The sequence below is a fragment of the Sciurus carolinensis genome, chromosome 11 (genome assembly GCF_902686445.1).
Source record: "Sciurus carolinensis chromosome 11, mSciCar1.2, whole genome shotgun sequence".
Classification (NCBI taxonomy): Eukaryota; Metazoa; Chordata; class Mammalia; order Rodentia; family Sciuridae; genus Sciurus; species Sciurus carolinensis.
Window position 1 is genome coordinate 67,324,082 of NC_062223.1, and position 268,880 is coordinate 67,592,961.

A 268,880-nucleotide genomic window follows, 5' to 3' on the forward strand; every position below is an offset into this window, starting at 1 on the left:
AAAATGTTTGACTTGACTTTTTAAAAAATATTTTAATCCAGAGAAAGCAATTGAGCTGCGTCTGGCAAAAATTGACCATACTGCGATTCACCCACATTTACTTGACATGAAGATTGGACAAGGGAAGTATGAACCGGGCTTTTTCCCTAAACTGCAGTCTGATGTCCTTTCTACTGGGCCAACCAGCAACAAGTGAGTCAACCCCAGAGATTCCCTAACCTAGCTCCCAAGCCACAGTAGCAAGGGTCATTCATATCTGAGCTGGAGCTAGTATCTTCCAAAGACCTCAGAATTTTATAAAGCAAATATGGAGAAGACCAGAGTATGTAGGTTGTTTACTTGTTTGAATAAGAAGATAGGTGACAGAGTCTGTCAGCTTCTGTCTCCACCTTTGAAATAGCTGTACATGCCTAGAACCCACAAAAACCAGCCTGCAGATGGGTTAAAATAATCTCATGCCTGGCTCCCATATATAGTTTTTAATAAGTGGAGCCTGAACTGAAAATATATCACTTAGCTGGATTGCTGTACTTTTAGAGATGAGTGTGTGTCAAAGCCCAGACAGAGTTGAATGACTGTAGTTTTGGATCTATAATTTTTTGTAGATGTTTTGACATAGATAAGTCTGTATTCCTTGGGGAGTTCTCTCTCTCATTCAGTTACTGCTTTTTTTCTTTTCTTTCCCTTTTTCTTTTTTCTTTTTTGTTCTATCAGAAAAAAAGACTTTTATTTATTTTTTTTATATGTTTATTTTTTATTGTTTGTTCTATTTAGTTATACATGACAGCAGAATGCATTTTGATTCATTGTACACAAATGGGGTACAACTTTTTTTTTCTCTGGTTGTACACAATGTAGTCACATCATTCGTGTAATCATACATGTACATAGGGTAATCATGTTTGTCTCATTCCACCATCTTCCCTTCCCCTGCCCCCTCCCCTCATTTCCCTCTACACAATCCAATGTTCCTCCATTCTTCCCTTACCCCCTCTCCCCCATTGTTTATCAGCATCCACTTATCAGAGAAGACATTCAACCTTTGGTTTTTGGAATTGGCTTATTTCACTTAGCATGATATTCTCCAGCTCAGTCCATTTACCTGCAAATGCCATAATTTTATTCTTCTTTATGGCTGAGTAATATTTCATTGTGTATATATAGCAGTTTCTTTATCCATTCATCTATTGAAGGGCATCTAGGTTGGTTCCACAATCTAGCTATTGTGAGTTGAGCTGCTGTAAACATTGATGTGGCTGCGTCACTGTAGTATGCTGATTTTAAGTAAAAAGACTGTTTTTAAATTTAACAGTAATCACATGTGTAGTTAACACACATTTATAGCAAAAAATCCAAAATGTCAACTCTTAAGTCTCACTTTAAAGAAGATATTCAGTAATAAGTCATCTTATTAGCTACCAATCCTCTCCCAAATTCTCCAGACTACCATTCCTCAGTATTATTTCCTTATTCTGAAAAAATATCTGTAATTTCTGGGTCCTTTTAAAATAAGAAATGTATTAATTATATAAATTAATGGGATTTATTGTGACATTTCTGTTTATTAGTTGCTGCTTTTATCTCTGAACTGTCTCTGTCAGTGACTTCTTGGTGGTTTCCTGTGCCTAGCATTGGCCTCCTAGACATTCAGATTTTCTCCTGTAAATTGACCTCACTCGTTTTTAGTGTTTTTTGTTTGTTTTGGAGTTTTGATGCTGGATATGCACAGGTTAGGCAAGTGCTCTGTCACTGAGTTACAGCCACAGCCCATAGTGGAATGTTGTTAATTGTCTGCTTTAATCCTGTCAGGTGGACAAAAAGGAATGCCCCTGCCCAGTGGAGGCGGAAAGATCGGCAGAAGCAGCACACAGAACACCTGCGTTAGATAATGACCAGAGAGAGGTGAGATACTGAAGAATGACAAAGAACAACCCTGTTACTATGCTATACCTGCCTTCTCTTTATCACTTCTTTGATCTCTGGTCTGATTCATATACCCCAGCAGTAACCTTTCCCCACACAGAAATATTAATAATAGGTCTAGTTCATATATGATACTGGTCCTAAATCATGACAGAATGGAGGATGTTTTGTAAATGGCAGCCTGTCACTGACCTTGGAGGTCCTGTCTGTACTCACTTATGCATGATACATACTCATTGGTTGGGAAGAAATTTTTAAAGTTGGTGAGGCATTTTTGTTTTTGTGATATGGTAGGAAAGGAGTGAATTTTGTTAGAGTGAAAATGAGGAATGTGAACTTGGTTTAATGCTGCAAATCTCTGAATCTGAGGAGCACAGATACTTTTTACTATTTTTTTGTTATCAATTTAAAACAGTTAATCTTGACCTTTTTTCTTAGGGGACTAAAGGAGAAGGATGATGTTGTTAGATGTTTGGGGACTGAGGATTGTCAAATTTATCTCTTGAATCCTCATTACTTTCAGGCTGGGTTTCTCTACTCTACTATAACTTGTTTCTAATAAAGTTTCTAGTTCTAACTTCAGGGTGGAGACCCTGCCCTCATAGTTGCAGAGAAGTTGTGAAAATGGGCTTTACCTTATAAGCCTATTTCAAGGAACTTCTCTTTGAGAGAAAACCCTATAATTTTTATTTTACACATAGAGAACCCAGTATAACATTATGGTTTCACATGTGTCTGTTACTTCAGTGAGTAGGAAAATAAATAATGTTTTGCTTTTGCTGTTTCTTTTTTTTTGGTACCAGCGATTGAATCCTGGTACTTAACCACTGAGCTACATCCTCAGCCCTTTTTATATTTTTGTTTAGAGAAAAGGTCTTGCTAAGTTGCTTAGGGCCTTGCTAAGTTGCTGAGGCTGGCCTTGAACTTGTGATCCTCCTGCCTCAGCCTGAGAATATTATAGGCGTGCATCACTACACACAGCCTTTGATGTTTCTTAAAGGAATAATGAAAACTAGAAGGTTTGGTTGTGAATGTTTAACTGTTGAACTACAGGGTATATAGTCTTGCTTAGACTTTTTTGTAAGGGTGGTATTAGTATTGGTGTTGTTTAACTGTTGAACTACAGGGTATATATAGTCTTGCTTAGACTTTTTTGTAAGGGTGGTATTAGTATTGGTGTTGTTTTAAAACTGACCCCTGTTGTTACAGTTGAAAATTCAACATGGCAATTAAAATTAAAAAACAAAAACAAAACTTTAAAAAAACAAGAAACTTAACCTCTATGTCTTCCATCTCACCTCTGTATTACTTTTTTCAACAGTATTTGAGTGTGCTTTTTTGATCAAAATCACTTGAGGTAAGCACTTTGAAATATAAAGATGACAAGGAGGTAGCCTTGCCCTCAGGGAATACCAGTTTATTAAGGGGGCAAAGTCAAGTAATCAACAAACAAAACCGCTTGAAATGGAAGTCAGCAACTGTTTCTCGTAAGCAGATCAACCTCTAAGCCTTTGAAGATTGATAGACTTATTAGAAGAGCATTTTAAGTAGAGGAAATGGCAGGCTCTAAAGCTTGGTGTGTGAATATTTGGGCAGACTATTTTGGAGGGGAGAGGTACAGAAAATACCTACAAGTTAGGAGACAGGGAGCAGTAGTCCAGATGCCAGGAATTGAATTCTAACCTTAGGAGTTGGTGGTAGGGCAGCTTAAGGGGCCATAGCATAGAATGGACAGAGTTGTGCTGCTAGAGTAAATTTGGGAGAAGGGAGAAGAGAAGTATAGGGTAAAAATGTTGGTTGTGAACCTGGGAAATGACTGAAAAGATGCGTGTTTACTGTATTAGTGTGGATTCTATCCAAACAAATGACATATGGAGAATCACCAGCATATTGTAGAAAAGTAGTTGTTTGAGTATGGTCTTATTTTCTCAGACCTTAATTTAATATTTTATTTTTTTATTGTTTTGAGCATATGGAGTACTAGGGATGAATCCAGGGCCTCACACATGGTAGGTAAACTCTCTACCAACAAGCTATGCCCTCTGCCCTCAGGCCTTAATTTAGGAAGGGTAGAAAGAGTAGATATTTTTGATATGGGCGGAAGAGTAATTTCTCTCAACCTGATGGAGGAAAATGATTTTCTCAGGGTATTCTGAGATTTGATTGGATTTGCACACTGAGCTAGGCATGCTGTAACCATGTGTTTTTTGCCTCATATCTTTAAATCACAGATAATTATAGTATTCATGTAGTACTTATCAGTAAAAATAGAAATCATATTATCTCAGTTTTTCCATTTGGTACAAGAATTGCAATTGCATTTTAAACTTTTTGCTCCTGACCTATCTGAGCCAAGAGGCAGGCAAGAAATCTGAGGTGATAGTGCCCTCTTCAGGCACCCATCATTATTGGTCACCTATGGACTTTTTCTTTTTCTGTTTGATGTAGAAGTATATCCAGGAAGCCAGAAATATGGGCAGCACCATCCGCCAGCCCAAACTGTCTAACCTTTCTCCATCAGTCATTGCCCAAACCAACTGGAAGTTTGTAGAGGGCTTGCTGAAGGAGTGCCGCAACAAGGTGAGCCGTGGATGCCTCTGTATGTGTGTTGTTTCTCTTAGCAACAAAAGGAGACCATTGCTTGGCTCTGACTCCTTGATTTAAAAATACTGTTAATATAATGAGATAAAAACTGATAAAACTAATTTTAAGGTTCTGTTAACATGGAATTAATTGTATTTGTTTTAAATAGGATAATACCATTGAGAACAAGCATGCTTTGCATGATATAAGCTTAATTTATATTTTTAAAAACTGAAAGATAGATGTAGGTTTTTATTTTTTATTGGCACTGAGCTCGGGGACTTTGTCATTGAGCTATATCCCAGTCTTTCTTTTTTCTTTAAAAATATTTCTAGTTGTAGATGGACACGATAACTTTATTTTTTCTTTTATGTGGTACTGAGGATCGAACCCAGTGCCTCACACAGACTAGGCAAGCACTGTACCACTGAGCCACAACCCCAGTCCCAATGCTACCTTTCTTGAAAGAGTGTTCCTCCATTATTTCAGGTTTGAGATTCATGTCCAAGCAGTGACAGCTTTATATGTCCACTGACTAGATAAATAATGGCTGTGAAAGGCATACCATTTTCAGACATAGTACTATATGGGAAAATGTGCTTCTTAGAATTGAAGAAAAACAGTAAGCAGTCTAACACCATCAAGTTTTGGCTAGCATGTGGAGCAACAGGTGGCAGTCATACTGTTGGAAGTACAAATTGACATAGTCACTTTGGAAAACAGCATAATATTATATGGTAATTCTTCTCCTAGGTATATTGCTTGGAGAAACTCTTGCAGTGTGTCCTGGGAGATAGGTATAAGAATTTTAGAGACCATTCTTTGTAATAGTCCCAAACTGGGGGAAAAACCAAAGGCCAATCAGTAGGACAATTAATAAATAATTTGTGGCTTTTTTATTCAGTGAAATGCTATACAGCAGTAGAAGTAGGTAACAGTTATGCTCATCAACTTGGATGAATTTCACAAACATAAAGTTGCGTGAAAAAGCAAATCACGAAAGAAAATATACAGGCAAAACTAAATTATATTGTTTAGGGATTCCCATATAGATGGTAATTATTCCCTTAGTTTCTGTAGTTTCACTGTGTAAATTGTCACTTCTAGGGTGAAAAGGTGATGAAGAGGGTACATGGGATGCTTTAAAGTAGAGATGGACAGTATTTATTTCTTAACTTGGGTATTTTAACACACACACACACACACACACACACACACACAAGCACAAAATATTAAGAGTTGTTGCTCCTTCAAGCTAGTTTGAGGGGTGATTATTCTTCCTGCTTTTTAGATTTTTAGATGTCACAAATTTATAGCATAATTAAATATTACTTAAGAACTTGGACTCAAGATTCAGGCAGATTTGGGTTCAAAGGCCAGATCTGCCTGTCGTTTGCCATGTGACTTTGGTTAAGTAACTTAAGTTCTCTGGCCTCAATTTCCACATCAGTAAATTGAGAATGATAATAGTTATCTTTTAGAATTGTTGAGAGGCTTAAATGAGATACTGCAATGCTTGATATAGCACCTAACATACATTTTAATAAAACTGTAATTATTATACAAGTTTTCTTTTTTTTTTTTTTGGTTATGGTTTTTATAATAAGCATTTGAAGATATTTTCCTAAAAGTAAATTGTCCTTCTCATTTTTTATCCTCTTGACAGTTTATTTCAGATATTTTTAGGTTGTATGTGTGCTTGAAATTTTGTTGAGGTTATGTAAATAGTGAGAATCAAATGATTTGAGAGGTGAGTATGAAGGAAGGGTTTTATTTGATTCTTTTCCTTTTATAAATGCAAAAGCTAAATCCAGAGTGATGAAATCCCTTGCTGAGGGTCATATGGTGATTGCTATATTCTCATTTTTTTCTTAACTTTTAAAGTATGCCACCCCTCACAACTGACATGAATGGATATACTGTGTCCTGGGGCTTATTCATTTTGTCCCTCCTGCCTAGCATATGTACTGTGCAAGCTGCCACAGCCTTTTCCAGTTGCACATGATCCTGCTCACTGTGCTTATCTATCCTACTGACCGATTCCTAGACCAAGAGAATGCTGGTGGAGAGATGGGTCGTGAGGCTGTGGAGCTAGGACATGGGGAGGTGAACATCACTGGGGTGGAAGAGAACACCTTGATTGCTAGCCTTTGTGACCTCCTGGAGAGAATCTGGAGTCATGGACTACAAGTGAAACAGGTAATGTAACCTCTTCTGTTGAGCCAACTATCTTCCTGATTTTACTTGCTAGCCTCCTCCACGCTTCTTTTCTCCAGCTGACTGACTTGAAGAATGGTGCACAGTGCTCATGGAATGAGACATACAAATAAATAGCTGAACATACAAATAAATGTGATACAAACTTTTTTTTCTGTAGCCTGCACTACAGAACATTCTCAGCAAAATATTCTATGAGGAGGAAATGAAAAACAACAATAGAGGTCAGGAAAGGGAGGAACTACCATAAAGAAAAAGCCAATCAAAGGAGAAACCAAGTCAAGTTAAAAATCAAAATTCCAGGAATCAAATAGATCACAACACGATAATTCTGGGTGACTTTAACACACTGCTGTCAGAATGCATGAGAAAGTGCTTTCCCCTCCAGAGTCCTAGCAATAGAGTATGTTAGCTAACTTTGTATGTTTGCCACAGGAGGGAGAAAACAGTCTCTCATCTGCAGTTTTAATTTACATCTCTCTCCTCTTTTTTTTTTTTTTTTTTTTTTTTTTTTTTTTTTTTTTGTGGTGCAGGGGATTGAACCCAGGGCCTTGTGCTTGCAAGGCAAGCACTCTACCAACTGAGCTATGTCCCCAGCCCCTACATTTCTCTTTTTTAATGAGTGACATTAACTATCTTGTTTATTAATAGCAAATTTATTTTCTTTTTCTGTGTTTCGAAAGGGTTATGATTTTGTCAATTTACATGTTAGGAGGGATAGCACTTGGTGATATGAGCTGTAAATATCTCCCTTAGTTGTCTTTTTTTAAAAAGTTTATGATGCTTCTTTCCTTAAAAAATTGATTTTTATGTAACAAAAAGTAGCAGTGAAATAATTTATGACTTTGGGGATTTTGAGTCATGAAAGGTTCGATAGTTCTTGCTAACACCATATTTGTAAAGAAAAAATTTTCAAGTTTTCTTCTTATTATTTAATGGTTGTTATTTAAAAAATATCTTTGTTGCATGTGGAATTTATCATGGTATATAAGATAAGTATCCCTATAACACTTATTGACTAATTCATTTTCCCAGTGATTTGAGATGATGTTCTCTTTATACATTCAATTTCTATATGTATCTTGAGGGTACTTACATTTGGGCATTCCTTTTTGCTAACAGACCAGTGTGATACTCTTAAATTACTTAGGTTTTGCGGTGCTGGGGATTGAACCTAGGGCCTTGTGCTTGCAAGGCAAACACTCTACCAACTGAGCTGTATCTCCAGCCCATTATTTAGGCTTTTTAAAAATGCCGTAACGTGTTTTAGTGCTGGTCCCACTTCTATGTTTATTTTTTTCACTAAATTTAGCATCAGGTGATATAACTTAAACTGTTAAGTTTTCATTGAGATTTTGTCATTAACATTTTTTTTATAAGTAGGTGGTTAACCAGTTAACCAGTTAAGATTTGAGAGAAGTTCTTAAGAAGTTGAGTGTTTGCTTTTTACCCACTTAATACCCAGAGAGTTTCCTTATTACAAAATTACTGTACTTTCAACTGGTGATCAAGATACTTAATCCTTTATTTTTATGTACTTTTAAATTTGAAAGGAACTTGAACATTTTCAAAAAGCAGTTTTATCATGGAAAAATTAGAAAATACATTTTAGTATCCAGAAACAGTTTATTTCAGATCTTATAGTATGCTAGACATGTTGTAGGCACATGAGATGCTTAACAAAATAGAACAGATCTACCTTCCTAGAGTTTTGTTCTCATGGGTGTGGCATCAATCTGCCCTATCTGTCCTTCAAAACATTTTTCTGTGCACATATGCCCATCCATATACAGCTGTATGTTTATCCAGGGAACAATAATTTCTTACCTACCATGATGGCTAAAGTAAAAAAGATGGTATCAAATGTTATCAAATATGTGGAGAATTTGGAACCTTTGTACATTGCTGGTGGGAATGAAAACGGTACAGCCACTTTAGAAAACAGTCTGGCATTCCTCTATGACCCAGCAAATCTACTTGTAGTCAAGAGAAGTGAAAACATAATGTCTACACAAAAACTTATACACAAATGATGATAGCAACATTATTCATCATGGCCAAAGAGTGGCTGATAAGTGAATTAACTCAAAGTGGTATATCCCATACAATGGGATGTTACTCAGCAATTAAATGGAATGAAGTACAGATACATGGTACAATGTGGATGAACTTTGAAAACATAATAAATGAAAGAAATCAGACAAAAAAGACTACATAGACCTTTTCATTTATATAAAAATACCCAGAATAAGCAAATGCATGATAGAAAATACATAAAGGGTTGCTAGAGGCTTAGAGGAAGGGAAGAATGGGGAGTGAGTGCTAAGGTATATGGTTTCCTTTTGGGAGTGATGAAATTTTCTAAAATTAGATAGTGGTGGTGCTTGTACAACTCTGTGAGTATACTAAAACCAGATTTTTTTTTGGTACTGAAAAAGGCACATTTTTAAAAGTATGAGTTTTTAAAAATTTTTTGTTTTTAGTTGTAGATGGACACAATGACTGATTTTATTTATTTATGTGGTGCTGAGGATTGAACCCAGTGCCTCACACATGTAAGGCAAGCACTCTACCACTGAGCTACAACCCCAACCCTAAAAGTATGAGTTTTATTGTAATGTAAATTATGTCTCCGTAAGCTGTTTTTAAAAAATCCGAATGGGATCATACTGTACCTATTTTTTTGGGGGGGTACCAGGGACTTAACCCAGGGTTGTTTAACCACTGGACCATATCCTCAGCCCTTTTTATTTTTTGCTAATTTGTTTAGGACTTCACTAAGTTGCTGAGCCTGGCCTCAAACTTGTGAACTTCTTGCCTCAGCCTTCTGAGTTGCTGGGTTTACAGGTGTGTGCCTCCTTGCCTGGCCCTAATGTTTTATAACTTGATTTTTTCTACTCATATCTTTACTACAGCCTAGCCATTTTTTAGGTGATAATATAATATTTACTTAAGAGCTCAGCAATAAATCTGAGCTGGGTTTGAAGTATGAGTCCTACTTAATACTTCATGAAACTGAGGAAGGTACCTAATTTCTCTAAGCCTATTTTCTTACATATACAATAGTTTTTAAAAAAATTTTTTTAGATGTTGCTATACCTTTATTTTATTCATTATTTATAAGTGGTGCTAAGAATCAAACCCAGTGCCTCACACATGCTAGGCAAGAGCTCTACCAATGAGCCACAACCCCACCCCTGGAGTTTTAAAAATACCCACTTTCATAGAGTTCTTATAAGAATTTGGTAAGATAATCAAAAAGCACTAAACTCAGAGCCTAGTTTCGGGGAGTTTCTCTGAAAATGTTTTATTTATTCTAAAATCTGTTTTATTTACTCTATCCATTGTGTATAAGTAATACTGTGATCATAGACTTTTTCGAATGTTAAAAAAAAATGCATAGTGAATCCCTAAAATTTTGAGGGTTCTGTAATATAGTACAACTTGAACTATGAGTCAGAAAGGCTTCGGTTTGAATCCTAGCTTGACTAAAAATGACTTTAAATAAGTGACTTGCAGTTGGTGAGCCTCTTTCTCCAAACCCACAAAAAGTAGGTAGTTAACAAACCTACCTTCCAGCGTTGTTGTGAAAATTATATGTAATAAAAAAATAAGAACCTGGCCTATGATGAGCATGCAACACATGACAGCTGTTGTTACACTGGGCTCTACTTGAAGCATTTGTTTTTTTTCTCTGTAACAAGTGAGTAGAGTACACATAATCCTTTTAGCATTTTCATCTCTTCCAGATTTTTAATAAAACATATAACCTCAAAAACTTTAGTATTTAATCATAAAAATCTCTAGGGAGTTAGACTTCTTCCTACATTTTAGAAAATAATACTTTTTATCAAGCCAGGCGTGCTGGTGTATGCCTATAGTCCAAGTAACTCGGGAGGCTGAGACAGGAGGATCAGGAGTTCAAAGCCAGCCTCAGCTGCTTAGTGAGGCACTTAGCAACTCAGTGAGACCCTATCTCTAAATAAAATATAAAAAAGGACTGGGGATGTGCCTCAGTGGTTAAGCACCCCTGGGTTCAATCTGTGATACAAAAAAAAAAAAAAAGGAAAATAGTACCTTTTCATTATTTGTTCTGAATCTGTCCTCTGAGGCTTTTTAGCAATATTCTGCAAGAATTCTCACAGCATGGGTAATTTCTTTGGAGTCCATTTGATTCCTGTCTCATTTTGGATAGATGGGCAGCTTGTGAGAAACAAATGCAAAATAATAGGGACTTTTTAGTTGTGGTTCCATAGTTCCATTTTATTGAGTCCTGGCTCTGGAACTCCAAACATGAATCCATGACACTATCTCCAGAGGAAAATGATGGTTGTGCTTGCTAGGAGGGCATTTATGCCCTCGTGATACATGTTTAGTTGGAGATTTACCCTATGTTGAATTTGTACCAACATGGTCTCCTTAGTTCCCTATTTTACTAGCCTGTGTACAGACCACCTTCCTCCTGCTAAAGCATTCTTCACTTATGTTCTGGTCCAGAGGTCACATCCTGTTCCTTTCTCTCCTCTATCATGCATCCAGGTGGTGGCTAAATTCAGTCTTAGAAGGTGATCTGTCTGGGGGCACCCATATTACCTGTTTAGAAAGTAGAGAACCCAACAGCAGTGTTTTACTGCTGATCTCTTAAATTTTGTTATTAGCCTTGACTGTTTGCATGCAGTGCTGCCTGCAGCAAATTTCATAAAACCTTTGTTATCTTCACCAATCTCTTGTCTTTTAGTACAGGAGATGGGCTTTCATTTCTAGTATGTTTTTCTGGCAATTAGAGGTGGTTTGGTTTTTCATATTGGTTTTGTAGCTGCTGTCATTTAGGAACTGATCTATGCAAAGGAGTTCTTTCTCATCTTTTCATGCTTAAGGAATTCTTGGAGAATCTGGTGTATGTAATGTGTGGCCATATCCCCAAAACAATCAAACTGTATGAACCTTGTAGTCCCCAGCAGCTCCTTTGCAAAAGAGGGGAAAAAAACCAGATGTGGTGTTACGTGCCTGTAATTCCAGCTAGTTGTGAACCTGAGGCATTATTATATTAACCATAGTTGATCTCAGTTTTGCACTTAAGAACCAGCCTACTTTCCTGCAAACTTCTTCAACTATACCTTCAATGGTAAACCCTCATAATAGTGGTGACTTATTCTCCCCAGTCTTCACTAAGGCAGTGCTCACTGTCTGGATGTATGTTTTCCTATGCATAAATCATCATGCTCTGCACAGGCTGACCAACTAACAAATTATTTAGAGGTTCATAGGTATAGCCTTTTTTTTTTTTTTTTTTTTTTTGTGGTGCTGAGAATCAAACCCACGGCCTTGTGATTGCATGGCAAGCACTTTACCAACTGAGCTATCTCCCCAGCCCACGGTATTAGCCTTTTAATTTTCTTTCTTATCCACTGGTCCCTTCTTAGACTCTCTTGGGCATTTCCTTTCTATTCTTTTTTTTTTTTTTTTTTTTTTTTTGCAGTGCTGGGGATTGAACCCAGGGCCTTGTGCTTGCAAGGCAAGCACTCTACCAACTGAGCTATATCCCCAGCCCCCCTTTCTATTCTTAATGGGAGATAGTTTCCTTTTTCTGTGCACTTTCATTCTTTGTTTCTCCTGGGTTTTAGTAAGGGGATATAAGTTGATATAGGGGATGAAAACAACAGTACAACAGTACAGATACTCCCCCCGCCCCAGTACTGGGGATTGAACCCAGGGCATTCTACCACTGATGTACACCCTTTTTATTTTTTATTTTGGGACAGGGTCTCACCAAACTGCTGAGGTTGGCTTTGAACTTGCTATCCTCCTGTCTTAACCTCCATAGTAGCTGGAGTTACAGGTGTGCACCAACACACCCAGCACAGTACAGATCCTTTTTAACAAAAGCTGAGTCAATATGTTAAAAACTTTAACCTCTAAAATCTGAACTAATAGGTATTTCTTCCTTGCCTTGATTCCAGGGGAAATCAGCCTGTGGTCTCACCTGTTACATTATCAGGAAAACCGGCAGAGAAAACTCACATCAGGAAGCCTTAGTACCTCAGGTAAGTTGGTGTCTTACACCATTGTGGAAAAATCCCTTCATCCACTTTCCCATCCCTCACTGGAGTGATGTCTACAGCCAACTATCTAAGGCCAGTGAAGCCTTTTCTGTTTTATATATGGAGCGATCAGGCTTCCTTGAACCACAGAGCATACCAAAGCCACAGCGTTTACTTCCTTGTATGTTCCTATACCCTTTTTAAGAAATTATTTTTCTTTTATTTATTTATTTTTATGTGGTGCTAAGGATCAGACACAGTACCTCACACATACTAGCCAAGTGCTCTTCCACTGAGCTACAGCCCCAGCTCTCCTATACCCTTTTGATCAGTGATAGGAAAATTAAAGAGCAAGATGCCCGGCTTAGAATGAATTGGGGTTTTACTGGGGTGCTGGTGTCCTACATTTAGAGGAAGTGGTTTTTAGAGTCTTACTGCTCTGACATGCATTGAGATTATCATTCCTATTAAGTCAGTGTCCTTCCTTAGAATTGAAAGTCAACAGCCTGCCTGGTATGCATTATTTTTTATATTTCCTTTCTGTTTCTAGTTTAATAAAAATGTGGTGTAGGAAGGCTAGACATCATTTGGACCAGACCCTTTATTTTATGAGAAAAACGGGTCCAGAGGAGAATTGAATTTACTTAAGATCATGCAATAAATTAAGAAAAAAGACCAGATTAGGAGCCAAACCTCTTATTTTCTGGTCCAGTGTTTTTTTTTTTTTTTTTTTTTTTTTCCTTTGGCAGTGCTGGGGATCGAACCTAGGGCCTCATGCTTGCAAGGCAAGCACTCTACAACTGAGGTATCTCCCCAACCCCCTGTGGTCCAGTGTTCTTTTTATCATCCTGTAGTGTATCTTCCAGGATGGTCTCCCTCCCATTTTTTTGGAGGTGGAGTATTGACGACTGAACTCAGGGATACTCAACCACTGAGCCACATCCCCAGCCCTATTTGTATTTTTTTAGAGACAGGGTCTCACTGAGTTGCTTAGCACCTTGCTTTTGCTGAGGCTGTCTCAGCCTTCCGAGCTGGGATTACAGACATGTGCCACTGAGCCCGGCTCCCTCCTTCTTTTACTACTTGGATGCATCTCACCCTGGCACCATGCTTTGTTTTCCTCTCACTAGAGAGTTTGTTTACTTTTCTTGGATGTTCTTATCTTAATGATAAAGATCAGTTAAATGGGGCGAAAAATGGGCATGAACTCTGCCCTTGAACTGAATGTGGGCAGATAATGGACTGAAAACCAGGAATAAAAGTTCCCTAAGTAGCCTTATGAGGAGTTTTTTTAATCTACTTTCTGTATATGAAAGCAGTCTTCTCAGGAAGGCTGTACAAGTTATTGCTAAGGGATAAACTATAACCAAAAATTCTGAACAACTTGATGATGAAAATACTTAGTTTTAGCCGGGTGTGATGACTCACACCTATAATCCCGGTGACTCAGGAGGCTGAGTAGGAGGATCCCAAGTTGGAGGCTAGCCTCAGCAACTTAGTGAGACCCTTGGTAATTTAGCAAGACACAGTATACCTATACATGCTGAGTATTTAACTCAGTGGCCAGTTTAGTGTGACCCTGTCTCAAAATAAATAATAAGGACTAGGAATGTAGCACAGTGGTGGAGTGCCCCTGGGTTCAATTCCTAGTACTGAAAAGACAGGAAGGAAGAAAAGAAGGGGGGATGTGAGAGATGTGAAGGAGGAAATGAAGGAAGAAGAAAAGAAAACCACTAAGTTTTCAACTATGGGCCAGACATGAAGATACAAAGGTGGTATAGCTTCTCTTCTCCTAGAGGGCATAAACATTTTGCAACAGATGCTTTATTCCTTCTCTTAGCTCTTTTGTTGCCTAATTTGAAGCCAGAATAGGACATGAGTGTTAGCTCCAAATGGAAACACTGCTTCCATGGATTGTGATGTGTGCACAACGGATAGGAGCCAGGAGATCAGTGTTCCAGTCCTAACTTTGTGACTTGGTGACCTAGGCAAAACAGCTAACTTCTCTGAACTTTAATTTCTTCCTCCATTTAGTAGGGAAATTATGATATCTTCTTTGGCCATATTATAAGTTATTAGAGAATTAAGTAATATGCATAAAATATAAAATCTGCTCTCTAGTAGGAACCTAATAAATATTTATGAGCTATTTTTTCCCCAGAAGAATAATGGAGACAATTTATTAGATACATTTTATCCAATCAAAAAAAAATTTTGTCATTTAAGTAAAATGATTTCTTAAGCCATTACCAATTAACCAACTGTTTTCCATAGAAATTTGTGGTTTGAACTAGACAAAGTGTCTCACACCTGTAATCCCAGCAACTCAGAAGGCTGAGGCAGGAGGATCACAATTTTGAGGTTAGCCTTAGCAACTTAGTGGTACCCTTAGTGACTTAGTAAGATGTTGTCTCAAAATTTAAAAAAGGGCTAGGGATTTAGCTCAGTGGTAAAACACTCTGAGTTCGATCTCCAGCATAAAAAATAAAAAAAGAAAGATAAATTAATTTGTTATTTGAGATGAAGAAGAGTAATTAGCTATTTAGATATTCAGATGTCTTTGGATATAACCAACTTTGTTGTTCTAGGAATACTTCTTGATTCAGAACGAAGGAAGTCTGATGCCAGCTCAGTCATGTCTCCCCTGAGAATCTCCCTGATTCAGGATATGAGGTCAGTCTGGGCTCACATGTAATAAATCACTAAATCCTATTTTCAGTTGTCGCTTAGGTATCCACCTTAGACAACAGAACCTCAGTGGCTATTACAGCATCTTGGCTAACCAGGAAGCCCTCCTTACTGATCTTGCACTTCATGATGCATTTGTAAAGCTGTACAAACTGGTTTTCTAGAATTTTTGGAGAACTATTCCAGGTGAAGGAATATAGGAGAGTTTCAAGGTCCCAGTGTTAGCTTTTTTTTTTTTTTTTTTTTTGAGGGCTATACTATCTTGTTTTCCACAAAATTATGATTATTATTATGATGGTCCTGTTTGGCAAATCCACATGGATGCCCACAATTTGAAGAATAAGAGAGATGGAGTCTCCCAGATGGGATAGAGCTTCTTTACCAAGATCCTTTGGCTTTACATGTGAGATATTGGCAGTGAATTTATCTCCTGCTCCACCCTCCACTTCCTTTTTTCATTTCTCCTTCAGGCACATCCAGAACATTGGAGAAATCAAGACTGATGTGGGAAAGGCCAGAGCATGGGTTCGACTGTCTATGGAAAAAAAGTTACTTTCCAGACACCTGAAGCAGCTTCTGTCAGACCACGAGCTCACCAAGTAGGGTTACTCCACAGAGTAGAACCAGCTTCCCAGGAATGGTGGGAGAGATTGGAAACCCCCTCTGTGGGAAGGGGGAGTGTTCAGTGTGTTATTTCTGCTGCATTTAGCTGACCTCAGTTTGCATATAAAATTTTTGCGTTATTCTTCTCCATCTTTATCTGTAGAAGAGTATTTCTGCTGTTTTCCCTTTATTCTCAATCTGCTTGCCTACAACTAGCTTTCTTAAAGAGATAATAAGGGCTGGGGGAGATAGCTCAGTCGGTAAAGTGCTTGCCTTGCAAGCACAAGGCCATGGGTTCGATTCCCAGAACCAAAAAAAAAAAAAGAGAGAGATAACAAAATAACTCTAATAACTCTTGTGTTTTTTCCTCTGTCTTCTGTCCTGAGGAGCAAAGAATTAGAATTAAAAAGAAAACTTCTCTTATCTCTTGTTCTCTCTTGAGTCCAAGGTCAGGCCAGAGCAACAGATTCTTTGTTCTTCCTCTCTGGTCCCTGCCTAAGTCTCACTGGAGCTTAGAAGGGACTTCTAGATAACACTCCTATAACTTCTTCCTCCATACTTTCTACTCAAAATGAGGGAGGATTCTCAGGAGCCACTAAACCTGCAGTTCCTCTTGATTTTTTTTTTTTTAATTCCCTGCTTTTTTATTACTAGAGGAAGAGGAGAGAAGTGCTGTCCCTCTTTTTCCATCTTTCCTTCATGACCAAAAGATATATTTGGCTCTTTTTCATTGGCAAGCCTGCTGGACTTTTTCTTTTTTTCTTTCTTTCTTTTTTTTTTTTTAAATTTCCTTAAGCATCCTCTCAAGGTGTCCTTTATTATGTGATTTTTATGAACGACATAGCAGAGGAGTGGACTTTGGAGAAATTTTGTGTAAGTCAATTGATTAAATTTGAAGAACTGATTTTATTAAAAATGAATAATGTATAATGTAACCATTTATTTTATGTGTAAATCACAGAAAGAAATCAGGTTTAAAGCCTTGATAGGTTAAGTTGGGAAGTAGCAATTCTTAAAGTGCTTACATTTGACTCTGTAAAGGGACAAAAAAAAAAAATGTTTAGGAATAAAATTTGAAGATTGAACTGTGTGTAGTGGTGCATGCCTGTAATCCCAGTGGTTCAGGAGGCTGAAGCAGGAGGATTGCAAGTTTGAGGCCAGCCTCAGCAACTTAGTGAGGGCCTAAGCAACTTAGCAATACCCTGTCTCAAATAAAAAAAATAAAAGGTCTGGGATGTTGCTCAGTGGTTAAGTGCCCCTGGATTCAATCTCTGGTACCAAAAATAAATAAATAAATAAATAATTTTAAAAATTGAAGACAGGACAACTGAAAGAAAACAAGTGAACAGGTAAACCCACCATTTGGAAAGGAAATGCTTGCACACCAGTTTCTGGAGGACAGTTACGTGTCCTAGAGAAAATCTGCCTTTGTACCTGTGTAGGCACCAGGGCCAGATAGGGAGTTATTCCTGTAGACCAGTGTAGGGTTGTCTGTTAGGAAAACTGCAGTCAGCAGGAGGATGGGGCAGAGTGACACCTGAGAGGGTGTCAAGCACAAAAACTTTATGAATGCTAGACATGGATAGGTCCAGGGTTATGAACTTTAGGGCCTCAGCAACAGAAAACTGGGCACAGACCTTGGCAAGGTTGTTATTATTATTATTTTTTTTTTTTGAATTGCAGCCCTACTAGAAGAGATACACTTGAACTTAATTCAGTACATAGTACCTTCTTACCCAGTATTCTAAACCCTGTGCTCCTTCACTGAGTGAAAAATGAGGAGAGTTTTGCTTCCACTCATTGCACTTCGGGGAATAGGGAGAGATAAATGGCACAGAATAGTTGACACTGGGTATTTTATAAAGAGGTTTATTTAGCTCATAGTTTGGGAAGCTCAAAATTCAAGATCTGGAGGCCCTATCTGAACTGTCTCTGGTAAGGGCTTCCCTGGCTGTATGGTAACATGGTGGAGAACTGGAAAAGGCAATGGCTGCTTGTAGAAGGGATGCAGTGCACAGGATGGCCTTCCTTTATAACATTCTGCTCTAATGAGAATGTACTTCCTCCATGAGACCAGTATTAATCCCTTCTGAGGTTGATGCTCCTGTGACCTGATTACCTTCAATTAAGCCCTACCTCTTACAGATTCTATCATATTGGCATCACCAAACTGGGAATCAAGTTTCCAGCACATGAATCTTCAGGGGACACACTCAGACCATATCCATACCATAGCATCCTCTATCCTGTATCCTCTCACCTTTCACCTAAGTTTGCTTAAAGTTCCAGCCATATTATACCATTCACCCTTTTCTGAATGTCTCCAGCAAGTTCTTGTCTGTATTTCTATATAACCCTAGTATCTGTCCTCTCTCTACCTAGTCAGTTTCTTCAAGAACTACTAGTGATTTTCTTCACTAAAATCTTCCTGTACTCCCCAGAGATGTGGTCCATTACAATAGTTGTTGATTCCTGCTTTACTTTTGATGTACTATCATTTATTTGTTTGTTGCTTATAAAAATTTGTGTTCTTGAGGGTATAAACTGTGTACCTTCCCCAGTACTGAGCATGTTGCCTAGCACCTAGTAGGTATTCAAGCAGTGAATATAAAATGTGTGCTTAGCTTTATAGACAGGAGAACAGCTTATATCTTGATAGAATGTTCTTGAGTCTCTGGGACTTCCAGCTAGTTCTCAAGACTCTTTGCAGCTTGGAGATAGGATAAGGTGGAGGCAGGATAAGGGAGCTATGTATTCACAGTACTCATTGAACTATAAATTATAAAAGAACATATTAGTTAACTCCTATGTGGGAAACCCAAACTCTTTCTCCTTGACTTCTCTGTAGTGACTAATGCCATATAATGCTTCCTTTACCTTGAAACTGACATTATATGGCTGCTATGACCTCTTCCCATCCTATCGCCTTTCTCATCTTACTCTTTCCAGGATGTTGGCTTCCATAGTCCTCCAATCTCAGCATGCCTGCCCTTTCTTTGTCACTGACTCACTTGTGCGCACTCTCTCACTTGGTGATCTCACCTGTTCTCATGACTTCTCTCACCTCTAAGCAGGTGACTACCACTTCTGAAGTTTCTATTTCTGATGATTCTTTACAGTGCCATTCCTTCCCCCACCTCCACCCCCTCAGCACTGAGATTGAGCCCCGGGGCATTCTTACCACTGAGCTATGACTCCATCCCTTTTTATTTGTATTTTGAAACAGGGTATCACTAAATTGCCCAGGGTGACCTCAAACAAGTAGCTGGGATTACAGGCATGTGTACCATACCTGGTTCCAATCCTGTTTTTATTTCCATTCAGATACCTTAGTTGTGACTCAGAACAAAAGCAAGCTTTGTAGTCTGTTCATTGTAGCTACTTTTCTCTCTAATTTTTGTTAATGTCATCACTGTTGTTTCTAAACATTCTTCCCCCCACTCTTCCCTACATTCCAAATTTGGAGTCTTTTTTTTTATTTTTATTTTTTATAACTTTATTTTACTTTTTAATGTGGTGCTGAGGATCAAACGCAGGGTCTCACAAGTGCTAGGTGCACATACTACCACTGAGCTACAACTCCAGCCCGTGGAGTCAGTTTTGACTCCTTGTTTTGTTTTTACCTTCCACATACAGGTCTCCAGTCCTTAGCCTCTGAAATGCCTTATTTTATCCTCATGCTTTTTTCACCCTTCACCTGTGTGAACTTTAAGTTTCCTGAAGTTGATCGTGGCTCTCCCTTTACTATCTAGGGCAAACTGCAGAAGCCCATTACCAAACAGAGAAAATTGCAAAATCTTTTTTTTTTTTTTAAATAGACACAATATCTTTATTTTATTTATTTATTTTTTATGTGCTGCTGAGGATCAAATCTAGTGCCTCATACGTGCTAGGGAAATGTTCCACCACTGAGCTACAACTCCAGCCCCAAACTGCAAAGTCTTTAGCTTGAAAATTTAGGCTCTTCTTCATTTGACTGTAGCTTAACTTTTCAGCCTTGTTACTAACTGATAACATCCCTAAACCCTCAACTCTAGCCACACTGGTTCCATATTTGTCCTTCATCCTGTCCAACACCTGTCTAAATGCGTTGTTCCTCTTGTTCTAGAAAGCCTTTCAGGACTGACTATTGAGGTTCATGGTGGCTTTTTTTTTTTTAATTATTATTTTTTAGCTGTAGATGGACAAAATACCTTTTTTAAATTTTTTTATTTTTATATGGTGCTGATGATCAAATCCAGTGCCTCACACATGCTAAGCAAGCACTCTGCCACTGAGCTATAACCTCAGCCCTCATGGTTCTTTAAATTCCCAGAAAGAGCCTTTTATTGATAACTCATTATGGGTAGTCTTATACTGTGGTGGCTACCAATTTATTCACTTAGACTGTATTAGAGGGCAGGTACTTCCTCTACATAATAAATAGCCCTTGATTGGTGTTGCTTGAAGGCACCTTATAAACCTGTCATGGTGAACTCTTACAGATCTACTGAATTCCATACCTTTCTGGCCTTGGTAATTGCAGTCTGGGCAACCAGAACAGTTGTCTACTTGATTCTCTGTGTATTTCTCTTTGGTGAGGGTCTGCACATTTGGCTCTTAGTGTCCCCTTTACTTGGGGAGGATATCATGCTGTACAACTGCAGAAGGCCTGGGATGTTAGGCAAAAGAGGTGGCCTTTGATGAATAGGTAATGGATGGAAGGAGAAAGCTTCAAAAGAGGGTAAGGACAAGATCTGGACAGCTTTTCCACACGTTACCTGACCTTTCATCCACATTCAGAGCAGTGTTCTGACTTGCGGCTCTAAAGTCTGCTTAGTGTTTGAGGCTAGGTCTGGTAGTGAATGGTGATCACAGACCTCTTGCTGTTGCTACTCATATGCCATACACTGGAGTGACAGCTTAACTAGAAGGTTGAGAGGACCTGTGTCATCCCTGATGGAATTTTACTCCAGCCCTCAGTTAAGGAAGGGAAGTTCTAAGACCTGTCGTACTCAACATTGTAACATCAACCCTTAGGCACAGGTAGTGTCCAAATTTTTTTGTTCCTGGTGGCTCTAATCCTCAGCTACACAAAGCAGCTAACTTTGTAACTTTATAGAGTGGCCCTAAGAAACTTCAGGCTTGACACTATATGCTTCCCTTAACTGTTTCTAGAACTAAGTAATTCTAGCTTCTTTTCCCTCCTTTTGACTGGGGACTGATGTGCTGTCTCCTCTCCAACAGAAAGTTGTACAAGCGCTATGCCTTCCTGCGCTGTGATGATGAGAAGGAGCAATTCCTCTATCACCTGCTCTCTTTCAATGCAGTTGATTACTTCTGCTTCACCAATGTCTTCACAACGATCTGTGAGTAACCTTATACCCCCATTGGCCTCTCAAGGCAGTTTTTATGCACCGACCTTGGGTGCTCACTGTCCTGTCTTTAAGGAAATATTTTCCTTGTACTTTTTATATGCCTTTTGCTAGGAAGAGCAGCTCCTTTCTTGGAGGTTGTGCTTTCTCTAAAGTTTCTTGTTCTTGTTCTGAACCAAGGAGGGCAGTGCTTTTGACCATCGTGTGGTCAGTGTTGTTTCCAGCACTGCTCTGGAAGCCTCAGGCAATGAAAGTAGAGTGGGGTGAGGTGGGAAATGCACCGTCCACCTTACATACCTATGGAGTTTCCCTTTATTTCTGACCTGAGAGGCCACTTAGCATCACAGATTTTAGAGCAGGTCCAAGGGAGCAAGATCACTTCCCAAGGTAACAGAAGGAACTCCAAATGGCATTGGGACATTTGAGCCTGGGCTGGCTCTGCCCCTAACTCATTATGTGTCTGTTAGCAGAGTCCAGCTCTGCTGTGGTCATCAGTCTACCTATTTTCAGATTGAAGAAGAGAGTTCAATATGGTCTAAGACTCTTTGAGCCTACTCTGTCCGCTATCAGGATTCTCTCCTGGGTGGGGGTAGTCTCTGAATTTGCATCATGGCTACTTCTTTGACCAGCCACTCTGATGCCTCAATACTCTTGTTTCTATCACATCTTCCTTCTCCAAAAATAGGACTGTGAGCTTAACAGAAGTAGCACCAGATTGGAATTTAGAACACCTGAGGCAAACTTTTTTCCTCTCTGCCTTGGGAAAGGGATGAATATCAGTGTGGCCTCTCCTAAGGTTGTTATGTTTGTTATTAGGGTTCATGAGATGAGAGATTAAAAAGTGTTCTGAAATGCAACTCGATGCAGTGCCAAGAGTTGGTGATATTATTTGAAGAATGGGTTTACTTAGCTCTTAGCCTGCTCTTAGATGGGCTTGAATTTTCTATGTTTGAGTGGAAATGCTGGGAGGAGTGAGATTGAGTCTCAGGGTATTAAGTAATATTCTAAACCAGCCAGGGACTAGATTCTGGGGCTCTGCTGCTCCAGGATTCTGCTACAGCTGGTACAGCAGGGGCTACAGTCATGCTAGTATGCCATGCTTGGGGCAGGTCAGGGCCTCATCAGGTATGGGAGGGATTTCTGAACCCCTTCAATGCCTTTGTGACTTCACCTGTGCAGTGATCCCATACCACATTCTGATCGTACCAAGCAAGAAGCTGGGGGGCTCCATGTTCACCGCCAATCCATGGATCTGTATCTCAGGAGAACTGGGTGAAACACAGATCCTGCAGATTCCCAGGAACGTGCTAGAGATGACCTTTGAGGTATGTGTTATCTGGGGTGCATAATCCCAGGTTCTGTAGGGATCTGGGTTTGCAGGAGCTGCTTTGGAGAATTTTCTGCAGGGTTTTGTGAAGGCCCTGTTCTGCAGTGTTACATATTAGCACAACTTCTGTGTCCTGAAATGAACTCAGTCTGGAGCCAAGAGCCAGCCCTGAGAAAAGGGAGCTTGCCCCGCCCATACAGTCTCTGACGTGTTTACTTGTCTGGACTTGCCTATTTCCCTGTGACCGGTTTGTCAAGAAATTCCCAGGTTCTTCAGAACCTACTTCCAAGCTGGAAGTGGTGGCTCATGCCTATAATCCCAGCACTTTGGGAGACTGAGGCAGGATGAATACAAGTTTGAGTTTAGCCTCAGAAATCTAATCAGAAATTAGACTTAACTCAGTGAGACAGTTCTCAAAATAAAAAATTAAAAGGGTCAGGGATGTGGCTTAGTGGTTAAGTGTCCCTGGGTTCAATCTCTAGTACCAAAACAAAACAAACAAACAAAAAAGAGCCTCCTGAGCCCTGTTTGTATAAGTAGCAACATCTTCTTTCTCAGCCATGGGCCACCCAAGAGATAACACTGTGCTTCCAGACCAGGCAGTAGGTGGATCCATAAGCTCTGCCCCTACATATGATGAGGGACCAGGTGGCAGGCATTCCACTCTTTCCTTCTGTTTTTCTAACCTGCCGCTCTTTTCTCTTCTCATAGTACCAGAACTTGGGGAAGCTCACTACTGTCCAGATTGGCCATGATAACTCTGGGCTGTATGCCAAATGGCTGGTGGAGTATGTGATGGTCAGGAATGAGACCACAGGACATACTTACAAGTAAGTGTTCCTTCAGCTATGCCCTATTCTGGTGGAGCAAGGTGGACCACCAGGGGCTATTTCTGATGCTTAATTATATGCACTCTCAAGGAGCCTTGTGAGATTGTGATAGGCCTTCTGTTGGCTTTGTCTCATGTACTTGAAGCAGAAGGAGGATATCCAAGTGAAAAATGTATGGTATTGCTACGCACAGGTTCCAGGCTACCCTTGCCACTAAGTGACTTCTCTGATGACACCCTGGGACAAACAGGGCCTTGGGGGTGTCTCCAGCTTGGATTCATAGCTTATCCCCAGGAATCAGCTTTGTTGATGGTTCTTGCTAAACAACAAAGGAAAGGACACTGGAGGAACTGGCAGCTCTGACAGGCATTGCCTGACCTTCAGGTTCCCTTGTGGCCGGTGGTTGGGGAAGGGCATGGACGATGGAAGCCTGGAACGGGTCCTAGTTGGGGAGCTGCTCACATCTCTACCCGAGGTGGATGAGAGGCCGTGCAGGACCCCGCCGCTGCAGCAGTCCCCCAGTGTCATCCGGAGGCTTGTTACCATCTCACCCAACAACAAGCCCAGTAAGTAGGAGAAGGGGTTAAGCCCTTACGCTATCCAGCCTGGGAATGGGCAGATCTCTGGGAGGCTGTGCAACTGCCTTAGGAAACACCTCTGCTGACAAACCTGCCTCAGAGCTTTGGCACCCTCCTCTCATGAATCTGTGAGGGTATATGGCACTGTCCTTAGAGGCCTGGAAGGAGTGGGGAAAGCTCACAAACCCATTCTGAGTACTCTGTACTATTTTTTTTTTTTTTTTTTTTTTTTTGCGATGCTGCCTTGTACTTGCAAGGCAAGCACTCCACCAACTGAACTATATCCCCAGCCCTGCTCTGTACTATTGGTGTGTGACCCTACAGAGGAAGAAGAGTCTGCTTTCAGGCCTTCTTCATAGTTTCTAGGCTTCACAGCCAAGTCTTGGCCCTCTTTTGGTTGCCCCAAATTCCAGGGTAAAATGGAAATAAACTTTACCAGCATCTCATCAGGAGAGAACTCTAAGGTATTAGCTTTGGTGATTTCTCCAAGATTTTGGAAAGAACTAGCTTAGCAAAGTTGGGTGGGCAAGAGTCTCTGCTTCCCAGGGTCCAGTTGCCCTGCCTCTCCCATGGGCCCTCTTCCCTATGTCCTCAGTCTCCTGCTCAGTCAGCTAAGACACTGTTAGCCTCTGAGATTGGTTAGGGATGTCTGCTTGATTTTTATCAGAGCTCAACACTGGGCAGATCCAGGAGTCCATCGGGGAGGCAGTCAATGGCATTGTGAAGCACTTCCATAAGCCTGAGAAAGAGGTGAGCCTTCCTACCCTCTACCCCAGGGACTTTATGTTGAGTAAGATGGAGTCATCTTGATATTGCAGTTACCTTGTGGTGCTCTTCTAGGTCCATGTGCTGTGGATATCCTGGGCTTATAGAATGTATGTCTCAGCTAGTTTGGGATGCAGCAGACTCCTTCCTTTGGGCTCCTTGCCTCTGGCTTCTCTTTTTTCCCCTCTGCTCTGATGACCCAGTGGAGTCTCTGGGCTCCCCCAGTGAACAGTGCCTATTCCTGTCTGCCTCTGGATTTACCTGGATCTCCCCAAATGATGGCTACACTGACTTTGTCCTCCTTGAGTGTGACTCAGATCCATCATCTGTTCTTTCATCTGTTCCTTCAGCAGCTCTTCACTGAGAGCTTCCCTGAGCCAGGCACTGTGCAGATGCTGGGGAAACAGACACAGTTCTTGTGTCTCCGTCCTGGCTCTGGGCTGTAGGTTTGCAGGTGTGGTGGTGATGGGAGGAAAGTTCAGCTGAGACCAGCCTATCATTCATCCCTGTTTTCTTACCTAGCGAGGCAGTCTGACATTATTACTTTGTGGAGAGTGTGGCCTTGTCTCAGCCCTCGAACAAGCTTTCCAGCATGGATTTAAGTCACCCCGGCTCTTCAAAAATGTCTTCATTTGGGATTTCCTGGGTGAGTGAGTTGGGCTAGGGTATGAGAGTAAGGAAAAACTGCAGAGAAGTGGGACTTTGCTTACCAACATAGCATGGGTGCTGACTCTGGGGTCTGGATGCAGAACCCAAATCAGGCTACTCTCTAATTGAATACATTTGTGTGCCCTGGTTTTTCTTGATGAGCATAACATGATCCCTCTTCCCTCTTTGTGAACTCACAAATCCTGAGAATTGGACAGAAGATTCTTTCTAGGCTTCTGTTATTTACTATGGGTTTAGTCCTGAGTCCTTACATTTTCTCCTTTAAATACAAAAGGCAAATTAAGAGCATTGGATCCCGAGCCCTGTTTGGTGCCCACTTGGAGAATTTTCATGCAAGAAACCATCCTCGGAGCTTAATTGTACCTTCAGTCTAGGGGAAAGATCATCTTTATATCAAGGGCCACATAAATAAATTTTAAACATAAGGATCATTTTGAAATGTAGTCAGTGATATCAGAATATTCATTGTTCTCATGAAGTTACCTGTCTTGGAGAAGCCTAAAGAACAAAGATATTTTGATATGTTTTAAGAGTCATCATCATTGGAAAACTTTTCTCCTCTTCACAGAAAAAGCACAAACCTATTTTGAGACATTGGAGCAGAATGAAGTAGTCCCTGAGGAAAACTGGCATACAAGGGCCCGGAACTTCTGTCGATTTGTCACTGCAATCAATAATACTCCTCGAAACATCGGCAAGGATGGGAAGTTTCAGATGCTGGTGTGCTTGGGAGCCAGGTACTGCAGCCCCAGGGTTCAGAGTACACAGAAGCCAGCCTTGGAGGTGGTACAGGCGGGTGGGGCAATAGCTAGTCCCCAGGTGCCCTTGGGCAGAGGTTGCCTTGGAGAACGTCCTAGGGGCTATTCATTTCCTTCATTTATCCTGTTTATGTGTAGGGATCTGTGGAGGAGAGAATGTGTGTAACTAGGGAAGGTAGAAAAAAATGGTTAAAATAAAACTCCACTGGGGACATTTGAAGCAGAATATATGTAGACTTTCCTTCAGTAAACATTTAAATGTCCCAGGTCTTATGGAAAGTGGCGGAACAAGCTTATTCAAGCAAGGTCCATGCCGTTTACAAGTTCATTTTTTCCTAATTTTAAAAAGCAGAAGATTGTGAGAATCCACAAAAGAAGTACCCACTTGGGATATGCTTAAAATGTAGAGGAGAAAGATCAGAGGCAGATTCATGGAGGAGTCGATATTGAGGTGCACCTTTAGTGGAAGGAAATAACAGGTAGAATGTGGGAAGGGCAATAATAGAAAACAGTTGAAAGGAGGCTAGAGGCAGTGAGAACCTGGGACACAGAAATATTCTCCCTATGTTAGGACAACATTGTTTAATCAGGGGACTGAAATAATATGAATCTGATGTCATGGATGGAGTACATTGTAGTGGACAGGATTGTGAAGGGCTATTCCAGCAAATCAGGTAAGAGAGCATTTAACCCAAATGAACCTGAGACCATAGTTTATTCAGGCCACATAAAAGAGGAAGTTGACATAGTGGTTAAAAACAGATTAAGTCAGACATGATGGCACATGCCTCTAGTCCCAACTACTCAGGAGGCTGAGGAAGGAGGATTGCTTGTGTCTAGGAATTTGAAGCTAATCTGTCACATAGCAAGACCCTACCTTAAAACAAAACCAAAAAACCACAAAAAAACCAGACTTCAGAGCCAGAGTTACCACATCCCATGTCAGATACCTACTATTGGACAAGCTATTTAACCTCAGTGTACCTCAATTTCTTTATCTATAAAGTGGGGACAATTATAGTACCTATCTCATGTCCTAGGGTTGTCATGAAGGTTAAATCTCTCATAATAGTGCTGGCACAGGCCAAGTACTGTGTGAATTAGTGCTTATTTTTCCCCATGGTGATAGCTGTGGGGAGGAGAGCTGTTCTGGTAGAGATTGCTCCTAGATGGAGGGAGTAGTATTGACTGCAACCTGGTGTCTTAGTTGGTGTTGGGGTTCCCTAGAGAGGGGTGGAAAGTAGAGGAGGAGGAGAAGATGATAGGGCTAATTTGGGTCATATTGGGTTGGAAACCCCAGGGCTGGGCAACTCCCTGGGGAAAGCAAGCCTTATTATTATCAGGGAGGGAAAAGCAGCTGTGGGGAGCCATTAGCTTCTCCAGCTTCAGACTTGTCAAGGTTCCTCCTTGGCCCTCCACCCTCTTTTTTCCATTACTCCTGCCCACCAGAGATCACCTCCTGCACCATTGGATTGCCCTGCTGGCTGACTGTCCCATCACGGCACACATGTACGAGGATGTGGCACTGATCAAAGACCACACACTTGTCAATTCCTTGATCCGCGTGCTGCAGACATTGCAGGAGTTCAACATCACACTGGAGACATCCCTCGTCAAGGGCATTGACATTTGACCTCTCAGCACCAGCCAGCAGCAGGACCAGGAAAGACTCTCCCTGCAACTCTGCCTCTTTTTCCCAAAGGGACCTAAGCAAGTTTTGCAGGGGACAGAGAGATGTACACTTAATGTAAAAAGAAAACTAGAGGATTTTTGGAAAAAATAATCTATTTTAGAGTTTATTTGCTGATTTGCTTTTTACACACTTTCATGTGAAAGAGTGATAGGGAGAGGGAGCGAGGTTGGTGCTGCTTATTTTGAAGCTGGTACCCTCCCTCGCGTGGCCACGCACTGGGAGCCTGTGGCCTTCCGTACTGAGCCGGCGCATGTGCGGGGCTGTTCTGCTTCCTTGCCCTGCCGCGTTAATGAGGCCATTCTACATCGTTTTTAAACTAATGTTTTCTATATTAACATTATTATGGATATTTGGATTTCATGGGCCACACAAAGGTGTGCTGAGCAGGAAACCCCATGCTCTAATCAAAAGGATTTTTAGTAGTGCCTCTAAGCAAGCACTGAGGAGTCAATCTCACTTTTTTTTATTGTTTTTTTGGTCAGTATTATTTGGGAAGGAGACATGCCAGAACGTGACTTTGTGCTGTCATCATGCACAGAAAATCACATTGCTTGGTGGCACAGTTGTGCAGAAGTAAACAAAAGCATCTTTTAACAAGTCTTTCTTTTCTTTTTTCTTACACTTTATTTATTTAACCCTCCATTGTATGTTTTAAGTATTTTTCTTTTTTCTTTTTTTTAATGAAAGAAAAAGCTTGTCAGAGTCTAACTGGCTATGTTATTATTGTTAAATTTATGTTGTTTTGCAACTTAGAAACCAGCTACAGTATGGCCCACTTAATAAAACACCTGAAATAAAACTGCATGGATTGGTGACTTTTATGGGGGTTTTCGAACAGTGGGTGGCAGATGGTATAGCTTGATTGGCCTGAGAGAACCAGACTGTGCATCACCTCTCTTCACCAGCTGACTTGAAGTTGAGGACTGCCCAAGATGCCCCCAAGGGCCTGGCATCTCTTGGGTCCTTCTTCCTGCAGTGCCAGGAGCTTTCATAGCTGTTAACTCAAATGGCTAATTGAGAAGGATATGGATAAGGTTATTTTCCCACTTCATAAAGGAGGAGACTGAGACACAGAAGGGAAAAGACTGGGTCAAGGTTATGAAAATTGTCACTTGACTGATGCACAATGTGCCATTTCTTGAGAGGGTGAATGCGACCATATGTAGGAACATAGGACAAGGGAACCCTCTCTACCCGGGATTGGAGGGGGGGTGGGTGGGATTTACACCCTTTCTTGAGAGAAGGGTGTGCTTTTCTAGGGATAGTAAGTGGAAGAACTTTGTGAGGGTTCTAGGAATCAGCTTCCTTCATTTATATTCTTCAACCAAGCTGCTTTGATAGAAAGCATAACCATGTAGAACCCCTCAGACCACTCAGTATCTTCTTCTATGCATCCCTGGTTTTGCATGTACTGTTCTCTGCTGGAATTTGTTCTCGCCCCACTTCCTGCACTTTGTTCATGGTTTACTTTAGGGGTTACCCACTATGAAATCCTCCTGAACTCTACCCAAACTATGGTCCTGCAGTTTCTTAGATGCTATCACCTCCTTTGGTTGCCATTGCCTGCCTTGTGTTTGTTGGGTTTGCCCCCTAGACTTTGAGCTCCTGGAGAACAGAGAGAACCTCTTGTCCTTCTCTATCCCAGTGCCTGGCAGGTGATGAGTACCCATTGAAGGCTTTTGAAAGAGATGAGGAAAGGGAGGCTTAAGGGTAACTGCAGTGCAGCATCCTGTCAGCAGGGGGTGTGAGACAGCTACCTGAAGGCCACAGAGTCTTCAGTTCTTTTGAAGATTGCAGACTGTGGGTAAGGCCAGGTGGACTGTGCCTCTGGACTAGAAAGGGACAATTCCTGGCTGGTCAGAGAGGTCAGTATGGGGCTTAACTGTCTGTGTATATCATCAGCCTAGGTCTGGGCTACCTTAAACCAGGTTCTTTCAAACTTAAAACTGCAAGTATAAATTATCCTAGATTTCTAAGTGAGGTAATTGAGACTCAGAGAAGTTTAGCCACTTGCCCAAGGCCACACAACAATTTGCAGTTACCAGAATATTTTTACTCCAAACCAGTGGTTTTTCCATTGACAACTACTCATTTATTTGATTCAGGTCTCTGCTCAGATATGCTTGGAGATCTACCCTCACCACTCAAAAAGATCAAGTGATTCCATCAGTCACTTTTTTTTTTTTTTTTTTTTTTTTTAAGTGCTGGGGATTGAACCCAGGGCCTCACACATGCTAGATAAGAATTCTACCACTGAGCTATGTCCCTAGGCCCTATCAGTTTCTTTTTATTCCTTTATTCTGTCTGTTTTTATCCCTACTACCTACAGGCATTACACTAATTATTTGTTAATTCTAAATGTAAGTTTTACAAAGGCAAGACTTTGGTCCACTTTGTTCACTAAACAGTGTCTATCACACATGGTAAACCAGTGCCTGTAATAATACATAAATTCACTGACAGTGGTTAAGATTATAGTCTTAGGTTGAATCCTTTGTTCTGTTACTGTGACATGCCAGGGCAAGCTACATACTTCCTCAAACTTCAGTATACTCATCCATACAATGGGGCTGATAATAATTCCTACATCATAAGGATGTTGTAAGAATTAAATTGCCTAGGACATGTCAGGTGTGTGTAAATGCCTTGTAAGTGTCAGTTGTTATCCTTTTGTGTCAGACCCTAGTATAGAGATGACTCAGACCCAGGCCCCCATCCTCAGAGGGGGAACACAGAGGCAAATGCTTTAGGGGAGTAAGGCACCATGATGAGTTCTGTGCAGGGTGGAGGATTGTCAGTGTAGTGAACATTACCTGTTGAGAAAATAGCATGAGCAAAAGCCTGAAGTATGAAAGCACCTGCAGGTTGTGAAGCTTGGGGAAGTCCAGAGTCAACTCTGAGCTGGGGAGAGGTGTAGATTTTCAGGCCCCATATCCACAAGGTGAGAGACAAAGGTATTGAAGGGCCTTAAACAGGTGCTCAGGTGATGTGCACTGACAATGAGTAAACACATGCTACAGGCTGGGAAAAAAAAATCTACACCATGTCACCAGCATATGGCATTAGTGTATACTTAGACCCCATGAGTGTTGCTGCTGCTCTGGGCCCTCCTTGTCTGATTGATGTGAGAATGGAAACCCATGCCCTGCACATAGCTGCTGGACCAGACAACATGAAGGTGAGTGTGTATATGACACATTGTGTCTGAGAGTGTGGCCTTAGTAGGTCTCTGACAACATGTGCTTGTAACCACAGGGTCTAGTCACTTGACAGACTCTCCCCACCCCCATAAGGGGACCATATTTCTGAGGGGAATAGGGATAAAAGCATCCTTTAGGTAACCTGGGAGTACTTTTAGCTGCTGATTACCTGAGCCAGTGCTTAAGCTAGTTAGTTAAATTACCTTTCCCATATGTGGTGATGAGTCTAACTTATACAGCTGGCCAGTGGGCCATGGTTCCTCATGGACACATAGCACCTTGCCCTCAGTTAATTACTTTGGTGAGGGTGTTGGTGGCCTGGGTAAAAGCAGGGGAGGAGCTTCACAATTTTCAGCAGACAGACATTGCTGAGAAGATGGGTGTGAACATATTTAAGTTAGGACTTGCCTGGGACCATCTCTCGGCTGCTTCTAACAGTAGATTCTTCTGTGAATGTCTCATTTTCTACTGTGTTTTATAATTTGCTGCAAATCCTTTCTGGAATAATGTGTGATATGAAAGCAGACACATTCAATATTTCAAAGTCACATGAGTCAACTGCATCCTTCTGCGTGGGGCCTGGTCAGGTCTCTCCGGCAGCTCTGGGTAAAGCAAGCGTATCCAGTTGGCTCAGCAAGCAACACTGCCTGCCTCAGCTGCTGCACCTGCTCTTATTTTGTGCTTCCCAGACCCTGTTTACTGGTAAGTAAGTAAGTAAAGAAATGAACTCAGTGAATTATTATGAAGTGAGCATCCTTATAATTACCACTCATGTGAAGAAGAGAACTTTGCCAGCCCCACTCCAATCTTCCATGTTCCTTGCTCCCCATCGAAGTTCCAGGTGCCTTCCTCCTTCCAATTTTCTGTCTTATAATAATTTCCTTGTGTTTCTTAAACTCAAATTTAAAGAAAGTATACATATCATCCTTTAAAAATTTTGAACACGTGCTCCTTTATCCTCTGCATTTCCTAGGAATTAGCAGTTTTATCCAGAGACTTAATTTGACTCTGGTTTGATCCTTTTGATGTGGCTCCAGGTGGTGGTGTGCTCATTTATCAGAGACACATCATATCTGGCCTTCACTTTTTTTGATGTTAGCAGCCATTGATGTTCAATGCCTATATGCAATGTTATTAACTGGAGGTTGCCACTTGGGGATATTCTAATCTATTGTTTTGTTTTCATTTAATAGATAGACTGGTTTCATAAGGAGATACTTCATCTACTATTTGCATTCCTGTAGAGTTTATGTAGGAAAGGCATATAAGTGCTTAATTATTTTTGTTTACTTACCTAACTGTTCACTTACCCAACTTTTTAAGATAATGAACTGGTTCCCTGTCATTTTCAGAAGGTGACTTTTTAAAAAAATGTATTATTAGCCAGGTACAATGGTGCATGTCTGAAATCACAGTGACTCAGAAGACTGAGGCAGGAGTTTGCAAGTTCAAGGCGAGCCTGGGCAACTTAGCAAGACCTTGTCTCAAAATAAAAAATAAAAAGGGCTGGAGATAAATCTCAGTGGTAGAGAGCCCCAGGGTTCCATTTCCAGTACTGCCCTCCCCACCAAATTATGAACTTGTGGATTTAAGTATATCCGATGAGTTTCACACCACTACAATTACTATCTTTATATCCCTCTCTTTGACTCCTTAGTTGTTTTGACATGTCCCTGGTGGTCTTTAATATCCTTTTTGCTTTCTGGTGTTTCAAGATATTCTAGGCTCATCTTACACATTTTCTGTCCTAGACTTGAAATCAACCATTTCTTCAAAAAGTCCTGATTTCTTTAAATAGAAAATGACATTGTAAGATCATAATCAGGCACTAGAGATGCTCCTTGATAGTGGTAGATCATTGTGTCCAGTTCCATTCAGTAGACAACTTATGTTATACTTAAATATAACATTTGCATATATTTTAAAGAAATATTTATCTACAATTAGCTATAAGTGCATAGTATTATATGTATAGCTATAAGTGCATAGTAAGATCTTGGAATTATATACATAAAATTCACTTACAAATATATGTGTGTTGGTGTGTATATGTATAAACATGTACACATACATATGTTCTCCATGATTGTATAGTGTTATTTGATTCAAATTCAGGGTTTTTGTTTTGTTTTGTTTTGTTTTGTTTTGTTTTGTACTGGGGATTGAATCCAGAGGCACTTAACCAATGAACCACATCCAAAGCCCTTTTTTTATATTCTGTTTAGTGACAGGGTCTTGCTGAGTTACTTAGGGCCTTGCTAAATTGCTGATGCTGGCTTTGAACTTGAGATCCTCCTTCTTCAGCTGCCTGAGCCTTTGGGATTACAGGCATGCGCCATTGCGCCCGGCTCAAGGTTCAGTTTTTTTTTCTTGTTGTTGATGGACATTTATTTATATTAATTTAATATAAATCGAACCCAGTGCCTCACACATGCTAGGCAAGCACTCTGCCACTGAGCCACAACTCCAGCCCCTCAAGGTTCAGTTTTTACTTAACTTTTACATATTTTGTCTTTGTCTCTTTTTTCCATAATGAGAACATGGCTTTCTAGGGCAGAGGGATTGGTAGAATTAGAATGTCCTCTAGCTGCTCTATTCCTCATTATAAACAGAGCAACCTCAGAAAAACAGTATTAAACTTCTACCACCAATTAGGATCATGGGAAACAAACAGTTTTTGGTATGTTAATCCTGTTCTTTTCCCCAAGTCTCCACTTAAAAAAAAAAAAAAAAAAAAAAAAAGTGTTTCCTCTTTGACAGATCACATGCTATTTCTGTCAACTTTTTTTTTTTTTTTTTTCAACCTGAGTGTTTTGAGAGGCAGATGCCAAGGCTAAATGGTGAGAGAATGAGAGTCTACAGGAAGAGGCTTTAGATCATGAGGCAGTTCTGACCCCTGACAGAGGAGGGAAGATTAGATAGGAAGAGGCTTAGACCACAGATCAGCTCTAGGAAAAATCTCATTCAAGTTGATGGGAATCTATGCAAAAGCGGCCATCAGAGAAGTCCCATTTGGGCAGGATTGGATGCACCAGTAATGCCATTTTGATCAGTCATTGTCAAGCAGCCCAGGAAGAGTGTGGCTTCCCCATTCACAAGGTAAGCAGCTGGAGGCTGCCAATCATCATGTTCTCAGAAATTCAGCAGATTCTTGTGAAAGAGATTCAAGTGGTGCAGCTCCACAGTCAACACAGTTTGCCCCTTGCACTGCATAGATTCACTTTCCTGTTTGGAGAGTGACACTCATATTTCCATGGTTTTCCTGAAGGGAAACCAGTTGTGACCCCAAGACTAACCTCACTCAACAATGTTGTAATTTGTCTCCAAACTCCCTCTTCAGCTGTGCCTTCAGTAGGTCATTTTAGCATTCTTTAAGATTGATAGTTCCTGGATGGTACAGTAGATCCTATTGCTATGGACACTTCTCTCTCACCTCCTTCACTGTGAAGTGGCTAACTTGTTGGATGCTGGGTGCAATTTTGTACTGGTGGATTCCATGAGTTTCTGGATAGTAGTGGTAGCTGAGTTTCTGTGGCAGAAAAGGCAAACCTACTCCCAGCATAGCTGTCTATCCCTGTGGAAATGAACTGCTAGCCCTTCTAGAATCAAAGAGGCTTAATATTGACTCATGACCAATGACTGGCTGGTGTCCTTGAGAAATAGTATCTCATTTGGGCCTCAGTGTTGGTTTCTCTTGCTGGCAGTTTGAACATTCAGAAGTAGCTGTAGCTAGATCAGTTTTGGTAGGTGGGAGTTCATGCTGTTGGCCTCCATCTCTGCCACTGTGACTGATTTTATGCATGTGTCTACTAGCTGCCAGTTCCAGGATGACCTGGAATGAAGTGTCTGAGTCATTTAATCTACTCAGTTATTCAGTTCTCTTCTGTGGTGGATGCTTTCTGGTGGGCGTTAATGTGTGAAACAGAAATCTTCACATTTTGTGCCTACTCCTAAGTGTCACCCACGCGCCACTACCCCAGATCTCCTTGTCTCCAATCTTCCAGACCTTTTCCTTCCCGTCCCGTGACTAAGCAGCTAGATCACTGACTGCTGCCTAGGATTGTGTATATAATCTCTTGTGTATGGTTCTCCTTCTGTAAGCAGGTGCACTATTAACAGCTCTGCTCATTGGGAAGATTTTCCATTGCCTCTGTCTTTCAAGAACAGTCCCTGAATGTGACTGTCATGCAGTTGCTTCCTTTTTTACTTCCATGCACATACCAAACTGATCCATCAATAAACTAGGCTGGGTTACCATTTTCATCTTAGAGCAGGTCTGAGAGAACCCAGTTAATAATGGGAAGTTCTGGATATATTATCACTTGATGGTCAAGCATTTCATCTAAACAATGGCCTAGTCAGGTGCCAGCAACTACTTCTCAAAAGGTGTACAGTTCTTTGCTGCAGATGGCATGACTTTACTTCAGAATCGGAGATCTGTTTTGTGAGTCACTCACCGTGGCTTACAGAAAGTTGCATACTGCATCTTTACTAATCACTGACACTTCTAACATGAACTTCATCCAGCATATCCACCAGGGGCTGCTGGATCATTCAATTCAAATTACAAGCTATTTGCCTAGCTGTCTGGACCTCCTGTGGGCCCTTTTCTGCTCTCGGCTCCACTCAAAGCAGTCGAACTTTCTGTGTCATCAAAGAAGAATTCCTAGGAGTGGAATGTGTAACCTCCAGAATCCAAAGAGGCCTTCTGGTGCTGTGCCACTTTTTTTGTGGTAGAAGATGCACAAGCATCAGTAGGTCTTTTACTTTTTTTTTGGTGCTGGGATTGAACCCAGGTACACACTCTACCACTGAGTCTCACCCTCAGTCCCCCCTTTTGCTTCAAAGGGGATATTCTGGCACACTGTAAACACTGGGTACCTTAAAACTGTATGTGTTCTTTTCTATTCAATAGAAAAAGGATTAGTGTGCCTGTCCACTTTCTATCGCTTCACCTGAGTAAAAGCAATTTCAAGAGAAAAGCTTTATTTTTTGCTCATGGTTTCAGAGGTTTCAGTCTGTGATCACTTGACTGAGTGCTTCCAGGGCTGTGGAGAGGTGATACTTCATGGTGGAAACATGGGACAGAGGAAAGCTGCTCCCTCGTGGCAGCCAGGAAGTGAAGAGGAGAAAGGGAATGAGACCCAATACCCCAGTGATCCAGCTTCCTCCAACTAGACCCCACCTCCTAAAGGTTCATCACCTCCCAATAGTGCCATCAGTTGGGGACCAAACCTTTGGAGGATATTTAGGATCTAAACTGTAACAGAAACATTTGGCATTCGTGTGGAATGAACAACAAGGTTCATTTACGCTTTTTCGCCAGAACTATGTTAACTCTCTTGCCTTAGTCATTGTGCAGCCCATAGAACATCACACATATCCATTAAGTTGATGACATCATAGTGATTAGATGGGATAAACAAGAGGTATCTAGTGTATTACAGTCCTTGGCAAGACACATGTGCTCCAGAAAGTGAAGGATAGACTATGAAGACTTAATACTTCTGTGAAGGTTTTTTGGGTTTTGTTTTTATTTTTTGATACTGGGGATTGAACCCAGGGGCACTTTACCACTGAGCTATATTCCCTGTGGCCCCCGCCCCCCACTTTTTAAATTTTTGAGACAGGATCTTGCTAAGTCACTAAGGCTGGCCTAGAACTTGCAATTCTCCTGCCTCAGTCTCCTGAATTGCTGAGATTACAGACATGTATACTGCACCCAGTTACTTAGTTTTGAGTTTCCATGACTGCACCCAATTGTGCAGGGCCATGAAGACCACCTGGGGGAGTTTTATCTTTATCCTTAGAGCTCAAGGAAGGCATGGAAGGGTTTCCTGTGACATGTTCAGGTTTGCATTTTGAGGAAGGGCTATCGACATCCCAGTTAGTAGCCACAGGTGAGTGGCGCACAGCTTGGACTAAGAGCAATGGTGGAGATGGAAGGAAGGAAATAGATTCTAAAGTTTCTTCAGAGGCAAGACTGATAGGATCTGGTGATAGATTGGAAGAAAAGTTGTTAAGAATGTCTCTTAGGTTTTAGGGGCATGCAGTCCTCACTTTAGTTCATAGACTTATTCTTTTAGTCAAACTAAAGTATGTGGGGTGGTGTGTACATCTACGTTCATAGGCTCACAACCTGTGGGTACACCCTTGAGCTATTTTGAATCTTTCTGTTTTCATACTATTGGGGTTGGGGTGCATGGGACGGCTGGCATGCTTATGAGAAGTTCTAGAACTCAAAGTTCCTTTCTGCCTTTGGCTGACCCTGAAAATAAATACTGCCGTTTTCTTTGGGGTAGAGGAGGTCCTTGAACACGGCTCCCCTGGTCCTGAGGCTGGGGTTGCAGTGATCTCAACTTCCGAAAGGTTTATTATAGGGTCTGACCTTTAACTCGAGCTGCATAGGCTGGATGGTTGCTACAACCTCGGAACTACAGGATTAATTCCCAAGAGCCCAGTTTCTAGTGCTTGAATTTCTTGGCCAGATCCCTAGGCTGCTTCTGGCCCCACAGCTGGGCCAACAATCCCCAGGTCAAACTGTGAGCATTCCATCTTTGTTCAAGCTCTTAATTCCTGATCTTCTGCTCCATTCTTGGTAGACAGTAATGGCCAGGCAGACAGCTCTTTTGAATTCTCATGCTCCACTTTCCCAAAATGCTGCTGCTCCTGATGATGTTACCACTGAGAACCAAACAACAGAATAAATTAAGAATAGGTCTTTTCATGCCAGGCACGGTAGTATATACCCGTACTCCTAGTACTCAGGAGACCAAGGCAGGAGAACTGCAAGTTTGAGGCCAGCCTGGGCAATTTAGTGAAACCCTATGAAATAAAAATAAAAATTTATATATATATATTTATATTATATGTATATATGTAAGTGGAACTACCATGTGACCCCGCTATCCCACTCCTTGGTATTTATCTAAAAGAACTAAAATCAGCATACTATAGTGATACAGTCACATCAATGTTTATAGCTCAACACACTACAGCCAAAATATGGAAAGAGCCCAAGCACCTGTCAATAGATGAATTTTTTAAGAAAAATGTGGTATAAATACACTATGGAGTACTATTCAGTCATAAATAAGGCTGAAATTACAGCAGTTGCTGGTAAATAAATGGAAATGGAGAGCATCATGCTAAGTGAAATAAGCCAGGCTCAGAAAATCAAGGATCAAATGTTTTCTCTCATATGCAGAAGCTAGAGCCAAGTAAGGGGGGGGGGGAAGAAGGGGGGTTGAATATCATAAGGATAAAGGGAAGATTAATGGAGTAGAAGAAGAAAATTGAGTGTGGGAGGGAGGAACAGGAAAGGGGAGGAAATGAATGAATTTGACAAAAGTATGCTATGTGCATGTATAAATATACCATACTTTCTTATAAATCTATAAAGCACAAATTTAAAAGTAAATAGAAAGACTAGTAGCCTAGAGGAAGAGGGAATAGGAAGAAGGAGAAGGGGCAGTATAGAGGAGGTACCAGGGACTGAAATGAAGTAAATTAAATTCCATGCATGTAGGATTATGTCAAAATGGACCCCACTCTTATGTATAACTATAATGCACCAATAAAAGCATAAAAAACAAATAAGAGAAAAAGTGGGATCAGAAAAGTCCAAGGTTTCAGAGTTTTTTGGATTTGGGAATATTCACTTAGACTTTATTGATTGAGCATTACCTAATGCTGAACTCTAAAAGGCATGGTGGTGCACACGTGTAATCCCAGCCATTTGGGAAGCTGAAGAAGGGGGATCACAAGCTCAAGGTCAGCCTGAATATCTTAGAGATATTCTGAGTCCCTGTCTCTAAATACCTACCTACCTACCTACCTGCCTACCTACATATATACATACAAAAAGAGGTAGGGGTGTAGCTCAGGGGTAGAGCACTTGCCTAGCACATGCAAGGCTTTGGGTTCAATCTGGTTTCAAGGCTGCTAAACTGGATAATTTAAACAACTAGTATTTACTTACCATAGTTTGGAAAGCTGAGGAGTCCAAGATCAAGATGCTGACTGTTTTGGTGTCTGGTGAGGGCCATTTCCTGGTTCAAAGAGAAAATCTTTCCAGTACTGGAAAAAAAATTAAAAATAAAAGGGAAGGGGATGGGGGTGCTGATCAGTGGTAGAGCACATGCTTGGCACGTGTGAGACTCTGACTTCAATCCCCGGCAGCACACGTGCACACAAAAAGGCAGCAACTGACGTACAAATTGTTGCAGTTCTTCCAAATTCCTTAGGTTCATACCCCTTTGGTAGGGTGTCCAACAGAGAATAAGGGGTCCCCAAGGAAGCAGGACATTCAGTGTTAAAACCTGGAAAGTCATGAGCAAATCAGGATGAGTTGGACACCTACCTTTTGGGAACACTTCATAGGGATGGAGCCTAGGATCTGTATGACTAAAAGAACTGCAGGGACTCTCCTGTTCTTGTACCTGTTCTTGGAAGAAGTCCAGAGTGGTGGAAACATCCTTCTTAAATCTCCTTCAGTCATAAAACATGCCTTATGATTAAAGAAACAAAACCAGAGGGTTTCAAGATGGCGGCCTAGAGGGTGGCTGCATTTCACGTTGCTCCAGGACGCAGGATTCAAAAGAGGAGATAGTGAGAGACTTGGGACCAACTCAAAGCCGCCGGGTGAGTCTCTCCCGTTGGGGAGGGTCCTGGATGGGGCGGTAGCCCCGGAACGCAGGGAATTTGTGAAGTGGAGTTGCTCGGCGAGACGCCCCTCCCCCCACAGGAGCGGTAAACACGGACAACTGGGATCAGCTTAGAGGAGGCGGCTCAGCACAGAGCTTGGACTCGGAGCAACCACTGGGGCTCCGGGCGGCTGCCTGAGGAGGAGCTGCGTGGCGAGCTGTTTGGACTCAGAACGACCGCTTCTGAACACTGGGGGGTTGCCTGGAGGAGAGGAGAAGCGCAGCAGGTCACTTGGTCTACGAGTGACTGCATCAGAGCCACAGGCGGTTGCCAGAGGAGGAACTGCATCGCGAGCTGTTTGGACTCAGAACAATCGCTTCTGAACACCCGGGGGGTTGCCCGGAGGAAGAGGAGAAGCGCGGTGGGTCACTTGGTCTAGGAGTGACTGCATCAGAGCCACAGGCGGTTGCCAGAGGAGGAGGCGAGTGGTGAGTTGATTGCACTCAAAGTGACCGCTCCTGAACACCGGTGGCCTGCCTGGAGGAGGAGTGCGGTGGGTCACTTGGTCTCGGAGCCACCGCCCCTGAACACCAGGGGGGCTACCCCGAGGAGGAGGAGGAGGAACAGGGCGGGTCACTTGGGCTTGGAGTGACTGCCTAGGGCTACGGGAGGTTGGCAGGAGGAGGAGACGCGAAGTGGATTGCTTGGACTCCTAGTGACTGCGTCAGAAACCGGGCTGCTGTCCGGTGGAGGAGGTGTGTGGTGGGTCTCTGGGTCTCGGAGCTATTGTACGGGGCTCCAGGTGGCGGCTCAGAGGAGGGGCCGCATAGCCAGGCGATTGGGTGCAGAGCAGGGTCCCAGGAGCTAGGTGGCTTCTTGCTGGAAGAGCCGCACAGAGACACGCCTAGGGGCCGAGCGAAGTTTCCAGGACTGCGGGCAGATTCTCTGGGAGAGGCAGCCTAAGGAGACTCGCCTGCGGAGGGTGAGGCTCCCAGGCCCAGGAGGTAGGTCCGGGCCCCTGGGAACGTTGCAGAGGAAGACAGCCCAGCCCAGGCGGTAGTTGTAGATTGAGGGGAACCTCTAGGAGGGCAACTGACCAGCGAGACGTTCCCACCGAGTGAGTCTTCCCTACCGGGAGAGGTTTTCCCACAGGGACGGTTAAACCAGAGACACAGGCACAAATAGGCCTTGCCTCAGCCCGCAGCCTAGTTCCCCGTTGGATGACCATTGGTCAACAAGTGGAGACACCTCTGACCACTAGCAGGGAATATACGCCACCTGAGGGTCACCACCCTAGAGAGGCAGCTTCTTCGTGGAGCTCTGCATTATCAACTTCCTCTAAGACTTCAGGCTACTGAAGGATAAGAGGGGATATACTAGCAATCTTCAGGGACATTATAAGTCGATAGAGGAAATCTGCAATATCTTAATGACCCACTGATTCCTGAACAATATGAGAAAACAAGGGAAGAAAATGCCCCAAACAAATCTAGATGTTACATCAATAGAATCCAACGACAGCATGGCAGAAGAAATGACAGAAAGGGAGTTCAGAATGTACATAATTAAAATGATTAGGGAAGCAAACGATGAGATGAAAGAGCAAATGCAGGCATTGAATGATGAGATGAAAGAGCAAATGCAGGCATTGAATGATCGCACCAATCGACAGTTAACAGAGCAAATTCAGGAAGCAAAAGATCATTTCAATAAAGAGTTAGAGATATTGAAAAAAAACCAAACAGAAATCCTTGAAATGAAGGAAACAATAAACCAAATTAAGAACTCCATAGAAAGCATAACCAATAGGATAGAACACCTGGAAGACAGAACTTCAGATATTGAAGACAAAATATTTAACCTCGAAAACAAAGTTGAACAAACAGAGAAGATGGTAAGAAATCATGAAAAGAATCTGCAAGAACTATGGGATATCATGAAAAGGCCAAATTTGAGAATTATTGGGATTGAGGAAGGCTTAGAGAAACAAACCAAAGGAATGAACAATCTATTCAATGAAATAATATCAGAAAATTTCCCAAATCTGAAGAATGAAATGGAAAATCAAGTTCAAGAGGCTTATAGGACTCCAAATACACAAAATTACAACAGACCCACACCAAGGCACATTATAATGAAAATACCTAACATACAAAATAAAGACAGAATTTTAAAGGCTGTGAGAGAAAAGAACCAAATTACATTCAGGGGGAAATCAATACGGATATCAGCAGATTTTTCAATCCAGACCCTAAAAGCTAGAAGGGCCTGGAACAACATTTTTCAAGCTCTGAAAGAAAAAGGATGCCAACCAAGAATCTTATACCCAGCAAAGCTTACCTTCAAATTTGACGATGAAATAAAATCTTTCCATGATAAACAAAAGCTAAAAGAATTTACAAAAAGAAAGCCAGCATTAGAGAACATTCTCGGCAAAATATTTCATGAGGAAGAAATAAAAAACAAAGAAGCAAATCAGCAAAGGGAGAAATTATCCTAAAGGAACTGTCAAATAAAGGAGGAACCAAGATGTGTCAAAAAATAAATAAATAAATAAATAAATAAAATTTTAAATATGAACCAAATGACCGGGAATACAAATCATATCTCAATAATAACCCTGAATGTTAATGGCCTGAATTCATCAATCAAAAGACATAGACTGGCGGATTGGATTAAAAAGAAAGATCCAACACTATGTTGCCTGCAAGAGACTCATCTCATAGAAAGAGATATCCATAGACTAAAGGTGAAAGGATGGGGAAAAACATACCATGCACATGGACTCAGCAAAAAAACTGGAGTATCCATCCTCATTTCAGATAATGTGGACTTCAAGCCAATGTCAGTCAGAAGGGATAAGGAAGGACATTTCATACTGCTTAAGGGAAGCATAAATCAGCAAGATATAACAATCATAAACATCTATGCCCCAAACAGTGGCTCATCCATGTATGTTAAACAAATCCTTCTCAATTTTAGAAACCAAATAGACCATAACACAATAATACTAGGTGATTTTAACATGCCTCTCTCACCACTGGACAGATCTTCCAAACACAAATTGAACAAAGAAACCATAGATCTCAGTAACACAATCAATAATTTAGACTTAACAGACATTTATAGAATATACCATCCAACCAAGAGAGAATACACTTTCTTCTCAGCAGCACATGGATCCTTCTCTAAAATAGACCATATATTATGCCACAAAGCTAATGTCAGCAAATACAAGAAGATAGAGACACTACCTTGTATTCTATCAGATCATAATGGATTGAAGTTAGAAATAAATGAAAGAGTAAAAAACAGAAACTACTCCAACACCTGGAGATTAAACAATATGCTATTATATGATGAATGGATAACAAAAGATATTAGGAAGGAAATTAAAAAATTCTTAGAGGTAAACGAGAACAAAGAAACATCATATCAAAATCTCTGGGACACTATGAAAGCAGTACTTAGAGGAAAATTTATTTCATGGAGCGCATTTAATAAAAGAAGTAAAACTCAAAAAATAAATGACCTAACACTACAGCTCAAAGCCCTAGAAAAAGAAGAACAGACCAACACCAAAAGTAGTAGAAGACAGGAAATAGTCAAACTCAGAGCTGAAATCAACGAAATTGAAACAAAAGAAACAATACAAAAAATTAACAAAATAAATAGTTGGTTCTTTGAAAAAATAAACAAAATTGATAAACCTTTAGCCACACTAACAAAGAGAAGACGAGAGAAAACCCAAATCACTAAAATTCGGAATGAACAAGGAAATATCACAACAGACACGACTGAAATACAAAACATAATTAGAAGCTATTTTGAAAACCTATACTCCAACAAAATAGAAAATTTCGAAGACATCAACAGGTTTCTAGAGACATATGAATTGCCTAAACTGAACGAGGAGGACATACACAATTTAAATAGACCAATTTCAAGTAATGAAATAGAAGAAGTCATCAATAGCCTACCAACAAAGAAAAGTCCAGGACCAGATGGGTTCTCAGTCGAGTTCTACAAAACCTTTAAAGAAGAGCTCATTCCAATACTTCTCAAAGTATTCCATAAAATAGAAGAGGAGGGAACCCTCCCAAACTCATTCTATGAAGTCAATATTACCCTGATACCTAAACCAGACAGAGACACATCGAGGAAAGAAAATTTCAGACCAATATCCTTAATGAACATCGACGCAAAAATTCTAAACAAAATTTTAGCAAATCGCATACAAAAACATATTAAAAAGATAGTGCACCATGATCAAGTGGGTTTCATCCCAGGGATGCAAGGTTGGTTCAACATCAGGAAATCAATAAATGTAATTCACCATATCAATAGACTTAAAGTCAAGAATCACATGATTATTTCAATAGATGCAGAAAAAGCATTTGATAAAATACAGCATCCCTTCATGCTCAAAACACTAGAAAAAATAGGGATAGTGGGAACATTCCTTAACATTGTAAAGGCCATCTACGCTAAGCCCATGGCTAATATTATTCTAAATGGTGAAAAACTGAAAGCATTCCCTCTAAAAACTGGAACAAGGCAGGGATGCCCTCTTTCACCACTTCTATTCAATATCGTCCTTGAAACTCTAGCCAGAGCAATTAGACAGACCAAAGAAATTAAAGGGATACGAATAGGCAAAGAAGAACTCAAACTATCCCTATTTGCTGATGGTATGATTGTATACTTAGAGGAACCTGGAAATTCCACCAGAAAACTGTTAGATCTCATAAGTGAATTCAGTAAAGTAGCGGGATATAAGATCAATGCACATAAATCTAAGGCATTTCTATACATAAGCGATGAATCTTCAGAAAGAGAAATTAGGAAAACTATTCACAATAGAAATTAGGAAAGCTATTCACAATAGCTTCGAAAAAAATAAATACTTGGGATTCAATCTCACAAAAGAGGTGAAAGACCTCTACAATGAGAACTACAGAACACTAAAGAAAGAAATTCAAGAAAACCTTAGAAGATGGAAAGATCTCCCATGTTCTTGGATAGGAAGAATTAATATTGTCAAAATGGCCATACTACCAAAAGTGCTATACAGATTCAATGCAATTCCAATTAAAATCCCAATGATGTACCTTACAGAAATAGAGCAAGCAATTATGAAATTCATCTGGAAGAATAAAAAACCCAGAATAGCTAAAGCAATCCTTGGCAGAAAGAGTGAAGCAGGGGGTATCGCAATACCAGATCTTCAACTCTACTACAAAGCAATAGTAACAAAAACGGCATGGTATTGGTACCAAAATAGAAAGGTGGATCAATGGTACAGAATAGAGGACACGGACACAAACCCAAATAAATACAATTTTCTCATACTAGACAAAGGGGCCAAAAATATGCAATGGAGAAAAGATAGCCTCTTCAACAAATGGTGCTGGGAGAATTGGAAATCCATATGCAACAGAATGAAACTAAACCCATATCTCTCACCATGCATGAAACTAAACTCAAAATGGATTAAGGATCTCGGAATCAGACCAGAGACCTTGCATCTTATAGAAGAAAAAGTAGGTCCAGAGCTTCAACATGTTGGCTTAGGACCAGACTTCCTCAACAGGACTCCAATAGCACAAGAAATAAAAGCAAGAATTAATAACTGGGATAGATTCAAACTAAAAAGCTTTCTCTCAGCAAAGGAAACTATCAGCAATGCAAAGAAAGAGCCTACAGAGTGGGAGAAAATCTTTGCCAATCATACTTCAGATAGAGCACTAATCTCCAGAATCTATAAAGAACTCAAAAAGCTCTACACCAAGAATGCAAGTAATCCAATCGACAAATGGGCTAAGGAAATGAATAGACACTTCACAGAAGAAGATCTACAAGCAATCAACAAACATATGGAAAAATGTTCAACATCTCTAGTAATAAGAGAAATGCAAATCAAAACCACCCTAAGATTCCATCTCACCCCAATTAGAATGACGATTATCAAGAATACAAGCAACAACAGGTGTTGGCGAGGATGCGGGGAGAAAGGTACACTCATACATTGCTGGTGGGGCTGCAAATTAGTGCAGCCACTCTGGAAAGCAGTGTGGAGACTCCTTAGAAAACTTGGAATGGAACCACCATTTGACCCAGCTATCCCACTCCTTGGCCTATACCCAAAGGATTTAAAATCAGCATATTACAGAGATACAGCCACATCAATGTTTATAGCTGCTCAGTTCACAATAGCCAGATTGTGGAACCAACCTAGATGTCCTTCAATTGATGAATGGATAAAGAAACTGTGATATATATATATATATACAATGGAATATTACTCAGCCATAAAGAATGATAAAATTATGGCATTTGCAGGCAAATGGATGAAACTGGATAATATCATGCTAAGTGAGATAAGCCAATCTCAAAAAACCAAAGGAAGAATGATATCGCTAATAAGTGGATGAGGACACATAATGGGGGGTGGGAAGAGTTAGTGTTAGGGTTAGAGTTAGGTTTAGGGAGGGGAGCAAGAATGGAGGAAGGAAGGACTGTATAGAGGGAAAAGAGGGGTGGGAGGGGTGGGGGGAAGGGAAAAAAATAACAGAATGAATCAAACAACATTACCCTATGTAAATTTATGATTACACAAATGGTATGCCTTTACGCCATGTACAGAGAAACAACATGTATCCCATTTGTGTACAATAATAAAAAAAATAAATAAATAACAAAAAAAAAAGAAACAAAACAAAACAAAACCAGAAAGAAACCTTTTGAAGGAATCATTTAATCCAATTTAATCCAATTTTAATCATTTGTATCCAATTTTCTCCTCCGTTATATTGTCAGGTTAACAATAACTAACATTTCAAGGCAGAAGCATTTATGCTCCCTGAGATTCATATCCTTCTCCATGTGAAATTTCCAATACTCTTGTTTTCAGGCAGGGCCACCCAACCAGTTCTGGTCAGGCAGAAATAGACATAGACTCTCATGTGTCTTTGCAGGACCCAATTGGTACCTGCTTCTGCCCCTTTTTCTTGCCAACTGCCAGCCCTGCTGGTCTGCAGACAACCACAGCTACCACACGAGTAGAAGCAACAGTCTTTGCCTAGACTACTTTACCTCTGCTGTGCTCCTGTGCAGTCTGACCCCTTATGACAAATCCATTCTGCTAAGTTGCTCCTGTGGTTCTTCTCCAGCTTTGGCTCAGGATGGCCACAAGGAGTGGATGGATCCCCAGGGCTTCAGTCAGAGGACTCTCAAGTTCAGGGCAACTAGAAGAGCAGGAAGCCATTGACTCTTCTGGACAAATACTTGGGCACGTCTGTGCTACAGCCACTGGAGCACATGATATCCCCAGGTGGCCAAGAGGTATCTGTGTGTTTTCTTCTACTTTAAACACAAACTCTGCATCCTGGATAGAGATGGGTGTATGGTTCCAAGCCTGCTAAGCTTGATAGTTTAAACAACAAACAGGTACTTACCACAGTTTGGAAGGTTGAGAAATCCAAGATCAGGGTGTTGGCTGGTTTGGTGTCTGGTGAGGGCCATTTCCTGGTCCAAAGATGGTAAATATTTCCACCAATTCCTCATATAATTTTTTTTTCAGTACGAGGGGTTGAACCCATGGGTGCTTTATCACTGAGCTACATATCTAACCCTTTTTATTTTATTTTGAGGCAGGCTGTCGCTAAATTGCCCAGGGTGGCCTCGAATTTGTGATCCTCCTGTCTCAGCTTCTTCAGTCTCTGGAATTACAGGTGTGCCCACCACCTAGCTTTCTCCTCACATGAGAGAGAGAAAGCACGCTTTCTTGGGACTCTTCTAAGGACACTAATCCCCTTTATGAGGGCTCTACCCTCATGACCTCATCTAATCCTGATTACCTCCCAAAGGCCCTAATCGGCACCTTAGGGGGAAGGTTTCAACATATGAATTAGGGTGGGGCAGAAGTATTCAGTTCGTAACAAAAGACAAATCTGGTGGGTAATCCTCTCTTGCAGCCACAATGGCCCAGGTTCAGGTGGAGTTCCTTCATTGGGCTACAAAGACAGTCCCCAAAGAGCAGCTGGGAAAGATTGAACAGGAACCAACCTCTGAAGAGGGAGGGGTCCAACCCTGCGGGACTACTTAGAAGGGAACAGATCTCACTTAGTGTAAGTTCTGTTTTTGTTGTTGTTTTGCCGCTGGGGGTTGAACCCTGGACCCTCTACCACCGACCCTTTTTGTTTTTTGAGATAGGGTCTCACTAAGTGAGGGAGGGACTCTCAAGGAAGGCTTTGGAGGAGGGGCTACGCAGACTTGGGCCAGTGAAATGAGTGGGGTCGTGATCCTCACCTCCTTAGCACTGGAGTCTCCTGCCCACTTAGGCTCAGCAGCTCAGGGAATGCTGGGTCTATCCTGGCCTTGACACCCCATGCTGTCTCACTGAGCACTCCCTCAGGCTGACAGGAAGCAAGAGCCTGTGGGGAGCTGCTGGGTTTATGGAACTTGACATTCACACAAGTCCACTGGCTGATGCTGCTTAAACAACCTGTTCCTGATTTCCATGGTACTTCTCTTACTGAAGAAAATTTAATCACCAAAGCAACCACAGTCATTATAGAAAATTTATGTAATGGGAGGACAAACAGAACAGATTCCAGATGCCTGTTCAAGTTGGAGGAGTTGACTTTTAAAAGATTTTTTGGACGTAAGAAGGAAGGTCTGTGAGGAAGGCCTCATACTCTGCATAAGGAAATGTGAATCATGAAAACTTTGGTAGTTTAGTGGCAGGTGAGGACCTAGAAGACACAGTGAGGCCAGGTGCAGAAGTGAGGATCATCTCACTGTGATGAGATGGCCTGGTCAGAGGCAGGGTTGAGAAGAGTGTCCAGTGAGACTCTTCCAGAAGGAGGATCAGCTGGAACATGTAGGAACAGGGATTTTTCTGCAGATTTTACATCGTCTACTGTACCACATGGAGCCCAGGCCTCCTCAGCAGCACCTTAGTATAAGATATTCATTGAGAGAAATCAAGGAAAACAGGTTTCTTCTATTTGTGTTAACTGAGGACAGAAGGAAGGGAACAGCTGCGAAGAATTGGATGCCAGGGGAATTGAGAGCAGCAGGAAGAGGAAATAGGAGTGAACATGAGAACCAACCTGAAAATTTGCAGCAATGTTGGGGAAGGCATTGGGATTTGTACACTACATGGAATGATGACTTCAACTGTTTTTTTTTTTTTTTTTCCCATTTTCTGTTTTAATTTGGGTACTGGAGATTGAACTCAGGGGCACTTCACCACTGAACTACATATTCAGCCTATTTTTTATTTTGAAACAGGGTCTCACTAAACTGACCAGGCTGACCTCAAATTTATAATCCTCCTGCCTCAGCCTCCTTGGTTGCTGGATTACAAGCTTGAACCACTGCACCCAGCATCAGCTGTTTTTATTTAAATATTAGAAGAAGAAAGATCTTTCAAGACTGGAAGATTTGAGGGTACAGGGATAGCAGATAAATAAGCTACAAACTACACAAATGGAAGACAATAAAAATCTCTCCACGCCCACCTAGAGGGAAGAGTAACTGCAAACATTTTGGTGCATGTCCTTCAGACTTCTTTTTATCCATAGATACTTCTGTCTCTAAAGTGAAATTTAGAGCTGGTGTAGTGATTCAGTGGTAGATCCCTTGCCTAGCATAAGCAAAGCCCTCGGTTCTATCCCCAGTACAGCAAAAACAAATAATAAAGTGGAATTTAAAGTGCACATCATTTTGCAGTCTGCTTTTTATACTTTATATGATATTATGAGCATCCTTCTCAATAAATATTCATCTTCAGCATTATTTCCAAGGGTTGTGTAACATTCTGCATGGATGCCTGCATCTGCATGCATCACCATAACTGATAAGAGGCAAAAAAAATTAATTTAAAAATCAGAGAAAAACCAATCAGACATAAGCAACACATGCCTATAATCCCAGTGACTTGAGAGAAGGATCTCAAGTTTTGTTTTTTTTGTTTTTGTTTTTGTTTTTTTTCAGTGCTGGGGATTGAACCCCGGGCCTTATGCTTGTGAAGCAAGCACTCTACCACACTCTACCAACTGAGCTACATCCCTAGCCTGCAAGCATCTCAAGTTTAAGGCCAGCCTGTACAACTTAGTGAGATTCTGTCTCAAAATAAAAAATAAAAAGAACTGGGAATGTAGCTCAGTGGTAGAGCATCCCTGGGTTCAATCCCCAATGATGGGAAAAATAAATAAAAATAAATAAATAAATAAAAGCAAGGAAAATCTCTTGATTCCTAAGTGGGGAGGAGTAAGATGTGTCAATTCTTCCACAGTCTTGACTCTCCCCACCTACCAAAGGAGAGTAGAAGTTTTTCTCCATTATCTCTGGGTAAAGAGGAACTAGCATGTTCAATTTGATAACACATCTTGTGCACCAAGTTGTGTGAACTCCCCAAATGTTCCTGACTTCTCATTGTTATCAAGATCTTAGGGATTCATTTTAGCTTATACTGTGGTCTGTGATAATCATCTATATAATTTCAGTTCTTTGAATCCTTCAATTATTCCATTTCCCCTTCTGTTAGGTTGACAATTTTATTCCTTTATTCTTCTTTTAGTGGTTGTTGATGAAATTATAATATGCATTGACTTATGAATGCCTAATATAAATTATTGCTTTCACCTCTTTCCAGATAATGTAAGGAGCTTTACAATAATATTTTCATTTATCTAAATTTTATGTTGTTATTGTTACATATTTTAATTTTTTCTCTCTATACACATTTATTTACATATTATATACTATAATTAAATAATAAATACACAGAAAATTTATATATGTATCTAAACCCCATAAGACATTCTAATTATTTTTACGGTTATCATCTTTATACATACAATGATCATCTCCATTTTAACCCTTCTATGTTTTAATATGTTTTTCCCCTCTGAAATTCATGTTGAAATTTAATCCCCATTATAAGATAATAAGAAGTGGGACTTGGTAGGACCTTTAAGACGTGATCAGGAGCTGGGCATGGTGGCACACACTTGTAATCCCAGCAATTTAGAAGGCCAAGGCAAGAGGATCTCAAGTTCATGGCAGTCTGGGCAATTTAATGAGACCCTGTCTCAAAAAGTTAAAAGTGAAAAAAAAAAGGAAAAAAGAAAAAAAAGAAGGATTGGGGTATAGCTCAGTGGCAGAGCACCCCTGAGTTTAATCTCTGAAATACCACAAAAATAAAAAAATAAAAAAAGTGATTAGAGCTCTGCACCCTCATGAATGGACTAATCCATTTGGGTGATTAATGGATTACTGTATTATTGGGCTAATGGGTTTTCTCCAGAGCGGGTTTGTTTCTCTAAAAGCCAGTTTGACTTGGTTTCTGGCATGTTCCCTGTCTCTCATTCACCATGAGATTTCCTATACTGCCTCAGGACTCCTAATAGTCAGCAGGCCCAAACTAAACTTTTTTGTTGTTGTTTTGGTACTAGGGATTTAACACAGGTGCACTTAACCACTGAACTACATCCTCAGCCCTTTTAATTTTTTTTACTTTGAGACGGAGTCTGGCTAAGTTGCTTAGGGCATCTCTGAGTTGGTGAGGCTGGCTTCTAATTTGCAATTCTCCTGCCTTAGCCTCCTGAGTTGCTGGGATTACAGGTAAGTGCCACCACACCTGGCATAAACCTCATTTCTTTATAACTTATCCAGTCTGTGGTATTGTGTCATTAGCAACAGAAAATGGACCAAGACACCCTTTTCCTAATGTTCATTCCTGCCTGGGCCTCAGATCATTTTTCTTCTTGAGGAATATCCTTTGGTATTCTCCACTAATATGGATTTGCTGGAGTTAAATCACTTCATTCTTTTGGAATGACATTTTAACTGAGTAAAGAAGTCTGAGAGTTGCATATTTTCTTTCAGAGCTTTGAAGATATTCCATTGTCTCTGGCTTCTCTTTCCACTGAGAAATTGCCTGGCAGCCTTATTGTTGTTCCATTCAAGCTAATCTGGTTGTATTCTCCAGTGCTTTCAAGATTGCTTCCTTAGAATAAAAGACCCAGAATAGCCAAAGCAATTCTATGCCAAAAAGTCATGTTGGAGGCATCACAAAACCCAACTTCAAATTATACTACAGAACTATAGTAATAAAAACTGCAGAATACTGGCTTAAGAACAGACATGCAGAGCAATGGAACGGAGTAGAAGACACAGAGACAAACCTACACATTTTCAGTCATCTGATTCTTGACAAAGGTGCCAAAAACATATATTGGAGAAAAGACTATCTTTTAAACAAATGGTGCTGGGAAAACTAATTATCCATTTGTAGAAGAATGAAACTAGATCCCTATCTCTCACCTTGCACAAAAATTAACTCAAAGTGAATCAAAGACCTAGGAATTAGGCCAGAAACTTCATAACTCCTAGGAGAAAACCTGTGGTCAATATTCCAAAATATAGGTGCAGGCAACCATTTCCTCAATTGGACTCCTATAGCTCAGGAAATAATATAAAACATTAATAAACAGGATGAAATCAAATTCAAAAAGTTTCTGCACAGCAAAGGAAACAAGAATGTGAAGAGAGAACCTACAAAATGGCAGAAAATCTCTGCTAGCTACTATTCTGACAAAGGATTAGTATCCAGAATATCTAAAGAACTCAAAAAATCTTACACCAAAAAAAAAAAAAAAAAAGAAAGAAAGAAAAAGAAAAAACAAATAACTCAATAAATGGGCAAAGGAACTAAACAGACACCTCTCAAAAGAACAATTATAAATGACCAACAAATACATGAAAAAATGTTCAGTATCTTTAGCAGTTAGGAAATGCAAGTCAAAATTAGACTGAGATTTCATCTCACATCAGTCAGAATGGCAGTCATCAAAAGTACAAACAATAATAAATGCTGGGGAGGAAGTGGAGAAAAAGGATCACTTTTACATTGTTGGTGGGACTGTAGTACAACTACTATGGAAATCAGTATGAAGGTTCCTCAGAAGTCTAGGCATGGAAATTATGTGACCCTGTTGTACCACTCCTTGGTATTTAGCCTAAAGAATTAAAGTCAGCATACCGTAGTGATACATGCAAACCCATGTTTGTAGCCGTATAATTCACAATAGCCAAACTATGGAACCAGCCTAGGTGTCCATCAATGGATGAATGGATGAAGTTAATATATATACACATTGGAGTTATATTCAGTCATAAAAGAAGAATGAAATTATGTCATTTGCAGAAAATGGATGAAATTTGAGGACATTATGTTAAGTGAAATAAGCCAAACTCAGAAGGTTAAGGGTCATATGTTTTTTCTCATACGTAGAAGCTAAAGAGGAAAAAGAAAAAGAAAGGTGTTGGTTGGGGGGAATCTCATAAAAATTGAGGGAAGACCAGTAGAGTCACAGAAAGGGACCAGGAGGAGGGAGGAAGGGAAGAAAAGGGGAAATACTGGGGAATGATATTGACTAAATTATTACATTGTACGCATGAATGAATATGTAACAACAAATCTCACTATCAGGTATAATTATAATACACCAATAAAAATATGAAAAAAGATTGCTTCCTGGTCATTGTTTTTCACCAACTTATTATGCTTTTTCTAAATGTAATTGGTGTTTGTTGTGCTTGGAGTTCACTGTGTGCCTTGAATCTGGGGCTTAGTCCTTGGTGAGTTTTGTAAAATTTTCTTCTATTATTTCTTCAGATACTGCTTTTTTACATTTTCTCTCCTATCCTTTCAGGATCCCATATATATATATGGAATAATATAATATATTAGTGTAATAATATAATAATGTTTTTAAATAATATATAAAATACATTATATTACATATATTATAATATATACATTATTATTATATATTATTAGAACTTTTCATTGTTTCATGTATGTCTTTTATGTTAATTTCTGTGTTTCAATCCTTTTGTCTCTCCATGTATGTAGATATTTTCTTTTGTCCAGTTTTCTAATTCATTTCAGCTGCTGTAAATCCATTCATCAATTTCTTTCCATTGCATTTTTTAAACAATATTTTTTAGTTGCCAATGGATCTTTTATTTTATTTATTTATTTATATGCAATGCTGAGGATCAAACCCAGGGTCTCACACATACCAGACAAGTGCTCTACCACTGAGCCACAACTCCAGCCTCATTTCCATTGTGTTTTTCAGGGGTATGTTAGAATTCAGGTTTGGTTTGATCAGAGTTTGATACTGTTTATCTGAGATACCCTAGACTCTTCGTGCCTCTATGTATGGGATTTATCCTTAGGTTGGTTTCATTCATGGTAGCAAGATGGAAGTAGGAACTACTTGTTCCCTTGATCACATTAAGCAGGAGAGAGAGTGCTTTTGCACCAACAGTCCAAGCAAGGCTCATCATGATTCTTCAGGCTTTGTCAAATGCCTGCCCCTAGACCAATGTCTGTGTCTGGGAAGATGGAGTGTGCTAATCATCTAATTAGGGCCCACTCCTGGAGCTGGAATTGGGGTCATTTTTCCAAAGCACCTGTGTTATTTAGAGGAGAAATGAATACCTGAATGAAATGAATAAGTGAAAATCTATGCATTGTTAGGAAGAGTGAAGGAGCAATGTATAGTTGAAAGGCAATTAAAAAATGTCCACCACATCCTCCAATGAGCACAATGAGCCCTGAGTACTCTTGGAACCCATATAGCACAAACAGATATTGATCAAGTTTACCGATGACTTTTTTGTGACAGATTTGTTTGGTTGGTACTCAGCACTGGTTTCTAAGTCCTTCTAGCACACCTTTCTGTACTACAGAGCTTGAAAAGTCAAAAAGACAAAAACAGCTCTTCTAGGCTCCCTTGCAGCTTGAGTTCTGGATTTAATTTACTTCCTGTCACTGAAATGTATGCGTATGAGATCTGAAAAGTAGGAGTGAGGCACAGGTTATTTTCCAACTGCTTTTGGTTTTGTTTACTTATAAGAAAAGTTGAGGAGATGGGTCTGTTAACCGGTCTGTTAAGGGTTGCTGAGAAGTAGTTACTGTGATGACAACCCCCTTGTCTTCATCCTTGAAGGGTTAAGTAATGTGATAACATGGATAACAAGTGAGAGTTCAAGCCAGTGTCTGGACTCACAGCGCTCAGTGACTTCTTGAGTTCTGACCCTTGGTTGCTGCAGTACTGGCTTCCCTGGTGGGTCTAGTTCTGGTATCTTCTGGGAATCCTTCCAGAGGGGCTAGCCTAGAGCTCATCCCTTCAGTTCTTCCACTCATTTTTCAAGCTCTCTGTTTTCTCTACTATATGCCTATCTACTTAAAATATCTAGAGCCATTTTGGTTTCCTGCATTGAGATCTTCCCACTAGCATAATGAAGGAGATACCCTTTTGGGATCTGGACAGAGCTAGCTTATCTTCCAAAATTCTGGGTTTCCTAGTTACAATCACCCCATGGGTATGGATTAATAACCGTTTTCTCTCAGCAGTGGTAAGAGCCTGTTCTTTGTCATAGTCATAGAATAACCTGAGTGGAGGAACATGGCCCAGGTTGGGCTTGGCTTCCATCAGGTAGCCTCCATCAGGTAGGTGGGTGACAGAAATTCCTTTTATTGTGTGGCTACTCTGTGGCATAGCCTGCATTTAGAGCTTCACAAATGCACTGCACAATGCACTGCAACCCTGCAAAGAATGTGTGATTGTCCTCAGTGTACATGTGGAGAAACTGAGACTAGAGAGGTTAAAATGACCTCCCAATATCCCCCAGATAATATATGACAGAATCGTAGTTAACATCTGGGTCCATCTGAATGTTCAGCCTATGCTTGTTTACATTTTGAAAATCTCTTTTCTTTTCCTGATTGTAAAATAATGCAAATTCATCATAGGAGCTTGGAATTCCTCCTTTGGTGTCATGGTAGCAAGATGGAAGCAGAAGCTACTTTTTCTACAAATGTATTTACATAATTGTAAAGTCCCTGCTACTTCTGGCACATATGCTGCCCAGTTTTTGACGTAAGATATATGAACTCTCTTTTATTTTCTCTTGAACACTTATATGAACAGTATTTCAGAGATAAATAATTGACAAAGTGGCTTTGCGTTGACCTATTAACAAATGAAAGGGCATTGCCAATGACCTGCAATATAATTGCAAAATGGATCAACGGATAATTGCAAAAAATCACAGTCACATCTTAACTTGTCATTTTATTAATTAGCTCTATGAGCTAATTTAAAAGGATTATGACATTTCTATTATCAGTAATCTTATATGATGATTTTTATCATATAATCACACTGACCGGTGTACGTGTGTGTGTGTGTGTGTGTGTGTGTGTGTGTGTGTTTTGGTTGCTTATTATTTTCCCACAGGCTGCAAGCAGTAGCTACCTATGTTGCCACAAGAATTTAAAACATTTTATCTGTTGCCTATTTAGCCTAAATTGGTCCAGGAGGATAATCCACCATGATCATGGCGACAATTCTAAGGCGGCAGTAGAAAGTCAGTCACACTCTGTGGCTGAACATGAATCATGAACAAACTGCTGGTCAAAAATTTCATGTAATGAACATTATGATCCTCAAGAATGTTTGGGATCTGGATTTATTAGATTTTAAGTTACTTTGGTGGTCATGACAATGAAAACTACCTCTACTCCAGTTTTCCTCCTCCTCCTTTTATGACAATATAGCCACATCATCAACAACCAAAAACTCTACAGAAAGAACCACTGAGTCACCCTGTTATTCTTGACTCCCATCTACCCCGTTCTCATCCTTGCTAGTGGTAACTGTTTTCTTCATTCCTTATGTGTCTTTCTCCAGTTCCTTTATGTATATACAGGCAAATACAAATATGAATTCTTTATTTTTCCTTCTTTACACAAAAAGTAGCAAAACATACATTTTTCTGTATTCTTCCATTAAAAAGTATATCTTGGCAATCTTTCCGTATTAAATATAGAGTCTCTCCATTCAATTTTATAGCTGCATAATGTTCCATTTTATGAATGTCATTTAATTTATATTTCTAGTTTCCTATTGTTGGCCATTTGAGTTGTTTGTAATCTTTTGACACTACAAGTAATGCTTTGATGGATAGCTTTATATATATATGTCATTTTACATGGGCGAGTTTATTTGTAGAAAAAAACTATCAAAGAGGAATTGTTGATTTTGAAAGTTTCCAATACAAAGAAATGATAAATACTCAAGTTGATGGATTTGCCAGTTTCTCTGATCTGATAACTATGCATTATATACATGTATTGAAATACACTGTACCCTATAAGTATATACAATTATTTCGTGTCAATTTTTTAAAAGTGGAATTGTTGGGTGTTGTTTTTTGTTTGATACTGGAGATTGAATCTAGGGGTTTCCCACTAAGTTATATATCCTGTCCTTTTTATTTTATTTTATTTTGAGACACGATCTCTCCAAGGTGTCCAAACTGGTCTTGAACTTGTTTGCCTCAGCCTGGGATTGCAGGTGTGTACCACTATGCTTGGCTATATGTAAGAATTTAACTAGATATCTTAAGACTTCTCTTTGTAGAACTTTTGTCAATATAAGATCCTACCACCAATATATTAAATGCTTGTTTTCTTAGACTTGCCATGAGCGTGTGTTCTCAAACTTTGGATTTTTGTCCATGTAGTAAGTGAACATTTCTATCTCAGGGTTTTATTTTGTACTATATTCATTATGAATTAAGTTAATGATATTTTCATATGTTTAAAATTCATTAGCATTTCTTGTCTATTCATTTTCTTTGCATATTTGCTATTGGGTTACTTGTCTGATTGACTTCTAGTGACTTTTTATATAGAAGGGAGATTTTTCTTCTGACTGTGATCAGATATGAAAGCATTTTTCCTAGTTTATTATTTATTCTTTGACTTATAGTGTTTTCTAAACACACAGAATATTTTTTAAAATTTTTGTATAGTTGAACTTATTGATCTTTAATGGTTTCTAAATTTGGGATGATAGAAAGTTTTTCTTACTATAAGATATATATATATGTGTGTGTATATATATATATATATATATTTCAGTATTTTTGAATTTTTCTTTTAAAGTTATTTCTTTATCCATTTGAAATTAACCTAATGAGGCAGGAAGAATGAACTCAACTTCATTTTTGTCTACGTGGTAATCTACTTGTCCTGATAGCATTTATTTAGTGGCTCATATTTTCTCCAATGACTTGAGAAGCCAGTCTTGTATCCATGTATGATTTTGAGACTATTTCTGGTTATGATATTCTACTCCATTAGTCTATTTGTCTATTTATATGCCTGCATCTGTTTTGATTACCATGGCTTCATAACATCTTTTAATATCTAAGAGTGTTGATTCCCCAATATGATTCTTCTTTTTCACTTTTTTTTTTTTTTTTTTTTTTTTGTGGTGCTGGGGATTTGAACGTGGGGCCTTGGGCTTGCGAGGCAAGCACTCTACCGACTGAGCTATATCCCCAGCCCTCTTTTTCACATTTTTATTGCTACTATTTGCTCCTTTCTTTTTCTATATGTAATTTAGAATCAATTTTTTTCTAGTTAAAAAAACCCTCATTTTTGTATTTTTGGGTCAAAGTAAAACTTAAATGATGGAGAGCTGACATCTTTATGATGTTGAGTACTCCTATTCAAAGACAAGTTATATTTCTACTTGTTCAAGTTTTCTTTTTGGGTTGTATTTAATTGTGTTTTAGAAATTTTTTCACATAGGTCTTCATTATTTTTTGCTGAATTGAATGAGTAATAGTTAACTTGTTTTTGTTGCTACTATACATAGTGTCTTTCTGAATAATTAGGAAAACTACCCCATTCACAATAGCCTCGAAAAAAATAAAATACTTGGGAATCAATCTCACAAAAGAGGTGAAAGACCTCTACAATGAGAACTACAGAACACTAAAGAAAGAAATTAAAGAAAACCTTCATTTCTTTCTTTCTTTTTTTTTTTTTTGTGTGTGGTGCTGGGGATCGAACCCAGGGCCTTGTGCTTGCAAGGTAAGCACTCTACTGACTGAGCTATCTCCCCAGCCCAAGAAAACCTTAGAAGATGGAAAGATCTCCCATGTTCGTGGATAGGAAGAATTAATATTGTCAAAATGGCCATACTACCAAAAGTGCTATACAGATTCAATGCAATTCTAATTAAAATCCCAATGATGTACCTTACAGAAATAGAGCAAGCAATTATGAAATTCATCTGGAAGAATATGAAACCCAGAATAGCTAAAGCAATCCTTAGCAGAAAGAGTGAAGCAGGGGGTATCGCAATACCAGATCTTCAACTATACTACAAAGCAGTAGTAACAAAAACGGCATGGTATTGGTACCAAAATAGAAAGGTAGATCAATGGTACAGAATAGAGGACACGGACACAAACCCAAATAAATACAATTTTCTCATACTAGACAAAGGGGCCAAAAATATGCAATGGAGAAAAGATAGCCTCTTCAACAAATGGTGCTGGGAGAATTGGAAATCCATATGCAACAGAATGAAACTAAACCCATATCTCTCACCATGCACGAAACTAAACTCAAAATGGATTAAGGACCTCGGAATCAGACCAGAGACCCTGCAGATTATAGAAGAAAAAGTAGGTCCAGATCTTCAACATGTCAGCTTAGGACTAGACTTCCTCAACAGAACTCCCATAGCACAAGAAATAAAAGCAAGAATTAATAACTGGGATAGATTCAAACTAAAAAGCTTTCTCTCAGCAAAGGAAACTATCAGTATTGTGAAGAGAGAGCCTACAGAGTGGGAGAAAATCTTTGCCAATCATACTGCAGATAGAGCACTAATCTCCAGAATCTATAAAGAACTCAAAAAATTCTACACCAAGATTGCAAATAACTCAATCGACAAATAGGCTAAGGAAATGAACAGACACTTCACAGAAGAAGATCTACAAGCAATCAACAAACATATGGAAAAATGTTCAACATCCCTAGTAATAAGGGAAATGTAAATCAAAACCACCCTAAGATTCCATCTCACCCCAATTAGAATGGCGATTATCAAGAATACAAGCAACAACAGGTGTTGGCGAGGATGTGGGAAGAAAGGTACACTCATACATTGCTGGTGGGGCTGCAAATTAGTGCAGCCACTCTGGAAAGCAGTGTGGAGACTCCTTAGAAAACTTGGAATGGAACCACCATTTGACCCAGCTATCCCACTCCTTGGCCTATACCCAAAGGACTTAAAATCAGCATACTACAGAGATACAGCCACATCAATGTTCATAGCTGCTCAGTTCACAATAGCCAGATTGTGGAACCAACCTAGATGTCCTTCAATTGATGAATGGATAAAGAAACTGGTATATATATACAATGGAATATTACTCAGCCATAAAGAATGATAAAATTATGGCATTTGCAGGCAAATGGATGAAACTGGATAATATCATGCTAAGTGAGCTAAGCCAATCTCAAAAAACCAAAGGACGAATGATCTTGCTGATAAGTGGATGATGACACATAATGGGGGGTGGGAGGGGTTAGTGTTAGGGTTTGAGTTAGAGTTAGGGAGGGGGGCAAGAATGGAGGAAGGAAGGACTGTATAGAGGGAAAAGAGGGGTGGGAAGGGTGGGGGGAAGGGAAAAAATAACAGAATGAATCAAACAGCATTATCCTATGTAAATTTATGATTACACAAATGGTACGCCTTTACTCCATGTACAAATAGAGAAACAACATGTATCCCATTTGTTTACAATAAAAAAAAGATTAAAAAAATTAAAAAAAATAGTCTTTCTAACACATTTATACTGAGAAAAACTTGATTTTTTAATATTAATTTTGCTCTCTACCATTTTATTGTACTTTCTTCTAGCTGATAGTAGTTTTTTAGTTGATTTTCCAGATATGCAATTAGATCCCCTGTAATATTTTCTCCAATTTTTATATCTCTAATTGTATTTATTTATTTATTTACTTACTTACTTACTCACTTATTTTTGGTACTGGAAATTGAACCTAGGGGTGCTTCTCTACTGAGCTACATCCCTAGGCTATTTTATTTTATTATTTTATTGTTTTTGGTACTAGGGTTCAAACCCAGGGCCTTGTGCTTGCAAGGCAAGCACTCTACCAACTGAGCTATCTCCCCAGCCCAGCTATTTTATTTTTTATTTGGAGACAGGGTCTTGCTAAGTTGCTAAGTCTGGCCTTGAACTTGTGATCCTCCTGTCTCAACCTCCCGAGTTTCTGGGATTACAAGCATGCCCCACTATACCTCGCCATCTAACTTATTTTTTCTAAATGATTTGACTAATAATATATCCATTAATATGTTGAACATTGTTGAAGTGATAATCTTTGTTTTGTTCAAAGGTTAATGAAAATGCTTCTAGTGTTTCCTCTTAAGTTTGATGTTGGTTTTGGGGCAAATAGATTTTTTTTTTCCATGTTGAGTGAATATCTCTCCCTGTCTTACTGATTTTTTTTTTAATCAAGAATGATATTTCAAATGCCCTTTAGTGTTTATAGAGATGATTATGTGATTTCCTCCTCAAATTTATTTATTATGATGACTTATGTAAATAGATTTCATAATATCAAACAATCCTTGCACCCTGAAATATGTTCCAATTAGTTATGATGCTGAATTCTGATTGCCAATTTTTACTGAGAGTTTTTAATTGATGGTCATAAATAATATTGATATAATTTGTTTTTGTTTATGTGCAGTTTTATCAAGTTTTGGTATCAGTGGTATACTTGCTTCATAAGAAGAATTTGAAGATTTTTTTTCCTATGCTCTGGAACAATTTTAAAAACACTTAAGCTATCTACTTGTTAAAACTTATCAGCATCCCTCTCTGGATCCTTTCTCTGGGCTTTCTGTTTTCTCAGGGGGACAGGTACCTCTTTGACAACCTTCCCTGTTTCTTCCATACAAACTGGTTTTCATCATTGTTCTTTTCTAAAACCAGTTTTGTGTGTATGTCTCTTCTGTTATTTACAAATCTTGGATTTTTCTTCTTGTGATTGCCTTTATAATTATAACCTTTTGATTTTCTTCACTCTCATTCATTAGATAGTATCTATGACTTTCCTGTGATGAAAATAATGAAACTAGCTCATATCTTACTACTTCATTCTTGGGAACCTGTGTTGACTGGCCATCCGCTATGTTCCTGGGGAGTGCAGGCGTGAAACAGACATCACCTGCCTGTAGAGAGGCTCAAAGTCAAGGTGGGAAGGCAGTCATGAACTCTTACAGATAACACTGTGTGGTGGATACTATGGTTAGGATATGTGCGGTAAGCTGTGGGGTTGCAGAGAGAAGAACCTAACTCAGCCTGTGAGGGAGGTCTATTAAGAACTGTGGGAAGAGGACACCGGAGCAGGACGAAAAGGATAAACTGTGCCAGGAAGAGCATTTGAGGTAAGAGGCTAGTCAAAGTCTTCGAGTTTTGATGTTTTCCAAGACTGTGAGCAGCTAAGAGGGCTGGAAATGGAGTGTACCAGAAAGAGAGATGAAGGTCTCATGAGGTGAAAATTGGACAACTATCAAATTATAAAGGATGACTGCCATACTCATGAGCATGGCTGGCTTTAAGGGTATACGACCTGTGTAGTCAGACTGATAGGGCCTCATTCTTAGAAGAGTCCTGTAGTTGGTGCTGTGCCCTACTGCTGCCATCTTGAAATTCCTATTCATTTCCTCTTCACACTTGTGTTTTGTAAATGAAGTTTGGTGGTATGATAGAGTAGGTATGTGTGTGGTGGAGAAACACTGAGTGACACTGCAGTCACACATAGGCACATGTGCATGCCTTGGATGAATCCCCAGCAGGCAGGGCCCCAAGGCAGCTGGGCGGGACCCTGGGCCCTGGGCCCATACTGTCAGTTGAGACTGGTGGCAGCAGCAGTGGCCACAGAAAAAAAGGGAGTCTCTCTATGGGGACAGTGCCAAGATCCTCAGTGGGAAGCTGTCTTGCCTGTCCATCCCCAGACCCTGTTTCTGTGATGCCTGCACAAATATTAACCCTCTGGCCTGAGACTGCAACAGGAATTGCTGGCACTCAAGCAGTAAACCCTGTCAGTAAATTATTACAAAATAAAGCAAACACATGGACATTGTGAAAAAGCATAGCACGAAGTATTTGAATTCCTTGAAGAGCTTAGACTCCCTGGTGTTTAAAACTGCCATAACATTGCAAAGCAAATACCTGCAGACTTACAAGTCAAATATAAAAATTGTTGCATTAGGTGGAAAACAACTCTATTTTCGTATGAAGTTTCAGATTAACCAAGTATTAACAAGGAAGACAATTTTTAAATTATTCTTTCCTTGTAGTTGTAGTTACAGCAATAAATACATGAACAGTCATTTTGAATTATATACATATCATGAAGGTACATTCATTTTCCTATTTTTGACCTTCACAGATTACAGGAACTATCAAAATATTGAAGTGACATGGTATAAATTTAGATTAAAAATTAAATTCAGTGCTGGGGAGATAGCTCAGTCGGTAGAGTGCTTGCATTACAAGCATAAGTCCCTGGGTTCGATCCCCAGTACCGCAAAAAAAAAAAAAAAAATTTTAAATTCAGACTTACGCCAAGCTAATTTGTATGAAGAGTTAAATCTTCATTTTCTTTCTTTTTTTTTTTTGTACTGGGGATTGAAACCAGGGGTACTTTGCCACTGAGCTACATCCCCAGCCCTTTTTATGTTGTTGAGGTTGATCTTGAACTTGCAATCCTCCTGCCTCAGCCTCCTGATCTGCTGGGATTACGGGAGTGTGGCACCACACCCAGCTAAATATTTTTAGACAAATTGTTTTATAAGAATCACCTGTTGTACATGTACTAAAATGTATATTTCAAAATAAATCTTCAAAAATTCGTCTCGGAGCTGGGGAGATAGATCAGTCAGTAGAGTGCTTGCTTTGTAAGCACAAGGCCCTGGGTTTGATCCCCAGTACCAAAAAAAAAAAAAAAAAAAATTTGTCTCATTGTGATGTCTATAAAATACTGAAACAGATGCATTATCAGTTGCATCAGTAGAAAAATCCTTCTGAAAATTAAAAATTATCAGCCAGACACAGTGCCACAAGACTATACCAGGAGCCTGAGGTAAGAGGATTGCAAGTTAAATCCAGCCTGAGCAACTTAGTGAGACCCTCAGAAATTTAGCAAAGCCATATGTCAAAATAAAATTAAAAAGGGATGACTGGGGATGTAGCTCAGTGATAGAGCACCTTCCTAGCATATGTAAGGTCTGGGGTTTACCAGTGCAACCCACAAAATATCACCTAATACCATCCGCAAAAAAATTATTTGTGATCTTTCATTGCCAAAAATGACTCGTGTCCCTTTGATTATGTTGATTGAAATTGAAAATCCTAAAAATATAAATTTTGATGACCTAAAAATGATTTTGCACAAAACTGATAAAACTTAGGATCCATGAGGGAATAACATTGATATTCTTATTTATTTCATTATATAAAATTATGGCACAGAATATTATCTTTTTGTCACTTTAAAGTTTACATTTTTACTCATGTTAACTTATGTTTTACAAATAATAAAATATTCTTAAAGGAAAAAATCTAGTTTCATACCTTTAACAGTGCCTTTTGCCAGGCACAGTGACCCATACCTGTAATCCCAGTGACTCAGAAGGTTAAAGTCAGAGGATCATAAATTTAAGGCCAGTGTGAGCAATTTAGTGAGGTCCTAAGCAACTTAGCAAGACCCTATCTCCAAATAAAAATAAAAATAAAAAGTACTGGGAATGTAGCTCAGTAATAAAGCAACCCCGGATTCATTCCCCAGTACTAAATAAACAAACAAAATTCAGCACCTTTTTTTAATGCTTTTTGATTAAGAGGCCTTACATTTTATTTTGTACTGAACCTGAAAATTACATAACTGTTATTGCCTGTGAGTTTGGTTTATGGTACATATAATGTAGGGGTGGGAGTCCTACAGGGTTTTAAACAGGAATTGTCATATGTATATATTTGAAGAGGTGTTGAGGTCAAGTGCCCGTTATGTCTCACTCTTTCTGCTGAACTTGAAGCTTCTTGAGGGCAGGGTTTGCCTCTAATTCATCTTTGTGCCTCCCGTAGTGCCTGGCGTGATGCCTGGCACACATATGGGCTGTATAGAGCAGTGGTTAAGGAGGGGATCTGAAGCCAGACTTCTGGCACTGGGTCTTGGTCTACCATCTACTGGCAAATTACTTTACCTCTCTTTACTTCAGTTTCCCTTTCTGTAAAATAGGCATTGACTTCACAGAGTTTTTACAAGGATTACAAGTGAAATGCTTAGAATAGTGTCTGACATTTAGTATTCACTCAATGTTAACTATTATCATTTTAAAATAAATATTTGTGACTTTTTTTTTTTTCTTTGCGGTACTGGGGATCGAACTCAGGGCCTTGTGCTTGCAAGGTAAGCACTCTACCAACTGAGCTATCTCCCCAGCCCGACTTTTTTTTTTTTTTTTTTCAGCTCTGGGGATCAATCCCAGGACCTTGCTCATGATAGGCAAGTGCTCTACCAATGAGCTACACCACCAACCCTGGAAGGATTTTTTTTTTTTTTTTTTTTTTATTTATTTATTTTATTATAAAATTGTAAACAAATGGGATACATGTTGTTTCTCTGTTTGTACATGGCGTAAAGGCATACCATTTGTGTAATCATAAATCTACATAGGGTAATGTTGTTTGATTCATTCTGCCATTTTTTCCCCTTCCCCCCTTCCCCTCCCACCCTTCCCCTCCATCTATACAGTCCTTCCTTCCTCCATTCCTGCCCCCCTCCCTAAACCCAACTCCAACCCCAACACTAACCCTTCCCACCCCCCATTATGTGTCATCATCCACTTATTAGCGATATCATTCTTCCTTTGGTTTTTTGAGATTGGCTTATCTCACTTAGCATGATATTCTCCAGTTTCATCCATTTGCCTGCAAATGCCATAATTTTATCGTTCTTTATGGCTGAGTAATATTCCATTGTATATATATACCAGTTTCTTTATCCATTCATCAATTGAAGGACATCTAGGTTGGTTCCACAATCTGGCTATTGTGAACTGAGCAGCTATGAACATTGATGTGGCTGTATCTCTGTAATATGCTGATTTTAAGTCCTTTGGGTATAGGCCAAGGAGTGGGATAGCTGGGTCAAATGGTGTTTCCATTCCAAGTTTTCTAAGAAATCTCCACACTGCTTTCCAGAGTGGCTGCACTAATTTGCAGCCCCACCAGCAATGTAAGAGTGTACCTTTCTCCCCACATCCTCGCCAACACCTGTTGTTGGTTGTATTCTTGATAATTGCCATTCTAATTGGGGTGAGATGGAATCTTAGGGTGGTTTTGATTTGCATTTCTCTTATTACTAGAGATGTTGAACATTTTTCCATATGTTTGTTGATTGCTTGTATATCTTCTTCTGTGAAGTGTCTATTCATTTCGTTAGCCCATTTGTCGATTGGATTATTTACATTCCTGGTGTAGAGTTTTTTGAGTTCTTTATAGATTCTGGAGATTAGCGCTCTATCTGAAGTATGATTGGCAAAGATTTTCTCCCACTCTGTAGGCTCTTTCTTTGCATTGCTGATAGTTTCCTTTGCTGAGAGAAAGCTTTTTAGTTTGAATCTATCCCAGTTATTAATTCTTGCTTTTATTTCTTGTGCTATGGGAGTCCTGTTGAGGAAGTCTGGTCCTAAGCCAACATGTTGAAGCTCTGGACCTACTTTTTCTTCTATAAGATGCAAGGTCTCTGGTCTGATTCCGAGATCCTTAATCCATTTTGAGTTTAGTTTCATGCATGGTGAGAGATATGGGTTTAGTTTCATTCTGTTGCATATGGATTTCCAATTCTCCCAGCACCATTTGTTGAAGAGGCTATCTTTTCTCCATTGCATATTTTTGGCCCCTTTGTCTAGTATGAGAAAATTGTATTTATTTGGGTTTGTGTCCGTGTCCTCTATTCTGTACCATTGATCCACCTTTCTATTTTGGTACCAATACCATGCCGTTTTTGTTACTACTGCTTTGTAGTAGAGTTGAAGATCTGGTATTGTGATACCCCCTGCTTCACTCTTTCTGCCAAGGATTGCTTTAGCTATTCTGGGTTTTTTATTCTTCCAGATGAATTTCATAATTGCTTGCTCTATTTCTGTAAGGTACATCATTGGGATTTTAATTGGAATTGCATTGAATCTGTATAGCACTTTTGGTAGTATGGCCATTTTGACAATATTAATTCTTCCTATCCAAGAACATGGGAGATCTTTCCATCTTCTAAGGTTTTCTTGAATTTCTTTCTTTAGTGTTCTGTAGTTCTCATTGTAGAGGTCTTTCACCTCTTTTGTGAGATTGATTCCCAAATACTTTATTTTTTTCGAAGCTATTGTGAATGGGGTAGTTTTCCTAATTTCTGTTTCTGAAGATTCATCGCTTATATATAAAAATGCCTTCGATTTATGGGCATTGATCTTATATCCCGCTACTTTACTGAATTCACTTATGAGATCTAAAAGTTTTCTGGTGGAATTTCCTGGTTCCTCTAAGTATACCATCATATCATCAGCAAATAGGGATAGTTTGAGTTCTTCTTTTCCTATTCGTATCCCTTTAATTTCTTTGGTCTGTCTAATTGCTCTGGCTAGAGTTTCAAGGACGATATTGAATAGAAGTGGTGAAAGAGGGCATCCCTGCCTTGTTCCAGTTTTTAGAGGGAATGCTTTCAGTTTTTCACCATTTAGAATGATATTAGCAATGGGTTTAGCGTAGATGGCCTTTACAATGTTAAGGAATGTTCCCACTATCCCTATTTTTTCTAGTGTTTTGAGCATGAAGGGGTGCTGTATTTTATCAAATGCTTTTTCTGCATCTATCGAAATAATCATGTGATTCTTGACTTTAAGTCTATTGATATGGTGAATGACATTTATTGATTTTCTGATGTTGAACCAACCTTGCATCCCTGGGATGAAACCCACTTGATCATGGTGCACTATCTTTTTAATATGTTCTTGTATGCGATTTGCTAAAATTTTGTTTAGAATTTTTGCGTCGATGTTCATTAAGGATATTGGTCTGAAATTTTCTTTCCTCGATGTGTCTCTGTCTGGTTTAGGTATCAGGGTAATATTGGCTTCATAGAATGAGTTTGGGAGAGTTCCCTCCTCTTCTGTTTTCTGGAATACTTTGAGAAGTATTGGAATGAGTTCTTCTTTAAAAGTTTTGTAGAACTCGGCTGAGAACCCATCTGGTCCTGGACTTTTCTTTGTTGGTAGGCTTTTGATGACTTCTTCTATTTCATTACTTGAAATTGGTCTATTTAAATTGTGTATGTCCTCCTCGTTCAGTTTAGGCAATTCATATGTCTCTAGAAACCTGTTGATGTCTTCGAAATTTTCTATTTTGTTGGAGTATAGGTTTTCAAAATAGCTTCTAATTATGTTTTGTATTTCGGTCGTGTCTGTTGTGATATTTCCTTGTTCATTCCGAATTTTAGTGATTTGGGTTTTCTCTCGTCTTCCCTTTGTTAGTGTGGCTAAAGGTTTATCAATTTTGTTTATTTTTTCGAAGAACCAACTATTTATTTTGTCAATTTTTTGTATTGTTTCTTTCGTTTCAATTTCGTTGATTTCAGCTCTCAGTTTGACTATTTCCTGTCTTCTACTACTTTTGGTGTTGGTCTGTTCTTCTTTTTCTAGGGCTTTGAGCTGTAGTGTTAGGTCATTTATTTTTTGAGTTTTACTTCTTTTATTAAATGCGCTCCATGAAATAAATCTTCCTCTAAGTACCGCTTTCATAGTGTCCCAGAGATTTTGATATGTTGTTTCTTTGTTCTCGTTTACCTCTAAGAATTTTTTAATTTCCTTCCTAATATCTTCTGTTATCCATTCATCATATAGTAGCATATTGTTTAATCTCCAGGTGTTGGAGTAGTTTCTGTTTTTTACTCTTTCATTAATTTGTAACTTCAATCCATTATAATCTGATAGAATACAAGGTAGTGTCTCTATCTTCTTGTATTTGCTGACATTAGCTTTGTGGCATAATATATGGTCTATTTTAGAGAAGGATCCATGTGCTGCTGAGAAGAAAGTGTATTCGCTCTTGGTTGGATGGTATATTCTATAAATGTCTGTTAAGTCTAAATTATTGATTGTGTTACTGAGATCTATGGTTTCTTTGTTCAATTTTTGTTTGGAAGATCTGTCCAGTGGTGAAAGAGGCGTGTTAAAATCACCTAGTATTATTGTGTTATGGTCTATTTGGTTTCTAAAATTGAGAAGGATTTGTTTAACATACATGGATGAGCCACTGTTTGGGGCATAGATGTTTATGATTGTTATATCTTGCTGATTTATGCTTCCCTTAAGCAGTATGAAATGTCCTTCTTTATCCCTTCTAACTAACATTGGCTTGAAGTCCACATTATCTGAAATGAGGATGGATACTCCAGCTTTTTTGCTGAGCCCATGTGCATGGTATGTTTTTCCCCATCCTTTCACCTTTAGTCTATGGGTATCTCTTTCTATGAGGTGAGTCTCTTGCAGGCAACATATTGTTGGATCTTTCTTTTTAATCCAATCTGCCAGTCTATGTCTTTTGATTGATGAATTCAGGCCATTAACATTCAGGGTTATTATTGAGATATGATTTGTATTCCCAGTCATTTGGTTCATATTTAAAATTTTTGACACATCTTGGTTCCTCCTTTATTTGACAGTTCCTTTAGGATAATTCCTCCCTTTGCTGATTTGCTTCTTTGTTTTTTATCTCTTCCTCATGAAATATTTTGCTGAGAATGTTCTGTAATGCTGGCTTTCTTTTTGTAAATTCTTTTAGCTTTTGTTTATCGTGGAATGATCTTATTTCATCGTCAAATTTGAAGGTAAGTTTTGCTGGGTATAAGATTCTTGGTTGGCATCCATTTTCTTTCAGAGCTTGAAAAATGTTGTTCCAGGCCCTTCTAGCTTTTAGGGTCTGGATTGAAAAATCTGCTGATATCCGTATTGGCTTCCCCCTGAATGTAATTTGGTTCTTTTCTCTCATAGCCTTTAAAATTCTGTCTTTATTTTGTATGTTAGGTATTTTCATTATAATGTGCCTTGGTGTGGGTCTGTTGTAATTTTGTGTATTTGGAGTCCTATAAGCCTCTTGGACTTGATTTTCCATTTCATTCTTCAGATTTGGGAAATTTTCTGATATTATTTCTTCAAATAGATTGTTCATTCCTTTGGTTTGTTTCTCTAAACCTTCCTCAATCCCAATAATTCTCAAATTTGGCCTTTTCATGATATCCCATAGTTCTTGGAGATTCTGTTCATGATTTCTCACCATCTTCTCTGTTTGTTCAACTTTGTTTACGAGGTTAAATATTTTGTCTTCAATATCTGAAGTTCTGTATTCCAGCTGTTCTATCCTATTGGTTATGCTTTCTATGGAGTTCTTAATTTGGTTTATTGTTTCCTTCATTTCAAGGATTTCTGTTTGGTTTTTTTTCAATATCTCTAACTCTTTATTGAAATGATCTTTTGCTTCCTGAATTTGCTCTGTTAACTGTCGATTGGTGCGTTCGTTCAATGCCTGCATTTGCTCTTTCATCTCATCGTTTGCTTCCCTAATCATTTTAATTATGTACATTCTGAACTCCCTTTCTGTCATTTCTTCTGCCATGCTGTCGTTGGATTTTATTGATGTAACATCTAGATTTGCTTGGGGCATTTTCTTCCCTTGTTTTCTCATATTGTTCAGGAATCAGTGGGTCATTAAGATATTGCAGATTTCCTCTATTGACTTATAATGTCCCTGAAGATTGCTAGTATATCCCCTCTTATCCTTCAGTAGCCTGAAGTCTTGGAGGAGGTTGATAATGCAGAGCTCCACAAAGAAGCTGCCTCTCTAGGTGTGGTGACCCTCAGGTGGCGTATATTCCCTGCTAGTGGGCGGAGGTGCCTCCACTTGTTGACCAATGGTCATTCAATGGGGAAGTAGACTGTGGGCTGAGGCAAGGCCTGTTTGTGCCTATGTCTCTGGCTTTACCGTCCCTGTGGGAAAACCTCCCCCGGCCGGGAAGAGTCACTCGGTGGGGACGTCTCGCTAGTCAGTTGCCCTCCTAGAGGTTCCCCTCAATCTACAACTACCGCCTGGGCTGGGCTGTCTTCTTCTGCAACGATCCCAGGGGCCCGGACCTACGTCCTGGGCCTGGGAGCCTCACCCTTCGCAGGCGAGTCTCCTTAGGCTGCCTCTCCCAGAGAATCTGCCCGCAGCCCTGGAAACTTCGCTCGGCCCCTAGGCGTGTCTCTGTGCGGCTCTTCCAGCAAGAAGCCACCTAGCTCCTGGGACCCTGCTGTGCACCAATCGCCTGGCTATGCAGCCCCTCCCCTGAGCCACCACCTGGAGCCCCGTACAATAGCTCCGAGACCCAGAGACCCGCCACACACCTCCTCCTCCGGACAGCTGCCCGGTTTCCGACGCAGTCACTAGGAATCCAAACAACTCACTTCGGGTCTCCTCCTCCCGCCAACCACCCGTAGCCCTAGGCAGTCACTCCAAGTCCAAGTGACCTGCCCTGTTCCTCCTCCTCCTCCTTGGGGTAGCCCCCCAGGTGTTCAGGAACGGTGGCTCCGAGACCAGGTGACTCACCACGCTCCTCCTCCAGGCAGGCCACCGGTGTTCAGGAGCGGTTGCTTTTAGTCCAATCAGCTCACCACTCACCTCCTCCTCTGGCAACCGCCTGTGGTTCTGATGCAGTCACTCCCAGGCTAAGCGTCCCACCGCTCTCCTCCTCCAGGCAGGCCACCAGTGTTCTGGAGCAGCTGCTCCGAGTTCAAACAGCTCGTCACGCAGCTCCTCCTTTGGCAACCGCCCGCAGCTCTGATGCAGCCACTCCCAGGTCAAGCAACACGCCACGCTCCTCCTCCTCCTCCGGGCAACCTCCCGGCGCTCAGGAGCACTCGCTCTGGGTTCAAACAGTTTACCACGCAGCTCCTCTTCTGGCAACCGCCTGTGGTTCTGATGCAGTCACTCCCAGACCAAGCGTCCTGCCGCACTCCTCCTCTTCCTCCGGGCAGCCCCCCGGCGCTCAGGAGCGCCCACTCTGAGTTCAAACAGATCACCACACAGCTCCTCCTCTGGCAACCGCCCGTGGCTCTGATGCAGTCACTCCTAGACCCAAGCAACCCGCCGGGCCTCTCCTCCTCCTCCGGGGAATCCCCCGGTGTTCGGAAGCGGTCACTCTGGGTCCAAACAGCTCGCCACGCAGCTCCTCCCCAGGCAGCCACCCGGAGCCCCAGCGGCTGCTCGATTCCAAGCGCTATGCTGAGCCGCCTCCTCTACGATGATCCCAGTTGTCCGTGTTTACCGCTCCAGCGGGGGGAGGGGCGTCTCGCCGAGCAACTCCACTTCACAAATTCCCTGCGTTTCGGGGCTACCGCCCCATCCGGGACGCCTCCCCAACAGGAGAGACTCACCCGGCAGCTTTGAGTTGGTCCCAAGTCTCTCACTATCTCCTCTTTTGAATCTTGCGTCCTGGAGCAGCGTGAAATGCAGCCGCCCTCTAGTCCGCCATCTTGGCCCGCCCCTGGAAGGATTTTTAACTTTGAGTAAAAATGAAAAAAGAAAATGTTGATGTGGTTTTAGAACTATTGAAGAAACAAATGGAGTCCTGGCTTTATGTCAAGTAGCACCAAATCTATGCATCAAATAATCATTTATTATTTCAGGTGCTGAAGGATCAAACCTTCCTGACAATCTTCTACCTTACTCATTCAGTCACCTGCCCCTCAGTGAAATACCCTAATGGAAGCTTATATGAAACTGAATAGGAATTTTTTTTGGCTGTAGATAACAGAAAACCCATTCAATATCCATGATGAAATGCCACTTCACATCTATTAGGATGGCTATTATTTAAAAAGGAATATAATAAGTGTGGTGAGGATGTAGAAGAATAGGAGACATTATGTATTGCTGGTGGTACTGTGAAATGGTACAGTTGCTAAGGAAAACATTATGGCCGTTTCTCAAAAAATTATAAATAGAATTGCCATATGATCCAGCAATTTCACTTCTGGGCATAGACTGAAAAATTGAAAGCAGGGACATGAATAGATAATTGTACACTTATAGTTATTGCAAAATTATTCATAATAACCAACAGTGGAAGCAATCCCAGTGTCTATTGACAGATGAATGTGTAAACAAAGTGTGGTATTATATACATACAATGGAATATTATTTAGCTTTAAAAAGGAAGGAAATTCTGACACATGCTATGACATGGCTGAACCTTGAGGACATTATGCTAAGTGAAATAAGCCAATCACAAATGCTGTATGATTCCATTCAGATGAGATACTTAGTCAAATTCATAAAAACAAAAAGTAGAATGGTACATGTGAAGATCCAAAATAGGATGGCAGAATAAGAAATTATTGTTTAGCTGCCCATGATGGTGCACACCTGTAATCCCAGGGACTCAGGAGGATGAGGTAGGAGGATCAGTTTGAAGTCAGCCTCAGTAACTTATTGAGGCTGTTTCAAAGTTAAAAAAAAAAAAAAAAAGTATTTTTATTAAAAAATAAAAGGGCTGGGGATGTGACCCAGTTCAATCCCCAGTATCAAAAATAAATAAGTAAATAAATAAATAAATAAGGAAGGAAGAGATGTATGAGGGTAAAATGACAAACCGCTAGTACAAGGACACAGTTTTATGTCCCTGGAACATGGCATAGGTGAGGGAGTGGTAGGAGAAAAGACTGGAAAAACAGAATGGAATCAGATCATCAAGGTCTTTGGCTAGGTCATTCTTGTTTCAACTTATTGAGGTAAAACATACATACAGTAAAGTACATTAAACATAAGGCAACATTCCAATAGATTTTTCATATGTAGAATCATCTCATATAATCATCATGCAGATTGAGATCTAGAACATTTCCAGCATTCCAGAAGTTTCCTTCATGCTTCTTCCCAGGATATCCATCCCCAGAGGGACCTACTATTCTGGCCTCTATTCTTCACCTGTCATTTGGTGAAGGAGTACTCTTTTCTGTTGGGCATAGACCTTGAAGTGGGCAAGCACATTCTGCTCCAGTAGATACTGCCCAACACTCTCTAGAGCAGTTATACTAAGGAAGTTTTATTTTGACCTGAGGAAGACAGGAATTAATGTGATGAAATTACATCTGCCAAGCACAGTGGCACACACTTATAATCCCAGCCACTCTGAAGACTGAAGCAGGAGGATTTCAATTTTGAGGTCAGCCTCAGCAACTTAGTGAGACCCTGTCTCAAAATTAAAAATAAAAATGACTGGGGATGTGGCTCAGTGATTAAGTACCCGTGAGTTCAATCATCCCAGTACCAAAAAAGAAAAAGTCCCCGGATTAGATGTACTGAAGAGAAATGAGATTTTAGGGAAGGAAGGGAGGGGGACCAGCAGGGAACCACAGAGGAGGAGCAACAGACCAGGCAAGGGATGATGAGGCCCTGAATTCTGGCGATGGGCATGAAGGAAGACGATGGCTTAGAGAGAGGGTAAGAAGGTAGAAATTATGTGATTGGATGTGGGGGGAAGGGAAAGAATGAAGTCCAGGATGACTGCCAGGCCCCTGACTTGGTTTCAGCAGAATGGTGGTGCTCACCCCTTAAAGAGAGAGCTCCGAGAAAGTACTGGATTGAGGAAGAAGATGAGCTCTGTTTCGAACATGTTGAATCAGAGGGACTTATGGGAAATCGAGGTAGTATCCAGTAGGCAGTAGGGGACACTCCAGGCTGGCAATTTATATTGTGGAATCAAGGGAAGGAGTGAACCCTCTAGAGTTTATGGAAAGAGGATCCCCAGATAATGACAAAGGTATTTCCTGAGAGGTGGGAGAAAAACCATGGAGAGGGAGAGTTTCCACAAGGAGGAAGTAGTCAACCTCTCAGAGGCTGCTCAGGAGTCAGGAAAGACAGGCACTGAAGGGTGCCCAGTGATACTGGGCTGGCTGGGCTGCCTGCCCTCTCAGGCCTGGTTCATGGCCTCTCAGCCTGCGGGGAGGGGCTGAACAGAGAGAATCAGCCTCAGTCCAGGGACTGAGAAGTTTGTGGGGACCTCAGCTGGACAATAGAGGGCAGACAGCCGCTACCACAGGGGCTAACCAAGTCCCTCTTGACATTGAAAGCAGTCATTTCCCCTATGGAAATTCCCTGTTGTAAACCATATTGACTTTAATCTCAAATGTCAGAAAGGTTACCCAGGAGTCTGGGAGCCAACCAACTGAAAGCACATTTGTGTGGAAGTCAGGGCAAACAAAATAGGATTCAGAACATTTTTTGAGATTCACATCAATGTTGAACTTTTCCAGGACACATGACAAAAACTTCCCTCTTAGGCAAAGAAGCACTGGGGCTTATCATTATTAATTTGTATTCCAACTGATACTTAAACTTGGGGAAACAGGGAGGGAAAGAATAGCACATGTCCTTTTTCTTTGCCAGGCCCAAGGGGGTTGGAGGAGGCTCCCTAGAGTTTAATAGGCAGCATTATGTATTTATATGCTTTGACTGGAGCTAAAGAGCTCTGTGTCACACAATGGGCAGTTTCTAGTTGGATTTTAAAAGAAATAACTTTGATCATTTGAAAAGCAATGAAGCCTGATGCAGTGGAGAGAAAAGAAGGCGGTAATTTATGGCTACCATTAAGAACACAAAGACAAAGGCGGAGAGAACGTTTCACTAAGTGAAGATTTACAAATGTGTAAAAACCACCCTATGACTAGAAATAGCTGAATGTCTCTCTCAGCACCAAACACAAAAGGGGTGGGAGGGAGGAGCACAAGACAGAAAAAGGGATGCAACCTGTCTGCCTTCACTAGGGATGAAAAGGTCAAATGAAAACTACTATAGAAAAGTTATTTTCTCAGATTCCCCATCAAGCAGCGGCACTAGCAATACCAGCAAAGAGGCAGGCTTAGCAGGGGCCCTGGGACCAGACTGGCAGCAGATAGAGGTGCCGAGGGTGCAGAGGGTGGGAGCTCAGGGTGGCAGATGTGCCACCTCTGCTCCCCCCACACCCGCCCCGAAAGAAATGTGTTTGTGTGCAATGACCTAGGTGGGATTTTCTGTGACATTTGTTTTCTGATCACCAAAGGAATTAATGTGCGTTTGTGTGTGTGTGTGTTCATAGGAGAGAGTGGAATAAATGCTGTTCAGAGCAGCTCAATGGAGAACACTCACACCCCTAAGTATGGCATTTCTTGCATCTAGGGCTTGTTACTGCATTAGTTCCTGAAGTGATGCTGAATGTAGTCAGCTCCAGTCATCTTTGCCTAGGGCGTTGTGGGAAGAGCTGGTGCCGAGTTCTCTTGTAAGGACTGTTAAGTTTAGAGAGCAAGATGGCAGGCACTACCTTTAGCACCTTGCCAGACCTGATGTTTACGAGTTCAGGTAGTTATAGAAGCCACCTGTGTTCCAGGCAAAGTTGGACCTGTTTCTTGTTCCCGGCCCACCCTTCATCTCTAGACCACTTGAGGAAAATACATTTAACTGGTTTTCAATGAAAAGAACATTTTCTGCAATGACTCTAAGTCCAGAAGTGTGTCACAGAGAGAGACAGCCCACAGTGAGACAAGTGGGCCGGTGCCTTGAAAGGGCTGTGGGATAGGAAATCAGCGTCTGAGTTGAGCAGTATGGAGAGTGTTGCGGATGTGCAGGCGTGAACAGAGAAGCTCTCTGTCACTCTCCCCATTTAAATTGCTATTTTCTTGAGTTCTCCTGACAGGGTCAAAAGTATGTGTAGCCCCAAGATGGCTTTGGAGTTTGGGAACTATACTGGACACTTCTGGGTGCTCTGTAACCGAATTTTTCAGGCTAGGACTATTCGTCCTCATAAGAGGGAGTGGGTCAAGTTGTAGGACGCTGCGAACCGGCGGAGCACCGAGGCTCTTGGAGTGCTGGAGCCAAGAGGGTGCGGGAGCAGCAGTTGGTGCCGGGGGCTGCGCGGGGCGCGGGCACCGCCAGGCCCGCCTGGGCAGGCTGACAGCCGCCCTCGGGCCACCACGGCCGCGCCCCCTCCGCCCAGGGCCTGGGAGGGGCAAGGGCGGGCGGGGCGGCACTGCCCCCCGGGCCGCCCGCCCCGGCCTGGGGAGGACCGTGTGAAAATGAGGCCGGGGCTCGCGGGGCGGGCGGGGCCCGGCCGGGGGTGTCTGAGCGCGGCGGGCAGGGCGCCCGCACACACCTCCCGGAGCTGTAGCCGCCGCGCTCCGCGTCCGCGTTGCGCCGCCTCTGCCCGCAGCCGCCGCTCCTTCCATGGGGGTCGCGGGCCGCGACCGTCCCGGGGCGGCCCGAGCGCTGCTGCTGCTGCTGCCGCTGCTACTGACAGCGGCCGTCCCGCCGAGCACGGGCCGCGCCACCTGGCAGCCAGAGGGTGAGTGTCCCGCCGCTGGGGCGCACCTGGCACAGCGCGGCGGCGCGGGCGAGCGAGCGGGCGGGCGGCGGGAAGAGTGACCTGGGTCCCCTAGTGGAGTCCTCCGAGCCGACCGCGCGGGACCAGGGGCTTGGTGGCTGGAGTTCGCGTGGCCCTCGCTCTTCTGGGGCCCTCACCCGCTGACCAGGCCAAGGCGCCACTACCGCTTGGGCCAGAGGCCCAGGGCCTGATTTCGGTGGCCCGACCTCGGACCCTGAGCTGTTGACAGTTTACGCCCAAGTCCCCATCGCCCAGAGTCTCTCTCCCCTCCCGCCGGTCGCCAACAGCGCCTGCTGGTCAGATTGTGGCGACTGAGCAGGGAGGAGAGGTCAGATTATGGGCCAGCTCTCCATTGTGTAGATGGGGAAACTGAGGGCCAAGTCCGGGGTACATCCACGAGGCCGGAACAGCTTTGCCCTGTTCTTTTCTTTTGCACGGGAAGTTCTTCTGGAGGTCCTTAGGGTCGACTTTTATCGGCGGAACGACCACTGTTTGAAAAGTTGGGAATGTCCTTAGGGAGCAACCAACCTAGGTTTGGGGCCGCCTGAGGTAGGAACTCTGGAAATTCTGCACTAGCTGGACTGGCAATACTTTCAAAGTTCTCTTATTTTTTATGAATATCCTAAAAAGGGATCAACCCAGGAACTACTTTTGCCAAGGCCAGTTTCCAGGTGAAGAGGAAGGGCAGGGGTGGGGGTGGGGCAGTTGGGTAGCTATACCGAGTTTGCTTCATCTGAGAACTCTAGGTGGTTTTTTTTTTTTTTTTTTTTTTTTTTTTTTCTAGGTGGTTTTTGCTCAGAACCCAGGGCAAACCTCGGGTTGACAGACAGTGGCTCTGCTTTCAGAGTTGTTTTGCCAACCTGGTTCTTCCCTCCTAAGGCATTTTACTGTTGCCTCCTCATGTGCCAGACACTGTGCTGGCTTGGCATCAAGGCCATGACTCAGTCAAGACATTGCCTAGGGAAGATACAGGCAGGAAAATAGTGACAACCTTGCATGATATGTGCTGTGAAAGGAGAGCACAGGGTAGCAGATAACTCCCCTATGGTGGGGGTCATGGCAGGCTTCCAGAAGGAGGTGGATCTGAACCAAGACTTGAAGGCCAGTAGGTGCTGGTGGAGTAATTCCAGTTAAAGGAAACAGACTGCACCTGGCAACAGGGTCCTTGACGTGGTGTGGCTCATCCCAGGCTCTCTAGCAGTTTTGGTTCTGAGGAGTGAAGAGGGGTAGGCTGGTGGGAGATGATGTTAAAGAGGGCCAAGGCCAGATCACACATAGCTTGGACACCAAACCAGGTGCTTGCTGTCTTCTTTTGCAGATGTGGATGAGTGTGTCCAAGGGCTAGATGACTGTCATGCAGATGCCCTGTGTCAGAATACACCCACCTCCTACAAGTGCACCTGCAAACCTGGCTACCAAGGGCAGGGGAGGCAGTGTGAGGGTAAGTGACTTGGGGACCATTGTAGGTGGGCCAACTTCCATTTCCTTACCTCTTATAGTGGCCACTCATGTTGGTAAAAGTGCTGTCTTCACCCTGAATCACACCACCTGCTGTCTGAAATGTGGTACAGATCCTTAAAGGATTGGGAACATCAGGTCTTCCCCAGAGCTGATCGTAGTTTTAACTGGCTTTGAAAGTTTTTTTTGTCCAGCTTATAGATATGAAGAGAGGTGCTTTAGTATCTTTTGGTCCCACTCAGCCATGCTCATCAGGAGACCTATGCCTGCAGGAGCAGAGCTGATCCTGTCCCCCTGGGGCAATATGTGCACACACACACACACCCCCCACCCCTTGCTGGAGATTGAGTGCTGGAGTCTTGCCCTCTCCTGCTGGCTCTGGAGGCTCCATCCTGTCCATAGTTTTGAGCTGTTTGGCATTGGGACCTGCCAAGCTTTAGAGCTACACCTCATTTGAGCTGAAATTTCACCCTGGAAAGATGTGTGCAGAGGAATATTTTGACCATTAGTGCTCCAGATCTGGGAACCCCAAGTCTAGACTCTGCCCATTGGGGATTAGTTCAGTGTCATGAACTTTAAAGTTCAGAACTGACTGGAGACTGGGCACTCACAGGAGAAGGCTGTTCTTGGGAATGGAAATCATCACACAGTGGAGCTGGCAGGGCTCTTCAGGGAGCTCTGGTCCAATCCATCACTCATTTTACAGATGGGGACACTGGGGCCCAGGGTACTTGTAGCAATGATCACACAAGTCTGCAGGTGAAAGAAGGTCATGTCTCCCTGCCAGTTCTGTCCCAACTCCACCTCTCTCATATAGTCACTCAGCCTGCCTCTGTTCCCCTTTGGTGGGGTAAGAAATCATACTATTTATTTATTTAGCACTGGGAATGGAACTCAGGATCTGTCTACCATAGAGCTACATCCCCAACCTTTTTTTTTTTTTTTTTTTTTTCCAGACAGGGTTTCTAAATAGTCTAAGCTGGCCTTGAATTTGTGATCCTTCTGCCTAGTCTCCTACCTTCACTTCCTGAGTAGCTGGGATTATGGGCATGCACCACTGAGTCTGGCTAGAAATCCTACTATTTATATTATTTATAGTCTTCCTACACAGAAAGAAGTTTAAAATTGATGAGGTGCATTGAATTCATTTCTGTAGCTCCCTCCTGCCTCTGGACCCAACCACCTCAGTCTGAGAGGTTTTTACGCTCTTTACAACTTGGGCTTAAGTCTGGCCAGAATTGATCTGAATACTTGCAGGACCTAAACCTATATAGTGAGTAAGAAAGTCCCTTTTAAGCACTTTGAAAAACACAATAACTTCTTTGGACAGGAGGAAAACTTTTAATAAATGCCTATTTTGCTGCCCTTTAATGACCTAGTGTTCAAACTCTGATGTTACAAACCAATCTGTTTCATCTTGTGGCCTCTGAGTAATGAAGGTTCTTCGTGTTGGAACAGTGTGTAATGTCCAGTACTGCCTGGTATGTGGTAAACACTCATTCTTGGTTTTTTTTTGTTTTGTTTTATTTTGGTACTGGATTGAAACCAGGGAGGTTCTACCTCTGAGCTACATCCCCAGTTGTTTTTATTTTTTAAATTTCGAGACAGGACCTCAACTAAGTTGCACAGGCTAGCCTTGAACTTACAATCCTCCTGCCACAGCATCCGAAGTAGCTAGGATTACAGGCATGCACTATTGTGCCTGGCACTAGTTTTTAAACAAATGACTGTAAAAGATGGGCTCAATCATTGGCACCTTGACACAAGATCTTTTCCAAAAATCCACGAACTGTGAATGAAATATCTAGGTACAGAATGTGTAGATGATCAAATAGGTGGGTGACTGTCAAATGCATTTGTAGTGTTGTAGCAATGATTTAATCTTTCCCATCCCTGACCTCCTGGTCTTAGCATAGCAGAGAAGGCTAGGATTTGAAAAATGGGATTATAATGGGAAAATTTGGGTCTTGTGGTAGGTAAAGATACCCCTTGGGAAATCATTTGGGAAACTCTCCTTTGTGCCAGAGGAGCACAGCTCTGGGTCAGGTTCATAGCCAGGGGTTGGTGGTCCCTCTTAAAACCCTTGTGTTTTGGAAGCCAAGTTTATATTTTCCCAGAGGCAGGCAGCCACAGCCATCTCTGTCTTTCTCTCTCACTCTGCCCTGTGTCATGGGAGGTCAAAACACTCCCAGAGACAAACATTTCTGTGCCAATTCCTCCATATCACACCCTCTCTGTATTAAATATTCTAATTGCGGTACTAGAATCCACATGTTGCCACTCTGCTTGGGGATGGAAAAAGTTCACATTTTTACCATGTAGATATAACACATCCTCCAGTCAATGTATATTCTCCAGGGGCACAAAATTGTGCCATTGATTTCTTTCAGATAAAGTATGTCTCTAGTAAATGATGTTTCAAGTGACACCTGGCAAGTGTTTCCTTGTTCTGAGCTCTTGGGTTTGACATATTATGAGTGAAACTGAATTGTTAGCAGACTACAATGGAAAAGACTACAATTTGGTTTAAAATAACTAATGATTGGCATTGTTACTTTTATATATTTCAATTTGCTTTAAAATAATCTATGATTATCATTACAAAAAGTCAAAATGCAAAAATGTTAAGAAAATTAAAGAGCTTCTCATCTCTTTACCCACAGGTAATCACTGTTAACAGCAAACACATTCTTTGTACAGTAATTTTAAACTAAAACCTGAAACAATTTGGTCTTTTGAATACTTGTATAGATGTTGTGAATGGGTTGTCCCTGTTTAGTTTGGATCTTTTGTTCCAAGAGTCCAGAAATGGAAATTTTCTTGTAGGAAGGGAAAGAAGAGGAGCTGAAGATTGCAAGGATTCAAAGATGTAGCTCTGTACCTAGATACCTTCGCTGTGTTGCTTGGTTTACTAATTTTTTAGTCTCTGGGGCCCAATCCAAGATGTCATTTGTGTTGTGATTATCACCAGCCTCATTGCTCATATTTACTCTCAAGGATGGGAAATGGATTTGCCCAGTGTGGCTGGAATTATCTTTCACAAAGTTTCTTCTACAAAATATTAGAGGAATGAAAGTATGGGCCTGAAATAAGTAGTTTTTAAAATAATGCGATTCAGAAGTGGCTTTGGATAAGTGAATGAACCCCTGAACTACATTCCCAGCCCTTTATATCTTTTTTTTTCTTTATATCTTTTTATTTTGAGTGCAGAATAGTACAGAATTTATATGTGTTCTTTGCTCATCTTACTCTAATTTTACTAACTTACAAAACCAGAAAATTAACACTGGCACAATATTATTAACTAAATTGTAAATGATATTCAGATTTCACCAATTTCCCCCTGATGTTCTCTTTCTATTCCAGAACTGAATTCAAGGTCCCACATCATATTCAACTATTGGGTCTCTTTTGTCTCCTTCATTCTGTGACACTTCTTCAGTTTTTCCTGGTCTTACATGACATTGCCCTTTTTGATGAGTACTGCTGTTTTTGTTGGTCTTATGTTTTTCTCATGATAAGAATTAATATAAGAGAATGTCTTGTGTTTTCCAATAATAAGATCGAGATTATGTATTTTGGGAAGACCACCACAGAAATGCTGTGTGTGCTTTTCAGTGGATCACATCAGGGACACATAATGTTATCATGTTCCATTTCTAGTTTTTTTTTTTTTTATCCTTGATCACCTAGTTAAGATGGTATCTGCTGGGTTTCTTCACTGCAAAATTATTATTGATTTCCCTTTACAATAAAAAATATTTGGGAAGATACTTTGAACCCATGGTCAATATTGCTTCTTCTTAAATCTTTATCTACTGATGTTGGTCTCCAATCCTTGATCTTCCCTGCAACAATTATTACTGTAATGTGTGCCTACTTTTGTTTTTTTTGCACTTCGCTCATTCCTTATGTATATATTGAGATTCTTCTGTAAGGATGATCTGCCTTTTGTTCCCCATTTTTAAATTTATGTATTTATTTATATATGTACTTATACCACTGACCTATGAGTTTTGACTTTATTTTATCTATAATAATTTATTTTTGGCTCAAATTGTTCCAGCTTCAACTATTGGGAGTTCCTTCCCATTATTTCCTGTGTCATTCCGACATTCATTTTTTTGAGAAATTCCTGATTTTCTGGTATTATATTCAGACAAATCTTATTTTTTATTATCTTCAACCCTGGAATCAATCACTTCTCCATTGACCTCTTGCCCCTTTGATTGGAAAATGGCATATAGAAACCAAGATCTGAATGCTTGGTGTTCTTATTGCTACTGGGGTATCAATGTTTCTAGGCCCTCTCAGTCATGGGGCCAGGAAACAATAACATACATATATATCTATATTTATTCCTTATATCTGTATGTATACTAAAAACAATGTGTTACACTGACACTTTGGATTCCATAGCAATATCAAAAGATTCATTCTCATCTTCCTCTTTGTTTATAACTTCTTACTCCAACAGTGAGAAGTCTGGGCCTCATTATCTGCAATGTGTTTCCTCTTTGTTCAATCCTAGTGTAGATACAAAGTAGTTATAGAATTACTGACCCATAACCTTGTGAGTAAACCAGATTTACTAACTAGAGTATAGCATTCAATTATTTTTGTTTTTAACTTTAAGACATCCAGTTAGGATGTGGTTTTTCAGTTACTTGGGTGGTACTTTTCTTCCCCTTCCTTTCATGGTGGTTATGTTATTAGTTTATCATACATTAGGTTCATTTGTTTCTTTTTGTATTTCATTTTTATCACCCTAGCTCTCACCCCATCTCCTGGTTGATTGTATGTATGTGTGTATGCATGCATGTACAAAGAAACATCATTATGGTTCTAAGAGTCTGAGATGAAGTTTTAAGATAAGGAAAATGTGTCCTCAAACAAGTGTGACTCCCTCCTCAATCCTGTTACCCTGTTCCTGTGTCTCCATTTTTCCATTCATTTACCTATTCCTTTTAGGTCATCAATCTGTACTTTCTGGTTTATGCTTCCTTTATTTCTTTTGGATAAGTAAACAGATAGATTTACATTTTCTCTTTAGCAACTTGACCAACCATATGTCTTTTTTTTTTTTCTTTCTTTCTTTTTTTTTTTTTGGTAATACTGAAGATTGAACTCAGGGATGCTCTATCTCTAAATTATACCATCATCTCTTTTTGGCACTAGGGGTTTAATCCAGGGACACTTTATCACTGAGCTACATTCCCAGTTCTCCTTATTTTTTATTTTGAGACAGGGTCTTGCTAAGTTACTTAGGGCCTTGCTAGGTTTCTGAGGCTGACATTTAACTTGGGCTCTTACTGCCTTAGCCTCCCAAGTTGCAGAGATCACTGGTGTGTATTACCTGCACCTGGCTTTTTATTTTATTTTTGAGACAGGTTCTCACTAAGTTGCTGAGACTGGCCTTAAACTTGCCATCTTCCTGCCTCACCCTCCCAAATTGCTGGGATTACAGGTCAGTGACACCATATCCAGCTGATGGAGAGTTTCGAAGAGATGTTTCTGTACATCTGTGTTCAAAGCATCATTTATAATAGCCAAAAGGTAGAAACAAATGTCCATCTGATGAATGAATGGATAAGAAAAATGTGGTACATACATACCATAGAATTATTGTTCATCCTTACAAAAGAAGAAAATCTAAACTGGGTACAGTGGTGCAATCTATAATTCCAGCAACCTCACAATGTGCCTGTAATCCCTTGGCCTCACAAGTTCAAGGACAGCCTCACCAATTTAGTGAGCCTTTGAGCAGTTCAGTGAGATTCTTTCTCAAAATAAAATAACTGGAGATGTAACTCTGGTAGAGCAAGCCCTAGGTTCAATTATCAGTATCAGAAAAAAAAAAAAAAAAGGAATCTGGTCACATTCTTCAATGGGGTAAACTTTGAGGACATTACACTAACTGAAATAAGTCAGTTATCAAAAGACAAATAGTTTGAATCTATGTATCTGAGATATTTACAATAGTCAAAATCAAAGAGGCTGAAAGTAGATGGTGAGTGCCAGAGACTGGGGGCAGGGATTAGGAGTTAATTGTTTAATGGGTAAAAAAAAATTTCAGTTTTACAAGATGAAAGAGTTATGGAGATGAATGGGGGTGATGATTGCACAACATTATGAATGATTTAATAATACTGAACCATATACTTAAGAAAAGGAAAAGAAACTACTGAACTGTTTTCCAAAGTGGCTGTGCCATTTTATGTTCTCATCAGCAATGTGTGGCATGAGGGTCCCCATTTTGCCACATCTTTGCCAACATTTATTATTGTCTGTCATTTTTATTATTCAGGTGAGTGTGAAATGGTAGTCTTAATTTGCATTTGTCTAGTCATTAATGGTGTTGAACATTTTTTCATGTGCTTATTAGCCATTGGCATTCCATCTTTGATGAAGTGTCTTTTTGTTGTTGTTGTTGTTGATGAATCTTTATTTTATTTGTTTATTTTTATGTGATGCTGAGAATTGAACCCAGTGCCTCACACGTGCTAGGCAAGTACTCTACCACTGAACTACAACCCTAGCTCCTGAAATGTGTTTCTAAATCTCTTGCCCTTTAAAATTGAGTTGTCTCATTATTTTTAAGTCCTTTATAAAGTGTATCACTTGCAAATACTTTCTCTGACACTATGATCTGTCTTCCCCTCACCCTGCTTACTGGGGCTTGAACGCAGGGGCACTTTACCACTGAGCTATATCCCTAACCTTTATTATTTATTTTTTAATTTTGAAACAGGGTCTTACTAAGTTGCCCAGACTGGCCTTGAACTTGAAATCTTCTTACCTTAGACTCAGCTAGTATTATAGGTGTGCACCATCAGGCCTGGATTGTCTTTATTTTATTTTTAAAAATTTGAGATAAGGTCTTGCTAAGTTACTTAGGGTCTTACTAAGTTATTTAGGGTCTTGCTAAGTTGCTGAAGCTGGCTTTGAACTTGTGATCCTCCTCCCTTAGCCTCCCAAGACACTGAGATTACAGGAGTGTGCCACATCTTTATTTTCTTAATTCTTTTGAAGTATAAAAGTTTTAAAGTTTGATGAAGTTCATTAAATTTATGCATCATGAGTTTAGTTTACCTAGGCCAAAGACTTTTCTCATATATTTTCTCTTAAAACCTTTATAGTTCTTACATTTAGGTCTCTGATCCATTTAAGTTGCTTTTTGTGTATAGTGGGAGGTAAGGGTTTAAAATCTTTGAATGTGGATATTCCATTATCCAGCACGATTTGATGAAAAGACTATCATTTCTCCCAATGAATGCCTTAGCACTTTTGTCTAAAATCAAGTGACCATAAATCAAAGGTTTATTTCTGAATTCTCAGTTCTGTTCCATTGATCTATATGTCTCTTTACGCCTCTATGTCTTTTTAATAAGTTAAATTTCTCCAAATGTGTTCTCTTCTTTCAAAATTGTTTTGATTCTTCTGAATCTTTTGCATTTCCATACAAATTTTAGGATAAGCTTGTCAAGTTCTGCAAAAAGTGTGCTAAAATTGTGTGTGTGGTTTTTTTATTGTCTTATTTCTTCCATGAAGACATACTGCATATATTCTTTTGAATTTTGATTTTTTTCTATTTAATAGTATATTCTAGAAATTACTTCAAGTCAGTTCATGGAAAACATCTATACTTTTCTGTAGTTGTAGAGTACTCCATCAAGTAGATATACCATATTCATTAAACTGTATGTGGTCCTGTACGTAGTCCTGTATGTGGACTTCTAGGTTGTTTTCAGTGTTTTGTAATTTCAAACAATGCTTCCATGAATATGAGAAATGTGAAGGCATGTGTCAAAGAAATAGCATCTGTTTGATTTACTTCTGTTTTGTTCCTTAGACATCGATGAATGTGAAGATGAACTCAACGGAGGCTGTGTCCATGACTGTTTGAATATTCCAGGCAATTATCGCTGCACTTGTTTTGATGGCTTCATGTTGGCTCATGATGGTCATAATTGTCTTGGTAAGGAAAACCTTTGGAAATGGCAGTTCTCCTCTCCCGCCCTCTTGTATTCCCACCCCTTTCTTTCCTTTGGTGAAAACCTAGTTTTTAAAGACAAAAATGGGATCAAATACTTGTGTTTTCTGGTCCTGTGGAAATGAGACTCCTTGCCAGTCATCGTGTGGAACATCTGTAATCCCAGCTACTGAGGAGGCTGAGGCAGGAGGATTGTGAGTTGGAGACTAGCCTGAGCAACTTAGGAAGATCCTGTCTCAAAACAAAAAAGAAAAAGGTCTGGGGATGGAGTTCAGTGGTAGAGCTCCCCTGGGTTCAATCCCCAGTACTGTCCCCTCCCCTGCTAAAAAAAAATTCAGACTCCCTAAGAGAAAATCAGGTACATGATTTATTAATAACATAGACCCATCAGTCCAAGGAGATGGGTAGACATTGTCATTATTATTTACTGATTTTCTGGCATTCATTCGTCACCTTTAAGATCTTTGATTTTGTTTTGAAAGGATCCTGACTTATAGCCATTTCTTTAATTTTTTTAAGTGTCATTATTCTGAACTTAGGTAAAACTCCTTGCCCTGAGGATTTTAATGTGGGCTTGGTTTACAGCCAGATAGTAGTACTTTTTTTCTTGAAAGAGAAAGAAAAATCAAACAGAAACGTTCCAGGAACATCCTCCTAGTAGTTCACAAAACAGAAACGTCTGTTGGAGTTTCAGTCCATGAATTAGAGACTGAAGAGTGTTGCTTACTTCAGTTCCCTATACCAGAAATGAAACAGAACTTAGAAATAGTGAGCAGTTGGATGGGGCTGGTGCTGGAAAGTCTCTGAGGATGCAGCACACCTGCCAGGTAGGTGTTTGTGGTTTGCTTTTTAAGTCTGGCATTACCAATTGTACAGGAGGACATTATGGGAGACACATGGCATTGGGTCCTTTGACTCTGATGACCTGTCATGTGGTTGACCTGCCTATGTCTCTTTGACCAACCAAGAAGCAACCTGAGCCAGGCTGTGACTCTGGGGACAGCTATTTAGATGTCCCTTAATGGTGTGGAGGGAATGGCTACTTGATCAATGCTTTGAGATCAGCATAAAGGGCCCCAGGAAAGAAGTTGTGTTTTGAGTGGTGGAGGTCTGGTGTGGGGTAGAGAGTATTTCCATTTGGGGTGCAACCTGGATGTGGCCTTTATCCCATTTCAGTGTCCTCTGCAGTTCCAGTCTGACTTAGACACTGTCCTTTCCTATCTGTGCCCTGTGGGAGAGGTCAGGCTTTGGGTGCATAGAGCGCATGGCCTTGCAAGCCTGAAGTGTCAGTAAGATTTGATTGAAGGCCAGGGAAGCAACCACTTCTCTGCAAACTTTCTAGGCAGTCAATATCACAAAAAGAAACATTTGAGAGACAGTCCTGAGACAGGAATGAATTGCAATGAATTAAAAACTCAGAAAAGGGAACTCCCTGTTCTGTTGGGAAGCCTACAATATATATATATATATATATATATATATATATATATATATATATATACATATATATATATATATATATATATTTTTTTTTTTTTTGCTTTGTTTTCTATTTTCAGGGGGGAAATTTCCCTTTGATTTGCCAACAGTGGCATCCTGAGGATTCATATCTGATGGTAGACCCAGTCATTACAGTTATGCTCTGATCCACATCCTTGGGGGGAAGTGCAAGCTTCCTAAGAGCAACAAGCTGACCCATCCAAGGCTTTAGGACCTGGGCCAGGGCAGGTGGGGTGGTTCTAAGTACAGGCCTGCTCAGAAATCCTGAGGCCTGGACTCTTGCCTTGCCTTGGCCAGTAACACGGGTATTTCAACAGGGTATCTCCATTTCCCCTCCTTGGGTCTCTTGTGAACTTGGTGGCAAACATCTGTCTTACAGAGAGACCCTGAGCATCCACTGAGCATATCTTCAGGGGCTAAGGATTCTTTAAAAGGAAGACATAAGAAGATGAAGTCCTTTGGAAGAGTGGGACCAGTATACATAGTGACTTCTCTGCCACTCAGACTGGGAAGTGTCAGTGTAGTTTGTAGCAGGAAAAGGTCAGAGCCCAAACTCTTCAGGAATGTCAGGTTCCTGTGATGACCCCTTCCTTCTCATCAGCCCCCTAGCCACACATCAGCCACAAATGTATTAGCCAGAGTATAGAGTTCTGGCACTAAACCCAGAGCGCTCTGAGATCCTGAATGCCGCTGAGCCTGAGAAATGAATGCAGCCCACTCTGCCTGAGTTCTCTATTGACAGAGTGTCTGGGAGCTCATCATAGCCATTTGGTTTCATAGCAGTGGTTCTCAGTCCTTGCCATGCTTGAAAATCACCTTTAATCATTGCCATTGCCTTGGCCTCACTCAAGCCCAATTCTATTTGAGTCTTGGGAGTACAGCCATGTGGTTGCTAATTTGTGGCAGGGCTGAGAACCCCTGTTCCATAGTCTGCAGAAACTCACAGGCCTGATGCCATTGATTTGTGTATGTGGAAACGCTTCGTTGTGTTTATCTAATCATGGTGTGTCACTCAATGACACAGTTATGATTGCTTTGGAGAAAAGACATAGTGGGTTAAATGTGGGGCAGTGGTGTGGCAGCTCGGAGCACATCTTTACTCAATCCTGGATGTGGTGCTCTGGAAAACAGCTCTCCAGCTCACCTCGAGTCCTCCATGTGGAACACCAATGCCAGGTGTGTCCCAGCTTGGCTCATTCTCTGGAATGTGCTTCCTTTGCCCTTTGGCGTAGACAAGGGCGAGTTTGTTAGGCTTTAGGGGATGGCTCAAGTCCCATCAGTTTAGTTAGGCATCTGCTTCATAGTGTGGGAGGACAGATGCCTGTAAGATCTGAGGCTTGAAACCAGATAACAGACATTTAAATGTGAATTTTCTGGTTACAGATATGCCCAGGAGCTAGTGATAGGCATATGAGGAATTAGACTGTAGAAAATAAATTGCCTTTTTTTTTTTTTTTTTTTTTTTTTGCAGTACTGGAGATTGAACCCAGGTACTTTACCACTGAACTATTTCTGTAACTCTTTTTATTTTTATTTTGACACAGGATTTTGTTAAGTTGCTGAGGCTGGCCTTGAACTCACTGTCCTCCTGTCTTTGCCTCTGCAGTAGCTGGGATTAAATTGCTTTCTTTTTTTTTTTTTTTTTTTTTTGTGGTACTGGGGATCGAACTCAGGGCCTTGTGCTTGCAAGGCAAGCACTCTACCAGCTGAGCTATCTCCCCAGCCCTAAATTGCTTTCTAATCAACCTTCTCTTTGAGTCTTTGTGGTGTCTGACTCTTCTGAGGTTTTCTCTTCTTTGGTTCTGGTGATGCTGCATTCTCCTACTTATTTGCTCTAATATAGAATGATTCATGAGTACCTGCTGTGTTCTAGGACTGAGGTAATTAATACAAAAATCTTGTTCTCAAGGAGTTTGCAGTCTAGTGGCGATGGATAGGTAAAAGGTCTTGAAGATGCACCTGGGTATGTTTCAGTGAGAGGTGTGCAGGATGCTGTGGCCACCATGGGAAGAAGGGCCCCTAAGGCTGCTCTGGGCATGGATGCAGGAGCAGGTCCGGGAGGCCTCCTGTCTCCCTGCCTTCCTGGCCTCTCCTCTGAGGCTCCTTTTGCCTCCTCTACCTGCTCCCTGCCCTTGGTGCTGTCTGTCCAGAATTCGACTTCTGCTATCTCCTTTCTGCCTCTTTCTCTGCTCTCTCACATTCCTGCCCTTTGTTCTCAAGCACAGCCACCACTTTGTTTGGCAACTGCAAATAAATGGTTTTCAAAGCTGTGCTTACACCACTGGATTCTCTTCTCATCTACCCTTCAGGTTTCCCCATCTGCTGGATCTAGCCCTGAGCTGTCACATGCCAGGCACATCTTCTCCCTGTCGAGGGATGAGGGGGCATCTATGTCTCCATTCCCATTTCAGTACCCAGCACTGGTCTTGCCCATGTTTGTTTTCTAGAAGGCCCCAACAACACCCGGCCTCACAGCCTGCAGCTCTTCCAGCCCTGTGGGCACCTTGTCCACCCACAATCTTCTACACCTGCCTTGCCAGCAGACCACGGCCAGGCCTAGCTCCGTCCCCCACTAGGACAGCACTGACCATGGCTGCCAGGTGTGAGTGTGCAGGTGGATTCCAGCTATCAGTTCTTCCCCTTGTCTATATCCAACCCTCAGCAGCTGCCTTATTTTCCCAAAGTGAGGGCCTAACTGTGCCCACCCCCTCCAGTGGTTCCCAACTGCCTCCCAAATTAAGTAGGCGCTTCTTTGCCTGGTATTCAAAATCCTGCAGTGTGACCTCAATCTATCTTCCCAGCTCTATCTCTTGTGACTTCCCTCCACATTCCCTGTGCTCTAGCCAAATCAAATGACTCACTGGTATCTGAGTGTAGTCCATGCTTCCCAGCCTCCCTGCCAGGGCTCACATTCGTTATTCTGCCTGCAGTCTCTTTTCTCCTCATTTATAGTGCAAGAAATCCTAAGGGACCTTCTTTTTATCAGTTTCTCCTTAAAAAGTGCACTGGTCCCACACAATCAGATGTGGCCTCTCTGTACCACCTTTTACCTTATCTCAGAATCAGTGGTGTATTTGTTTCTCTTCCTCTCCTGAAGGGCATGCTCCTAGAGGAAGAAATTTTATCTTACTCATCTAGCACCACACTTTGGAAAGTGAAGGTGTTCCATAAATGTTCAATAAATGAACTGATTATCTTTGTGCATGTCAGGGTCCTGGCTAAGTGAGTCCCAGACACGTGAGGCTGGGTAATCATCCTTGGTCTTGCTGTTTTGGTTCCGAGGGCTTCTGTGAAGCAGGGACAGGAAAACAGGCCTCATCTCTGCTTAGCAGGAGTCATTGAGCTGCTGGGCTGGGTGGGGTATGTGAAACAGTCCTCCCTCCCTCCAGATGTGGATGAGTGCCTGGAGAACAATGGTGGCTGCCAGCACACCTGTGTCAACGTCATGGGGAGCTACGAGTGCCGCTGCAAGGAGGGCTTTTTCCTGAGTGACAATCAGCACACGTGCATTCACCGTTCAGAAGGTACCTCTGCCCTGTTGGGAGGTGGGGAAGAGTCACTTGGGAGAGTCCTCACCCCCATGCACACACACAGTGCTTCAGAGGGGAAGCGCAGCATATGGAAAGTGGAGGCCTGGGATCTAGTCCAGACTGTGCTTCTGGGGAGCCGTGGGCAAGTTCTTTCACTTTCGCCTTCCTTACCCAGCAAACTCAGTGCAGCACACTGGTGAAGGAGCTCTGAGGTCCTCACAAACCCTCGTATCCTCTCGTTCTGATCTTTAAATAGAATATATTTCAAACATGACTAGATGTCTCTGGAGAAATAGGCTGGATGATCTACCAAGTGTTTCACAAGTGTGCTGAAAACCACAGTACCAGTGCCAGCCTGCCCCCTTGCTCTGGGTGGGTGCTGAGGGGACTGTACCTTCCTATGGAGACTGGCCATGAATTGCCCTGCTTTAACCATAAGCTAGGTCAGGCCATTCCCTGTATTTTGCTTTTTTTTTTGCTGGGATCAAACCCAGGGCCTCATATATGCTTGGCAAGCACTCTATAGCTCAGAAGCTATATTTCCAGTTCTTTTAAAATTTTACTTTGACTCTCTACCACTTGTTTCCAAAGCAAGCACTCTACCACTGAGCTATATTTCCAGTTCTTTTAAAATTTTACTTCACTAAGTTGTCCAGTATGACCTTAAACTTGTGATCCTCCTGCCTCAGCTGGGGTTATAGACATGGGCCATGGTGCCCAGGATATTTTGCATTTCTGACTCCAAGCCTCTAGGATTTTGAGAGGCAGAAGAATTCCCTCCTGCATTGGGGCCCTCTATATCGCAGTTTCTTTTTCCAGGGTTACTATTTACTGTTCCTCTACAAATGTACAGGAAACCCTTCTCTTCTGATGGCCTTCCTTTCATTCTCTTTGCTTTGAGTTTTTACCTTTTTTTATTCCTGATGGTGGAGTCTTGGGAGAGGTAAGCATTAAGGACTTGTGACCAATCAGTTATTTTTTAACTAAACATCATCCTTTTAATTTTTCACTGCTCTTTTAAAAGAGCATGTTGGTGGCTATATTTCTCTCGCAGTTGCATTTGCCCGTTTTTTAAGAGAAGTGCCCTAAATGTTAAACTATTAATTCCTTTTGGCATGTGCTGCAATATCACTCTCATAACTTCAGAGTGAGGTAATTTTTTTTTGTTTGATTTTTTGTTTGTTTGTTTGCTTTTTGATGCTGGGGTTTGAACTCAGGGGTGCTTAACCACTGAGCTAGCTACATCCCCAGCCCTTTTTTAATATTTTATTTAGAGATAGGGTCTCGCTGAGCTACTTAGGGACTTGCTAAGTTGCTGAGAGGCTGGCTTTGAACTCAAAATTCTCCTGCCTCAGCCTCCCAAGCCTCTGAGATTACAGGTGTTTACCAGCACACCTGGCTCAAGAGTGAGGTCATTTGAAGTTTAATCACAAATTTGAAGACTTATTGTTTACCATGGTTTCGGTGACTTTCAAGGGTTTTTTTTGTGGAAGATAACTTTGCCTCATTTGTCAAAGATGCAAACTCATACTTTATGCCTAACTAGAATACCTGTTTGTGCACTAAGAAGAATCCTCTGAGAAACCATCAGGGGCCAGTGAGTTTGGTGACGGTGATTACCCCAATTTGCTTATTTTCAGTGTTTGTGGGAGGGTCACACAGTGCTAGCTCTAATTGTAACACAGAGTGTGGCTGTCAGGTGGGTTCTTTGTCCCCTGAATTTAAAGAATGAAATCCACAGACACAAGAATGAGAGCAAAGTAACAGGACTTATTAGAGTAATAGAGAGAAAGCAGAGCTCCCAAAGAAGGAGGGATCCCAAGAGAGGGATGCCAATTGTTCAGGGATCTACAGGTTTAAGGAAGTCAGCCTCCTGCCCAATCGTGGGTAAGGCACTCAGTGTCTACGAGGCATTCACGCAGCCTTTAGTCCAATCAAAACATTGATCAGGCATTTTCCCTTCTTTGTAGAGGCTGTGGACTCCAGGTCACATATGTTCCAATTTAAAAATAACCTTTTTGCAAGTTTCTCAGCAAAACCCTGCAGCTGCTATTCGAGCTCTGCTGCCCGGAAGTCACCCAGGGGCCCATTTCCCTATCTACCTAGCCTTTTATCTTCTTCCTGACTTTATAACCATGCAAATTTCTTATCCTATGGTAGGTGTGGCTCTTGATAGAATAGCGGTTGGGTGTCATTTTCCTGCCAGGTTCTCTGGATTCTGGTGTGCACTGAAGTCTTGTTTGAAGCAGGTAGAACTGGAGGTGGGGATGAATGAAGTTGCCAGGGACAGAACCTCAGGGCATCTTCCTCATTGGTAGTCCAAAGCTGCTTCATGAAGTCACTCTGGCTCTTTCTTCTGGTGGTGGGGGCAGGAGGAAGGGACCTGTGGTGAAGCCAATGCTAGAAACCCCTGCTGTGGCTCCCACCCTCTCAGGACAGTTGAGGGGACACAGATGTCTCTTACCCTGTATTTCCAGGACCCTGGTTCAGACTTTGTCTCCCTGCAAGCCCCTAGACTGAGTAGAGACACAGGCTCCTCATAACAGAAGTAAATACAAATGCAGTTTCTCTCTGTAAGCTGTTTTCTAAATTTCCTACAATTCAGACATTCTTCGATCCCCTGAAGAGTATTTAAAATGAACATATTTGTCTGGAACTAAAACCAAAATCCAAGAATTTGGGTTGTGGTCTGAAAGCACTCTTTGTGATTTCCGGTTGTGTTTCAACCTTATTGCTTGGCAAATGCACATCATTGTGAACCAACAGATCATGGCAATTTGTGACCCCTTCCAGCCTAGAGTCTTAGTTCTTCAAACTGAATAACCTCTGAACAATGTTCCTCTAGGACTTCCTCCTTGAACTCTTAGAAATTGTATTAAAACAGACTTAAATACCCACAGTTGGTACATTAAATGCTGTCAAAGGAGATAACACCTGTAGGTTAGTATTTTCTAGTGTTGCTATTGTTTTTAATGATTGTTTACTAAGTATTCTTCCATACAGGGAATCAAAACAGCTGATTCTGAGGGAAAGCTCAAGCTATTGATCTTTTTTCAATCCTTAGAGACCCCAAAGCTCTGATGAAGAGACTGTGTGTTTTCACCCATGTAATGGGGGTAGGCTGGAGAGACACACATCACCCCTGCCTGCCATTGTTCCTATTCATGGGCACTCAGGCTCTCAAAATGAGTATTCCTCTTTTGTTTTGTCCGCTTTGAGAACATTTAGATTGTGCAGGTAATAAGGCACTGCTTTCTCAGTCCTGGGTTATATAATGTTTTTTGCCTCATTCTCAAATGTGCTCTTATTTTATTATCTTTTCCTAGAAATGGCCTTCAGTGGAACCCCAAGCCTGGGGAGCATCAAAATGGAATTTCCTGAGTTGGGTTTGTGGCTCAGTGGTTGAACGCTTGCCTGGCATGTGTGAGGCCCTGTGTTCTGAGTACCACATATAAATAAATAAAATAAGCTCCATTGACAACTAAAAAAATTAAAAAAAAAAAAAAAACACAACAGGGAATTTCTAGTGTTTCTGAACTGTCTCCCTTCTGGGGAATGAAGGGTCTCAGATATTCCTGGAAGAGCTGGGACCCTCTCTGGGCCTCCTGGTTTTGTACCAGATCCATCTGCCTCCTCCAGAAGTGGCTTTGTTTTGAGTCAGGGTACTATGAAAGGCTTTGGGGAGTCACCTCTTGGAAAGTTGACTAAGCCTCCATTACTTCCTGGTAACTGCAGGTCTAGCTTGATATGATAGAACATCAGGGGCCAGCTTTTCTGTGTACTGGACAGTGTCTGGCACATGGTCATTCTTATGAAATATTTTTTGTAAATGAGCTGCTCAAAGGCAGTAAAGATCACTTTGCAAACATCTTAACAGACCTGTTAAGCAGCAAATATGAAAAGCAGCAAAGATGAAGGTGACCTGTTTGGGGAGTGTTCTCTCCAGGTGTATTGCCACCTTTTCTTGGGCACAGTACATTTACCTTCCAGTGCTCCTGGTGTGGTTATTTCAAGTACTTCACTGACCCAAACACAAACTGTGCTTACTGTCCTTCTCAGGAGGATAGGACACCGCCTCCCTTAGGAGAGAGCTTTCACCTCCAGTACCATCTTTATAGTGGGGAGTGAATGACATCTTCAGAAATAACCAGCCAGAGCAGAGAGAACTATGCACCCAGCCAGAAAATTTTCTGTTGCTTGACAGCAGTCCTTGGCAGGGGCAAATGAACCCCAGCAACTTGTAGCAGATTGGGTTCCAGGGTGCAGACAATTCAGAAGTCTCAGATGAAAAGCAAGGCAGTTCTAGGAGAGACACAGAGAGTAGGGGATGTCTTAACGCTGTGCTGTCTTTTGGAATAGGAATGGTTTCTGTTTATGTTGAAAAAAACGTTTTTATAACACACAAATAGATGGAGGAGACTTGTGACCTCATTAGAAACTAATGGCTAAGGTTTTAGAGACATTATAAGGAACAGTGTTGGATCCTAGAGAAGTTGATTGAAACCTGTTGTACTCATGTTTAAACAGTGCTATTCCAGTATTAGGAAGTGTCTTGTTAATAGAGAGCCAGTGAGAACTAAGTCCCTAATCTTAGAGATGTTTTAGGGTTGTACTGCACAGAGGTCAAGAAACAGCATTGAACAGGTCCTTAATGCAGTACCAATGGAGCAGATGTCCTGTGAATATGTTCCTTCAGAGTGAGTTCCTTCAGAGTGCTGGCAGATAGCAAGGTCTCAACAAATTGGTTTCAAGATGAGACAGGATGCTGCTAACCCACACAGGTGTTTGCCTTGCTATTTCTATGCTATCTAAATGATGCATAATAAACCACCCAGGAACATAGCCACCTGTCCCCATTCCCACCACCATTAGTACAAGATTGGCCCTAATAGAAATTTGTAGTGTATATATATAGAGAGAGTACAGTAGCTAAAGGAAACCATATGTGTAAGACTCTCTCTCTCTCTCTCTCTCTCTCTATTCCCCTCTCTCCCCCCGCCCCTTTTTCTGTTTTTCTTGTCATTGTGCTGTTGTATGATACTGTCTGTCAGAGGTTTATGACATGAAGCTGCAGAGGGCAGGGCCTAGGAACCAGCATAAAAGAGGTCCCTGGCAGGTGTCCTTGTGGTGATGCCAAAATGTAGTTGTTGCCCTCACCTCCAAGGTGTGGATGTGGTAGAGGTGGAGAAGGGTTGACAGTTTTTGAAAAAGACTTCAAAAGTACGTGAAAAAGTTGGGACTTTTACCATTGCACCATCCCATCTGCAAATTTGCTTAGAGATATTCTCCTTTTCTTTTTGTGTTCTTGACCAATGAATGAATAAAGTTATGGCAGAGATGAAAGTTTTGGTACCAGTTCCTGGGGTCAGCAGGCTCCAATCCCACACCCAGAAGAGCATTCCAGGTTATTGAAAAGGGCTCCCACCTCTAGGAGAGTTGAGACATCATGTCTCTTGGTGATATAAAAAAATCTTTTGTCTGTGTTAATTGACCCAGCTTATTTTGAAATATTCTTTTAAAATGTGGGGCAGATAGAGACCCAGGAAGACAGGTTTATGGCCATCTCCCCACCTCCCACCCCCACCAGTCTCTTGGAGCTCTTCTGTAGAATCCTCAGGATTCTGACCACCACCAGATTATCTGCTGTATGCTGCTATTTTGCAGAGGGTCTGAGCTGCATGAATAAGGATCATGGCTGTAGTCACATCTGCAAGGAGGCCCCAAAGGGCAGTGTAGCCTGCGAATGTAGGCCTGGTTTTGAGCTGGCCAAGAACCAGAGAGACTGCATCTGTAAGTATGGCCTGGAACTCAGCTGTGTGAGGGACATGATACTGCAGAGGCTGCCTTCTACGTCCCAGCATGAGCACCTCCTGGCACAGGGAAGGTGGTCGGCACAGGGCTGTCCTCTTTCCAGAGCTTGGTTCATTGCATGAGGGTTGTCTCTGTAGGGAAGGGGAATGCTGTTTAATTAATTAATTAAATAATGAATTAATTAGTGCTGGGGATTTAACCCAGGGATGCTTACTACTGAGCTACATCCCCAGCCCTTTTTATTTTTTTATTTTAAGACAGGTCTCACCAAGTTGCTCTGACCTTGTTAAGTTGCTGAGGCTTGCCTTCAATTTGTAGTCCTCCTCCTGCCTCAGCATCCCAAGTGACTGGGGAATGCTATTTTAAAAGGAACTACTTAGAAGGAAACGAAATTCAGGAGTGAAGAGTATAAATGTTGGACTGAGGTTGTAGCTCAGTGGTAGAGTCCTTAGCATGTGAGAGGCACTGGATTCGATCCTCAGCACCATATGAAAATAAATAAATAAATAAAATAAAGGCATTGTGTCCATCTACAACTAAAAAAAAACAAACAAACAAAAAAAAAAAAACCAGAGTGCAAATGTTGGGGGTCAGCTCTCTGTCTTCCCACAATGTAAAATAAAATTTCCTTATCTGTCAGTCACAGCTCCTGGCTACCTGGTCCCTGCTTTCTTTATAAGCCTCATCTGCCTCCTTTTCCCAAACTCTAAACTCATTGCCTTTGGGGCAATACCCCATCTTTGATGCCTGTCAACCTTTTCAAGCCCTCCTCCCTTCCTGGTGTGGTGAACTCTTGCTCAACCTTCAACATCCCGCCTAACTTCTAATAATGGCAAAGATCATACCTACAGGTTTTTTCTTTTTCTTTCTTTTCTTTTTTTTTTTTTTTGTGGTGCTGAGGATTGAACCCAGGGCCTTGTGCATGCAAGGCAAGCACTCTACCAACTGAGCTATATCCCCACCCCATACCTACAGTTTTTGAAGCATTTGTTATATGCCAAGTCTTGTCTCAAGGTGTGCCACATCCTTTTTAATTATTATTATTATTATTATTATTATGTGGGCAGTACTGGGGATTGAACCCTGGGTCACTCTACCACTGAGCTATATCACTGGCCCTTTTTATTTTTTATTTTGAGACAGGGTCTTACTAGGTTACCCAGGATGCTCAAACTTGTAATCCTCCTTCCTCAGCCTCCTGGGAGCTGGGATTCCAGGCGTGTGCCTCTCCATATAAGCATCACCCTATGACCTAAGTAGTATTACTCCCATTTTCAGTTGAGAAAATTGTGAAGAAGATAAAGCAACAAGATCCCCTTGTGAGTAAGTGGGAAATTAGTTTCAGTCTTAGATCCTCCCAACTCTAAGGCTGTGCTCTTAATGTCCACACTCCAGTACCTCAGAAGCCTTCCTAGTGGCAGCTAATTTTTTATTTTGGTTTCCATAGCATTTTGTTTCTTCTTCAATCATGGCGCCTGACATTCTGGTTTGAATTATGTGTTCAAATGTCTGTCTCCCAACTTATAAGTCATTCCAAGCCTAGAACTTCATCTCCCTTTTGCCTTTCAGTCTTCTCTGGTACCTGTTGCAGAATGTGTTCAATATGCACTAGTTTAATGAATGAGTGAATGGCGGTGTACACACCTGGACACAGCTGCCACACAATGGTGGTGGTAGCAAAACCTCAATGGGTAACAGGAAACAACTGGCAATTAATGGTGTTCCTAACCACTATTTATGCCAGACTGCTAGGGATAGTCATTTACAGTGAGGAGACTTTAGTGGTTAAGAGATGAGGAGATGTGTTCACCTCAAAGCCTGCCAAACCATGGCTGGTGCCACCATCACCCTCAAACAACAGGCTCTGACGGGGCTCTTATAGCTTCCCAAAGTGAAGCTGTCCCTGAGGGCTTTCAGGGTGCTGAGCAGAGCAGAGGCCACTTCTGCCTCCAGAGCTTCAGAGGAGGACCCAGACCCCCTAAGACTGAGCATTTCAGTTTTCCAGGGACCATTTGCTAGAGGTAGAGCAATTATTAGCTGATTTTTGAAAATTTTAAATGTTTTTAAGATGTCACTGCTTAAAGAATCAATATTCTCTAACATTCAAAGAATTAAATAATAACAGTTGGAGAATTTTTTTTTAAAGTAAGGTTCAGAATCCTACTATATAACTAGCTATTGTAATTTTTTCATGTTCCTGTTTAGTTGTCATTCATGTGTATGAACAGTCTTCACATAGCTATAATCATAGGACAGCTTCTTTCTCACATCTCAAATATGTAATTAGTTCTTTTAAATTAGAAAAATTGCAAAGGCCTATGTAAAAATCCAAACACTCTGAAGTGTATAAGAAAACATGTAATCTCCCTCTCCCATTTCCTTTGCCAGAGGTAACTTTGTTTAACAGTTTGATGAGCAGATAGTTTGATAGTTGACATTTTTAATTTATTTTTTGGCCTGTCATCAATGTGTTCATACACAGTCTTCATAATTATTAGTTAATGCTGCATTAACTGTGTGCAAAGAGTCATCATTTCCTCTGATTATCTTCCATTTTAACAAATCCAGATGGAGTCTGAGAGAAATTCTAACATATATGTACAAATTAAATATTGTCAGTTTATTCCATATATGAAGTGCTATGGCATTTCCCAAAAGAAATTTCTCATACAGGCAAATTTCATTAGTTAAAGCAAAGCAATAGTCCAGAATCTCTTAGTATAATTCCTCTCAACTCCGCCATCTCCATTCTCCCATATGACTTTGTTCAAACTTATGTTTCAGCATTTCTACAATTTGTGTTATGACGGTCAGCTTATACAGGCATGGACAGGACCTGAATGGGAGTTCTCTTTTATGCACAGTGCCTGGCAGGTACCAGGCACTCAAAAACTTGCAGAGTGAAAGTCAGAGTTCCTTGGGCACAAACAGCCCTGCTTGTGGAAACCTCAGTGCTTTATGTATTGATGCATTTTGCTGTCAGTGACCTGTAACCATGGAAACGGTGGGTGTCAGCACTCCTGTGAAGACGCAGCTGAAGGCCCTGAGTGTAGCTGCCATCCACAGTACAAATTGCACACAGATGGAAGGAGCTGCCTCGGTGAGTGGTGACCCCACGCTGGGTGAGAGTCTGCCCCAGCCTACCCACCGCTAACCTTAACCTAACCCTCAACAGAATTTAGTGCCAGGTGCAGGGTGTTTCTGTGCATCTGCTCCCAAATAGGCACCGCTGCTTCAATGTGGCAGTAAGAGTGGTCTACTTTTGGGCTGAAGGTCCCCTTCTCTCTGTGTGACCTTGAAAAGCCCTTCCTCCTTCATTGGGAAAACACATCCCAAAGGATGACACAAAGTTAGAGCTAGCTGTTGGTGATAATGCAGCAAACTTTATAGTCAGCAGGAGCCAGGGATGCATATTTCTGTGGGTTATCTGCTCTTTGCTAGGTCTATTTTAGAGGTTTCCAGATCCAAGTTCTTTCTGTCCTGAACTAAGGTTACTACAGTGAGCTGAAGCTTGCATTCCCTAATGTCTCTTTGGTCAGTGCAATATACTTCTAAAATCTTTTCTACATTTAATGTTTACAAGGATCTGCAGCCATTTAATGCACAGTTTCTTGCAGAGCCTCATTACAGCACATTTTTATTGAGTGAACAGAGTCACACATTTTACATTGTTCCTGTGTCTGGGATTTCAGGAGAAATGGTTGTTGAGGGGATGAATAATGTGACTCATTCAGCTGAGAACTCGTCTTTTGCTTCTCTTGTAGAGCTAGAGGACACTGCCCTGGAGGTGACTGAGAACAATGCCACATCAGTGGCAGATGGGGATAAGCGGGTGAAACGGCGGCTGCTCATGGGTAGGCACCTTCTCTCCCCTCCCCTGGCCACGGCCATTGTCCCTTTTCTTCCCCAGCTCACTGCATCAGGCCTGAGCTTGGGGGCCATGTGCCCTCAACCAGCTGGACCAGGGTGAGCTGCTGCTGTAAAGCCAGGGTGTGTCTGTTCTTCTCCCGCTGCTGTTGCTTAGCCACCATCCAAGACCCCTGGGACTGTGGGAAGAGCACTGGCCAGGCCTTCAGAATAATCAGGTCAACATCCTAGCACTGCCCGACTAACTGTGACACTTGGCAAACTGCCCTGAGACTCTGACTCTAGGTCTTTCTTTAAAATGGATGTAACAGAATCTACCTCTTAGGCTTATCAGGAAGCTCAGTTAAGATAATAAAATGCAAAAGTGCCCAGAGTCCAATGCCTGGGACATAGTGGGTGGCCAGGGAATGTCAGTTCCCTGCCTTCTGAGTTGCTATAATGAGAGGGGCACTTTGGGCAGCCTCCAGTTTAGCATGGTTATTTGTCTGTTTTTGTGTCTTCCATTTCTGACTCAGCCAATGTTAGTGGCAGAGGAGATGAATGGAGAAGAGTGGCACTTGGCTGTGGGATTGGGATGGTTTGCCAGTAGGCCTGACAGTCGAGCTAGAGATGAAAGAGAAGTAGAGACAGTGACTATAGGAATGGGGACCAGACAGTTCCTTTGACACATTATTCTGGGGAGTTTGGCTCTATCTAAACAAAACTAGTCTTCTGACAGCTTCTGGATTATAATGGGTATGACGTTGAACAGTCATTGGTTACCAAGCAGGTGACTTTTCTGAGCCCTTTTCTGTTCTTTAAAAATTAATTTAAATTTGTCTTAAAATTAAAATAGTATACATTAATACTATAAAACTTTAATTGCCACTTAGCTTATAAAGAAATACATCATGTCCTTATCTCATACCTTCCGATTTCCTCATTCCTTTTTCCAAATGCCATAATTCTCAACTCACCCAATGTCTGAAAAAATGAAGTGTGCACAGCTATTTCATGATGTGTCAACTTCAGGTGTAGCTTTTGACTTCCCGCTATGGAAGATTAGGTTTTAACCCTCACTGCTTCTTCCCCTCCTCCACTACGCACACACACACACACACACACACACACACACACACACACACGTTGACCCTCTCACCATGCCCTTAATAGTGTTCTATCACAATTTAAGTCAATATTATGTGTTTATGTTATTGTGATGATAGGTAGCTACATAGGATTTGTCCTGAGTCACAATGTGCTATGATCTTGTTTTCTTTGATTAGTTTCCTAAATACCTCCTTTTAATTCTTTTGCAAATCTCTGCAAGAAAACCCTTTCCAGTGTATTCAAATACAGCAGGATGCTTCCCAACTCAGTTCCCTTCTCTGACCAGCCTCTCTTGAGGCTTCCCTGCTCTAGGGGGGCCCAGCTCCTGCCCACAGCTCCTCTCTCAGCAGGTCCTTTCCCAGAAACTTAGGAGTTCCCTCTACTGCTCTGTTTTGAAGGATCCCAAGTCTTGTCCTTTGTCAGTAAACAAATGAAATTTCACAGTATTGTCCCCCAACTGTGAATTTTCCCACTTGTCATGCTGAGTACTTAGTAGGCCTCTTCAAGATGGGCATTCAGTTTCCTTGGTTCTGAGAAATTTTCTTCCATATTTTCTTTACTCTATTTTCTCTGTTCTTTCTCTCTGGAATTCCTTTTGGTTGACTGCTTTAACAACTGAATCAATCATTTAATTTTCTTCTCTTTTTCCTTCTTTGTATTTTTTTTTTCTAATTTCTAGGATTTTTTTTCTTCACTTTTTTCTTCTAATCTTTCTACTGGATTTTTATTTTTTAAATTTCTGCTTTCATATTTTAATTTTTCAGGAATTTTACTTTGGTCTGTTGTAGAAAACTGTTTTCACTTCCTGAATACTTCTCTTATCTCCCTGAGGAACTCAGAAGATTTTAACTTCTCTTTTTCTTCCAAATTTCTTTTTCCCTGTTCGACTTGGTGTGTGTATTTCACATTAGAGGCTTTCCTAAAATATGTTTCTTTCTTGTCTTTTTTCTTTTTCTTTTCTTCTTCTTCTTTTTTAACTGGGGGTTGAACCCAGGGTAATTTACCACTGAGCTACAGCCCCATACCATTTAAAAAATTTTTCTTTTTTTTTTTTTTTTAATTTTGAGACAGAGTCTGGCTAAGTTGCCCAGGCTGGCCTTGAAGTTGAAATACTGCTTCCTCAGCCTCCCGAGTCACTGGGATTACCTTGCCACTATTCCTTGCAGTCTGGTGATTCTTGACTGATTTTTTCACATTTAATTGTGAATACTAAAAAGCCAATTGGATATTCTGTTGGCCAGTGGACTTCATGTTTAGGTGACTAGAAAGTAACAATCGTTTCATTTGGAGATCCTCAAATGCCAGTACTTATAGATCTTTTTACTTAGGTAGGTCAATGTAGCTAGACAGGATTCTCTCCATTTCCTGCACAGGGAATATAAACTTAACTGCCAGCATTCTGGGACCTGGTGGGGGAGACTGTGGGCTTAAACTCTCTCTTCTCAGGGAATAATAGACTTTTACCTGACCCTGCTTCCCTCTTCTCCTGTGCTGTTCTGGCACTTCTCTGGTCCCACTTCTCCAGAGCATAAACTTCTCTTGCTGTAGCCAGATTAGGGAAGAGGTAGTCACACGACTGTGCAAAATTAAGAAGCAGCTCTGGGGATTTGTCTGTTTCTTATAGACTCAATTATCCTTCTTTTGTAACTCTATCCTTACCTCTGCCTCTAGAGTAACTTGACACTGCCAATTCCTCCAATTTGGGCCATTCTTTGATTCTGTTGTTTATGTGAGCTTTGCCACTTATAGGTAGCACTTCTGCAGACTCCTAGAATTTAGCTTTCTGCTGTGCCAGTTACTGTTCCTCCATGGACATGCCACTTCTGGAATATTTGACATCTTTTCTCTAGTTTCTTCTTCCTTTCTTGTCCTTAAGGATTTATACTATAAAAAAATTGATTTAGGGCTGGGGAGATAGCTCAGCTGGTACAGTGCTTGCCTTGCAAGCACAAGGCCCTGAGTTGGATCCCCAGCACCGCAAAAAAAAAAAAAATTTATTTACTCCCATTTTCGTGAGGTTTTGAGAGGAAACAGAGAAAAACATACATGTTAGAGGTGTCCTTTTTTTGGGAGGGGTGGTACTGGGTATTGAACTCAGGGGCACTCAACCACTGATCCACATCCCCAGCCCTATTTGTACTTTATTTGGAGACAGGATCTCACTGAGTTACTTAGTGCCCCACTTTTGCTGAGGCTGGCTTTGAATTCATGATCCTCCTGTCTCAGCCTCCCAAGCCACTGTAATTACAGGTGTGTGCCACCAATGCCTGGCCAATGTCATTTTAATTAGTGCTCAGCTTGTTTCCACAGGTTTTAAAATTAGGTAGCCATGAAAATAAAGTGATGTTTCTAGTGCCTAGATGCTAAAATGGGATGAATGTTGAGTTGCACTTGCTTGTTATTTGGAATAACTTATGAAATGCAGAACTAGAAGGCCCTTTGCTTAGTGTTCCTCGTCTACATAGTTGCAATTTAACTAATATGACTTATTTTTCATGTTTTTGTGACAGGGAATTTTAGTGTCAGGGAAAGTTAAACTTCTGAGTAAATGGGCAGATGCAAAGATGAAGTCATTAGTTTGCAAAAATGGGATGGTTGGGGTTGGCAGTGCTTACCTTCCCTTGCTGTGCCCATCACTAAGACTGAAAAGTGAAGGTTTGGGATTCAGAAAGGAACATTCCCTTTGCACTGTTCTGCACTTGTACCTAGCCTGCCAGAGGTGATCATACTTAGCAGTTTGCTGGTTGTGGATCATTGGGAACTTCTTTTTGTTGTTGTTCTGGGGTTTGAACTCAGAGACATTTTTATCACTGAGTTACATCCCCAGTCCCTTCTACTTTTATTTTCTTTGATTTTGAGACAGCCTTGCTAAGCTGCTCAGGCTGGCCTCAAACTTGCAATCCTCCTACCTCAGCCTCCTCTGCACCCAACCATCAGGAACTTTAAATCTACCTAGAGTGGGGAATGGCTCTAGGTTGGGAGACATCTTTACCCCTCTGGTCATCCTGTTCATTTTCCTCGGGAAATATACCTCATTTAGACAGGTGGAAGGAGTTGCACCTGCTCTCCCTCTGTCTCACCTGCACGTGGCAGAGACTTAGGGTGTGACTGTGACTACCCCACCATGCTTTCACAAGCTCAGTCAAATATTAACAACTGTATCAGTACTTCTTTGGGAAACTAACTGCCTTTTCTACCTCCTTGTTAGAAACATGTGCTGTCAACAACGGAGGCTGTGATCGCACCTGCAAGGATACTTCAACAGGTGTTCACTGCAGTTGTCCAGTGGGATTCACTCTCCAGCTGGATGGGAAGACATGTAAAGGTAGCCTTCACCTAGGGGGCCGGGGGGCCTGGAGACCCTCTTGTGGAGGGAGTCCCATGCTGCTGTCATGGTGTGCTGTGGAGGCAGCGTTTCCCTCCATGACCTCTGACTGACTCTAGATTTGCTTATGATTCATATTGATGTGAGCTTTTCATCTCTGGGCTAGTGGACGGTTATAATTGAGTGAGCTTAATTAAAATCAACTTAATTACACTGACTGTTGAGAAGGTCAGCCTCTACAAGCATTAAATAATCCATTGCAGGCAGTGGCCTTATTAGAAAAAGGCAGTTCAAGGAAACATTCATTGGCAGGAGATAATATCGGCCTATCATAAATAATAACCTCAAGATTATTATGTAAATAACAGCTGAGATTATTATCCAGAGAACTTAATGAATAACTGCACCATTAACTTTTTGCTAGTATTTCACAGGCAAGAGTACAAAGAATTAGTTCTTTAGCATGATAAAAAATAGATATGAGATGAAACTGAGAACAGATAAGATTGAGTATCAGGAATCATTTAAGAACATTGAGGCCATTTGATCATTGTGTAATTTGCCAAAACAAATGCTCTAGTCCCTTATAACTTTAATCATTAAGCTAGAATAGAAAGTATACTAACAGGAGCTATATCTTATCTCAAGAGAGCACTGGAAGGATGAAAATATCATGGGGCATCACCACTCTTTCCCATTGTCTGTTTCCTTAATACCACTCAAAAGTGTCAGAAGTCAGTTGTCTTTCAAAATTGGTTCAGCCAGACAAGAAAACATGTAAGATTAAAAACATCAGGAAAAATTTTTAAATGCTTTTCAGGGTCTGTTTTTATTTCAGAGAATAATGAGCACACACAATAGCACTTTGGGGATTTGTGGGAGGCAATTTTGCTCTCTGATTTGCTGTTGCTTGCCTGTTACAGATATTGATGAGTGCCAAATCCGAAACGGAGGTTGTGATCATTTCTGCAAAAATACTGTGGGCAGTTTTGATTGTAGCTGCACGAAAGGATTTAAATTATTAACAGATGAAAAATCTTGCCAAGGTATGTGCTGAAAATGTAGCGGTACTGTGCAATGGTCCCCTGGTTGAAACAGAGAGGATGTAACCCTCCGTCCCACATTCCTGGGTAGTCACTGGCTCAACTGGTTTCCTAACAGTCACTAATCCGACCTTCAACCTAGGCTTCACTTATTTCATCTGTTAGGTAGAATAAAAGCAGGAATGTAGCTCACAGGTATGTTTTGAAAATTAAGCTATTAATGATTAGAAGAACACCTCAGTTGGGCACGGTGGTTCACACCTGTAATCCCAGTAGCTCCGGAGGCTGAGGCAGGAGAAACTCAGGTTCAAAGCCAGCCTCATCAATTTAGCAAGGCTGTAAGCAATCTAGTGAGATCCTGTCTCAAAATATAAAATAAAAAAGGCTGGGGATGTGGCTCAGTGGTTGAGCACCCTTGGATTCAATCCCTGGTACCCCCTGACCACCCCCAAAAAAGAGCACCTCAAAGAATCCACCTGCGGTGACCTCAGTAAAACTCGCTGCTTGAAATGGAATGCAATGCAAGCATCAGGGTGTTCAGATATGGATAATTTTCCTTTTCTAAGAATTCGTTTCATGTTGTTGACCTGATGACAAAAAAAAAAGGTTTTTAGAAAAAAATCTGTAGATTTAGAGACCACACCTTCCTAGCCAAAAGATGGGGTCAGTTCATAATCAAGATCATGAACCAGTTTATTTCTTCCTATAGCTCTTGTTTTGAATAATCAGCCCTTGAAGCTTGGAGAGAAGGTTAGAGACTGAGGGAGGGGGTTGTGGGGCAGAGACACTGGTTGGTTCTTAAGCAGGATTACAGACCCCTTTTCAAATACATCCTTCCCACATAAGGTGGATAGCAAGGAAACTTCCTTGGGCAACAGTCTTTGATATTAACAATTGTTTTGGGTGGTGGGAAGCTGTTTTGTGGCATGCCATCATTTATAGTTTTAGATAAGCACTTTTATGTCCTATTAAAATGCAGGAAGAACTCTCAGAAAAGATCTGCTGTCATTTATTCTTGCTATGTTTCTGGGAATAAAGACTGTCTTATTTATTTTGTTAGAAATCTCAGCATTAAATCAGAATCAGGTCAGGTGTGGTGGCACATGCTTGTAATACCAGCTACTCAAGAAGCCAACCCCAACAATTTAGTAAGCCCCTGTCTCAAAATAAAAAATCAAAAGGACTAGGAATGGTAAAGCACCCCAGGATTCAATCCCAGTACAAAAAAAAAAAAATATATATATATATATATATATATATATTCTGATTTCACTTTATATAATAAAGTTGTAACATTATCTTTCTAAAAACTATATGGTGTGAATTAGTTTTTCTTAATACATAATTTGCCAGGCAGTTCAAATATATTCTCCTTTAAATTCGGTGAGTTAATGCAAGATGATTATTGTGTGGTTTTCTTCAGTTTGACTTGGAAAGCAAATTTGCTGTTCCACATAATGTTTTATAATGTATAGAGCAAGCAATACTGTTTAAGCTGTGTAAACACATTAAAAAGGAATTAGGAAAGTGATCTCATTATTTTTGGCAAAGAGAAAGCCTAGAGTGAGCTGCCAAAGTCAGCTACCGAACGAGTCCACTTTCTCAGCAAATGGCTGATATTAATAACAGATTTCATAGAATGGCATCAATTACTAGGGAAGAAACTGACTTTTTCTCATTTCTCACTGATCAGTCTTGGTAGAATAAATATTTGCACAGAACAAATTTGCTGGAGAAATTGCCAGGATTTCTGGGAAAAGCTAGGAATGAAGAGATTTTGCAAGAATTTGCCTTTTTTTATTCACTTTTTCATTCCTCCTGATCCATCCAAATGTTTGTTTTTTATTAATGTAGTTTCTTGTGGCACATTCAGTGTTGATAAAGTAGGCTAGCAATGGTCTAGTTAGTTTCCACTGAGTGCTGCACTGGCCCTGGTTTATCCATTTGGAGACATAAGTTGTAGCTTTAAAACACTCCAAAGACTTGAGAGAGCGAAGCACTGAAATTCTAGTCTACAGGAAAGATGTGGGGGCCAGACCATGGAAGAAGAGATGATTAGATAGACACATGCAGCCTCCTGAGGCTAGTGTCCATGACCCCAGCTGTAGCCAAGAATGCATTTACACTGAAACAGAAAAATAGGGTACACATGGCACTGGACCATGGTGGAGGAATAAAACCAAGGGACAGGTCGAGTAGATCCAGTTTAGAATATAACCACCTAATTTCAATGTCTGCCATAGAAAACTACTGAGGTTATTAATGTTGATACACTCTTTAGTGCAGAGGGCTTTAATACCCAGGATTAACTGGCCTCTTGGTTAATTCTGGGTAGATCAGAAAGGGAGGGGAACCAGATTTACTTCCAATGAAAGTGTTTCCTTTGTTCATTTCACCATAGCTTAGAAAGTTACAGGTGCTTTTTTTTTTTACCAATAGTAATATGACAATAATTATGTACAGCTAGTATCCTTGTTTATAATATAGTTTACAAAATACTTTTTAGGTATGCTATCTCATGTGTTTTCATTTACATAATTTTAATTATTCAGCCCTGCAAATAAGTATGGGTGAAAGAGGCAAATTAGACCTCTAGGCAAATGCAGTTTGCAACAGATTTTGGAAATAAGGGTCCTGGCAGCAAGCAGACCTATTGTGGCCTGCTCAGTGCTTTCTTTGACACAAATGAGAGAGGAGGATGAATAGAAAATCTCCCCCATCCCCATATGTGTTGTTTGGGTTGTTAGTTAACAATTGGTGTTTATTTTTCTTTATTTTTAAATATTTTTCGTTGTAGATGAACACAATATTTTTAATATACTTACTTATTTTTCATGTGGTGCTGAGAATCGAACCCAGTACCTCTCGCACATGCTAGGCAAGCCCTCTACCACTGAGCCACAACCCCAGTCCAGCAACCTCTCCATTTATTTGTCAGAACTGGTTTCAACAGCCCTCTCCCTTTGGCAATTACAGATGTGGATGAGTGCTCTTTGGATAGGACCTGTGACCACAGCTGCATCAACCACCCTGGCACATTTGCTTGTGCTTGCAACAAAGGGTACACTCTCTATGGCTTCACCCACTGTGGAGGTGAGTGGACTGGCTTGGGAGGTGGGGCCCATCCCTGTTTATTTTCCTACATTAGGGATAAAAGGTACATTCCAGTCCCTGCACACTTGCAACAGGTTCATCAACTCAAGGGAAGCATTTGCTGACAGGGAATTTGTCCTTTTAACATGTCCAGTGTAAAGTGGAACAGAGAGAGGAGCTGAACTCTTTCAACTGTGGATTCTTTCTTGACTTTATTGACTTGTGGTTGTATTCAGAGAATGGGTGGGTCTCTCAGGAGCTGAGACCCTCTCCACTGGAACTTCACATCAGACAGTAACGTTGCAGTCCTCAGAGAAGCTTGGCAGGGCACCAACCAATTCCTGCTGTGCAGAGGCACTGGCTGCAAAACCTTGGTTCGAGCCTCACAGTTAGGTCTTTGAACTGCAAGTGGAACCATTGTGTGTCTCTCTCCACTCTGTGCACATTTAGCAATGTATTCTCCTAGCTTTGTAGTCAAGCAGGCTAGAGTCTACATCAGATTCAGTACCATCTGACTCCCATTCCACTCCCCTGGCCATCAAATTCACCAGTAATCTTTGAGAACACAGATTCAGATTCCAGTTCAGTGTCTAGGGCCTTTGAGGTGATTCTGAGGATCTGCAGGATTTGGGAACCCTTGACCCGAACACTTCTGCCTAGTCCCCTTCCTGTGTTTAAGAAGAATGGATAGTGTTGTCTCCCTTCTCCTCAACACATCCTTGAACCATATACTGTCAAGAAACACCAACAAAATATACCCTAAGTATGAGCTGAGCGCCATGGTGCTCGCCTGTAATCCCAGTGGCTTGGGAGGCTGAGGCAGGAGTGATCAAGAGTTCAAAGCCAACCTCAGCAAAAGCTAAGTGTTGAGCAACTCGGTGAGACCCTGTCTCTAAATAAAATCCAAAATAGGGCTGGGGATGTGGCACAGTGGTCAAGTGTCCCTAAGTTCAATCCTTGGTACCCGCCCCCCAAAAAGTACCCTAAGTGTGGAAGTGAATATGGAACCTTCTTCTGATGGGACTTAGTCTCAAGTTGACAGGGATTGGTGCATGTCACTTCTGTTTTCTGTACCTCAACTGTGGCAACAAATAGAACTCTGAATTCTGACTCCCTTGATGTTCAGCACAGAGGATGATGGAGTTTTAAATTAGAAGTCTGTGTGGTGTCTGAGTTTGGACATCTGAAAGCAGAGTGTGGTCTCTTCTGAGTGTTCCTAACCAGGCAATGGTTTTGTGAACAGAGGAACTTGAGCTCTCCCTAGTGTGGCTCATGCCAGTGGGAAATGGGGTGTGTGGTCAGTGGGTGCCAAACTTGAGGGCACTCAGCCCCTTTCCTTTGTTTGGTGACTTTCAACCATATGACATTGCTGCTGCTCCTTCCTCAAGGGAGGGATAGCATCAGCCCATTCAGTGACGTGCTGCTGTGACGGGAGCATTTTGTTCCACAGACACCAACGAGTGCAGCATCAACAACGGAGGCTGTCAGCAGGTCTGTGCAAACACAGTGGGCAGCTATGAATGCCAGTGCCATCCCGGGTACAAGCTCCACTGGAATAAAAAGGACTGTGTGGGTAAGGGGCACCGGCCACAGAGCAGACTTGGCCAGTGAACTCAGTGCTGGCCCAGAGGTGTGAAGCTCTGAGTGCTCCATGTCCTGCTGGACCCAGAGCACCTGACCTTCTCCACTGAGATTTCCTCCCCTCCGCAGCAGCCAGTCTTTAAATAGTCCAAAAACAGGAGATACTTTTCGGGCTCTTTGGTGTTTCTTTCTGTGCTTTTGTGTAGGTTGGAACTTACTTCTGTTTCCCTGGTTGCTCTTCTGCATGAAAAAAAAAATCACACACCAGGGACTCCTTGACCTTGGTGGGAAATGGGGCCTGGTGTCTGTGTTCTGTGTGGGCGTCAGCTTGACCTTCTTTTCTTGGGGTCTTTGGTGCATGGGACCTAGCTATCCTTGTTACACTTGCAAATGTCCTTCTCTTTCTGTAAGTGTCTGTGTTTTGTCCTGTTTAGAAGTGAAGGGGTTCCTGTCCAGTACTGTGTCACCCCATGTGTCCCTGCATTGCGGGAAGAGTGGTGGAGGAGACAGGTGCTTCCTAAGATGTCACTCTGGCATTCACCTCTCTTCAGGTGAGTGGGTCTGGTCCCCAGGGGCAGATCCTCATACCAGGGCCAGGTCTTCCTGGTCTGTAGGTGTTGGAGGCCTTCAAAGGCCTTCCAGGTCCTTGATCGGATACTTTTGACCACCAGAATCCCATGCTTTCAGACCCTATATGCTTGTGTTTTTGGTAGTGACACAAATGGAGTGGGGTGGGGGGTGCTTTTAGCTGCCATCAGGATAACCTATAACCTTGCCTTATGCATTTGACAATCCACGTTCTGTCTGTCAGGACTGCAAGAGGCCTATTCTGTCACCTGCGGCTCTTCTCTCAGGAGTAAACAGCAAAAATCAAATGACTCTGCTTTTGGGGGTAATTACCAAATCTACGTGCTTTTGGGGGGCTTGTGTTCAGTGAGTGGCCTTTATCCAAGGGCACTTGGTTCTTGGGCATTGAATTTGTTTTCTTCTTTCTTAATCTTGAGGTTGTGAGCATTTACAGGATGTTCTTATCTGTAGCTTTGGTGCCTCAAATCTGACTCACCCATGTAACAGATACTTGTTGAATATTCACTGTGTACTCAGAGGCACTGGGTTCAACCCTGGTGGGTCAGCATATTGGACAGAGGCCCACAGAGCTCTGAACTAGGGAACCCATGTCTCCTGAATTCCCTCCCTCAGAGACCCAGCAGGAAATGCGACTGGATACCTGGCATTAATAGAGATAGGCCTGGGCAAAACAGGGGGAGCAAGGATTCTCTCCCCAAAAGGGAAAATCCTTTCCAGTTTGTCAAAAAACTAAGAGTGAGACTCAGAGTTTTCAGGAGGTATCATCTGCTCAGATGTAGACACATTCGTCACTGTCATGAGAACATCTGAATGAGGCACATATGACATTTTTGATGTCCATATTACCTTTATGAGCAAAGATAAGACCCAAGGCATGCAGGATTCAAGTAGTTAAAACATGCTGCCCACCATATTACATGTATTGACTGATTTAATCTATACCACAACTCTCTGGGTCAATTTTATTATTATCCTCATTAACCAGACAAGAAACCGAGGCTCAGAGAGGTGAAATAACTTGACCAAAGTAACTCTAATAAAAAATAGAGGAGCCAGGATTTGAACCCAGGCATTCTGAGTTTAGACTCTTAAGCACTATCATTCACTGCCCTTTTTAAAAAATTTTTTAAAGTTTCATTTTGTTCAGTTTCTTTAAATTTCCATGTTGACAATTTAAAACCAAAAACTGTAGAATTCTCCAGTCTAATCACATTTCTAGAAACAGAACATAATTTGGGTGTCATTAGTAAACACTGTCCTTTTTGCTGGATGTTTGGGACCCAGTCAGAGTGGACATCATGGTCTATTTCATCAAATCCCTCAGTGATGATTCCCTGGTGATTTAGGCTTCCCAAGGATGGGCAAGCAAATAGCCAACAGATACTCAATTCTTATTATGTAGCAGTCAACCACCTAAAGTATTTTTTTTGTTGTTGTTGTTGTTATTTGCATTATCACACTTAATCCTTACAACAGCCTGGTAACATAGGTACTTAAATATGTCTATTTTACAGATGAAGAAACTGAGGGGGCTGGGGATACAGCTCAGTTAGTAGAGTGCTTGCCATGCATGTGCAAGGCCCTGGGTTCAACCCCCAGCACCAAAGGAAAAAAAGAAAGAAAGAAACTGAGGTTTAGGGAGATTAAAAACTTGCTTAAATTCTTATCACAAATCAAGGAGCTGGGATCTAAATGTAGGTCATGCACTCCAGAGCCTAATGTGTGGTGAAGACTGATTCTGGGACTCCCACCAGAATTCTGTACACAGCCCCTCAGAGTGGGGCCTGTGTTCCCTGCCAGGCCCTGGAAATCTAACCATGCCTGGATTGGCAGCTGCCTCAGTCCTTTCCTCTTGGGGCAGGCATGCCTGGGAGAGTCTTTCCTTCACTCTCTCCCTCAATAGTCTTATCCAAATTTGAGCCTGAGGAATTGGACTTTTTTCTCAGAAAGGAACAAAAATGGCCTCATCTTTTATCTCACTGTGGAGGCTATTTTGGGCTCTTTCTTTGTTATATTTGAACATTGGATTCACCTCTGAGAAGGCTCCAGGTGTCCCAGTCCAGGGTAATGGGCATTCCATGATCCAAACCTTTCTTGGCCTCAGGCGAGAGAGTGGGCTCAGGGTGTGCTGTGCAGTGGGACCAGGCCAATAGATAGCTCGCAACCATCCACCTGGTGTTTCCGTTCCTTTGTCTCTGAAGGTAACTTCTCTCACTTGTTTCTTTCTGAAGATGTCACCACCATCAGGACAAGTGTAACCTTTAAGTTAAGTGAAGGCAAGTGTAGTTTGAAAAAGGCTGAGCTGTTTCCCGAGGGTCTGCGACCAGCACTACCAGGTATGGAATCAGATGGCTGGTGTAGGGAGCCTGCCTGCATGTTGGGAAAGGGGCCTGTGATGCCTGAGCCGGAGGTCTGAGGGCAGATGCTGTCCAGCTGATTCAAGCGCACTTCGGATGGGACTGAACTTCAGCATCTCCAGGGACTTTTGTCACCAGAGGGAGCAGAGCCTACCTTAGCACCCCTGTATACTTTGGGGGTTGTACTTCAGAGCTTCCTCTGTGAGGTAGCTGGTAAAGCTCTGGAAAAACCTGTGAATTCAAAGGAGTCAATAAGGGCTTAAGATGAAAATTAGCAATGTGTGATTGCATTGGGTTAAATTTTCTGGATCTTAGAGTTTGCCTGAAGAGTAAGCCAAAGAAATTTGAAAAAAAAAAGAGGGTTGGCTTGGAAATGATAACTTTGATGAACAAAGATGTCATATCCAGCATTCCTGCTGGTCTGATTTTTGGAAACTGTGACTCTATTGGCTTTAACAGAACACATATCATCTAAACAGAATTGGGCTGACTGAAACAAGCAACATCTAACACTTCTTTCTTCCCCACATTTTCTATATTATTTCAGAGAATACTTTTGGAGATTTAAAAAAGTCAGAATTTATGTCTTAAGAGCTTTTTTTCCCCAGTCTACCCTCAAAAAATTCACAAACATAAAGCTCACTCTAGTTACTTTTGACTTCCTGCTGGTAACTGACCAACATTAAATTTGGTACCTCCATTTTGTGAAATATTATGCAGCTATTAACTATATGTATTCAAAGAATGTTTAATGACAGGAAAATGTTCTTATTATAATGCTGAGATGGAAAGGGGGACAGTAACATCTTGTATATCTAAAATAATCCAAATTGTATGAAAAAGTAAAGTAGAGGGAACAAAGAAAGATCTGTGTGAATAATGGTTACATCTAGGTAGAGGATGATAAGTGATTTTAATTTTTTCTACATTTTTCATATGCTCCTCAGGGAGCATTTACATTTTTAAACCAGGAGGAAAGCATTATTGAAAACAGATTTGGTCTGGAGTCTACTTAATGGATTGCACCAATGCTAATTTCTTATTTTGATAAATATGATGTTAAGGTAAGTAAGATGTTAGCTGGGAAAAATGAGTGGAGGTTATATGGAACCTCTTAATACTATCTTAGCAACTTTTCTATAAGTCAAAACTTCAAAATAAAAAGCCTTTAAAAAGTAGACATGGGAAAATTGAAAGGAAAAAGTTTCAAAATGAGCGTCTTTTTAATTTACAATTTTAAGTTAGCTTCACGAAAAGGTAAAACATCTTTGGGGGAAAATATAGAGAAGAAACAAATTTACCTCTTTCTTTTGGCTCCTGATGAACTGTCGTTTTGAATATACTTGTAATGTTCAAGAAGAATGTAAAGGTAATTCTTCACTTCATTAAAATAACATTTTAAAATAGAGTAAAATTAATCATATGCATATATGGACCTGCTTGCTCTTTGATTCCGGTTAGCAATCATTAATCACCAGATTCACTGGAAATCGCCAGGATGGAAGACTGCCAAAGTCTGAAACAGAGATGTGCAAAACCCTGTGTCATACAAAACTTCCACTGTCATCCTAGATGCCTTCATGATATTGTTTGGTTCTGTTGATTCTTTGTACCATTTATTTTTCCTGGTTATTTAAAAATGAGACATCAAGCTGGGTGCAGTGGTAACCAGCAACTCAAGAGACAGGGCAGGAAGGATGGCAAGTTCGAGGCCAGCCAGGACAACTTAGTGAGACCCTGTTTCAAAATAAGGAACGAAAAGGGCTGGGATACAGCTCAGTAGTAGAGACCACCCCCCCCTCGGCCCCCGGGGTTCAATCCCTTGTATTACAAAAACAAAAACAAAACAAAACAAATAAAATAAAAATGAGACATCACTGTTAATGTGCTTTCCAGCTCTCCCTTCTGGTTGGTGTTATGCCAGGGTTCATATGCCTGAAAGCGGGAGTTGGTTTCCCTTCCGCTCCTGCACTTATTCCCTCTGCTGGGGCCATCACAGTCCAGTTTTAAGAAAACCAACTGAAGCAGGGCATGGTGGCACACGCCCGTAATCCCAGCAACCCAGGAGGCTGAGGCAGGAGGATCGCAAGTTTGAAACCAGCCTGGGCAATTTAGCAAAACCCCAAGCAACTTAGCAAGACCCTTTCTCAAAAAATAAAATGGACTGGGGATGTGGCTCAGTGGTTAAGCATCTCTCTGGTTCAATCCCTAGTACCAAAAACCAAAACAACAACCACAAAAACAACTGTGAGAACAAGAGCACCCCTCAGCAAACCATCAGCAGGGTAGGCGATGTGAAACGACCCCTGGTTCTCCTCTTCCACACATGTCAGTTGTACACACCCAGCATTTGTCCACAAAAAGAATTTTCAAGAGCGAGATTGTAAAGTTATATAGGAGGCGATACTGGCTCTTCAAAATGAAAATGTCATCATGCTCCAAGCTGGGGGCTTGCAGCGTCTCGCCATGTGAAGTTGATCACGTAGTCCCTGGAGAGTTGTTTTAATGAAATGTTTACTGAGCTCTAGCGAATGTTCAACTGAGTGCTTTGCCAGGACTTGGCTTCCGATAATTTTGTTTCTTCATACAGAGAAGCACAGCTCAGTAAAAGAGAGCTTCCGCTATGCAAACCTTACATGCAGCCCCGGCAAGCAAGTCCCAGGACCCCCTGGCCGACCAAGCACCCCTAAGGAAATGTTTATCACTGTTGAGTTTGAGCGTGAAACTTACCAAAAGGAGGTGACAGGTTGGTCTGAAAGCCATCTGTGGTGCCAGGCTTCTCACAGCTTGCTCCTTCTTTCTTTGCCTTTCACTTTTCATCATTCCTGGGGGGAAAATAGTGCAAACACTGAAGTATCTCCTGTTTTATTTTCACCCCCAAACTACACAAATTGGTTTAGAACTGATAATTTTTCTCTGCTTCATAAAAACCCAAAGCTATCATTTTGTTCAATAAATTTCTGTTTGAATTGAAAGCTGCCCAGCCTGCTAGGTGCCCACCTCCAGGTCTCGCCCCTTCTGGTTCACAGGGAACTAGGGGTGTTGGTGGGTCCTGCAGTTGGTCTGGACATACTCACGCCCTGCAGCCTGACTTCCTCCCCTGTCACTGTCCTTTTTCCTACAGCTTCTTGTGATCTGAGCTGCATTGTGAAGCGAACAGAGAAGCGGCTGCGGAAGGCCATCCGCACGCTCAGGAAGGCTGCCCACAGAGAGCAGTTTCACCTTCAGCTCTCAGGCATGGTCCTTGATGTGGCTAGAAAGTCTCCCAGAACATCCGAACAGCTGACAGAGTCCTGTGGAGTGGGCCAGGGCCATGTAGAAAACCAGTGTGGTGAGTAGCCCAGGACACTCTTGCTAACAGAACTACCTTGAGATCTGTGAACACTAAAGGTAACCAACAGGAGATCTGGGCCATCCTTCCTTCTCTGGGCTCAGAGAACACTCTGGATGCCCTTTCTTATCTGGTACCTGTTATGTCGATGGCTATGCTGCCTACTAGACCTGGAGCTCCCTACAGCCTGAGTGAGTGTTGCTCACCTCTTTCCTCAGCACCTGGCACCATGCCTGGCTTGGAGTAGGCACTGAAGTCACTGTTGAACTGAGGGACAAAAAGGAAGAGTCAGGAGTCATAAGAAGGATGCTGCCCTTTAAGTTCCTGAGGGATCTTCAGAGCCCTGTTCCCTGGTTGGGGCAGGGCTGGGGTGTGAGGCATTTGAACCTTTTCCATACTCTAATCTGTTATCACTTCCTGAAGTCACTTGATTGATGGTGGCAGGGAACAAACTCCTGTCCACAGTCTTGTGCAGAGGCAAAGCTAGAGCCACTCAGCTGGCTTGTGAGAATCCTGAGCTTCTGTCCAAGGCTTCTAACAGTATTAGTTCTATGGTATGTTGTTGGTGTGTATATGTGTTTGTTTCAGGATTAACTTTGATAAACTTTCAGTTCTTCTGATAAATCTAGCAAAAGTTTCCAGGGTGGTCAGTTTTGAAATTTGTTTGTTGGGAAAGACTTTTCCAGGCCATTAGGGGAGACTCTACTTGAAAAGTCTTAAATAGGGAAAATTGGAGTCTCTCTTTATCATAATGATGGTAATTTATTGAGTTCTATCTGTTAGCAAGCACAACACTGAGCCCTGTGTCTGCATTATCTCATTTAATCCTCATAGCAACCCTACCTGGTTGAACAGGTGAACAGCCTGAAGCTTTTCTCTTGCTGAAGATCTCATTGATGGTCCAATTCTAAAGCCTGTGCTCTGGTCCCAAATAAGGTGGATTTCAATAGCTGACCCCCTCAGAGTAAATTGATGTCATTTCTAAAAGTGTCAGTAGAATCATGAGGCCTGAGAACTGAAGCTTAGGTAAGGTGTAATAAGTCAGTGTTTGTGAGTAAGCAAAGCTGAACTCAGTTGAACTGTCAGCAACAGCACCACAGCTCCAATCTCTTCCTTTATCAAAACTTGGTGAAAATCAAGCGTAACTGTCCACAAGGGGATGGTTCCCGGAGAGCTCTGAATTTTTTTCCAGCTGATTCTTTTAAGATAAAAGAAGAAAGTAAACATAAACCATCTGGTTGTTTTGTTCTCATTTAAAATCCTAAGAGCTCCAGTTTTCATGCCAAAATAGTGGTTAGGGTTGGCTTTGCTGCCCTACTTTCTAGGGTGAGTGAAGAAAATCTTCAGGTGGGCAAGCTGCTCCTCTTGACTTCTCAGAACTAAATTGCACCTGTCTTCCCACTCACTCTCCTGTTTGAGTGAGGCCTTGGGGGCTCACCAGGGAGCCTGCATGTAGGAAAGTGGGTTAGAGATATAGCTCAGTTGGTAGCATGCTTGCCTTGCAAGCACAAGGCCCTGGGTTCAATCCCTAACACTACCCCTGTGCTCCCCCCCTCAAAAAAAAAAAAAAAAAAGAATGTGGGAAAAGTAGTGTCAAGGGCATATGGACCAACTCCCTGTGGGACTGTTACTAATACTGCCATGAGTATGCTCCTAGGAAATAAACCAAGGAGAAGGGCAGTTATTAACAGAGACCTCATGATCATGGCAGCCTATGGAGGACACAGTAGAGGGTTTGTGTCTCTGTCGTGATGTGTGAAGGTGCCCCTGAGATGTCAGTCATGCTACATTTGATTGGATTTGTTCTTAAGATAGACAATATGGCTTATCTCAAGAGCTCCCTCTAAAACTGGATGAATTTTGTAGCCTACATGAGACCAAATCTTTGCTACCCTGTCAGAAAGCAATGTTGAAGATTTCATTGGCACTACTTTCCCCTCATGTACAAGGAATCACTAATGACATTCCTTCTTTCCTTCTTACTGCTAGAAGGAAATTGATACAAAGACAGGTTGTGTGTGTTAATTAGAAAAGATTTTTACCCAGCGGGCACATGGCACATTGTGTGTGTGTGTGTGTGTGTGTGTGTGTGTGTGTGTGTTTATGTGTGTTGTGTGTGTCTGGTGTGACCTCTCTCCCTCTTTTTTTTTTTTTTTTTAATTTTGTTTTATTGAGATGGGATCTCATTGTGTTGCCCAGTATGGCCTTGAACTCATGAACATTTGGCATTCTGCGTAGCTGGCACTACTCTTTCCCTCTTATAGTCACCAGTATTCCATCAGGAGGCTTCACCTTATCTGACATGGTCACGTCCCAAAGATTTCACCTTTAAATGTCTTGGTTGTTTTAACTTTGCACTCTCTTAATATGTCACAATGGGGATTAAATTTCAACACACAAACCCTTGGACAACATGTTCAAACCATGGAGAGCCCCCCAAAAGTGTTTGGGGAATGACCTACAAGGAGAAATGGAATTATCACATTTATCTTTTAAGATATTTTAATTTAGTTTTCATTGTAAAAGTGCTACATGTTCCAAATGGTATAGAAATATATATAGTAAAGATGAAAGAAAGTTCTCCCCACAGCTGCCGATCCCACTTCCTAGCAATGATCACTGTTACAATTTGCTGTGTATTTTTTCACATCTGTTTTTATGCACACACAGAAATGAAATTTTATGCATTCCTTCAATAAATATTTACTAAGCTCCTACTGTGTGTCAGGTACCACGACAGGTGCCAGAGTCCAGCAATGAAAAATGTATGTAGGCCAAGTGCGGTGGTGCACACCTGTAATCCCAGCAGTTTGGGAGGCTGAGGCAGGAGGTTCTTGAGTTCATAGCCAGCCTTAACAAAAGCGAGGTTCTAAGCAACTCAGTGAGACCCTGTCTCTAAATAAAATACAAAATAGGACTGGGGATGTGGCCAAGTGCCCCTGAATTCAATCCCTGGTACCAAAAAAAAAAAGAAAATCAGAGAAAAATACAAGTAAAAATCTCAGTCCTCGCAGTTTATAGTTCTGGGGTGGGGAGACAGGGAGCCAACTCATGAACAAGTATGTATATCATGTAGCAGATGGTGTCAAGGATGCAGAGAGCAGGCTGACTGGGAAGTGGAATAGAACGTTCTCAGGCAAAGTGAGAGGTATGAAGGAAACTAGTTTTCCCTAAATATGGACTGTGGTCAGTGAAGGCCTCATTACAAGTGTCATTTGGGCAGAAATGCAAAGGACAGGATGAAGCAAGCTATGGGGACATGGAGAAGAGGAGAGTTCCAGGCAAAGGGAACAGCAAATAAAACACTCAGAGGAACTGGAGGGAAGCCCAGGGAGAGCAGAGGGAGGGAGGCAGTGCAGTAGCAGAGGCCTGGGGCTTGGAGGGAAGCAGAAATGGGTGAGGACCCCAATTTTGAATCCAAGGGAGGAGGGAAACCAGTCGGAGGCTTTGTGCAGAGTAATAACAGTGTTTTAACTTATATTTGGAAAGAATAACTTTGGCTGCTCTGTGGAAAATGGGTTTATGTGTGAATAAACATTTTAAAATATACCAATATGATTTGAATACTGCTATGTATTGTTTTTAGCTATAGAATACATCACAGGCATTCTTCTGTGCCAACATGGGAGCTACTTCATTTCTTTTAATGGTTTCTAGTTTGTATCTGTTTTAAGACAGCAGTATTTGTTAGCCCTGATCCTATTGATGGACCCTGAACTTAGTCCTAATTTTTCTACACAAACAGTGTTGCTGAGAATAACCTTTTTTATACACATGCTGATATTCCTGAAGGACAGACTTGTAGAAGTACAATTGCCATATCAAAGAACATGCATATTTAAAACATCAATAAATAACTGCCAAATTATCCTCCAAAAATCATACCAATGTACTGTCCCTCCAGTCTTGTGTCTGAGTGTGTATTGCTCCATATCCTATTATTGATCCTTTTAATTTTTGCAAAACCTGATAAAAAATAATAAAGTAGTTTAAAGTTGTTTTTCTTTGGTTATTAGTAAGACTGAGCATGCTGTCTTAGGTTTGACATTTGGATTCCTTCTCAGAACATCCATAGTCTTTGTTTATTTTTTCATTGAATTGTTTGTCTTTCCAATATCCTTTTTAAAAAATAAAAATTTGAAATCCCAAGTTATACCAAAGGCAATAGTCACTTCTGACAAAATTGAAGACTTTCTTACTATCATTTGAACGTAGTGAAGTCTTTTATTAATTTGGTATTTGGGAACTTTGGAAGCAGCCTACTTTGCAATTACCCTTGTACCATCTGTAATCCATTTTAGTAAGATGGCAAAAGAGAGAAGAAAAGCAATTATATTCTATGAGGAATAAATTCCTTAAGCTCCATACTTCTACATGAAGTCCTTCATGCCTAAAGAAAAATTAACAGTGACACAGATTTCTAGCATTATACTTTCATGATGTCAGCTAAAGAATAAGTTATTTAAGAAATAGGCTGTATATGACTTTGTATATGACTTCTTAAAACTTGCTGAGATTTTTAAGAGAATACAGGCAACTGGTGAACTGGGAAGATTTTAGTGCCTGGGTTCCTGAGAGAATAGGAAGTTCAATTCAGTTCTTAACAGCAGTAACTTTCCTCTGCGGCAATTGAGAAAAATTAATTCAACCAGGACTTATTGAGGCTCCACTGTGTTCACTCCATGTGCTTGGGATGAAGCTGTGAGAACATAACGAGCAAGGGGCCTGTTTATATGAAGTTCGTGTTCTAACAGAGGAAGATGGAAATTAAAAAGTAAAGAAAGGAGATAATTTCAGAAGTTTCTGTGCTGTGAAGATAATAACACTGAGAGGTTTTGGAGGGATGGAAGGGGTGCTGTCCATAGGGATGAGTGAGGAGATGGCACGCCAATCTCTGAAGGGGATTGGGTGCTCCTTGGTTAGGGAAGGACTAGTACAGGCAAAGGGCCTGAGGCAGGAATGAGCTGGGAATTTTATTCTTAGTTTTTTCAAAATTGAGAAATCATTTGGAATCTCACAGATAGGAATTTTCCATTTAAATTAAGGAAAAGAGAAAGTCTATATTAGCAAAATAGACCAATACCAAACCATAAACTCTAATGTATAATATTTATCACATAGACCGAGTAGGAATTTTTTAATTAGAAAGATTTTAAAAACATAATTTAGTAAATTGCTGACATTTATTGAGGACTTACAATGTGCTCAGCGCTGTGCTAAGTATTTTACATACATTATCTCATTTAATTCTCATGACTAGTCTATATTACATTATGCCTTTTTTTTTGTACGAGGGATTGAACCCAGGGAAGCTTAACCACTGAACCATATCTCCAGCCTTTTTAATATTTTATTTAGAGACAGGCCCTCACTAAGTTATTTAGTGTCTTGCTAAATTGCTGAGGCTGGCTTTGAACTCTCAATCCTCCTTCCTCAGCCTCCTGAGATGCTGGAATTACAGACATGAGCCACTAAGCCTAGCAACATCATGCCTTTTTATATAGGTAAGGTCTCTAAAGCATGGGAAGGTTAGCATTTTACCCAATGTCACCCAGTAAGTAAGTGGCAAAGGCAGGATTCTAACCCAGATCTGGCTCAAAAGCCTATGTTCCTAACTCTCTCAAATTGAATACTCACTTCTCCTGAGTACACCCTGTCCCCTGAGGTTATCCTTCATACTGCATGTTCAGATGGAAAACCCTCCATGGGCCAGCTCTGGGGTGGGTGCTAAGGAGCTCTGGATAAATAAGACACCATCCCTCAAGTTGCACTTAGCACTCATAGGTAAGGATCAAAGAAACCTTCCCAAAAGAAAGACAGCCTAAACTCAGTTTTGAAGGATGCACAGATGATGTATAACTAGGGAGGTGTACTCCAGCAGAGGCACAGCCTTGGGAAATGATGAAGAGCAAGCTGTGCACCAAGAATGATTGATATATCAGTATTACTATCCTAAGTGCCAGGTAGGATATGGTGGATAACTAGGCCAGGCGGAAGTCATGGCCAAGTTATGGGAGACCTTGAATGTGTTGGTAAGGAGGCTTCACTTTGTTTAGGTAATGTGGTGCCCTTAGAGAACTTAGTCAGGAAGTGTCTAGATTATTTGTTTATTCTTGGAAGATCTTCTTGGCTATATTGTAGGGGACAAAACTATAGGCACAAAGACCAAGTTGGAGATTTTTGAGTGTGCCACATAAAAAATATTGAGACCAAGAAGGTGTAGAGAAAAGGCAGTAAGTTAAAGGAACGTTTAGGAGGAATGATGAGCAGCCTTTGGTGATAACATGGATCAGGGACTGCAGAGAGGAAAATGTGGGGTGAGCTCGGAGGTTTCTGACTTGGCCTCTGATCCTGTCACTTGCATCCCATATGTCTCTCATCCCACCCAGCCCTGTTTCATATGCAGGAGGCCTGGTTGGTTGAATGGTTAGATGAATGGGATCACTGGGGAAGAAATAATCAGAAGAGATTTATGGGAGAAGCTGAGAAAAACAGGCTCTTGAGAGAGCATAAAAAAGGATGAAAGCTCAGATGCAGAAAAGGAGGCTAAAGACTGAACATAAGTCAAAGAAACAGAGAAATGCAGGGAGTGAAGCAATCAGGGTAACAAACTGGGAAGAGAATCCAATGGTAGGGTGTAAAGGGCAGAGACAGGCAGAACAGAAAGCAAGGAACTAGCTACAAGGTTATCACAGTAGTCCGAGTGAGAGACGGTGAGGAACTGAATGACAGGAGTACCCTGGGAATGAAGAATGGGGAATGGGTTAAAGGGACACAAATGTTGGATGCTGCAAATGAGCGATGGAACAGCAAGGAGAGAAGGCTGGGACAGGTGGGGGTTGGAGCCTTGGTGACACATAAAGCAGCGATGCCATTGGTAAAAAGAGAAAATCCAGCTGGGCACAATGGCACACACCTGTAATCCCAGTGGGTCAGGAGGCTGAGGCAGGAGGATCACAAGTTCAAAGCCAGCCTCAGCAACTTAGTGAGGCCCTAAGCAACTTAGCAAGACTCTGTCTCAAAATAAATAATAAAAGGAGCTGGAGATGTGGCTCAGTGGTTAGGGACCCTGCGTTCAATCCCTGGTAGGAGAGAGAGAAAGAGAGGGCGGGGGGAGGAGGAGAGAATGAGAGAAAATGAACCCAGAGGCAGGGAAGAGAAGAGAAACTTTCTCCATGGGAAATTAACTTCATCTCTTCATATCTGGGTCAGCCCTCCCGTCCTGTATCTGTGCACTACATTCCAGTGTCCCTTCTGTTAAAATGAGTGGTTGGCCCATGCTCCTATCTAAGGTCATCTCTTTCACCTGAGCACTGGAACCCAGTCTCAGAGTTCTCCTTCTCTACTAGGTCATTTCCAACAGCACTCAAACTGAACTCCTATCCCCAAAACCAAACCCTCTGTTGACCTCATGCTTGCCACTAGATCCTACCGTATTTCATTGTTTTCCTATAGAACAAAACTGTTTGAAAAGAGTTGATTTACACTTCCTTACCTCTCACTTTTTCCTCAATCTGGCTTTCATCCCAACCTTTCCACTGAAACTGCCTTTTCCAAGATTTCTAATGGCCACCATGTTGCCAAATCCACTTGCTGATTCCCTTCCCCTTTGCAGACAGGCTGTACAACACCCTTGATCCCTCCCTCCACCTGTACATCTCTTTTCTGTGGGTTTCAGACACCAGGCTTCTGGTTCTCCTTCCACCTTACTGGCTGCTTCCTTTCTGCATTTGATGCTGGTTCCTTCCCTGTTTTCTGTTCTCTAAGCACCAGGTGTCCCAGGGCTCAGTCCTCTGTTCCCCTCTTCTATCTTTATGTACCTCATCCAGTGCTACAGCTTTCAATATCACCAGATGCTGGTGACTCCCAAACTGCCCTGCCCTCACCAGGCTTTTTTTTTTTTTTTTTTTTTTTTTTTTTTGCGGTGCTGGGGATCGAACCCAGGGCCTTGTGCATGCAAGACAAGCACTCTACCGACTGAGCTATCTCCCCAGCCCACTTATTTCTATTTTGAGTTGTAGACTTCTTTACCCAAGAAGTGTTGAACATTTTAGAACACACACTCTTTTTTTTTTTTTTGGTACTGGGGATCGAACTCAGGGCCTTGCGCTTGCGAGACAAGCGCTGTACCAGCTGAGCTATCTCCCCAGCCCAGAACACACACTCTTAAATTAATGTTTACTTATTTGTAAATTATGTACTTGTACTATTTATGGCGTTTCCCTGCCCGCAGAGAGACACGACACGTATCCTGGTTCAAGGCTTTATTGTTAAAAGGAGTCCATCCTACTTCTTTTATTCTCCTTTGTTTTCTTCCTCCTCTCTAAGGGCTACAGAGAAGCATATATACACAACATCAGCCAATCAGAGCACTGTCCATGAGGGAAAAGCGTGGACAATATAGTAAGTTACCTGGGGCACAAGGTGATCATGCACAGAGCATGCATAGGTGCAAATCAATCATAGAAACTTCCGTATATGATGCCATTTGTTTTTCACAATAGAGCCTTACTGGAACCTTACTGGCAACTTTCCAGCCGCCATCATTAATGAACAGCCTAAAAAGGGTCTGGGGTCCCGGATACCCCGACACTATTGGCTTATATAGTTACAGTGCATACAGTCACATACAGTAACATACAGTACATACAGTACACAATAAAATATGGAACAAGACAAAGATTAGACACAACTGAAAAATAACTGGCTAGCTTCTGAAGGTACAATCCACGATTTAGCAAGATTCGTTGCTAATAGTAGCATTCCTAAATCCATTTTTCAAATAGATTTTTTGTTCATTGCCTGTGCTTTGGGTGAACTCTTGTTGGATCTACTGAATCGTTACTGTCTATCTCACGATGTGGTTTGGGTGGGTAGTGGGGATAGAAGTGTCACCTTAGCACTTTCCTGTTGGCAGGCATGCTTGCAAGGTGGGTGCACCTCTTATAGAAATCTCTGGAGCTGCTTTCTATTATTTTGTGATGTTTACTTCAGTTGAAACTAGACAATGTAATCAGTAAATCTAACCAGGCACAGTTACATTGTACTTCCTCTCACTATACCAAAAAAAGAGACTCAGTCAGCACCTTTGCACCCTGGAGCTGTGGACTGCCCCTGCTCCTCTCTCTTGGAGACTTTTCATCCTAACATGTGTCCCATCCCAGGGAGACGCCAGCTGAGCGAGGGGCCAGTCGCATACCATGTATTTATCCAGTGGATCTTGTTTGCTTCTTATTTATTAGGTAAAAATTAGCATGCTTTGCTCTGAGGCTGTTTTGCCTACACCCAGTGGATCATCTTGTAATCCCCCAAGGTGTAGTGTCCCCCTCAGAGACCACCAGCTGGCCAGTGCCTTCTCAGTCTTAAGACTCAGGTGGCCAATAGGCATTTCCATCTCAACGTTTCCTCTTCCCTTCTTCCCAAATCACACCTGTCACTTCTTCCCCTCAGTAAATGGCACCTCTGTTTACCCAGTTGCTGAATCCAAAAACCTCAGCATCTTCCTGACTTCTCTCACGCCATGCTCCTCACTGAGTCCGCTGGAAATCCTGTCAGCTTCAGGTGCTATCCTGAATCTAGCTGGTTTTCTTCTCCTTACTTAGTTTTACCCTGTGGCAAACCACCTCCTTTCTACCAGTCCGTCATCAGTCTCTGAATATTCTTCCCTTTGCTTTCCCTTAGTCTTTTCTATGTGCAGCAGCTATACGGTGACTTAAAAACACAAGTCAAGCTGGATATGATGGCTCACGCCTTTTAATTCCAGCGACTTGGGAGGCTGAGGCAGGAGGATTTCAAGTTCAGGGCCAGCCTCAGCAGCTTATCTAGACCCTGACTCAAACTAAAAAATAAAAAGAGCTGGGAAGGTATCTCAATGGTAAGGTGCTCCTGGGTCCTATGCCCAGTACCAAAAAAGAAAGCAAAAACAAACAAACAAAACCATAAATCACATTGCATTACACGACTTCCTCATTTGGAATCTCCACCACATATTGAGTAAGGCCTAATTGCCTTACCCTGGCCTTCGAGAACTTCAAGGGAATGATCTGGGTCTTGCTTGCTTTTTAAAACCTATCTCCCATCACCTTACTTTCACGGTGTTCCTGTGCCACAGGCCTCCACTCTTGGGTAATCCCTCTGCAAGGCTGTGTCCCTTACTCCATTCTGTTCTCTACCCAGAAAGGCCTGACGAGGCCACCCTTCTGAATGGTGCACATGGACACTCTACTCCCACCACTCTAGCTACCCTTTTTCTGGTTTTCCTTTCTTCATCACACCACTGGTTGGCATTCTGCTATATGTTCATTTATTTGCCTTTTTATTGTCTATTTTCTTCACAAGAATGAGGTCCCCATTAGGGCAGGGTCTGTCGTCTTTCCTGCTGTATCTGCAACTCCTAGAACGGGTACCCAGCACATTATCTGTAATATTTATTGAATGAATGAGCAAATGAATCTTTACAGGAACAACAGATGAAATCTCAAGGAGACTTAACCACATGAAAAGAAAGTAAAGTGTAAATCTTTGGGTAAATATTTAAATCGAGGGTACTCTAAAGGAAGTGAAATTTCAGCTCCAGTTAACTAGACCTGAAGAAAACGTGGTGCATACTCGGGAACCCAGCAAGGAAGGCTTCAAGCTGCGCTCATTTCTCTGTCCCATCTGTAAGAAGATTTTCAGATAGCAAACCTGAGTACACACCACGACCCTGAACAATGAAAAATCAGTCTCTCAACCTAAGGAGGCACTGTCCCCTGTGATCCCAGGGCACTCATTTAAAGGGGGCTCAAGCCAGGATCCTGAGGCCACAGGACTGCCTGGGGCACCATTGCCTCTGAGCTGGGACAAAGCGGCAGCCCTAGGACACCCTGGGAATCCGCGTGGGCTGCTTGTGGCTCTCCTTCAGAAGTCAAAGCCTGATTCTTAAGAAAACAGTGAGATGCTGGAGAGTGACCTCTTTTATTAGGTTCACTATCTTAGCCACAGAGGGACCATAGTGTTTGTCCATAGCCTGAAATACTCAAAGGCCACAGTACTGAAAAGAGGGCAGGCCTTTAGGTCTCTTTGTCTGTCGCCATTAATCCTCATCCTGCTGGTCTCTGCTTTTTGCATCAGAAAAGCTTTCCCGTATTTTTTTTTAAGAGGGGGGAGAAAACAGCTGTGTAGGATTTGAGAATGGGATTTTAATGGTCACTGAAGATGCACAAAGGCTCTGCTGTGATAGTGAAGTGTTCTGGAGGCAATTGATGCCTTTGTCTGGGACAGCGACACAAGCTGGCTGCTGAGGACAAGGGAGAAGCAACTGGGTTGTGTGATTGAGGCCAGTTCTCCAGCACATTTGCAAAAAGCTGTTCCCAACATTCAGAGTCAATTTTTAGTGTTAAGCCATTTTTACCTTGTGAAAGAAACAAATCTGTCTGGAAGCACTTAACCTGAATTATTTCCATGGGTCTTTTGCTCAGGAAGGAAAGTGGAAATTGTGACTGACAACACAGTGTTGTTCATGTGAAGCAGGCCTTTCACTGTGAGGAAAAGGAAGGTACCCTCTTTTCCACAGGGTAGCCCCAAGGGCATTTCTCAGCCCTTTGATCAGTTAAGAAATCGCAACAGATGTGGAATATGTGAGGCTTCTCAAAATGAAGCCTTGAGGAGGCTTTGGGGAGAGGCTTACCTCTCCCAAGGAGGAGTGGACCCCCAGAGCAGCAGGAGCCCATCCAGTGACTCAGTCAGTGAGAAGCAGGTCCTGGTTTATCCACAGACAGAAGGGATCTGTTTTCTGCCAAAGGAGCCATGATGGAGCAGATCCCACTGTTCTGCCTCCATGCTGGGATCATGGTCACCATGTGGGTCCATATGGGCTTCCCTAAATGGATATGGCTAGGCTAGAGGGGCTCTGGACAGCCTTGTTTTATTTACTTTCTGCCAGTCTTCATGATATTTGGCTCATGAGAGCGATGAGGAAGTTATTCTCTCATTTACTGACCCACTATAGATGCTAGGATAGTCAGGTAGGACACAGTGTGGCATGTTGTGATTTCCTAGTCCATAATTCAGCCTGACTTTTCATGGGACTTAGCTGGAAGCGAATGATTATAGAAACCATTATCCAGTAGGGCATTTAGAAAATAACTCTGGAATTATAGATTCTGCCATATAGATATGCCTCTGCTCATTATAATATTATTTGCAAAAAAAAAAAAAAAAAGATTCACTTTTAATTTTTTAATTTTAAAAAAAGTCATAAAACTGTGGTGGGCATGGTGGTACATGCTTATAATCGTAGCTACTCAGGAAGCTGAGGCAGGAGGATTGCAAGTTTGAGGCTAGCATCAGCAACTTGGTGAAACCCTGTCTCTAGATAAATAACAAAAAGGACTGGGGATGTAGCTCAGTGGTTAGAGTACTTGCCCTGCATGTGTGAGGTCCTGGCTCAATCTCTGAAAAAAAAAAAAAAAAAAAAAAAAAATATATATATATATATATATATATATATATATATATATATAAATATTACAAAAGAAAATCTAAATAATACAAAAAAGCATTGAAACAATATTAGGGCGAACTTTGTTGATTGCATTTAATTGTAGAAAAAGTATTTGAAATATGGTATATGTCTTCACTAACTATGCTTCAAAGCCTTTTTTTTTTTAAGATTATGGAGTGAATAATAAAAATGTATTTATGACTGATCATAGACAACTTTGCTATGTTTAACCCTAACATTGAATGTACATATTGCTTTTGTAGGACAGGATGAAAAGAGATTTTCCCTCTTATAGACATACAAAAGATAAACCAACTTTATGTGATTCCCTGCTCCCACCCCTCCGCACCACCATTTCTTGGTAACTTGTTTAAAAGAGAGTATGTTTGTTCCAAACTCCAAACTCTCTTAACTTCTTGACAGTTTTGAATTATGTTTTAGTCTGCACTTTGGTTAAATAAACTTTTTCTCCCTTAAACCTGAAACTCTTGATCTTCACGAATTAGAATTGGGACCTTGACCAAATTATTTAACTTCCCTAAGTCTCTGGTTCTGTAAAATAGAGCTAATGATAACACCTAGCTCCTTAAGGTTGTATTGAGGAGTAATTGATAATGTGCATAAAGCTTTTGGCATGGTATCTGGTATATTCCCAGTACTCAGCAAGTGTTAGCCATTAGAAAGGCCATGTGTGTGTGATACTGGGGATTGAAACCAGGGAGCACACTGGGCTATGTCTCCCCCAACCCTTATTTTATTTTAAGTTGCCCAGGTTGGCCTCAAGCTTGTGTTCCTCCTGCCTCAGACTCCTTAGGAGCTGGGGTTACAAGCACATGCCAACACACTCAACTGGAAAGGCTTTTTTTTTTTTATGGGTGCAAGGATGTTGTTTGACTGATATGTTAGTGAGTCAAATTTGGTACATTTACTTAATATCCATCACTAAAATAAGGTATAAATCCTTAACTAACAATATCAGAAATACAACTGGCAGCATAGTTTATGGATTTCCCTATTGGTTATTCTTCTAGGAAGTATTTACAAGAGTTTACTCTTTGGAAAGTATTCATTTGATTAAAAATGTGAAGTAGGCTGTAAGATTCTAGGAATTATTGCCCGCCCCCCCACCTGCAACCAAGGGAGAGCTTTACAAAACACTGCTTCTGATTATGTTTCTCTTCTTTCATAGTACCTTTTCCTGCAGAGTAAAGTCCAAATGTCTGACATTCAGGGACATTTACAACCTATCCTTAAACTTCCTTTCTTTCCTCTGCTCCCATAAATTAAAAAAAAAAATTATGATACTGAATATTAACCCTAGGAGTACTCTACCACTGAATTACATCCCCAATCTTTTCTATTTTTTATTTTGCAACAGGGTCTCACTAAGTTGCCCAGGCTGAACTTGAACCTGTAATCTTCCTGCCTCAGCCTCCTGAGTTACTGGGATTACAGATTCTAGCATGCACCACCACACATGAATCCTTATGCACCACCATGCATGAATCTTTATGACTTGCTCGCTTTTCTACCTGGGGAGATTCTATCCATCCTTCAAGACCCAACACAAATGAGACCTCCTCTAGGAAGCCTTCCAGGATGCCACCAGTCAGTATTAGTAACACCCACCTCTGTTTTTTCAGCCCTAGACCTATATTCAATGAGTGATTTTTGCCTTTACTCTCTTCTGATAGCTCTGTGAAATAAGGAGATTCAGAATTTTTTTCAACTATCAACTGTTTTTTCTATAAAAATAATTAGGACCCTTGTTATTCCTGCCCCCAAGGAGCCCATGGCCTAAGGAGAGACAGACCTGTAAATGCCCCCAAGGCTGGTAGGGACCATGGTAGAGAGGTGTGCATGGGAACCAGAGGCAGGATCCGCTGTGTTTGGTGTGGATGTGTGGTCAACACCATTTAATTACCTTCATCTGTAGCTCAGGTTATCCTTCCTCAGCCTCTGTCCCCCACTGACCAGATTGTTTCCCCCTTTGGCTAGTCAGTTGCAGGGCTGGGACATACTATGATGGAACACAAGAACGCTGCATTTTATGTCCAAATGGAACCTTCCAAAATGAGGAAGGACAAATCACTTGTCAGCCTTGCCCAAGACCAGAAAATCTTGGGTCCCTGAAGACCTCAGAAACCTGGAATGTGTCTGAATGTGGAGGTAAGGATGCTGTCTCTCTTCTTACTCCTCCAGTTTCTAATGTCATCGCCTAGACTAAGGCACAGTGGCATCTCAGGGATTCTGGATAATGAACACTGGACCTTGGGCTTCCTATGAGTAAGGACTATGTTGGGTTAATTTGGTTCTCCAGTGCCTGGCTCAGAACCTGAGTGAGTGAATGAAGATGGCATAGGATACACTGGTAGAAAAGTGTAAATGTTGCAATTGTGTGCTTTATTCACTCTGAGTACATGCACCTGAGACCCAGGTGATCCCAGTCCATAAGGAATATTTGATTTTTTTTTTTTTTTTTTGGCGGTGCTGGGGATCGAACCCAGGGCCTTGTGCTTGCAAGGCAAGCACTCTACCGACTGAGCTATCTCCCCAGCCCCATAAGGAATATTTGAAAGTGTTCAAGTGGAGAAGATTTTTTTCCAGGTTTGATCTCAAATTCAGACCTTTTTAAAAAAATATTTTTTAGTTGTTGATGGACCTTTATTTTATTTATTTATTTATATGCTGTGCTGAGAATCGAACCCAGTGCCTCACACATGCTAGGCTGAGCTACAACCCCAGCCCTCAGAACTTTTTCATTTTTTATTTTTTTATTAAAATCTTTTTTACTTTTATAGACTGCATTTTGATTCACTGTACACAAATGGGGTACAAGTTTTCATTTCTATGGTTGTACACAATGTAGATTCACACCATTCATGTAATCATACATATACATAGGGTAATACTCCCTGTTTCATTCTATTATCTTTCTGTCCTCCACCCCCTCCCACCCCATTTTCCTCTACACCTTCCAAAGTTCCTTCATTTTTCTCTTTCCCCCACCACCCCCCTTGTTTTATATTGTCATGCACTTATCAGAGAAAACATTCGGCCTTTGGTTTTTTGCCAGCCCTTAGAGCTTTTTGATTTAAAACAAACATATCCATCTGGTTGTTTTGTTAAAACTGGAAGGTCCTCTCTGAAAAGTTTTAAATCATCTTTTATAAAATGTTAACTTTGAAGACAAGCTCAGTTAGTTTCTGTGAGCTTCTTTCCCATTTATTTTATTATTAAATATCTTTCTTTTGTTAAATGGGAGGAGGCTGGCTGTATGGACACTGTGCAGGCTCCAGTGGAAGGTGCGATCTGAATGGTGGTTGCTAACTGGCGGACCCGGCAGAGTGCAGGGGCCCCTGTGATGCCCTGTGGTTTTCCTTCCAGTGATTCCCAGTTCCAGCATTAGGTCCCACCTAAATGACTCCAAACTCAACTACAGGGATGTTTCTGACTTAAACATCAGGTCCTTCAATTGAATATGTGACTCCTCCTGTATCTTTGGTTTGTTATGAAACTTCAGTATTAATTGCAAGGTTGATAAGGGGCAACTTCTGGGCATCCTTGTGTGTGACCTTATTAAGATATATTTATAAGTCAGGCACTGTGATGCACGCCTGTAATCCCAGTGGAGATTGAGGCAGGAGGATCGAGAGTTCAAAGCCAACCTCAGCAACTTAGTGAGACCCTAAGCAACTCAGCAAGACCCTGCATCTAAATCAAATATAAAAAGGGCTGGGAATGTGACTCAGTGGTTCAGCATCCCTGAGTTCAGTCCCCAGTACCAAAAGAAAAAAAGAAGAAAAAATATTTATAGCAATAAGAAAATTATTATTAATAGTAATAACTAACATTTATTGAATGCTTACTATTGCCAAGCATTATGCTAAGTATATGACATGAATTATTCATGGATTATTCATTATTGGTCCTATCATCCAAGGTCACACAGCCAAGAAGTGACAGATTTGGAGTCAGAACCCAGATCTGACAGCATCCAGATTCTTCCCCTGGTTGTGCATTTTTAAAATGCCATTATATCTACATTTGTGGGTAAAAAGACCATTAAAATTAACAGACGAGAGATGATTAGGAATACAAGAGACAGCACATTTTTATAGCGTCTTGCCAATGATAAACTTATTCCTGAGAAACATGTTCTTTTCTGAATTTTTTTGTTAATGACTGTGTTTCTTGTCCTGACCTTGGGTAAAAGAATATGAGAAATCATTGCTTAAAGTAAATGCCCGTAGGTCCCTCTGTCCATGTGGACTGGATTGTTTGGATTTAGTAGACTAATTAAGGTAGGAAAGGGCACACCTCAGTGCAAGGAGATGTAACAGTAAATGTAAGTGGTAAGTAGAAGATTCTTCACGTCACTGTGTCACTAAGATGTGATCCACTGGGTGGGGGTGAAGTACTTCTGGGTCTAATTGCCAAATTGATTCCAGAGTAAAGATATCTCCCTCTCTTTCCCTCTTTCTCTGGGGACCCCTGTCTTGGGGTCCCTGGGCAGTGTGTAGGCCTTAGTCTGAGACATGGTCAGTCCTTTCCCATATTCTGGAAGCAGTGGTTGCTTGACTCCTTGGTTTCCATCTCTGCCCTATGCTGTGCAGCCCTGGTGTAAATACCAGGCACTCATGGGCCACCTCCTTGGGGCGGCAGGGCAGGGCTGACTCTGCTTTTCTCACTGAGGTAGGAGCTTAGGTAAGCACAAGTAACAGGCGTGACCAGAATCAGATCTCATGGAAGAGCGGTGGGAATGGCCTGCCTGGGAGTCTTACTCACCTGGGGTCATTGGTCCCCCAGGTCTGTGCCAACCTGGTGAATATTCTGCAGATGGCTTTACACCTTGCCAGCTCTGCTCCCTGGGCACGTTCCAGCCTGAAGCCGGCCGAACTTCTTGCTTCCCCTGTGGAGGAGGCCTCTCCACCAAACATCTGGGAGCAACTTCCTTCCAGGACTGTGAAACCAGAGGTGAGTCCTTGGCAGCTTGCTTTCCCCTAGAACTGAATTTCCCTTTTGAGCACCCTGGGAGTCTGGCGAAGGTTCAGTTGAACCAGCCCAGAGGTTCCCTGTGTGGTGCTCAGTAACCAAGGGTTCAGTCCCTGTGCAGAAAGTGCTAGAACTTCCTGGACAGGGTCTCCCCATAGCTACCTTGGCTTCTTGGGAGAGGGCTGACCAGGGACAGATCAGAGAGACAGGAGCAGGTTTTGAGCATGGGCTCCCTTGGTTCCTTCCTCCATTTCAGTGCCCTGGCCTAGAGCTCCCCGACCTCAGTACAAGTCCCATCCCTTCAGAACCCCACTTCCACTGCCTCTTCCCAGACAAGGCCTAAGCCCGGCCTTGATATCTAAGCACTCTTGATATCTAAAAACTGCTGTGCCTGAAGATGCCGGCTGCCACTGGTGACTGACTGCAGGCCCCACAAACTCTCTGAAGACACTCAGCTTGCTCCTTCATGTTTTCTGTGTCACAAGTCCCACCCAAACCTGCTGTTTAGGGAATTGAGTGTTCATGAACCCCAGATTGGTAGGAAGCCACTTCTTCATTTGGGCATAAAAATTTATTTCACTAACTTTGAAACCTTTCATGTGGCATTAATAAAAATACAGTCTTGTTTCCTTTTCTTTACCCTCCTCATCCCCACAGTTCAGTGTTCACCTGGACATTTCTACAACACCACCACTCACCGATGTATTCGCTGCCCAACAGGGACATACCAGCCTGAATTTGGAAAAAATAACTGTGTTTCCTGCCCAGGAAATACTACAACTGACTTTGATGGCTCCACAAACATAACCCAGTGTAAAAGTAGGTCTCTCTCTAAGGCTTTTGTGGTCCTGATCAAGAGGGCAATTGTCTGGGTTCAGCCTTGGGGGAGGGTGGGGGAAAGTAGCCAGAGGTCCCAGGTTCATTCAGCACCATATGAGACTGTTGTTAGCGCAGCTCACAGCTGTGCAGATAGGCGCTGAGGGCAGGCAGGACTGCAGTCTCCTCAACTGTTAAAATGGAGATGATAGCTTTGACCTGGAGGTACTCCCCTTATTTTTATATGTGAGTTGCTGGGGATTGAACCCTGAGCCTTACACACGCTAAGCACACACTCTGCAACTAAGCTCCACCGCAGCCCCTCCTCACCTCTTCAGCTCCTGGATACTTTCCCAGGCACACTCACAGCTGGCCTTGCCCTGATCCCCCCAACCCAAGACATAGTTTCAGTTGGTCCTGCACAGCATGCACTGTTCAAGGACCCGTTATGTGCCAGGCATCCTGCTGAGTAAGTCAGCTGGGCCAGCCCTGCCAGGAGCCAGGCTGTGGGTCTGCAGAGCAAGGGCGACCCACTAGTCTGAAGAGTTGAGGCAAGGTCTCTGGAGGGTATGGAAGGTTTTTATGGAGGGAGTGGGCACAGCAGGAAAGAGTTTCCTCCCAAAGAGCAGTTGAGAGAAGCACAGACTCAGGAAAATGAAAGGCCTCTAGAAAGAGACCCGTGGACCTGAGCACAGAAGAGTGAGCAGCCTAGGAAGGCAGACCTTGAATGCCTAGCTAAGGAGCTTAACCTCTGTTTTACAGCAATGGGGGAGCAAACACTTAAGGACTTGCTGTGTGAGATCTCCCTGCATCTTCCCTCACCATGACAAAAAATTCTCTAGTAAAGTCCAAAAGTTAAGCTCAACTGATGTTGCATCTTTAAGATAGCAATAAAGGGGAGCAAGGAGGACTCCCCAAGGTAGAGGAACTTGGGGTGAAAAGGGGCAGTTAAACATTCAAATCATATGACTGGAAGTTATCTAGTTTTCTCTCTATCACAATGAAGTTCTTTTAACATCTTTGTAAGTAGCCATCAAGTTTCCTTTTGAATACCTGCTGTGACAGGGAGCTCACTCTTTCATGATCTCCTATCTGTTGGCAAATGAGACTTTGGTGAAGTTCACAGAGTCAGGAAATTCTTCCTCATACCAACATGACTGTTTCCTTATTTTCCCACTCCCTGGCTCCTGGTTGGTCCTTAGGGTCACATGACACAGTTCTTTAGGCAAGCCTGAAGGCTGTGTTTTTCCTAGTAATGACAACTCCCTGTTACAATTAGAGAAGAAAGTAATCCTTTCTCTCTCTCTCTCACTTTAGCACTGGGGATTGAACCACTGACACTGAGCTATATTCATAGCCCTTTTTATTTTTTATTTTGACACAGGGTTTTGCTAAGTTACTGAGGATCTCAGTAAGTGGCTGAGTCTGGCCTTGAACTTGTGATCCTCCTGCCTCAGCCTCCCTGGTCACTGGAATTACAGGCGTGCACCACTGTGCTCAGCACTCTTCAATATTGCACAGGTTTACCTGGCAATATTAAATAGTAACCACTTTGAGGGCAAAGACTAGATCCCTCTCAGTCCTGTACTCCCAAAGCTTTGGGTAACATGTTGGATAAATGGGGATAAGTTTGGATAAGTTTGTGTTGGATAAGTGGGGATTTGGTGAATAAAGACAAGGTTGTGGGGAGGGCGTGCCTGTGCACATTCATTCTCTCTTCATCTTCCCCGCTTAATAATAAAATGTGGTTGTAACCAGAGAGAAAAGTGGAGAAATATGTTTGCTTTATCTTCACTGAAGGTCTCAGTCAAATGTTCTTTATTGAGCAATGAGCTCTGTTCTCCCTAATTTGACAGACTTTAAAGTTCTATGCCATGGGTTTCCGTGGCACTTGGACTTGTAAGCAAAATATGAAAGCTGAATTTGTTCTTTTGTTCATTAACAGTTGACCTTAGCACCTTCATAATCATGGAAAAATGGTGCCTCTGAGGGGTGGACTCCTTGCGGGAGTTCACATTGACTCCTAAAGTGGGCCCTGAGCCTTATGGGACAGACTCATTCCCAAGATGGCGTCATCTCTGTGCCCCATTCCTCCACGCGGTAGGGATGCGGCAGTTCTCAAGCCAGGCTAGCAGGTGCCATGATAGACAATTGTGTTGAGCCCTTGTAACTCATGGCATTTCCTTTTCCAGACAGAAGATGTGGAGGGGAGCTGGGAGATTTCACAGGATACATTGAATCCCCAAACTACCCAGGCAATTACCCAGCAAACACTGAGTGCACTTGGACCATCAACCCACCCCCCAAGCGCCGCATCTTGATCGTGGTCCCTGAGATCTTCCTACCCATAGAGGACGACTGTGGAGACTACCTGGTGATGCGGAAAACCTGTGCGTCTCACCCTCTGCTTCCCTCCCCTCCTAAGGCCAACCGGGAAGCCTGAGGACCTGCTCCCCAGGCTTTAAATGTGAGGAGCAGGCTAGACTGTCACCTCTATATTAGAACAGAGACGGGGTGTAAGTTTATAGAGTTGCCAAGAAATGACACTTAGACTAAGTGAGGGCTGGAGCTGCAGCTCATTAGTAGGGCACTTGCATGTACTAGGCCCTGGGTTCAATCCCCAGTGCCAAATTAATACTACTACTAATAGATTTGACTAAAACTATATACCAAGGCCTTTTACTGAACCCCAGAGGCAGGGACCCTGCAGGTCATTCTTCCCCTCTGTACTCACTGGAATGTGTTGGACCCTCTCCATGGGACGTGCAGAGGAAATGAGGCATGTGCAGTGCTGGTTCCAGACAGTGCCTCACCCTGGGTAGCAGTTCATGGCGGGAGTGATCAAGGCATGATGCAGCTAGGAAGGGCCCCTCCCTCTATCCTGACTCATGGCCCAAGGTCCATAAGGGGACATCACCATCAACACAGCTTAGTGGCAAGCCCCTGAGTGTGCTTAATTCCAGATCCACCTCTTATTAGTTCTGTGATCTGGGCTACTATCTGAACCTTCTGCACTGCTGTCTCCATAGTGATTGAAGTTTCCCAACAATAGTTGCTATCTCACAGGTTTATTGGATGGACTAAATTTGCCAGACACAGTAGCACACACCAGTACTCGCTTCTACTCAGGAGGCTGAGGCAGGGGGCATTGAGCACAGGAGTGTAAGACCAGCCTGGGCAACATAGTGAGACCCCATCGCAAACAAATAAAACCCAAAACAAAAACAACCAAAAATATCCATAGAATAATAGTAGCACATTGAGCTACTATATATTTCCTATTCTTACTAATGGTTATAATGTCTGATGTCAGGTGAAGATTTGAATCCTGACCTTATCACAGACAATCTCTGTGGCTCTGGGGATGTACTTAATTTCTCTGTAAAAGTGGTAAAAATTGTACCTGCTTTTTGTGGTTTATAGGAGATTAAATGAGAGAAAGTCCCTAAGATGGGTTTTAGCACACTGCTGGGTCTTGGCAAGTGTGCATCAAATGGGGGTGAGTCTTCTTAGATGATGGCAGCTCGACTCTGAAATTCGAAGGCCCTCTCCCCACCCCTACAGTGTGCCTAGCCACAGGCAGTTCAGGCTTAGCCTTCCTGGGGGCTACTCTATTCCCAGTACTTTACTGTTAGGATGAGTCAGCTGAGCCTAAAAAGCTCTTCAGCATACCTTGTTTTATGGTTTGAGTGTTTGAAAAGATGAGCATTCATTGTCTACCTGCTCAGTAAGAAGTCTTGAATGCCATCCCTTCCAATTTCACTCTGCAGCATCATCCAATTCAGTGACAACATACGAAACCTGCCAGACCTATGAACGCCCCATCGCCTTCACCTCTAGGTCAAAGAAGTTGTGGATTCAGTTTAAATCCAATGAAGGGAACAGTGCCAGAGGGTTTCAGGTCCCGTATGTGACATATGATGGTAAGCACCGTGAAACTCTGACTGTAGCGCATGGCAGAGGCGTCTCTGCTCTGAACAGAACCAATTTCTGAGCCAGCTGGTAGATTGCTGACAAGCACACATGCTCAGAATGGCAGGCATGGTGAGGGGAAAGGACATTGCTGACTCACAGTGCCACAATTTAAACAGGCATTTGGGGACACTGACTACAGGGATAAAAAGATGATTTAGAAGAGCACAGCTTAGTGGATAAAAATATGGGCATTGAAGTCAGACAGCCTGGCTATTATCTCATCTGTGATTTTGTGTATGTTACTTTTCATCTCCAAACCTTCCTTCCTTCCTTCTCTCGTCGTCGTCCTCCTCCTCCTCCTCCTTCTTCTTCGGTGCTGGGTATTGAATTGAGGTTCACATGCATGTTAAACACACACTGTACCATTGCACTAAACCCCTCGTCAAGTCTCATTTTTCTTAATATTTGATGAGGATAATCATTAGATTTAATGTGAGAGTTCCTAAAGGACTTGGTGCAGTACCTGGCACACAGTAATTGCTCAATAAATACTTCTTTATGATTGTGACTTTTATTATATAGAATTCCAAAGGAGGGGAAAAGACCTGAGTTCTGGTTCTGGCTCTGCCACTGACTTAGTTTGTGACCTCAGGCAAGTCAAATGATGCTTCTAGTTTCATTTTCTTCATTTTAAATGAAGGAGTGGTCCTCCTGAGCCCTGGGACTCAACCTACTCTGAGGAGTGGGTTGATGAATATTTATGGAGCATAAAATGAACTATAACTTGTCCTAGAGGACTTCATAGTCTAGAAGGGAACAGTCATCTGTCTATTCGTGAACATATTCATGCTATCCAACAGATATTTAATAAGCCTCTACTATGCCAGAAATTGAACCAAGTACTAGAGACAACCTGATTAGTGATATGAACACAAAACTGTATATAATGTCAAGGTTGCTTTAACAGGGCACATACACAGCACTATGAGCATAGAAGGGGCAGCAGTTATTTAGCATGGATTTTTGGAAGGAACAGAACCCAGTCTGAATAGATTTGGGTCATAATAAAATATAGGGAACATAATAAAATATAGGGGGAAGAACATCCAGGAAGAGGGAAAGGTCAAAGAATGGTGTACCTGGGGTCTGATTTGACCAGTGAGAGGGGAGCATGGGGTTTAGCAGTGAGAAGAGATGAGGTGGGAAGAGTCTTGAGTGCCAAGCTCAGGAGGGTAGACTTAATCTTATAAGGAGCCACTGGAGGTGTTTAGGCAAAATGTGTGAGAGCTGGATGATTAGAAAAATAGCATTCTGTGACTCTCTTAAAAACACTTCACATAATTTATTTCCAACATGTGACAACAGCTAGGATCATCATTCCTGTCCTGCAGTTGCTAAAATAATGTCAAACACCCAAGAAAAGGGATTTTAGTGTCTGACTCCTGGGATGGACTCCTCCCACGTGCCTCTGCTGAGGAAGACAAAGAGCCTAGTCATCCACCTGGAAGCAGCTAAGGGGCAGCCTCTCCTATGAGGAGTTAGGAAGGAAGCAGAGCAGACACAGGGGCTCCAGAATACATGTTGCCAAAGCTCACACACTTTAGTATGGCTGTTCTCATCTCTGCCTTAATGTCTTGATTTTTTTTTTTTTTCTTTTTTAATTAAGAAAAAGAGGTGTAGCTTGAGCCAGGGAAAGCTACACATAGCTCTGGTTAGGCCCAGGCATGTGTCACAGCAGAAAGAGTTGAAAACTGCTACTCTGTCCATCCAGAAGTCCCTCATGTCGTTGCTCAGAGTCTATATTTTAAAACATGTTTTTTTTTTTTTTTTTTTTTTTTTTGCAGTGCTGGGGATCGAACCCAGGGCCTTGTGCTTGCGAGGCAGGCACTCTACCAACTGAGCTACATCCCCAGCCCTAAAACATGTATTTTTATATCTGTTTCATATGTGCTTTCAAAGCTCGAAAGACTAGAAATCACAGAAAGTGCAGTTGAGGCTGCTGCAGATGAGCCTCCTGCCTGCTGCGGAAGGGAGAGGACTGCAGTCCTGGCAAACGGGTTCTGAGCATCCCTGAGCTCAGGCACCTTTAAATGGTACATTCCTCACAGTCACCCCATATGTGGACACATTTACTTTCTGTTTTTACACATGCTACTGATGTGTCAAGGGTTTAAGGTCGTTGCTGATCTCAACCAGCAGTTTTGGAGGACTGATGAGGGTCAAAGCCAGTTGGACTAGGTTTAGGAGAAAAAGAAGAGAATTGGATACAATGAGTGTTGACCATTCTTTCGAGGAGTTTTGCTGCAGAAAGGAGCAGAGAAGTGGGTGGAAGCTGGCAGGAGAAATGAAGTCCAGGGATGGATTTTTAAAAGGCCATTCAGGCTTAGAGATTTAAGTAACTGGCTTAGGGTCACAGCATAACAAAGACACAGAGCTGGGATTTACCTGGGTTCCCACTTGCAATGCTTCTCCACGTTTCCCAAGGACTGGAGCAAGTAAGGAGGCACACTAGCTCTTAGACACAGGGAAATATTTTTTAAAAAACAATCAGCAGTTTGGAAGTATTTGATGCAGTGGTAAATTGCTGTCCAGAATATAGTACAACTGTCTACACTCCTAGGGGTAAACTGTCATGGACAGGAGTCACTCCTTTGAGGTAGAGATACTGCAGCAGGGAGAATTCAAGATTTAAAATAAAAAAAATAAATAAATAAAACTTGTACTCTTGCTCATACTCAATATTCACTAAAATAAAAGAATGAGAATGATACCACATTAATAGAGTAGCAATGACATTGTACATGTATCAAATTAGTAATTATACATAATACAGTGTTAATTTCCATTTCCCATCTCTTGACTGAGAGAAACTTTTCAAGGGCTCCTCCTGCATGATTTCAATGATGTTCTCATAATTCGTGTGACTTTGTAGTACATGATATGCATACAAAGAGGCATTTTTAATGTGTCTGGGATTTGAAAAAGATTGTGCTTTGCATATGCTTGATTTGAATTATGACTGTGAGAAATAGGCTAGACTATAAAGGGGGGAGGGTCTCATTTAGAGAAGGATTACCACGTGCACTGCATTTAGTGTATATGTCAGGACAAAATATTATTAATGAGAAAACAAACAGCACTTTCTTCCTCCCTGGCCAGCCGAATTCTCTACCCTCAGTGCCATTCAAATAAAGGAGAGATGAGTCTTGCTTATTGGGTAAGAAGCTTGATTATTTAGTGCTATACAAGGATAGAGAGATGTGGGGTGGGTAGAGAGGGAAAGAAAAGCCTGGATGAGCTCACCAGGGAGTGCACATAGAGAGAGCAGAGCACCAAAGACTGAGCCCTGGGACCCTTCTGCAATAAAAGGCCAAGGAGAGGAGGAAAAGCAAAGAATTCTCAGAGGAAGCAACCAGTGAGGTAGAAGGAAAACCAAACAGCAAGGTGTCTTGGAAGCCAAGAGAATTTGATCAAGGTGGGGGTGTGACCAGCCAGTCAAATGGTACTGATGTGTCAAGGGTTGAAGGTCATTGCTGATCTCAACCAGCAGTTTTGGAGGAGTGATGAGGGTCAAAGCCAATCGGACTGGGTTTAGGAGAAAAAGAAGAGAATCTGATACAGTGAGTGTTGATCATTCTTTTGAGGAGTTTTGCTGCAAAAGGGAGCAGAGAAGTGGGGTGGAAACTGGTGGGAGAAATGAAGTTGAGGGATGGAGATTTTAAAGATCTGAGATTTAACTGATTGTTTGTATGCTGATGAGAAAGATCAGTAGAAAGAGAATTTTATCATGTAGGAAAGAAAGCACAGAATTACTGGCACAAAATGCTCTTGATTTAGTGAAGGAAGATGACTCTGGAGTGCCAAGTGGAGGGATGGGCCTCAAACAGACACAAAGAGGGCTCATCTGAGGGAAGAGAGGCAGGGAGACAGGTGCAGAGGTCTGCAGCCAGTAGAGGTGGTGGAAATCTGTGCACAGATGTTCTCTGATGATTGTCTTCTCAATGTCAGAGTGGAAAGTGTTCTGAGATGACCACAGAAGGGACACGTCTCAGAATCTAATAAAAAATGAGAGCGGGGCTGGGGTTGTGGCTCAGTGGTAGAGCGCTTGCCTAGCTTGTGTGAGGCACAGAGTTAAATTCTCATCACCACATATAAATAAAATAAAGGTCAACTGACAACTAACTGCGTGTGTGTATATATATATATATATGTGTGTGTGTGTGTGTGTGTGTGTGTGTGTATATATTAGAGTATTAGATAAAAAGAGAGAGAGAGAGAGTTGGGGAGATAGCTCATTGGTAAAACACTTGCCCAGCAGGGGTGCATGAGGCTCTGGGTTCAATCCCCATCATGACATAAAAAATAAACAACAACAATAAAATAATTTTTAAAAAATAAAGAGCAAATTTGGAGATAACTAAACCATAAGAATGCAAAATATGTCCTTTATTCCAACAGAAGACTACCAGGAACTCATTGAAGATATTGTTCGAGATGGCAGGCTCTATGCATCTGAGAACCACCAGGAAATACTTAAGGTGAGTACTTGCTTCTGGTGAACGTGATGTTTTTGACAGAAGTCCTCAAATATAATCACAAATGTTTTCCTGCTCCACCCTACCACCTCTCAGACTTGGAGCTTGCATGGGCCGTGCTTAGTTTCATACCTTCCCCAGACATACGTTTTTTAAAACCAGATTTCTGTTTTCAATGTTGTCAAGTGAAGTTGTATTTTTCAATTTGGAAATTTGTGAAGGACCAGTTTGGGGGAAGACTTGCTTATAAATCCAAGCCAGTGGTATATAGTATTTTCATATTAATTCCAAATAGTGGGAGACCTTTTTCTCTGTGTTTGTGCTTCACAAAGTCCAACAAATTTTGGATACTTATAAATAATTAGCAACAAACACTTGCTATATCACTAACCCAGTAGTATTCCCCTGCTCCCCACTTTACATTTCATCTGGTTGAAAAAAAATCAGTTTTTTTGTATATTAAACACTTTTTATAAAACTAATGCATACCTATTAGAGATAATTAGGGAAAACGAAAACTGGAAACAGGAAACAATTTTCACAAAGTGTTTTTTTAGCTAATCAACCTACTGCCTAATACTGGGTCATTATAGTTCCATTGGCAAAGTGTCAGGATGTTTAAATATTTTGGCCCAGTAACAAAAATTCTGTTCTCTTTAGGATAAGAAACTGATCAAGGCTCTGTTTGATGTCTTGGCCCACCCCCAGAACTATTTCAAGTATACAGCCCAGGAGTCCCGAGAGATGTTTCCAAGATCTTTCATCCGATTGCTACGTTCCAAAGTTTCCAGGTTTTTGAGGCCTTACAAATGACTGCCCACGTGCCACTCAGTACAAATGTTTGGCTGTGGGCTTGGTGGGATGGAGCCGTCTGTCTGCCTTCTACATAGTCGGATATTGCCGTCTCCAGTATCAGTGACTCACTAGGTTCAATTTTTATAGACAATACAGATATTTTGGTAAACTAAACTTGGTTTTTCTTTCCCAACATTGTGGAATGACTTTAAGTGGCACTGACTTCTCACTGCTATGGGAAGTATGACCAGATGTCTCAGGTCCTGCAAGAGCTGGCTGAGCTAGACTTCAGTCAGTGCAGGTGAGATTCACTTGTCCTTGGGTCTCACTCTTCCTCTGGAGTCTGTAGTGAAAGGAGACCACAGAAGGGTCTGAAACTTCAGCTTTCTCCAGCCTGAGGCTCCCTAAGACAGCCCTCTGAGCCCCTGTGCAGGCTCTGACCAGGCAAAACAGGCAAGGAGGGAAGGAGGACACCACCCACCCACCCTGAGACCTGGGAGGACTCAGTTTCCCACAGCCTTCTCCAGCCTGGGTGAGATAAGTTTGATCTCAGGAGCTTGAGTTCTAAGCTGTGATCATTTTTTAAAATACTGAAAGTAGACAGAATTAGAAATAAACCTAAGACCTTCTGGAGACTTAATAGCATATGCATGTTGCCAGCCCCCCTGGCTGCCCTGCAGCAAATGCACAGAGCTGGTTTTAGCACCTTTCCCTGTGCCCTCAGACATGGCTGAGCACCAAATTAGGGCTTAGAGAGTTCTGGGTGGCTGCAGTCTCCTTGGGGGATGAGAATTCATCATCATTAAAAGGAAATTTCAGGGGCTGGGGTTGTGGCTCAGTGGTAGAGTGCTTACCTAGTCTGTGTGAGGCACTGGGTTCGATCCTCAGCACCACATAAAAAGAAAAAATAAAGTTATTGTGTTCATCTACAACTAGAAATATTAAAAAAAAAAAAAAAAAAGGAAATTTCATAAACCCTGGTCAGTCCTCTTTCCACCACAAGACTTCCTCCCACCAGGCACCTGAGGACTGCGTGGAATATGGGGCCCAACCTGTCATGTGTGCCTTCTGTCCCCACTCTCAAAGGGCAGAGTGAACTCTGCTCTGGGCAGTACTGTTCATTTTCTGATGGCAGCACCACCACTGGAAGCAGCTACATACTGGCCTCTGCATCAACATAGTCATCTCACTTTGGACAGCACAGGGGACCTCACAATCATTCTCTCACATACACTTGCATTCTCAATATTACCAAGTTTTTAGACATTTAAATCTCAGACCAGAATCCTATCAGACAAGCTGCCATTTCCCTAACTAAAGAACTGACTACACACAGCCATGGTGTTTTGTTATTTCAGTGATAATTTTACACACCATTCTCTACACCAAAGCACTAAAAAATGTGTAACAAGTTTTTCTTGAAGAAAACAAAGATTATTTCATTATTATTGAACATCTTTTCACCTCTGTGTTGTTGTTTTTTAAAAAAAAATGATTATAACGTTGTTTTCTTAAGCCCTAATGAAGTTTCTTTATTTGGATGGGTCCTAAATGCCCGTTTTCAGATTTCAAAAATTTGAACATCTTCATTTAAAAAAAAAGAATCATTAAAACAAGCACTTGTAATTTGTTTAACTGGAACTTGGCCTATATTTCTGAGTCTAACCATAAGATGAGAAGTTAAATGTAAATAATCTGAGTTAGTGACCAGACTGATGTGGAGGTAAGAGGAGCGGAGCTGTGCCATTCTGTCTAAGCATGTTAGTAACTTTGTACTCATTCAGGTGTGATTCTCTACTGCCAATTCCACAAGAAATCTGGGGGTGGGTATGTTCTAGGGGTTGGAAGGAGGATGCATAAACCTGGTTGCTATGGAACATCCTCCAGGACCAGCCTCATGCACCAGAGCTGTGTTCCTGGGACAAGCGTGAGCCCTGGGCCCTTCTGAAGCTTCCTCTCTAGACCTATCAATCATCCTAAGAGACACTGTCCCTATTGGAAGGCTGGCTGACTGTGACTGCTGTTGCTATCTGCTAAACCAATAAATATTTATCAAACATCCCGTCAGTGTCAGACACTGTTCTAGGCCCTAGGGAAGCACTGTGATAAGACAGAGTCCCTGCCCTTGTGGAGCTTACATTTTAGAGGGGAGAGACAGACAACAAACAACTCAACACAAAAACAATCTCCTTAGTGGTAAATGCTATGTTGAAAATTGGAACAGGTTAATGTACCAGATGGCTGTGTTTGGGGTCTGAAAATGGCCTCTATGGGGGAAATGGCATTTCAACTGAAAACTACTTGGCAAGGAGGACTAAGCCTTGAGAAAATAGGGGAGGAGCACGCCTGCTAGAGGAGCACCAAGTGCAGAGGCTCTGCAGGAATGAGGCTGCATGTGCTTCACAGTCCAGTGAGAAGGCGAGTGGCACCAATGAGGCCCAAGAACCGCACAGGGGCCAGATCAGACTGGGTTGTGGCATCCAGAAGAGAGGTTTGGGAGTAATTCTAAATAGATTGTGAAGTTTCGAAGAGGTCGAAGCAGAGGAGTGAGATGATTGGTATGCCTTTAAAAAGTAGCACTGACTCCTGTATGGATGGATTTTAGGAAGCGAGTATGGAGGCAGAAAGGAGGTAACAGGCTATATCACCAGAGACTTACCCCAGTGGAAGGTGAGGGTCTGAATTAGAGTGGTGGTAGTGGAAATAAAAGAAGTAGAATTCTGGGCTGTATGAAGGCTTTACTGATAGAATATGGCAGAAGTAACACTACCAGTTTCCAGGCCCAGGACTTAAGACACTAGCAGTTTCTACTTCAACACCTTGGGACAATTACACTTGGAACTCAGTCACTGTGCCTCATGGAAGCTTTAGCAGCCTGTGGAGAGAAACCTTGCTCCCAGAGGTCAGGCAACAACCAGCTAAGCTTTCCAGCAGTGTGAGAGAATCATCTTGGAAATAGACTCAGCCCCAAGTCAAGCTGCCCCAGCTGAGGCTTCATGAGCAGTCTTTGTGGAACCACACAGCAATTACAGATTTGTGAGCAAAGCTAATGACTGTCATTGCTGTAAGTTTCTACATCCAGGTTGATTTCATATGTAGTAATAGGACATTGGGAAATGGGAAGAGATCGAGAATTGAGAATTCTGTTTTGACCATTCTAGGTTCAAGGTACCTATTAACTATCCAAGTGGAGAGCTTAAATAGGCAAGAGGTTATATGAGGTCCCAGAAGAGGTGAGATCTGGAATAAAAATTTTAATGTCACAGAATAAAGGGAAGATATGTGACTTTCCCTAAATTAAGGTTAAAAGTACAATTGTTTCCCCCTAATCCCTTTCCCCAGTCAACTGCAGTTCCCGAATATTAAATAGAAAATTCCAGAAATGATTCATAAGTTTGAAATATGTTTTTAAGAAATATTTCTTTAGTTGTAGATGGACATAATACCTTTACTTACTTTATTCATTTTTACGTGGTGCTGAGGATAGAACCCAGTGCCTCACGCATGCCAGGCAAGCACTCTACCACTGACACACAACCCCAGCCCTGAAATGTTTTATTACAATATATTGTTTTAGTTGCTCTACTTTATTATTAGGTATTGTTGTTTCCCTTTTATTATGGCTAATTTACAAAGTAAACTTTATCACTAGTACGCATGTGTAGGAAGGAACAGAGTGTATATAGGGTTAGGTAATATCCATAGTCTCAGGCATCTGTGGAACGTCTTGAAACATGTCCCCCAAGGATAAGTGGGGATTACTGTATGTAGATGAAGAAGTCAGGGGAGCTCTGAATTCTGGGACTCCCCCATGTGGGCTCAGGGACCAGAACTTTGAGGAGCTGCTTATCAAGTAAACAGGAAGAGGCCAAAGCTGAGCTTCCACTTTCCCTCCAAGACAACCAGTTCTGTGAGTAAACTCCAAGTGGGGGTAGAATCTGTACAAGTCCTTCCTTCCAGCTGTGGATTTTGTTCTTTAGCCATTTACTGAAGTGCTGTATCTATGGATTTAGCACCATTTCCCTTGAGTTTCCAATGCTAATGAAAGAGTGTTTGCCTTTTCACACTAACGGATGATTATCTTCACTTCAGAAAATTGCTTCCTCTGAATCATCCTCTGGGCTGTTAAGTGCGTCTGTAGGCAACTCACTGGATTTAGGTTTGCAGGTGATTTTAAAATGTCATGAGGGAGGCTGGGGCTGTAGCTCAGTGGCAGAGTGCTTACCTAGCACGTGTGAGGCACTGGGTTCAATCCTTAGCACCAAATAAAAATTAAGCAGATAAAATAAGGGCACTCTGTCCATCTACAAATACAATTTTTTTTTTTTTTAATGTCATGTGGTAACTTTGGAAAGTTAGTGGCTGCACAGTACAAAGCAAGGACTCGCTAGCCCTCAGCAGACCATTGCAGGAAGATGGATCAAGGCTATTGCCTGCTGCAGAACACAGCTGCTGGTGGATCTGCACACTGGGAAACCCAGGGATCCCATGCCAGACCCAGATGCAATCTTCTCAACCCAGAAGAGATGCCTTTCACTAGGGCTGTCAGCATCTCTTCTTCCTTTCCCACAGCAGTATGGGTCCCGAGAGCATTACTCAAGTCTACACATTTTTAGCCAGCATTTGAGAGGCAAATGGTTCAGCTGAGGCTGGAGAAAAGTGGTTCCTCATCAAGTGGAGGGAGCAGCATGGTCCACCAGCTGGGCAAGTCATCAGCTGGCTTAAAGCCAGACCCTGGGAGAAGCCAGTTGGGGCCCATCCACACGAAATTAGAGGCCTTGATGGGACTTCCTTTCTGTGACCACCTCCCACTCCAGAGACTGTGAGCCCAGCACAGGGTGTGGGGGCGGTGGAGGTTCATATTTGTGGCACACTGCCTCCTTCTCCATTCAGGCAGTCCTGATCGGCCTGCAGGGGACCATCTTCAAGGGACTCTTGGCCCCACAAGGCTGCTCCTATGCTCTTAAGACAGTGATTCAGTCATAAGGACATACCTACATGACAGGCTTTCTTTCCAAAGAACACAGTAGAATCAAAATAGATTTAGAAAATGAAACCACTCTTAACAGGCAGGTTGCTCTAGTTGAATAAAAGGGTTACAAAGTAAGCCTGCTTCACTCCAAACAATGACATTAACTCAGAATTGTTTGGTTTTCAGATTATCTTGTAAGGGTAATGCAACAACGACTATTGTCATTGGTTACTAATCATTGTTATGTGTTTGCTCATTCATTAATGTATGTAACATGTATTTTTTGAGGGCTTACTAAGTGCTAGGGCATTGTAGGAGCTAGGGATATAGCAGCAAGCAAAATAAAGTCCCTGCCCCTGGGGAAGTTAAATTCCAGCATGGGGGCCGGGGTCGGACAATAAACAAATGAACATATAAGATTAAGTCAAATAGTGACAGTGCTATAAAGGGGAAGTAGGATTAAAGGAAGTAGGATTGAGGAGGTGGTGGGAGTGGCTGTTTTAGGTAGGACGAGCTAATCACTGGTGTCATGAATTTAAGCCCCTTCCAGGGCACTGGCTCCTCACACCAAGCCCTGGCCATCTCCTTTACTCACCTAGCAAGAACTTGGTATTTTCATGTCTCATCAGGCCCACCAAAGCACCAAGAGAACATAAAATTTCTAGAAAAGGCACCACCTAGTGGACAGAAGATGGAGTTGACCTGTATTTCAGTTGCGCATCCCATTGCCTGGGAGCTCAAATGTCCATGATTCGAGACAAAAGTTTGCCCAGGAGAGCCTTGGGGACCAGGGCTGTCATTTGACAACTGAGTAGTTACATGCTGTTTGACACGGACTCTGGAATGTATCTGTTTAGATCTTTCTGTTTTCTCTGCCTGGCCTAAAAAGGAATGACCAAAGAGGAAGTCACTGGTTTAGATCATTTCAGACTATTGACAATGAATTTCACGCACACACACACACACACACACACACACACACACACACACACCATGTTCATTCAATCATTTTTATTGTCTAGGCACTGGAGTAGGCTGGATATATAGTGCCAGGATGGGAGAAAAAGAGGTTGGAAGACTGATGAGGGATAAAATTACCCTTAAATTGTAATCATATATAATGTTTGAGCACGTGAAGTTCTAGGAGCTACTATGTCCTGCTGACCTGAATTGTTCTCTGCTCCTACATTCTTTCCCAGGTCAGAAGGATAACTCTGAGGCATAGTTTGGATTATTCAGTCTTTTCCCTATAAAATGTAAAAGGAGAAATACAAGCCTACCTCAAACCTGAGCTTTGATGCTAGCTTTGCCTCATTAAATTAATTTTGAGGTTGAAAAACATTAATAGTTGCTGAGTAGGAACTAGAACTGTTGCCCTGAGGGAGGACGGAGCCCAGTCGTGTACAACACAACCATGCACTGCAGAAGAGCACGGCCGCAGAGAGAGGAGCTTGTGGTGACCCTGGCCAGGACTGCTGTGCTGTGCTCACCCTCCATGACCTTGTAATAATCCACTGTGTGTGACTACAAATTCATAATCATCACAGGGGCCAACACAGCGGCATATATGTGATGCCTGGTCATGACATAAAACTGTGGCCAATGAGGCAAGATGGTGATGGTGGCAAAGCAAGAATGTGTTCCCAGAACCCTGATATTAGTTCCAGGTGACTTGGCAGGAGGGAGGCAGCTTTCAGCAGCTGCCTCAGGTACCTCAACTGAAGTGTTGAGTAATGTGTGTACAAATGTAAGAGGTGCGATAAGCCTTCACTCAGGGTTCCCCATGAGGAACGGGGGTGACTCCACAGCTCACTTACCCAATATTGCCCCTCCCAGTATTCCTAGTGTGCTTTTCTGAGAGTGCATTCTGCTTATCCCAGTGAAATGTTCCTTCTCTAAGATTTAGGTTTCAACATGCTCATTTTTTCTAAGACTTCCATAATCTACTCTGAAGTACCTGGATTCACATCCCAGTTCTGCCACTTATTAGTTATGGGACCCTGTACAAGTTACTTGACTTCTCTGTGCCTCAGCTTCATCACATGGTAAATAAAGATAATGATAGTACCTACTCGCTATGGCTGTTGTGAGAATTAAATGAATTGATACATGAAAAGCTTTTCTTGAAACACTGCATGGCATGTAGTAAGGACTAAATAAATGTTAACTGTTATCATTATCATCATTAACTTCCATTTCTTGAGACTGGAGAAGTTCAACCCATAACATTCTTTAACGGGATCCATGTTCTGTTGGTTTCTCCCATTCCACCAAAATAGCATATCCCTTAGTTGTAGGTTTTCTAGTGGGTGCCTAGTGATGGAATAGTGAGATCTGCAGCAGGAATGAAAGGCCACAGACATGACTTGGAGTCTCACACAAGACCTTCTGAGCTATAATGTGAAATGAGCTCTTCTAGTCTCCAAAGAGAGCTTCTGTAAGGTCAGAAATGGCACACACACACACTCACACACACATATTGTTCCACGTCCAATCTCACCCCTGGTGCATGAGGATAGTGATCCATCTCCTTATGGAGCCCAAAGTTACACATTCTCCAGAGCTGTCTCTTTCAAAGTTGATGTTTCCAGCATGGCCAAGTCCAACTTCTCACTCCAGGAAGGCCATGCCCTGGGCTATAATGAAGATATTCAATTTAGCAGGATGTGAGTAATTTGCATGACCCACTGTGGTCAGTGGGACAAAGTCTTTTTATGAGACATGAAGACACAGCTTGGCCAAGGAGGGTCTGACCACTGTGCAGCATGTACTTAGGAGAGCACAGAACTCCAAGTGCAATGTGCTGATGGAAGGTAGGCAGGCTAAAATCGGAGACTTGCATCTTTGTAAAACTCATGAATTGAGGAGAAAAAGCCAATAATTACACAATAGCAAAATCAAGCAATACATTGATCCCATGATCAAAATTAGTATTTCTAATAAAGAACAGATGGATATCATGTGTCTCAGATATGATGTCCTGAGAAGAGCAAAATATCACCTATACCATACTCATGCCAAGAGTGTGCAACCTCAACCTAAATAAAAGAAAATATCAACAAACATAAAACAAGGAAGGCTCTGTTTAAAAACAAGGAGGGGAAAGATAAAATAAAAAACAAAAAAAAAGGGGAAAGGAGCTGAAAACAAATAACTCACATATCAAAGATTATACACATTTGTGCTTCATGAGACACCATTAATAAAAGGAAAAGGCAGTCTACAATGTGTTGAGAAATTTTGCAAATCATTTATCTCACAAGGGACTTATTTCTAGAATATGTAAAGAACTGATACAATTTATAGTAAAAAGGTAATTCAATTCAAAAATGAGCAAAGGATCTGAACGGATACTTCTCCAAGGAAGATAAACAAATGGCCAATAAACACCTGAAAAGATGCTTAGCATCCTTAGCCACTAGGGAAAATGCAAATCACAATGCAATGCCACTTCACTCCACTGGCATGGCTGTCATCAAAAAGATCAACAAGAATAGCTGTTAGAATGTGGAGAACTGTGGAGAACGTGAAGAGACCCTCATACATTGCTACTGAAGAGGTAGGGTGGTGTAACCCCTTTGGAGATATGATGTGTTTACATTGATACAATACTTTCACCTAAATTACTATTTATGTTCTGGTTTTGTCAGTTGACATAATAACTATTTATAACATATTCCTCCATATTTGAAATTGGAGTGCAGCCTGTTAATTCCCTTTTGTATGTGTACAAAAAGGTTTATACATGCAAGTTGATAGCAGCATTAGTCAGAATAGCTAAAAGGGGGTTGGGGAGATAGCTCAGCTGGTAGAGTGCTTGCCTCGCAAGCACAAGGTCCTGAGTTCGATCCCCAGTACCGCAAAAAAAAAAAAAAAAAGAATAGCTAAAAGGTGGAGAATGGCTCAGATGTCCAACAGCTGACAAATGGATAAGAAAAATGTGACATATCCATATACTGGAATATTATTTGACCATAATGAAGATACACGTTACAATATGAATTAACTTTGAAACATTATTCTAAGTTAAAGGAGCTAAACACAAAAGACCATACTTTTTAAAGTTTTTTTTTTTTTTTTTCAGTCAATGGCTTTTAATTTCTTTTTTTTTTTTTTAACTTTTTTTTTTTTTTTACGTTTACATAGGGTAATGATGTTTATTTTATTTTTCCCCTTCCCCCCACCCCTCCCACCCCTCCCACCCCTCTTTTCCCTCTACACAGTCCTTCTTTCCTTCATTCTTACCGCTCTCCTTAGCCTAACTCTAAACCTAACCCTAAACCTAATGCTAGCCCGTCCCACCCCCCATTATATGTCCTCATCCACTTATCAGCGAGATCATTCGTCCTTTAGTTTTTTGAGATTGGTTTATCTCACTTAGCATGATATTCTCCAATTTCGACCATTTGCCTACAAATGCCATAATTTTATCATTCTTCATTGCGGAGTAATATTCCATTGTATAAATATGCCACAGTTTCTTTATCCATTCATCAACTGATGGGCATCTAGGTTGGTTCCACAATCTGGCTATGGTGAATTAAGCAGCAATGAACATTGATGTGGCTGTATTTCTGTAGTATGCTGATTTTAAGTCCTTTGGGTATAGGCCAAGGAGTGGGATAGCTGGGTCAAATGGTGTTTCCATTCCAAGCTTTCTGAGAAATCTCCACACTGCTTTCCAGAGTGGCTGCACTAATTTGCAACCCCACCAGCAATGTATGAGTGTTCCTTTTTCACCACATCCTCGCCAACACCTATTGTTGCTTGTATTCTTGATAATCGCCATTCTAATTGGGGTGAGATGAAATCTTAGGGTAGTTTTGATTTGCATTTCCCTTATTACTAGGGATGTTGAACATTTTTTCATATATCTGGTGATTACTTGTACATCTTCTTCTGTGAAGTGCCTGTTCATTTCCTTAGCCCATTTGTTGATTGGATTATTTGTATTCTTCGTGTAGAGTTTTTTGAGTTCTTTATAGATTCTGGAAATTAGCGCTCTATCTGAGGTATGGTTGGCAAAGATATTCTCCCACTCTATAGGCTCTCTCTTCACATTTCTGATAGTTTCCTTTGCTGAGAGAAAGCTTTTTAGTTTGAATCTATCCCAGTTGTTGATTCTTGCTTTTATTTCTGGTGCTATGGGAGTCCTGTTAAGGAAATCTGATCCTAAGCCAACAAGTTGAAGATTTGGACCTACTTTTTCTTCTATAAGATGCAGGGTCTCTGGTCTGATTCCGAGGTCCTTGATCCATTTTGAGTTGAGTTTTGTGTAGGGTGAGAGATAGGGGTTTAATTTCATTCTATTGCATATAGTTTTCCAGTTTTCCCAGCACCATTTGTTGAAGAGGCTATCTTTTCTCCATTGCATATTGTTGGAACCTTTGTCTAGTATGAGAAAATTGTATTTATTTGGGTTTGTGTCCATGTCCTCTATTCTGTACCATTGATCTACCTGTCTATTTTGGTACCAATACCATGCCGTTTTTGTTACTATTGCTTTGTAGTAGAGTTGAAGATCTGGTATTGCAATACCCCCTGCTTTGCTCTTGCTACTGAGGATTGCTTTAGCTATTCTAGGTTTTTTATTCTTCCAGATGAATTTCATAATTGCTTGCTCTATTTCTGCAAGGTACATCATTGGGATTTTAATTGGAATTGCATTGAATCTGTATAGCACTTTAGGTAGTATAGCCATTTTGACGATATTAATTCTGCCTATCCAGGAACATGGGAGATCTTTCCATCTTCTAAGGTTTTCTTGAATTTCTTTCTTTAGTGTTCTGTAGTTCTCATTGTAGAGGTCTTTCACCTCTTTTGTGAGATTGATTCCCAAGTATTTTATTTTTTTCGATGCTATTGTGAATGGGGTAGTTTTCCTAATTTCTCTTTCTGAAGATTCATCACTTATGTATAAAAATGCATTGGATTTATGAGCATTGATCTTGTAACCTGCTACTTTACTGAATTCACTTATGAGTTCTAAAAGTTTTCTGGTGGAATTTCCAGGTTCCTCTAAATATATAATCATGTCATCAGCGAACAGGGATAGTTTGAGTTCTTCTTTTCCTATTCGTATCCCTTTAATTTCTTTGGTTTGTCTGATTGCTCTGGCTAGAGTCTAAAGGACGATGTTGAATAGAAGCGGTGAAAGAGGGCATCCCTGCCTTGTTCCAGTTTTTAGGGGGAACGCTTTCAGTTTTTCACCATTTAGAATGATATTAGCCATGGGCTTAGCGTAGATGGCCTTTATAATGTTTAGGAATGTTCCCACTACCCCAATTTTTTCTAGTGTTTTGAGCATGAAGGGATGCTGTATTTTATCAAATGCTTTTTCTGCATCTATTGAAATAATCATGTGATTCTTAACTTTAAGTCTGTTGATATGGTGAATGACATTTATTGATTTCCGAATGTTGAACCAACCTTGCATCCCTGGGATAAAACCCACTTGATCGTGGTGCACTATCTTTTTAATATATATTTGTATGCGATTTGCTAAAATTTTGTTGAGAATTTTTGCGTCGATGTTCATTAAGGATATTGGTCTGAAATTTTCTTTCCTCGATGTGTCTCTGTCTGGTTTAGGTATCAGGGTGATATTGGCTTCATAGAACGAGTTTGGTAGGGTTCCCTCCTCTTCTATTTCATGGAATAGTTTGAGGAGTATTGGAATGAGCTCTTCTTTAAAGGTTTTGTAGAACTCGGCTGAGAACCCATCTGGTCCTGGACTTTTCTTTGTTGGTAGGCTTTTGATGACCTCTTCTATTTCATTGCTTGAAATTGGTTTATTTAAGTTGTGTATGTCCTCCTCGTTCAGTTTAGGTAGTTCATATGTCTCTAGAAATTTGTTGATGTCTTCGAGGTTTTCTGTTTTGTTGGAGTATAGATTTTCGAAATAGCTTCTAATTATGTTTTGTATTTCACTCGTGTCTGTTGTGATGTTTCCTTGTTCATTCCAAATTTTAGTAATTTGAGTTTTCTCCCTCTTTCTCTTTGTTAGTGTGGCTAAGGGTTTATCAATTTTATTTATTTTTTCAAAGAACCAACTATTTATTTTGTTAATTTTTCCGATTGTTTCTTTTGTTTCGATTTCGTTGATTTCGGCTCTGATTTTAACTATTTCCTGTCTTCTACTACTTTTGGTATTGGTCTGCTCTTCTTTTTCTAGCGCTTTGAGCTGTAGTGTTAAGTCGTTTATTTGTTGATTTCTACTTCTTTTTTTGAATGCACCCCATGAAATAAATCTTCCTCTAAGTACTGCTTTCATAGTGTCCCAGAGCTTTTGATATGATGTGTCTTTGTTCTCGTTTACTTCTAAGAATTTTTTTATTTCCCTCCTGATGTCTTCTGTTATCCATTCATCATATAATAGTGTGTTATTTAGTCTCCAGGTATTGGAGAAGTTTCTGTTTTTTATTCTGTCATTTATTTCTAATTTCAATCCATTATGATCTGATAGAGTACAAGGTAGTATCTCTATCTTCTTGTATTTACTAACAGTAGCTTTGTGGCATAAAATATGGTCTATTTTAGAGAAGGATCCATGTGCTGCTGAGAAGAAAGTGTATTCGTTCTTTGTTGGATGGTATATTCTATATATGTCCGTTAAGTCTAAATTGCTGATTGTGTTGTTGAGATCTATAGTTTCTTTATTCAATTTTTGTTTGGAAGATCTATCCAGTGGTGAGAGAGGTGTGTTAAAATCGCCTAGTATTATTGTGTTGTGGTCTATTTGATTTCTGGAATTGAGAAGGATTTGTTTGACGTATGTGGATGAGCCAATGTTCGGGGCATAGATATTTATGATTGTTATGTCTTGCTGATTTATGCTTCCCTTAAGCAGCATGTAATGTCCTTCTTTATCCCTTCTGACTAGTTTTGGTTTGAAGTCCACATTATCTGAGATGAGGATGGATACTCCAGCTTTTTTGCTGTGTCCGTGTGCATGGTATGTTTTTCCCCATCCTTTCACCTTTAGTCTATGGGTGTCTCTTTCTATGAGATGAGTCTCTTGCAGGCAGCATATTGTTGGATTTTTCTTTTTAATCCAATCTGCCAGTCTGTGTCTTTTGATTGATGAATTCAGGCCATTAACATTCAGGGTTATTATTGTGATATGATTTGTATTCCCAGTCAATTGACTCATATTTGTTTTTGACATGATTTGGTTTCTCCTTTATTTGGCTATTCCTTTAGGCTAGCGCCTCCTGTTGCTGATTTGCATCGTTGTTTTTCATCTCTTCCTCATGGAATATTTTGCTGAGAATGTTCTGTAATGCTGGCTTTCTTTTTGTAAATTCCTTTAGCTTTTGTTTATCATGGAAGGATCTTATTTCATCGTCAAATTTGAAGGTAAGTTTTGCTGGGTATAAGATTCTTGGTTGGCATCCATTTTCTTTCAGGGCTTGGTATATGTTGTTCCAGGCCCTTCTAGCTTTTAGGGTCTGGATTGAAAAATCTGCTGATATTCTTATTGGTTTCCCCCTGAATGTAATTTGGTTCTTTTCTCTCGCGGCCTTTAAAATTCTGTCTTTATTTTGTATGTTAGGTATTTTCATAATAATGTGCCTTGGTGTGGGTCTGTTGTAATTTTGTATGTTTGGAGTTCTATAAGCCTCTTGTACTTGGTTTTCCATTTCATTCTTCAGATTTGGGAAATTTTCTGTTATTATTTCATTGAATAGATTGTTCATTCCTTTGGTTTGTTTCTCTAAGCCTTCCTCAATCCCAATAATTCTCAAATTTGGCCTTTTCATGATATCCCATAGTTCTTGGAGATTCTGTTCATGATTTCTTACCATCTTCTCTGTTTGTTCAACTTTGTTTCAAGGTTAAATATTTTGTCTTCAATGTCTGAGGTTCTGTCTTCCAGGTGTTCTATCCTATTGGTTATGCTTTCTATGGAGTTTTTAACTTGGTTTATTGTTTCCTTCATTTCAAGGATTTCAGTTTGGTTTTTTTTCAGTATCTCTAACTCTTTATTGAAATGATCTCTTGCTTCCCGTATTTGGTCTTTTAACTGTTGATTGGTGCGATCATTTAATGCCTGCATTTGCTCTTTCATCTCCTCCTTCAATGCCTGCATTTGCACTTTCATCTCCTCCTTCAATGCCTGCATTTGCACTTTCATCTCCTCATTAGCTTCCCTGATCGTTTTAATTACGTACATTCTGAACTCCCTTTCTGACATTTCTTCTGCTGTGCTGTCATTGGGTTTTATTGATGTAGTGTCTAGGTTTGTTTGGGACATTTTCTTCCCTTGTTTTCTCATAATGGTCAGTTGTCAGTGGGACCCTGAGATATTGCAGTTTTCCACTATTGGCTTATAGTGTCCCAGTAGATTTCCAGTGTATCACCTCCCAGCCTTCAGTAGCCTGCTGTCTTGGAGGAATCTGATAAAGCAGCTCATTCGAAGAAAACTGCCCCTAGCCCCCTACTGGTTCCACGTTTTGGAACTGGCTCTGTGCGGAAATGCTCTCACTGTGGGCCTGCACCGTGCAGCTGGCCGTGTGGGAAGAGCCCACTGCCGGAGTGTGGAAGGCTACCTTGGGAAGACTCTAGCTGCCCTGCCCGGCTCCGCTAAGCCACATCTATCTGGGCCTGCCACCCGGGCTGAGCTTTACCCAGTTGGCAGACTCACCTGTGGCTCTATTTCAGTCCGAGTCTCTCTATGCCTCCCCCTCTTAGCTCCTGGGTTCTGGAGTGACCGGGGGTGCAGTCTCCCTCTAGGCCGCCATCTTGGATCTCCCCGTGAAGGGAGCCCGCAGCCGGAGTGGGCAGAGCCGCCTGAAGAGGTCTCCGGCTGCCCTGCCCTTATCCCTGAGGCTGCTTGCAGATCGAGGCTCTCCGCTGGTTCTTTGCAGGAGTACACTGCACTGCAGCGGCTCCGGGACTCGGAGCCTGCTCTGGTCAGAAAGGCTCTCACTAGCGGGCCAGTTCCATTTCGAGAACCTGGAGAAGCTGGCTGTGTGGGCGGGGCCCACCGCCGGAGTGCGCAGGGCTGCCTGTGGATGACTCTAGCTGCCCTGCCCGGCTCCGATAAGCCACCTCTATCTGGGCCTGCCACCCGGGCCGAGCTTTACCCAGTGGGCAGACTCACCCGTGGCTCCACTTCAGTCCGAGTCTCTCAATGCCTCCCCTTCTTAACTCCTGGGTTCTGGAGCGACTGGGGGTGCAGTCTCCCTCTAAGCCGCCATCTTGGATCGCCCCGTGAAGAGAGCCCCCTTAAAGTTTTTTTTATTGATGCATTATAATTACACATAATAGAGGGATTTGTTGTTACATATTCATACACACAAGAGAACAACATAATTTGGTCAATTTTATACCCCAGTACCTCTCCTTTCTTTCCTTTCCTCCCCCCACCACCACCCATTCTCTTCTTCTATTGTACTAATTTATTCCCCACATTTTTTATTGGAGCATTATAGTTATACATAACAATGGGATTTATTTTTTACATGTACATGATATAATATAATTCGGTCAATATCATTCCCCAATATTTCTCCCTCTCTCCTTCTCCCACCCACTGGTCCCTGTCCTCTCTTGTACTGATCTCCCTTCAATTTTCATGAGATAACTCACCTTTCTTTTCATTTTTCCTCTCTAGCTTCTACATATGAGAGAAAACATACAACCCTTGACCTTCTAAGTTTGGCATATTTCACTTAATATAATGGTATCAAGTTCCATTCCTTTTCTTACAAATGACATGATTTCATTGTTCTTTGTGGTGGAATAAAACTCCATTATGCATCTATACTACATTTTCTTTATCTACTCATCTGTTGATGGACACCTAGACTGGTTCCATAGTTTGGCTACTGTGGTGAATTGTGCTGCTATGAACATGGGTATGTATATATCACTATATAGTATGATGACTTCAGTGATTTAGGATAAATACTGAGTAGTGGAATAGCTAGGTGGTAGGGTGGCTCCATGCCTAGTTGAAAAGACCACACATTGTATGATTTCAGTTAAGTAAAATGTCCAGAATATGCAAGTCCACAGACAGAAAATAGATTATAGATTATCTAGGACTAGAGAACTTAGGAGAAAATGAGGAGTGACTGGTAACGGGTATGGAATTTCCTTTGGGGTGGTAAATGTTTTTATAACTTGCTTGTGGTGATGGTTGTACAGATCTGTGAATATATTACAAAACCAGTGAGCTGTACATTTTAAGTGAATTGTATAGTTTGCAGGTAATAACGCAATGAAACAGTCACTAAAAGGAGGGGATTTGTATTCTTCAAAAGTGTCAGTGTCATAAAGAACAAAGTTTTGGAAATGTTCCATGTTAAAGGAGGCTAAAAAGACATAACCATAAAAACCTGACCCTAGCCTGGATTCTGTTCTGGAGGAATATGTTATAAATAACTTTATTATGTCAACTGACAAAAGCAGAACATAAATAGTAGTTTAGATGAAAATATTTTATCAATGTAAATAGATGAAGCTTATATATGTATTGTGGTTATAGAAGAGAAAAATCCCTATTCTTAGGAAATACACAATGAAGTATTAGAGAAAAGGGGTCATACTTTTTGTATTTTATCCTCAAATAAATTAGAAAAAATTGTGTGTGTGTTGTGTGTGTGTGTGTTTGTGTGTGTGTGTGTGTGTGATGTGCATGTATTTGGGGAAGCAAATGATAAAGCAAATTAAGTAAAATGTTAGTAACAGGTAATCTGGGTAAAAAATATACAGGTATTCTTTGTATCATGTTTATGTTCACAATGTGAAGGTTTGAAATTAACTCCAAGTAAAAAGTTTTAAAATAGCCAGGAATATCTTTCCTATCTGGGCAGTGTAGAGCTGTGTGAAAATAGGTCAGAATGAATGCTGTGTGTGTGTGTGTGTGTGTGTGTGTGTGTGTGTGTGTTTCTGTCCGAATGTGTCTGCATGCCTCGGAGTCCACATGTGTTCCACAGAGTGTGTCACCTCTCTGCTGCATTTGCCCCAGGGCCCTGCCCAGCAAGGGCCACTGGCCAGTCACTGTCACATCCAAGCAGCATACTTAATCAGGAGAAGAAGGTGGAGCCCTTGGCGCTCCCAAGGCAGACAGTAGTTACAGTGCAAGCTGCCCTGCTGGATGCACCCACTCTGGCTGGGGCTAATGTAGAGATGTGGAGTGGCCTAGGCTTTGCTGGATTCTGAGAGGCTTGCTGTCTTCACAGATCTCTTTTCCATACTGGAAGATTCTCCAGCACCTCAGGAGGGCCACGCTTATTTCCGGATTCCCTATTTGCATTGGGGAGAAGAAAGAGGAACAGGACTCAGATTTAATAAGGACTCACTTTATGCCAGACCCTCTGTTTTACCTAATCTTTTTTAAACCACATAGAGCCCTGCAAGAACTGAGGCTCAGAGAGCTTCAGTTACTTAGCCAAGGTCCCACAGCAAGCAAGGGGCAGAGCCAGACTCAAAGTTAAGCCTAGAGTTCCCTTCCAGACTTCTACCAGACACTTCTGCTTCAGACACTGAGATTTTCCCCACCTTTTGCTTCTCTTTTGCTATCCAATTTGAGGTCAAAATCTGTCCTCATCCCAGGAAATGAAACCAAATCAATGCTGACAGGAATGGATCCAAAAGACTCCGCCAACTTTGGAAAACACCAGCAGGGCTGCCATCAGCCCTGTTTTTTGAGGCCATAGTGTTGCTTGGAATTCCTCTGAAGAAAGAAGACAGAAAAATCTCTTATCTTTGCTTTAACCTGCCAAAGTAGACACAGTCTTCAGGGCGAGGTGCCAAGTCGTGGGCACCATGCAGTCAGAGATCCTGGCACACATCTGGTACCTGCAGCAGACAACTGTTTGAAGAATCTTCCTTCCAAAGGAAATTATGAGGGTGGTGAGGACACCAGAGGGGGACTAGAGTTCTGTTCTTAGCAATAAGGATGGGGGTGGTGAGAGAGGAGAGCTCTGAGGAGTGGCCCTTCTAACTTCAAAGGCATGGCAGGGGGCGACATGCATGGGTGAACAGACAAAGAAGATGGTAAGGGGAGGACAGCCTCCCTTTTATCCTCTGCTCTTCTCTATGTTTCTAGCCTCTCAGCTTCAGAACTCTGCTTCAGGCCTGCCATCCTGTGAGTTGAAGACCTGACCCAAAGGAGAGTTGCTGGAGAAGAAGTTGGTAACCTGACACTGCTGACAAGCTATCAGACAAGAAGAGCCTGACTACTGGAACATCAGTTTAGAAGAAAGTAGAGCTGAAACACAGTAATAATGTCTTTGGAGTTCTGCAACATTAAGAAAATTCAGGAAACCAAAAATTTTGTATTTTTGCTTAAATTTCTGATTGAATTTCTATCACCTATAAGAATAACATGAAAAAAGTCCTAACTGAAACATCATTGGCTTTTCCAATATGATTTTCAAGTATAGATTCTCTACAAGAGCCAAGGTAAGGTGCAGAGAACTTTAGAATGGAGCTACCTGACATGATAAGTCCAGAACCTAGAGACATCAGGGAAAGAAAAAGCTGGTCAGCCCCTCTCTCAGGAGGCCTTAGCCCCAGGGAGAGGGAAAGATGCTCAGGACTGACTTGTGTGCCTAGAGCTCTGTAAAGGGGATTGGAGGAAGCATAAACCAGGCCCACCTCTGAGAGTACAGCAACCCACAGATTCTCCTGAGGCTGTCCCAAGTAATGATGGTAGCTACCTCCTGCCAAGCCTGTGCTATGTGCCTGATGGTGTGCTATATGTACTGTTTAATTTAAATCCTCACAGTAACACCCTAAGAGGTAGAGATATTACTGGCATCATTTATTTTATTTTATTTTATTTTTTTACTGGAATCATTTTATAGACAAGGAAGTGAAAGCTCACAGTGGTGAAGTCACAGATAATAAGTAGCAGAGAAGAAATTAAAATCTAATATACTGGATTCCCAAACCTGTGTTTCTTTTTTTTTTCTTTTCTTTTCTTTTTTTTTTTTTTTTGCATTGCTGGGGATTGAACCCAGGGCTTTGTGCTTGCAAGGTAAGCACTCTATCAACTGAGCTATATCCCCAGCCCACTCTTTCCTTTTTTTTTTTTTTTTTTTTTTTTTTTTTTTGTTTTGTTTTGTTTTGGTGGGTTTTTGTTTTGTTTTGTTTTGTTTTGTTTTTTTGAACTAGAGATTAAACCCAGGGCTTTGCCACTGAGCTACATCCCAGTCCCCCAACCTGTGTTTTAACAGCTATATTATACTTTCTTCAAGATGGGTCAATGCTGCAGGGGAATGTGGCTATATGGAGAATTAATAATAATCTTTTCTGTTGGTGCATCCCTGGAGAGTTTACAAAGCACAATTATACATGTAATCTCACTTCATCTTTTTTCCAGATATGGAAACTAAAGCCCAATGATAGGGAATGGGAATGACTTGCTCAGTCATTTGGAGAAAACACTCAGAAGCAATCCCCTCCAACTGAGCAGCAAGTTTGGATTTTGCACAAACTCACAATGTGTGCGCAATTGGGTGCTGACCTCACCATATTGACCCATGCTTAAAGGCAGTGATGGTATCACCCTGACCAAGGAAAGTCTCTAACAGTGAGGTGGGGGACCAACTGTTATTGTGGCCACAGATCCAATTGCAGAACACAAATCCCACTACAGCAAAGAGCTCTGAATTCACGAAAAGATTCCCAGCTCCAGCAAGTCCACATTTATTTCTTAGCAACACCTGATATGGCCAAATTCCAGTTCAACCAGAGAGATTCAGCTTCCTGGTGTTCCCAGGGGAATCTAGCTATGAAAGGAGCCCCTTTCTTCTGCAGGAATATCCTCAGCAACAAAAAAAGGTTGCAGGACTGAGAGCTGCCTCAGGGATTCCAACTCCTCCCCCAGAACTTCTACCAAGCAGTTGTCTCAGCCCAAACCACCTGGGCCCTTACTATTGGTCCTGTCCTGAGCCTTGCCAAGCCAGAGACACCTGTCCTAAATAGACAAGACAAATCTGTCTCGTCATTCCCTGGGCATCCTGTGCCTGGAGAAACGACCAGGTAGGGATCCAGGCAATGGGACAAAAGGAGCCAGGGCAGCCACCATTGTTCTTCACTGGATGTGTGCCAGGGAACTGGAAGGTAAGCAGCAGTCCCACCAGCCTCCTGACGACCCTGCCCTCTGCTTGTGAGGAAAAATAAAGGAGGAATCTAGCTCTGGGGCTTCCTTGAAGGCAGGTGAGTGGTCTTTTGGATTTGTTTCCCCATAATTTGTGCAATTTGTGTTTTCAGAAACTAGGGCAAATGCTGAAGGTAGAACAGAGGGAAAGAAGCAAGTTCATAAGGTCAAACCCAGCCCTTCCAGGACTGGGAAGCCTGGCACAGGTTCTAAGGGCAGATCCCAGCTCCACCATTTGCTTTCCTTGGGGCCAACCTTAGCTTTTTGCCATATCTGTACTAATATTTATTGAGAGTCTTTTATGAATTAAGGATTCAATGTTAAGCAAAACAGACTCAGCCATCTTCTTGGGTTTTATAATCAATGAAGGAGACAAATATTAATCAAACAATGAGTACTCTCACACACACAGTGAAATATCCAACAGAAATACATACTACACAATTAGGAAGAATTCACTCTCTCTAAGGCCAGAAACAGCTCTCTTAAAGAAATGGTAAAACAGTTGAAGTCTGGAAGCATAGGTATTTACTGAAGAGGGTAGGAAGAGGTATCCCAAGCAGAGGGAAGTTCAAAGGCAGGCAGTTTGGCAAGAGAGGAAATGGCTCCTCTAAGAACTGGAATAAGTTCATGAGACCAAAGTAAAGAGTCCAGGGACACGTGGGGGCAGACCACACTTTGGTCTTTGTCTCCTGAGCAGTAGAATGTCTCCTGAGCAGTAGAATGTATTTTGAGGTGCTCTCTTAGCAGGGAGGTGAAATGTTGGCACTTAAAGTTTGAGATTACTGTGGGAGCACAGTGAACAACTGATAAGAAAGAAACGGGGAACATTCACAGGCCAGTTAGGAAGTCTCAGATATTTCCCTGTAAAGGCAAATACTATAATACTATTTGATAAGATGTTACCAGTATTCAATGAAATACTGCATTGTGCTTATTTGTGTACCTGGCTCATGGTAAAGGTTCAATAAGTGTTGTTATTGTTACTTGTATGGTTGGTTCTCTTTAAAGTGCAGATCTTTCTGACAGCCTGCTCCTGTGAGGTGGGGTGGAGAGAGTAGTTGTGCCGTGACCAGGATAGAAACGTGCTTTGTACCAAGTTACAACATCGAGTCCAGAACTCAGAATGCCTGAAGATTCCCACAGAATACCTTGAAAGTATGAATGATACACAAACAAAAACGGGTTCCCACAACCCATTCCCACAACAATGATGGAGAGATGGGTGAAAGACATCCCACTCTCGACGGGAAGCCCTAACATTTGCACAGAAAAACAGGAGCTTTCTGTTGGTGTCAAAAGCAGGTGTAGAGCTCCAAGTCTTATGGCTGTCCACCGCGGCAGGACCCTCTCCACTCCCCAAACTCCTGCGAATCCTCAGGCTTGCGACAGGATGAGCCTCTCTGGCCCGTGAATGCCTGGATCCACGTAGAAGGTGCCAAGAGGAGGAGGGTCCGCCTCCAGCCCGCCCGCACAGGCTGCCCCTTCTCCAATCACGTGTCCCCGTGGGTGGGGATCGACCTAAAATTGGAGAAATCCTGAGCTTTCTCAACTTCAGAGTGCGCACCCCGCTTCCGTGCAGTGGGCGCGGGTTAGGGGCAGGTACAGAGGTGCGAATCTGAGAAGCCGAGTTGCGGCGAGGGCGCCAGGACTGGGACATGGCCCAGCTGTCGGTGATCCCCGGGACGGCCATAGCGTGGACAGGTGAGCTGACACCAGGGGCGGCGGCTGAGTGAAAGAGGCTGCTGGAGTATTGGGCCCCACAGCCCACTGCAGTCCAGGGGGTGCGGGACACCCACACGGGAGGGGGTCGGTCGCGGGAAACTGCTGCAGTGGACCCTTGGCCAGCCGGCACCGTTGGCTCCTTGCTTGGTCTTCCGGGCGCAGGGTAGAGCGCAGGAGGGAGGCAAACTCAGGACCCCTGCAAGCGGTGCGCCAGGCGGGGTGCTGTGCCGGCCCCGCCCCCCGCGCGCGTACTGGCTGCTTCACATGACGTCACGGTCGGCTATAAAAGGTGCGGCGCGCTGAGCTTGCGGCGCTGGAGGAGCTCGAGGCTGAGGGCACAGGGAGTCCGGCGTAGAGAGCCGGGGGGCGGCACGGCCGCGGGCGCCTCAGCAATGTTTTACTCAGGGCTCCTCACCGAAGGCGGCCGCAAGGAGACCGACATGCGGGAGGCGGCGTCGCTGCGGCAGCAGCGCCGGATGAAGCAGGCGGTGCAGTTCATCCACAAGGACTCCGCTGACCTGCTGCCCCTGGACGGCCTCAAGAAACTGGGCTCGTCCAAGGACACGGTGAGTCCCCACGACCGCGCCCGCCTCGGGATCCCGGCCGCCGCCCACGCCCCGGCCCTCACCGCCAGGTCACCTCCCGGCGGTGCGGCCCGGGGCAAAACCGCTGCTGCTTTCACTGAGTCACCGGCGGTGCCCGCACTGCTGGGCCGATGCTCGGTCAGGGTGATTCCTCTCCTCCAGCATTCCTTTGTGGGCTTGGGTTTCTCTCGGGATTCTGTCGTACCTTTCTTAACCTGCACTTGCTCCTTGGTTGCCTCCTCTCTCTCGGCGCTTTCCTTTCCAATTGAAGGAAAAGACCCCGCCGCCCTACCCTCTTGCTTTCGGGTCTCCTTTCCTCCCGCATATTTAATACTGAATTTGGTTCTTAGGGTTCAAGACTCGCAGCGTGGGCAGCTTTCGCTACCTCAGAGGTTGCGTTTCAGGTCCTATGACCCAGACAGAGGTGACTCCTAATGGATGAGTGAAGAGTGGAAAGAGAGGTTTCTTGACGGTCACCATATCCAGATGACTTTTGGTTCTCTCCATTCTCTCCCTATGCAGAATCTACTTCTTCGTTTGATTTTGGTCCTATCTACCTCTGACCTTCCATCCTGAGTGGGGAGAGAGAAAAGGGGAAGGTTCCCTGAACCCCAAACATCTCTTGATCATTCTCACCTCTCCTCCTTCTCCAGCCACCCCACCCTCTGAAGGTGTAGGTGAAGGGAGGAAGCCAAGCTGCTCCAGCTCACTGACCAGCTATTGTGTATAGAAGTTAGAGCTGGGGCTGGTACAGTCGTTTTTTCTGGCAGACTTGTTCTTGACATTAAGTAAAAGTGCAGGCTGGGTCCTGGGTTCAGAAACCATGCTGTCCTCTACCTAATTTATGGAACATTAATTATTTCACTCTTACAAGTAAAATAAGTACTCTACATAATCTTTCTAGTATTTTTATATTTTGAACTTTTGAAATATTTAATTTTGGATGTGGTTCTTGGCCCTGGTTCACTGAAATTGCCATTTCTGGCCCCAGGATAGAAACAGAAAGCAGGGCTTCTGCATCTACATTTTCTTTTTAAACAGTTCTAATGACACATCTATACCAACCAAAATTTCTCTCCCTGCTATTAGTGACTTATGTGCTAAGGGTATCTACTCCAGTCGTCTGTTTTTAAAACATTTTTCTGCCTAAGCCACTTGTGATCATGCTAACTCAGAGTGATGAGAGACATGTATTCTCTTATCTCACTTTGAAGCAGTCTAGATTCATTTAGCAACCCAGATTCAAGTCTTCACTTCTTCAGACCAAATCAATCCTAGTTCCTGGAAGCTTCAGAAATCAATAAAGAGGGAAGTATTAGGAGGAGAATTAAAATGTGGACTTTTTCATATTGGATTTTAAATTTTGACATTTGATCGTCTTGAATGGTTAAGGATCTCCCTCCCCCTGGAGAACTTCCACAGCCTCCTTCCTCCTAAGATTTGTTATACTACTTCATGTTAGAAGAATTCCATCTGCAATTCTGACTCCATTCTGTCCCAGTTGAGCCACCAGGAGTGGATGGCATAGAACATTGCAGTAGCTGCAAGAGGAAGCATCCTCAAGAAGCAGGGTATTGCCATAGGTGTGACACACAGCAGTTGACTGTGAAGCTCTAAGCCATGGTTCACACTTTATGTACCCCATTATCGTGGAGTTAATTTCCTTCTCTCACTGTTCTCTCACCTTTAATGTGCAAGTTACTGCACAGAAGAGTGAGAACAGGTCACAGAAAAGCAGACTGAGGTAGGACTTAGCTGCAAGTGCTGGGATATGACTGTAGGCTTTCAGTTCTTTTGGAACTGATGTTGCAGCCTCAGTACAATCTTAGAAATACATCTTTATCACTTCACTTTATTAATAAATCTGACAGGATAGACCAGTACTGACTCCATATTCTCTTACTAGAAGTGAAATTTGAAGAGTGTTAAAATTAGTTGAATAATTCTTAATGTAGTCTTATCAAACAATCTCAATAAAAGGGGGACAAAAAGGGAGGGTGTGGAGGAAGAAGAAAAATTAGATTTCACTGACTCTGGGGTTTGAGCAACATGAAGATTGTGGGTTGTTTTTCTTCATACTAGTAACCTGTCTTTGAATTGTGCTGCTGACTTTTCTGAATTATCTACCTCATACCATGCAATTTCTATAATGTTCACTGATACAAAGCCTATCAGCTGTCTTTGGCAGAGAGCACCTATAGGCAAAAAAGGTGGTCATGTCCTCTTGGCCCCAGGAAAAGTGCCTTTGCCTGATTCTTTTGTATTTGGAATTGGCAGCTCCAAATTCTGCTGTGGAAATTAATCTTACTTCTTATATCTGGCTCTCTTGTTTTGTTTATCCTTTAATTGTGTTGTTTATTTTGTATTAGACTAAGAACTAAAACCAGAGAAATGAGTGAGTAATATCATATTTGATTTTTTTTAACCTTGATGAAACTGGAGGAAAAATACTCCCATTCTTGGGGTCTTGCCTATTGTAATCTCTCTTGTTTTAGGTACCAGGTTCATAAAAGTTCTTCTCATTGTGCCCAAGGCTTTTTACTTTTAAAAAAGTATATTGTGTGATAATATGCTACCTTTCCAATACGTTATTACTGATCTGTATGCATTACGTCATAGCCTTGTCTGGTAGTGGAGTTTTTCTTTCCTACCTATTATTGATTCTGCAAATAGTCAAATGCTATAATCATATTCACTATAGTTAGGAATGAAGGCCAGGGCAAAGTAGTAGAACACAGTGAGGCAAACTGACCATGAAATACCTGAGTGTAATCTCTCAATCAGAGCAACCCAGGGTAATGCACTACAGTTTAGCCATCCATAATGCCACAAGTCTAGGGCTAGAGAACTTTGGCACCATAAGAAAGAAGCATGAAATGCCAGTGTAACACCAGGATGCTTCAAACTGATAATTTCCAGAACTGTCCTTGCATTCTGATTATAAAAAGAAAATTTGAAAACTTTTTGTGTTCAGGATAGTCTAGGTGCTAGGACCACAAAAATGAAGATAGAACGATTTCTTTCTATAAGATGCTTGTAAGTAGAATAGGACAGATTAGTTCATTCATCACACAGATATTTATTGAAAGTACCTACTACACGTCAGGCGGTAATCTAGGCATTGGAGATATAATGGTGAACCAAAAGAGAGTTCCTGACATTATGGAACTTGTAGTCTTGTGGGGAGAGGAGATGGAAAATAAAATCAAGTAAATATTTAACATTTCAGGTAATAATCAGTACTGTGGAGAAAATAAATCTAGGTTAGGTGACTAGAGAGGACAGGGTTGGAAACCTTGCTATTTTTTACAGGATAGTCTGGGAAGGCCTCTCTGATAAGATTACATTTGAGAATATGTAGAAGGAAATGAAAGGTCAAAGTATCTTGGGAAAGAGTGATATAGGCAGAAGGAATAGCAAATGCAAAGGCCTGGGCACCAGTGTGCTTGATATGATTGAAGAATTGTGAGAAGGCCAGTGTGACTAGAGCGAAATGAACAAAGGTGAGGGGGAGAGCTGTAGGAGACAAAATCAGACATGCAGTGGGAAGCTGGACTACCAGTGACTTTATCAGCTCTTGTGGAGGCATGGGGCTTTTATCTGAGAGGGGACACTGGTGGAAGATTTTTGAGCAGAGGGCTGAGATGACATTACTTATTTTATAAAAAGATTACTCAGACTACATGTGGATTAGACTATAGATGATGTAGAAACAGGGTGAATGATTAGGAAGCTATTATATAGTAATCCAGGTGAGAAATGGTGGTGCCTCAGAGCAGTGTGATAGCTATAAAGGGGACAAGAACATATTCTGGATATATTTTGAAGGCAGAACTAACAAATTAGTTGATGGATTGAATGAAAAGTCTGAAAGAAAGAGTAGTCAAGGATGACTTCAAAGTTATTGGAATAATGGAGTAGTCATTTACTGAAATGGGTATGAAAACAAGGGGAGCAGATGTGAGATAAAGAAAAAAAAACAGGAGTTTGATTTTGAATAAGTTTGTGTTCTTTACTAGTTATTCAAATGCATATTTTGAATAGACATCCTGCAAAAAGATAAATAGCACCACTAGGCAACCTTTGCTAGTTGCCATGATGTTACAGTCAATATGTGCAAGAGGAGTTAGGGAAGAAGTCATCACTCTGGCCTGTGTGAGGATACAAATGGAGACCAACATCTAATTACAGAGTCACCATTCCCTGTGAGCAGCCATCTGTGAGAGAAGGCTGCCTCCAGAGAATGCTCTGCAGAACCTCAGAGTAAGAGGAATTTTATAGGTTATCTGTTCCAATTCCTCATGCATTTGTGAATCCTTTCTGAAAAAATGCAGTCTGTATGTGCAACTGAGAAACTTCCATCTCAGACCAATCCACAAGCAGATGAAAAACTGGAAAAGGCTGTTTTATTTGAAATAACATGTCTGTTGGGTCATAGGGCAATGGCAGAGAAACAAAACACAAAAGACATGGGACGATATGACAACCTGGGTTAGGCAGATTCATACACACACACACATATTTAGGATCCTTTTTTAAAATAATATTTTAGTTGTAGATGGACACAATACCTTTATTTTATTTATTTATTTTTATGTGGTGCTGAGGATTGAATCCAGTACCTCATGCATACAAGGCAAGTGCTCTACCACTGAGCTCCCCAGCCTCTCCCATATTTTTTCTTTCGTGGTGCTGGGGATTGAACCCATGGCCTCGTGCTTACAAGGCAAGCACTCTACCAACTGAGCTATTTCCCCAGCCCTCCCATATGATTTTGAGCAACTATAAATATAAGTACAATCTGTTCACATGGGGCAGGATGGTCACATGTTATATATTCACCTAGTAGACAAAGAAAAGGCAGAGATATAGTGCCCTTTTAAATTTTCAAGGTCAGAGATAGAGATATGTGCATTGGACTTTAATCAAGAGTCCATGTTGTCTGTAGAATATTCATGAGGACTAAAATGGAGTAGGATGATTTCAGGCCCTTTTAGCGTAGAAAAAAGTGAATGGGGGTTGGGGTTGTGGTTCAGTATTTTGTTTTTGCAATACTTGGGATTGAACCTGGGACACTCTACCTCTGAGCTACATCTCCAGCCCTTTTTATTTTTTATTTTGAGACAGGGTCTCACTAAGTTGCCATGACTGACCTAAAACTTACAATCTTGCTGCCTTAGTGTCCTAAGTGGGATTACAGGCATGGACTACCACACCTGGCTCTAGTTGTGGATTTAATGCTAACTAGAGACCTTGGATTTCTCCTCTGGGAATAAACACTACAAAGAAAACAGACTTCTATCATTTATTCTATTTTCCATTCTGGCCTGTTCTGAGCACTATAGAAGTTCATTCATTTCTTTTGGTCTGAGTTTAGTATGGCATGGGTAAGGGGGTTGAGAAGGTGACTTTAGAAGTTTTACTCAAATAATTCTGTGGCACCCCACATTACAAGTCTTTTTCCTCTCACCTCACTTTTCTTTCCACTCTACAGTCTGGTTGGAAGAGATGTTTAAGCAGTGTTTTGCTAGGTTGAGGAACCTCAGCTGTTTCCACCCAGAATAGAGCTCTGCCCACAGTGGCAGTTTCCTTCAGAAGCTCAGGATGGTGATGGTGAAGCACCACATTCGAACTTGTGTGGTTAAGGTTTAGATGCCCATAGAAGCCACAATTCAGACATAGTATAGAACCAAGGACTGTTTAGTGTTAGTAGCTGTCTTGTTGTGGTTTAGCATAAAGTAGGATCCATTTCAGAAAGGCCACCAAGGTATCTGTAGCACCCATCTAGTAATTAGTACTGTGTATCTTGAAGGACATCAAGACAGCCTTTGGCAAGCCAATATTTCAATATTTCATAGATGAAAACCACTTAAGCATATTTATATCAAGGAGGGGGAATACAAGTAATATAAACCATTATATAGCTGTTGAAGGAATTCTGAAAGAAGAACTAAATGGTGTTAAGAAAGACTTTTTGAAGAAATACTGGGTAGAGGTCTGTTCATGCAGAATTGTGTCAAGAGCAGGGGATGTATCTATGATCAAAACTCTATCCTTGTGTAATTTAGATTCTGGTGAGGAAAGTGAAATAGTAAACTAGTCAATAAACAAAATATTGCTGGGTTTCTAATTGCTATGAAAGAAATACTGAAATATGTTAGTTACTAAAGAGGTGGTCAGGGAAGTTATGTCAGGAAGTGACATTTGAGCTGAAATCTGAAAGCTAAAAAAAAGCAAGCTAATTATTTGAAGAGTAGGGGAAGAGCATTCCAAAAAGGGGTTAGAAGATGTAAAGGTGTTGGAATGGGAAAGGGTTTCAAACAAAAAAGTGAGCATGGATTGCATCAAATGTATAAAGGGAAGAGTGATGGGTACATGGAAGTTGGAGAGAAGAGCAGGGGCCAGCCCCATAGTCCATAATAAAAAGTTTGCATTTTGTTTGAAGAACAGTGGGAAGCCATTGAAGAGTTTTGAGTAATGGAGTATAGTATCTGACTCGTATTTTTAAAAACTCACTCTCATTACTGTGCATGGGACTGGATTGGAGAAGGGTAAAAGAATAGGCAGAAAACAAATTAGGAACCTATTGCAGTATGGATAAAAATTGATAATTTCTTGGTTAGATTGGAGGTAGTGATGATGGGGAGAAGTAGATTGATTCCAGATATGTTTTAGAGAAAGCAGCAATAGTACTTGGGAGGGAGGTTAAGAAAAGAAAATAATCAACAGATGAATGAATAAAGAAAATGTGGTTTATATCCATAATGGAATATTACTCAACCATAAAGAAGAATGACTTTATGACATTTGCCAGTAAATGAATGGGTCTGGAGACTATCATGCTAAGTGAAATAAGCCCAGCCCAGAAAACCAAAGGTCAAACGTTCTCTCTGATATGTAGATGCCAACACACAACAAGTTGGGGGTAGGGAAAGAATAGATGTTCAATGGATTAGACAAAGGGGAATTAAGGGAAGGGAGGGGAAGAGGAATAGAAAAGACAGTGGAGTGAATCCGATATAACTTTCATATGCACATATATGAATACACCACAGTGAATCTCAATATCATGTACATCCACAAGACTGGGATCTTAATTAGAATAAGATGTACTCCATGTTTGTGTAAATACATCCACATAGACTCTACTGTCATGTTTAACTAAAAAGAACAACAACAAAAACAACAAAGAATGAGTGAACTGGGCCCAATGGTGAGCACCTGTCATTCCAGCTACTTCTGAGGCCACTAAGGTGGGAGGATCACTTGAGTTCAAGAGTTCAAGACCAACCTGGGCAATACAATGAGAATCCTGGTTCAAAATAAAATGAGGGGCTGGGGTTGTAGCTAAGTGGTAGAGCACTTGCCTAGCATGTGTGAGGCACTGGGTTTGATTCTCAGTACCACATATAAATAATAAATAAAATAAAGTTATCGTGTCCATTTACAATTTAAAAACATTAAATATAAAATAAAATAAATGGATAGTGATGTCATTTACTGAGGTTGGCAGAAAGGAAGTAACCCAGAGTGTTGAAACTGATCAATACTTGAATCTCAAACCTCTTTTATTACTATAAAGAAAGCAAGACTGAGAAAAAGCAATGCTCAGGAATCTTAGTGATTTGCTTAAGGTAATATGAGGTAACTAGTAATTTGCTGAAAGTAGAAAGTCTTCATGGAGGTATAATTAAGCAGATGAGACTGAGAAGGAGGATAAATAGTAGTTAGTGGAAGATTTTGAATGCTAAGTTGAAGATTTTTGTTTGATACAACTGGCAGAAGAACCACTGTGGAGGAAGGAGATCATGAAAGTAATGTTTTAGGATCATAGATACTTAGATTTAGCAATAACAGTAAAGTGAAGAGGAATATGTGAGATGTTAAGGATGCAGAATTTCACTCTCTGAGATAGAGGATAACACAGGAAGTGCAAGTATTAAGGGAAAGATCAGTGATAAAAGTTAGGTTTGAAGTGCCTGTGGAGTGTATATAGTAGAAAAGTTAAAAAAGACAGTCTGTTGGATCTATGGGTCTGTTATGGTTGGGATGTGAGGTGTCCCTCACAAGCTCATGTGTAAACAATGCAAGAAGGTTCAGAGGAGAAGTGATTGGGTTGTAAGAGTCTTAACTCAATCAGTGAATTAATCCCCTGACAGGGATTAACTGAGGGGTGGGGTGTGACTGGAGGAGGTGGGAATTGGGGCGTAGCTCTGGGTATATATTTGTATCTGGTGAGTGCACTCTCTCTTTGCTTCCTGATCCAGATGTGAGCTTCTTCCCTTGTCTCACTCTTTGGCCTCCATCCCCAAGGAATGGAGCCTGCTGGCTGTGAATGGAGACCTCTGAAACCATGAACCTCCAGATAAACCTTTCCTCCTTTACAGTTGTTCTGGTTGGGTCCTTTAGTCACAGCAGCAAAAAAGATGACTAAAACAGGGTCTCAAACTCAAAAGGGAGATCTGAACTTGAGTTAGAGTCATCATTGTAAAGGCAGTAATTTATGTAATGAAAGCAGATAAAATTTCCCTGGGAGGATAAGTAGAGTGAGAGAGAATAGGACCAACGAACAATATGGAACACTGACACTTAAAACATGAGCAGAAGTGAAGGAACCAGTAAAAAAGACAGATACAGAATAAACAGACATGTGGTTTTAGAGCCAGTGGAAGAGAGCTTCAAGAAAAATGATATGTTGAATTTATTACAGCATTATTTCTGATGACATGTGAAAGAAAGCTTAATGTTCAGTTAAATAGTTAACTCAAGATTTGTTTATACAATAAACCCAAATATCTATAGGGGATGTGTTTTAGAATGCAGAAAGTAGGACAGGTGTGAAAAATAGTTTCTAAGATGGTTATAGGATAATTTGACATTTTGCCTGTCTAAATTACAGTTGTTGAGGTGTTGCATGCACACACACCTCAGTTTTTTCATGACCTGGCAGACACTGGTACTGTCTAGATTATCACAAATTCTTGACCAACTTCTATCTGCCTGACTCCTCTGTAGAAAATAGAAAAACTAAATTTTCTCCCAAGATCTCTTGTAACTAGGAGTGGCCATGTGAGTTCTGATCAAGAAGATACAGACAAAAAACTACTGAGGGATCTTCTGGGAGACCTTTTATTCTGATAAACGGATGAATGGCACTAGCATGGTCCCTTTCTCCTTCCTCACTTCTTAAATATGGATATAAACCTGGAGTCCCCACATTATGACCATAGGGAATGTGCAAGAGAATTACAAAGATGGTAAAGCATCTGGTAAATAGCTCAAAGCTGTTAATCTGATAAGTTAACGTCAGTAGTGTCTACCTCCAGATTTCTTGTTATGTGAGAAAAGTAGACCTCTATTTAAGCCACTGTAAACTGACTTTTCTAATGACTGAATTTTTTCCTGTTATATGGGATATTTTTATATTTTATTGTTAATAAAATGTGTATATAAATTAAATCTCTAAAAAATTTAGAATTGCTTGTGTTAAGGATCATCATATTTTTTGACTTATTGATTTTAGTGTTATCTACTGATTTCATTAAAATGGATAAAGATTTCTTACACCTTCCCATCATATCTTCTCTCCTGTTATACTAATATTCTGATAAAAATTATTTTGGGTCAAATCAGTGTTTACTGCTTACATTATTACGGCTGAGTCACATTCACAGCTGAGTCAAATATTCCATGATTTTTCATTTATAAAAATTTGGTTTTTTTTAAATTACTTTCCTTGTGTTTTTTCTTTATTTAATTTTCAATGTAAATTAAAATTTCTCCAAGTACCTTAAAACTATAGATGATCTAGCAAGTCCATCTTTTTTCTTGGAGATATCCTTCCTGGAGCTGCATTTTGAACTAGCTGTTCTTAAAGTCTGGTAGACAACCTATTCCTTAGACTTTTCCTTTAATACCATTCTCAGAATTTCCTTTGCCTTTTTTCTCTATTGGATCCTTTATTTGGGCGGTGGGGGGGTGCGGGGGGTTGTCCCATTTGTTTCTCTTTGTTTCCCTCACTTTGGTGGAAGGTATCTTTCAGTAGCTTCTTAAGGATGTAGGGGAAATAGCTCTCTTAGGTCTTGATTGTTTGGCTAGTCACAGATATTATGTACTCTCAGATCCTTGAAGGCATTATTCCATTGTCTTTTAGCATCCATGTTACCCATGAGTAGTCCTGTACCTTCTAGTTCCTGATCTTTTGAATGTGGATTATCTTTTTCTCTTCGAAAGCTTTTGTAATCTTTGTCACCTATGACATTCCACAGTGATGTGAAATCTTGATGTAGATCTTTTTGCTTTATTATTCGAGGCTCCACATGAGCCTTTTCAATCTTTAAACTTAAATTCTTCTGTTCTAGCTTAGTATGGTACCTGACACTAACTTTCAGCTGTTCTAGAAATCTGAAGACCTGTCCAAACAACTAGTCACAGTCTTTTGATTTACAGAAAGAGTAAATTTTTTGGCATTCTTCCCAGCTGTCTGAATTAAATAGGAGTATTACACAGGCTTTAAACTAATCTATTTCCAACCTTAATCATACACTTTGACTGTAGAAGTTCCAACTCCTCTAACTCCTCAGCTTTTGCAGGGTTTTAGTTTGAGTGAGAAACTGCTTTCAAAACTGTGTACCAATAAATAGAGTAACTCAAACATAATAGCTTATTTTTTCTAAAGTAACAGTACAGTCAGTCATTGATATCTATGTTATAGTATGATCCTATTTTATGTATGTTTGCAAAGGTATTTTTTCAAGGATATACTTCTAAATGTAATGGTCATTATTTGTAGGAGGTGAACTGTAAAGAGGCTGAGAAGTTGGAGAGGCTTTCACCTTTAATCTATTTAAAAATTTTTTTCAGTACTGGGGATTGAACCCAGGGGCATACTACCACTGAGCTACATCCCAAATCTTTTCATTTATTTGTTTATTTTTGAAACAGGTCTTACTAAGTTGCCCAGTGTCTCCTGAGTCCCTGGGATTACAGGCCGGTTTCACCATGCCTGGCTCACCTTTATTCTTATATACTTAAGTGATGTTTTTTAAAAATACTTTTAGATGTTGATGGACCTTTATTTTATTCATTTATTTATATGTGGTATTGAGAATCAAACCCAGTGCCTCACACATGATAGGCAAGTGCTCTACCACTGAGCCACAACCTCAGCCCCCTTAAGTGATATTTTAATACTATTATTATTATTATTATTATTATTAGCTACTTGGCATTGAATTCAGGAGTGCTGTGCCACTGACCTATATCCCCAGTCCTTTCTATTTTTTCAGACAGGGTCTCACCAAGTTCCTGAGGGTCTTACTAATTTGCCAAGGCTGGCCTCAAACTTGCAGTTCTCCTGTTGCAGCCTCCTGAGTCACTGGGATTACAGGCATGTGCCACTGCACCCAACAGATATTTGAATATTTTACATTGAGCATGAGTTTGAACTTTTTTGGTCACTAACTAAAAAATAAAGGAAAAGTTAGCAGGGCCAAATACACTGGAGAAGTAAGTAAAATTAAGGCTGAAAATTGTCTCCTGGATTTTGGATCATTACTGGTGTTGTGGGATCAGAAGTGATCTCAGTGAAGAATATATAGAATATCAGGAAAAAGACATAATGGTTTAGGCTTAAAAAAATTATAGACGGTGTGATTACAGATGAAGATGAGAGTTTAGGAGGCAGCATCTGGGGTTTTGGGTGAGTTTTTTCCCCAGTGTCTAGACAATTTGAGTGTGTTCTTTAGCCTATGAAGGAGGGATCCAGGAGAAAGGGAGACAGATACAAAAGAAAAATTACTTCAAGGAGAATAATTTCAGAACTGTCCTTATTTGCCTCATCTGTCCTTAGATTAGGCCCCACTGCAAGATTAAGAGTAAACAAGTAAAGTATTTTCTGCCAGACCAATGTAGAGGGGCTGGGGTTGTAGCTCGGTAGTAGAGCACTTACCTAGCACATTTGAGACACTGGGTTCAATCCTCAGCACCACATAAAAATAAATAGATGAAAATAAAGGTATTATGTTAAAAAAAAACAATGTAGGAGAAACCTAGGTTTTAGGTGAAAGGACTTTGATTAGATGGCTTGTAAAACCCCCTTCCAATCTGCATTTCTACAAAACCAGTTTATCAGAATTGGTCCTCTTAGGCATTAACTTGACAGAAACAAACATCCTGCCTTAGGTGGCTTGAGCAGGGAATCCAGGCTATTAGTGAGAGAGAATAGAATGAACAATTTACTTTTTTTTTTTTTTTGAGGAGCAAATCATATTGCATCACAAAATTGGACAGTTAGCACTTCCTCTAGCCCCTTATCAAGCTAAGAAGCTCTCATTTTCTTTATAAGTATCTCTCCCTCCTCTTTTCCCAAGGACACCAATTTAAAATCTGCTTTGCCAAGAGCCAGTGTATTTTGGGAATATATTTCTTTGCCTCACCAGGGTTACAGGGATCTGACTCCATTCTTCCTTAGAAATCTGTAAGGTGGAAGATAATGAAGACCTCCAGTGCTACCACTGCCCTAGGAATGTTCTAGGCTCTGGGCTTCTAAGAGTGATTGATTGGAGAAGAATTGGAGAAGGAATATGTTATATGTTAGATATAAATGTGAAGCTAACCTCTATCCTTTGTGGATTTTTAAGTATTAATATAAACTGAGCATAAGATGCCTGCATATAGAAATTTCTCAGGTCAAGCAACTTCTTTTCAAGAGATGTCTTAGACTTTCTGTGGGTCACTTTGAGTAGGAACAAAAGGGCCTGAATATATCTTCCCTAGAAACTCTCCCAAGCGCTGTTAAAGATAAAACTTAAACTCACATTCCTTATTCTGCTTCCTAATATTGGGTATCCTGGACATGCACATAAGTTCTAAATAAGTCCCTGCTTCTTGGTCAGTGTCTGCCCCTCTTATGCCCCAACATTTTGGGCCACTGAAGAGAATGGGTGGATATTAAGATGAGGTAAGAGGAGCCAGTGTTTTCAGGTTGTCAGTGAGGATGATTCCTATGGGTTCTGTGAGATTCCAAAGTATATCTGTTGAAAGGCTTGCTTAGCAGGTACGAATCTGTTTTCCCACCTCATCCATCCCATGGACCCACACAAGAGCCAGATCACCAAAGCATTTGCAGACTAGGTATAAAAGATAAGACTAAAGAAGTGAAACTTGACATAAAAGTAAATAGCAAGGTAAGTTTCTTCAGCCTGTGAGAGTGAGCTGCCTTTTCTGTAAGGCACTGATTTACAGTCACCTAGGATACAGAAATCACTTATTCTAGAGTAGGGTCACTTTCCCCCTGAAATGCCCTTGCAAGGGGAAAGAAAACAGTAGACCAGATCACCAGGGTCTTTCAATCATTGGCCCTATCCATATTTTCCAGTGTCCTACTCTGATCTTTCATTTATTTAGGGTAACCTTTTGAAAATTGGTTTATAGCACTTGCTCTGACAATGCCAGAGAAATCCCCATCTGAGGGAAGAGTAAGGTTGCAAGGGTAGAGCTTAGTTATGTGAGGCTCCGTCATTATTTCTGTGGTACTTGGGAAGTAGTAGAAGGGGGAAGTGACCTGTCTCTAAGAAGTCTCTGCTTTCTATCCCTCAAGCAACCTCATAACATTCTGCAGAGGCGACTCATGGAAACAAACCTGTCTAAGTTCCGAAGCAGTCGTGTCCCATGGGCCTCCAAGACCAACAAACTCAATCAGGCTAAGTCTGAGGGGCTAAAGAAGTCTGAGGATGATGACATGATTTTGGTTTCTTGCCAGGTAATGTTCAGAGAATAGCTTTTCTAGGGTTGGGGGGGAAGTAGGATTTGTGGTCCTTTATGATCCCAATAGAAGATGCTTTCCTCTAAACCTTATAGACTGTGAGTCTCATTTGGAATTCATAAGTGAATTTTAGAGGGGGCATTCTGGGCAACACTGGAAGTGTATGCAGTATTTTGTCTGCATGTTCATCTTTATAGGAAATACCTAACTTCCATCAGATTTATAAAGGTGTGTGTGATTTTAAAAAAAGATTAAGAGTTACTTGGTATATAGAATTAAACACCCAATGTCCTTTGGGATATTTTGTCACCTTTGGATTCAGCAGGAAAAAGAGCCAGTCAGAGGCAAATTTAGCAGTGGGTAAAGATGGGATCCTACCAACTCATAATTGGGAGGATGCTATCCATCCTTGCCTTCATTTGACATCTGCTGCTTCTCTGCATCTCCTTTTCTTGTTGCTTCTCTGGCTATTATTGAACGGTATGTTTCCTTCCCACAGTGTGCTGGAAAGGATGTGAAAGCCTTGGTTGATACAGGCTGTCAATATAATATCATCTCCTCAGCCTGTGTGGACAGATTGGGGTAAGTAGCCACTTGTTCTAGATGGAAGTCAGATGTGAATACACTTTTTTGCTTGAATCTATTTTGAGGTTAGACATTTACAGAAGTACAAAGAGAAACATACAAAAAAGTCAGATCTCAGCTGGAACCACACTCCTTAATAGAGGGAGCAAGGGGTAGTTTCTGAGAGAAATCAATGAGCCAGGAAGTCTTGGGCTTTCTGTTAACTCCCACCTATTAAGTTTTGAGCAGGGCTGGGGCTGTAGCTTAGTGGTAGAATGCTTGCCTCACACACGTGAGGCACTAGGTTCAATTCTCAGCATCACATAAAAAAGTAAATAAAGATATTGTGTCCATCTACAACCAAAAAATATTTTTTAAAAAATTTTTGAGCAAAGACCTCTAGACCCTGAATGAGAACATGAGACTCCTGGTTCACCATTTGCCCAACTCTGATCTACCAGAGAAATTAATAACCATCAGAGGTAATTGTCCTGTTGTTATACTCCTGGTGAGTAAAACAGGGATATGGTTGGTCTTAACTTACTCAGAATCCTGGAGAACACACTGCCCCAGGAAACATTATTTGGAACTAATCATAGGCTGCTGTTGCTGCTGGGCCCTGTCTATCTAGGACTGATTCACTGGGAGTTTCTTAGTGTCTTTCCTCCCTGTGAAGAACATGGAAAATCAGATCCTACTGTTGCCCCTACTGGGGAGTGAGTATGAGGTAGACACCTCTTCAGTTCTTCAGCAGCTAGAACTGGGCTCTCCCTTTTTTAGTCAGAGAAAACCATTCTGTATTTCACCTCCTTTTTCACTCAACCTCTACTTTTCTTTTCTTCTTTCTACTCTTTTCTCCCACGTACCAGATGGGCCCTAAAGTCTAGCCCAGAATCAGTAGAATCAACCCACTATCATTTTCTGTATCTCTAGCCCTAAGTACAATAAATCATTCCCTAACCCAAATCTCTGCAATGATACAATCACTGAGATACAATCACTGAGATAGACATAGTGGCCCATTTTGAGTTACATTCAAGACATCCATATTCTTAAGTAGGGCTTATACAGGGCTTCATTCATGTAATCAGTGACCCTGTCACATGATCTGTTCTTTTTATACCTACTGGGTCTTTATCCCTTGCCACCACTATGACTCTTTGAAGTTGACTCTATGTATTTTGTATATTGCCGTGTAGAATAGGTGGTGGTGGGAGTCTGGGACTCAAGTGCTCTTGTGGGATGAATCCTGAACTCTTATGTGGTAAAGAGATGAGGTATGGTACAACATGATGATTCCAGAACAACTAATAATGTTCTGTGTATAGTTAGGCAGCAGACTGCCATGATTCTTGAGAAATTAATAACCATCTGTAAAACTGCAATTATTTTTCTTTTGGATGGGCTGTAATACCAAAAGATAGGATGTGGAGGAAAGCAGAAGTATTGGCACAGAAAGTCCATAATTAAGTATTTATCTACCAACCCATAATAGCTTGGGTATTAGCTATTCCAATAGGCTTATATAACTATATGAAACATTGGTGCTACTCTTCCTTCTTCTTGCCAGGTAATATTCAGAGAATAGCTTTTTTTTTTAATAGACAAGTCAAATTAATGAGGATTTTCTCTATAATATTCCTTGCTGATACCATTATCAATGCATTTACTAAGTAAGTACTTGCCCCCACTAACCTTATAGGCTGAGGCAAACGAATGATAGATTAAAATAGGAACAAAGCACCTTCTAAATTAGGATTAACCTGTCTTTTCTGATATGTTACCTACATATGGGTAAAGGACATGTTAATAAAACTGCTCACACATAGGTGGGGATGTTAGGATGCAGAATAGGACTCTCTGAATATGTCAACTCCTCTATTTCACCAATGCAGACAGTGATGTAAACTTTTTGAAAATAGGAAATGAGTCTTTAGGGTTTTTTTATATTCCCATGGCATGTTAGGACCAAGTGCTGAAACACGTGTAGGCTGAATAGTTCTTATTTTAGTAAATTAATCCCCAGAGATCCCTAGAGAATTCCAATTGTGGATCAGAAGGTAGGCATTGCCAGATTCGACCAGAAACCTCTGCCAAAGGGATTGTGGTATCTTTCTTTCTGGTGCAGACTCAAGGAGCATGTCAGATCTCACAAGCATGATGGAGAAAAGTTTTCTCTACCCCGACATCTCAAAGTGGTGGGCCAAATAGAGCACCTCGTGATCACAGTGGGCTCCCTCCGACTGGACTGCCCAGCAGCTGTGGTTGGTAAGTACAATTGGGAACTGAACCTGTGAACCCTAATGTAAACCTTGATAGGCTCATGCCTATAAAGACTGACTTTCTCAAAATCCCAGTTTCTCATTTTTCTGTGCTATAGACCTTTTTCCAATTTTGTCTTCTGACATATTAGATAGGCCCAAGCTAATTTGACATGCTAAGAATCAATCAGAAAAACAATTGTGGAAATCAGACTTAAAAATCATGGAGCTAAGAAACAAACATTTTTGTGTGCAGGTGAAAATATCCCAGGAGCTTTCCAGAACTAGTTGGTGGCACAAAGCAAGATCCTCTTACGACTTTGCCATAAATCCCTTGATAATTTCCCATCTACCTCTTACATTATTCCTCTCATGCATTCTTGTTTTTTCTTGTTTTTGACTACAGGCCTCTGTTTTAGAGTGGAAAAGATTTGCGTTTGAATCTTGGCTCCATCCCTTTTTTTTATGAAAAGCATAATCCATATAACAGAAAAATATAATTTATCTTTGGGGAATATAGCTTATTCACAGCCAACCACATGCATAAGACCCACATATATACAGCTCAGAAACCCATCACTTTTTAACTATAATGATCTGAGAAAATTACTTAATAATAGATGCTTAACGAATGTTCATTAGCTGGCTGGCCAGAAGGAAGGATGGATGAAATTAACCTAATGATGATCAGACTGACTTCTAAACTATCAGGGAAATGGCTGAATTTATTTTTTTTTTATTAGAGGACAATGAGAAAAACTTGTCTCTTGGTCTCCAAACTCTTCGATCCCTGAAGGTAGGATGGACTCCACTTTCCTTCTGATACTTCCTCTCTGAGGCAGGGATCATTTTGTATGGGGACCCCATTGTGGAGTCATTGAAAAGGGCTGGGGATGCAGCTTAGTGGTAAAGCACCCCTGGGTTCAGTCCCCAGTATCAAAACAAAAAAGTGATCAGTGATTCTCCTTTGTTTTCAGTGTATCATAAACTTGGATAAGCACCGGCTGATCCTGGGGAAGACAGATAAGGAAGAAATCCCTTTTGTGGAGACAGTTTCTTTGAATGAAGACAAGTAAGTGTCCAGATTGGCCAGGTAAAGTCAAACCCATTTGACATGAGTTGAGGGGATTCTCAGACAGTATATGGGGTTACATCCTGCCTTCAGCTTTCATTCATACCCCAAGCCCACCCCTTCCCACCTCCATAGTTCACCATCCCAAAAAACTCTGTAGCCCATATTTCAGAATGAGCAGTGATAAAACCATACAAAGTGGGTAAAATGAGGAACTTTTAAACAAAAGTTTGATTTGCTTTCAGTCTTTTTTGAATTTGGGTGTCATTTTTTCTCTTCCTTTCTCATTTCAGCACTTCAGAAGCATAACTACAGCCTGTAGCATTCTGCACGTGTGCACACACACACCAGGTTGACAAATTGAGAAAACTGGTTTGAACCAAATGCTATAGAAACTTGCTGTGGACCAAGTCCTTCCCTCCAATAGATGCTCCAGGGGCTCCTTCCCACTCATACCTTTATAGACTATTGTCTGTGCTTAGAGATCTTGTCTGGTTATAGCCATTGTTTTTTACTTCTTTGATCACTTGATTTATAGACCCTTTTGGACACTGCCAGGTCTCCCTTGTGGCCTATTTCTCTGCTTCTTCCAAGAAATTAATTAGTTAAGTGTAGAGGCTGCCAGGTTCTATTTCTCCCTAGATACACTTGCTTTTCCTATAGCTAAATGTGTAATAAACAGGAACCTGACTTTTATCTCATTTCAGCTTTTTCAAAGAGGTATAGGAAACCTGTCTTGGATTAGAATCTCTTCTAATTCTTTGACTTATCAAGTATGAATTGATCTTAAAGAGCCCAGACAAGTTATCTAGTCCAAACCTTTAACTTAAAGGTCCAGAGAGGCAAGTGAATTTCTAAACTTATATTTTAAGTCAGTGACAAGAAGGGACCTAAAACTCAAACCTGATTTCTAAGCTAAAGCTCCTGTGCTGCCTCGTTTGTTTTCAAGCCTTAACAGAAAAGCAAAGAGGTGAGTGGTGTATTTAAAAAAAAAAAAAAAAAAAAAAAAAAAAGGCAGGGTAGGGGGAATTGTGCTTTGAAGATGGATTCCAGGAGGATCCTGGTGGCCTTCCTTCCTAGGTGCCAAGCAACTAAAAGTTCCCTGCCCTAAACTGTTACTTGTAGGCCCTTATCTTGGTGAGTAAAAACTGAAGGTACAAAAATGAAATAGTCTTTCAATGTAAACTTCTTGAACAGGAGAAGGGGAAGAAACCACAGGTAGGACTATTATAATCCCTCTCTGAGATATAATTGAAGGCTTCAGTGAATAATGGGGGCATTATTGAGACATTGATTATCCCCAAGATCTCAGTATTTCTGCCTAGTTTGAAAAAGACTCAAGTAGTTGGAAATAGGGGTAAGGAAAGGAAATGAAAAAAAAAAAAAAAATCCAGAGCAGGGCCAGGATAGAAGGGAGCAGACCTATTGGGGGCCGTTTGGGGGAAGCCTTTCTAGGATGGTGGTAAGGAATAAAACTGCAAGGCAGGGAATTGAAGCTTGGGGAAGTTTTCCCCTTTTATAACTGCCCAGTATTCCCCGACCCCTCTCAAAGATTTGGGGAGATCATGATCATGGGTAGGGGTTGAAACTTTTGTTAGGTTGTCAGCTGAGGCATACGTATAATGGAATCCCCCCTTCAGTTCAGTCTAGAAGTAGTATTTGGATAAGTCAGGAAAAATAGCTTAAGTATTCCTTTAAGATACTCCCAAGTCTACCCTTGCTTCACGGCAGTAGTTCACAGGATGTTTAATGGATCCCAGTTTGAACCTTGCCAAGTACCACCAACTATTTTGTCTAGTGTTAATTCCTACCCCTGCCAAACAACTCTTTGGAACCTGAATATTATGGCCCTCACAGAAGCTCCCTAAGGACTAGAGACCCCCATTTGAACAATTAGGCAGTCATTGGTCATTGTCATTGAGTCATTCCCTAGGCCTCTTCCTTTTAGCCTTACAAAGGAAGCTGGATGGACATCTAAGCAGAGACATAGGAAGGCAGACTAGGCTACATCTGAAGCTTAGTAGGTGAACCAAAGACTGCCAACTTCAGCCTGCCCCTTTAGCTACACCCTATTCCCTTACCTAGAAGGTATTTACTCCTTGCCACACTCCTCTCCTACCTATCATGCAATGCTTTGTCCTGCTTCTTATCCTAGGATAGAGCTATATTTAAACGCTGTTTCCCTATATTAAAGTTCAACTCCAAGCCTTGACTTCTGGCCACAAGTGAGGCATGTTGCAGGCTCCTTATTGAATTCCCTTTAGACCAGTGAACCAGGAATTCTCAGATTCTGCAAAGATGCAAGTTATTCTGGCTCTTAGTTCAGGACCACATAGCATCAGGGGATGATTACATGGCATTTAATGATCTTTCTGGTCTCTGAAAATCAGTGAGTGATTTTCTTGATGGAGATACTGAAAATGCCTACAGACAATTAGGGGAAGTCTTAAAATTCATTAACTTTCTTTAAATGGCTCAAGTTGATTACTCTGATAGCTTTTATCTCCTGAGATTCGTAAGAAAGCACTGTCTACTTTGGTTGGGGCTGACAAGGTAAGGAAGTGAGGTCTGTTCTTCTGAGTCTTAGAAAATTCAGGTGCCTCTCAGGGTTGTGGGAGAAGAAGTGTCTACCTACGTCATAGTTTTGAGGATAGGCAGGAGCAAGAAGTATCAGACTTATCTCATTCCTTATTAGATGACTACCACAAATACAGGATGTTTAAAAATATTTTTATCATTTGGTATTTCTATGCCTGACTCTTTTGAGGAGCGAATATTTTCTGACTTTTCTATTGCTTTGTCCTGCACAGACCCCACCTGTATGATTTTCTATTCCTTACCCCAGAGTGGATTACCTGATGTTAGCTGCCCTCACTCTCATATAATAGAAATATCTTTCTGGGCTGGGCACTTGGAGGAGATGGAACTGGAGTCCTCCCTCCTGTTGCCAGGCCTCTCTGCATTGGCACTTTATCTGCTCAGTGTTTCTGGCTGTGTTGGGTTTATTTGTGAGACTGTTGTAACAATAAAGTCAAATCTTCCCTCTTTGTGCTTGTCTGACAGTCTCTGTGTTAGAGCCCCAACCCGGAAGGTGAGAGAGCCCAGGCATAGTCTAATTTCATCAGTGTTTCTCTCTCAGGGTCTTCTGAACATAAGGCTTTGTGGGTTTCGGTTCCTCCATTGCTATTAGTCCTTCAGCTCCCTCTTACTGGCTATATGTCTTTAGGCAAATTGGTGAATCTCACTGAGCTTGGTTTTGTAGTCTATAAAACATAATAATAGTACTTATTTCATAGTGTCAAATGAGATAATTCAGGTAAAGTTGTCAATGCAAAGCTTTATATATGAGAATAATCTTTTATGGTGGGTTAACAACAGTGTAGGAGAAAACACTTCTAGAAAAAAATTAGTTCAAACGAACGGGAGGTTAGGGAAGGAAAAATATTGAATGAACCTTAATATATCGTTAAAGTCAATGTCAAATGGCATTCCAAATAAATGCATTTTATATATAATAAAAACTTAACTCTTAAGTGTTAATATCCTAAACAGAGTAGTTAAATAGTCAACTAGTAACATGATTTAACTATGAACCCAGATACTCCAATGTTGACATATCAAAGCCTGCCAGTTGCCTTGAATAAAAACCAGGCTGGGAAGAGGAAGTTCAGTTGATTCAGTACAGATACTTGTGTTTGCCAGGGAAAAGACTTGGAGTAGAGGGAGTTGGTATATATAATTTTCTGTACTGTAAGCATTAATAATAGGAATCTAACTCTACTTTGATCTGATGTGGGGATTCTGTTATGGAATGCCGGACTCCTTGTTACACTAGATGATCTTGTACCTGGGGCTGGGGGTGCTATACTGAGAGGTGCTATACTGATTCTTATCTTACTTATTCTGGAAACATGTAAGGATATGAGAACTGATTGGTGCTAGGGTTGACCTTATGAGGAAACAATTACCATGTTAAAGTCTTACAGAAACTGTCCCCCCATATCTGAGCTCATACTAATTTCTCTGTGGTATACAGGAATAACTGGGGAATAGAAAATATATTATAGTAAAGAGGTTCATTAGGACAGATTTGAGCATAGGGGTATATGAAAGGGACCTAGTCTAAGGTCTGAGTGGTAGGAAGATCCAGTTGTGAATGACTCATAAAGAGTAGAATTCTAGAAATGGCAAAGTTCAATATCAGCAGGTAAGTCATGCGGTGAGGGTAGATAATCATATTCCTTAGTCCATTCTTCTAAATCAGGAATTAGCCAACTTTTCTGTAAAAGTTCAGATAAATATATTTGGCTTTATGGGTTAGTCCTTTCCAACTACTCAACTCTGCCACTGTGGCATGAAAGTAACCATAGGCATATGCAAATGAATGAAATTTGAATTTATATAATTGTTACATGTTACAATATAATGGCATCTTTAGATTTTCTTAGCCACTTAAAAGTATAAAAAGTATCCTTAGCTTGCGAATTGTATGAAAACAAAATTTGGTTATAGGTTATAATTTGAGACCATCTCTAAATAAAATACAAAATAGGGCTGGGGATGTGGCTCAGTGGCCAAGTGCCCCTGAGTTCAATCCCTGGTACCCACTGAAAAAAAAAAAGGTTGCAGGGACACGGATAAGAAAGTGCTGCCCTGGAAGATGGGTCTGCTAAGTGAAATAAGCCAGGCACAGAAAGACAAATACCATATGACCCACTTACATGTAGAATATAAAACAATCGAATTCATAGAATGACAGTAGATTGGTGGCTACCAGAGGCTGGGGGGTTAGAGGAAATAGGGAAATGTTGACAAGGGTACAAAGCTTCAGTTAAATAGGAGGAATAAGCTTTGCAAATGGCAACTACAGATAATAATATTGTATATTCTGAAATTGCCGAGTAAACTTCAAATTTTCTCACCACACAAAAAAATGTATTTTTGTGCATTTGAGATGGATATGTTAATTATCTTGCTTAATCATTCCACATTGTATACATAGATCATAACATCATTTTGTACTCCATAAATATGTGTAATTTGTTGATTTGCAATAAAATTTAAATTGTTTTAAAAATTGAAAGGTAGAGAAAGTACTTTAGTAAATTTAAAACATGATAATAGAAATTTTAAAATTAAAGAGAAGAGTTGGAAAGTGGAAATCTTTTAGAAAAAGAGAGAGAGAGAGAGAGAGAGAGAGAGAGAGAGAGAGAGAGATGGAAATGAGGAAGACAGTTTAAAAGTTTCCCAGAACAAAAGCTGTGCAGTAGGTGTAGAGAACAACCAATTAGGTGTGGAGGATGACAGACTCCAGGAAGGTTGTCTCCAATTTAAAAAATAAATGAATAAGAGTTGAAGGTATAGTTCAGTTGTTGAGCACTTGCTTAGCATGCTCAAGGTCTTGGGTTCCAATGTCCAGCACCTTAAAATAAATAAATAAATAAATAAATAATCAAACAGACTATTGGAGACTTTGGGATAGATTAATTATAAATACTTGAATGCCAGGTACCTAAGAAAGTTTGCATGGAGTAAAAGACAATAGCTAATGTCAAAGAAAGGAGATGTAATCATACTGTGCTAATAAGATTAATTGAATAATATGATACATTTTTGTAATAATAATTATGTGCTTAAAAGGATATACAGATACATGGAGGGGTAGAGGATGCAGAAACAACATGTGTTTATAAGAAGGCTATAGAGTATAATGCATATCTTACTGCCTTTAACAAGAAGTAAAATGATAGCCCAACTGAAAAATTAGTAACTAGTATTATAAGCATGCTGTTTAGAAATATGAAAATAAATCCTAGATAGATGACTAAAAGATTAAAAATATATTATCTCTAGGAAGTAGAAATTAAGAGTATAGAGGGCTGACAGGACCTAACGTTTTTGCTTATAAGACTAGTGATCCTATTTGATTCTTTTAAATGTAATATGTTGAATAAAATGAATATGATTAATGTAGTATTTATTTGAAATATTAGTAGTAAGAAATGAGAAACAGTTCTCATTAGTATTGTAAGACACTGGAAAACCATAATGATTTAGTTCCCCTCTTAAACTAAAAATATCTTGCTACTCTGGTACTGAACTGTACCAACTGTGTTGCTGGTTATGTCAAGGGCCCAACTAACTTGTTGGCAGTAGTGGCACCAACAGTTCTAGGAACAGAAATAATATGGCCCCATTTGTTGTATGATGATGGGCATGAGCAGGTACTGCATACTAAAATGGCTTTATAGACAACTGAAGACAGGAACCTTACTAGAGGGGACTGAGTATGAGAAAACATCCTGACAGATGCACATAAGAAGAAGGCTCATCTAGGACAGTCCCAGGGTATGCTAAGAAATAGCTGGAATGACTGTGTGTGTGTGTGTGTGTGTGTGTGTGTGTGTGTATGTTTCTGTCCTATATCTACTGAAGGCACAAAAGAAATCATCATCGTTGATGCTATGTAAGATTGTATTTGTTCTCCTGGACTACTGTGGCCTAGGCAAGTGCTGCATAAATAGAGAGGATGGGGCGGAGGTATAAGAAAGAAGGGGTCATGCAGAGAACTCCAATTAATCACTGGAGAGGAATAGATAGGGAACCGCAGATAGATGGCATAGCCTTGGTCCCAGATACATTTGTCCCAGATACATATATTGTCACTTCTTCCTAACCTTCTGATTCCCTCACTTAAATTTAGAAAAGATTCCTCCTACTTGTTTACCCATCCCCCACCAGGGGACTTTTCAGGCCTCAGGAAGAAGAGTGAGAACCCAGACCATGTGGAAGGGTACACCTGGACTGCATCACTCAAGAGGAATAGAGTAGGAAACCTAGTTACAGGGAAGCAAAGAAAAGGGCGGGAAGGAGAGTGGATAGTCTAGCCTCACTTTTAGAAAGAACAACTCCAAAATGATTCAGGGTTTAGGAAGACCATAGGTCAGAAATCTTTCCTCTCCACTGCCTACTATAGTGCCCCAGATCCAGATGCCACATCTCAGCCTCTCATGGTCAGACACAAATCAAGCAAGGATTCAAGTCTGACACTTTTCTTTGAAACCAACTAAAGGAGCTTCTTTCATTCCCTTTTTCCCTTTCTTTGGTTCACATATTTGTTGTTTATTTTGGTCTTCAATTACAAAGATAGCAAGATAAGGTTCCTATGCTCAAAGAGTTCACAATATTTTGGACAAGGTTGGGGTTATAAGGGGAGATAGGAAAACATAATTTTTATTTTAATGAGGTAAGTCAGGAAAAAATATCTGTACCAACATAGAAGGGTACATTTGTCAAGGAAAGCTTTCTGGCTTAGAAAACCCATGACCTAAAGGAAAGAGTTATTGAAATATAAGCAGGACAGAAAAAGAGGAACCAATGCTTCCACTTCTAATGAGTCACTTGAAATTACATTCATTTTTTGGCAAGCACGTACTCCTCTCAAACCCTCAGCTCTGCCTTTCCCCCGATACCCTTCTTACGTTGGCCTGAATCTTCATTCAGCCTGAAATCAGGCACAACCTTATAGTCACACTCCACTAATGGCAGACACATTGTATACTCTAGAACAGTGTTGCCTTAAAAAGTATAATTTTTTAGTAGCCACATTTAAGAAGTAAAAAAGTGAAATTAATTTAATAATATATTTTATTTAACCCACTATGCCCAAACATTCAAACTTTAGCCAATATTCTAAAGTTAGATATTTTACATTTTTTCATGCTAGGTCCTTGAAATCCAGTGAATGTTTGACATTTACAGCATAGCTCAATTCAGACGAGCCACATTTCAAATGCTCAGTGCAGCTCTAAATTCTGTCTTGGACAGGGCAGCTGTCCGCATTGAATGTACTTGGTGTTTCTCCACTAAGAAGATGAGGCCAGGTGGGAATGGTGGAGAGCAGCCTGGGCAACACAGTGAGGCCCCCCCATCTCAAACACGTGCGCACACACCCACAAATACCCAGATGAGGCCCCTGATGTGGAGGCATTAAGGTATATCTCCTCTAAGCCTCTGTATCCCTATCAAGGCCTTGAAAACAATTTTGAAGAAGGAAGTCCTATGAGGTTCTGTCAATGAGTGAGCACTCCATTATCTAGATACCAGATCTAGACAATCCTAAAATGATCCCAAAATTGCTGCTGAATCAGCTTTTAGCAATCAGATCCACAGTGCCTCACCCATACATCTGACCCAGGCTGTCTCCAGATTTCCTGTGGCCAGCAGAAACACCCACTGCAGATACTTGGTAATTCACCAGTGTGGCAGTATCTTCACAGGAAGTTGGTAAGATGGCAAATAGCCCAGCTGATCTGACTGGTTGGGGCTTGGCGTCACTTGCCATTTGGGACCCAAAAGGGCTAAATATATTGGTGTAACAGCAGACCACTTATGTTAGTCTAGCCTACAAGCAACAAGAATCACATGGGAGAAAAATATTCAGAAGATTCTACCGGTTAATTAAAACATTTTCACAAACTAGAAAGGACCACTTTTAAAATATATATATAGGGGGGGAAAAACACGGTATCTTGGGAGTAGATTTTGAAATTCATAATTCAATTCCCTCATGATGGGCAAAGAACCAAAGGCCGAGGAAAGGGAAGTGATTTGCACAAGGCCATTCGGCAAATCCATAAAGGTTGTGATGAACCCTGCATCCCTTCCACTACCTCCTCGGTCTCCACTATCTGAAAAATATTTTAATTAAAGACACTGTGCCATCTCCAGGGGGATATAAAGTATCTGCTGAGGATGCTGCACCCTGAAGAACTGGGTCAGCGCTATCCCAGTTCTGACTTAGCTGTCAGACGCCAAGGATATGCAGTCCTCACCGGTGCGTAGAGCCCGAATTCCCCACCTCCTGGAATCCTGGGCGGAGGATGCTGTTGGGTCAGCCCAGTTCAGCTCCGCCGCTGTGACCCACTTCCGAACTGCAGGCTGGACCAAGGCGGTCAGCCCTAGGCGGAGGCCACACCCACCAAGGCAGCAAACAAAGGCTGTTAGAAACCTGGTAGGCAGCTGTGTCCCGGAGGCTCATGGGAGGCAGGTTAGTACCCAAAGTGCAGGAGACGACCCCCCCAACACTCCGACTCGAGTGGGCTTCAGGGAAAAGGATGCTCGCCCAGACCCAGCCCGGTTTCCGCGCTTAGCACCTGCCCTGCCTCTAGCAGCCAGAATGAGCCTCTGCCCCAGCAATTCCTGGGGCTTCGGCTCACCTCGGCCTCCCCCGGCTGGCAACTTAGGCTCCGACCCTGCATTCCCTCGGACACCCGGAGCTTGCTGGGGTTTCCCTGAGAGGACTTTACAGACAGCTTGGCCCCGGCTGCTTCTGCTCCCGGGAAGATATCCGAGCGCCTCAAATCTATGCCGGGCCCAGACTGCCATCCTAGAGCGAACCCTTTCCGTCCGGCGGCCGAGTGTTGGCCCGCCCCGCGCGGGGTTCTTGCAGCCTCCGGTCCCTTCGCACAGGGAACAGTTTCCGGGGCGGATGCATTTTACAGCTGACCCGGCGCTGCCGATGACGTGAGGTCCCAGACGGAAGTGCGGGCGGAGGATTCCGAGTCGGATCCCGAGCCTGATCCCGAGCCGGATCCCCCGAGCCGGATCCCGGAGTCGGATCCCCGAGCCGGGAGTAGGTCTCCGGGCTCCGGGCTGCCGGGTGACTGGGCTGCCGCGATGGCGACCCTATGGGGAGGCCTCCTTCGACTTGGCTCCGTGCTCAGCCTGTCGTGTCTGGCGCTCTCCGTACTGCTGCTGGTGCAGTTGACAGACGCCGCCAAGGTGAGTCCCTCCCAGCCTTCGCTCCTGACAGGAGCTCCTCCCCTATCTCCGGCCTTGCGGAAACTGGATCTGCCAACCTGCTCTCTACCCCAGTCCTCTCCCAGCCCTGACAGCCATACTCCTAGCTTCACAGCCCTAGCAGCCCTCACCCTTGCTCTTCATTGAGCACTTCAGCCCTCAACCATGACAGCCTGGCAGTCGCCGCCCCCACACCCAGTCCTGACAGCTACTCTTCCACCTCTTGACATTTCCCTCCCCAGCCCAGTGTCCATCTCAAACTTTACAACCTTTCCAGTTCCAAGAACCTTTAACTCTCCACCTGCTCTGATAGCTTACTCCCAACCTCCACCAACCTCATCCCCTCTCTTCTCCAGACCAAATGATACGAAGCCCCTCATCTTACAGAAGTTTTTCCTATTAGGAACTAACTCTCCCGAACTCATCCCTGAACAGATTCCCTTCCTATCATGGAGTCTTGCTTTTCCTGGTGGCCTCCTTCGTAGTAGGACCTACAGAGTATCTCTCACCAGCTTAATATTTTCATCTTCCTCTCTCAAGGACCTCTTGGCCTCCTTCTTGCTTTCTTTCTGATAATTTAGTGGAAAAGGAATGAGACAAATCGCAGGAAGGGTGAGAATGTGGCCTTTCCCCAAGTTTTATTTCTTGACCCATCTGACCCTCACATGCGGCTGTCTGGTGCATCTACTTTCCAGACCTGCCCTGGTCTCATACATACTTGTATTTCCTCTTTGATGAGCTAAATCATTTTGGGGAAAAACAGAAAGAATTCACATTAGTGTGATGGAAAAACAGAATGGCATTGCATTTTTTAAATAGGAGCTTAAATCTATATCTTTTTTGTTATACATAACTAGAGAAATCTATAATATCTTTAAACATAGGGACTAAGAAAGATAGATTACAAGCAGGCAGATGTTTTTGATCAGAAGTTCTTTTTGAAATTCTTCCTGACCTACCACCAGAAATGAGACAGCAGCAATTCTCTTGACTTTTAAAACTTCCCTGCGTGTTGTTCATCATTACTTTATGTAGTATTTTATGATCCTAAATGTGTCAATCTCTTCTTCCTAGGGTGTGTCCTAGGGCAGGAACCATGTCTCATGCTTATCTGAATCCACCTCATTGAGCACAAGGTCTGGCTCAGAGTAAACACTTACTAAATAGTTGCTGAGTAAGTTTATGAACAGTGGACAACTCTGCCAGACATATCACTGTATGTAGGAGCTATGGGCATGGTCCTCTGGGGACTAGTGAGCAACCCCTTTCTCAAATTCCCCTTTGCTGAGGAAAGATTTACTCTTTCTCTTCATATATGCCTCTCAAAATTTTTGTTGTTGTTGTTAGTAGTTGTCCTCTCTGTCAACCAGGGATTAGTAGTAGTTTCCTGGGAAGAGTGGAACAAACTGATCTCAACCAGAATTAAGCTACTTCCCTTATGTACTTCCTTCCTAGTTGTAGCTGAGTGCCTCTAAAAATTCATTCCTTATGGAATTCTAGCCCAGTCCATTTTATCTGCGTCAGTGCCTTTCTACCAAAGGGTGAAAGATGGTAGGAAAAAGAATTGTGACTTTGTATTTTTGTGATGCTAGGGATCAAACCCAGGACCTCACTATACTAAACACTTAATCTAACATTGAGCTAAATCCCTAGCCCTTTTTAAAATTTTTATTTTGAGACAGGGTCTTGCTGAATTACCCAGGCTGGCCTTGAACTTGTGATCCTTCTGCCTCAGCCATGTGCCTCCCCCATCCTTTTGTAATCAACATTCTTATTTATAGGCACAACTGTCTGTCAACTATGTATTTTTCTACTTGAAGGTAGGTGGTGATAACATTAACACAATTTGATGGATATGTGATTAATAAGTCACAGATCATGTATTAGATATTTCAAAATTTTATGTAGCATATAATGATTCATTAGCTTAGCATAAAGGACTTGTGGCTTTTAAAAACTTACACCACTCAAAATTAAAATTTTATTTTTTAAAAATATTTTAAATTTTATTTTTTATTAGTTGTTGATGAACCTTTATTTATTTGTGTATGGTTCTGAAAATCAAAACCAGTGCTTCACATATGCTAGGCAAGTGCTGTACCACTGAGCCACAATCTCAGCCTCCAAAATTAAAATTTTAAATGAATGGTTTTAGAATCGACAGGATGCTTAGTAAAACGTATATTTGCAATTTTTAAAAATATGGATGATGAATCATAAATTATACTAAGTTTTCATTTTGGTTACAGAATTTTGAGGATGTCCGATGTAAATGTATCTGTCCTCCCTATAAAGAGAATTCTGGGCATATTTATAATAAGAACATATCCCAAAAAGATTGGTAAGTATTCTGGATCACTGACCTGCCACATTTCTTTCTGTGGTTGTTACTGATGGCTCAGAGTGTTTACCCAATGTATCATTTTCTTTTAAGTATTTCTTTTTTTAAGCAAAAGTATGTCAAATTTTTTTAAAAAATATTTTTGTTAGTCATTGATGAACCTTTATTTATTTATTTATATGCAGTGCTGATAATTGAACCCAGTGCTTCACACATGCTAGGCAAGCATTCTACCACTGAGTCACAATCCCAGCCCCTCACATGCTTTTTTATTTGAAAAAGAGTAGGGCCGAGTACATGACAGAAACCTAAAAGAACACTATAACCCAAACACAAAACCCTCCATAGGGAAGGTTTCATATGCAGATGGCACTGAATTTTTGGCACCTAAATTACCCCTTGTTACCTGCTTTTGGTGAGGGACCTTTTTCTCTCTCTTGCTTTTCAGTGAAAGGTAAGCAAAACTTCATCTGAATTATAATTTGTACATCAGGTTTTTTAAAAAAAATTTAATTTTATTCTAATTAGTTGTACATGACAGTAGAATGCATTTATACATTTTGATAGATCACACATAGAGTTTAATCTCTCATTTTTCTGATTAGACATGTTGCAGGTATACATTGGTTTTGATAATATATTGCCACATATGGGAGGCTATGTTTAAAAATGTCAAAGGGCTCAGGAATGACTGAATGAACTATATATATATTTAGTTTCGCATTTGGTGTGTGTAAATAGGTTATATGTGTGCAGAAATAGTGATCCTTTTGCCCTCAGGCAATCAGGCAGACCTATAGTGACGAATCCTGACTGACTAACCAGTCACCAGCAGTCTTCTTTGTTTATCCCAGTAGACCTTATAAATGGTACTTTTTCTACATGTGCCATGAAAAGATGTGTTACAGCAGAACAGATGTACTCCTTCCCATAGAATTGTGATGTTTATAGTTTATAACCAAAGGGGGAAAATTGAGGGGATAGGAATCCAAGGAAAATAGCTCTAAATGATAGCTATTTTCACAAGAACCTGATTGCACAGCTCAATAACCAGCAAAGGGTCTGAAAGCAAGATTAAAATCTTTCTGTCACAATATTCCAAACTGACTTTGAAAAAGCATGAACATATTTAGCTTCTCTGATGTCATTGTTTATTCTTTCCATGACGAATACTGTTTGATGTGTTCATGAATACTTCTTGTGAACGTCTGTGTTCCACTTTAAAAGGTTTCATATTACAAAGTGATTTGGTGATATTATTACACATTTTCTATCAGCCAGTTATGCAAAACAATCCTCAAATAATCTTTTAAGTTACTTCTATAAATTTTCCAAAAATACTGAAGACTTATGATCAGTTTATTCTCTTATCAGTAAGAGAATATGAATTCAAGTTGCAAATAAATTCACTGTTCAAGTAATTTATAGCAATCGTTGCACTAACTTTTTGTTATTCCAGGCTCCGATAGAATCATACATTGTTCATTCCTGGTTATTAGTCAAAATAGAGAGCTTTGAAAATAAACAGTTGAAAAGAAGGCTTGTTTGGGATTTTTCTTCCTTCCCTTCCTCCCACTTGCCCTTGATTCTTTCTGACAGCTTAGCCTTTTACTGTAATAACTTCCCAGTTGGTACTGAAATTTTTAATTTGCTTTATAAAGACAGACAGGTGGTCATCAACCAGGATGTTGTGGCTTCCTGAGGCCTCCAATATTAATATACCCAGAACTTAAAAGAAACGAATGCACAAATGTGTAAATGAAAACATATAGGTCAGGCATTAGATTGATGGGGTCATATGCTGAGTAACCATTGCCTATTTCTGAATCAGGAACAGATATTTAATGCTGTAAAGGATGTAGATGAAGTCAGACTTTTAACCTACGTACCTATGATTTAGAATAGTGTTCTGGTTTGTGTTTGGGGTGTGGTTCAAAGTTGATAATATCTTCCTTTTGACACTAGGAGGAGGTGTTGCCTAGTTCCCAAAAGTAGCTGAGCTGTGTCTAGGTCTGGCTCTATTTATGATTGGTTGGTTTGAACGAATCTCCCTGCTTCTTCATCCTTGCTCAACTCTTGCACAGTATTCAACACCTTGTTGTTACTACAAAGTATTTGTCCTTCAAAAGAAGAACTAAATATTTACTCAGCACTTAGTTTTTCAAGTAATTCTTAGGTATTTCAAGTAATTTCAGGTTTATGAACCTGAAATAGGAAACTTTTATGTATGAGTTGTGGAATCTTACTTTTTTTTGAAATTCTACTAGTAGAGATTTAATTTTTCATGACTATCTGTTTAAATTAAATTTCTTGTTACAGAACTTTTTTCATTTATACCATTTTGTGTTTTCTTTCTAATGCCACAATTCAGAGGTAATAGAACACAAAAAAAGTGTATTTTGATAGGACAAAGAGAAGGAATCAGCCTAGAGCATTGAGTGTCCCCAAGAAAGATGAGTGGGGTAGGAGAGGTTGCTGTAATTGAGTTCTTAAATAGTTTAAGCCAGAAATGTCTAAGGAAGAGTACCAAAAGGAAAAACATTGCCCTGTGGTTGGCAGGACAGAAAAACGTTGCCTTCTTTGCTGAAGGTAATCAGAGTGATAGACTCCTAACAGCTGAGAAAAATAATAAAAGTGTGTGATACCTGTCCCAGACATATAGAACAGGCATATATCCCTCTAGCACAGGCATTTGTGACTGTTAACAATACATCTGAAAAGAGACCACTACTATGTATGTGTCTTAAGATGTCTTAGACTATTAAATCTTACCAAAATGCTAATATTAAGAGAGGAAATGATTTCACTTTTCTTTTTTGATTATTTGTTCCTTATGTTCTTTCACTGGGATAAGTTCAATGATATTTCTGGATTTCAGGAAAATTTTGATCAGTGTAAGTACAAAGTCAAGCCAGCCTTTAGCAGTATTTATTTGTGTTTTCAGTGATTGCCTTCATGTCGTAGAGCCCATGCCTGTGCGGGGGCCTGATGTAGAAGCATACTGTCTACGCTGTGAATGCAAATATGAGGAAAGAAGCTCTGTTACAATCAAGGTGAAATATACATGATCTCTAGACAAGACAGAAAATTTTGAACCCCCTTCCCAAAAGGGAATGCGCCTGCTCTCTGCCTAACTGAGATGCTTTGTGGTTATTTAGGATATGTTATACAGATATGTGAAATAGATAGATATGTTAAAATGTGCTACATTTAATCAGCATATTCCAGAAAGATATCCTAATTTCTCTGTTGGCTGTGTACACCAACGGAGAAAACTAGGCTAGTGAGACGACAGCATAATTAATCACTACCCTTCCAACCTTTTGAATAAATTATATATATAAATGTATATATGTATGTATGTATATGTATATATGTGTGTATATATATATAATACATACACACATATATACATATATATAGTAACTATTCCAGAAACATTAGTTCTGAATTTTAAGATCTTCCTCCTTCAATTCCTACAGGAAATGGAATATACATAACTCATCACTATTTGGATTCTTATGAGTTCAATTACTTTATTGTGATTAGGACTAATGGTTGCTTTCTCAAGTTTTTTTAATATAGTGCTTACCATTCCTTTCCTCAAAAAAAAGCCTTGTTGTGAAGCTGCAATGATAAGTCGTAATAAAATTTCTCCTGTGAATGACCCCACTGGAGAGCTCCTGTTCCAGCAGAGTTTAGTACTGTAGAAAATCCTCACTGTACTTTGTCTTTGAACTTATTTTTTGGATTATAATTTATTGCACCCTAAAATTTATTCATTATAAATACACAATTATATAGATTTTAATAAATTTAATACAACTTTTTAAAATATACTTTTAAAACATTTCTATTACACTAAAAATATCCCTTTATTCTCATATACAGTTAATCCCTATTGCTATCCCCAACCCCAATCACTTGATCACTATTCCACTTTCTATCTGTATATATCTGAATATTTCATATAAATGGAATTGTGTAGTATGTGGTCTTCTGTGACTGCCTTTTTTCATTTATCCTAATGGTTTTTATTTTTATAAGTTGTAGCATATATCAGTATTTCATCCTATTTTATTGCTGAGTCGTGTTCCATTTTTTTTTATTTATTTATTTTTATATTTTATTTTGAGACAGGGTCTCGCTAAGTTGCAGAGGCTGCCTTTGAATTTGCTATCCTCCTGCCTCAGCCTCCCAAGCCACTGGGATTACAGCCATGTGCCACTGTGCCCTCCCTAGTGTTCCATTTATTAATATCCATTCCTCAATTGATGAACATTTGGATTATTTCCAGATTTATACTGTTAGGACTATCTGCATACATGTCTTTATATGGATATATGTTTCTCTTTCTCTTGGGTAAATTCCATAGAGTGGTAAACTTATGTGTAATTTAACAGTCAAGCAGATTGTTTTCCAAAGTGGTTGTGCCAGCAGTGTATGAGGGTTCTGTTTCTCCACATCCTTGTCAACAATTGCTAATATCTATTCTATTTTATTATAGTCATCTTAGTGGATGTGTCATGCTCTACTTTTGGTCAGCACACAAATTAGTTATCCCAAGAAAATCAACGACCTACAAAGTGTTTCTATAGACTTAGATTGGTCTAAAAGAGTGTTCTGTTGAAATTCACCTGAGCTACCTTTCCTGTTAAGATTCTTTTAAATTGTTTTGGCAAAAGTGCTGCTGAATCTAGGATACTATGTTCAGATGACAAAAGAAAATTGCTGTGTTAGCAATGGTAACAAATGATTAGTAGTAAGTGAAGATGGAGTTTTGAAAATTCATAAAAAGATCTCAAGACAAAATGCTTTTTTTCTTCTTTTATCTTAAATAGTACTTTGGCGAAGATTTGAGTTTGTTTCTTATTGGAATCTGGTTGGTATAGAAATCCTATATTCTTGGCAGATAAATCAGTCTTCACTGTGGCTTTGCAATTATCATAACAAAATTCTGATTTTTTGGCTTGATTAGAGATGTAACTTATTTTCAATTTTGTTTAGGTTACCATTATAATTTATCTCTCTATTTTGGGGCTTCTACTTCTATACATGGTGTATCTTACCCTGATTGAGCCTATACTGAAGAGGCGCCTCTTTGGACACTCACAGTTGATACAGAGCGATGATGATGTTGGGGTAAGTTTCTAGCCTGCCTTGCTGCTCATAGCCAGTATTCATCATCATCTGAAATAAAGTGAAATTAAAAAAATTAATAAGTCAAGGTACATTGGCACTCTCCTGTAATCTCAGCAGCTTGGGAGGTTGAGACAGGAAAATCACAGCTTTGAAGCCAGCCTCAGCAACTTAGCAAAGCCCTAAGCAAGTCAGTGAGACCCTGTCTCAAAATGAAAAAATTAAAAGGGCAGTGGATGTGGCTCATTGGTAGAGTACCCCAGGGTTAAATCCCCAGTAGCAAAAAAAAAAAAAAAAAAAAAAAATGCACATAAAATTGTTCGTATGCTGAAGCATATCCTCAACTTGAGATGCTAAAGAGAGTTCTAATTTTAGTGTCTATCTCTTTATGAGGAAATTGTTCTGTAAAGCCATAATGTGTCATTTTAAACTGATGGTCCTTGTCCTGTTTACCTTGAGAAAAGCATCTGAGATAGTTTTCTTCCCAAACTCCTGCCTGAAACACTTTTCCTATCAGTATCACCAAATATTTTAGAAGGCAAAGAGAATTTGCTGAAGGAAACTATGAAGACCACAGCATTCTTTTCTTATTAAAGCACAAGTTGATGACTTTCTGATGTTTTATGTTTTCCTTCTGCTTAAAAAAAAAAAATCTGATTTTTTTTCTTTAGCTCTGAAAAATAAATAAATAAAACCATCACTCCAGATCTTCCTTTTGTCTTTAAAACATATTTATATTTGTACACATAGTTGGCATAATCATTATATAAATTGTTGCATGGTCTCCTTTTCATTTTAACATTCCTTAATTCAAAAATATCTAGATACTGGCTTTGTCCATAAGCTTGATATTCAGCATAGTTTAGAGAATTGTATTGTTTGTTTTATCATTATCCTGTTTGGGATTATTTTTTAATTTTCCACTATTTCATTATTATATATAATTATAAATTACTCTTCTATTGAAATATTTTATTTTATGTTTCTGAAAGGGGATAAAATTCATTAAAGTTTAAGGATGAATTCTAAAAGCCAAACCCAGAGTGAGCTTGCCAACCAGTCAAGAGTTCTTTTACTCTGGAATGCCTTTGTGGACCTGTTGGTAAAATCTAGGAAAGGAGATCCTGGCTGGATGACTTGAGTTGTAACTATAAACAGAGTCTGCTTTTTGATCAACAGACTGTTGTCTCATAAATGTCAATTATGAATACTCAACTTATTTGGGCGAGATTTAATTCTTTTGGCAAGAATTTTCATAGGAGCACCTCTTTTGACCTCTTTTTCCTTTTTTTTTTTAAATTAATTCAACCAACACATAATGAGTTAAATATTCTGTATTAAGTACTGTTCTGGTTACTAGGAATAAAGAGATGAAAAAACAAAAAGACATGTAAAGGAGATGACTATAGTATGTTCTTCATTTTATTTTAATCATATAAGAAACACATACTTTCCTAGAGCATATTGACATGTTGAAAAGATTCCAGGAGGGGACTGACAGGCTGGGATAAAAGTTAATACTCGAGATCTGATGTGGTTAGACCTAGGCATAGTTATGGAACAAATGCAGGGATAGCTAGAAAGACAGATGTTGTATATGAGAAACATTAGAGTATCAAATACTATTTCCATGTTAATTTTCATTCATATGTTCTGGGTTTCTCAACCCTGCCACTTTAGATATTTAGGGTTGAGTAATTCTTTGTTGTGGAGGGCTGTCCTATTTATTGTGAGATATTCAGCAGTATCCCTAACTTCTCTCCACTAGATGGTAGAAGATTAATGCTGCATAATTGCCATCCCAGTCACGGCAATCAAAAATGTCCACAGACATTGCTAAATGTCCCTGGATAGGAAACAAAATCATACCCAATTGAGAACTGTGACATGAAAATGTTGTGTACCAAAGACCACATAAACCATTCTCATTTTATGCACAGCTTGAAAGTCGAACTTCACCTATATCCTTTACAGTATTAAATATTTGGTCCTGATTTCATAAATAGGCAATATTAATATACACAGGACATAAATAGATGCACAAATGTGTAGACAAAGATATGTAGGTTAGGCATTTGATTGATGGGGTCAAATACTCATTAACTGTTTTATCTCCAGTGATTGATTCTACCTGTGCCTTTACCATTAGAGAACATTGTCACTGAGAGGCCTGGCTGACCCTTGGATACTCGTTAAACTAATTCTGGACAGGGAGAGGTTTTCTGACCAGAGCTATGAATTTATGGCAACTCCACACACAAAAAAGTTAAATTTAAATTCCTACAACTGGTTAGTTATCCAACATATGAGTTCTTCATTATTTATATACTTATAAGAATGCTTTTTAAAAATATTTAATTTTCATTTTTGTTCAGTGTAAAACATTTTAAAGCAAATAAAAGTACAAATAGTTAAGAAGCTCATTGCAAATAGTCATAATATTTACTGTATCATATATCCATGACACATCACCACTATTGTCAAAGCATTACATTAAAACATGTTTTGTATTCATTGTAATTTTATCAGGTGTAAAAAGAACAAACATATGAAAAGGATAAATCTCCTGTATTTGCATTCTTCCCAGCATCCATGACCATGAGCAACTAGTTCAATCTTGTTCTGATAGGTGGAGAGCAGAACAAAAGGATTAACTGGTTTGTTTAGTCTTTTGAATATGTTCCTTAGGAAGATTTTTCTCCCCCTACGTTGAAGAGAAAACATGACTAAAACTCCAAGGTGCTCTTCTGATAAAATACGTCCTTCTTCCCAGCCTTGTTTATGTTAAGACAAGCCAATGGTAATAATATTTAATATACAAGTTCATTGAAACACCACATAGTGTCATTTTAATCTACCTGAATAAAATCTGTATATTGAGACCATCTGACACCAAGTCAAGTTAGTTAGGTAAGCTAAATTTTAGTGTTTATGCTAATTTGTTAAACGACCTTGGGTTAGTTTATTTCCATCTGAGAAATCAAGTAAACCTACAAACTTAGCCTTCCTCTTTGTTTACCTTCTTTCTAAAAACTTTGAAACACTTTGGAATTTTTTTAGAATTGTCTTTATTATTTTCATTTGTAAGGTTAAAAATAAAAAATAAATGGGATTTGCATAAGCTATTACCATTAAGTGAAAAGTTGATGATATTTGGATAAAGAAGGCAAGGAAAGATTCTTTATAGAAAACTCTTTGAGCATGTTGGCATGTATAAATGTTGTGCTATAAAAACAAGACCAGGTATTGTAACACCATATAGTTATAGTGCATATATATAGTTAAGTGGTTATCCATAGTTTTTCAGATACTTGCTGACTCCTGCCCTAGATGTATAATACAGCTTTGTTAGATATGCATAGCAGAACAATGTTTTTTCTTTCCTAGAGGCAAATTTTAAGTTTCTTCTTAGTTTAAGAAGTCTAAATTGTGACTTGCATCTTGTATTGGAATATTTAGTAACTTTACTAATAGGAGTTTCAGGAAAAAGAGATCAAGAAAAAGGCAAAACAAAAACAATAAATTACTATTGAATGTTTTTTGTCATTTAGGCAGCTGTGTTTATATCTCATTCATAGGTAGATTAACATGGTGGTTTCCTGTGTAATGACTACAAACATCCAGTTGCATTAGTTTACTTTAACTAGGAGAAGTTGGTTTTCACAGATATCTGGGTAACCCTTCGATAGCTCTTTCCTAAGACAGCAACTAACATGGAAGCCACTGGGTGCTCAGCAATGAAAAATTCAAACCTTTGTAGAAGAAAGATGCTAAAGTACATCAATCCTCAGTGTCCTTGGAAATAGAAAGAAATCATAGCACTTAATTTCTTTTCATTACAGAGTAGAGAAGGGGGAAGTGAGAAAACTTTTGAAAACTACCCATTTAGTTTGTGTTAAGGGTATAAGGAGAGATTAAAACCAACCAAGATAAGCTCTGTCAACTTATCTGCCATGGCAAATGTGGCACCAAGATGGCAGATAAATAATTTTAATATAATGGGAGTCAGGAAATTAAAAGACATATTTCCTCTGCCACAAATTAGTTGTATAGTATTGATTAATACAAGGAAAGCCCTTCTTTCTATGTATCATGGAGATACAGACATGAAAATAGACTTTCTTTGCCCTACTAATCAGGGAAGACTTCTCTCCCGAATGACCACTGTATTTGTCTTGAAATCTGCTTCTTAAGGGAAATGTCTTTGGAAATAGTGACCCATGGAAATGTTTCAAAAATATCCCTCTCACTTATGTCTCCTAAACCACCTTTTCCATAGATTTCATCCTACTTCTGATAGTTGAGTAAATAGAAGCGCATAGTCACATAGCTCTAATGTATTCTCCATATGGACTTTCAGGATCACCAGCCATTTGCAAATGCCCACGATGTGCTGGCCCGTTCCCGCAGTCGAGCCAATGTTCTGAACAAGGTGGAGTATGCCCAGCAGCGCTGGAAGCTTCAAGTTCAAGAGCAGAGAAAGTCTGTCTTTGACCGACATGTTGTCCTCAGCTAATCGGAAAGCAAATGCAAGGTAACTAGAAAGACACAAGGCAGACAACTGAAAAGAACTGACTGAGTTTTCCTGGGTTTTGTTTTAATACCTTGTTGTTTTCACCGACTCTTCCTGGAAGACTCAAAATTGGAAGCAAAAACATGCTTAGTATTTTTTTTTTTCTGGTTAACATATTAATGGAGACATTTTTAAAAGCACAGAGTTTGGAGTCAGTCAATAAGCCTTTTCCTACTTTGACTTTTACTAATAAAATTAAATCTGCCTATAAATTATCTTGAAGTTCTTTACCTAGAGTAAGCACTCTCTTTTTCACCACTTAGTTTTAACTTGATTTTCAAGATAATTTTCAGGTGTTTTTTGTTTTTGTTATTGTTTTGGGGTTTTTGGTGGGAGAGGGGAGGGATATGTGGGAAGTGCTTGACACAGCTTTTCTCAAGTTACTTTACAAATGAAATTTTGTAAATAGACCTTACCCTCTATTTTCAAATTTCATGAATATTTTCCAGTGTAGTCGGCCTCATCAAAGGGCTGACTTACCCATTTGACTTTTTTGCACTGACTGTATTAATCTTGGTATTAGGTTGGCCAGTGGCTTCATTTTATGGTAAATTGGATCTGAAATGCCTGGCAGCTCTTCACATAAATGCAGATTTTCTTCCTGTACTGTGATGTCTGATGCAATGCATCCTAGAACAAACTGGCCATTTGCTAGTTTATTCTAATGACTAAACATAGTCTTGGTGTGTGTGGTCTTCCTCATATTCTCCTAGTATTTTTAAGGACAAATCCTAAGGACTTGGACACTTGCAATAAAGAAATTATCTTTTAAACCGAAGCCTCTCTGAATTGATGACACTGGTCAGCATTTCTAGTTCAGAGGCAGCTGTTTGAGCTCTAATGTGTGCAGCTTTGAACTAGGACTGGAATTCTGGGTGCCTGTCTGAAAAGTATTACAGTTATTGGATAACTGGCTTTTTTCTTCCTATGTCCTCTTTGGAATGTAACAATAAAAATAATTTTTGAAACACCTACCAGTGTGTCAATGTTCTCTTAAGTTTCTTCTCTTCCTTCTTTGCTGTATGATTAGCTTGAAGATACAAAGACATTTTGTAGCCTGTAACTGTTGTAAGACAGTTTTATACCAATCTAATCATAAAACATTGGCATTAAGTTAACTGTGTGTGCATACAGAAAGAATGTATGAATTGTTAGGTGAGTGTCTAAAAACTATACAAATATTCTGATAACTTGAGAGATTTAAAAATTCCTTAAGGATTGCTTATTCTAAGAAGTCCTTAACAAAAATTATGTTAGAATTAAAATATGTTAAAATCACAAGGTTGAGATTTTAGGAACTATTAATGATTTTGGTTTTGTTTAGTTTTTTTTTTTTTTAAGGGTTTTTAGCACCCAAAAATCTAACCTAAACTTGATTTCATAGTTAGTATTAAAAAAAAGAAAAAGGGCTGGGGTTGTGGCTCAGTGGTAGAGAACTTTGCTATCATGTGTGAGGCCTGGGTTCGATCCTCAGCACCACGTATGAATAAATACAGACATACATACATACATAAATACATACATAAATAAATAAATGCAGACATACATAAATACATAAAGGTCCATTGGCAACTAAAAAAAATATTTAAAAATTTATTTTAAAAAAATAGATTCCATCGTGACTGATTTATCCCAGGCATTCAAGACTAGTTCAGCATTTGAAAATAATGTAATCTATCACTTCTGAAGAAGAAATCAAATGATCATATCAGTGTGAACACAGAAAAAGAACTGGACAAAAATCCAACACCCATTTATTATAAAAACTCTCCAGACATGTTGGCACATGTCTGTAATCCCAGCAACTTGGGAGACTGAGGCAGGAGGATCAAAAGTTTGAGGCCAGTCTGGGCACTTTAGTGAGACCCTGTCTCAAAATAAAAAGGGATGGGGATGTAGCTCAGAGCACTCCTGGGCTCATTCTCCAGTACCACAATCAATCAAACTAGAAAGAGAGGGGATCTTCCTAAACCAGACAAAGAATGTATACCAAAAAAACATTGTATTTAATAATGAGAAACTAGAAGCTTTCCTACTAAGAACGGGAACAAGACAAGGATGTCATTTCTCACCATTTCTTTTCAGTATTTATACTGGAAGTCCTAGTGAATGCATTAAGACATGAAAAAAAATAAAAGTTATACAGGTTGAAAAGGAAGAAATAAAAGTTGTCTTTGTTTATAGACGGCATGATTGGTTATGTAGAAACCCCAAAAGAATCAACAGTAACAAAAAAAATCTCCTGGAACTAATAAATTATTATAGTAAGGTTGCAGGATACAAGGCTAATATACAAAAAAAAAATTGCTTTGCTATATACAGTGAAGAAAAGGAATTTGAAATTAAAAACAATTTACATTATCACCCCTAAAAATTGCATTTTTAAGTATAACTCCAACAAAATATGCATAAGATTTAGGAAAGAAATTACAAAACCCTGATAAAGAAGTCAAAGAGGGGCTGGAGTTGTAGCTCAAGACTTGGTATTGCCAAGGTGTCTGTTCTTGCCAACTTGACCTGTAGGTTCAATGCAATCTCAATCAAAATCCCAGAAAGTTACTTTGTGGATATTGACAAACTGATTCTAAAGTTTATTTGGAAAAGTAAGTGACCCAGAAGAGCCACAAAATATTAAAGGGGACTACAAAGTCTGAAGACTGATACTACACATCTTCAAGACTTACTATAAAGCTATGGTAATCAAGACAGTATGGTATTGACATATGAGTAGATGAAAAGATCAATGACAGAATAGAGTCCAGACATAGTCACACATAAATACAGTCAATTGATCTTTTACAAAGGAGCAAAAGCAGTTCAATGGAGAAAAGATAATCTTCACCAAATGATGCCAGAACAAATAACATCTATATACAAAAAGATAAATAATAATCTAGACAGACTTTATACTCTTCCTGAAAATGAACTCAAAATGCATCATAGGCCTACAAGTAGAATGCAAAACTATAAAATTTCTAGAAGATAACCTAGGAGAAAAATCTAGATAATGATGACTTCTTAGGTAAAACTCCAATGGCATGATCCTTGAAGGAAATAATTGTGAAGCTGAAGTTCATTAAAATGTAAAACTTCTTCAAAAGACATTGTCAAGAGAATAAGAAAGTAGGCCACAGACCAGGAGAAAATATTTGCAAAAGAATATTTGATAAAAGACTATTATTCAAAATATACAAAAACACTTTAAAACTCAACAAAAAGAAAAAAAAATCCAACTTGGCAAAAATCCTAAACCAACATCTCACCAGAGAAGAAATACAGATTGCAAATATATCTAAAAGATATTCCACATCATATGTCATTGGGGAAATAAAACTTAAGACAACAATGAGGCCAGACATAGCACATGCCTATAATCTTAGCTATTCAGGAGGCTGAGGCAGGAGGATCACAAATTTGAGACAGCCTAAGCAACTTAGTGAGACTGTCTCAAAAAATGAAAAGGGCTGAAATGTAACTTAGTGGGTAGAGCCCCTGTGAGTTCAATCCCCTTTACTGCCAAGAAGAGAGAAATACCACTATACATCTATTAGAATGGCCAAAATCCTGAACACTAACTCCAAATACAAGGATGTAGAACAACAGGAACTCTCATTTATTGTTGGTGGGAATGCAAAACAATACAGCAATTTTGAAGAGTTTGGTAGTTACAAAACTGTACTTACGTTTGCTGTTGTTATTTTGTGTTCATGTGGTGCTGGATAATGAGCCCTGGTCTCTGTGTGTGCAAGACATGCACTCTACCAACTGAGTTATATCCCCAGCCCCAACCTATATGACATGATTCATCAATTGTGATCTTTGGTAATTAGCCAAATGAATTGAAATCTTATGTCCATGTGGAAACTTGCACATGGCTGTTTATAGCAGGTTTATTCATAATTGTCCAAACTTGGAAGCAATCAAAATGTCTTTCAATAGGTGAATGGATAAATTGTAGTACATCCACACAGTAGAATATTATTCAGTGCTAGAAAGAAATGAGCTTTCCAGCTATGAAAAGACATGGAAGAACATTAACTTCTATTACTAAGTGAAAGAAGCCAATCTGAAAAGGCTACATACTGAATGATTTCAACTATATGACATTCTGGAAAAGACAAAACAATAGAGACAGTAAAAAGATCATTGGTTGTAGGGGTTAAAGACGGAAAGATAAATAGAACATAAAGGCTGTTTGATGCAGTGAAACTATTGTGTATGATATTGTATTGGTAGATGTACACCAGTACACATTTGTCAAACCCATAGAATATAAATAGACTTGGGTGATAATGGTGTGTAGGTTCATCAACTATAACAAGGGTACCTCTATGGTACAGAATGTTGATAGTAAAGGAGACTGCATGTGTAGGGGCAGGGAGTATATGGGAATTCTGTGCTTTCTGCCCAGTTTTGCTGTGAACCTAAAACTGCTCTAAAAATAGGAAAAAATAAAATGGGTATTTTTTAAAAGATGTAATGCTGGGCATTGTGATACATACTTATAATCCAAGCAACTCATAAGGCTGAGGCAGGAGGATCCCAAGTTTTAGACCAGCCAGAGCAACTTAGCCAGACCATGTCTCAAAATAAAAAGTAAAAAAGAAGAACTGAAGATGGTAGCCGGGTGCAGTGGCGCATGCCTGTAATCCCAGGGAGCTGAGGTAGGAGGATCAAGAGTTCAAGGCCAGTCTCATCCCAGCAACTTAGCGAGGACTTAGCAACTCGACAAGATCCTGTCTCTAAATAAGGTATAAAAAGGACTGGGCACGTAGCTTAGTGGTAGAGCACCCCTGGGTTCAATCCCTAATACAACACACACACACACACACACACACAAACACAAAAAAGATGTAAGTTCATGTTGACCCCACTAGTTCTGGTCTAAATCTCTAAAAGAATATTGACCAATATTTGCATATTATGAGACTAAAGATCTTTTCTATAAATACTTTTGATATAAAATCATATCCCAGATGAATATTGGGGTATTCTTTAACAAAAGAATTTGTTACAAGTGTCCAGTTTTGTAAGCAAATCTTTCTTTTTAGTATTGTACTGTCATGTGTTGTCATATCTACCTATTAGATAGAAAAAGCAGCTAAACCAGAACCAAGCAGTTCTGTTTAACTGTAAGCTACTTTGCATATTGTTACTGAAAAAACCACCTATAAATCAGGTTAAATCTGACTCGGCCCAAAATACAACATCTTGAGCAACAAAACTCAGGTAAGAGATACTTCTCCAGAGTGGCCCAGAGGGGAACCTGATTTTTAAGAAAATCCCTAGACACCATTTTTAAATTATACGTTTTGTCAAGCTGATTATTCCATTATCTTAAAATATAAATTATTACCCATGTTATGAAAGATCTAGCTTTTACTGGTGCTTAAATAACCTGGAGGAGTTATGAAGTAAGGACAGATATGTTCTGGCCCCTGCTCTGCTACTACCTTTGCAACCTTAGGGATTTTTACAACCTCTGAGGGGTGGGAAAAGAGGGTTTCTAAGCTTCCTCCCAGCTCTGACATTCTATAATTCAATTATACATGCAGTGGTAGTTTTTTGTTTTTTACATGCCAGATTTTTTTTTTAATCCATGAAAACTGAAACTTTTACAAAGTTCAGCAGAGCATCTGGAATCTCTTAGGATTTTATCATTAAGATCTCATTTATTTCCCAGAAGAGCTCTAAGATAGAAACCCAAGATTTTCCCAAGATAGGTGTGTTTGCTAGTTGGGCATGTATTTGTAACCATGGAGCCCCAGCACTAACAATCCATGCTGCTTTCCTTTAAAATAAACTTGTACTTGATTCCTACAAACACATCTAGACTCTACTAGGCTTCCTATCTTAATTCTCTTCACTGCTGCACTTTTTTTTTTCACTCTCTTACTCTGTTTCATTGTTAAAATTTCCTATTTGAATGAAAGTTGGTCATATTTAGATCGTACTACATTGATTGGTGGACTTACTGGAATTCTCAATTTAAAAAAAAAAAAGCTTCTTTATCAATATGTCCCCAGAGACTCTTTTTCCAAGAATTACACAAAAACCTAAACACTTTTAATTATCTGTGGCATATACAAATTACTCAGATTTCATCTGGGTCAAGATTTAAGATGTTATTTCAGTTATGCTTCAGGGTAAAACCATATCCAAAAATATAATTTTACATAATTAACTTTGATGACAAATGCTTTACTTTGTGGAGGGAACCGTTGTAGTTAATAAATTCTGGCTTATTAACTGTAGGCAAAAATAAGAGTGTTGCCAGAAATATACTTGTGCAGCCTCCACATCCATTTACCATCATTTTGCAGCTTCTGCCATACATGTTCATCTTGCTCTCTGGAATTTCTAGCTTGGGAATTTCCTAGCTAGTTTCTCTCAGCAACTTTTTCTATTTGACAGAATCTTGGCTAGTTGTTAGTCTTCCAGAGATTTTTGTTTTATGTTAGTTTATGTGAGGTCATTTGGTCAGTAATTTAGACTCTTTCATTTCCTGTTCCTCTGTTTCGATTTTTAATTGGATCTATCCCACTTATCTCATCCTCCCTTACTCCCTTTGTAGAAAGAGCATTTCCTGGCATTGACTCCTTTTTTAGCCTGTTTCACCATGACTTATAACCCTCCTCACTCCTCATCCCTCTCCCTGATCCCCTGCAGCCCTTTCTTGTGGTACTAGGGATTGAACCCAGAGCCTTGGTCATGCTAGACAAGTGCTCTACCTCTGAGCTACATTCCCAGCCCTCTTTAAAAAAAAATTTTTTTTTTTTTGGAGACAGGGTCTACCTGCCTCCTAGTTAACTTGTTAAACTACAATGCCCTTTAAAAACCTTAAGTGGCTACCATATTATGGTCAAATGCAAATAAGCAATAGTTGTTTGTAAAATAAGATGGGGATTTGGGGTGTAGTTCAGTGGTAGACAGCTTGTCTCCCATGCACAAGGTCCTGGGTTTAATTCCCCAGCACTGCAGAAAACAGTGGATGAGGTTATAACTGTGAATAGTAAGAGAGAGAATTTTTGACGGTATACAAAAACAACACTAATAATATTGAATCACCTGTGAGAAAGTCGTTCCCATTCCAATTCTCTTTCAGTTCTTGTGACCTGAAGTTATAGTCTTAGTCTGGTGGGAACATGTCTTCTACATCACTAGAATGCCTTTTAATCTCCCTCATACAATAAGCAATAATATCTAGCCAGATATTTAATATTTGTACTGTTAATTGCTATTTATTGTGAATTATACTGATTTCACATTTAGTAGGGATATAAAGTCTCTTTTAAAATAAGTCTTCTTGAGGGGCTGAAGATGTAGCTCAGTGATAGAGTACTTGCCTTGCATGTGGGAGGCCCTGGGTTCAATCCTCAGTACTACAATAAATAAATAAATCTACTTGAGTAAAAAATATTAAGTGTTTTTTTTTAAAATAATAAGTGATAGTACAGGCAAAACAGATGTACTGATTATCATGGAGGTGTATGCAAGTAACTGAAGTTTGGAAAACACCGAAACCACAATATTCAAATACATGTTGGAAAAATTACAAACTAGTTAATGATCATGCATCCTCACAAGCATAGTTTTCTTAAGTAATACCTGATATGACAGGGGCAAAACCTAAAATAAAAATAAGAAAGGAATCACTTGTTCTTAAATAGTTAGAATTCTTTTAAGTGAGAAACTCCCGTCATACCTTTAAAACACACAGAACTTAATTGAGAAAAGTGCAGCTATATTCAGATGTTGTGTCCACATCCCATGGAGCACAAGGATAAAGTATTATACCCCAAGGGGACCCACACCAACACATTCCCTCTTTCTGATTATGTCTACACATATCCCATTTTTAGTTTTTCTTCCTTTTTTATTTTTTTTTTCAGTGCTTTCCCAAATGGGCTCAAAAACTAGTCATCTAAATAGAAGTCTTTAAAACATTGCTCTCTAAGAATACAAACCTTGCTCTGTTTTGAATCTGGCCAAATTAATAAACATGGTTATATTTCTAGGTTAAAGAGGAAATGACGGACAATAGAAGCTACTCTAATCCACCAGACAAATTTCCTGTCTTCTCTGATTCTACCCACTTGCCGCTGCCCAGGTCTTTCTATCTGGACCCCATGGTCACTTTCCACCTGTATCCTGAAGCCCCAGTGCCATCCCCTTACTCTGAAGAGCTGCCATTACTGCCTTTTTCCAGTGACTCCCTGATCATGGAAAATTATGGTGAACCCTGCTCCTTCCCATTCCCAATGCCTTACCCAAACTACAGAAGGTGTGAATACTCCTATGGGCCAGCCTTTATCCGGAAACGGAATGAGCGGGAAAGGCAACGGGTAAAGTGTGTCAATGAAGGCTATGCCCAACTGCGACATCATCTGCCAGAGGAGTATCTGGAGAAACGACTCAGCAAAGTGGAAACCCTCAGAGCTGCAATCAAGTACATTAACTACCTGCAGTCTCTTCTGTGCCCTGATAAACCTGAGACCAACAATAACCCCAGGAGAGGCTCCTCCCTAATGGCAACCACCAGTCACCATGCTGACCCTATTTTTAAAATCATTTGAATCAGCATTTCCAAATGGAAACAGATACTTTCACAAAATAAGGTCTCTCACAGCATCCTTTAATAGTTCTTCCTAAATGTAATTTCCATGTAGGCAGATACTAGCTCCCCTGCTAACCTATGCTGGATTTTTCCTACCTGGGTTTCAGATGTACTAAACATTATCTTATGTAGACTGTGAAAATGCTTGGCTCATTTCTTTTGAGAGCTCTAGAAGAGCAGAATGGATTCCCCAAGGTCCTCTGTACCTCTCACCCTGCCCTTCTCACACACTTGGTCCCAGTCTCAGCTGTGAGAAGCTCTCACAAAAGCATGAAAAGTGACAAGTGACTACTTAGTGCTCAAGGTGCACTTTGCAGCTACTTGGTACTAAGTGGTCACAATGAATTTCCCTTGATTTGTCAAAGTCTGGTGGTTCTTATTTATTTGGTGTTGACAAGAAGTCACAATGAGAAAGTAACTCAGGGTAAAAGCAATAGTAGTTTATAAAACTTTTGTCATCCTTTAAAAGATTTCAGACTCATCTTTTTCTTGCACATAGACTTCCTTAGGCAGCTTAGTATAGGACTTAAGAAGGCAAACTCTGGACACTAACTGCCTCAGTTTCAAGTTTCACTCCTATTTCCATTCTAGGTCTCAGTTCTTCATCCACAGTATGTGGATAATCTCAGCAACTCCCCATGTGTTTATTATGAGGATTAACTGTGCCTGACACTGTGTACATATCCATAACCATTGTTTTTTATCATCATTATTATTTTTATCTTATTTTGTCCATAGTATCGCCATCCTCTAGCCCAGAAAACTTTCAACTGCCAGGCCTTTCCTTCATCCCTTGGAAGGAGAGTCCCTGCCCCATAACTTGGAAATTGCCTTCAAAATGTCTCCATTTCTACTCCTAAGGCTAGCTTCAGCAGTTCCTTCCCTCTTAATTCCCAGTCCCATCTGTCACCAAGCATAGTCAAGACTTCCCACACACTGTCACCTCCACTGTCATGTCTCTGAAGTCTTTCCCAACTTTCATTCCTTGCCATTAGTTGTGCCTTTATTTCGTATACATACTTCTCTTGCAGTTCCTAGCCTATTATTTTTACACACCTATCTCTGTCTTTTCAGTAGACAGACACCAATCATATTCATCATATTTTCCTTTTAAAGAACTTCAACTCAGGTATGTGTTAATAAATATTTGTCGTTACTATTTTCCTCTTCCAATTCTGTCACCTTGCATCTGAATCTTTGTTAACTATCTCCTCTCTGGCTTTTCTAGTCTTTGTTCCCAACTGGTTCTGCCCTCCATATCTTACAGAGTTTCAAGTTACTTTGTTGCTCCAACTATCTGATGACTTCTTTTTGACTACAGTGTTGTTTAAATTTGTTCACTTGCTTTTCAAAGCTCCCAACAATCTGTTCCCATCCCAAATATTGGATAGGACATATATCCTGTCAAAAAAAAAAAAAAAAAAAGCAAACCACAGTCTTGCAAGTATATCCTTTGCCTCCTGCCTTATCTAGAATATTCCCTCTCTCTCTCTCTTTTTTTTTTTTTTTTCAGTGCTGGGGATTTGAACCCAGGGCCTTGTGCTTAGCAAGGCAAGCACTCTACCAACTGAGCTAACCAACCCTAGAATATTCTCTTTTCTTCCTCCACCATTGAAATCTCACTGTCTTATTCAGGAATCCTGTCAATGGCAGCCTTCATTAGTCTTTCCTAGACTCTGTGTGCCAGATACTTCAGCCATTAAGGTATATGAGCCTGGGTTACAGTTTACTTTTAACTACAAAATTATGTGTTGAGGGCAGTCCTCACTTAAGACACTTTGGGTTGCAAGTAAGAAAAAAAAAACAATCCAGATTCACATAACCAAGAAAGGAACTTTATAGGCTCATATAACTGAAGGACTCAACATTGTCACCTAAGACTTGTTTTCTTCAGGTCTGTTCTGACTTTCTCTGGAAATAGCTTTGGTGTCCCCAAAAAGCTATCAGAATCTCTCAGAATCATATGCCTTCTTATTTGTACACAGGAGGAAAGAAAAAGTCTATAACCCAGGATTCCCAGAAAAAGTCTTAAGATCCATTCTAACTGGAGAGTAACATACCATACCTAAAGAACCCCTATGGCCAGGAAGATGAATGTGCTGACACACCTGGAGCTAGGACCACAGTCAGCTTCTCTATGTATAGGGATCTGCAGACAGAAACAAGAACTCATGGAAGGGGGAATGGATGTAGGCAAGACACCTACAAATTCCCTATGTATTTTTTTGGTATTCTTCACTCAACACAGGGCCAGACACAATCAGTGCACAGTGACTGTGAAATGCCTCAAAACGCCAGCCTCTTCCTGTGAATAGTCAAACAAGAGCAGAATCTAGACTTCTGTTCCTTTGGTCACCACTGGTCCTCTCCCTGCATTCCTAATGGTCACCACACATACTCCTCAGTAGAGTCCTGTCTATTACAAACATAACCACGCCTTTGGTTATTTTGTTTTAAACCATGAAAAATTCTTAGAGTCCTTGGGCCAGCCAGTGGCTTCCCACATCCCAACTTCCTTTCTGCTTTGGGTGGAGGTATATCAACAGCACTGGGTCTCTGTAAGGGTCAGCTTCCTCCTCACATGACTCTCCTGGATCCATGGGGACTTCCCACTGTGAGTGACTGACTCTTCTGGCAGTAGTGAAGCCCAAGTTTTGGGGAACTAGGGACATACTGGTCTTTCACTCCTCCTCTCTTCCCTCTCCTTAAAGAGAAAGATTGAGAATAGCCCTTGTTTCCTTTTCCCTGGTCTCCCTTGGCTTTCTGTCATCCCTCTGCACATGCTCAGTGCTCTCACTGGCCTACAGCAATCCTTGCAGGCTTGCATCCATGGCAACCTGCTGGGCAACCAAGAGTCAGTTGGGCTGAGGCCCCGGGCCCCAACTGTCAGAAGTTACCTGAGACTGAGACAGAGGCTGGGTTTTGAGCTGTGAGTAAGTCCCTTTGGAGTCAGAACTGTGATGGGCAGGACAGATTCTAACAGGGTTCTGGTGGGCTGGAGCAGCTGAGTTTGATCTTGAGCCCTGAATAGCAGCTATGGCTTTGACCTGGGAACTCAGCTCCAACAGGTAGCCAGGTTAGGAGGAGAGTTTGTGGCTGGGGATAGGGGTAGTTTGTCATCAGGGTTAGGGTTTGTGAAGGGAAGAGTGGGGAGAAAGAAAAAAGAAAAAAACATACTGAGCTTACAGCCAGCTGCTTTCTGCATATGCAGAGGTTAAGGGAGCACCCAAACTGTGAAGGATTTAAAGCTGGTTTCTCTAAAACCACAGCACCCGCTCTTACAACCCCTCCTGTTTCCTGAGCTGAGGTTCCTGAGACCAAATGATCCAAAGAAGAAACTGGGTGTCTGGTGGGTGAGGGAGGGGCATGGACTCAGCTGTCCCTAGGTTACAGCTAACCTGGAGCTGAGCCTGGCCCACCTAGCCGCCCTCTGCTGGGCTGTGGGCTGCAACTCAAGTAATGCTGGTGCTTGTTCCAGGTGGTCTCTTGGAAGGCCGTGCAATCCTCCACCGAGCTCGGGATGTCTTTGCCCAAATACTGCAGTGTGGCCACAACCCTGAAGGCCCCTGGCTGGAACTGTGCTGCTCCATCCTGGGACCTCTCCTTCACCTGCCCTTTTGCTCTCCAAGCGCCCTGCCTCCCCAGGCACCATACTCTCACAAGGTACCAGAATCAGCAACCCTGGAGGGAGGGTGGCCCCTTTCTTTTCCCTTTGTTCTTAGTTCTAGATGGTGTCTTGCTTTCTGTGTAGGCTGACAGGGCTCTTTACTGTTTGGCCTGTTGTGTAGGGTATAAGTCTCTTACCTGGCCTAAATGGTACTCCCAATGTCCCAGGTTGACTGGCTTTTTGTCCCACCCTGCAGTACAGTTGTGGCTATCACAATTGGCATGTGTGAGAGAAAGCAGTCAACAATGACCAGTTCCAAAGTTTCTAACTTATTTCTCTGTCAACTTAAGACTTGCTGTGGCAATGAGAATTAGAATTTCTACAACCAACAACTAAGGTGGAGTGTGTGAGTCCCCTCTCAGGCCCCCTCAGTTTCACCCTATATGAGTTTCAGCTGTCATCGAGTTAGGTTTTTGTGAAGAAAAGAACAGGTTTACCCCCAGAAGTCCCACCACTGAGGAGGAGGAAGGAGGAAAACAGTAACATACATTGAGTTACTTATATGTAAGGCATTTTCCATATTTATCTGCTGAGCAGTAACTGAAGTGCAGAGGTTAACTGAGCACACAGCCAAGGGGCTTGTATGACAGTTGAAAATCCTCAACTGGTCAGGATTTTTCTGAATAATATCCTCAGTCAGTTGTCTATAAAGTGTGACCACAAAGGGGCAAAGCAACCTCACCCTATAGAAGATACAAACTGTGTAAATTCCAGGGATCAGTTCCATGCTTCTGAATGCAGTCTGCCTAGGTTAGGAATGGACTTTAATTGCTCCCTTTCTCAATTCACCTATGTCTACCATCCTGTTTAAGTACAAATTAAGCATCTTTGTGTTCAAAGTTGCCCACAAAACAGTTTCTTTAAAAACCCTAACCCTTGGGCAACAACTCCCCAAGACCAGCTGGCCCTGCCCACCCAATTCCCCAGAACTGGTTTCTCCTTTACTGTCTCACAGCACCTTAGCCAGCTGCTTTGTGCTGCCCCTGCTCCAGCACTAACTCATCCCTCTGAGCCCCAGTGCCAGGTGCATTACAACTTTGCTCCTTTGGCATTGCAGTCCACACTTCCTTGCCTCTTCCTGGAATCTCATACATAGCCTTAGGATTTACCTCCTGGTGTCCTTTCCTGGTCTGTTTTTTTAGTTTCGGAACAAGCATTAATTAATTTGAATACATCAAGGATAATCGTTTTGGTTACCTTGAAATTATTTTCAATTTAAAAATTATGGTTTCCTTCCCTGTATGTATATTGCTTGCTTTTTTTCCCTAAATTTGCTTGCTTTTTTTCCAGGTATCACCAGTGTCTTCACATTGCTGACCCAGCATGGCAGGGGACTGGCTGGCTGGGAAGAGTTGGAAGTGCCACTGACACTTGGGTCCTGGCTAGAAGGGAACTAGATGGCTTTTATTATCTGGCTCAAATAAAGGCAGCTCCAGAGGCAAGTCCCTGACTCCCAGCAACCCCCTGGCACACTCCTCTAGGTGGCCCTGATTAGACAGCTATGTGTGTCCAGCAGTTCAGTTTCTTAGATAAGCACAAATCTCCCATAGCCAGATTGTAGAAGTGAACATGTAGTATCAGTGAGTATATTAGTTTTCTAGGGTTGTGAAACAAAGTGCCACAAACTGAGCAGCTTAAACAACAGAAGTCACTTATCTCACTTTTCTTGAAGTCCAGGTATTGGCAGCATTAGTTCCTTCTAAGGGCTGTGAGAAATAATTTGTTCCTTGCCCCTCTCCTAGCTTCAGAGGTTTTCTGATAATCTTTGGTGTTCCTTGGCTTATGAAGCATCACCCTGAACTCAGCTTTCAACTTGACGTGGTGCTCTCCCTGAGTTTTCTGTCCAAATTTCCCTCTTTTATAAGAACATCAGTCATATTGGTTAGGGGCTTGCCATGCTCATTATAACCTCATCTTAACTAATCTTAACCTGCAATAACCATATTCCACTCCCCAAAAGAGCCATATTATGAGATACTGGGGGCTTGAACTTAAATATATGAAATTTTGGAGGAAAGGGAACAATTCAACCCATAACAGTAAAAAAAAAAAAAAAAAAAAAAATTAAAGTACTTTGCTCAGGAAAATTCAGTGTGTTGAGTTGTAGGCACTGGCCTAAGAGAAGGAGGAGAGAAACATGCCTGTCTGCACACGTGTGCCCTATTCCTGTACACAGAGGCTCATTCCTGGCACACTAGGAACCTGCCTGGGCTTTACCTCAGTGGCTTCTTACTCCTTTGGGACTTTTCAGAGTCAGACTTTGTAAATTGATGGGAGGAAAACTAGTGTGAATTTTCAAAAAAAAAAAAAAAATGAACATAGAATTTCCAATCAAAAGTCATTTTATCCTTTTCCAGTAACTAGTAGGTCAATTCAAATTAAATGTTAGCAGAATTCTGCTACTATAAGGTTCTGTTTTGTGATTGGTTTAAAATTATTCGTAACTTTATTTTCTCTTCAAAGTCATACGGAGTGCTCAAACCAATTGCTACTTTTAATTAGCTTGAATACTTTTTCTCTTGTATGCTATTCATTTGTTTAAACCTTCCCTTTTACTGCTGGCAGGTTGAGGTCTGCCCTATGGCTACAATCACACCTTGCCTGAGTGGGCCTCATAAATGAATGATAAACTATCCCCAGGTGGTTTTAGACACATTTGGTAGTATTGGAAGGAGAGAAAAGTCCAGAGAACCCATGTTCCTCCTGGGAATTGTAGACTAAACATTTGGTTGGAGGGAAGGAAAATAAGAGAACAGAAAGGGAAAGCAGAATGTGATAAACAAGAGTTGTCCGTGGCAGGAAGTAGAGGCAAGAATAGTCCCGTTACCCTCCCTGTCTCCACTTCAATCATATCTAAGCAGCACTGCCTCTGTCTTGACCCTTCTTCTAAGGGTCCCTCTCGGTAAGGAACTCTGGCCTGGTTCTGGGTTGTTGTAGGGGAACTTGGGTGCTCCCTGTTGTACTTTCTAATGCCAAATCTTATTTTGTTGTCTTTCCCATAGCTGGAGAAGCAGGGGATCCTGCTTGTGGAATATGAGGCTCCCCTTGTAATGTGCCCAAACTTGCCACCCCAGAAGCAGAGTGTGGTCTTAGAAGAAGATATCATTCAGCTCTCACCATCCAGGGACTACTCACTGCAACCTGGGGACAAGGTGCTGGCACCCTGGGAGGCAGACCGACAGCGGTATGGCCCTGGCACTGTTCTCTTAGGCTTGGAGTCAAGAGACCCCCAGAGAGGTAAGGGAAACTGATCTGACCCATCAGTCCCCAGATGGGGACAGGCCAGAACATATAGGATTGAGAACCATTAAAGAATCCTTACGACCTCACTTGCTGCTTAACTAGGGGTAGCAAACAGATACATATTTATATCTTTCAGATTGCATATATATATATGTAATTATAACAAAACGTTGCCTTTTTCTGTTACATAGCATCAAAGGAAGAAGAAATCATTGTTCAGTTCTGGAATGGCAAGACAGCTAAAGTGCCTCAAGGTGGGGTCAGGTGGGTGCCCCCTGCTGTCTGGAAGAAGGCTGTGGAGAGGCTGCACTGGCCTTGCACCAGGGAGAACCTCAGTCCCCTCCTCTGGGCCCCTTGCTGCTCTCTGCTGGGGCCAGTCAATGGATGCACCACTAGCCTGCCTCCTCTGGATGCTCCTTTCCTGTGCCCTCCCTGCCAACCCCATGCCTGCTGCCGGCTGCTGTGCCAGGGCTGCTTCTACTGCTGTTCCTTAATGGGCCCCACCTGGTGGCCTCTAACTAGGACTTCAGAGGTCACAGCCAGGGAATTCCTGGAGTCAGGATTGAAACCCACAGCACAACTTTTGCCTTTGGAGGGTCCTAAAGAGGAGTCAGTAGCAGTGCATGCTCCTGTGGCTGTTTCTTCCTCCTCTTCTTCTTCTTGTGAAGAAGATTCAGAGAATGAGCTGGAGATGGGCCTTCCCCTGAGACTGATGGTGAACAGCGCAGTCAACACTGACCCCATCCTTCCTGAGAAGTGTTGGAGGCAGAGTGGCCCCTGCCAGCCTGAGTGGAGGTACTGGAGGCGAAATGGGCCTGAACCACGTCCTGGGAAACCAGGTATACCAAGGGCATTGGGTTGTCTTCCAAGATAGGGTTTCTGGCTCCCCATCCATGTGCATCTTAGGAATTGGATGCACCTGTCCACTCTGTTGGACTTGGAAGTAATACCTGGGAGACCAGCCAAGTGGAAGGGGAGACTATGAGAAGAGGGAAGTTGTAGGTTTCCACTGAAGCTAAGAGAGGAAGGATGGGCTGACCTTTGTGCTAAGTTTTGATATTTTCTTCTTTCTTCACCAGCCTCTGCTGAGAAGAACTGCCATTGCTCATGTTTGCTTCCTTTTTTTTTTTTTTTTTTTTTTTTTCCCTGATGACCTTTTTTCTCTAGTTGAACAGTTAAAATGCTTTCAGGTGTTGATTTGAGTTGATGTCCTGAGAATCACAGAAACTGATCCTTCAAAATATTGACCATAGAGCTGGGGTTGTAGTTCAGTGGTTAGAGTGCTTGCCTAGCATGTATAAGGCACTGGGTTTGATCCTCAGCACCATATAACAATAAATGTATAAAATAAAGGTATTGTGTCCATCTATAACTAAAAAAAAATTAAAAATAAAATAAAAACATTGGTCAACAGGCCACATTCTCCAGATGAGCCCCATAGTAAGTCAGAATGGGAAGGACCAAGCACTGCCTCATGCTATTCATTTTTTTTACAACTAATAGGGGAAGCCATGTTAAATTGTCATGGACAGTCTGCAACCATTCCCAAGCTTCTTTACTTCAAACTGAGGACTATGACATGCCTTGGTGAATTTGAGAAGCAGCATATTATTGATCTGCTCCAGACATATCCTATCTAAATTCCTAATGGGGCCTAAAAAGAACAGAAGACTAGGTCTACTGGCAGAGTTGTGTGAAGGAGGTAACCTGGGTAAGCCCAACCTTAGCCTAGATTCCTCGAGCCCTGGAGACACTGATTGAATGTTCAGTGCAGGGGTATTTGGGGCAGGCATACTGGGAGCACTAAGGAACACCACTGCTAAAGGCTTAGGGATCTCTAGGCACTGCCCACAATGGGACCCATGGAGAGTCCTTGTTTGGAGCCATTACCTTATTTCTAGGACAGCTACTCAGCTAGAAGTACTGCTCAACCCATGAGGATTTCACTCTTGCCCCAGGGGTAAGGACTTCATAAGTTTTTACCTCCAGAAAGTTGGGAAATTCTTTTTACAATGAGAAACCTTCTTGGGTGACTCCTTGGAACCCCTGGTTTTTGGCATGGGTGGGAGTGGATATAAGTCAGCTATAGTTGTATTTTATATGAGGGTTGCTGCTTTTTCAGGTTTCCAAGGTGTGGGATTTTTCCCCACCTCTGATAGGGAAATAGAAGCATAAGACTCCATCTATGGCCATCTTAGGCTCTTCCTCCTCTCTCCAAGAGGAAACTTTGTATTGAAAAATATATGGTGGAGGGGGAAGGGGTCCTGGGCTTCTGTGAAATGGATTGATCTGCTCTCACAATGGTAAGCCCTGGCAGCAGCTACGTGGAAATAGCTCTTTCTCAGATCTACTCTCCCAATGAGTGGTAACATAAAAAGAATGCTACCAAAATTGTTTTCATACAAACTTCTCCATAGCTTCCACTTTCTCCTGCTTCAGCTCAGCCTGGAGAAAGAAAATCTTTATCCATCCAACAAAAGAGTTAGGGGAGCAATTGAGACAGCACCAGGCCCAGCACAAGAGGAAGGAACAACAAAAGGGTGACCAGAGGCAACATGGTAGTCAGACAGGCCCCAGTTATCACATCTGCATTCCCACTGCTGTGGCTTGCTCCATAGCAATCTCTAGAATGGTTCCAAATTAAGTCCAAATTTTCCCTGGTTCTACACATTCACTGCTTTTATCTCCACTGCCCAAGTCACTTAAACCTATATTCAGTCTCTTGCTCCATCAGTACATTTAAACAGACCCAGTCCAACACCCTCTCATTCTTTTTTTTTCCTCATTAAACTTTTGTTTTAATGGGTCTCAAAATTCTGTGACAGATTTTTGGTCAAGTTGTTTCCATTAAAAAGTACTGATTTTAAAAACTAATAACTTAAAACTGCCACACACACACACACACACAAAACATATGGTCCACAAAACATTCTCCTTTCCTTCTGAAGGTTTTACGATGCATTGTTATCATTAACCAGTCTTTTACTATTAAACTTAAATGGCCGATGGAGACAAACAGTTCTGAGACCGTTCTTCCACAACTGATTAAGACTGGGGTGGCAAGTGTTAGGGTTAACATTCGTTTAGCCTTCTGAGCTTTCTGGGCAGACTTGGTGACCTTGCCAGCTCCAGCAGCCTTCTCGTCCACTGCTTTGATGACACCCACATCAACTGTGCGCCTCATGTCACGAACAGCAAAACGACCCAGAGGAGGAGAGTCGGAGAAGCTCTCAGCACACGTGGGCTTTCCTGGAACCATGTCAACGATGGCAGCATCACCAGACTTCAAGAATTTAGGACCATCTTCCAGCTTCTTACCAGAACGGTGATCAATCTTTTCTTTCAGCTCAGCAAACTTGCAAGCAATGAGCTGTGTGACAATCCAGTACATGGGCATAGCCAGCACTGATTTGACCTGGATGGTTCAGGATAATCACCTGAGCAGTGAAACCAGCTGCTTCCATTGGTGGGTCGTTTTTGCTGTCACCAGCAACATTGCCACGACGAACATCTTTGACAGACACTTTCTTGACTTGAAGCCCACATTATCTCCAGGAAGAGCTTCACTCAGAGCTTCATGGTGCATTTCAATAGACTTTACTTCAGTTGTGACGTTGACTGGAGCAAAAGTGACCACCATGCCAGGCTTGAGAACTCCAGTCTCCACTCGGCCCACAGGGACAGTACCAATACCACCAATTTAGTAGACATCCTGGAGGGGCAGACCCAAAGGCTTGTCAGTTGGACAAGTTGGTGGCAGGATACAATCTAAAACTTCAAGCAGTGTGGTTCCACTGGCGCTGCCATCTTTACGAGTGACTTTCCATCCCTTGAACCAAGGCATATTAGCACTTGGCTCCAACATGTTGTCACCATTCCAACCAGAATTGGCACAAATGCTACTGTGTCAGGGTTATAGCCAATTTTCTTAATGTAGGTACTGACTTCCTTAATGATCTCCTCATATCTCTTCTGACTGTAGGGTAGCTCAGTGGAATCCATTTTGTTAACACCAACAATTAGTTGTTTCACACCCAGTGTGTAAGCCAGAAGGGTGTGCTCACAGGTCTGCCCATTCTTGGCAATACCAGCTTCAAATTCACCAACACCAGCAGCAACAATCAGAACAGCACAGTCAGCCTGAGATGTACCTGTAATAATGTTTTTGATGAAGTTTCTGTGTTCTGGGGCATCAATGATAGTCACATAATACTTGCTGGTCTCAAATTTCCACAGGGATATGTCAATGGTGATACCATGTTCATGCTCAGCTTTGTTTATCCAAGACCCAGGCAAACTTGAATGAGCCCTTTCCCATCTCAGCAGCTTCCTTCTCAAATTTTTCAATGGTTCTTTTGTTGATCCCACCACACTTGTAGATCAGATGACCAGTAGTGGTAGACTTGCCTGAATCTACATGTCCAATGACAACGATGTTGATATGAGTCTTTTCCTTTCCCATTTTGGCTTTGATTTAGCGGTGGTTTTCATGACACCTGTGTTCTGGTGGAAAACCCGTTGCGAAAAAGCAACACCCTCCCAATCTAATAACGGACTGTAAAGAAGGTATAGTAGCTTGAAGTACTGTTTCTTTTGCTATGCTCCAGGGAAAGTTAATCCCAGGGCTGAACCTTCAGCATCATCAGGCATGTTCGTTCCCAAATCTTTGGAGAGCAGTCTTGAGATGGGGTCTGGAGAAAGGGGCCATCCCCAGCCCTTGTCACAGATGCAATAATTGTCGTAGTTGACTAGAAAAGATGAAGTGTATAAAACCATGTATGGATCAGGGCTGGAAACAATGGTAAAAAACAACTTTATTCTCCCTTCCAAATTTTGTTTTCTTTAAAGGAAATATGCTGCTTTGCTTCTCCTAAATATGACTGGTATCTAATCAGTACTAGATATCAGTATTTGATCTGACAGTATTTGAGCTCTGTTCTGTCAAAATACTAAAGCTTGACGGTCTTGAGCTCTTCCTCTTATGAAACCTCTTAAATGGGTCATTCTGCCTTCACACTTTTAGTTCCTTTCAGCAGCAGGCAGCAAGAAGTCACTGATCCCAGAAATCCTAGGGAGGTAGATTGTGGGTTGCCATCCCTCCTAGTGCTCCCTTTCCTTAAGACTGAAACAGGATTCAATCTGTAGTTTAAAAGAATTTAAGTATTCCTTCCTTTTTAGATTGTTTTCCTGTTCTACGGAAATCCCATTGATTTTATTCATTTAACTTCTTAAAACTTGTTTTCTTAAAACCATCAACTATCTCTTCTTTGTAATCAATGTTATTGATTAGTGAAGGAGTAGAAGCTTCCTCAATTGGAGGCAACTGGTTAATTTGTTTCCTCTGTTGGCTGTTCAAAAAAGTTTGATAACTTCTCTCCCAACTCCAAATTTGGGTATTAGATAATGACCTTTCCCAGAAGAACAATGGCCAGAAATGATTAACAAAGTTTATTTCTCTTTAAAAATACAGAACAATGCTAGCAGCTTACAGATACTTAAACGAGATTCAGTGACCCTTAATGCAGTTCTATTTGTCATTAGGACTAAACTCATCAAAATAGTAGCATATTCACCATACCTAATTATTTTGGGTTTAGGAACAAGAGGTTGCAACATCTGGAAAGAAGAGAAGGACAACAAACAGAGAGTACAAACTGCAGTAGTGGGAACTACCAAAGAGCTGACCCTGAAAGCAACCAACATGAAGCCACTGCAGACCCTACCAGAGGAAGCCGAACACAGAAAACTGAGTCCGGATATCAGGACACATCAAAGGGACAAGAATTCCCAAGAATTCAAACTGAAAGCCCTGGGGGTCTAGGTAAAGCAGAATGACTGAGAAGGGTCATCTTAGGGGCTCCTTAAAAGGTTCTTAGATCATCTGGGGTCACATTCCCTTTGAGAATTATAAAATCCATGGCCTCCTTTTCCAGAAAATTGTACTCATGATTTTGCATGTAATTTCAGAAGGCTTACAGAACCCATGAAGCTTATGACTGGTTTCTTGTGGGAGAGGAGGTACAAGGCTCTCCATTTAAATAACACTGTCCCAAGGTGTTGGACACCGGTGTGCTTTACTAGGCCCTTGTCTAGCTGAGCCTTTTCCTTGTAGGAATGCTAATATAGATTTATTTAAAACTTTTATTTTTGTCACATAATATATAGCATTTTCCAGAGGAAAAATTAGCTATGTTCAAAATGATATGATTCGTCAGGCAGTTGAAGTGGTAGGTTAAAAAATCTTGGGATATATCAATGACTTTTTAAAAATCAGTGATTTTTGATCCTTAAAATTATAGTCAAATGCGACTCAGGAGTTTTCTTTCTTTTTCTCTTTAACAGGAAGTTAAAAGATAATGATGGTAAATACCTGAGAAAGGGTTATAAAGAATGGCTGACAAGACCTTCCTCAATGGAAGGCGAACACAGGCTGCAGGTGAGAATCAAGTAAGCAGCAGCATCTTTACCCATTAAGATCTCCGTGCAGATAAACAGCAGGAAGGCACTACTTGTAAGGGGCATAGGAGTCAGTGGCCCTTCCTGGTGGCACTGCTTGAGGACACCACTTCCACAAAGGCCACAGGGTGTAGTAGACTGCTTTGGGCAAATGTCTCTACAGCCTCTCTGCTGTCTTTTCATAAAGCCTACGGCTATACATGAGGAACACTGTGTTTAACCTCCTTTTAATAGCAATAAAATGAATTCTGTGTTTCCAAATCTTTCCCTTTATTATCATAATTAGCCTTTACTTGGAAAGCTAGTAATAAAAACTCTTCAAAGAGCATCATCAATTATTACTTTCAGGCAAATGAGGGTGGGGGGACTCTCAAGTTAAAATGGGACTTCCTAGTTCCCAGAAAGGCTGACACCTCTTTAGTCAGCACTAAAAGCAGGATTAATGTGTGATTATTAAGAAAATCATTTGTGGCTTTATTCTTCTTGCTACTTGAAAAAGAGTGATGTGATGGCAGTGAAGGCCAACATCATATAGGGAAGACCAAGTCCACACTTTGTCCCGAATCAACCGCTACTACATGAGTCTTCTTGGTTGAGGCAGTTGAACCCACAGTGACAGAATAGGTCCCTGGATATACTTCTATGTAGAGGTCCTTTGAGACATCTTCAGCCTGAAAGGAAAAGAAGACACCATAGATTTTATATCTCAATGCCAACACAACACCTCCACCAGGCTACCTTTGTGTGCCAGAGGTATGATGAAATAAAGCACTGATGGGGGAGATGGAGGTCCTGTCTTCAAGGCTCAGCTTGGTCATACAATACCACTGTCATCTAGATAAACCTCAGCCTTTTCTTATATTTGTTTCCTTATTTATAAAGCTGTGATACTATCTATCTCACAAGTAAGCATGTGAAAACACTTCATAAATGCTAAAGTGTTATAGAAATATGAAGGATTATTTAAAAAAAAAGCACTCTAGTTGGGGTTAGAATTAGGCAGAGGGACAGACTGATGGTCATTGTTTTGCACTTGTAAGCAGAGACTGACGTAATGGCAAGGTCCCTAGGATAATGAGAAACATTCTTTTTCATTTGTTTTGCTAAATTCATTATCAAGAAGATCAAGCATTTCTTTTCTCCTAAAAAAATCATATGTGAACAATATGAATGGATGCCATTTTGTCACTGAAGCAGTAAGTGAGCTGGAGGAATGGTTCTATGCTGGAAGCTGGACTTAATGAGTTTAGAGCTGAAATGAGTGCAAACCATTCTCTTGAGCTAGACTTCACCCATGGTTGGGAAGTGGGTCATGGTAGGTATGCAGGCAGAAGATGGGTCTCAGTTCAGAAGGCAAAAGGGCAAAGTCACAAACCAGAAAAGAGCCAGTTACAGCAAAAGTGTCAGCTATGATGCTCAGTCATGTTTGGTCAATGCTCAGAAGAAGCCACACTGGGAAAAGTAAAACCACTGGCCAGCAAATTCACCAGCAGGAATAAATAATGTTTATGAAACTCTCTCTCACCCTGCTTTGTCCTTCAGATAGATCTGAAGCTGATTTTTACAAAAGTTGTTTACTGCAAAATTGGAGGTCCATTATTTAACAAATGTGAATATACATGAATGTCATATTTACTGGTTATTAAATATAAATGAGAAGTTTCAGAAAAAACAACTGTATCAGAATTGCAAAAAGTCAAAGATGCTCTGTAATCAAGATTAATGGTGGGGTAAGACTGCATCATGGCTCCAACATTATGGAACATCAGGAAGATCAGCATCACCAAAAATCAGCAATGATGGAGGCATCTAAGCTAATGATTTATATTTGTACTACAAGGAAAATAATCTTAGTTGCTACTAATGCTAGTATATTCCAAATCCTGGCTCCCAGCAAACTGTATACAAAAAGGAATTTATTGTAGCAACATGCTGAAGTTCCTTTCCTCAGAATTCCAGCCCTTCCAAGTTCCAAAAAGATTCTTTGAGGCTCATAAACTAATGAGTAATTTACCCTAAAAAATGACAACCTCATTATACATCTTTCAGAGAAATATTTGTGGAAAATGGAAACATACTTTTAAATGTCTTAGAACCTGATATCTCACCAAATGTATATGTTTCAGAGTTACAGCAACAGTTGCACTTTATAAGCAGCGAGGTCAGGCCCTCCTGCTGCTTGAACAGATGGTGGAATTCCAGCAGGACCCAGTGCCAGCCCAGCTGAGCCTTAGGAACTGAGATGTGAATATTTCACATTTTTTCCAACCACAACTATGAGTTCAGGCACAAAGAGCATATCTGAAACTTCGAAGGATGGATACCAACAAAACACAACTTTACACTGAACCAAAATTTTGTTCACCCTCCTTGAATGTAAAATCATTCCAACTTGAAAATATTACAGATTCAGAACAAACAATCCAATAATTAACAGGTCAACTGGTTCATGGAATTGCAATGGTGGTGAAGAATAGCACACTAGCGGCTCTGCACTCACCAGCTGGGATGCCTCTGGAGCATGTGCTGATGTTTCGTAGTTGCTTTCGGAACTGAGGGATATCTTTTCTCTGTTATTTCTCTAAAGAGACAAATATTGATCAGCGTTCAAACTTTGATTTCTGTATTACACATTTTCTCCTACCTTATGAGGAGAATAGTTCTGTACACTTTTTGTAAGTTGTCATCAAAGTTATTAAGGTTCTTTTGAGTGAAGTCTGAGTTATTTTTAGTCAGGTGTTTACCGTATTACTTTTTTTTGGGTACTGGGGATTGAACTCAGGGACACATGACCACTAAGCCACATCCCCAGCCCTATTTTGGATTTGATAACACTCAGCGGATGCTTAGAAAATATAATTCTCTTCTGTGCTTCTAGGAGTGTGGGTACTAGAAGGGAACAGGATGACTGATAACGCCAATTCCCTCAGAGTCACCAACTTAGGTTTTATATAGAGACGAATGACTACCCCACATGTAACCACTAAAGGTCAGGTGCACTTAAGTAAGGTGCTCAGGTGAAGCCCTCAAAGGGAACCCAGGATGCAGACTCCTGCAGTTCCCAGGAAAAAACAGAAGATGCCTCCAGCCTGCGCTCAGCCCTGCCACACATCCCTGTGCTCACTGACTGCACTTTTCCTAAAACTATCTGCTCTGACACCCCAAGGTGGCCCACAGGCCATGGAAGTCAGGAGTCTGACTTGAGAATTAGACTCTGGACTCAAGTTTTTTGGGTACAACTAGAGGAGTTCAAGAAAAACAAAATGCTGGGGCTGGGGATATAGCTCAGTTGGTAGAGTGCTTGCCTCACATGCACAAGGCCCTAGGTTCAATCCCCAGCACCACAAAAAAAAAAAAAAAGAAAGAAAGAAAGAACGAACAACAAAATGCCTATTCTCTCCTCAAAAACCACCACCTCCAATTTAACAAGTAGAACATTTGGCTTCCCCATAATGACATGTGTTTAAGAAAGGTCTGTAGTGACAGGCCTATAACTGTTACTATCTTTAGAAAAAGTATCACTTAAGCCTGGGAATTCAAGATCAGTATGCACAGCATAGAGAGACCCTGTCTTTAAAAAATATATATATATTTAAAGAGATCCCTGCCCTTCCCTTGAACTGGGGGCAGGGGACAGAGATTGAACCCAGGGGCACTGTAACACTGAGCTACAACCCTGGACCTTTTTTTTTTTGAGACAGGGTCTCACTAAATTGGGGAGGCTGGCCTCAAACTTGTGATTCTCCTGCCGCAGCCTCCTGAGTCACTAAGATTACAGGTGTAAGCCAATGCACCTGGCTGCACTTCCTTTTTAAAAATTATCAAAGAATGCTAATTATCACTATCTCAATAAGATATATAATTATTAAAAATCTCTTTTCTATCCCTAGATGCAGAAGAGGACAAGTGAAACTCTTTTCTTTAAGCATACTCAAGAATCCCACAGCCCAGGATTGCTGGTTCAACTAAAGATCCTACTGTGAAATCAGTCTTTTGGTTTAGACAAACTTCTACTTCATGCTCACCACTGTAAGTTCTTTAAGGGTTCGAGTTGATACTTTTCTGTTGAGCACTATACTGCTGAGTTACACAGGCATACAATAATAAGAGTTCAATAGGAACTCCCCCGAACAGGGTCTCACACTTGAGAGACTGAAGGTATACTCAGGACAGCTGAAGATACATACCTGACCGTGCCTGCTGTAAGAACACACGTGCAACTCCGACTTCCCTCTGTGATAACGATAAACATGGGTTGCCCCTCCTTCCTCTGCCACAGATGAATAATATTTCTAGAGAAGTAATGTGAAAGATGTTGGGTAATCAAATAGGTCAAATTTTCAATAAATAAACAAATAAAACCCCCAATGGCTGGGCAAAGTATGGTTAATGAGGTAGGCAAGAGAGCAAATGTAAACCACCTATGCTGTTGAGAGGTCTCTGAAGCCTTAGGCCATGTGAAGTGGCTAAAGAGAAGCAAACTGCATTTGGCACTACTTTGCTGCCATCTGCTGCCTCTGAAGGGCAAGAACTGTGGCCAATAAAAGTTGGGCAGGACCATGTCCTCTGCCAAGTTAAATAATTTTTCACATCTTTGCCTCAAAGTCAAATACACATGCCCTTTCCTTTCTTCTGACAAGTTCTGATGAACAGTTCCATGTTTACTGTGTAAGTCTCAGACAAGAACATGGGAAAAGAGGGGTACATTTTCTTGAGATTTAGAAATACAGCAGGAAATGAAACATAAACCCAAGAGCTATGCAACCCTACTCCCTAGGGTTCCCATGCAGGGGAGTGGAAGGAGAGGTCTCCAATTTAATAATAATCCAAAGGATCAGAAAACAGTTACATTTTTCTTGTCTATTTACTTCCCTCCCTCAAAGTTAACCTCAGATTTGCCCTTGATTATGACTAATGATGAAGACATCACAAGCCTGCTTGTTTTGAACATACTGTAGGGATAGTATCTAAAGTATGTGACTAGAAGAATAAGCAGGGAAAGAACTCAGAACATGGATCTGATAACTTTTAGGGGCTGCTTCAAAATTGTGAAGGCAAATCCATAATACTATCCTACATCTCTAGAAAGCCAAGGGGTTCTGAGGATCCATTCTAAACAGATTTGAACTGAAGCACGAACTAAAAATCAACATGAAGAACACCAATTTGCTAAACCTCAAACAAAAGACAAATATTATTCCTTTTACTAAACAATGAACCAAGTATTTATCACTTTACAATACAGATAAACATGGATTTTTCCACAACCACCTCAGTACAAATAAGGACATGAAAATATACTGAATAATATTGCATTGGTTGGAATACTATTTGGGTCACAACAATTTTTATAAAGGATGTACAAAGATTAAGAGTTTTTTTTTTTTTTAATCTGAACATAAAAAATGGAAAAAGCAGTAAAATAAGGAATCCTCTTCCCTCTCCCTTACAGACAGGTGTCCTCACAGTCATAAAAGACTCACAAAATGTTAAGGCTGGAAGAGACCAGAGTTCTGGTGTTAATCCAAGAAGACAGAGAGCACCTTCCATACATGTGATTTCCCTCAATGTTGGCTGGAATGCCTTCAATATTACCTCAGAGGTACTTAAAAGATGACCTAAGTGCATTGGTTTCAGAGGGGGGACTTTAAAACATTTATTCACCCATTTTAATGAATGGTACCAAAATCTCACTTAAATCCTGCATCCTAGAGTTTATAATTTGTCACTGTTCCTCTGTGGAAACCAAAGAAGTAGACTATAAAGACTGGAAAGGATTTTAGAAATCTTAATTTTATGATGGGAAACTAAAATACCTTTGGGTCCTGAAGTGCTTTCTCTAGCTTATCATTGTTTGGGTCACATGGTTTTGGTAAGGTTGAGAGAGACTAACTGGCAATATATTACAGTGGCAGAACATGGATATGATTCCTGAGAAGCAGTTCCTGACACTAAACCACACATCGCTGACCAGGAAACTCCATCTGTCCTATATAACCAGTTTGTCACCAACAACTGCTTATGGACCCGCTGGGACATAAAGTCTGATCACCAGGGACTTGAAACAAACATTACAAGTTAAGATCTAATGTACACTGTGTTTCAGTTTTTGTATCAACACATTTTGTTGTTGTGTGTATATGACACTGGGGACTGAATCCTCTGAGCTATACCCCCAGACTTTTTTTTTATTTTGCGGTAGGGTCTCACTAAGTTGCCCAGGCTGGCATCCAACTTGCAATCCTCCTGCATCAGCCTCCCAAATAGCTGGGATTACAGAGTAGCCGAGTTACATGCCTGTGCCCCTCAATGTTTCAATGCATTCTGAAAACAAAGAGGCTCAGTTAACAGTTTAGAGTGATCCTAATTTTTTTTTTTTTTTACCTTAAGTTGAATATTGGAAAACAACACCACCCTACAATTTGACCTGTTTTAGAATTCAGCAAATACCCACCCACGCACACTAGACTGAAAACTCAGTAAGAGCAGAGACGTTTTAATTGTTCACAACAGTATCCTCAACATCAGAATTAGGAATTCAATAAATATTTGTTGGATGACTTATAACTTGGGTGCGGGCCTGGTGAACAGAAGATTCAGGAGTATTCTGAGTCTTTCTGAATTCCAGAAAGATCCATATTGTTATCATTCCTTGGTGATGGGGCATGGCTTTGGTTCACAACTTACCCCACACTGACTTGAAGTATAGTCCATGAATTCAGCCATTGTTCTGAAGGAAGCACTAAGGGTTGGGTGCCTTTCTTCTCTCTATTTGAATAAATGGCAAGTCACAAGTGAGGTCTAGGATTCCCTGATAGAAAATGAAACCATTTTGGAACTACTCTTTCCACTTTTGTAAAGTCCTCTGTAAGTTTAAGCCTGTAAGAAGGATCTTACTGAGAATTTCAACTCAATAAAATAGACGTGCAATTTATTCAGGACCTAAAAAAACAGATTTGCTGCCTTTCCTCTAATATCATATGGTGCCCATGTTAGGATTTTTTTTAAAGTAATCAACCAGGACCAAGCCTATCATTGTTCTACAGCCACCCAAACAAGAATCTGTCAAAAAGGAGACTTTTCAAAAGATTTTTCCATTCATTGTCCTGATACTTTCCATCTTTCCGCCAAGGCCCAAGGGCGGAATCCCTCAGGCGCTTCTGTGGCGGTGCGCTCCTGGAAGCCTGCAGGCCACCGCCTAGAGAATGAGTGGGCCCAGTTCCAGGCCCTCACCTCTCCTGGGAGAAAGGGATGGGGACCCGCTGCCAGCTGTCTTTCTTGGTAGGACCCCTCCCGGGAAAGACTCCCCATGCTGCCTTTGGGACGCTCCTGTGAATGCCAGTTCACCGCCCTCCTCTTGGCCCGCTCCAGCACTTCTTGACCCAGCCTAGCTGAGCGCTGCAGGGAACGTCGGTCCACCCCGTTCAGCGCCGCCGCGGCGAACCAGTTTTCCATGTCTCCCTGGGCAGGCATATACACACAGACACCAGAGGTTCAGTCGTACTGCCGCGACGCTGCTCCTGTTCAGGGTGGGAGCCCCGGCCTCCACCTCCCTGGCGATCACCGAACCCCGTCCGCCCCCAACGCGCACTCCAGCGGGCGCGGGGCCAGGGGGCGAGGCCGCACGCGCTGGCCCCCTCCATTTCCGCCCCCCCGCCCCTGGACTGAGAGCCCCTCACCAGTGCCGCTTACTCAGTGCGCACGCGCCCCGCGCTCTCCGAGAGGGAGGCGGGCCTGGACTTCCTGGCGCCGGCGCAGCAGACCATTGGCGGAAGGAGGAGAGAGGCGGGGCGACTGGGCGCGCGGCCTGGGCGGGACACGCCTTCCGCGTCCTGGCCGCTGCCCTGCGCGCAGGTTGCCGGGCTAACTGAAGGGTTCAGGGGCACTGTGCAGAGGCGGGGCGCAGGGGTTCACGGTGGAGCTGTCAGCCAAGGCCCCGTACGAGTACCTCGCAGCCTGACTTGGTGAACCTGGTGTAAAGTCAGGTGGTTCGTTGGTCTGAAACATTGTTAGGGCTAAGACAAGTGCTTCTGGCACCTCTTTATATTGGTCTGTAATTTTTTAGGGTATCTCTAAAACCACCTTTTTATCTTTTTGCTGCTTATAGCACGGGAGACCTTGGATTAATCTCCCTTGCTTAATGTCGGCCAAGCAATGAGGGTGCCAGGATGGGTTTTGGAGACCTCGGGATGGAGGCCTGACGGAGGCAGGCCTGTTGGCTCTGGAACACTTTGATCTCAGCCCGAAGGCAGGTGTTTCTGTCCCACAGGGCAGGGGGAGCCTGAAAAGCGGTGGGGTCTCCCAATCCCCTCACCGCTGCTTCCTCAAGGCAAGAACGGATTCGTACATTTTTGGAAGTCTCTTTCTCTTGGAGTTTGAATCCACCTTTCAAGAATAATTGTGGGACTGTGGCTATAACCCAGTGGTAGAGTGCTTGTCTGGTGTACTTGTAAGTCCTGGGTTCAATTCCTAGCACCACTTTGGAAATAAGTCATCCACAGCTGCTTTGGTAGCATAAATTTGTGTAGGTACTCAAGCAATAAAATCATTGTTTAAAAAGAACAAAAAGGAATAATCGCACCATTTTTAAGTCAGGAACTGTGTGCATGGTTACCTTTCCACCCTGCTAAGGGAGATTAATCCAAGGTCTCCCGTGCTATAAGCAGCAAAGCACTGATCAGTTGGGAGTAGGGTCATTTTAAAGGACACAAGGAAATCCTCAGTCCTCAACTAGTCTCCGCAGATGGGCTTGATTAGCAGTGATGAGTTAACTGTCAGGTGAATATCAGGATACTACTACAACCTCCATCTCTACTGTTGATTTTGCTCACTTCCTGCTTTTCCCTCATAAAAGGAAGAGTGAGTGAAACCCTGCATTTTCCCTGAGGTGCTTTTTCATTTTAGGAGTATTCCAAAACTTTCTTCCCATGTTTATCAGGTCCCTTCTTTAGAGCATAGTGGTTATGTGCACAGTGTCCTGAATATCCAGTCTGGGTAGCTTTTCAGCTATCCAGTCTCTGCCACTTTTTTTTTTTTTGCTGTGATTCTGGGCAAATTACTTCTTTGAGCCTCACTTTTCCTTATCTTTTTTTTTTTTTTTTTTTTTTTTTTTTGCAGTGCTGGGGATTGAACTCTGGGCCTTGTGCTTGCGAGGCGAGCACTCTACCAATTGAGCTATCTCCCCAGCCCTTTTCCTTATCTTTTTTAAAAAATATTTTTAGTTATAGATGGACACAATACCTTTGTTTTTTATTTATTTTTATGTGGTGCTGAGGATGGAAGCCAGTGCCTCACATGTGCTAGGCAAATGTTCTACCACTGAGCCACAACCCTAACCCCTACTTTTCCTCTTCTTTATACCTGAAAAGATATAGCAACCTCTCTAGACTGTCCTGTTCTTGAGGGCAGGAACCATATCTATCTTGTTTGCTGAGTTTAAGGTGCATCTAGTATTTTATCTGTCACAGTAGTAGGCTAAAATAGCTATTGAATTGGTTTGCTGTAGGGCCTTCATGACATAATTCCTTTAAAATGCTTAATACAATGCCTGGGAAAGAATAAGCACTCCATAGATTTAGCTAGTGTTATGACATGCTAGGCACTGCCCTGGGAGTTGTGGAAAGTAGAAAGTAGATCAGACTAAAGAAGAGTAAGAAAGAGGAGATGATGCATATAAAGTCTGTAATACCAGGAACAAAGTATTATGATATGTCATGAGATTGATACAGGTAAAGTACTATCAATCTTAGAGACTATATTCAGCTGATCAAGAAACTCTTTGCAGTATTTGAGCTAGATCTTGAAAACTGGTCGAGGAATTCATGAGGAAAGAGGTAGTGAAAATACCCATGAACATCTCTTAAAATCAATAAGTGTGTTTGAGGGTAAGACAGAATTTGGTCTTCTTCATTGTTTATTGATTTCAAGATCCTGGCTCTGTAACTTTTAACTTTGACTATGTAACCATGAGTAGGTTACTTAACTATTCTATACTTCAATTTTGTCATCTATAAAATGGGGATAATAATAGAACATTCCTTATAGGGTTGTTTTGAGGATCAGCCAAGTTAGCACATGTATAGTGTTTTAATAGTACTTGGCACATAGTAAATGCTCAATAAATATTACCTAATATTATCATTTTAATCAGATGTCAGCCTGGTTTCCCAATATGCCCTCACTTACCCAATACTACAGCCACACCTCACCTCACTTGGCTCTCTTCTCTGTTAGTCTATTACTACTCTTCTCCAGTATATGACATTCATTCCAGTTAAGGCATTTTCTTTGTGTCAGGTCAACTCTGAAAACTTTTCCAGTTGCCACAGTTTTTTGTTTTTATCTTTTTAAATATTGTGGTACTTATCTCAATCTAATTTAAATTATGTGTAGTTATAATTAAATCCAAATAGACTATAAACACTTTGAAAGTGTGAACTGTTCCTTATTGGCCCCAAATATTCCAAGGTTTGCTCAGGAGTAGGTATTCAATGTACACTTTTTGAAATTACTAATTTAGTTTTTAATTTAAATATGCCTTTGTTAGGTCAAATAAGAACTGACTTTAAAAAACCTGCCTACATGTTCTTTAATGAATGTGATGAATATTCAATTGTAACTACATTTTCCCATAATTTAACATTTAGAAATATATGGGAAAGAAGGTGGTTGGAATGAAAGTGAAGCCTAAAGACTGATACTAGATTAAATCTCTGCATTTATTTTTATTTTCCTTTGCAAATATATTTATGTGTTTATAACTTCAAGATCCATCCTATAAACCACAAATCAAGAGCTCTTTCTATTTTTTTAAGATTGATGGGTAATAGTGATGGGATATGACCTACTATCAGGACCCCTGTGAATCAGATACCAGCCAGGCCAGGTACTTCTAAAAGCCACTGGTAAGTCTTGGGAAAATAAATGGAGAGAGGGTAACTAATTGGGAATGTGCTGAACCTACAGAGAAATATGAGTCTCTATATGATTTCTCTCTTCACAAGGGTAGATTCTCTACAGAGCACAGATGAAAGCTATTTAAGTTATTTGTCTACATTATACGTTTGGGGTGTACAGCTGAATCGGAAGAAATCTTTATTCTTGAGCTCTGAAGAAAAAGATAGGAAATAGATTTGTTTGGAACTTTTTGAGGAGAAAAAAACCCAAATCCATGTGAAAGGGGACAAAAAGGGTTAAAAACCCACGATGCAGAAGCAGATATCATGTCAGAATTAAACAAAGACTTATACTGTACATACCAGGGAATGCACAAATCATCTTGTTTGACAGATGGTATTTTTACTTCTTCAGTTGACTTAGCGGCTTTAGAATCATTATAGTTTTGGAAAGTAGTATTAAGTCTGAGTCATTAGGTCATTCAGTTTCCCTGATTACATCAACTTATTGGGTTATTGAGGAATGAAAGAAACCCATTATCAAAAGTGTCATCTTGATTAGAAAGATTAAAGAAAATGAATCCAACTTATGAGAATTAACTTTCACAACCTGTTAAAAATTGACTAGAAGTTGAAAAATTGGTTGTAGAGCAGCAGTTTTATCATTAAGGTTTTATTATTTTTGAAATGTGGAGATTAAAGGAATAATATATGGAAGATATAAACAGTTGAAGAAATCCATGAAGTTTTTTCAAAACTACTTTTGAAGTATAATAATACATATCCTAAAACTCACCTGTCTTAAGTGTAAAACCCAATAATTTTTACTAAATTTACAGAGTTGTGCCAACACCACTACAATTCGGTTTTGGAAAGTTTTCATTTCCTGAAAGAGATGCTTATTACCCACCATATGTGATCTGTTCTCAGCACCTACCTCTAGTTGTAGGTAAACACTACTCTACTCTCTGCCTCTATAAAATCGCCTTTTCTGGACAATTAATATAAATGGAATATATGATATGTGATCTCTTTTGTCTGACTTTTTACCTAGCATAACGTTTTTTGAGGTTCATCCACCTATGAGTACTGCATTCTTTTTTTTTTTTAACAACTGAATAATATTTCATTTTGTTATCCATTCACCAGTTGACCATTTGAATTTGTTTCCAGTTTAGGGCTATTCTGATAATGCATATAAGACTTTATGTAGATATGTTTTCATTTCTTTTGTGTAAATACTTAAGAGTAAAATGACTAGAGATATAATAAATTTATGTTTAGCATTTTTAAGAAACTGCCAAACTATTTTCCAAAGTGGCTGTATTATTTTATATTCCCACAAGTGATGTATGAGAGTTCTACTTTTTCCTCATCCTTCCTGACACTTATTATTGTCCTCTATTATTCATGACTAACAATACTGCATACATTTTCTTGTAGTTCTCAGCCATTCCTATTTCTTTGGTGTAATGTCTGTTCACCTCTTTTGCTCTTTTCCAATCTGGTTTGTGTGTATGTGTGTGTGTGTGTGCTTTTTTTTTGAGTTATAAGAGTTCAAGTTCTGGGCAAGGATCCTTTAACACATATATGATCTATAAGTTTTTTTTTTTTTCCCAGTCTTTGTAATGTCTTTCATTTTCTTATCAGTGTCTTTTGAAACATAAACATTTTAAGTTTTGATGAAGTCCAACTAATTTTTTTCTTTTATGGATATGTTTTAGTGTCATATCTAAGAAATCTTGGAGCTGGGGAGATAGCTCAGTCGGTAGAGTGCTTGCCTTGTAAGCACAAGGCCCTGAGTTTGATCCCCAGCACCCAAAAAAAAGAAAAAAAGAAAAAAAGAAAAAAAAGAAATCTTTACCTAACCCAAGGTCATGAAAAATTTTTTTTCCTGTTTACTCCTAAGTTTTATATTTTAATTTTTAAAATGTATGTCATTTTGCTGGGCCCATTGGCACATACATATAATCCCAATTAGTTGGGAGGTTGAGGCAGGAGTATTACCAGTTTAAGGCCAGTTGGGGCAATTTAATGAGAGACCCTGTCTCCAAATGAAAAGTGATGGCGTGCTTTCCTAGCATGTGCAAGGCTCTGTGTTCAGTCTCCCCGCCCCAAAACCAAAAAGAATATGCCATTTTGCATTAATTTATGAGTATGTTATAAAGTAAAGGTCTGAATTCATTTCTTTTTTTAAAGATTTCTTTTGTTTAAATAACTTTATTTCATCTATCATTTTTATGAGAATGGAACCCAGTGCTTCATACATGCTAGGCAAGTGCTTTACCACTGAGCCATATCCACAACTCCTAAATTCATCTCTTTTCATGAGGATATCCAATTGTCTCACTATTTGTCTAAGACTGTCCTTTGTCAAAAATAAATTGACCGTAAGTGTAAGAGTTAGTTTTGTTCCATTGATTATATGTCTGTCTTCATGCTGTACTACATTGTCTTGATTATTGTAGTTTTGTAGTAATTTGGAAATTGGAAAGTATAAGTATACCAACTATGTTCTTCACTTTCATAATTTTTTTGGTTTGCTAGATTATTTGTATTTCTAAAATATTTGTAAATTTCTGTGTAATTTGTAAATTTCTGGGGTTTTGGTAGGGTTTGCATTGAATTTTTAGATTGGTTCAAGAAGAATTGCAATATTAATAATATTGAGGTTTTGAATTCATGATCATAGAATATTTGCCCATAGTTCCTCTCAGCCATGTTGTATAACGATAAGTATATGTCTTGCATTTCTATTACAAATTTATTATTTTCATGCTGTTGTGAATGGAATTGTTTTCTCAGTTTCATTTTTAGATTACTTATTGCTAGTATATAGAAGTATAATTAACTTTTGCATATTGATAATATATTCTGTGACCTTACTGAACTCTCATTAATTAGTTCTAGTATTTTATTGTTGTTGAAGTTTTAGGAATTTTTACTTACAGGATAAGATCCTCTGTGGATAAAGGAAGATTTTTTTTTTCCTTCTTTCAATCAGGATTTCTTTTTCTCACCTGATTGAACTGCTTAGAACCCCCACTACAACATTCAAGGAGCTAGGTGCAGTGGTGTATGCCTATAATCCCAGCAGTAAGTTGAGGCAGGAGAATCAGAAGTTTGTGGCCAGCCTCAGCAATTTAGTGAGACCCTGTCTCAACACTTAAAAAATATAAAAGTAATTAGGGCTGATTATCTAGCTCAGAGGTAAACCCTGGTTCTATCCCTAGTACTGCAAAAAGTAAACTAAAAAGAAAAGGAAAAAGAAATAAATGGCAAAGTGAAACATCCTTTCCTTCTTTCCAATTGTAGAGGGAAAACATTCAACCTTTTACCCTTAAGAATGATGTCAGGGGTTAGGACTGAGCCTGGGGTTCAATGGCAGAGCACTTGCCTAGCACGTGTGAGGCATTAGGTTTGATCCTTAGCACTGCATACAAAAATAAGCAAATAATATAAAGTCATGCTGTCCATCTACAACTACAAAATAAATTTTTTAAAAAAGAATGATGTTAGGGTTTGTTTTTTGCTGTTGTTTTTTGGTAGAGTCTCTTTAACCTCTTTTGGTAGGTTGAGGTAGTTCCTTTCTATTCCTAGTTCAGAGTTTTTTTTTTTTTTTAATCATGAATGATACTTATGATTTTATTAAATGCTTTTTTATGTATCTATTGATGTGTTCATTTTTTCAAATCTTTTATTCTATTAATATGGTGTATTATATTGATGTTTAGTTGTTAAGCAAACATTTCTTTTCTGGATAAATCCTACTACATGGTGTATAATCTTTCTTATCTGTTGCTGGATTTGGCTTATTAATATTTTATTGAGGAATTCTGTGTGTATCTTCATGAGGTATTTTGATCTCTAGTTTTCTTCTTTGTGTCTTTATCTGTATTGGCATAAGATAATATTGGCTTCATAGAGTGATTTAAGAAATGTTCTATTTTCTGGAAGCGTTTGTATTTTTTAAAAAAAGGTCTTATTCCTGCACATTTTACTAAAACTATCTGTGTCTGGGCGTTTCTTTGTGGGGAAAATTTAATATCTGAGTGTGGTAATCTGTATCTCCTCTCTTTTTATCTTGGTTAGTCTAATTAAAGTGTCAATTTAAAAAAAATCTTTTGAACCCAGGGCCTTGCTTATGCTAAGCATGTGTTCTACCACTCCACCTTCAGCCCTCTTTTTTCCCTTGAGTATAGACATCTAAATCTGGGCCGACAATAACTAACTTATGATGGTTCGATTTACATTTTTTACTTCACAATGCTGTGAAAGTGGTTCCATTCAGTAGACATTGTAAGAGGCCAGAAACCACTCCTGATGCGGGAACTCACATAAGAGAGTTTATTAAGCAAACAGGCAGAGTGTGTCCCTGCAGGGTAAGAGAGAAAATGAGAGGGAGAGGGAGAGAGGGAGAGAAGGAGAGGGAGAGAGAGAGAGGGAGAGGGAGAGAGAGAGAGGGAGAGAGAGAGAGAGAGAGAGAGAGGGAGAGGGAGAGGGAGAGGGAGAGAGAGAGAGAGGGAGGGGGGGAGGGAGAGAGTGTGAAAGCTAGGAGGAGGAGAGAGAGAAAATGGTGGGAGAGATATTCTTAAGCAGTTGAATTCCGGGCTAACAGGGAACCAATAACAGAGAAGGATACTTGCAGGCTGACTGATGAACCAATAGCTAGCTTGGATGTTCACAGACTGACAAGCTACGGTTGTAAGTTGGGAGGTGGGGAAGTGACTAAAGCATAAAGGGCGGGGGAGCAGCTTTATATTATATTATAGACCTGATGTTTATACATAAAAAATTCACCACTGTACTATAAAATAGGCTTTGTATTAGATGATTTTACCCAATTGTAGGCTACTGTAAGTGTTCTGAGCACATTTAAGGCAATCTAGGTTAAGTATGATGTTTGATAGGTTAGTGTTGTATTAAATGCAATTTAAAAAAATTTTTTTTTCTAGTTGTTGATGGACCTTTATTTAATTGATTTATTTATATGTGGTGCTGAGAATCGAACCCAGTGCCTCACATATGCTTGGCAAGTGCTCTACCTCTGAGCCACAACCCCAGCCCCTTAAATGAATTTTTGACTTACAATATTTTCAACTTATGATGGCTTTATTAGGACATAATTCCATTGTGAATCAAGGAGCATCTGTCCATTCTTCTCTAATCACTGCTTTGGACTGCCTTACATACATTTTGATATGTCATGGGGGCAAATATCTTTCAGTTCTTTTCAGTATATAACCAGAAGCAGAATTGCTGGACCATAAAGGAATTCTAATTTTAACTTTTTGAGAAAACACTATACTGTTTTCCACAGTGGCTATAACACCACATTTCCACTAAGATTTCACAAGGGTTCCAATTTCTCTACATCCTTCCTGATACTTATTGGCATCAGATCTGCTATTTTGCTGCTGCCATTATTCTGCCTCCCCCACACCACTTTACAACCTGTGAACCTCCTAGTCAGTCATTGGTCAGTTGTTATTAGCCAGTGAAATCCCACTACTTAAGAATAGCTTCCCCACCATTTTCTCTCTCTCTCTCCTCCTCACTCTTGCTCCCTCTCTTACTTGTGCGTACGCTGTCTGTCTCTCTCTCTCTCTCTCTCTCTCTCTCTCTCTCTCTCTCTCATTGCTTTCAATACTTATTTTCTGTTTTGTTATTTGTTTTTACATAGTAACCATCTAATGGGTGAGAGGTGGTTATCTGGTTGTGGTTTGGGTTTATATTTTCTTAATGATCAATGATGTTGAGCATCTTTTCATGTGGTTATTGGCTATTTAGGTGCTCTACAGTGAACTGCATCTCTAGTCTTTTTTATTTTTTATTTTGAGACAGGGTCTTACTAAATTGCCCAGGTTGGCCTTGGACTTGTATTCCTCCAACCTCAGCCTTCCAAGCTACTGGAATTACAGGCATGCTGAGAATCAGACCCAGTGCCTCACACATAGTGGGCAAGTGTTCTACCACTGAGCCACACCTCCAGCCCTTAGTTTTTATTTTGAGACAGGATCTGCTAAATTGTTTGGGCTTCGCTACCTTACTGAGGCTGGCTTTTTTATTTATTTATTTTTTTGAAAAAGGGAAAAGAAGTTTTGAGAAGCACAGGGGACTCCTGTCCCAGAGCCTGTGGGGTTTTTAATAAAGAGGTGATTCAAAGGCTACATTCCACCACGTTCTCTGTTGGAGTTGTAATTCACTTGTTCATTTGGAGATAGTCATTCCTGAGATCTTTTGGTACCATCCCCAAATGGATTGCTTTTGTTCCTACGGTGGGTGTGTGCTCAAGGACAGTTAAATCTGCCTAAAATGGGGAAGAAAGGTAATCTTATTTCCCCTGAGATTATAGAGGGGAGAGATTAGAGAGGAGCAGAGAGAGGAAGAGAAAAAAAAAAAGTCTCCATTTAAAAAATAGTTACAGTGGCAGAGCAGCAAGGGCTACATTCAAAGCGTAAAGTGGATCTCCATTACATTTCCCCACTGTCAATCTCTGTATTCCATTTCTATGGAAAAATGGGCCAGGACATCTCCAAACTGCTTCCTGCTGAAAGGGGGCAAAGTTGGGGGAAGCAACCCAAAGTCCTTGTTCTCTATCAGGTGGGGCATGGACAGTTAAGGACATTCAGTATCAAAGCAGTCCAGTGGTCCACAGTGGCAGATGGCAGGTAACTGGATAAGGCATACTTTGGGCAGGGATCATGTTAGGACAACAATAAACAAGACAGCAAAGCATTATTTTTTTGTAAACAATTAGCACAAAAGCAATTAGTATTTCAGTCTTTGAAAACTATGAAGACAGTAACTCATACCATATCAGTGAAAGACAGATCGAATTTATCAATGTAGGAGGTTAGGAAGATTTATAAGGTCTATGAGATCAGGACAAACTTGCATTAGGCACTCCCACACAAGGACCCTTCCTTTATAGCCTCCCATTTTACTTACTTTTGGTACACAAGTGTACATCTTAAGTTACATTTTAAAAAAACATTTTTTCCTTTTAAATATCCATGTAGGACTTAGATTATACCCTCCTGCCAGGTGTTTAAGACCTACTTGGTCAAAATTGACCTTGTTCCTATCTACTCTTAAGAGTCAGCTGAGATTCCTCAGAGATTACCCTTGGAGATGTGTTTCAAGCCTCTTGACTCCTTTAGCTTTCCTCTACCAGTGGTGCCATCTGCCTCTCTGGGCCCTGTCATTCTCTGGATCCTGGCTGTCCTTAGAGGGAAAGGGCCAAAATACCGGCTGATTTGTCCTTGACCCTTTTACTTCCTTGACTTTGGTCTCCAAGTTTTTGGTTTTTAAACACCCAGCAGGCCAGTTTCACCAGTCTTGATGGGAGTACAGGTTATAACTTCAATGTCTATACTTTTACAGTTATCCCTTTAATTTAATTGGGGTTAGTATTGGTACTAGAAGTCAGCATTTTATACTATCTGTCCTATAGGTGATGACTTATTATCTCAAATTAACTGAAGTTGTTTTATTTAGATGCAGGATATCTGCAAAACACTGACAGGCACCACTTATAAAGTTTACAAGGAAAATACAAAATGAAATTAACAACAAAAAATTCAATTTGTATAATAGCTATGAACCAAGAAAAATGACTTTTATAATCTTAAACATTTACTTAGTTACACATTATATCCCCTTTATTTTGAGGTCACAGTAATCTTTACAACAAAAATCAATCTTTTGAACACAACTTTAAATGAGCTGAAGTCTATACTATTTTGGAACCATTTTAACATGGAGTAAGTGGGAGGCAGAGCCTTGTCTCAGGTAAGTTGGGGCCCTTGACAAATAACACAATACAACATTACATCTGAAGCATGAATGAAATAAAAGCTCAAAGAGTTTTAACTTTCTTTTTGTGGCAAAAGTGGCAAAATGCTTCCTGTTTTATAGTGTCACCTTTAGACAGATCAGGTTCTCCTATTACCTTCCCAAAATACATTTAAATTCTTATTCCAATGTGGATAATACAAAATTGTATACATAACTAATTGACAACATGTTACTTTATCCAGCTATAAAACATCAAATGACATGAATAAATACCACCCACATTTGTTATTTCTATACAAATCTCAGACAATTGCTACACAATAATTTTAGTTTGGAGAACACCAACTTCCTAACATGCTTTCTCCTAAGCTTTACATGTAACTAAGTTTAACTTTTTAAAATATATATACATATTTTTAGTTGGCAATGGACCTTTATTTTATTTACTTATATGCAGTGCTAAGAATCAAACCCAGTACCTTGCACATACTAGTCAAGTGCTCTGCCACTGAGCCACAACTCCAGACCTAAGTTTAACTTTTAAAGTACAACTCAGAACCCACAGTATACAGTAACAACAATCACATGTTTGGATGGGTTATCAGTACTAGCAAAATTCAAAGAATAGCCTTAAACCTCTTACACATTTAGGAAACAGTATTAATGCTCAGAAATAGACTTAGCCAAAGCAAACAGTGTTAATGATCAGAAATAGACTTAGTCAAAGCAAACAGATGTAAGACAGGCCTTCAAATGACAGTGTGGCCCTTCCATGTCAGATGCAATGCATAAAGGAGAGTACTTATTAGTTACATTGCCAGTTAACCTAAATAACTTTTCATTTTATAAACTTTTACATAACACTTAAGACTCAGAAATAGATATAGTTCTCAGATGTACATATATCTATTCACATATATTTAGGGTGTCAACTATATTATTATTATAACCTAAAATAATAGTTGTCTCACCAGTTATAAAGTAATAATTTAAAAGACTTTAAAAGATGTATAAACCCTAATTCCTTTTTAGATTTAATTTCCCTAATAAAACCTAACAGATACAAGAAAATTACCATTATAGATAAGAGCAGATCAATGTTTCAGACTTTGCTCCATAGCAGTACATTAAAGTTCAAATAAGTTTGACTGACTGTGCTAATTATAGCCAATTTAATCACAAGCACAAACTTTTTGAGATTTGCCTTTTGCAAACCTTCTGTGACTTACTTAGACATTCACAACTTGTTTGCATCCTCTCTTTCTTCATATTTCACAAGAATATTATTTTATCAGACAAAATACTTTCTCATCCAGAAACATTTCTTTTAGCTTCTAATTTTCCATACTAAGATATATATCCAAACCTATAACTTTCTTTTATCTTTTCCAGTTTTGGACCCTTTCTTAAATTCATATTCTGAAATAATCCTTATGAATGTTATCTGTGCATTTAATTTACACAACAAATTTCATCCCAGGAAAGGGTTGGACAATCCAGCATATGCAAAAACTGTGCCTTAATCATTTTCGTACCAGGTTGCACTCAAGGGGTTGGAGCACAGGATATTTTTTAACCTAACCTGTCTTTCTTATCATTATCACAATGCCATCAACTTTAAGTGAGTTCCCCACTGTCAGTTATACTCAGAGGCCCCTTTTGGGCCTTTTTCTTATACTAGGCATATTGATATGCAATGGAGGAGGCCCTTTCCATCCCTTTCTTTAGGCTTCCTTGAAGATCCCTTTGCAGAGGCTGCCTACAAAACACAGGTTGGTCTTAGTTTCTGTCTTTTTCTTTTCTGGGTGCCGTTGTTTATTCTGCCAGTCTCCACATGCATTTAGTGTGATAGGATACTGTTATAGCAAGAACTCTTTTGCCCAGGTGATGGATACTCCCTAACCAAATGGGGTGTCCTGTCAAATTTTAAAAGGAGAGACTATTTCTGTCCCCAGGTCATAAACTAACAGTGCTGGAACCTATTGCCACATCCTTTGTGGCCAGCAGTCTCCACTCACCATGGGCAAAAGGGGCTGGAGGGCAGGCAGAGGTCAGATTCTCTTTGGCCATTTTTATACAGCCAAGGCAGCTTTTCTGGGATTTTTTTCCCCCAGTTTAGGGCTAGTGTTCTTGACCCACAGTGAGATGATCTATATGTACCTGGGGCAAGGCTGAGAAACAGTGCTGAGAGTGCACTGTTTAAAAGATTTAGATCTTTTTTAACCCTTTCTTCTGATGTCCAGCTATCCTTGCACACCAGAAGCAGTTTTTGACTATTCAGACCTCTTATCATGCAGCTGCATAAATGCCAATACACACAAAATCTCCTTCATATACTTTATTCCTGACAGATCAACTTCAAGTTTGTATAATAATCCAGAAAAACCATTCAAAGGCCAGATTGTGTTACAATAAACCATTTTTCTCTTAGACAGGCTTATGCCTATAGGTGGTCCATTCAGCCAAGATCTCAGCTCAAGAGACTACCTGTAAGAGCAGTGCAGCGTGGCTCATGTCTTAAAGGGCCAGTAAAAAATATGAAAAACACAGATGAAAGAGGATCACTAAAACCAGGGCTGACAGGAATCTTTAAAACAGGTAGACATGCACATACAAATTTCTTCCACTTGCTTTTTCTTTGAGAGACCAACTCCAACTGTAGGATCGTATAATAATCCAGAAAGCTATTCAAGAGCCAAATCATTACAGTAAAACATTATCTTAGACAGGCTTATACCTATAGGTGGCCCTTTTTTTGACTTACTTTACCTAGGACAGACAACTCCAAATGCAGGATTGTACAAAAAAGAAACACAGAGACAACAAGAGAGGAACCCCAAAACCATGGCCAACAGACAGGAAACTTTAAACTGATCAGCCAAGATCTTTCCCAAGACACTATCTATATGGTCAATGCAGTATTGGCCATGTCTTAAAAGGGGTAGTAACAGATAAAAACAAAACAAAAACACAGACAACCAGAATTCCCAAACCCAAGGCCAACAAACAGATGAGACCATAGAACAGACCAAAAGGGAGTTAATATCCCTAAGTTCTCAAGTCTTGCTTAACCATGACTCCTACACCAGTGATGCCACAGATGTCCCCACAAAGAGGAACCAGATGTGTGGAGTCAAGGGTCTCAGCGTGCACGCTGGGGGACTTATCAGATGGTCAAGGGTGTCATAACTTTACTGAGTTCAATTTCCTTTTTCTCAAAAGTGATGATGGAACCTTGCACCATTCACGAAGAGAAGGTGGGAGTTTTCCAAAGGAGCTTTGGCAGCTGCTGGGACAGTCCCTTAGTTCCTCTCTTTACTCATAGGAATAGCTCCTCGAAACTTTTGCCTACGTTTTCTTCTAAGACTTTTATTGTTGCAACAATGACTGCCTTCCTGTGTTAACTTTCCTTTACTGTAACAAAATACCTGAGATGATCAACTTATAAAGAGGAAAAGTTTATTTTGGCTCACAGTTTTGAAGATTTCAGTCTATGGTAGATTGGCCCTGTTGCTTTGGGGCCTGTGGCAAGGCAGCATATCATGGCAGGGAACATGTGGAGGAACAAAGCTCCTTACCTCATGACCAGGTCATGAAAGAGAGAAAGAAATTGGGGTCTACAGTCCTCTTTAAAGGCACACCCACATGACTGGAAGACCTCCCATCCCGTAAAGTTTCTACTACCTCTCAATAGTGCCAAGTGGGGGGCTAACCCTTTAACATATGGGCCTTTGGGTGATATTCCAGATCTAAACTATAGCACTGCTTCATATCCGCACTTCAGTGACCAGAAGGTGTAATCAGCAATCACGGCACAGATACTGATATTTGGAAAACTAAGCGCTTTTTGCACAAATTGGCTCCTTCAAGTTGCATATAAGTTGCTCCCAGGAACACATGCTACCTGCCATGGGGCTGGGGAATAGATATCTCCTACTGTTCTAAGAGTTGAGATTGACTGAAATTTATGTCCAAGCCTTTCCCTGGAAGTTGCAAGTCTTCAATAGACCCAGAGTTCCAAAAGAGTTACATCAGATAGATTCTGCTTGTGCAATTTCTGAATAGGGAATAGATTCCTGGTGGTTCCACCATCTTCCAGAATCCTCTCTTCTTCCACATTGTGGTGAAAGTGTAAAAGTGTCTTTACACAAAGTTTCTTTACTTTTCCCTTCAATCCCCTATAGTAATTAAGGCAAACGTCCTATTTGGGAAGAAGGACAAATTGGTTGGATATTTGAAGAAATGGGTGGTAATTGTGGACACGGAGGAGGGACTCTAAAGTTAAGGTAGTATCCAATTGTTATCTGAGGTTCCTTGATTATTGGATGAGGCTTAGCAGGTAGACAGGTATGTTATCTTTCATAGTACTTTGTTCCTTGAGTCATGGAAGTTTTGCTCACCATTGTGACTGGGCAAGATTGGGCATGCTGTGGATGGAGCAGAGGATGCTTCCTATGTGAGAAAGGAAGAATAGAGGATGGGTGGTTGGGATTGGAGCTTAATAAAACTGTTGGCAGGTGGAGAGAAAAAAGAAGATGCAAAAAGGCTAAGTAGACTTTATGCAGGACAGATTTCTTTGGTTGGTAGTAGTCCTTCTCATTTAGCACTTAGATTGCTATCATCCTTTTGCAGTTAAAGACAGTTAAAATGAGGTGAGGTAGGATTAATTTAGTAAAGGTGGTGGTGTGATTTTCAAATCTATTTTCTGATACAAAGTGGGGACAGAGGGAAATATTCTAGAAAATATTTGGAACTAATTGGTTCTAGACCTAATAATCTTTGGCTACAAACAAATTATTTATTATGCCTAAATGTCAATCCTGGCCCTTGTGAAATGAGATAATAGGGAAAAATTAAGATAATGAATATAAAATATTTTGAAAATTTCACTGTTATATAAATGTAAGAAAGAATTACTATTCTCTAATGCTAAAGCATTTAAGCGCTGCTGCAAAGTGAGAATTTCTCATAAGATAAAGCTTCACTAAAATCATGATGAAAACTAGTGGAAAGATTTACTACAAAATTTCTGTAAGCAACATTGATGCTTGTTGAACAGTGAGATTCATATGTATTTAAAGTGAGGTGCAGATCATTTAATTGTCATGAACCCTACAGGTACCATCCTTTAAACATTTTCAGAGCCCTGTTCTGCTTATGTGTTTATGATGTTGGTTAAATTCAGGACATTTGTTTTGTAAGAAGCTGAAGAGAATGGTTTCCTAAAAAAGATGATAGTCTGTTTATCTAGGTCCTCCAAAAGCATTTCCTGCCAGGCAGTTGACATGTAGCCCTGGCACAACTTCAGGAAACTATTTTCTTCTGTTTACCCTTTCTGGGATAACAGCATCTCCTAGGAATTGAGATGAGGGATCTCCTTGAACTGTTTCAAATTTTAGAAATACAGTTATGTAACACTACCAAACTACTCTTTATATTAGAACAATGAAAATGCTTGTCTTTAAAAGGAAAATGCTTCTGTTTTAGTAATTTGCTAGTAGAAAAGTGAGGTCCTTAATGTGAGTTAGTTCAATAAAGTGTACTCAGAAGAATATTCCTTTCCCATAAGGTTGTTCAGGTCTTTCAGAAAACTCACTGCCACTACATCTGAATATATAAAACCTGGTAATTATGGGATAATTGTCCACATTTCCAAAATTCTGCTACACCACAAGGAAGAACCCACCATTAGATTTCTTCAGAAGAGTATCTTCTACTTAATTCATTTATAATATTTTTATTTTATGTAACATTTCTGAAATACTTTGTGAAGGGGTGTAGGTACTATATTTAAAAATTAAATCCCTCAAAATTTTCATTCCTTTCATGGAACCAGTTTGTTTCTAGATGTTTTTAAAACCATTATACAGTTAGGAATGCAGAAGTGTATTATACCTTTATATTAATCCCAGAATGCATGTTATTTTAATTAAGTATAAATATATCTTTGAGAAAATGTAGTGGAAAATATACTAATTTAAGAAGGGAAACTTGACATACAGAAAAATATAATAAATTGATGCATATACTATAATTACTTATGAGCAAATGTATACTTTGTGTGATATTGTTAAATAAACAAATCATTTCTTAATTTCTTTGTCCTTCAAGAATGATCTAGAAAAGATTCTATAATTCTGGCCAGCCTTAGAACTCTAGGCAGCAGTGGCAGGGGAAGCAGGACCAGAGCTCTAACAAGACAGCAATGGTTGGCATGGAAATAGGTGGCAAGAGAAGGAACTTAGTCTGTGATCAGGCCTCGACCAGTGGGTCTGGAGCCAGATAAGGGTTTCAGATTAGGAGCATATCAATGACCCAAGATCAGAATAAGGCTTTGGATCAGAACCAAGTGACCTCTGAATGAAAGGATCTGGGCAAGCAACAGGTCAGAGACAAAAAGTAGAGGAGGTTGTCACACGAATACCAATGAGAAAGGTAGGTAGAGAAGAGTGAGTATATGTCCACAATTTAGAATCTCAAATTTAAGGTCTACCATTAGAATCTGGCCCTTTAGTATGCCTGTACAACATAGCTGTCTCACTTCTCATCCTCCATTTCACTCTTTATGAGATTTCAGTCTTAGTTCAATTGTGTCTTTCACACACTGATACTGAAGGCTTACAACATGAATGGCTCCCTGCCTTAAGGGTCAGAGGTCAATATCTTGCTGAATGAGGCCTTGAGAGTTCTACCTTAGAGACTATAGTTAAAAGGGCAAAAGATTCAGCAAACCCAGGGTCTCTACTGGTACCACACAAAAAAAGAATTATCTTGGCCTTGTGAATAGGTGACTTTGGTCTGTTTCAAGACTTCTTATCTCTGTCTTGAAACCCTATTGACTTCTAGATTGCCTGGCCCTATAACTCTAATCACTGAGTGACTGCTTTAACTCAGTTCTGTGAATCTAACCAATTTTTAGGACTTCCAGCTATATATTCTAGAGGAACAAAGAACAGGAAATCCAAAAAGTCAGGATGAAACCAACAGATTAACTGAGATAGTCCTTTCTGTTAGTCAGTAAACCAGTGTCCTCTTAGGAAATGAGCTCATCCCCTCCCTCCCTGCATTGCCTGTCATGGAGGAAGCCCTTAGTAAATATTGGTTGAATACTGAATTACAGACTCTATGAATAATGAAAGTAACTGAACAGGAGTAGGAGTGAGGGATTCATTTCCACCTAGGCACGGAACCTGAATGTGGCTTTCAGATGTGAGATGGAACATGAGGATGTTCTAGAGGTAAACTAAGGTACGAGGAAATTCTTGACCTACCCAAGGCTACAGAACCATTCCAGTCAGCACTGGAAAAGAACTAGGTATCTTCATTCCTAGATGATGCTAAACAAATGGTTGGTTAAAACAAAGCTTTAGTCAGCCTAAAATTTTTATTAATATATAGTTTGAGTAAGTGAAATTTTGAAGATGATGGAATCTAATTGATAACTTCCTTACTACCTAACCTTCAGATAATCTCCCTTTTTAAAGTGCTCATTATAGTAGTGATTATTCAGGGAAAAAGCCTGTGATGAAAATATGGTATAAGATTGTTCTTTGTTGAGCAAGTTAAAACAGGCTGGTCTGTAAGCAATTATTATCTTCATCAAAATTCCTAGCGCTAATGTTTTGGCTGCAGTGGCCCAGCACGTATGCCTTCTCAAACAATTGGATGGATTTAAAACACTTAAGAGATGTTTGTGCTTATATCTTAACATAGCATCAGCTCAACAGGAAAAAGAAAAAAAAATGTACGATTTGGCATTAAGGCTTAGTTTAAAAAAGAAAATCGAACCAAAACTAAAGTAAACAAAAATCCACAACGTCTAATCCCTGCATACAAATGAGCATTCTTGATTCAGCCTTATAGGACCCTCAGCAGCAGTACCTAGTAGCGGTTCAGGGTGTCTTTCTTTTCCTTACTCTTATTTTTTAGTTGGTGATGGATCTTTATTTTATTTATTTATATGCGGTGCTATGAATCGAACCCAGTGCCTCCACACATGCTATGCAAGTGCTATACCACTGAGCTACAATCTCAGCACTTCCTTACTTTTTGATCACTTATCATTTATGGAAAAAATTATCACAGAGTTGGCATGTCAGTGGGTTACCCACTATTAACATTTTTATATGAATGATACATTCTAAAGAGATTTCTTTTGTCATTTTTTTATTTTATGTTTATCTCACACAACAAAAAAATGTATTCTGTATTCTATGGAAACTGTTCAGGTGCCTGTTTGGTGGGGGTGTGGGGGTAAGGAGATGATTTAAAACTGAATTAGTTTTTCAAATTCAGAATTTACACTTAGTAAATGACTATGAAAAATGTGCCTTTGGATAAGATTGGGAAAGTTTGACTTAAAAATCATACTCTTTTAAGATTAAAATAATCACAGATGCATTTTGAAACTTATATACTACTGGATTAGGGTTCTGGTTACATTCTATACTTAATTAGAAATTAAGTTGTCAAACATTTATACTGTAAATTCATTTAAAGTTACTGTAATTCAACACCTATTTAGAGAGTTAACAGTCATTTGCTAGATGTTGAGGATGAAGCTCAGGCTAACAGATGACTAGCCCATACCTTCAAGAGGCTCAAAGTAAGTCTAGCAGAGTCTACAGATTGGGTCATGGTAAACAATTCTTGTGAACAAATGTTACAGGCTATGAACTGAACCTTGGGGGCCAAGAGAGGGAAGAATCTATTTTGCTGAGGATCAGGAAGAAATCAAAGAAGGTAATCAGAAGTTCAGGTCTAGAACTTAAAAGAGAAAAGTTGGAGCTACCAATAGTAGATTATAATAGTTTGATAATATCAGTATATTTAATTGAAACCATATAAGCAGATAAGATGACTAGAGAGAGGCTGCATGTAGGAAGCAACAAGAAAAACTTCTTTCATTTAAAGGTTTTGTAGAAGAGGTAGTAATGAAAGACACTGAAAAAGTGTGGTCATAGAAATAGGAGTAGGAATCTACTACAGACCATAATCCCCCTTTTCTTTAAAAAATGGAGGTGAGCCAAGTGTGATGGCACACACCTATAATCCCAGCTACTTGGGAGGCCGAGGCAGGAGTATCACAAATTGGAGACCAGTCCAGGCAGCTTAGACACTATCTCACTATAAAGGATAAAAAAAAAAAAAAAAGAGGCCAGTGGGAGTTGGGGGTGTTGCTTAGTGGTAATGCCCTTGGGTCCTTGAGTTCAATCTCTAGCACCACCTGAAAAAAAAAAAGAAAGACAGAAAGAAAGAAATAGGGGGAGTTGATAGAGGCACTAGGAGCATAAAGAAGGTCAAGTAAGAAGCTCAAGATATTATAGAAAAAAAGAAACAACAAGAGCAAGAAATTTCTAAATATAATAGTTGAAATAAAAAATTGGTTGAAAAATTAGAGGTAAAATTAACAAAATTTCACATAAAGTAGAATAAAAAGACAGTGAGGTGGATAGTTAAATCAAACAAAGGACATATATATATGTAAAGAGTCTCCAGACTCAAAGGACTCACCAAGTGTGTTAGGACAGCTTTTGAAAAAGTACCTATACCAAGGCACATTATCATGAAATTTCAGAGCCTATAAAGCTTCCCAAGACAAAAAATAGTTCTCATATAAATATATATATATATATATATATATATATATATATATATATATATAAAATTTACTGGGGAATATATTCTCCAGCTGCAATATTAGAAAGTATATGAGGATATGACCAATGGAGCAATGCCTTTTAAAATCTGATTTGACATTTTTTATTTACTTACAATTTGTTACTCAACCCAACTATCAATCCAGTGGGATAAAAGATTAAAGTAATTTTCAGCCTTGCAAAAGAACAAAAAGATTTACCTCCTATGCATTCTTTCTCAGAATACCACAGGAGGAGGTGCTCACAAAATAAGGGGGTAGAACAAGAAAGAGAAAGATATGAAATGCAAGAAGCAGGAGAACCAACATAATAGAGGTCATTCTTCAAAAGGAGTAGGCATGTAAACATACATTCTGGCAGGTAGAGGAGAGTTGAGGGGGTTTATACCTCAACTTTTGGGTGCTAGGGCCTAATAAGAGGTGAGTAGGCCATGAGGACTCTGCCCTCATGAAGGGATTAAAGTCATTATTGCAAGAATGAGTTTATTATCTGGAGAGTAGACTTGTTATAAAAGTGAGTTTGAGATGTCAATTCTTCTCAAACTGTTTGAAACTATTGAAAGGGAGGGGCCTCTTCCAAAATCATTCTGTGAGGTCAGTGTTACTCTGCTACCCAGACTGGACAAAGACACACAAAAAAAGAAAATTACTGATCAATGTCCCTGATATAAAAAGCGTGTCTGTTTTCTCAGGGGCAAAGGCAGTTACCTGCCAACAGTGAGTAGTTAGAAACTTTGAGAATAGAGAGGCTTGGGACAGCTCCTGTAGGGGACAAGAAAAGAATCTAAATCACCAAGAATGAAAGGATTTTTGAGTGGTATTCAGTATTAGGAGGAGGTCTGCAGTGAAGCCTGTCAATTTCTCTTATACCTTACTGCAAAATTTCAAAAAATGATGAAGGTACTTTTTCTGTCAGTCAGTATGACTGTTTATTAGAAAATCACTTTCTGTTGAGATGAAGATGTGTTTTTGCCATACAAATTGAATGATTGTTAGCAAAGGATTATTTTTTTCACAATATTGGAGTTTCTATGCTGGAAATATGAGGCTCTTAGTAATTATGTATAGTTAATAAATTTGGTAGTAAAAACCATACACATACGCCCCATAAGAAATTAAGTTTCCAGTATATCTGTAACTTGGCTTTTGGAGCCTTTAAATATCTTGGTTGTTAAATCTTGATTAACTGAAAGTTGACTGATGAATATAGAGGGAACTAAGGACAGTATGGAATACCAGTTATACTACAAGAAAAGGGGAAAAGAGGAAATTATACATCATATAGGAAACAGTACGGGTCTGTCCTCTGTCTCTGGTGTCAACCATGATGTCTAGCATAAAAGAAATGTTGGGGTAGGTATCACCTAGTAACTCAGGGTACCAGTAAACTGCTACACCCATTTTACTGAGGTGAGCTGGGTGCAGTGCCACACACCTAAAATCCCAGCTACTTCAGAGGCCGAGGCAGAAGGATTGCAAGTTCAAGGTCAGCCTCAAGAATTTAGTGAAACCCTGTCTCAAAATAAAATTTAAAAAGGCTGGTGATATGGTTCAATGATAGAGTGCTGGTCTAGAATGTGTAAGGTCCTGAATTTACTCCCTAGTAACACAAAACAAACAAAATTGGGGTGAAATTCACACAACATAAAAATTCATCACTTTATACAATTTGGTGAAATTACATTTACAATATTGTACAACCATCATTTCTGTCTGCAGAACATTTTCATCACCCCCAAAGGAGATCTCACATCCATCGTTATGGTATAAATGTGTCCTCCAAAGTTCATGTGTTGAAGACCTAAGTCCTGATGTATCAGTTTTGGGTGCTAGGGCCTAATAAGAGGTGAGTAGGCCATGAGAACTCTGCCCTCATGAAGGGATTAAAGTCATTATTGCAAGAATGAGTTTATTATCTGGAGAGTAGACTTGTTATAAAAGTGAGTTTGAGATGTCAATTCTTCTCAAACTGTTTGAAACTATTGAAAGGGAGGGGCCTCTTCCAAAATCATTCTGTGAGGTCAGTGTTACTCTGCTACCCAGACTGGATAAGGACACACATAAAAAAGAAAATTACTGATCAATGTCCCTGATACAAAAAGCGTCAACAAAATACTAACAAATAAATCCAATAGCACATAAAAAATTATATACCATGACCAACCAGGATTTATCCCAGGAATGTAAAGGCTGGTTCAACATATGCACATTGATAAACATAATACCTCACATCAACAAAATGAAGGATTTAAAAACCTGTGATTATCCCAAGAGATGTGGAAAAAAAAATGTTTCATAAAATTCAACATCCCTTCATGGTAACAGCTCTAAAACAATTAGGTATTGGAGAAATATATCTCAAAAGGCTACATATGCATATCCAAGATCATATCCTACATTATACTGAATGAAGAAAAGATGAAATTTTCCCCTCTAATATCAGAAACACGACAAAGATTTTTTTTTTTTCATACTGGGGATTGAACCTAGGGACACTCTACCCTCTACCACTAAGTTATATCCCCAGCCCTTTTTATTTTATTTTTAAAAATTTGAGACAGAGTCTAAGTTGCCCAGGCTGGCCTTGAACTTGCTATCCTCCTGCCTTAGACTTCCAAGTCAGGGGATAATAGGCATGCGTCACCACTTGCAGCTAGCGTGTGTTCACTTTCACCACTGTTATTCAATGTAGTATGGGAAGTCAAAATATCCCTATTTACAATATGATTTTATATATAGGAAAACTTAAGATGCCACTAAAATACTGTTAGAACTGATAAACCAATTCGGTAAGACCACAGGGTATAAAATCAACATACAAAAACTAGTGGCTTTTTAATGCACCAATAACAAAATTGCTGAAAAGGAAATCAAGAAGCCAATCCCACTCACAATAGCTATAAAAGAAAATAAAATACCTGAGAATTAATTTAACCAACAAAGTGAATGATCTCTACAATGAAAATTCTAAAACACCATGGAAGAAATGAAGAGGACACACATACACACACACATGAAAGATATTCCATATTCATGGATTGGAAGAATTTATATCCTTAAAAATGACCATACTCAAAGGGGAATGAAGGGAAGGGAGAAGGAATGGGAAGAGGAAAGACAGTAGAATGAATCAGACATAACTTTCCTATGTTCATATATGAATACATGACCAGTGTAACTCTACACTATGTACAATCACAAGAATGGGAAGTTATACTCCGTATATGTATAATATGTCAAAATACACTCTACTGTCATGTATATCTGAAAGGAATAAATTTAAAAAGTGTCCATATTACCTGAAGCAGTCTATAGATTCAATGTACTTCCTATCAAAATGCCAATGACATTCTTAACAGAACTAGAAAAAAAAATCACAAAATTTGTAAGGAACCACCAAAAGACCTTGAATAGCCAAAACAGTTATGAAACAAAAGAACTAATTGGGAAGTCATTACAATACCTGATTTTAAAACACACTACAAATCTGTAGTAACCAAAACAGCATGGCACTGGCATAAAAACAAATGCATAGACTAGTAGAAGAGAGAACACAGGAATAAATCCACTTATTTGTAGTCAACTTATTTTTTTTTTCTTTTTGCCTTTTTTGCAGTACTGGGGATTAAGCACTTTACCACTGAACTACATCCCCAACCCACAGCCAACTAATTTTTTACAAAAGTAACAAGTATATACATTGGGGAAAGGAAGGTGCTTTCCATAAGTTGAAATGGGATAGTGACAAATTTTCTGTAAGAACAGTGAAATGAATATTTCAAAATTGTAATAGAATTTTTAATGTCCTAAAGTGAATTTGGCCTTTGCTTTCTTGCTTGGTTGTACTCTCACATTCTCTTGCCCTTCTGCTATGGTATGATACTACACAAAGGCCTTCAGTATGTTGGCATCTTGATCTTTGCTTATCCATTAATCCATTGATAGACACTTGGGGTCTTTCTATTTTTTTTGGCTATTGTGTGTAGGAATGTTTGTATGTAAATATTTGTTTGCACAACCTGTTTTCAATTCTTTTGAGTATGTACCTGGTAGTAGAATTTGCTGGGTCATATGGTAGTTTGGTGCTGGAGTTTTTGAGAAACCATCAAACTGTTTTCCACTTAGTCTACCTTTCAACTTTAGTCAAATGAGGACCAGTCACTGTTCTTGCAGCTTGTTTGCCACTTTCATAGCCTAGGCAATTCCTTTGGTTTTGAATTATTTCCCCTTATTTTCTACTTATTGAGATAAAAATTATTACTTATTTAAAGTTCTGTTCTAACCCTCTTTCCCTTAATTTCATTAAGAATCTCTGTTATGGGCCTGGGGTTGTGACTCAGTGGCAGAGCGCTTGCCTGGCATGTGTGAGGCACTGGGTTTGATTCTCAGCACTGCATATAAATAAATAAAATAAAAAGGTCCATTGACAACTAAAAAAAAAAAGAAAATCTCTGTTACTTTAGCAAATTCTCACATTTCTTCCTCTTTAATTTTTGATGCCATTTATTTTATTCTGACTAGTTTATATACATATCTGCCTGGCTAGATTTTAATGTGCTTGTACAAGTTATTTTTCTTTTATTTTTCAAAACCATTTTTTGCAGATATTTAATAAATGCTTATTGAATGAATAAACAAAGTAATGAGTGGCTATAAATATAACCTTACTTTTGGGAGAGTATGGTGTAGTTTTTTGTCAATAATATGAAGAACAATAAGAAGATACTACATTTTTGCAATTCTGATTTCTGGGTTGTTTGTTGGTAGACACAGTGAATTCAGTGAAAAGTGTAGATAGTTTTTTAATGGATTTCTGGAGATATACTAACATCATTGGAACAAAGGTTGATAACTAGTATTTCAAATTACTAATTTTTAGACTAATTTCTTACAATCAAGAATTATCTTCATGCTGGCAATGGTGGCTCACGACTGTAATCTCAGTGACACGGGTAGATCAGACAGGAGAATCACAAACTCTACAATTTGGTGAGACTCAGTCTCAAAATGAAAAACAAACAAAAAACTGGGAATGTAGCTCAGTGGTAAAGTGCCCCTGGGTTCAATCCAGTACAAAAAACAAAACAAAACAAAAAAAACCTTTCAAGCTCCTAAGAGAAAAGACCACTCAGCAAAAGAGATGAGTGATCAAACGGTTCAGGTTTAGGGAGCCTTTTGGAGGCTATTCTTTCCTGACATCTTTATCCACCCAGTATCATCAGTCAAGTTGCCCTGATGCTTTCTTTAAATGAGTAATAAATAGTATTTAGAATGAAATCCCAAACATTATAGAAAAAAAAGCAAATAAACAGACTTAGGTTTGATCAAAACTTTTTGTAAGCTGATTACAGAAAGAGAACTTTGATTTTATGTATTATATCTTTTGTATACTTTGGAAGGGGAGATTGAAAGGCATGCATGGGATCCAGGCAAGAAAATAAATTCTACTATGAAAAAGGGAATAAGTAAAACAGTTCAGTTATCCCTTACGTATTATTTTAAGAAACTTATTTTTAGTTTATTTTAAAATCTGAATAACCCTTAAGAACATGATAATCAGCTGAAAACTTCCACTAGAAAACTTCTAGAACTCATAAATGAATTCAGTAAAATAGCAGGATATAAAATCAATGCTCATAAATCAAATGCATTTTTATTCATAAGTGATGAATCCTCTGAAAGAGAAATTAGGAAAACTACCCCATTCACAATAGTCTCAAAAAAAAAAAAAAAAAAAAAAAAAAAAAAAAAAAAAACTTGGGAATCAATCTAACAAAAGAGGTGAAAGACCTCTATAATGAAAACTACAGAACACTAAAGAAAGAAATTAAAGAAAACCTTAGAAGATGGAAAGATCTCCCATGTTCTTGGATAGGCAGAATTAATATTGTTAAAATGGCCATACTACCAAAAACACTATACAAATTCAATGCAATTTCAATTAAAATCCCAATGATGTTCCTCATAGAAACAGAGAAAGCAATCATGAAATTCATTTGGAAGAATAAGAGACCCAGAATAGCTAAAGCAATCCTTAGCAGGAAGAGTGAAGCTGGAGGTACCACAATACCAGAACTTCAACTATACTGCAGAGTAATAGTAACAAAAACAGCATGGTATTGGCACCAAAATAGACAGGTAGACCAATGGTATGTAATAGAGGACCAGAGACAAACCCACAAAAATACAGTTTTCTCATACTAGACAAAGGTGCCAAAAACATACAATGAAACATAGCCTCTTCAACAAATGATGCTAGGAAAACTGGAAATCCATATGCAGCAAAATGAAACAACCCCTTTCTCTCACCTTGCACAAAACTCAACTCAAAATGGATGAAGGACCTAGGAATTAGACCAGAGACCCTGCACCTAATAGAAGAAAAAGTAGGTTCAAATCTTCATCACGTGGGCTTAGGACCAAACTTCCTTAACATGACTCCCAAAGTACAAGAAATAAAAGCAGGAATCAATAATTGGGATAGAGTCAAACTAAAAAGCTTTTTTTCAGCAAAGTAAACAATCAACAATGTGAAGAGAGAGCCTACAGAGTGGAAGAATATCTTTGCCACACACACTTCAGATAGAGCGCAAATCTCCACAATCTATAAAGAACTCAAAAAATTTTACACCAAAAATACAAATAACCCAATCAATAAATGGGCTAAGGAAATGAGCAGACACTTCACAGAAGATATCTATAAGCAATCAACAGATATATGAAAAAATGTTCAACATTTCTAGTAATAAGAGAAATGCAAATCAAAACTTTCCTAAGATTCCATCTCACCCCAATTAGAATGGCGATTATCAAGAACACAAGCAACAATAGGTGTTGGAGAGGATGTGGGGAAAAAGGTACACTCATACATTGCTGGTGGGGCTGCAAATTAGTGCAGCCACTCTGGAAAGCAGTGTGGAGATTCCTTAGAAAACTTGGAATGGACCCACCATTTGACCCAGCTATCCCACTCCTTGGCCCATACCCAAAGGACTTAAAATCAGCATACTACAGTGACACAGCTACATCAATGTTTATAGCACCTCAATTCACAATAACTAGACTGTGGAACAGACTTAGATGCCCTTCAATTGATGAATGGATAAAGAAACTGTGGTATATATACACAATGGAATATTACTCAACCATAAAGAGGAATACAATTATGGCATTTGCAGGTAAATGAATGGAGTTGGAGAATATCATGCTAATTGACATAAACCAATCCCACAAAACAAAGGCTGAATGATTTCTCTGATAAGTGGATGATGATACATAACAGGGGGAGTGGGAAGAAGGCAAGAATGGAGGAAGGCTGGATTGTATAGAGGAAAATGAGGGGTGGGGAGGGGTGGGAGGAAGACAAAAACCATTACCCTACGTACATGTATGATTACACAAATGGTGTGACTCTACTTCGTGTACAACCAGAGAAACGATAGTTGTACTCCATTTGTGTACAATGAATCAAAAAAAAACCAAAAAACCAAAAAATTAAACAGAACAAAAAAAAGAACATGATAATCACTGAACTCCAAATGAGATTTATTGGACAAGATGAATATATATCTTAAAGGTTATGGTTCTTTTCTTAACATTCTTATTAATTACCATGAAACTTATGTTAATTGATTAATTAATGTAATTAAGGAGTATTAAGTTTTTTTTTTCCCTCAATTCTGTGTAGATCTAAGTAATATTTCTCAACAGAAATTTTTTCAGGTTGTGAGAGAAAATGTCTGTTGTCTTCGTGTATATAAAAGAATTTTTCTACGGATTTTCATTGTTTGTCAGTCAACACATTAACAGAAAGAACTATTCTTTGAAGGGATTAAAAATAAAACAGAAATAAAAATCAGGAAGTTATTTACAAACAGATGAGGTATTATATAACCACATCTGCATGTCAACCGACATTACTGGCTAAAGTGGTTTTGTTGTCTGGAATTGAACATAGTTAACACTAAAAAGCAAACTCCAGGATGCAGTTCTGTTAATCCTAACAATAGATTGGGGTAGAACGCAAACCCTTAGCTTTGCTCTAGAACTTGTTTGCAGCAAGGCTAAAGCTAAGGGTTTAAGTGGTTTGAAATTATGAACCTCTTTGAGACTCTGTTAAAAGCTATGGCCCTTTCCTCCCCAGAATGAATTCTGCATATATAAACAATTTTGCATTCCCATCAAGCATCTCTGGACGAATCACTCAAGAAACTGTAGTGATTGCCAGAAGGGAACTGGAGGGCAAGAGGGAGGGAAGATTTATTTCTTTCTCTCTACACACACACACACACATTTTTGGTACTGGGGATTGAACTCGGGAGCACTTGACTACTGAGTCACATCCCCAGTCCTATGTTGTATTTTATTTAGAGACAGGGTCTCCTTGAGTTGTTTAGCACCTCATTTTTGCCCAGTCTGGCTTTTGAACTCCCGATCCTCCTGCCTTAGACTCCCTAGCTGCTGGGATTACAGGTGTGTGCCACCACGCCCGCGCTTTCTATATTTTTAATACGGTTTTTGAAGTTTGTAAACAGGTATTTTCTTACCTCTATTGTATATGAAAAATTTTAAGTCACAATGTCAATTTTTATATACAGTTTTGAGTCCTGGGCTTCTAATACCCTGCAATTTAAAAAACTAAGTAGCTTTTAATTAGATATGCATTTAGTCAAAGTTTTTATTTTTAATTTTAGTGCTAGGGATTAAACCCAGGTTTACATAAGCGCTCTATCAATGATCTGCATCCCCAGCCCTGTCTTCTTTATTTTTTATTTTGAGGCAGGGTCTCACTAAGTTGCGCAGGCTGGTCTTGAACTTGTGATCCTCCTCCTCAGACTCCTGATTTGCTGGGATTACATCATGACCAGTTTATATCTAGTCAGTTATTATGGATTACAAGAAGTAGAAATGCAATAGACAATTTCAGTGGTCTGTTAGTGCTATTGTATAAAAATATTGCTTATTTCTTAGTGATCTATTCAAGTCTTATTGAACTTCACTTACACTTTATTTGGTAGGAATTTTTTTTTTTAATTAGTTTATGGATTTTTTTTTTCTCTTAGAAGTAGACTGTAAAGATAGTTTTGACCAAATAAGCTATTTATTGTGAAGAAAACAAGTGCATTACATTTCAATTCATATAATATCTGCTGGATTCCTTCTGGGAGGCCTGTGGGAGTATGTGGTGGTGGGGCTTTCCCGTAAGGAAAATCACCCTGTGTAGAACCAACAAAGTAGAGATCTCAGAATTTAGTCTAGTGTTTCTCAACATTGGAGATTCTAACTTAGTATGTCTGGGACTGGACCCAAGAATCTGTATTTCTGACAACTTCTTTGATGATTCTGATTTAGGAACCAGTGATTTTGTACCTGCCATTATGCTTTATTAGTTATGAAAACTAGTCATGGGAATTCATACTGTTGATTTAGTTGCATCTGAGTGAACTTAAAACCTATTTCCCTTTTGAGTGGCTTGGAAAAGAAGAAAGTACAAAAACCAAAAGGGATGACAAGGCCATCCCTTTGCACTATGCCTTGGACAGCTGTTTCGAGTGTGCTGGGCACACAGATCAGAGGTGTTTGATGCCTAAACTGGCCCAAAGTCTTAAAGCTTATGATGAAGCCTCAAGAGTGAATATGGGTTAAAACAACAACAACAACAACTAAAGAAATAAATAAAATTTTAAAAAAGAGTGAATATGGGGTGCTTTAGAAACAAAATTCTACTCTAATCAGGGGATATCAGAAAGCAGGATTAAATTAAAAGTACTTGTTGAAGTTACAAATTAGTGATCAGTAATTGTTTTTTAAAAACTGTTTTGGGAAGATTTTAATCTTTATTATTTACATTTAGCAGTTTAAATAAAACAATGTTTTTATTTGAAAATATAAAAAAGAGGGGGCTGAGATATAGCTCAGTTGGTAGAGTGCTTGCCTTGCAAGTCAAAGACCCTGGGTTCAATCTCCAGTCCCACAAAAAAAAAAAAAAAAAAAGAAAAGAAAAGAAAAGAAAAGAAAAAGAGAAAGAAAGGAAGGATGTTTGGAAACACATGACCTAGAAAACTTAAAGGTCAACTAGACCCAACCACCTCTCCCAGTGCCTGCCTTAGAGAAACCTTGAGGTTTAGATCATGAGGCATAAATAATCTCCCACTGCCCCTTTAATGACCACATATAATAATAATACAGGCAGAATACCTAGGAGGAAATAATTGCTTTGTGAGTACTAGAGATTCAGACCTTAAAGTCTTGCTAGAAAATCAACCCCTCTAGCCCTCAAGGGAAGAAACAAACAAAAAACCATGCCGAAGCAAAATCCATGATCCTGAAAACCCAAACAACTCACTATGCTTAAGTGCAGTATTTAAAATAGCAAAAGGAAGTGAAGCCCATCTCTGTGATGTTGAGTTCTATTTTGGTATATAATAATTTTAAGTCCCTCAAAGTTAAATATTAAACAGACCCTTAGCTAGATGTTTTGCCAGGCATCTGTATGGAATATTACCATGTAATCAGAAGTATTGTACTTCTCTATACAAAGAGAATCAAAGCTACTGCTTCTAAAGCTTAGGAAACTTTCATTAGACTGACAGAAGACAGTACAGAGGAAATGGCTTGGGGGTGGAGGAGATGTATGAGAGAGGATGAAAGGAACAGTATTCATTCTATCCAAATTAGAGTCAGGATGTTTATACTCAAATCTTTTCTTGGCTGTGTGTTGAGGGTACTGAATAATGGGGACATGGGAAAGTGTATCTCTAAAGTCCCTAAATTAGGCACTAAATATACTAAATTCCTCCTCCAAATGCTTCATATTTCCAAGTCTGTGTATATTTCTGAATATATATTGTGATTGAAGTCCAAAGCTGGTTAATGCTAATTATCCCTCTTGCATTTTTGTTGCTAGTATCCTCCCTATAGCTATTCTTTTTTCATTCTGTGGTTTACAAGTTACATGCTACTATAGGATTGTAACTTAAAGGGAAGTGGTTGTTTTTTGGGGGGGGGTTGGGGCAGGGAGAGGGTGCTGGGGACCAAACTCAGGGGCACTTGACCACTGAGCCACATCCCCAACCCTATTTTGTATTTTGTTTAGATACAGGGTCTCACTGAGTTGCTTAGCACCTTGCTTTTGCTGAGGCTGGCTTTGAACTTGCAATCCTCCTGCCTCAGCCTCCTGAGCCTCTGGGATTACAGGCATGGGCCACCATGCCTCA

At 40.6% G+C, this 268,880-nt stretch overlaps 6 protein-coding genes and 1 pseudogene across 24 annotated transcripts; 5 read left to right on the forward strand and 2 right to left on the reverse strand.

Moving 5' to 3' along the window:
• Positions 1-76,959: 76,959 nt before the first annotated feature.
• On the forward strand, positions 76,960-163,585 carry Scube2 (signal peptide, CUB domain and EGF like domain containing 2). 10 transcript variants are annotated; one of them, XM_047519188.1, is made up of 23 exons: positions 76,960-77,268; positions 78,626-78,748; positions 86,618-86,743; positions 91,648-91,782; positions 97,453-97,578; positions 100,583-100,699; positions 101,364-101,453; positions 105,764-105,880; positions 106,804-106,926; positions 109,900-110,016; positions 111,467-111,589; positions 112,032-112,148; positions 112,409-112,489; positions 114,387-114,521; positions 117,133-117,288; positions 117,667-117,873; positions 132,356-132,526; positions 135,167-135,334; positions 136,010-136,171; positions 138,361-138,558; positions 139,939-140,091; positions 144,542-144,621; positions 163,446-163,585. In XM_047519188.1, the coding sequence occupies exons 1-23, from the start codon at positions 77,151-77,153 to the stop codon at positions 163,491-163,493; spliced, it is 2,991 nt and encodes a 996-aa protein (XP_047375144.1). In that variant the 5' UTR covers positions 76,960-77,150; the 3' UTR covers positions 163,494-163,585. The 10 variants fall into 10 exon arrangements, with proteins under 10 accessions (XP_047375144.1, XP_047375148.1, XP_047375150.1 ...); XM_047519186.1 differs by lacking the exon at positions 163,446-163,585 and adding an exon at positions 145,279-146,866 and having other exon boundaries at positions 76,962-77,268; XM_047519187.1 differs by lacking the exon at positions 163,446-163,585 and adding an exon at positions 145,279-146,866 and having other exon boundaries at positions 76,963-77,268; positions 114,417-114,521.
• A 1,941-nt stretch (positions 163,586-165,526) lies between these two features.
• Nrip3 (nuclear receptor interacting protein 3) lies at positions 165,527-188,519 on the forward strand. 2 transcript variants are annotated; one of them, XM_047519197.1, is made up of 9 exons: positions 165,527-165,562; positions 166,533-167,207; positions 167,634-167,794; positions 181,413-181,574; positions 182,077-182,159; positions 184,270-184,409; positions 185,146-185,198; positions 185,380-185,474; positions 185,768-188,519. In XM_047519197.1, exons 2-9 carry the CDS (start codon positions 167,162-167,164, stop codon positions 185,781-185,783), a joined length of 756 nt encoding a protein of 251 aa, XP_047375153.1. In that variant the 5' UTR covers positions 165,527-165,562; positions 166,533-167,161; the 3' UTR covers positions 185,784-188,519. The 2 variants fall into 2 exon arrangements, with proteins under 2 accessions (XP_047375153.1, XP_047375154.1); XM_047519198.1 differs by lacking the exons at positions 165,527-165,562; positions 166,533-167,207 and having other exon boundaries at positions 167,553-167,794.
• A 6,006-nt stretch (positions 188,520-194,525) lies between these two features.
• Positions 194,526-208,302, forward strand: Tmem9b (TMEM9 domain family member B). The gene is made up of 5 exons (XM_047519199.1): positions 194,526-195,257; positions 197,525-197,616; positions 200,561-200,669; positions 202,624-202,758; positions 207,116-208,302. The coding sequence occupies exons 1-5, from the start codon at positions 195,153-195,155 to the stop codon at positions 207,269-207,271; spliced, it is 597 nt and encodes a 198-aa protein (XP_047375155.1). The 5' UTR covers positions 194,526-195,152; the 3' UTR covers positions 207,272-208,302.
• A 7,048-nt stretch (positions 208,303-215,350) lies between these two features.
• Positions 215,351-216,163, forward strand: Ascl3 (achaete-scute family bHLH transcription factor 3). The gene has a single exon (XM_047519435.1). It carries the CDS (start codon positions 215,359-215,361, stop codon positions 215,902-215,904), a length of 546 nt encoding a protein of 181 aa, XP_047375391.1. The 5' UTR covers positions 215,351-215,358; the 3' UTR covers positions 215,905-216,163.
• A 2,646-nt stretch (positions 216,164-218,809) lies between these two features.
• C11H11orf16 (chromosome 11 C11orf16 homolog) lies at positions 218,810-229,949 on the forward strand. Of its 6 annotated transcripts, none has more exons than XM_047518585.1 (7): positions 218,810-218,874; positions 219,424-219,608; positions 220,903-221,050; positions 222,615-222,849; positions 223,047-223,650; positions 228,453-228,676; positions 229,198-229,949. In XM_047518585.1, exons 2-7 carry the CDS (start codon positions 219,466-219,468, stop codon positions 229,203-229,205), a joined length of 1,362 nt encoding a protein of 453 aa, XP_047374541.1. In that variant the 5' UTR covers positions 218,810-218,874; positions 219,424-219,465; the 3' UTR covers positions 229,206-229,949. The 6 variants fall into 6 exon arrangements, with proteins under 6 accessions (XP_047374541.1, XP_047374537.1, XP_047374542.1 ...); XM_047518581.1 differs by having other exon boundaries at positions 223,047-223,694; positions 229,198-229,948; XM_047518586.1 differs by lacking the exon at positions 229,198-229,949 and adding an exon at positions 224,757-224,815 and having other exon boundaries at positions 223,047-223,694; positions 228,453-228,501.
• On the reverse strand, positions 225,253-227,317 carry LOC124958359 (elongation factor 1-alpha 1-like; annotated as a pseudogene).
• Akip1 (A-kinase interacting protein 1) lies at positions 228,289-237,041 on the reverse strand. Of its 4 annotated transcripts, none has more exons than XM_047518589.1 (6): positions 237,004-237,041; positions 236,545-236,772; positions 235,999-236,079; positions 233,499-233,603; positions 231,812-231,892; positions 228,289-229,982 (listed from the first exon to the last, which is right to left on the reverse strand). In XM_047518589.1, exons 2-6 carry the CDS (start codon positions 236,764-236,766, stop codon positions 229,839-229,841), a joined length of 633 nt encoding a protein of 210 aa, XP_047374545.1. In that variant the 5' UTR covers positions 236,767-236,772; positions 237,004-237,041; the 3' UTR covers positions 228,289-229,838. The 4 variants fall into 4 exon arrangements, with proteins under 4 accessions (XP_047374545.1, XP_047374544.1, XP_047374546.1 ...); XM_047518588.1 differs by having other exon boundaries at positions 236,991-237,036; XM_047518590.1 differs by lacking the exon at positions 237,004-237,041 and having other exon boundaries at positions 236,620-236,979.
• Between the last annotated feature and the right edge of the window lie 31,839 nt (positions 237,042-268,880).

Excerpts from the sequence above, each read along its gene's own strand:
- C11H11orf16 (XM_047518581.1), top strand. The coding sequence starts at position 219,466 with ATGTCTTTGCCCAAATACTGCAGTGTGGCCACAACCCTGAAGGCCCCT. Across the intron at positions 221,051-222,614 it reads AAATAAAGGCAGCTCCAGAG|CTGGAGAAGCAGGGGATCCT; the intron begins GCAAGTCCCTGA and ends TCTTTCCCATAG. Across the intron at positions 223,695-228,452 it reads ACCACGTCCTGGGAAACCAG|GAACAAGAGGTTGCAACATC; the intron begins GTATACCAAGGG and ends TTTTGGGTTTAG.
- Nrip3 (XM_047519197.1), top strand. The coding sequence starts at position 167,162 with ATGGCCCAGCTGTCGGTGATCCCCGGGACGGCCATAGCGTGGACAG. Across the intron at positions 167,208-167,633 it reads GACGGCCATAGCGTGGACAG|GGCTCCTCACCGAAGGCGGC; the intron begins GTGAGCTGACAC and ends TGTTTTACTCAG. Across the intron at positions 185,199-185,379 it reads AAACTCTTCGATCCCTGAAG|TGTATCATAAACTTGGATAA; the intron begins GTAGGATGGACT and ends CTTTGTTTTCAG.
- Scube2 (XM_047519186.1), top strand. The coding sequence starts at position 77,151 with ATGGGGGTCGCGGGCCGCGACCGTCCCGGGGCGGCCCGAGCGCTGCTG. Across the intron at positions 97,579-100,582 it reads GAACCAGAGAGACTGCATCT|TGACCTGTAACCATGGAAAC; the intron begins GTAAGTATGGCC and ends TTTTGCTGTCAG. Across the intron at positions 101,454-105,763 it reads GAAACGGCGGCTGCTCATGG|AAACATGTGCTGTCAACAAC; the intron begins GTAGGCACCTTC and ends CCTCCTTGTTAG.
- Tmem9b (XM_047519199.1), top strand. The coding sequence starts at position 195,153 with ATGGCGACCCTATGGGGAGGCCTCCTTCGACTTGGCTCCGTGCTCAGC. Across the intron at positions 195,258-197,524 it reads AGTTGACAGACGCCGCCAAG|AATTTTGAGGATGTCCGATG; the intron begins GTGAGTCCCTCC and ends TTTTGGTTACAG. Across the intron at positions 202,759-207,115 it reads AGAGCGATGATGATGTTGGG|GATCACCAGCCATTTGCAAA; the intron begins GTAAGTTTCTAG and ends ATGGACTTTCAG.
- Ascl3 (XM_047519435.1), top strand. The coding sequence starts at position 215,359 with ATGACGGACAATAGAAGCTACTCTAATCCACCAGACAAATTTCCTGTC.
- Akip1 (XM_047518587.1), bottom strand. The coding sequence starts at position 236,784 with ATGCCTGCCCAGGGAGACATGGAAAACTGGTTCGCCGCGGCGGCGCTG. Across the intron at positions 236,080-236,544 it reads ATCCCTTTCTCCCAGGAGAG|AGAGAAGAAAGGCACCCAAC; the intron begins GTGAGGGCCTGG and ends TTATTCAAATAG. Across the intron at positions 231,893-233,498 it reads CTTACAGCAGGCACGGTCAG|AGAAATAACAGAGAAAAGAT; the intron begins GTATGTATCTTC and ends TTGTCTCTTTAG.